General features: G+C 46.7%; 2 protein-coding genes and 1 long non-coding RNA gene across 7 annotated transcripts; 2 read left to right on the top strand and 1 right to left on the bottom strand.

Annotated features, from left to right (window-relative positions):
* The first annotated feature begins 12,378 nt into the window (after positions 1-12,378).
* On the top strand, positions 12,379-149,065 carry LOC140201918 (calsenilin-like). 5 transcript variants are annotated; one of them, XM_072266716.1, is made up of 9 exons: positions 12,379-13,234; positions 15,173-15,341; positions 109,332-109,456; positions 131,569-131,638; positions 133,813-133,883; positions 137,875-137,982; positions 144,898-145,002; positions 146,368-146,430; positions 146,994-149,065. In XM_072266716.1, exons 1-9 carry the CDS (start codon positions 12,479-12,481, stop codon positions 147,039-147,041), a joined length of 1,515 nt encoding a protein of 504 aa, XP_072122817.1. In that variant the 5' UTR covers positions 12,379-12,478; the 3' UTR covers positions 147,042-149,065. The 5 variants fall into 5 exon arrangements, with proteins under 5 accessions (XP_072122817.1, XP_072122818.1, XP_072122820.1 ...); XM_072266717.1 differs by having other exon boundaries at positions 12,379-13,362; positions 133,813-134,075; XM_072266719.1 differs by lacking the exons at positions 12,379-13,234; positions 15,173-15,341 and adding an exon at positions 78,135-78,398.
* A 3,592-nt stretch (positions 149,066-152,657) lies between these two features.
* On the bottom strand, positions 152,658-161,098 carry LOC140201917 (uncharacterized). The gene is made up of 3 exons (XR_011886985.1): positions 160,922-161,098; positions 160,333-160,429; positions 152,658-153,156 (listed from the first exon to the last, which is right to left on the bottom strand). It is a non-coding gene; the product is annotated as an uncharacterized lncRNA (long non-coding RNA).
* Positions 159,063-228,674, top strand: LOC140201916 (inositol polyphosphate-5-phosphatase A-like). The gene is made up of 16 exons (XM_072266715.1): positions 159,063-159,298; positions 185,032-185,073; positions 186,121-186,221; positions 196,898-196,985; positions 202,579-202,642; positions 203,639-203,742; positions 204,303-204,355; positions 207,079-207,195; positions 210,559-210,643; positions 212,637-212,732; positions 216,575-216,649; positions 216,736-216,809; positions 218,154-218,265; positions 219,662-219,715; positions 223,715-223,756; positions 226,067-228,674. Exons 1-15 carry the CDS (start codon positions 159,251-159,253, stop codon positions 223,745-223,747), a joined length of 1,146 nt encoding a protein of 381 aa, XP_072122816.1. The 5' UTR covers positions 159,063-159,250; the 3' UTR covers positions 223,748-223,756; positions 226,067-228,674.
* The last annotated feature ends 7,072 nt before the right edge of the window (positions 228,675-235,746 follow it).

The following is a 235,746-nucleotide window of genomic DNA, read 5'->3' as shown; positions in this document are numbered from 1 at the left end:
ACACTCTGAGTGGGAAAAACTCCCCCTCAGATCACCAATTACCTCCCACCTTATACCCACAAACACAAGAGATTCTGCAGATGTTGGAAATCCAGAATAACACACAAAATGCTGAAGGAACTCAGGACGTCAGGCAACGTCTACGGAGAGGAATAAACAGCCTACGGTTGGGCCTCACCTTATACCTCAGTCCTGTATCTATACCAGAATCAGGTTTAATACAAGTGGCATATGTTGTGAAAAATGTTGTTTTGTGGTAGCATTTCATTGCAATATTTAATCAAATATTACAAATTGCAATGAGAAAGAAATATATATTAGAATTAAATTAACAAGTAGTGCAAAAAGAGAATGAAAAAGTAGTGAGGTAGTGTCTATGAGTTGTCCATTCGGAAATCTGATGGTGGTGAGGAAGAAGCTTTTCCTAAAATGTTGAATATGTCTTGAAGAAAGGTTTTGGCTTAAAACGTCGACCGCTTATTCCCTTACAGGAGAGGTTCTGCAGATGCTGGAAATCCAAAGTAACACACACAAGATGATGGAGGAACTCAGCAGCACCTATGGAAAACAAGTAAACAGTCGACGCTTTGGGCCAAGACCCCTCATGGCCTGATGAAGGGCCTCGGCCCGAAACATTGATTGTTCCCTCTTTTCCATGGATGCTTTCTGACCTGCTGGGTTCCTGCAGCATCTTGTGTGTGTGGTTGTTCTGGATTTCCAGCATCTGCAGAATCTCATGCTTTTACCTATGTCTTCTTGTTTTGGAGGACTCACCTGGGAAAATGATTCTTACTATCTGCCCTGTCAATGTCCCTCGTAATCTTGTCAGGTCACCCCCGTCCCCACCTCTGCCACTCAGCCTCCTCCACGGCCGGAAAAGCAAACCCAAATTTGATTCAGTTCCATGATTTAGATGCAGTGTGTCTTTCATAGGGCTGGTTTCCCATTGACATTTGGGAATTACTTATGAGAGTCCTGGGAATCCTATTGATACTTGGGAAATGTTCTCCTGGGCTTCCCATTCAAGATTATTACTTTCTTTCACTCACCCCTGGTTCCCATTTTGAATTAGGAATGCCGCCAAGTTCCTGGGATTCCATTGATGCCTGGCAATTTCTGTCACGTTCCCCGATCAATTCCTGGGAACAACCGTCACATTTGTTGAAATTTGGGAATTTCCATCGCTGGGGTCGTATCGGTACTTGCACTTCACCATCAATGGAGATCCTATTTGGAATTGCTGTCAATATCCAGAAACCCCACTGGTGCCTCAGAATTGCCATTATAGTTCTTCTTGATCCTTGGGAATTACTGCCACATTCCCACTTGAACAGTCAGTACCTCATGTACCTAATAAAGTGGCCACTGAGTGTATGTTTGTGGCCCTCTGCTGCTTCAGGGTTCAATGTGTTGTGCATTCAGAGATGCTCTTCTGCACACCACTGTTGTGTCGTGTGGTTATCTGAGTTACTGTCACCTTCCTGTCAGCTTGAACCGTCTGGCCATTCTCCTCTGACTTCTCTCATTAACAAGGTGTTTTCACCCACAGAACTGCCACTCACTGGATGTTTCTTGTTTTTTGCAAACTCCAGAGCAGAGGTTCCCAACCTTTTTTATGCCACGGACCCCTATGATTAACTGAAGGGTCCGTGGACTCTAGTTTGGGAACCCCTGCTCTAGCGACTATTGTGTGAGAGAACCCAGGAGATCAACAGTTTCTGAGATACTCAACCCACCCCATCTGGCACCAACAATCATTACACAAACTTGAGAAAGTCTTGCAGATGCTGGAAATCCAAAGCAACACACACAAAACACTGGAGGAACTCAGCCGGTCAGGCAGAATCTATGGAAAGAGTGAACAGTCAACATTTCAGACCTAGACCCTTTTTTAGGACTGAAGAGTCCTGGTCCATAATGTTGACTGTTCACTCTTTTCCAGAGAGGCTGCCTGACCTGCTGAGTTCCTCCAGCATTTTGTGTGTGTTGCAATCATTCCATAAAGCCACTTAGATCACAGTTACTCTTCATTCTGATATCTGGTCTGAACAACAACTGAACCTCTTGACTGTGTATGTATGCTTTTATGGATTGAATTGCTGTCACAAGGTTGGCTGATTAGATATTTGCACTAACGAGAAAGTGTACCTAATAAAGTGGCCACTGAATGTAAATTCCTGTCGTATCACCAGGTTCCTGTATCACAATCCAAGTTTGCAATTGATACTTGGAGTTGACTGCCCTGCTCCCAAGTTTAGTGGATTCTGCTGCCCCAGTCAGTATTCTATTTATTTTCCTGTAAATGTTCTTTCCATTTATTGCACCAAAGGAAATCTTAAAGAAATGTACATGCCGTGTGATTTGGCTGGTGATGTATCTGTCTCTTGTTAGCCAGATGTCGATTGCCATGAATAAAGGGTACTTGGCCAGAATCTGTGTCCTGTCTACCTTGTGTCTACAGACGTAACAAGATACATGGGTCTTTGAACCAGCATTCCTAGTGGGAAAAGATGTTTAAAGTTCAAAGTAAATTTTATTATCAAAGTATGTATATGTCCCCAGATACAACCCTGAGATTCATTTTGTTGCAGGCATACTTAATAAATCCATAATAAAATAATAACCATGATGGAATTGATGAAAGACTGCGCCAACTTGGGCATTCAACCAGCGTGCAAAAGACAGCAAAGACAAAGAGAAAGAAATAAGAATAAGTAAATAAATGTAAATATTAAGAACATGAGATGAAGAGTCCTTAAATTGAGTCCATTGGTTGAAGGGCATTTCAATGATGAGACAAATGAAGTTGGAAAGTCACTCAAATTGCTGAGCAGTATTTCCCTGGAGCACTGGATTGGAAACCTTGCCTTGGAAGTTCTTCTGTTTTACTGGGATTTATTCCATTGATTTTCTGCTCAGTTTCTTCACATTCCTGTGGGAACATCCCATTCTAGCCTGCTGACACTGGTCTCTCGTACAGGGCACCAATCTCCCATTGTTTGACTATTATCCTCCATCTCCACTGCCTTCCACCCCAGCCACCCTGGGATCCCTTTCGCTGTCCTTGCGCAGTGAATGGTGGCGACACTCCAGGACCACATCGCAAACATTGAGGGAAGAATTCAACAGCTGAGGAAGAAAACACAAGTGCATGTCTTTAGTTCAAGATCAAATTCAAATTTATTGTCATCCAAACATACATATGTATACAGCTAAATGAACCTTCATGCCTCTGGAGCCAAGTTGCAAAACACAGTACATACTCAGTACGTATCCAATAAAGTGGCCATTGAGTGTATGTTTGTGGTCTTCTGCTGCTGTAGCCTATCCTCTTCAAGATTCGACATGTTGTGCACTCAGAGAAGCTCTCCAGCACACTGCTGTTGTAACTTGAGGTTATCTGGGTAACTGTCGCCTTCCTGTAGGCTTGAACCAGTCTGGCTGTCCTCCCTGACCCCTTTCATCAACAAGGCACTTTCACCCGCAGAACTGCTGCTCATTGGATGTTCTTTTGTTTTTCAAATCATTCTCTATAACTCTAGAGACTGCTGTGTGTGAAAACTGCAGGATATTAGCAGTTTCTGAGATACTCAAACCACTCCGTCTGGCACCAACAATCATTCCACGGTCAAAGTCACTTCGGTCACATTTGTTCCCCATTCTGATGTTTGGTCTGAACAACAACTGAACCTCTTGACCATGTGTGCATGCTTTTCTGTATTGAGTTGCTCCCACATGATTGGCTGATTAGATATTTGCGTTACCTAATAAAGTGGCCACTGAGGGTATATTACAATCCAGCACAAAATAGTATTTGCAGAAGTTCCTTAGTGGTATAGCCTGAAGATTGACAGTTTGCCGTGAGGTAGGAGGTGGATGTTTATGTGAGACCGTATAATGTTACTGACACTATCATTATAAACCAAGCAGCCTGACAGAGATTTAGAGATGAATTATGGTTTCTTTTTGTTCATCACTTGGTCTGCCAAGGGAAAATTAAATGCCTGAGCTGAGTTCACACCTTGTGTTTTGCTTTTTGGGGTAATCCGCTCTAAGGATGATTAAGTTCAAAGTAAATTTATGATCGAAGCACGTACATGTCATATTATAAACACAAAATACTCTGCAGATGCTGGGGTCAAAGCAACTCTCACAACGCACTGGAGGAACTCAGCAGGTCTGGCAGCATCCGTGGAAACGAACAGTCAACGTTTCGGGCTGGAACCCTTCGTCAGGACTGAAGAGGGAAGGGGCAGAGGCCCTGTAAAGAAGGTGGGGGGAGGGTGGGATCAAGGGAAAACAGGGTTGAGAAGGAAAATAAATCAGCCATGATGGAATGGTGGAAAAGACTCGATGGGCGTAATGACTTGATTCTGCTCCTATGTCTTATGGTCTTATGCCTTGAACTAACCTCATTTCTTGCTCACACCTGCGGACTCTTTGAGACGGTCTCTCGCTCTCCTTCCTGCCCCTAGTATCTCACCTCCTGCTCCTGGTACACATCTTTCTTTTGGAGAAAAAAAAATTCAGCTGGAACTCCATTCTTCATCAGTCTGCTTTCAGAAGTCCCCAAATGTAGCAGCAATCAGTGAGAGACGGGCCAATTCACTCTTGATCTGTATGCCTTTATTCACTAATTTGACCGTAAGCCCACAGGACATACAAGTTCTGTTTGTGCAAAAATCTTAGGCACACGTATATAGCTAAGATGTTTAAGACTTTTGCACAACTCTATAGTAATTTTATGTATTACACTGTACTGCTGCCACCAACAGAAGACAAATTTCATGACAGATGTGAGTGATGATAAACCTGATTCTGATGTGGGTCTCTGTTGTGGACTGAGAGTGGGAAGGAGTCAGGGAGAGGGGAATCATGGTTAGGAAAAGGGGAAGGGAGAGGGGAGGCAGCAGGAAGCACCAGTCATTAGTAATGATCAATAAACTAATTGTTTGGAATCAAGTGACCTTACCTGGTGCCTCAGGGTTAGGTGTGTCTACACCTGTGCCAGCCCCCACCCAGGGCACTTATTCTCTGTCACCCCTCCCACAGCTCACTACCCTCGCCATTCCAACATCCTTTGCTCCTGCCAGATTTACAAGCTTGCTCTCCACTCCACATTGGCAGAATTGGACTGCTCCATCATTCAATCCGGGCTGATTTCTTCATCTTCGCATCCCCATTCTTCTGAATTCTCCTTCCTCCTAGCAATGATCAGATGGATGTACGGCTTATGAAACTACTAAGTGTCCTAGAGTCAAGTTAAGGATTGTACACTTGAGCCTGAAACGAAGATAAGGACGGCTGGCATAAAGACGAAGCTTTATTAAAGATAAGGTTTATCTGTCACATGTACATAACATTGAAACATACAGCAAAATGCATCGTTTGCGTCAACGACCAACACAGTCCAAGGATGCGCTGGGGGCAGCCCGCGTCGCCACACACCCAGCACCAGCATAGCGTGCCCGTAACTTACTAACACTAACCCGAAGGTAGGAGGAAACCCACACGGTCACAGGGAGAACATACAAACCTTACGGACGGCGACGGGGAACTGAACCCCAATCTCTGCTGCTGCTGTGAAGAGTTATGCTATCCCCCAGTGCTACTGAGCCAGCCCTTAAATTCCTAAATGTCACAACACACAGAGGTCAGTGGCGTTCAATGCCCTTCGGAACTGAAGATTTGACCACACAGAGTCTGGGGTCTCATATGGACCAGATAGCAGATCTCCTTTCCTGGAGGGTTCCAGAGAACAAGACGTAACCTTAAAGTACTTCTATTCTCAGATATATTTAATTAATTATTTACTTGCTTATTTAATGTAACTACTTCAGCTACCACTGTGACAGGATTGGAACTCACTTCTGATAGATTGCTGGTCATAACCGTTGCCCCACCACCCTGTTACTGTGGACAAGCACTGCTTGTGGAGCCATAATTAATACTGCAGTTGCGATGCTAATAGTGCTCTGTAAGGCATTGGCCAGACTGCGTTTGGAATACCGTGAGCAGCTTTGGGCCCGCAATGTCAACTGTTCATTCCTCTCCATGGATGCTGGTTTCTGAAAGCAGGGCTCGTGTCTGATGACAAGGAACAGCCCGCGGTTTGGAAGTTTAGGTGCCAAGCGAGATTGAAAAGGTCAGGGTGTCACGGACTGGTTGGTTCAGCTCACCACCCTGTGAGTTTTACTCGTCTCTGTGCTACTCTGGGGCTGTGGCCGGCTACAGTGGTGACCGGCTTCGTGGCTCTGGACTCACTTTTGTGAACTTCAGTTCTGGATGTTATCTGCCTACTCCTGTTTTTCTCTGCACATTGAGTGTTTGACGGTCTTCTTCTTCTTAATGGGTTCTTTCGGGTTTCCTTGTTCCATGGCTGCCTGTAAGGAGACAAATCTCAAGACTGTATATAGTGTACATACCTTAATCATGAATGTACTTTGAACTTTGAACTTTGCCTGACCTGCTGAGCTCCCCTGCATTTTGTGTGTGTTCCTCTGTATTTCTGCAGGATCTCTGGTGGTTAAGAAAGGATGTGCTGGCATTGGCGAGGGACCAGAGGAGGTTCTCGGGAACGATCCCACGAATGAACTGGTTAACGTATGAGGAGTGTTTGATGGCTCTGGGCCTGCACTCGCTTGAGACTAGAAGAATGAGGGATCTCATTGAAGCCTTCAAAATATTGAAAGGCCTGGACAGAGTGGACATGGAAAGGATGATTCCTATAGTTGGAGAGTCTAGGACCAGAGGGTACAGCCTCAGAATAGAAGGGCATTCCTTTGGATGAGATGAGGAAGAATTTCTTTAGCCAGATGGTGGTGAATCTGTGGAATTCATTAGACTGCTGTGGAGGCCAACTATTGGGTATATTTAAAGAGGAGGTTGATAGACTAGTCAGGGCGTCAAAGAATATGGAGAGAAGGCAGGGAAATAGGATGGAGAGGGATAATAACTCGGCTATGATGGAATGCAAGAGCAAACTCAATGGGCTGAATGGCCCAATTCTGCACCAATGGGTGCTTGAGAACCTGCAGGTCTCAGGGATGTGGAAAGAAACCAGGGCACCCGGGGGAAGCCCATGTGGTTGTAGGAAGAACGTGCAAACTCTCCACCCAGGACCATTAGGCTCAAAGAAGAACCGGGAACTGATTTTTCTCCTTCAGGTCATGTACCTCTGTCTGTTCAACTATGACTCAGGGCGTGAAAGCCAACATTATCTTTAATAACCTTCCCGGTGAGAAGCAGCCCAGCCTCCTGGCTATACTGCTTACAGCTGCGGACATAATCCTTGTCAGGGCATAGCAGACGGTGATTTAAACGTGACCCCACCCTCAAAATAAATCTCAAGAAATTAACTCATCTTAACTGCACCTGTTGAAAGCAAGTAAAAGTTCCAGAAATATCCGCAGCATTCCACATCACTAAAACAAACAATAGTTCAAGTTCAACTTTAATTGTCATTCAACCGTACATGAACACCCATGAATGCAGCCGAGTAAAACAGCATTCCTCCCGGGCCAAGATGCAATCCTTTATAAGCACTATTTATAAGCACCCTGAAAAAAATATTTAGAATTTAAAACAATTTTGAACACTTAAAAGGTAAGTGAACAAGATCATTGGAAATTATTTTTATAACTTCTTGAAAAGAATTAAAAGAATATAGATTTAATTACGTTCACCCTGTGCCCGTGTGGGTTTCTGCCGGGTGTTCCGCTTTCCTCCCACATTTCAAAAATCTATGGGTTATTTAAGTTCTGGGCACCGGAACCATGCTGATACTTGCAACCTGCCCCCAGCGAACGTTCCCTCTAATTTGTAATGACCTGTGTGCATAAAAATCTTGTGTTGTGCAATTTTTTGCCCAGTGACAACTGGATTTTATATATAGAGGTATTCGTTTTAACAACTAGCAAAACCCTATCAATAGGAACTTTGATGTTCTCTAGGTTTTGTTTATTTTCGCTCTCATTCATCTGCACTTCTCACAAAGGATACCTGTACCGGGCAATGAAGAATTTTCTCGCAGGAGCTTTTGCATACTACCCATATGTGATTTTCTTGCTAAATGATGCTTTAAAAAGTCAAGTTTCCAAGTATCACTCCACTTTTCCCCACTAGCAGATTCTCCAGCAGCTTTTGCATCGCAACAATACACACAGGTAACACCATTTTCTGTATTGTACATAATTCTCGTAGCTGCATGTCCCTGACCTCATGGGCTTTCAGTGCAGCAGTTTCTCTGAATCTTCTGCTCGGCTTGAGAACTTGACTTTGAGAGAAGAGGAAGAACTTTGGGAGCTGCTCTCCGATCATGCACTCAAGATATGATTTACTGACCTGCCCCTGGGCAAGTTCTGGATTTCTGTGAAAGAAGAGCATCCTGCCATTCATGGGAAAGCAATGAACATTTTGCTGTAGTTTTCAACTTCTTACATGTGTGAGCAAGCTTTTTCTTGTTTAACAAGCATCAAGAGCAAGGATAGAAATTGTCTCATTTCAGTTGAAGGTGAAATATGTGTGTGCTTATCTCAAGTTTGACCCAGAATTGAGAAATTTACTATGTTTGTCTTATGAGTTTTTAAAGTTTATGAAAGGGAAAGAAAGAGATTAATTTCAAGAAAGGTGAGCTAAAACTTCAATCTCTACTCAAAAGAGCATTGACAATTATTTTTTGGACTATTATATCTACAACATACTGATCACACTGAGGTACTGTGAGCTGTAGATATAATAATTTTTATGCAGAGGTTCCCTGAGACCTGAAAATTATTTCAAGGGTTCCTCCAGGGCAAAAAAGTTGAGAAAGGCTGCCTTAGAGGGAACAGTGTGTTGGTTGTTGATGCAAACGAGGAATTTCACTGAATCGTTCGATGGTTCAATGTACACGTGATAAATAAAGCTGATCTCTAAGCTCAATAAAGGTTTTTTTTTAATAGGAAGTCTCTTCCCCAGGCAGTGATTTTTGTTTTAGATGCCCTCAATCCAGCCTCCCGTTCTGAATTCCCCCAGGACTCCAGTGCCTGGCTGTAGGATCCTGAAACCTGCTTGGAATCTCTGCCTTTGCACACAGATGTGCAGAAATCCTGCCACTACATGCAGCTCTGGGCGAGACTCTTCATTTTGACTGTAAATCATTTTGACTTAGGCGGAGGAGAAGATGGCAGTGCGACGTGCGCGCGCAGCTCTCTGGTGAAAATGATATCATTTCTGTTAAATAGGGGCCGTGGACAATTCTGATTTGATGGAGACAGATGTGAGAGCACAGAGGAACATCTGGAGAAATTTCTGAAATGCCGGTTCGCTGCTGCTGTTACTGGGCGATCGAGAATCTTCCGGAGGGTAGGCCCCAAAATCCCTAGCTTTGGCGACCGAGGCTGAGGTCGAATCGTTCGGACAGAGATAGTGCTCGGTACTCGGTGTCAGAGAGCTGATCAGAGGCTCGAAGTTTTCGGACAACTCAGAGTCGGACTGTGGTCGGGCATGGCAGGGAGCGTTTCCTTCCTTCTCCCGTCTGTGTGAGATGTGGGACATTCAAGAGACTTTGAACTTTTTTACTGTGCCCATGGCCTGTTCTACATCAAGTTATGGTATTGTTGCACTGTTGTAACTATATGTTATAATTATGTGGTTTTGTTAGTTTTTCCAGTCTTGGTCTGTCCTGTGTTTTTGTGATATCACACCGGAGGAATATTGTATCATTTCTTGATGCATGCATTACTAAATGACAATAAAAGAGGACTGCGTGTCCTCATAATCTAAATCTAAATCTAAACCCAGGTGTCCTTCATGCAGATTTTCTAACTGTATGGTGCGCAGTTTAGGTGGAAACGCAACACGAGATCCTTGCACATCAGCATTCTGTGACATACTGACAATTGGTCTCGTCGCACTGCGAACTCTGGAAACATAGGTTACTGTGAGCTGGCCATCTTTGCACGGTGATTTCATAGACTTTTGACAATGTTGGGTCATTCCTTATTTCCCTTTGTACTTCGGAATTTGTTACCAGCAACCGGTCCACCAATGCGGTGTGGAACACTTCTGCTGGGTCACAGAATGAAGACTTTTCTTCTTCAGTTGCCAATAGTGGAAGACATGACAAGCCATCAGCTTGCTGTGTTGTTTGGTAACCTTGAACTCTAAGTCATAAGAGTGGGCTCCTAGGAATAGTGCCCAATGTTGTAACTGGGTAGCAGTCATCACTGAAGTTCCCTTCCTGGAATTCAAAGTGGTGATCTGTCACTAGCATAAACCGTTGAGGTAGTGGTGGAACTTTTTATTCTCCATACTAGACTAAGGATCCTACGGTCGATCTGTGCATAGTTGCGTTCTGCACTCGTCAGTGACCTTGAAGCAAGTATTACTGGGCATTCAGATCCATCTTTCATAATGTGTTACAAAACAGCCCCAATGGCATCAGGAGACGCATCGCACGCCAGTCTGATGGGCAGCGATGGGTCATAACGGGTGAGCAGTCCATTGGATGTTATTAGTCTCTTTGTTTCCTTGAATGTTCTTCCACATCTTTCTGACCATTCCCACTTTGCTCCTGTCTGTGACAGTCGTTCAATGGATGCAGCACTGCAGCAATGTTTGGGAGGAACTGGTGTGGCAGTAGTTTACAGGGCCCAAGTATGACCTGAGTTGTGACACAGTTTCTGGTTTGGGTGCCTGTAGCACTGCTTCAGTCTTCTCTCGTGGCTTATGTAAGCCCTGCTTGTCAATGACATGTCCACGATATGAGATTTCATTGTTGAAAAACTCACATTTCTTTCTCTTTGTGCACAGACCACAGTCACTCAGCCTGGTAAGCACTTTACCAAGGTTCTGGAGGTGCTCTTCAACATTCTCACCAGTCACAATGATGCCATCAAGGTGACATTGTGTTCCTGGGATATCTGGGAGCACTTGGCCCATTGCTCTGTGCCAAGTTGCTGGAGATGATGTGACACCAAAGGTGAGGCAATTATACTGGTACAGTCCCTTGTGAGTGCTGATTGTGAGGGACTTCCCACTTGACTCTTCAATCTCCATTTGCAGATAGGTTTGTGATGAGTCAAACTTTGAAAACCCCTCTCAGCCTGCCAAAGATTCAAAAATATCTTCTATTCATGGCAGGGGATACTGCACAGCATGCGGTACCCGGCTGATAATCACCTTGAAGAGACTGTCTCAACACCGCACACAAAATTAAAAGAGTCCAGGCATATTCTATGACTGTCTTGGAGTCCAAAATACGCCCCACCAGTTGATCTTCCCCACCCATTTTGTGAGTTACAAACACAATACAAAGCATAATTCCCTAAATGTCCCATTACCACTTGGTCATCTGTATTATTTTATTTAGAGATTGCCCACCTAATCAAAGGACGATTTACAATGACCAATTAACATACTAACAGTACGTCTTTGGACTGTGGGAGGAAACCCGAGCACCTGGAGGAAACCTACCTGGTCATGGGGAGAACGTACAAACTCCTCAAAGCTGACGTTGGGATTGAACTCTGAACTCCGACACCCCGAGCGATGCTGCCTATAGAGTTGCACAGCATAGAATTAGGCCCTTCAGCCCGTCCTGCACATACTGTAACTCCAGTTAACTGCGATAGGCCTACGGCCTTCTACAGCTCGGTGATTCAAGTACGTACCTTCTGCAGTAGCTTCTTAAATGTAGTGAAAGTCTTTGCCAGCACCATCCTTAAAAAACCTTTCCTCTCTCTCTTCCCCTCTTCCTCCCTTTCTCTCTCTTACACTGTCACTCTCTCCCTCCCTCTGTCCCTCTCTCTCGCCCTCTCCCTCTCCGTCTATCTTTCCCTCTCTCTGACATGCACACTCTCTCTCTCTCTCTCTCTGCCCAGCTGGATCCACCTATCTCTCACCTCAACCCGACCCCCTCACTTCTCAACACCGCCACCCCATTTTCACTCTCGACCCTCAGGCCTGATGCTGGGTCTCCACCTGAAACAGCAACCGTCCCTCTGCCTCCACGGATGCCACCAAGTTCCTCCGTCGGTTTGTTTGAGGTAATTTTCAGGGTCTTTTGTTTTGCATTGAGAATACGCGGGCAACACTTCCTCAGGGCTATCACTGGCACGTTGGACTGAATGGCCTCCTGTTTTTTTTTGGGCTTCTGACTGCCCCTTGTTACAGCTGACTGACACCGTGATGCAGACCGGTGACCCAGAGAGTCACAGGCGGTGGCTGGCATCAGGTATGCTGAGGCTGCTCTCTGGGGACTGGTGTGAAGCAGAACTCAGGACTCATCGCCGGGTAAGAATTACCACTCAATCGTGACCGGCTGGGACAGGCCTCGTGCTGTACAACATCACCGTTCGTTCAACATTACCCCCTTCCTGCGGAGAAATATCTGTCCGATTATGTCAGTGTCGCCGGCTTCCTGCTTCACAGGCCGTCCACGTTTCCAGCCTGACAGAGCAGCAAGACCTCTGTTCTAAATATAGGTTTATTCCCAATGGGAGAAACTCCTGCCTGTGGTGTTCATGAAGAATCCTCCAGTCTCTTCTATCCCGTCCTCCGGAACTTAAATGGCTGTGACGCAGAATTAGTCCTCCCTCCCAACAGCATTTTAGCTGTCTCTGTATCTTTGTCTTTGCCTCTCTCTCTCTCTCTCTGTCTCTCTCTCTCTCTCTCTCTCTGCCCGTCTCTCTATCTTTGCCTCTCTCTCTGCCTCTGTCCGTCTTTGCCTCTCTCTGTCTCTCTCTCCCGCTGCCTCTCTCTATCTTTGCCTCTCTCTCTGCCTCTGTCCGTCTTTGCCTCTCTCTGTCTCTCTCTCCCGCTGCCTCTCTCTATCTTTGCCTCTCTCACTGCCTCTGTCCGTCTTTGCCTCTCTCTATCTTTCTCTGCCTCTATCTCTCTATCTTTGCCTCTCTCTCTGTCACTTTCTCCCTCTCCCCCTTCCCCCACACTCTCTCCCTCCCTCTCTCTCTCCCTTCCTTGTGCCCTGCTCTCCCCCTCTCTCAACCCCTCTCTTTCTCCCATCTCCCTCTCCCTCTCATCCCTTCCCCCTCAATTCTCTTCTTACTCTGCCTCCCTTCCCCCCTTCACTCTCTTCACCCTCTCTGCCTCAGAACTCTCTGTGCCCTCTCAAGCCTGCCTCTCACCCCCTCTAGTGTTACTCTTCCTGTCTGCCTGGCGTCTCATCCAGAGTAACACACTGGTCCCCCACCTCCCCAGCAGTGACCGGCCGACATCAGACACCCAGCCACAGGTGAGCGTTGAAAGAGGAAGGGGAGGTGGGGCGGAGAACTCTCAGGCCCCGGGCACTAGGGCCTCACTCCCCAGCGCTGGAGCAGTCTTATAGTGAACTTCAGAAGCAGATTCATGATCACTTCTAAGGTGTGGAATTTTATTCTTTGTGGCAGCAAGTAAGGGGAGCAATTGGACGGGGTGGGGGTTTGTGGGGTTGAAGGGGATGGGGAAAGGTAGGGTGATTTGAAATGGAGCAACATCCAGAGCAACACACACAAAGTGCTGGAGAATCTCAGCAGGTCAGGCTGCCTCTGTGTAAATGAATGTTTCAGGTTGAGACCCTTCATCAGGACTTGGAGAGGAAGGGGGGGAGATGCCAGAGTAAAAATGTTGGGGGTGGTGGCGGGAGGGGAGGGGAAGGAGGATAGCGGGAAGGTGACGGGTGAAGTCAGGTGGGTGTGAAAGGTCAAGGGCTGGGGAGGAGGGAATTTGATTGGAGAGGAGAGTGGTCCAGAGGAGAAAGGGAAGGAGGAGGGGACCCAGGGGCAGGTGAGGAGAAGAAGTAAGAGGCAAGAGTGGGGAATAGCGGAAGAGGGGAGAGAGAGTGTTTTTTTTTTACCTGAGAGGAGAAATCGATATTCATGCCATCAGGTTGGAGGACGGAATACAAGGTGTTGCTCCTCAGTCCTGAGGGTGGCCTCCGCAATGTGGCCATGGACCGACATGTTGGAGTGGGAATGGGGATAGGAGTGAAAATGGTTGGCCACCAGGAAATTCTGCTTTCGGTGATGAAGCGGAGGTGCCTGACGAAGCACTAATGATCAAAGGGCTTCTCAAATGGCACTACTGTACTGTACCTGTCTCAAACACTTCCACTGGCAGCTCGTTCCAACCACTCGGCATCCACTGCATGAAAGAGTTGCCCCCGGGGTCCCTCTAGTTCTCTGCCCTCTGGTTTTGATCTGACTGATTGATTGATTGAGATACAGTGTGGAACAGGCTTTCCAATCCTTTGAACCGTGCCACCCAGAAATCCCCCTAGACCAATCACAGGACAGTTTACAATGACCAATTAACCTACCAACTGGTACGTCTTTGGACTGTGGGAGGAAACCGGAGCACCCGGAGGAAACCTACGTGATCACAGGGAGAACGTACAAATTCATTACAGGCACCATTGGGGTAAAGATCGTGTTCCACCCCCCTCATGTATGCCCCTTATTACTATAAGATCAGTCATGATCATATGAATGCTAGGATGGGCTAGAAGGGCCGACTGGCCTACTCCTGCTCCTATCTTTTTGGATGCGAGAGAAAGTGATCTCCGTCAGACGTCCCCTGGTAACAGGCTCACGGTTCCCAAACATGCACTGGAGCAGGTTCTGCTTTTAGGTCTCAGGAACTCAATCTGAACCCCCGTGGCTCAAGAGACTGCAGATGCTGAAATCCGGAGTGAAAAAGAAAACAACAAACTGGAGGAGGTACCCAGTGGGTCAGGCAGCCTCTGTGGAGAGAGGTCCATTCCAGTCTGCCCTAAGCATCAAACGCCCATTTCCCTCCAGTCAAAGCTTCGGGCCAGGATCCTGAATCAGGACTGAGAGAGCACGGGAGCACTCTCCCTCCTGGGGCTAATCTCTGCAATTGGAGCAAGGGCAAAACCTGCCCCTTCACCTCCTCCCTCGCCACCGCTCAGTGCCCAAACAGTCCATCCAGGTGAGGCGACACTTCACCCTGAGTCTGCCGGGGTCATCCGGTGCTCCTGGGGCTGCTTCCTCTACATCAGTGAGACGTGCGTGACGTAGATTAGAACACCACTTCACCGAGCACCTTCGCTCTGTCCGCCACAGCTGGCAGGATTTACCTGTGGCCACCTATTTTAATTCAGGTGTTTAATTAAAAGCAGATAAGGGTGGCATTAGGTTGCATTAACACGGACTGTTTGTGCTGCCAATCGCAGGTCAAAGGGCACCCTGAAGGCAGCCATCTTGGACACTCTGCCACAATGGAAGAACCCGTACTGAAGAAAAACCCCGTGGCCTGGCAAAGGCCTGAAGTCGCCAGGAAAGCTGTGATGGAGTGTTGCCTGGTGAAGTGGATCCTCAGTCGGGCAATTCCACACAGAACAGGTAGGAGATTTGATTGAGATACAGCACAGGACATGTCCTTCCGGCCCTTCGAGACGCCCAGCAATCCCCCAATTTAACCCTAGCCTAGTCACAGGGCGACTTACAATGACCAATTAACCCATCAACTGGCATGCCTTTGGACTGTGGGAGGAAACTGGAGCTCCTGGAAGAATCACACAGTCACGGGGAGAACGTACAAACTCTTTACATGCCGCGCCACCAAATGCAGATGTGTGATGCCACAGTGCTTATATGGTCTGCCACCGGGGACGGTCGAGAGGTGGTGTGGAAGTCACAGGGCAGGCTGCCGTCATCAGCATTATGTGGCGTGTTGTATGATGTAGGCGACCGTGATCATGGGAGAGTAGGGGGAGGATTTAATGAGAATCAAGATCAGGTTGATTATCGCCAATGTGTGTCGTGAAATTTTAAAGAGGGATTAGCTGTACTTGTTGCAAGTACATCAAACTATACAGTGAAATCCATCATTTGTTTCAAATCAAATCAGCAAGAATTGCGCTGGGTGCACCCACAGTTCCAACATCAACATAGCACGTCCACAACGTACTAACTCTAACCCGTACGACTTTGGAACGTGGCAGGAAACCGCAGCACCCAGACAAAACCCACGCAGTCACGAGGATTTCACGTACATTTTCCTCACGGTCAGCGGCAGGAATCGAACCTCTATCTTACAGCTGGCACTGTCAGAAGCGGGTGCGTTAACCACTACACTACAGTGCCAACCCACTTGCTCTGTTGCGTTATATGACATTCCCAATTCTCGCTAAGCTCAGGCGGGAGGTACAGGAGCTTTAGGTCCCACACCATCAGTTTCAGGAGCAGTTATTACCCCTCAGCCATCAGGCTCCTGAACCGGAGGGGATAACTTCTTCACTCGCTCCATCACCGAACTCTTCCCACAACCCATGCACTCACTCTCAAGGACTCTTCGTCTCATGTTCTTGATATTTATTGCTTATTTATTTATTCATTATTCTTTTTATATTTGCACAGTTTGTGGTCTTTTATACATTGGTTGTTTGTCCGTCCTGTGCGGAGTGGTCTTTCATTGATTCTATCGTGTTTCTTGATCTACTGTGTATGCCCGCGAGAAAACAAAACTCAGGATTGTATTTGGTGACATACATGTACCATGATCCTCTAAGCGGACACAACCTTGCCGTAGGGTTTGGAGGCTTGCGTGCCTCAATGACCCGGAGAGCTGTGTTGGCTGGAGTCAGGGCTTTGTGCTTTGGCTCTTGGTAGGGTCACCCATGCCAAACAGGTCAAAGGGTAGAGGTCAGACTAAGAATGATCCACCGGTTTTCCAGGTTCAGAGGTTCAGCTCAGGGCTAACAACCCTGACTGGTAAAACAAATATTTAACTTTAAAAAAATATCTGAGGTCTCTTGCGTATTCTTTGTTGTTAATGTTGTAGTGTCTGTGTAGGCTGGGTGTATGTTATTGAAGATTGCCATGTCATTCATGTGAGCTTGCACAGCTTCTGAGTCTCCCTCAGGATCTGACAATAACGACTGGGGAAATCTTGTTGCTCGGAGTCACAGTAAAAGTCTAAGCATCAGATTCTTCTTCAGCCCTTCCCTTTTCCACCTATCACCACCCATCTTCTCAGTCCGTCACCCCACTAACCTGGTCTCACCTCTCACCCGCCAGCTGGTATGCCTCCCCTCTCCCGCCAGTCTTCTAATTCCGCCTTCTTCCCTCTTCCTTCCCAGTCCTGATGACGGGTCTCGGCCCGAAATGTCAAATGTTTATTCCCCTCCTTGGAAACTGCCTGGCCTGCTGAGCTCCCCCAGCATTTTGTGTGTGTCATTCTAACTTTTCTTTTGCTGCCTCTCCGCTGTCACCGCTGGCCTTGATGACTGGTGTAAAACCGTGTGTGTCCTCAGTTTAACCACCAAAACCTCTAATTACTCTCACAAAACCCTTCACAATTTTCAAACCTCGTGCAAACTTCCCCGTCCCTCAGGAGGGTAGTTCCAGCTTCTCTGATCAATACTCCCAGCTGCAATTCCTCAGCCCTGGATGAAACACGGCAGCGTAGCGGCCAGTGCAGTTCTATTCCAGCTCGGGGCATGCTGGAGTTCCGACTTCAACTCCGAGTTTGAACGTGGAAGGTGTGGGTTTCCTCCGCATGCTCCAGTTTCCTCCTGCAGTAAACGCACACACCTGTTAAAAGGTTAGTTGTTCACTGTAAGTGGTCCTGTGATTAGGCCCGGTGGGTTGCTGAGTGGCACAGGACGCCGGGCTGGAAGGGCCAGCCCTGGGCTGTATCTCTCAATAAATAAAACCAAGAATAATTCTCTGAAAAACCTTTACCTCTCCTTCAGTGTAAGACAAGGTATTGGACACAACCTGCGGTCATCGTGCCCGACACCGGCCCCCTAGGCCTGAGTCGACGTAGTAGTAGTAGTGCAGTCTTATCAATCTCTCTGTCAGGTCTCAGTGGGCTGACTAGACTCCAAAGATTCAAAGTACATTTATTAGCAAAGTATGTATACAGTAAACAACCCTGAGATTCATATTCCTCACAGACGGGCACAAAACAAAGAAACCACACAGGTCCCATTCAAAGAATAAACACTATCCATTATTCCAAAGAAAAGTTGCACAGTTTCTACCCTGATGTTTCGCCAGTTTGTAATAGATGTAAATCTGTGAACAGTAACTTGTCACATTCATTCTGGTCATGTTGTAAGCTTTATGCATACTGGAAACGCTGTTTCTTTGAGGCTTTTGGGAAGCGGTGGGAACCAGACCCGCTCATACCCATTCTTGGAGCAACTAGCCCCTATCTTCAGCCAATATGTATGAAAAAATGACTGTATTGTTTAGCATGGTGATTGCTGAGAAGTTAATCCTGCAAATGTGGAAAATGGACTCTGTGCCTATGTATGATCTGTGGCTGAGAGAACTGGCAAATACTTTGCATTTGGAGAGACTGAGACTATGTAATGAGGACAGAGGGGACAATTTTGAAAGGATATGGGGCCCTGTATTGGACTTTCTTACGGGGTGAGGACTGAGGTTTTTTGGTGCAGTGCACCTCTGCTGTGTATGTTTACTTTTGCCTTTACATTTTTCTCCCTTTTGCTGCTCAATATTTAATTTGATTTTGTTATGGTTGTGGTTTTTGTGGATGTGCTTCTTTTTTTTGTGTTTTTTTTGTAATAAATAAAAATAAAAATAAATAATTAAAAAAGGAATCAACGCTAAAAATACCTCCACGTGCAAAAAATGCATGCAAACAACAACAACAAAAAAAGAGCAAAAAACACAGGATATAAAACACAGGATATAAAACGCCTGCTGCATTCACCAGCACTTTGATGTGTGTTGCATCATAAAGTTTGCTAACTTTACGGCTGCAGTACAATGCAATAACATAAAAGGAAATAATACTAACAGAAAAGGAGAAAATGGAATTTAACACAATGTCTATGAATGGAATGAAAAGGCACTGAGTAGTTTATTTTTGTAAATAAAGTTTATTTTGGCTAAAGAAATCATAGAACCGAGCAGCACAGGAATGGCCCCACACACAACATGCTGAATGAACGCAATGGTACGTTTTGTGACTTCAGAACATTAAACTAATTCAAAGGAAGACATGGGGTTTCGTATCATGTGGGTCAAGGTGTATGCAATTCACGTATTTTTACATATAACCTGTAGTGAATTATTTAAACAAACAAGAATGCTTCAACAACAGCATATTTAGAATAGTACTGAAATATTAAACACACGGCACTCAGCAGGTCAGGCAGCATCATTGGAGTCGACGTTTTGGGCCGGGGCTGAGGAGGAAGGGGGAGGAAGCCAGGATAAGAAGTGAGGGAGGAGGGGAAGGAATGTGAGCTGCAGGTGATAGGTGAAACCAGGTGGGTGGGGTGAAGCAAGAAGCGGGAGGTGATAGGTGGAAGAGGTAAAGTGCTGAAGAACAAGGAATCAGATAAGAGAGGAGAGTGGGCGTGGAGAAAGGGAAGGAGGAGGGGTACAGAGGAAACATTCTAGTCCAGTGGAGACGTTGCCCGATTTGCTGAGTTTCTCCGGCATCTTGCGTGAGTTGCTCAAGATTTCCAGCATCCGCAGAGACTCCTGTGTTGCAGAAATGGACAATTCTCACCCACCTGAGATTAGATCGGCTCTATTTGTCGCATGTACATTCCTCATTTCCCACTTGTAGCAAAGCGCTACATCGAAGCCCTGAAACCAACACAGTCCAAGGACGTGCCACAATCGTCGCCATGCTTCAGGTGCTGACATCGCATGCGCACCACACACGCGCCCAAGCCCGTACATCTTTGGACTGTGGAGGAAACCCACACAATCACAGGGAGGGTGTACAAACTCCTTACCGACAGCAGCCGGAACTGACCCCTGATCTGTGACACTGTAAAGTGTCATGCTAGCTGCTACACACCCGTACCGACACTGATGCCTATCAACGGCTCTGAGATTTTCCTGAATTAAACCTGTATCTCTACACACCGTTCCTAAGTACCTGTCCAAATGCCTTTGGAATTAACAACTGAATCTGCTTCTACCACCTCCTCTGGCAGCTTGTTCCAGATAAGCACCACCCTCCATGCAAAAATCTTACACCTCAGACCTCCTTTGACTTTCTTTCCTCCTCACAATAAAGCTGTGCTTTTTAATTCTAGATTTCCCCGCCCTGAGAAAATGACTATGTGTCCGCTACACTCAGTGGCCACTTTATTAGGTACACCCGCACACGAGCTCGTTAATACAACTATCTCATCAGCCAGTCATGTGGCAGCAACTCGATGCATAACAGCATGCAGACACGGTAAAGAGGAAACCCTCCAGTCCTGCCAAAGGGTTTCAGCCCGAAACGTCGACTGTGCTCTTTTCCTAGACGCTGCCTGGCCTGCTGGGTTCCTCCAGCATTTTGTGTGTGTTTCACAAGAGGTTCAGTCACTGTTAAGATGAAACATCAGAATGGGGGATTGAAATGTGATCTAAGTGACTTTGACTGTGGAATGATTGTTGGTGCCAGACGGGGAGGTTTGAGTATCTCAGAAACTGCTAATCTCCTGGGATCTTCATGCACAACAGTCTCGAGATCAGGGGTTCCCAAACTTATTTATGACATGGACAATACCATTAGGCAGGCCCGTGGCATCCAGGTTGGGAACCCCTGTGAGTGTTGAGAGTTTGCAGTGAATGGCACGAAAACCAAAAAACATCCAGTGAGTGGCAGTTCCAGGGGGAGGGGGAATGTCTCGTTAATGAGAGAGGTCAGAGGAGAATGGCCAGACTGGTTCAAGCTGACAGGAAGGTGATAGTAACTCAAAAATAACCACGCATTGCAGCAGTGGTGATGCAGAAGAGCATCTCTGAACGCACAGCACGTCAAACCTTGAAGTGGATGGGCGACAGCAGCAGACGACCGTAAGCAGACACTCAGTGACCACGCTATTAGGTACAGGAGGTCCCACTGAGAGTACAGTACAGTATATGACCCTCATAGTTTTATAGGTCTCTGTAATACGGGTTCCCAGTCTGGGGTCCATGGATCCCTTGTTCAGTGGCATTGGTCCACGGCATGAAAAAGTTTGGGAGCCCCTTGTCTGTAAAGTCACCCCACAGCCTCCAATGTTCCATATGGACGTGCCACGTAAACAAAAGAGATTCTGCAGGCGCTGGAGGAAGTCAGCAGGTCAGGGAGAATAAACGGAGAGGAATAAACAGTGGACGTTCTGGGCCAAGGCCCCTTCATCAGGACTGGAAAGGAAAGGGGAGGATATGACTGTGTCCTTTAAAGAGTCATGGCACAGAGACAATAAACCATTTCCACTGGTATCCTTGGCCTTTTGCATTTGGTTGTGAGGCTGGCTCTAGGCATGTTTGTATTTCCACTGGTATCCTTGGTCTTTTGCATTTGGTTGTGAGGCTGGCTCTAGGCATGTTTGTATTTGCATTATTGATGCTTACCGGGTGATGTCAGGCCACAAGCTGTGTATTAAACATGAGCTGGTGTTTGTTTTCACACCAACCATGTTATGCTTTGAGTTTGTAGGTAAAAGGAGAAACTCACATGAAGGACATCAGTGGTGCCATGGCAACCTTCACTCAGGAGAAGTTGGGGACTGAGCAAAGGTTAGAGGTCAGAGGTTAGGGGTTAAAGGTGAGCATTTGACCATGGAACCAGCAAACTCGCAATGCCATGGTAACGTAGTGATTAGCGCGACACTATTACAGCTCGAAACAGACGTTTGTATGCTCTCCCCATGCCTGCGTGGGTTTCCTCTGGGTGCTCTGGTTTCCTCCCACAGTCCAAAGACATACCAGTTAGTGAGTTAAATTGTCCTGTGATTCATCATCATCATCATAATCATTGAGTGCTGCGTTGTATGACATCATCATTATGTGCCGTTGCGTATGACATGGGTGATCATGGTCTTTGATCATGATTGTTCTTGGCAAATCTTCTACAGAATTGGTTTGCCATTGCCTTCTTCTGGGCAGTGTCTTTACAAGATGGGTGACCCCAGACATTATCAATGCTCTTCAGAGATTTTCTGCCTGGTGTCAGTGGTCACATAACCAGGACTTGTGATATGCACCGGTTGCTCCTACGACCATCCACCACCTGCTCCCATGGCTTCACTTTGTTCTGGCTTCTGCTCTCTTCATTTCCAGTCCTGATGGTGGGTCTCGGCCCGAAATGTCAACTGCTTATTCCCCACCATAGACACTACCTGACCTGCTGAGTTCCTCCAGCATTTTGTGTGTGTTGCTGAGGACGGGGGAGCTGGTGATGTGGCTGAAGTCAGGAATGTTGCTCTAGGCAAGGTTGACAAGGCAGCCAGGGATTGTAATTGGTAATTGTTTATTATTGTCACGTGCACAGAGGAAAAGTGAAACACCTTGTTTTGTACACAGATCATTACAGCACAACTGTGCAGGGAGGTAGTAGAAAGGAAGGCTTAACAGAATGCAGAATAAAGTGGGACAACTACAGAGCATGTACAGTGCAGACAGACACGAAGGTGCAAGGACTGCGGCAAAGCAGATTGTGAGGTCAAGCGGAGGGGGAGAAGATGGCGGCGCGACAGCAGCGTGCGCGCGGCCTCTCCGGTGAATGATATCTGTAATCTGTCAAGTAGGAGACCTTGCACAATTCTGATTTGATGGAGATGGACGTGAAAGTATGGAGGAACATCTGGAAAACTTCTGAAATGCCCACTTCGCTGCCGCTGCTACTGTGTGGAAGCCAGAATCTCCGGAGCAGAAGGCCCCGAAATCCTCGGCTTTGCGTGTTTCAGCGGCCGGGGAGAGGTCAAAGGCACTTGGCAGAGGATGGCGCTCGGGAGGCTGTATCGGAGAGTCTGGTCGGAGGCTCAAAGTTTTCGGACGGATGGACTCAGTGTCGGCTGTGGTCGGCTGCTTCCAAGGCATTGGCAAGTTGACAGTGCCTGGAGGTTTACGGCAGGGAGTTTCTCCCTTTTGCCGCCTGCTATCGGGGACTCGGGAGTCAATCGACTCGGGGACTTTTGAGACTTTATTTACCGTGCCCATGGTTTGTTCTTCATTAAATTATGGTATTGCTTTGCACTGCTGTAACTATATGTTATAATTATGTGGTTCTGTCAGTGTTAGTCTTTGGTCTGTCCTGTTTTCTGTGATATCACTCTGGAAGAACATTGTATCATTTCTTAATGCATGTATGCATTTCTAAATGACAATAAAAGAGGACTGAGTGTTCTCATAATCTAATCTTATTGCATAAGAGGGTTATGCAATAGAGTGTTACACTAATTCAATCATCTTATAACACTGGGTTTCCGGCATCTGCAGAATCTGATGTTTGGGGTAAAGTTTTGAGAGTACAAAGCCTGTATGTGCCTGTCAGGATAAAAGGGAAAGATAACAGGTGTAGGAGCCACATATCTGCTTTCTATCTGCATTGGACTGCGCGTTACCTGTTTGTTATGGTAACGAGTCACGCGAGTGGAGGCTTGGAAAAAGCAAAGGGAATAAGTCACACCTTCATGCTTAGTTCTGTGCAGTAGCTGGGGACAGGAGGATGTCATATCTTTCGTTGACTGCTCTAAAACTCTCAGTTACACTTGGGTAGGCTTAAATTTCATCGCTTCAAGATTGTACATTTGCTAATTGCCAATAAAGGATCAAATACATATCTTTGATGTTTGCAGCCATTATTGGACTGAGAGTGCGTCCTGCAAGTATAACAACCCTGTAGGATCACCAGCAGCGGCAATTGTTTTGGTTTTGGTCTTGGTTTGGTCTGGCTGCCACAACAGGTTTTCGAGAGATGTTGAGGCCCTGGTTAAGAAAAAAAAAGGAGATGCATAACAGGTACAGGCAAGTAGGAATAAATGAGGTACCTATACAAAATGGAAGAGAATACTTAGGAAAGAAATCAGGAGGGCTAAAAGAAGGCACAAGGTTTCCCTAGCTAGCAGACAAGGTGAAGGAGACTCCTAAGGGATTCTACAGATATGTTAAGCGCTAGAGGATTGCAAAGGACAAAATTGGTCCCCTGGGAGATCGGAATGGTAATCCATGTGTGGAGCCAAAAGAGCTGTGGGAGGTCTTAAATGGATTTTTTTGCATCAGTGTTTGGTGGTGGAAAGGCACTGGGAGGAAATTCAAATATTAGAGAGCAAAGCTTTAAGGTGAAAGGGGTAAATTTAAATAGATTAAAGATTAGACTGCAGGGGTATAGAGTAATCAAATCACAGAGAAGTACAGCACAGAAACTGGCCCTTCAGGCCCATCTAGTCCGTGCTGAACCATTTAAACTGCCGACTCCCATGGACCTGGAGGGCTATGGTCCGGGTGCAGGTCGAAGTGACTAGGCAGTTTAAATGGTTCAGCATGGACTAGATGGGCTGAAGGGCCTGTTTCCATGCTGTACTCCTCTGTGACTCTAAGCTGCCCTTGGGCTAGGTGGCAATTGCTTTCAGACATCTGTATCTACTGCCTGATGGGAGGAGGGTGGGGAGAATGTCCAGGGCAGGAGGGGTCTTTAATTATGCTGGCTGTTTTTTCAAGTTCAGCGTGATAACAGGCCCCCCAGCCCAATGAACCCAATTACACCACATCCCCAAGTACACCCGTGTCCCCAATTACACCATCCCCAACAACACCCATGTCCCCAATTACACCCATGTCTCCAACAACACCCACGTCCCCAACAACACCCACGTCCCCAATTACACCCACATCCCCAACAACACCCACGTCCCCAATTACACCCACGTCCCCAATTACACCCACATCCCCAACTACACCGTCCCCAATTACACCCACGTCCCCAAATACACCCACGTCACCAATTACACCCACGTCCCCAATTAAACCCACGTCCCCAAGTACACCATGTCCCCAATTACACCATGTCCCCAATTACACCCACATCCCCAATTACACCCACGTCCCCAATTACACCCATGTCCCCAATTACACCGTCCCCAACTGTGGCTATGCTTCCAGTGCTAACATAGCACACCCACTGCTCACTCACCCCGACCCGTACATCCGGGATGTTGGAAGAATTCCAGGACGCCCAAAGGAAACCCATCAGATCACCAGGAGAAAGAACATACAAACTCCTTACAGACAATCCACGATCGGCTTAAAGTGACTGCACTAACTGCCTTGAGCAGGACGCTAAAGCCTTTAATGTGCTCTACAGGAGAAGGCATGGACGTGGCAGGCAGTCCGAATCCTCCTCCCCAGAGTGGCGATGTCAAATACTCGAGAGCAAAGCTCTAGTGAGAGGGTTACGTTTAAAGGAGATGTATTTCACACAGAGAGTGGTGGGTGCCTGGGGCACGCTGCCAGGGGTTATGGTGGAAACAGAGATCCCATTTCACACCGAACTTCCAGAACAAGCAGGGATTAAAGGAATACAGAGCATTCGCAAACAGATATTATAATTATGTTTATAATTATGATTGTCTTGTTATTCTCACCTATAGCAGGATACAATGAAAAGCTTTGTATTGCATGCCATCCAAACAGGGTAATGACATGTTCAAGTACATTGAAGTTGTACGAAGGGAAATGCAATAACAAATGCAGAATGGAGTGATACAGTTACAGAGAATTTGGTTTATTATTGTCACATGTACCGAGATACAGTGAAAAGCTTGCTTTGCACACTGTTCCTGCAGATCAGATCATTACACACTGCATTGAGGTCATTGTCATCGTTATATGCCGTGTCATATGACGTGGGCGATCATGATCTTGACCTTGATTATTCCTGACAAATTTTTCTACAGAACTGGTTTGTCATTGCCTTCATTTTTTCCTTCTGGGCAGTGTCTTTATAAGATGGGTGACCCCAGCCATTATCAATACTCTTCAGAGATTGTCTGCCTGGTGTCAGTGGTCACATAACCAGGACTTGTGATGTGTACCAGCTGCTAATGCCTAACCCTAACCCTAACCCTAATGCGAGGACCATCCACCACCTGCTCCCATGGCTTCACGTGACCCTGATCGGGGGGCTAAGGAGGTGCTACACCTTGCCCGAGGGTGACCTGCAGGCTAGTGGAGGGAAGGAGTGCCTCACACCTCCTTTAGTAGAGATGTATCTCCACCCCGCCAAGTTATTCAGGTAGACCAAGGTAAACTGATAACAATGCAGAATGAAGTGTCAAGGCCACAGAGGAAGTACAGTGCGGGTAAACAATAAAGTGCAAGATCACAACGAGGTAAATTATGAGGTCAACAGTCCATCTTATTGTACTGGGGTCCATCCAAGACTCCGATAACTGTGGCCATGATGAGGCCACCTCAGGGTGGAGAAGCAGCATCCTATATTCCCTATGGGAAGCCTCCAACTTGATGGCATGAATATCAATTTCTCCTTCTGGTTAAAAAAAAATTCCCCCCCCCATCTCCTCTTACTCTGTTCCCTACTCTGGTCTCTTACCTCTTCTTACCTGCCTATCACCTCCCCCTTTCCCCTCCTCCTTCCCTTTCACCTACTGTCCATTCTCCTCTCCGATCAGATTCTTTCCTCTCCTGCCCTTTACTTTTCCCACCCACCTGGCTTCACCTCTCACCTTCTTCCCCTCCCCATACCTTTTCATTCTGGCATCTCACCCCCTCCCTCTTCTGTCCAGAAGAAGGGCCTCGGCCCGAAACGTCGACTGTTTATTCACTCCCATAGATGTTGCCCGACCTGCTGAGATCCCCTCAGCATTTTGGATCTCCGGCATCTGCAGACGTTCTTGTGTTTAACACAAGCCACTTTCCTCCCACCCTCCCTCACACATACATACAGTCCTCTAACCCCAAGACAGACTGTCTTCTTCAGCTTCAAGCAGACTCGGACTCGGACTCGGGCTTGGACTCAGGCTGGATCCGCAGACACTGGACCTTTGACAGTCCCCGCAGATGCACAGAGAGTCACAGACCTGGGGCAAATGGACCTCGACTTCCAATTCAACTCCCAGGCCTCAACCTTCGGCATCAATAACAGGACCCGCCGACCACTGAACACCAAGCCTTGAGCTCCAGACTCACAGATGACGGGACCCCGAATGCTAGGCGAGAGGGGGAGTTAATGGTTCAAAAGCGTGGCTTCATCAATGGGAAAGGCATGTGAAAAGTGAGGGGGAGGAGTGAATATGATCTCACTATTTAAGAAAGGCAGTGTGTGAAATTCCAAGGCTGGTCGGCAGATAACCAGCTGTTCTTCCTGGAGGGGGTTCGCTTCAGATCGGAGGTGTCGATGTCACTGCGTACACATCCAGCAACACTCTCGTGCCCTTCAGAGATTGCAGAGCACCCAGTGACCTCCAGAGGTTGTGAAGGGAACTGCACAGTAATTTATCTCTAACATTGGAGCAGAAGCCATAAATAAGACCATAAGACATAGAAACAAATTAGACCATTCAGCCCATCAAATACCCTCTGCTATTCGATTATGGCTGATCTACTTTCCCCCTCAACCCCATTCTCCTGTCCTTGCCTCATAATCTTTGGCGCACTTACTAATCGAGGACCTATCAACCTCTGCTTTAAATATGCCCAATAATTTGGCTTCCACTGCCATCTGTGGCAATGAATTCCACGGATTCACCACTCTCTGGGTAAAGAAATTCCTTCTCCTCTCTGTTCTAAAGGGACATCTCTCTATTCTGAGGCTGTACCACCCAGTCCTAGATTCCCCACTATTGGAAACAAACTCTCCACATCCACTCTATCTAGGCCTTTCAACATTCGATAGCTTTCAAAGAGATTCCCTCTCATTCTTCTAAACTCCAGTGAGTACAGGCCCAGAGCCATTAAACATTTTTTATATATTAGCCCTTTTATTCCCGGGATATTTCTTGTCAACTTCCTCTGGACCCTCTCCGATGCCAACACATCCTTTCTCAGACAAGGGGCCCAAAACTGATCACAATACAAGATCACAAGACAAAGGAGCAGACATAGGCCATTCGGCCCATCGAGGCTGCTCGGCAGCTCCCCCATGAGCTAAACTATTCACCCAATACTGAATGCATCCTATGCAGCCCGACCAAAGCCTTATAAAGCCTCAGCATTACATTCTCGCTTTTATATCCTCTGCCTGTTACACCAATAGAGGTCACAGAGCCCCAATTCCGTACCCTTCAGTGTTGCCGGGGATGACCTCTGTCTCCTGGCAACATGGTGCCATTTAAAGGCGTGTTTCGCAACTCAAGCGTCAGGTGGGATCTCCAGCTCTCACTCGGTGAACGTGGCAATCAATGACAGGTTCGCCAAATGGTTCGATGGTTCCCATTTACCATCAGGGAATGCGTACAGTATACAGCCTGAAATTCTTACTCTTCACAAACATCCAGGAAACAGAAGAAAAACCCAAAGAATGAATGACAGAAAACACTAGAACCTCAAAGCCCCTCCCTCCGCGCACAAGCAGCAGCAAAAAGCATCAACCCCCCCCCCCCCCCCAACCACCTATTTTGTGAGCAAAACCAAGGCCCCCAAATGATCCGGAGTCCATCAAAAATGACAGTCCATCAAAATTGTGGGAAAGACTGCTGGCGAGTCATTGCCTTATGTACCGTTTTGGTTGCCCCTGCAATTGCAAAGACATCAATAAACAGTAATGATGTCCTTCTGAGGCGGCACGGTGGCATAATGCCATTACAGTGTCGGTTCTGCTGCTGTCTACAAGGAATCTGTACATCCTCCCCGTGGGTGCTCCAGATTCTTCCCGAATTCCGAAGACATACGGGGTAACTGGGTCAGCACAGGCTCACGGGGCCAGAAAGGCCTGTTACGTGCTGTATCTCTAAATAAGTAAATAGTCCTGGTAAATAAAGAGTCCTGATGAAGGGTCTTGGCCCGAAACATCAACTGTTTACTCTTCTTCCATAGACGCCGTCTGGCCTGCTGAGTTCCTCCAGCGTTCTGTGCGTGTTGCTTTGAATCTCCGGTATCTGCAGACTCCCTTGTGTTTATGATTTGCTGGTCCTGGGATGTCGATATTCCGATCCCTGGTAATGGGTGCAGTGCGACCCGTTGGGGTGTCCCATTACATCATCACTGCCATCCGGTGGAACTGGGCGGCAGCTGACTCCCCTGAGGCTGCACTGCACGGATACACCAGCAGATGGGGCGAGCGAGCCAGGCGGCTCATTGGCAGAGCCCAGCCAGGCCAAGCAGAGCGTACATTCCGATTCAAATCTTTTTTTGTCGCGTGTGCGTCGAAACGTACAGTGAAATGTGGCATCTGCGTTAACAACCAGCGCACGCAAGGGTGTGCTGGGGGGAGCAGCCCGCAAGTAAACAACAACAAATCAAGAGAACAGGAAAACAAGCCCCTGTCTCATCACACCCATTTACGCACTGTTAGCACAACACTTCAGACTACCAGTGACCAGGGTTCAATTCCCACCACTGCCTGTAAGGAGTTTGTATGATCTCTCCGTGACCGTGCGGGTTTCCTCCGGGTGCTCTCATGGCCCAAAGACATAACAGTTAGTAGGTTAATTGGTCGTTGTGAATTTTCAGCTAGGATTAGTCTAGGATTAAATTGGGGGTTGCTGGGCAGAAAGGCTCGAAGGGCCAGGAGGGTCTACTCTGCACTCTATCTCAATACATAAAGTAAGACACTCAGGTAGGCAACCAGCCCCAGGGACAGACCACCTCCAGGCCTCCAGCCCTTAGCCTCGAACTCGCAGATATCAAGCCTCCAACTTCAGACTTCGTCATCTTCAAGATATCAACCTCCATACTTGCTGATCACAGGTTTAACCCTCAGGCCTCGCCCCCAGGCTTGATGATCACAGATTTAACCCTTGGGCCTCACTGATCATGGTTTAAACCTCAGGCCTCAACCCCCGGACTCACTGATCGCAGGGCCTCACCATCGTTGACGAGTAGCACACTCTGCACCTTGCTGACTGCTCAGCCTGAGCTTTCAGAAACAACGGGAACCTGGGCCCAAAGGAGGCACTACAACACAGAAAAACTCCCATTATTCAGCACCCTCAGGATTTCGGTGCTGCTGGCCTGACAGATGTTCCAGATGTTTGGATGTTACTCCATAATAGAGTCGAGTCATAGAGAAGTACAGCACAGAAACAGGCCCTTCGGCCCATCTAGTTCATGCCAAACCATTTAAACTGCCTACTCCCATTGACCTGCTCCAGACCATATCCCTCCATACCCCTACCATCCACGTACCAAACCAAAATTCTCTTAAATGGTGAAATTGAACTCACATCCATCATTTCAGTTGGCAGCTCTTTCCACACTCTCCTGACCCTCTGAGTGAAGAAGTTCCCCCTCACGTTCCCCTTAAGCTTTTCACCTTTCATCCTTAACCCATGACCTCTGGTTGTAGTCCCACCTAACCCGAGTGAAAAATCCTGCTTACAGTTACCCTGTCTATACCCCTCTTATTTCCGTATACCTCTATCAAACCTCCCCTAAATCTTCTAAGTTCCAAGGAATAAAGTCTTAACTTATTGAATCTTTCTTTAAAACACAGGTCCTCCAGACCCAGCAACTTCTTTGTAAATTTTCTCTGCACTCTTTCAACCTATTTACATCTTTCCTGTAGGTAGGTGACCAAAACTGCACGCAATATTCCAAATTAGGCATCACCAATGTCTTATACAACCTCTACATAGCATCCCATCTAAGTCACTCTTTTATGTTTCAGAACAGCAAAATAAATTTTCAGTGAACCTGTGCAATTAAAGGCAGCAAATATCATGACCCTCCAACAGGACTGCAAGCTTGTGGTAGGGTTTGGAGGCTCGCGTGCCGCAATGACCCAGAGAGCTGTGCTGGCTGGAGACAGGACTTTGGCTCTTGGTAGGGTCACAAATGCCAAACAGGTCAAAGGGCAGAGCCCAGACTAAGCATCTCCAGGCTCGGGGGTTCAGCTCAGGGTTAATAAACTGGACAAAATTGTTACGGAAACAGCAGTGAAGAACCCTTCTACGTCTGAGTGTGACGGTATTCCTGAGTCTCCTCCCGAGATTTGTATGACTGACAGTAGTGAAAACCAAGAGGAAGCTGCTGGCGCGATGAAGAAAGCTGTGAACGCCGCCACAGATGGCGGACCATCTCAGCTGCCCTAAACGCCAGCGGCGTAAACGGGCAAAAGAGGAAGAAATATCACGAAGCTGGAAGAATATTTTTGTTGCTGCGTGTGTTGTTCCGCTGAGCATTGTGGGCATGCTATGTTGGCGTCGGAATATGTGGTGACACTTGCCCACAGCACCTCGTCAGGGGTATTGGTTGTCAACGGAAACGATGCACTTCACTGGATGTTTCAGTGTATATGTGATAAATAAATCTGAATCTGAACTCAGCAAGTCAATTATTTATCTTATTGAGGTACAGACCCTTTGGGCACTCCAAGCCACACCACCCAGCAACCGGTCTATTGAACCCTCGTCTAATCACTGGACAATTTACAATGACCAATTAACCTATCAACCAGTACACCTTTGGACTGTGGGAAGAAACCAGAGCACCCAGTGGAAACACACGTAATATTTCAGTTATATTTGAGTAATCCTGTATTCCTGTTCATTTAAATACCTCATTATGGGTTATATATATAAATATATGAATTGCATACATCATCACAGTACCACATGATATGTGCACGCATGAACACATACCAATATTCCCGAACTCTCGCATCTTCCTTTAAATTAGTTTCAAGTTTTGAAGTTGCAAAACACAACACGTGCAGTCACAGTGAGAACGTCCTTACAGGCAAAGGCAGGAATTGAACCTGGGTCGCCCGTACTAATTGCAAGATAAAGACGGAGCTGGGAATTCAAGTCGAACAGCTCTTTACCCTATGCCGAGCGGTAATGAGTGATGTAAACAATGAAGAATGCCTAATCAAACAATACACTGTATTTACAATTGTACTTTAATATTACCGAAACATTAAATACACAACGGAGAGAAATGGACAGTCATTATTTCAAGACACTTCATCTGGATGGAGAATTAGATGGGGGAGAGGTGAGGTGAGGGGACGGGGAGGTACAAAAGCTGGCAGGTGATAGGTGGACCCGGTGTTTGGAAAATTCTTTGCAGCTTTTGGCCACATATCTATGAAAACTGGGTGGCAGGGTGGAGATACGTCTCTACCAAAGGAGGTGTAAGGTGCTCCTTCCCTCTGCTAGCCTGCAGGTCACCCTTGGGCAAGGTGTATCCATCAGGGTCACGTGAAGCCGTGGGATCAGGTGGTGGATGGTCGCATGATCAGCTGGTGCATATCACAAGTCCTGGTTATGTGACCACTGACACGAGGCAAACAATCTCTGAAGAGTATTGATAATGGCTGGGGTCACCCGTCTTGCAAAGACACTGCCCAGAAGAAGGCAATGGCAAATGACTTCTGTAGAAATATTTGCCAAGAACAATCATGGTCATGGAGAGAGAAAAGAATAAGCTGATTATGGACAGATAGAAATCATGTTCACCCACGTCATACAGCACGGCACATAATGGCAATGATGATCTAAGGAAAGATGGAAAACGTCCAGGGGAAGTTCACACAAGTCAACCCCAGGAATGAAAAGCTTCACATATCAGGAGTGTTTGATGTCATTGGGTCTGCACTCGATGGAGTTCTGAAGAAAGAGAAGGAATCTCATATCACGTACCAGATATTGGAAAGCCTGTGTAGGGTGAACATGGAGATGATGTTTCCATTAGCAGGACAGTCTAGGATCTGAGGGCACAGCCTCACAATAAAAGGACATCTCTTTAGAACTGGGATGAAGGGGAATTTCTTCAGTGAGTGGGGATGAATCTGTGGAATTCATTGCCACAGAAGGCGTGGAGGCCAGGTCATTGGGTATATTTAAGTTAGGGATTGATAGACTTGTGATTGGTACAGAGGTTTAGAATTACAGGGAGAAGGTAGGAATGGGTTAGAAAAAAAATCAAGCATTATTGAATGGCGGAGCAAACTTGATGGGCTGAATGGCCTGTTTCTCTTCCTTTACCTTATGGAAGGGGAGTAGACAAATGGCCTGTTGAGCCCCTTTACAGACATCCCATAACAGAGAGTTGCCATGACATCTGAATACTCCCCATAGAGTCATACAGCACAAAGAAAGGCCCTTCAGGCCGTCTGCCCTACTAACCACTCGCCTTTGGGGTGTAGGAGGGAACCCACAAGGTCAGAGAGAGAGAGTGTCAATTTAACACGGACAGCACTGGGGGCATCAGGACCAAGCCTGGGCCGCCGGACCACTGTTCACCACTCTGAACAGGGTGCAACCTTAAAAGCACTTCCCTCACTGCAGAAGCATTCACCGTGGCTGCCGCAGGACAGAGAGAGACGTAACTCCTGAGGTAGTGGGGAGGACAGTCCGGTAAGATACAGGTCAGGAGGGTGGTCCTACATACAGGGATCTCTCTCCCGATCCCTCGCTCTCCTCATTCCCCTCTCCCCTCCCCTCTACCTCCTCTCCCCCTTCTGCCTCTTACCCCTCTACCCCTTTCCTCTCCTCTCTCCCTTTCCCTCTCCCTGCCCTTATGCCTTTGTCTCCTTTTCTCTTCCCCCTCCTACTCCCCCCTCTCCTCTCCCTCTCTCTCTCCCTCACTCCCTATCTCTCTCTCTTCCTCTTCCTCTCTCCCTCCCTCGCTCACCCTCCTTATCTCCCTCTCTCGCTCACCCCTTTCTCCCTCTCTTCCCCTCACAGTTCCTAGCATGTTATTCCCAGCGTCCTCAAACCCCAGACTTCTGAGTTCCAAACTAAGATGCTTCCAAGTAGAAATGTGTGTCCTGGTTATTCACTCAGTGGCCACTTTATTAGGTACACCTGCTTCTTAATGCAAATATCTAATCAGCCAATCAGGTGGCAGCAACTCAGAGCATAAAAGCATGCAGACATGGTCATGAGGCTCAGTTGTTGTCAAGACTGAACATGAGAATGGGGAAGGAATGTGATCCAAGTGACTTTGACCGTGTAATAATTGCTGGTGCCAGACAGGGTGGTTTGAGTATCTCAGAAACTGCTGACCTCCTGGGATTTTCGTGCACAACAGTCTCTGGAGTTTACAGAGAATGGTGTGAAAAACAAAACAAAACATCCAGTGATTGGCAGTTCTGCGTGCAAAAATGCTCTTTTAATGAGAGAGGTCAGAGGAGAATGGTCAGACTGGTTCAAGCTGACAGGAAGGTGACAGTAACTCAGATATCCAGGTGTTACAACAGTGGTTTGCAGAAGAGCATCTCTGAATGCACAACAGATCGAACCTTGAAGTGGATGGGCTACAGCAGCTGAAGACTACACTGGGTTCCACTCCTGTACCCAATAAAGTGGCCACTGAGTGTTCATGTTGAATGGGCTGATTTATAGACAAGTCTGAGCACAGAAAAAACTACAGCCCAGTCTCCCACTGTGCTTAGCAGACATTCTTGCCATGGCCACAACTGAGGGCCGGACCGCATAACAGCACAAGAACAGGCCCTTGGCCTCCTGCTTCTATGCTGGCACGCGGGATAGATCCAGACTAATCCTGTCTGCCGGCACGCGGGATAGATCCAGACTGACCGTACCTGCCGGCACGTGGGATAGATCCAGACTCACCTTGCCTGCCAGCACGCGGGATAAATCCAGACTAACCGTGTCTGCCGGCACGCGGGATAGATCCAGACTCACCGTGCCTGCCAACACGCGGGATAGATCCCTGCCTCCCCCCGTCGTGCCTGTGCCTGACTAATTGTCTCCGGTTCTAGTTGCTGCGGCAGAGGAATGCTGAAGCCTACTGCTGCAGTTCCAGAGGAATTATTGGAGTGTGTACTGCCTCAGGAATCAATAGCTGAGCATTGCCACTGTGGAATCTGGGATAAAAATAGCGTGGAGTGAAATTTCAGCAGCGGGAGGGAAGGGAGGAGGGTGCTGAGTCAGCAAGCGGGGAAGGAGCAGGACCCACTGACACTGCACTTTGGGAGTTTCGGGGAAGCTGGACAATGGAAGCAGCTGGCCCCTGCAGGGTAAATGCAGCCGGAGCATCACCCCTGGGGAGGGGGGGTTGTGGTTGGCACTTTGCCCTCATGAATGTGCAAGGTGGTTTATGGCATGGTGAGTTCGGGCCGAATCGAGTTGCAGGGGCCCGGGACCGAGAGGTGGGGAATGAGCCAATGCTGGAGCAGACTTGGAGGTGATTCAATGTGGCAGACCGACTGAAACGCTGGGCCAGATTGAGAAGGTCAGGGTGTCGGAGCTGGAGGCGAGGGACGAGTCGGTTCAGCTGACTACTCTGCCAGGTTTACTCAACTCTGCGCTGAACTGAGGCTGCGGTCTGCAACTACAGGGCTTCTGACTTGGCTGCAGTGATGACCAGCTTCGTGGCTGTGGACTCACTTTCGAGAACTTCAGTTCCAAATGTTATTTACTTACTTTTATTGTTTGCATGGTTTAGTTTTGGTTCTGCACATTGGGAGTTTAACAGCCTTCTTTTCAATGGGTTCAATTGGGTTTCTTTGTTTTGTGGCTGTCTGTAAGGAGATGAATCTCAAGAATGTATAATATATTCATACACAGTGCCAAAAAGAAGTATTTTTCCAATCCCCCCCTCCCCCCGGAAGTTTTCATGTTTTATTGTTTTGCAACATTGAATCACAGGGGATTTAATTTGGCTTTTTTGACACTGATCTACAGAAAAAGACTCTTTCATGTCAGAGGGGAAACAGATCTCTACAAAGCCATCTAAATTAATAACAAATATAAAACACAAAATAATACATTGAATAAGTGTTCACCCTCTTTAATATGACACACCAAATCATCACTGGTGCAGCCAATTGGTTTTTGAAGTCACATCATTAGTTAAATGGAGATCACCTGTGTGCAGTCAAGGTGTTTCAATTCATTGTATTAAAAACACACCTGTATCTGGAAGGTCCAACTGCTGGTGAGTCAGTATCCAGGCAAAAACTACACCATGAAGACAAAAGAACACTCCAAGCAACTCTGTGAAAAGGTTATTGAAAAGCACAAGTCAGGAGATGGATACAAGAACATTTTCATGTCACTGAATATCCCTTGGAGTACAGTTAAGTCAATCATCAAGAAATGGAAAGAATATGTCACAGCTGTAAATCTGTCTAGAGCAGACCATCCTCACAAACTGAGTGACCGTGCAAGAAGGGGTCTAGTGAGGGAGACCACCAAGAGACCTATGACAACTCTGGAGGAGTTACAAGCTTCAGTGGCTGAGATGGGGAGACTACGCATACAACAACTGTTGCCCGGGAGCTTCACCAGTCGTAGCTTTATGGGAGAGTGGCAAAGAGAAAGCCACTGTTGAAAAAACTCACATGAAATCTCAGCTATGTGGGAGACTCTGAAGTCAGCTGCAAGAAGGTTCTATGGTCTGATGAAACCAAAACTGAGATTTTTGGCCATCAGACGAAACGCTATGTTTGGTGTCAGCCAAACACTACACACCGTCAATAACGTACCATCCCTACCATGAAGAATGGTGGTGGAGATATCAAGCTACATTAAATCCACTGTGATTCAGTGTTGTAAAACAATAAAACATGAAAACCTCCGAGGGAGAGGGTGAGTAATTTTATAGGCACTGTGCTTTGATAGTAAATGTACTTTGAACTTTGATGGGACGGGAAGACCCTGGAATTCCATGCGCGAGGACCGGAGTGGTGCAGATCACAGAGAGACCGGCTCGTAGAGCCACAGTCACACAGGCAAAGCACTGGAGGAACTCAGCCAGTCAGGCAGCATCTGTGGAGAGAGAAACAGTTTACGCCTTGGGTCTGAGACACTTCATCTGCTGAAATCTGAATACTGCTGACTTTGCCCAGGATGAACAACGCATACTAAAAGCTGGAGGAACTCAACGGGTCAGGCAGCATCTCTGGAGAGAAATGGACACTCAACGTTTCAGCCCGCAACTCTTCATCAGGGCTGGAGAGGAAGGGGGTATGTCCCAGTTTCTTACTTCACTCCCCTCTCCCAATCTTCCCCCACCCCCTCCCCCAACCTTCCCCTCACGAGGTCTCACCTATCACCTTCTAGTGTGTACTCCTTCCCCTCATCCTAACTCCTTATTCTGGCTTCTGCCCGCTTCATTTCCAGTCCTGGGGAAGGGTCTCAGCCCGAATTGTTGACTCTTTATTCCTCTCCACAGATGCTGCCTGACCCGCAGAGTTCCACCATTTTGTGTGCATTACTCTGGATCAGCAGAATCTCTTGTCTTCATAATGGTGTAAACCTGGGCTTGTAGAACGTCGGACACCACAGCATAGGAACAGCACGCCAGCGCTGGAGGAACTCAGTAGGTCAGACAGCCTCCGTGGAGGGAAATGCACGGTCGGTAAACATGAGGAACTCTGCAGACGCTGGAAATCCAGAGCAACACACACAAAATGCTAGAGGAACTCGGCAGGTCAGGCAGCGTCTGTGGAAATGAATAAACAGTCGATGTTTCAGGCCAAGAACCTTCATCAGGAATGGAAAGGAAGGAGGGAAACACCAGAATATAAAGGTGAGGGGAGGGAGGGGAGGGTAGCTGGAAGGTGATAGGTGAGGCCAGGTGGGTGGGAAAGGTCAAGGGCTGGAGAGGAAGGAATCTGATAGGAGAGGAGAGTGGACCATGAGAGAAAGAGAAGGAGGAGGGGACCCAGGGGCAGGTCATGGGCAGGTGAGAAAAGGTAAGAGGCCAGAGAGAGGATTAGGAGAAGAGGGGAGGTGGAGAGTAAATTTTTTTTTACAGGAAGGAGAAGTCGATATTCGTGCCATCAGGTTGGAGGCTACCCAGACGGGATATAAAGTGTTGCTCCTCCACCCAGAGGAGGCCATGGACAATCAGCTTCTTGGGTTGAGACGTTTCATCTTGGCTGGAAGACAAGAGTGGCGTTAGCATGGATAAAGAGGCGGGCGTAGGCACAGGAACAAACCCTTTGATCCATGATGTTCAGCTCACCTAATGAACCTATGAGACCCAATCTCTTCTGCCTGCAATGGTCCATATCTCCTCCCTTCCCCGAATATCCTGGTGCCTAAGAGCCTCTTAAACGTCACTATCGAACCTACCTTCACCTCCACTCCCTACACTGTGTTCTACTCTGTATAAGAAACTACTCTGTAGGGTCACCCACATCTCTGCATCACAAAATGCTTGTTCCATATATCTCCTTTGATCTCTCTCTGTCTCACCACAAAATCGTGCACTCTGCTATTAGACATCTCTATCCTGGTAAAAAGATACCGATGTCTATCTGTAAACACAAGAGACTCTGCAGTTGTAGAAATACAGAGCCACACACACAAATTTCTGGAGGAACTCAGCAGGTCAGGCAGAATCTACGGAAAGGAATAAAGAGTTGGCGTTTCAGGCCGAGACCCTTCATCAGCACCTGCCGAGTTCCTTCAGAGTCTTGTTGGGTGGTTGTCTATCTGTGTTTTTCATAACTTTATAACTTCTTTCGGCTCTCCCCTCATTCTCTGCCACTCCAGAGAAAACAACGTGGGTTTGATCAGCCTCTCCTCATAGCACGTGCTCTCTAAACCAGGCAGCATCCCGGTGACCCTCTTCTGCAGCCTCTCCACAGTCTCTGCATTTATCCTGTAATAGAGCAACCAGAATTGGACGTAGTACTCCTGGAGCAGCTTCACCAGAGTTTTATAAAGTTGCAGTGTAACTTCCTGACTTTTGAACTCAATGCCCTGACTACTAACGACAAGCATGCCATCGTCCTGATGAAGGGTCTCAGCCCAAAACATCAACCGCGGAGTCAGGAGGGCCGGTCCCACACTGTATCGCAAAATAAATAAATGAACAACGCTATTAATAAATCCAAGGTACCCATTCATTTTTAAAGTTGATAGGATGACTAAGAAGGCATAGGGCTTGATGTATTGATGGATGTGTTTCTGCAATGAAGTGAATTTGACAGAAGTTGAAGGAGAGCTAATGGAACTGAAGACGACTTCAAGGGGATTGGAGAAGTCCAGCCAACTGGGGTGACTGTACATAGTCCTTGAGCTTCGAGGGATCGATTGAGAAGGCTTTAAAAATGAATGGGTACCTTGGATTTGTTAATAGTGTTGTTTATTTATTTATTTATTTGGCGATACGGTGTGGGACAGGCCCTCCTGGCTCAGCGGGCCGCACTGCCCAGCCAACTAACCCCAGCCTGATCACGGGAGAGTTTACAATGACCCGTTAACCTACCAACCGGTATGCCTTTAGAATGGGGGAGGATACCGGAGCACCCGGCAGTCATGGGGTGAACGTGCAAACTCCGTACAGACAGCACCGGGACTGACTTCTGAACTCCGACACCCTGAGCTGTGATAGCACTACGCTACTGTACCGCCCTGTTCGCTGACCCTATGCTGGCTCCCAGAGGAGTAACCCGCTGGGCCCCATTCCCGCTTCTCCTGGAACTTACACTCCCCCTCCAATGTCTATCCTTCTGAATGCCCCTACTGAGTCTGTTTCTGACCCCCATTCCTCCTCAAAGTCCACGACCATAACCAGCCTCTGAGCAAAGAACGAGTTCCACTCATCTCCACCTCCCTACAAATTCCCACTCCAAAATTTCAAACCCTATGACCCTTTAACAACCTACCAATGGGTGCAGCCTTTCTCGAAAAACACAGTGAGCTTGTCCATCTAAAACAGCCCCGATCTTCGTTGTGCTGGTCGTAGGGAGCATGTTGCCCATGGGATAATATTTAAAGGAATAGAGTTCAGATTCAGATTCTGAATCTGAATGCAAATCCGAACCTGAATCAGAGGAAATATTACCCATTCCGTAAATACCTACCGGACAAACGCTGCAGGTCTGGGATAGGAGTGGCAGGGTTAGGATTAATTAGATTAGATTAGATTAGCTTTATTTGTCCCCGTGTACATTGAAACATAAGTATGAAACCCTCGGTTTCCTCGGCTGCATTTGCGTCAATGACCAACACAGTCCGAGGGGGGCAGCCTGCAAGCATTGCCATGCTTCCAGCACCAACATAGCGTGTTCACAACCTACCGACCTGTACGCTTTTGCAATGTGGGAACACATGTGGGCACCCGAAAGAAACCCATGTGGTCACAGGGAGAACATACAAGGTCCTTACGGGTAGTTATTACCCCTCAACCATCAGGTCCCACACCACCAGGTTCAGGAACAGTTATTACCCCTCAACCATCAGGTCCCACACCACCAGGTTCAGGAACAGTTATTACCCCTCAACCATCAGGTCCCACACCACCAGGTTCAGGAACAGTTATTACCCCTCAACCATCAGGTCCCACACCACCAGGTTCAGGAACAGTTATTACCCCTCGACCATCAGGTCCTACAACCATCAGGTTCAGGAACAGTTATTACCCCTCGACCATCAGGTCCCACGCCACCAGGTTCAGGAACAGTTATTACCCCTCAACCATCAGGTCCCACACCACCAGGTTCAGGAACAGTTATTACCCCTCAACCATCAGGTCCCACACCACCAGGTTCAAGAACAGTTATTACCCTACAACCATCAGGTCCCCCACCACCAGGTTCAGGAACAGTTATTACCCCTCAACCATCAGGTCCCACACCACCAGGTTCAGGAACAGTTATTACCCCTCAACCATCAGGTCCCACACCACCAGGTTCAGGAACAGTTATTACTCCTCGACCATCAGGTCCCACACCACCAGGTTCAGGAACAGTTATTACCCCTCAACCATCAGGTCCCCCACCACCAGGTTCAGGAACAGTTATTACCCCTCAACCATCAGGTCCCACACCACCAGGTTCAGGAACAGTTATTACCCCTCAACCATCAGGTTCATGACTGGCGTAGATAACTTCATTTACCTTAAGTCACTTTCAAGGATTCTACAACTCATTGTCTCAGTATTTTTGTAACTATTTATCTACCGTTTCTCTTCAATTATTTATCTTTGTTTGTTTATCTATCAATGTTTACTTGTTTATTATTTATGTATTTGCTTTTGCTCAATTTTACTTCTTTTGCACATTGGTTGTGTGTCGACCCTGTTCCCTCCCCTCTGTGTCAGTCTTTGTTAATGTGTTGTTTTTCATAAATTCTATCGTTTTTCTTTACTTTCCTGTAGATGCCCACAAGAAAATGAACCTCAGGGTAGTATATGGTGACATTACTATACTTAGATAATTAATTTACTTTGACTTCAACTTTTTTAGATGTACAACGCAGTAGCAAACTCTTCCTACCCAACCAGCCCACGCTGCCCAATTACACCATGTGACCAATTAACCCACCAACCGGTACATCTTTGGAATGTGGGGGGAAACCAGAGCACCCTGAGGAAACCCGCATGGTCACAATGAGAAGAGAGGGACTTCTCACCGACATCAGTGGGATTTGAACCTGGGTTTCTGGCACTGTAACGGTGTTACACTAACCGTATTGTCCACCGTTCAACAGGTGGGAGGGTGGAGAGGCATTTTCTGTCAGGGCACAGGGAGGCAGGTTCAGGTGGAGTAGGGCAGGGGTGGTTTGCATGGTACAGGGAAGGCAGCAACTCGGGCTATGGATGTGCCCATCGGTATCAAGCCTGGAGTAACATACTGCTGATTTGGACACAATGCAGGAAGGAGATTATTGACCTGGCCTCCTAAGTGAATGTAAGAGAGACATTAATTCTGCACACTAAGCCCTGTGATACAATTAGCTGATGCCTTCCACTCTCTGACTTGCGGTGATGGCCATGGTTGATAATTAAGCAAGGATTACAGACTGTTGCACCAGCTTTCTCTGGAAACCATCCTTCATGCTTCTTCCATGGTCCCAGCCGCCAGTGCTGCAGTGTCAACAGCACAGGACCACCGCCGAAACAAGGGGACACTTTCAAATTTCTGTGTCTTCTGCAGTTTGAGAGTTTGTGCGTGTGGAGGGGATACATAACGCCATAAGTCACAGGAGCAGAGTTTGGCCATTCAGCCCATTCAGTCTGTTCCTCCATTCCTTCATGGCTGATTTGTTCTTCCTCTTAATCCGGTGCTCCTGCCTTCTCCCCATAACCTTTGACGCTCTTACTAATCAAGAACCTACAGTGCCTGTAAAAAGTACTCACCCACACCCCCCCCCGGAAGTTTTCATGTTTTATTGTTTTACAACATTGAATCACTGTGGATTTAATTTGGCTTTTTTGACACTGATCTACAGAAAAAGGCTCATTCGTGTCACAGTGAAAGCAGATCTCTACAAAATGATCCAAATTAATTACAAAATAATTGATTGCATAATTATTTACTCTCTTTAGCTCAGTATTTAGTAGGTGCACTTTTGACAGCAATTACAGCCTTGAGTCTGTGTGGATAGGTCTCTATCAGCTTTGCACATCTGGACACTGCAATTTTTCCCCATTCTTCTTTACAAAACTGCTCAAGCTCTGTCAGATTGCATGGGGATCATGAGTGAATAGCCCTTTTCAAGTCCAGCTGCAAATTCTCAATTGGATTGGGATGTGGACTCTGATTTGGCCACTCCAGGACATTAACTTTGTTGCTTTTAAGCCTTTCCTGTGTAGCTTTGGCTTTCTGCTTGGGGTCATTGTCTTGCTGGAAAACAAATCTTCTCCCCGGTCACAGTTCTCTTGCAGACTGCATCAGGTTTTCCTCCAGGATCTCCCTGTATTTTGCTGCATTCACTTTACACTACCTTCACAAGCCTTCCAGGGCCTGCTGCAGTGAAGCATCCCCACAGCATGATGTACGCTTCACGGTAGGGATGGTGTGCTTTTGATGATGTGCTTATGCCAAACATAGCATTTAGTCTGTTGGCCAAAAAGCTCAACATTTTGGTTTCATCAGACCATAGAACCTTATTTCAGTTGATTACAGAGTCTCCCACATGTCATCTAGCAAACTCTAGCCGAGATTTCATGTGAGTTTTCTTCAACAGTGGCTTTCTCTTTGCCACCCTCCCATAAAGCTGTGACTGGTGAAGCACCTAGGCAACAGTTGTATGCGCAGTCTCTCCCATCTCAGTCACTGAAGCCTGTAACCTCTAGAGCTGTCATAGGTCTCTCGGTGGCCTCTCTCACTGGTCCCCTTCTTGCATAGTCACTCAGTTTTGAGGAAAACCTGCTCCAGGCAGACTTAAGGTTATGCCATAATCTTTCCATTCTTGATGACTGACTTAACTGTGCTTCAAAGGATGCTCAGTGACTTGGAGATTTTCTTCTAGCCACGTCTGGCTTGTGCTTTCAATAACCTTTTCATGGAGTTGCTTGGAGTGTTCATGGTGTAGTTTTTACCAGGATACTGACTCACCAGCAGTTGGACCTTCCAGATACAGGTGTATTTTTACTACAATGAATTGAAACACCTTGACTGTACACAGGTGATCTCCATTTAACTAATGATGTGATCTCTAAAACCAATTAGCTGCACCAGTGATGATTTAGTGTGTTATATTGAAGTGGGGGGGGGGGAATGAATACTTAAGCAACCAATTATTTTGTGTTTTATATTTGTAATTAAAAGTCTTTTTTCTGTTGATCAGTGTCAAAAAAGCCAAATTAAATCCATTGTGATTCAATGTTGCAAAACAATAAAACATGAAAACTTCTAAGAAGGCTGAATACTTTTTATAGGCACTGTATCAAGCTCTGCTTTAAATATACCCAATAACTTGGTCCCCACAGCCAGCGAAGGCAAAGTAGACAAAGAGTGGTGAATTTGTGGAATTTACTGCCATCTGCAGCAATGAATTCCACGGATTCATCATCCTCTGTCTGGAGAAATTCCTCTTCATTTCAGTTCTAAAGGGACATCCTTCTATTCTGAGGCTGTGCCACCTTGTCCTAGATTTCCCCTGATAGGAAAGATCATCTCCACATCCACTCTCTAAGCCTTTCAACATTCGATAGGTTTCAATGAGATCTCCCCTCATTCTTCTACGCTCCAGCAAGTACAGGCCCAAAGCCATCAAAAGCTCCTCATATGATAACCCTTTAATTCCTGGAATCATTCTTGTGAACCTCCTCTGGGCCCTCCCCAATGCCAGCACAGCTGTTCTTAGATAAGAGGCCGTTGACCAGGTTCCATAGTGTTAAACGTTGTCTCGTTTTTACTGTGTACTGTATCAGCAGTTATGGTCGAAATGACAATAAAAACTGACTTGACTTTGTTAATGGCCGTCTACGGTGGGATGAATTCTATACACACACTTTGATAATAAATGCACTTTGAAACTTTGAAAAGTGCTCACAATAGTCCAAGTGCAATCTGAGCAATACGTAGAATATCAGAGCACAGGAACAAAGCTTGGCCAAACTAATTATGTCAAACTACACTAATCCCTCTACCTGCATGTGTTGGTTGTTAATGCAAACGATGCATCTCCCGCCTCTGTTTGATTTCCTAAAATGCATCACCTTGCTCTTGTTGGAACTTAAGATTCACATTCAGATTCAGATTTGTTTATCACATGAGCATCAAAATGTACAATGACATGTGTTGTTTCTGTTAACAACAAACACATCTGAGTACAAGCCGGGACAGCACACAATCTTCTCTGGAAATGTGCCATCCAACTTTTCATGGACATTAACTCGATTGGAGAACTTCAGAGAAACACACACAAAATTCAGGATGGGCTCAGCAGATCAGGCAGCATCTATAAAACTGTATATTGCTCTCCGTAGACGCTGCCTGGCCTGCTGAGTTCCTCCAGCATTTTGTGTGTGTTGTTCTGGATTTCCGGCATCTGCAGAATCTCGTGTGCTGGAGAACGTTAGTGAGTGTGAGAGCATGTATCTGGTCCACTTGTGGCTGTAGCCTTCATCACTACCACAATATCATCGTTTGAGCTGACCACAGACTTACAAATCATAGCTCCTATATTCACATCTGTCATCGTGTACATCACAAACAGGAAAGGTCCCATCACCAACCACTCAGCGATTCAGAACAGCTTCTTCCCCTCTGCCATCTGATTTCTGAATGGACATTGAACCCTTGATCACTACCTCACTACTTATTTCTCTTTTAGCACTACTTACTTAACCTAACTTTTTAAATATATATATTTACTGTAATTTGCAGTTTTTGTTATAATGTATTGTAATGTACTGTGGCTTCATAACAACAAATTTCACCACGTACGCCAGTGATATTAAACCAGGCTCTGATTCTGATCCCCGTGGTACATCACTAGTCATAGATTTCGAATCAGAAAGTGCTCCTTTATCCCTACCCTCTGCCTCCTATCACCAAGACAATTTCAAATCTGATTCACAAAACAATCTGCAGATGCTGGGGTCACAGCAACACTCACAACACGCTGGAGGAACTCAGCAGGCTGGGCAGCATCCGTGGAAAAAATCGGTCGACGTTTCGGGCCGGAACCCTTCGTTAGGTTCCGGCCTGAAACATCGACCGATCTTTTCCACGGATGCTGCCTGACCTGCCGAGTTCCTCCAGCGTGTTGTGAGTGTTGCTTCAAATCTGATTTGCTTCCCTTGAATTCCATGTGTCTTCTGGATTTCTTTATTTTATTTATTGGATGCTTATGTAGAGATACTGTACAGTAACAGGCCCTTCTGGGCCAACAAGCCCACGATGCTTCATTACACCCACGTGAACAATTAACCCATATATATTTGGACTGTGGGAGGAAACCTGGTGCCTGGCGGAAGCCCACGCGGTCACGGGGAGAGCGTACCCACTCCTTACAGACAGGGGCGGGAATCGCTGGCACTATAAAGTGATTGCACTCAGCGTTATGCTGCAGTGTCACCCTGCTCAAGTGCAAAGCGACAAGGTTTACCACTCTTTCTTCATCAGTGTTCATAATTACATCCTCGATAAACTGAATTAACGAACAGGACTTTTCCTGTACAAAGCCATGCCAAATCTTCCCGATCAGCCCCTGCTTTAACAAGTATTCTCCCTTCGAATTCTCTCCAGTAATTTCCTTAACTCCGATATAAGGCTCACTGGCCTGTAGTCACCTGGATAACTAACCCAATATCCATCTGACCATTGGAACCCAGAATCTGGTGAGGATTTTCTAGTAATTGTAAGTGGGCCACAGGCAGATTTCTGTCTCAGGGACGTTTAATATAACTGAACCCAAAAACTGAAGATGCTAGAATCAAAACAGAAAATGCAGGAAACACTCAACAGGTCAGGTAGCATCTGTGGAGAAAGGAATTATGTTCAACTTTCAGGTTGAAGGAATCTGAAAAATTAGAGAACAGGTTAGTTGTAAGTTATGGAGAGATTGCGGGGGGGGGCGGCGGGAATGGAAATGGCAAAGGGAATAACTCTGATAAATTAAGACTAATATTGTCCAGGGGTTACTGATGTTATTTTAAATATAATAATGTTTTTTAAATGTTCTGGAAACATTCAACAACACACACAATGTTCTGGAGGAACTCAGTAAGTCCGGCAGCATCTATGGAGGAGAATAAACAGTTGATGTTTTGGGCCGAGACCCTTCGTTAAGACTGGAAACACTGGGATTTCTGTAAAGAGGAACTGATTAATATTTTAGGTGAAAGGCGCTTCATCAGAATCTCATTTTACTCCTTGAATCCAGTGTTTTAATAACTTGAACCCAATGTTACTCTCTCTCTCTCACTGCTCCCTAAGGAAGATGCCAGCGTTCGATCGGTCTCTCTCTCCCTCTCACTCAATGTTGTGGGGGATGGTGCCAGAGTCCTGGGTGTTGGGAAAGGTTTAATCGCCGTGGTTTGCGGACTGGACTCTAAATTTCACGTTATGATGTGTTTCTGGTTTCTGGTTGCTCCTTTCTCCGTGTGATTTTGTTCGGGGCCGGACTGGCTCTGCCGCCTGTGGTCAACGAGCAACACAGCGTTAGACTGAACTGAACTGAACTGAACGTTCCTGGCCTGTCCCAATGACTTTGTGGTTTGATGCTATTTTTTTGGCATTTGTGCAATTTTTTTTTTTGCGCATTGGGGGATTTATTTCTTTGGCAGGTTCCATGGTTTTCTTTGTTTTGTGGCTGTCTATGGTGAAGACGAATCTCGGTTGTATACTACATGTATCCTTTGATAATAACTGTACTTTGAATCTCTGAAACCGCAATATGAATCCACACTGTTAACTCTCCCCTTACAGTGCATCTCACAAGGTGAATTGCAATTTTATCACTACTCTTCTGTTCCTAAGGGGTTAAGTTGGATTAATGTTTGGCTCCACAATTTCCCTATTTCTTGTGATTTTCGGAGTCTTGGCCATGCCTTGGCGTGTTGCTGTGGGTAACTCAGCCCAATATAACGTTTTCTAACAAGTTGTTTCCAAAGGTTAGTACTGAGTGGATTTGCCGTGTATTGTTCCCACAGAGATCCAGCCCCCCCACCACCCCATCCCAAAAGTCCTTATACATTTCCCTTCTCGTCCATCCACTTGGAAAGTTGGCTTGGGACAAGCTCACTCATCCTCCCAGGTCAACAGCCGATCATAGAAGTCACTCTAAAAGTCAAGAGACTTGAAATAAAGCATTAACCAACAACAAAAATAGCAATCATGTAACCAATACAACTGTTGAAGTTGTATAATGTCTAATTTGGAGTATTGTGTGCAGTTGTGGTCACCGACCTACTGGAAAGGTATTAATAAGCCTGAAAAAGCGCAGAGAAAATTTACAAGGATGTTGCTGAGTTATAGGGAAAGGTTGAATAGGTTAGGGCTTTGCCCCTGGAGCGTAGGCGAATGAGGGGAGATTTGATGAAATAAACAAAATTATGAGGGGTACTGATAGGGTAAATGCAAGCAGGCTTTTTCCATTGAGGTTGGGTGAGATGAGAAATGGAGGTCGTGGGTTAAGGGTGAAAGGTGAACTACTTGAAGAGAATCTCAGGGGTAATGTCTTCACACAGAGGGTGGTGCGATTGTGGAAGTAGAAGCAGTGGATGTGAGTTTGATCGTAACATTTAAGAGAAGTTTGGATAAGTACATGGATGGAAGGGGTATGGAGGGTGTGAGTAGATGGAACTGGGCAGAACGACAGTTTCACATAGACAAGACGGACCAAAGGGCTTGTTTCTGTGCTGTGATACACTATGACTATGATACTCAGGACCGACTGGTTCACATCATTCTAAAGAAAACTTCACCAACTCATTGGTATAATGTCAATCTTGTAGAAGGCAAGTGAGTGTCTGGAATTCTTTGCCCCAGAGGATGAATCACTGGGGATGCTTCAGAAGAAGTTCAGGAATTGAGGACTATGGAGAAGTGACCCAGAAGATAAGATAACACACACCAAATCTGGAGGAGTTCAGCAGGTCAGGCAGCACCTCTGCGGAGGAATAAACAGTCAATGCTTCAGGTCAAAATCTCTATTGATCCCGGGGGAAATTGGTTTTCGTTACAGTTGCTCCATAAATAATAAATAGTAATAAAACCATAAATAGTTAAATAGTAATATGTAAATTATGCCAGGAAATAAGTTCAGGACCAGCCTATTGGCTCAGGGTGTCTGACCCTCCAAGGGAGGAGTTGTAAAGTTTGATGGCCACAGGCAGGAATGACTTCCTATGACGCTCTGTGTTGCATCTCAGTGGAATGAGTCTCTGGCTGAATGTACTCCTGTGCCCAACCAGTACATTATGTAGTGGATGGGAGACATTGACCAAGATGGCATGCAACTTAGACAGCATCCTCTTTTCAGACACCTCCGTCAGAGAGTCCAGTTCCATCCCCACAACATCACTGGCCTTACGAATGAGTTTGTTGATTCTGTTGGTATCTGCTACCCTCAGCCTGCTGCCCCAGCACACAACAGCAAACATGATAGCACTGGCCACCACAGACTCGTAGAACATCCTCAGCATCGTCCGGCAGATGTTAAAGGACCTCAGTCTCCTCAGGAAATAGAGATGGCTCTGACCCTTCTTGTAGACAGCCTCAGTGTTCTTTGACTGGTCCAGTTTATTGTCAATCACTCAGGGCAATAAAATACTAACCAATAAAATTTAACCTTTCCTCCAAGAGGACACTTTGTCATTGGGTTGGAGGCTTGCGTGCCTCAATGACCCGGAGAGCCACGTTGGCTGGAGTCAGGGCTTTCTGTTTTGGTTCTTGGTAGGGTCACCCATACCAAACAGGTCAAAGGGTAGAGACCAGACTAAGAGTGGTCCACCGGTCCTCCAGGTTCAGAGGTTCAGCGCAGGGCTAACGACCCTGAATGGTCAAACAAAACTGCTATGGAAACAGCAATGAAGAATCGTTCTGTATCTGAGTGTGATGGTATTCATGAGACTCCATTTTGGAAGCATGACTGACAGTAGTGAAAACTGAGAGGAGGCTACTGACACGACGAAGGAAGCCCTGAACATCACCAGAGATGGAGGACCTTCGTTGTTGTCCTAAAAGCCAGCAGCATAACAGCAAAACTCAAGATTACCCTATAACTATAACTGCCTATAACTCAGTTCCTCAAGTCCTGGCAACATCCATGTGAATCTCCTCTGCACTCTTTCAAGCTGACTGATACCTTTCCTGTAGGTAGGTCTTCAGAACTGCACACAACACTCCAAATTAGGCCTCACTAATATCTTACACAACTTCAACATAACATCCCAGCTCCTATACTCAATTCATTGATTTATGAAGGCCAATGTGCCAAAAGCTCTTTAGCACAAGATACTCTGCAGATGCTGGCTATCAATTGATGATTTAGGCTGAGCTCCCTGAAGAAGGATCTCGGCCCAAAATATTGACTGTTTTATTCCTCTCCCTGGATGCTGCCTGACCAGCAGAGTTCCTTCAGCATTGTGTGTGTGTGGATTCCAGCATCTGCAGAATCTCTTGCTTATTTATTAAGAGGAGATAACGGAAGTGGCAGGTCAGCCATGATCACAATGAATGGTAGGGCAGGTTTGAGGGGCAGAGTGGCCTTCTTTTTCTTCTATTTTCCAATTCCAACTCCATTCACGTTCAACCAAGATGCTGCACCTTGTCAAACATGCCCTGTTCTTGGCTGAATCAGCCCATACAATGGACACCACCGTAATCCAGATGCTCCCGCGGTGCAGTATGTTTCTGCAAACTGCCAAGTCAGACAATATAGGATGCTGTTTCTCTTCAATAATTAACTCAGGTGTAGTCTATCAAAGAAAGCAATTATGCAGTCAATTACAGCTGGAAATAATATTCCTAGCCATCGTAAGCTGCAATTAAATCACAAGGTCAATATTATTTCAATTAAATAACCTTCTCTCAGACCATATCGTCAAGGCAGTACAGCCAAACAATGCTCGGGTTACACGGTAATTTCCTCATTAACAGGCTGAAAATGCATCTTTGCAGATAAAATACAAGAGAAAATGTGGTCAGGATTGGTCTAATTGCACTTGACTGCCAGGCTAATATTACTGAGCTACTCGTGGTTTGCAAAATCGGGTTGTAAACATTCTGTTATTGGATGAGTGTGAATATAATGTCCATAAGACCATAAAACACAGGAACAGAATTAGGCCATTCAGCCCATTGAGTCTGCTCCACCATTCCTTCATGGCTGACTTTCTTTCCCTCTCATTCCCCTTCTGCCCGTAACCTTTGATACCCTTATTAATCAAGGACCTATCAATCTCTATTTCAAATATACCCAATGACTTGGCCTCCACAGCCGTTGGTGGCCATGAATTCCACAGATTCACCACCTTCTGCTTGAAGAAATTTCTCCTCATCCCTGTTCTAAAGGGACATTTTTCCTAATCTTAAACTGTACCCTCTGGCCCTAGGCTCTCCCACTAATGGAAACATCCACTCTATCTAGGCCTTTCAGTGGGGGGGCTTTACAATGAATGCTGCCACAAGAAAGCAGCAGCCATTATGAGAAGACACCCCACCATTGTTGGGCTAAAGAAATTTTTCCTCGTCTCTGTACTAACGAGACAGAGGTTCCAATATTCGGTAGGATTGAATAAGATCCCCCCCCCATTCTTCTAAACTCCAGCAAGTCCAGCCCCAGAGCCATCAAATGCTCCTTGTACATTAACCTTTTCACTCCTGGGATCGGTTTGGTAATCATCCTCTGGACCGTGAGGAATGCCATGCTGTCCATGGGAATATTGAAGTAAGGAGCCATGCAACCAGCCCACCTTGTTATTCTTTTCAAACAGACCACGATTCCTCAGTCTCTAGGGTTCCCTTACCACACCGTTCCATTAAAGTAAGAATCTGAAGCCCGTCTTCTGACATCTCAAACCCCCTTACAGCATCATCAGTCCTGTCATCTGCACAGCAAGATCCCACAAACAGCTGCAGAGGTAAGGACCCCAGTGTGTGTTCTCTAATCCTGCCGACACCTTTAACTCACTCCAAGATCAACCTGCCCATAGCCTTCCACTTTTTCTGTCATCCATGTGCCTTTCACAGAGTTTCTTAAACGTCCCTAGTGTATCTGCCTCCACCACCACACCTTCTAGTGCATCTCAGATTCTCATCACACTCATGTGTAAAGAAAAATCTACCTCTGACTTCCCCTTATACTTGCCTCCAATCACCTTGCAGGGGTTCCCAGCTTGGGGTCCACAGACCTCTTGGTTAATGGTCGGGATCCATGGCGTAAAAAGATTCAAAGTCAAAGTCATCCCGAGCCATTGTGGCCCATCAGGCCGGTGTTTATGCCAGTTTCTGCATTAGGAGATTGGGAGCCCCCGTAAGGGATGTCTCCTGTTATTAGCTATTGTCTCCCTGGGGAAAAGGAACTGTCTATCACTCAGTCTATGCCTCCTACCATCTCATACAGCTCTACAAGTTGCTTCTCGTACCCCTTTGCTCCAAAGAGAAAAGTATGTAAAAGGATGTAATGTTGAAATTGTACAAGGCATTGGTAAGGCCAAATTTGGAGTATTGTGTACAGTTCTGGTCACTGAATTATAGGAAAGATGTCAACAAAATTGAGAGAGTACAGAGAAGATTTACTAGAATGTTACCTGGGTTTCATCTCTGAAGTTACAGAGAAAGGTTGAACGAGTTGGGTCTTTATTCTTTGGAGCGTAGAAGGTTGAGGGGGGACTTGATAGAGGTATTTAAAATTATGAGGGGGATAGACAGAGTTGACGTGGATAGGTTTTTTCCATTGAGAGTGGGGGAGATTCAAACAAGAGGACATGAGTTGAGAGTTAAAGGGCAAAGGTTTAGGGGTAACATGAGGGGGAACTTCTTTACTCAGAGAGTGGTAGCTGTGTGGAACGAGCTTCCAGCAGAAGTGGTTGAGGCAGGTTTGATGTTGTCGTTTAAAGTTAAATTGGATAGATATATGGACAGGAAAGGAATGGAGGGTTATGGGCTGAGTGCAGGTCGGTGGGACTAGGATAGGGTAAGAGTTCGGCACGGACTAGAAGGGCCGAGATGGCCTGTTTCCGTGCTGTAATTGTTATATGGTTAAAAGACCCAGCTTGCTCAACCTATCCTCATAAGACAGGTAAACAAAATAAAACACATCAATGTGCATGTAAGGCATCTGTCTGCAAAGACAAATGCTTGCTTTCTTGGCTAGCCCTCTGTGTGAGGCAAGATATGGGAGAGAACAAGAAATACCATAAGAATCTTCTTTTTTCTGGTATGAGTTTCTAAGGAAAAAGGTGAGAGGTAGAATCCGATTCAGGTTAAATATCACTGGCATACGTTGTGAAATACGTTGTTATACGACAGCAGCACCTTGCAGTAGAATAATAAAAACCATAAATCACAATAAGAGTGTATATATCAAGTTAAATTAAATAGTTTGAGCAAAAAGTGAAAAAAGTAGTGAGGTAGTGTTCATGGGTTGAATGTCCATTCTGAAATCTGATGGCAGAGGGGAAGAAGCTGTTCCTGAATCGTTGAGTGTGTGCCTTCAGGCTCCTGTACCTCCTCCCTGATGGTAGCAGTGAGCAGGTTTAGATTTTAATCTTTTATATTTAGAGATACAGCACGGTAACAGGTTCTCCTGGCCTGACGAGCCCAATTATACCCATGTGATATGTTGATCCACTAACTCGTAGGTCTTTGGGATATTAGAGGAAACCCATGTAGTCATGGGGAGAACGTACAAGCTCCTTACAGACTGCAGCAGAACGGAACCTAGGTTTCTGGAGCAGTAGTACATCACGCTAGCTGTTATACCACAATGCTATCCTGAAGCTGGACGTGAGAGGGATTGTTTTTTCATCCGGCTGGTAGTTGGCATTGGAACCCACGTGATCCGGGCTGAGGGGTCAGCTGTGGACACTCGAAGAACCAACGCTCACAACCACTGATAACCAGGAATACGGGCTAGAGGACGTCACTCAGCGGTCCGTTCGGTCGTGACCCAGCGGAGGCTAGCGACCAGCACGACAGCTCATACACTGCCCTGTACGCTCAGAAGCTTGGTTCTCGACGGAAGACTCTATTAACAAGCATATTGAACTGGATGCGATTTACGATCCTATGCATCTGCGGGATTTGGATCAAAGAGTGAGCCTTGGACTACCCGATGAGCCAATACTCACAACGACCAATAACCAGCAGACACCACCAACTTTCAGTTGGCCAGGGCACTGAGGAGACTAGCAAACAGCATGACAGCCAACCCATCGGAACAATGAGTCTGACCAATATCAATGCAAACGCTCGGCAGAAACAACACTCAATTACGCACTGATGATGCCACCTTGACTGGCGATGAACCGTTTGCGGCCTAACCTCCAGGCTTGACAAAGTACCCTACAAAACAAGCGGCCAACCTGATCTCCCAATCTTCTCTTTCACTGGAACGCACTGCCTGACAGGGAGAGATGTCAGGATCTCCCAGGACGTTTGAGACAAGGCAGAGAAAGCTGCCCACCCAATGCAAGGAAATGAGATAGTATAGTTGGCACAAATGTGATGTACTGAATGGCCAGCTCCCTGTTGTATGAGCCAATGACAGTACTTGCAATAGACTCTCTGAGAGGAGCAGTAAGTTGAGCTCAAATCTATTATTAAATAGCCAAGGATTCCATTTGTGAACACTGTCCTTTGGCACGATGTCCAGATATAATTCATGAGAAGAGATCATATCGATGCAGCTACAAAGAAAGCACGACAGCAGCTATATCTCATTAAGGGTTTGAGAAGATTTGGTATGTCACCAAAAACACTCAAAAATTTCTACAGATGTACCTTAGAGAGCATTCTAACTGGCTGCATCACCGTCTGGTGGAGGGGTGTGACTGCACAGGATCAAAGTAAGCTGCAGAGAGTTGTAAAATTAGTCAGCTCCATCAGGGGCTCCAGCCTCTGTAGCATCCAGGACATCCTCAAGGAGCAATGCCTCAGAAAGATGGTGTCCACAGTTAAGGACCCCCATCACCCAAGACATGCCCTCTTCTCATTGCTACCATCAGGTAGGAGGTACAGGAGCCTTAAGGCACACACTTAGTGACTCAGGGACAGCTTCTTCCCCTCTGCCATCTGATTTCTGAATGGACATTGAAGCCTTAATCATGACGTCACTACTTTTTATTTCCATTTTTACCCTACTTATTTAATTTAAGTATTTAATATATATAGTTACTTTTTCCATTATTATGCATTGCATTGTACTGCCACTGTAAAGTTAACAATTTTCACGCCATGTGCCGGTGATATTAAACCTGATTCTGACTCTGAAAATATTTTTTCTAAGTTTATTGACACCCTTGTATAAACAATGCACAGAAATCAGCACACCCAAGGGGGTGGAAGGGACACAACATAGCATTCCCACAATGCTTGGCAGAACGACACAGAACACAACAAGCAACAAAACAACAGCAGCAAAAGCAAGCCCCCGTTCCTGCCTCCCACCCACGCACACACGCTGTCCTCTAACTGCAAGACAGTCCGTATTCTTCCAGCAGATGCAGATTCAGACCCAGACATTCAGACATTGGACCTTCGACTACCTCAGCGGGCCCTCAAAGACCTGCAGGCCCCGGCCTCCGGCCTAAAGGCCTCAACTCCTGGGCCTCTGATTTGACCCTTGTGTCGAGTAATGAAACATATTTTACTGCACAAACTGGGGTCCACTGACCCCTCAGGCAATGGTAGGGGTCCATGGCATTAAAAGGGTTGGGAACCACTGTTTTACTGAGAAGGTCTAGTTTGTCAGCTGAGTGGTGTAGTTTGCTGAGTAAGCCCACAGAAAAAAGATATTGTTTTAATTATTTTTTTAGATGGGAGTAGGTTCAAGGAGCAGTGAGGGGTAAGTTTTTTACTCAGAGAGTGGTGGATGCCTGGTATGGTGGTAGAGGAAAATACATTAGAGGCTTTTAAGAGACGTTTGGCCAGGCACGTGGATGTGAGGAAGATGGAGGGATATGGACATGAGGTAGGTAACAGGGATTAGTGTTTGGGTGTTTTCCATTTGCTTTTTAGCTAGGTCAGCACAATATTATGGGCCAAATGGCCTGTTCCTGTGCTGTACTGTTCTATGTTCTAGTATGCTATAGCAAACAGTCCGCAGAATCTACTTACAGGAAATCTCAATTGCTAACTCAGGACCAGTTTCCTGATTAAAAATTGAATACACCTATGAATATCACAGATTAATGCGTGGAACATAATTGATCAACACATGTACTGTTCTTGATATGAATCCCTGTCCCTCGTAGCAAATGATGGAACAACAACCCATTCATCTCCATTCTGGCCATGAGCAAGTGTCATTGATTCATGAAACTGAGTTGGTGCAGATGCAGACTATAAAGTTATCATGCTCTGCTGCATGGCTGCCCACCAGGTAGTCTCGGCTCTCTAAATAAACAGTTCATATATCACAGGAGCTTTTACACAGGCCTTTAAAATCAAGGGATTCTCCAGAGTAACACCCCTGAAATGCTGGAGGAACTCAGCAGGACAGGCAGCATCTAGGGAGAGGAATAAAGAGTCTTGTTCTGTGTGTGTTGCTTTAGGTAAGGTGAGGTATTTTTAAGGCACAAGAGATTCTGCAGATGCTGGAGGTCTTGAGCAACACACACAAAACAAGACACAAAGTTCTGGAGGAGCTCTGTAAATCAGGCAGCATCTGTGGAGGGGACTAACGAGGAGGTGTTGTGGGTCCAGCTTAGATGGTCCATTATGTGCACACCAAGGAACTTTGTGCTCTTCACTCTCCGTGGTAGAGCCAATGATGTGCAATGGACAGCGGCCAACCTGTGCTTGTCCGAAGCCCACAATAATCTCTTTTGTCTTGTCCCCGTTGAGACTCAGATTGTTGTTCTCACACCATTTGACAAGCTGCTCTACCTCCCCTCTGTATGCCAACTCATCAGTATTGCTGATGAGGCCCATAATGGTTGTATCACCAGCGAACTTGATACGGTTTGAGCTGGGTCTGGCAGCGCAGTCGGGAGTCAACAGCATGAACAGCAGTGACTCAGCACACAGCCCTGGGGGTTCAGAATGACGGAGTTTGAGATTTTGTTGCCAACTTGGACTGACTGGGGTCTTTCTATCAAGAAGCCCAAGATCCTGTGCATCACAACCTGGTATGGAAGTTGTCCTGTCCAAGACCGGAAGAAGCTGCAGAAGATCGTGAACATGGCGCAGCACATCACACAAACCAATCTTCCGTTCGTGGACTCACTTTACACCGCACGCTGTCAGAGCAGTGCTGCCAGGATAATCAAGGACATGACCCACCCAGCCAGCACACCTTTCGTCCCTCTTCCCTCCGGGAGAAGGCTCAGGAGCTTGAAGACTCGTACGGCCAGATTTGGGAACAGCTTCTTTCCAACTGTGATAAGACTGCTGAACGGATCCTGACCCGAATCTAGGCCGTACCCTTCAAATCCAGACCTGCCTCTCGGTTTTTTTGCACTACCTTACTTTCCATTTTTCTATTTTCTATTTATGATTTATAATTTAAATTTTTAATATTTACTAATTTTTACTATTTTTAACATCTTTAATATTTAATATTTGTAATCCAGGGAGTGTGAAGCGCAGAATCAAATATCACTGTGATGATTGTACATTCTAGTACCAATTGTTTGGCGACAATAAAGTAAAAAGTATAAAGTATCTAGTTAGAGAGGGTTGGGTGTTGACTCCCAGCGAGGACAGTTTACCCTCCAGCCTCTGGGCGATGAGCTGAAATTGATGAATGATGTCCTGGCTCATGAGACATTATTTTCTAGGTGGGACAGGACAGAGTGGAGGGCCAAGGTTATGGCATCATCAGTTAGAGTGGTAGGCCAACTGGAAAGGGTCCAATGTGTTGAGGCTGGAAGATGGAATTTTATACGAGCCATTACCAGATGCTCAAGGCACTTCATGATTTTTGAGGTCAGTGCCACTGGCCAGCAATCATTTAGGCCGGTTACCGTTGCTCTCTCTCGGGCTTCCTGCACGTACATAGCATGCCTGCAACTTACTAACCCCTACGTCTTCGGGAGAAAACTGGAGCACGTGGAGGAAACCCACACAGTCATGGGGGGAACAGGTGCTGGTGGGCGTTGATCCCCAGTTACTGGCGTGACGCTAACCGCTACCCTGCACCGCTGCCACATTCAAAGTGAACGATCTCCTATTTTCCACGCTGCATTCCATCTGCCAGGTCTTTGCCCTGTCACTTAGCCTGTCCGTATCTCCCCCTGAAGTCTCCCTGGGTCTTCCTCGTAGCCCAGCCAGCTACGTACTATCAGCACACCTCAATGGATTGGTATTGATCTCTTGTCTATCGATGAAGTATGCCGTGGGACTGATCGCTGTGGTATCCCGCGGCTTCTAACCTCCCAAGGCACCAGTATTGTCGCAGGTTGTGCATCGCTTTACAGTTCAGCTGTAAGATCAGGGGCCAGTTCCCGCCTCTGCCTGTCAGGAGTCACTATGGTTTTTTATAAGGGTTAAGGTTCAAGGGTCAAGAACCAATTTTATTCACTGTACAAGAACTGTCCTTTGTTATTCAAATAACAAGCCATGGGTGACAAAGGACATTAAGGACATCCTGATCGCTAAAAAGAGGGCGTTTAGAGATGGAAATAGGGAGGACCTGAGGGCAATACAGAGGGACCTGAAAGCTAGGATCAGGGAGGCTAAAGACAGGTACTGGAGGAAGCTTGAGTGGAAACTCCAGCAGAACAACATGAGAGAGGTCTGGAGTGGGATGAGGACCATCACTGGGTTTCGGCAACTAGCAACAGAGGAGCTGAAGGCAGTGTGGACAGGGCCAACGAACTTAACCTGTTCTTTAACAGATTTGACATTGTGGCCCCTGCCCATCCCACACATGAGCTATCTGTTGTCGGCCCCCAACCAACACATATTCCACTCTCCCCTCCTACCCCTCCTCACAGTCCCCCACCCTGCTCTCATGACTATACCCCTCCCCCACACAAAACCACCACGGTGGGCTTCACAGCTGAACAGGTGAGAAGACAGCTGAAACGTCTCAACCCAAGCAAGGCTTCAGGACCGGATGGTGTCAGTACTAGGGTGCTCGAAGCCTGTGCCCCTCAGCTATGTGGAGTACTTTGCCATGTCTTCAACCTGAGCCTGAGGCTCCGGAGGGTTCCTGTACTGTGGAAGCCATTCTGCCTCGTCCCTGTGCCGAAGACACCGCGCCCCAGCGGCCTCAATGACTACAGACCGGTGGCATTGACATCCCACATCATGAAGACCCTGGAAAGACTTGTTCTGGAGCTGCTCCGGCCTATGGTCAGGCCACACTTAGATCCCCTCCAGTTTGCCTACTAGCCCCAACTAGGAGTTGAGGATGCCATCGTCTACCTGCTGAACCGTGTCTACGCCCACCTGGACAAGCCAGCGAGCACTGCGAGGGTCATGTTTTTTGACTTCTCCAGTGCGTTCAACACCATCTGCCCTGCTCTGCTGGGGGAGAAGCTGACAGCAATGCAGGTGGATGCTTTCCTGGTGTCATGGGTTCTTGATTACCTGACTGGCAGACCACCGTACGTGTGCTTGCAACACTGTGTGTCCAACAGAGTGATCAGCAGCACTGGAGCTCCACAGGGGACTGTCTTGTCTCCCTTTCTCTTCACCACTTACACCTCGGACTTCAACTACTGCACAGAGTCTTGTCATCTTCAGAAGTTTTCGGATGACTCTGCCATAGTTGGATGCATCAGCAAGGGAGATGAGGCTGAGTACAGGTCTACGGTAGGAAACTTTGTCACATGGTGTGAGCAGAATTATCTGCAGCTTAATGTGAAAAAGACTAAGGAGCTGGTGGTAGACCTGAGGAGAGCTAAGGTACCGGTGACCCCTGTTTCCATCCAGGGGGTCAGTGTGGACATGGTGGAGGATTACAAATACCTGGGGATACGAATTGACAGTAAACTGGACTGGTCAAAGAACACTGAGGCTGTCTACAAGAAGGGTCAGAGCCGTCTCTATTTCCCGAGGAGACTGAGGTCCTTTAACACCTGCCAGACGATGCTGAGGATGTTCTGTGGTAGGCAGTGCTATCATGTTTGCTGTTGTGTGCGGGGCAGCAGGCTGAGGGTAGCAGACACCAACAGAATCAACAAACTCATTCGTAAGCCCAGTGATGTTGTGGGGATGGAACTGGACTCTCTGACGGTGGTGTCTGTAAAGAGGATGCTGTCTAAGTTGCATCCGTCTTGGACAATGTCTCCCATCCACTACATAATGTACTGGATGGGCACAGGAGTACATTCAGCCAGAGACTCATTCCACCGAGATGCAGCACAGAGCGTCATAGGAAGTCATTCCTGCCTGTGGCCATCAAACTTTACAACTCCTCCCTTGGAGGGTCAGGCACCCTGAGCCGATAGGCTGGTCCTGGACTTACTTCATAATTTACATATTACTATTTAACTATTTATGGTTCTATTACTATTTATTATTTATGGTGCAACTGTAATGAAAACCAATTTCCCCCAGGATCGATAAAGTATGACTATGACTATGATTACATACATTTACATGTAATCGGGATTTGCTGAGATGTGCTGCTCAAGATCATACTCCAGTCTCGTGTGCTCCAAGGAATAAACTCCTAATCTATCCAACCTCTCCCTATAACTCAATCCCTCAAGTCCCAGCAGCATCCTTGTAAATCTTTTCTGCGCCCTCAATAACATCACCGACACACCTGTTCCCTTCTCTGTCCACTTAACAGTCCTCGCCTGCACACTCTGTAGCCACTCATTAATGCAAGTATCTAATCAGTCAATCATGCAGAATCAACTCAAATGCACAAAAACATGCCAACATGGTCAAGAGATTCAGTTGTTGTTCAGACCAAACATCGGAATGGGGAACAAATGAGATCTAAGTGACGTTGACTGTGGAATGGTGCCAGACAGGGTGGTTTGAGTATCTCAGAAACTGTTGGTCTCCTGGGATTTTCACTCATAACAGTCTCTAGAGTTTACAGAGACGGTGCAAAAAACAAAAAAATCCAGTGAGCGGCAGTTCTGTGGACAACAATGAGAAAGCTCAAAGGAGAATTGCCAGACTGGTTCAAGCTGACAGGAAGGCAACAGTAACTTAACTAGCCACGCATTACAACAGTGGTGTGCAGAAGAACATCTCTGAACACGCACGTTGAACCTTGAAGTGGATGGGCTACAGCAGCAGAAGACCATGAACATACACTCAGTACAGGGGGTACATAACAAAGTGGCCATTGTGTATGTTAATTTTGTTTAATAATATCTTCTGTGGCACCTTATTGAAGGCCTTCTGAAAGATGGAAAGCACCACATTAGCCATTTTATCCTTATCCATTTTGCCAGATACAATATATTAGTCAATGATGATTTCCCCTTTCGTAACTCAATGCTGACTCTGCCCAATCCTGTAATTGTATTCAAACACCCTCCCCTCTGCTCACTTCCACAAAATGATCCCGGGACTCTCCCTTTCCTATTAATGATAATCCATGGAGATTCACAAATTCAAATCTAGCAATTTATAGGAATGTTAAAACGCTATAAATCTGAACCTTATTAAATCACAGCCTTGGCCATCCAAGGTCAATTCCTCTGTAATATCGCTGCACTCAGCATTGTCCTAATAATGGCCTTTTAAAGTTTTACAAACTCATTATGACCATTGCATTGACTCATGCCTTTACTCTGAAATATTAAACATCGCTGGATCAATAGGAGGTTTTAGCGTTCTCTGATCCTGCATTAGTCAAGGTAGGTAAATATTGACCATGCCTAATGGGAACTGGGGCCCACACATCTGGTGTTACTGAGCTCATCCTGGAGCAGCCTGCGGAGAGAAGTTCCCACTACCAGCACCAGCTCTCCATTCAGGCCCAGAAGCGGCGTTGGCGGAGAGACTATGCAACCACAAGAAACAGGAGCAGAATTGGGCCATTTGGCCCATCGAGCCTGCGCTGCCATTCCGTCACGATTTATCAATCCCATTCTCTTGCCATCTTCCTCACGCCTTTGACACTCTGACTAGTCAAGAAACTATCAACCCCCACTTTAAATATACCCAGTGATGTGGCCACTAAAGCCGTCTGTGGCAATGAATTCTGCAGATTCATTATCCTCTGGCTAAGGAAATCCCTCCTCACCTCTGGTCTGAAGGGACAGCCTTGTGTACTGAGGCTATGCCCTCTTCCCCTTGACTTCCCCCACCCCACTATAACATCCTCTCCGCATCCACTCACTCTGGGCCTTTCCATATTTGATAGGTGTCGGTGAGCTTCCTTCTCGTTCTTCTAAACTCCAGTGAGTACAGGCCCGGAGCCTTCAAGCGCTCCTCATACGTTAACCCTTTCCTTCCTGGGTTCATCCTCATGAACCTTCTCTGGACCCTCTCCAATACCAGCACATCCTTTCGTAGATCTGCTCACAACCCTCCAAGAGCGCAGCTCCTTAACCACTTCAACCTGTCAATGAATGCAGGGTTGTGGTGACTGCCAGGGCGGACAGCTCTCTAGCCTGAGGAAGTTGGATACCAGTGCAGACTGTATTTGGCACCCACTTACAGAACAGGCCAAGCTCCAGATTCTGATCCGGATTCAGATTCAGATTGAGATTTATTTATCACATGTACAACGAGAGGTAGAGTGAAATGTGTTAACAACCGGTACACCCAAGGACGCGTGGGGCGCAGCCCGGAGTTGTCGCCACACATTCCGGCACCAACATTGCACGCCCACAACCCTCAGCAGAAGAACACAAGCAGCAACAACAAAACAAGACAGCAAAACAGCAAAACAAGCCCCTTCCCCATCCCTCCCACACACCCCGACAGGTCTCCAGCTTCAGAACAGGCCACCTCCAAGACTCCCATCCTTCACCCTGTATTCACAGACTCACTTTCAACTTCAGACTTCACCCCGGGACACCGAACACTCGTTTGACTTTCAAGCTTTGACTTCCAAGCTCACACGGGCTTCCGACCCGGGTGAACTTTTGCCCCTCGTGGCACCTTTGGACCCTTGTGACTACCTTGATTAGATTAGATTAGATTAGATTCAACTTTATTGTCATTGTGCCGAGTACAGATACAAAGCCAATGAAATGCAGTTAGCATCTGACCAGAAATGCAAAGCATAGTGTTATTTACAAAATAACTGCGAATAAAAAGTAAGTGCTACAGCACACAAATATAAATACTCCCTTCGTGGATTTTATCTGCTATTAATGGAGGTTGGGTTCGAGGACGTGATTGTTTAATCTGGTTATGTTTACTATTTACCTAGCTAGCCCATTGCTTTGCTTTGTAGTTTAGTGGCATGGTAGTTTTTTTGGGGGGGGGTTTCTTCTGGGTTTTTTCTCTCCACCGTTATATGGAAATCTAGTATACAATTATATTACCTTGCTTTTTTTTAACTAACCTATGTTGTTTTCATTGTTTTTTTTGTATTAATATTTCTTGTATATCTATATCGTAACAATGTATTGGTTGCTATATGTTTTATCCTGTGTGTACTAATTTAATAAAAAGATTTAAAAAGAAAGAAAGCACACAAATATAAAAGTACTGAGACAGTACAATATGGATGCAATACTGCTTAGTGCTGTGATGTGAGGTTCAGCAGGGTCACAGCCTCAGGGAAGAAGCTCTTCCTGTGCCTGCTGGTGCGGGAGCGGAGGCTCCTGTAGTGCCTACCGGATGGGAGGAGAGTAAAAAGTCCATGGTTAGGGTGAGATGCATCCTTGATAATGCTTTTCGCCCTGCCCAGACAGTGTTTATGGTAGATGTTCTCAATGGTGGGCAATTGGGTGCCGATAATCCGCTGGGCAGTTTTCACCACACGCTGGAGTGCTTTGTGGTCCGATACGGGACAATTGCCATACCACACTGAGATGCGGTTGGTGAGTATGCTCTCAATGGTACAGCGGTAAAAGTCCGTCAGTATCCTGGGGCAGAGGTGAGCTTTCTTGATGCCCTGCAGGAAATAAAGGCACTGTTGCGCCTTTTTGATCAGGATGGAGGAGTTCAGGGACCAGGTGAGATCCTCGGAAATGTGGACACCAAGGAATTTGAAGCTTGATACGCGCTCCACTACAGCTCCGTTGACGTAGATGGGGACGTGAGTGTGACTCCGGGCATGCCTGAATTTGGACCTCTATTCTGGAATTGTGCTGACCTCTGACCTTGGCGACTGGGGTGAGGAGGGGGGCCACCTGCCCTTGTGACTTCCATCAATAGCCAGTTCTCACCACCTGCACGGACTTCCAACCCAGGACCAGTCTTCAACATCAGCACCCACGTCACGGTTCCAAGATTCAAAGTCAAAAGTACATTCATTATCAATGTATCTGTGCAGTACACAACCTGAGATTTGTCTTCCCCACAAGCAGCTTTTCCCTTTGGAGCAAAGGAGGATGAAAGGTGACTTGATAGAGATGTACAAGATGATAAGATGCAGAGATCGAGTGGACAGACAGAGACTTCTCCCTAGGGTGGAAATTGCTAATGGGAGGGGGCATAACTTTAAGGTGATTGGAGGGTGATGTCAGAGGTAGATTTTTTCACAGAGGGAATGATGAGTGTGTGGTACGCACTGCCGGGGGTGGTGATAGAGGCAGATACATTAGAGACATTTAAGAGACTCTTTGCTGGGTACGAAGACACACACTAAACGTTTCCGGAACAGCTTCTTCCCCTCCGCCATCAGATGACTGGACAATGAACCCATGAACACGACCTCACTAATTTTGCTCTCTTTTCTTACAGTATATTTTATGTGTTGCACTGTACTGCTGGCGGAAAGCAAATTTCACGACAAATGATTCCGTTTCTGACTTTACCCATTAAGCACACACGGGGGGTGTGGGACATGTAGAAGGGTTCCATCTGTACTGCCCCGTCACATATTCCCATTGAATATAGAACGGAAGCAAAATGCAGAATCAATCTCCCCTGCGTCACCCCATTTGACTTTACCAGGAAGGGAAGCACTGATACTGCTGCGGAGTAAAACTTCACCTATACTCTGGGCGGCATGGTAGCATAGTGGACAGCTTTACAGCCCCAGGGGTTTGTACATTCTCCCAGTGACATGTGGGATTCCTCCATGTTCTCCAGTTTCCTCCCATATTCCAAAGACATCCAGTTAGGGTCAATAAGTCGGGGGCGTGGAACGTTGGCTCCGGAAACGCGGCAGCACAATCCTCACTGATTTGGTGCAAACGACGCATGTCTCTGTATGCTTCGATGTACTTGTGACAAATAAAGCAAATCTAATCTAATCAGATAGAATCAGGCAAGTGGCACAGGAGCCTGAGAAACCACACCACCAGGTTCAGGAACAATTATTACCCCTCAACCATCAGGTCCCACAACACCAGGTTCAGGAACAGTTATTACCCCTCAACCATCAGGTCCCACACCACCAGGTTCAGGAACAGTTATTACCCCTCAACCATCAGGTCCCACAACACCAGGTTCAGGAACAGTTATTACCCCTCAACCATCAGGTCCCACACCACCAGGTTCAGGAACAGTTATTACCCCTCAACCATCAGGTCCCATACCACCAGGTTCAGGGACAGTTATCACCCTACAACCATCAGGTCCCACACCACCAGGTTCAGGAACAGTTATTACCCTACAACCATCAGGTCCCACACCACCAGATTCAGGAACAGTTATTACCCCACAACCATCAAGCCAGTGTGGTTAACTTGACTCTCCTCAACTGTGAACTAACTTCACAAACCACTGACTCACTTTCAAGGACTCTACATATACACACATACAGTATATAAATATATACAGTGGATTTCAATTAATTTGGATACATTGGGACTGGTACATTTTGGCCCAATTAAGCAGCTGTTCCAATTAGTTGAAGTTTCATGGAAATGGTTAAAAAAGGTACAAAAAAAAACAAACTCTTGTTTAACTGAGTAAAAAATTATATATTTAAATGAAATACAGAAGAAATTGGAGCACTATCAATACTACTACAATACTATAAAACTGTGTATTAATTCCTAATAGTTATCGATGTAGGAATTAATCCAGTGTACACATTCTTTTGATTGACTATAAATGAACAAAATCAGTACAGACATCTAGTGTGGATAATGAACTGCCTTCATACAATTCTATTGATGATTGCATGCTCCAAATCTTTGTTTTCATTGTAACATTCAAGATGATTGTTGATGCCTTTAAATTCTTTGTGGTTTCTGACTTGTTGAAGTCGTGAAAATCATTCAGTGCTCACTCCTGGCCATTTCTGGCATCTCCAAGCCAGAGTGCTTGAAACCACAATGAGCAAACCAGCTGCAAATTGTCCTACTGCTTACTTCTCATCAACTATCAGTGACAAGAATCAGTGCTCTTTGAACTCAAATGCACTCAGCTGATGCTATTTAAAATCTGTCTGGCAGCATCCACTGCCCCAATTAAGCAGCACAGTGTCTCAAATAAAGGAAGGGAATCCAGGCTTTTTTCTTGAATCATTTCTGTTCTTTAAGAATTGTCCCAAATCAGTGGCTGACCTGATTAACTGATGGCCCAATTAACCGGAATCCACTGTATATATAAAATACTAATATTGATATACTAATATTATATTTTGTAATATGTAATAGTTGCACATCTTTTAAATTTTATAATATAAAATATATAATATAAATATATGTAATATGCAGTATGAATATATACATATTTTTCACAGTTTGTCTTCTTTTGCACATCAGTTGTTTGTCAGTCTTTATGTATAGTTTTTCATAAATACTACAGTATTTCTTTATTTTCCTGTGCAGGAAAATGAATCTCGGGGTTGTTTATGGTGCCATATGTGTACTTCAATCATAAACTTTGCATTGTCTTTGACTTCGAACGGACAGTTCTAGGATAACTAAAGCACTCTGTGCTTTCCCATGAACTTTCTCAAAGCTGGCCGAATGCAGGATCAATCTCCTTTACTCTCTGTCTCTCATTAAGCAAAGCCAAGGCACCATTTCCAAGTCAAAGTCGAGTTCATTGTCATGTTCACAAGTCCGTGTGTGGACAGGTGCAATGAAAAACTTGCAGCAACGTCACAGCATCAGATAAACAGCACTCACAAGAAAACATAAATCAAACAAATTATACACAAGAGAAAAATTCAGAGTTAGAACAAAAGGTAGTCTGCTGTAGCATGTGATCAAAGTGGCCATAGTGTTGCTAAACTTCGATTCAAAGTCAAAATAATTTTATTATTAAAGCACATATATGTTACCACTTGCAAACCTGAGATTCATTTTCCTGGGGGCATACTCAGCAACTCTATGAAAAAGTAACTATAACAGGATCAATGAAAGATCACCCAACCAGAGCGTTAAACCAGGATGCAGAAGACAATAAACTATACAAATGCAAATATAAATAAATAAACAATAAATATCGAGAGCATGAGATGAAGAGTGCTTGAAAGTGAGTGAAAGTGGGAAGATTTCAATGATGGGTCAAGCGAAGATGATTGAAGTTATCCTTGTTTGTTCAAGAGCCTGATGGCTGAGGGGTAGTAACTGCTCTTGAACCTGGTGGTGTGAGTCCTGAAACTCCTGTACCTTCTACCTGATGGCAGCGGTGATAAAAAAGCACGGCCTGGGTGATGGGGATCCCTGATGATGGATCTGCTTTTCTACGACAGTGCTTCATGTAGATGTGCTCAATGGTTGGGTGGGATTTACCTATGATGTACTGGGCCGAATCTTCTACCATTTGTAGGATTTCCGCAACCAGTCAATATACTCTCCACTACAACCTATGGAAGTTTGTCAAAGTTTTAGATGCCGTGCTGAATCTCCACAAAATCCGAAGGAAGTAGAGGCACTGCCGCGCTTTCCTCACTAGCGCATTTACCAGGACAGATCCCCTGAAATAGTAACACCCAGGAATTTAAAGTTGCTACCTGTCCCCACCTCTGATCCTCTGATGAGTACTGGCTCATGGACCTTTGGTTTCCCTCTCCTGAGGTCTACGGTCAGTTCCTTGGTCGTGCTGTCGTTGAGGGTTGGTTCAAGAACTGAATGGTTGAAGGCCTGAAGTTGGTTTTGAACCTAGTGGTGTTAAACTTCAGATTTCTGTACCTCCTGCCTAATGGTAGCTGCAAGAAGACAGCATGGCCTGGATGTTGGAGATCTTTGATGATAGACATGGCCTTTTTGAGGCATCATCTCCTTTAGCGGACTATCAGGGACTAGATAGTAAATAGACTCTCTCTATGTGGTTCTACCAGTCACTATCAGCACTATTATCTATAAAAATGTAAATGCCACCCCCCCCCACCTTTAACTCCACCATGGACTGTCCCAAGCCCAGCTGCAAAAGGAGGACGGTTGGGTATGGGACTAGCAACCCCATCCCGTAAAAACCCAGAGATAGAGAAACGCCAACAGAACCTCCAAAGTTCTCATCCCTGGGAGAGGAAGGAGATACCAAGAAGATGGGCTACCCCTGGAGACATTGTGAAAGACTGCCCTGGGACAGAGGACTCTGGTGAGCGACTGTCGGTGGCCTACACCCCAGCAGGGGCGGTGGGGCTTAATTAAGCAAGAAGCGTCCCCCTCTCCCATGATCGCTCCGCACAAAGGCACCCAAGGCAAGTACATGACCACGAAGTAGTATTCTATCCCATGCTGGGGAGGTGTACCAGAGATAGGATAACATCCTGGGATTTGTGGCTGTACAGATTGCAAAGTTGCTGACTGTTACTGACATTCTACTGTGAAACTGACACCAGGCATGTGTGGTTTCACTTGGAAACCCAAATGTTGATGACTCAGCATCTGTCACTGTAAGCAGGTTTCTCCATTGGAATCAAACTGATATCCCCTTAAAATATTTACAAACCAGCGCCACTGCAGAGGTCTCTCTCCACTGTCCCATTAAACACAGCAGCCTCAGCCTGACGTGGATCCAGTAGAAAGTAAAGTTTTCTCATTAAACAAGTTAGAAACAGCATTAAGTATCCTCTACGTTTTCCTACCAAATATTCCGCCAACAGATTATAGAGTGATAGAACACTACAGCACAGAAACAGGCCCTTCAGCCCATCTAGTCCATGCTGAACTATTATTTTGCCTAGTCCCATTCCCTCCCTACCCCTCCCATCCACGTACCTGTCCAAACTTCTTTGAAATGCTGCAAATGAAGCTGAATTCACCACTTCTGCTGGGAGCTCCTTTCACACTCTCAACGGACTCTGAGCGAAGAAGTTCCCCCTCATGTTCCCCTTAAATATTTCACCTTTCACCTTTAACCCATCTATAGTTGGCAAAAGAAATTCACCAGAGGGTTGCCTGGATTGGTGGACTTTAGTTATGGAGAGAGGTCAACCTCTCGATATAACAGTTACTTGTACATCACATCTCTGAGGATCTACCCTGGATCCAACACATTGATGTACCTACAAAGAAGGCACAACAGCAGCTACATCTCATTAGGAGTTTGAGAAGATTTGGTATGTCACCTAAAACCCTCGCAAATTCCTACAGATGTCCGGTGGAGAGTATTCTGACTGGATGCATCATGGTCTGGTATGGGGAGAGGGGGGGCAGTTACTGCACAGGATCGAAATGAGCTGCAGGAAGTTGTGAACTCAGTCACTCAGTCAGATCCATCATGGGTACTAGCCTCCCCAACATCGAGGAGTGATGCGTCAAGAAGTTGGCATCCAACAGTAAGAACCCCCATCACCCAGGAAGTGTCTTGTTCTCATTGTTACCATCAGGAAGGAGGCACAGGAGCCTGAAGACACACCCTCAATGATTCAGGAATAGCTTCTTCCCCTCTGTCACCCAATCCCTGAATGGACATTAAACCCATGAACATTACCTCACTACTTGTTTATTTCTATTTTTGCACTGCTTATTTAATTTAACTATGTATATATATACTTTAAGTCATTATATATATATTCTTACTTTAAGTCACGTTTTTTTCTCTATTATTAAGTATTGCATTGTACTGCTGCTGCATAAAAGCAGGTTTCATAACATATGCCAGTGATATTAAACCTGATCCTGAAATTGTGTTTTATAGGATTGTTTTTATATTTATAGTCATTGCGCTCTTTACGCTTATTGTGTGTTTTAAACTATACTGGACCCAGAGGAACAATCATTTTGTTCTCCTTTATCTTCGTGTTCTGAAGAACGGCAATAAACAACCTTGAATCTCGAATCTTGAGATGGGATAGACTGGACCTATTTTCCCCGGAGCGGAGGAGAGAGGCGTGACCTGTGTGTAATATTATGGTGGCACAGATAGGGTAGCTGGTCAAACATTTTAATCCATGGTAGTCTGGAAACCTAAAGCGAAAGGGCCTAGGTTTAAGGTGAGTGGACAATGTAAGGGGACAGTGTTTCCATGCAGAGAGAGTGGTTGATATCCAGAACTCACTGACAGATAAGGCAGTGGAGTCAGATGCAGTCACTACATTTAACAGATACCCAGCCAGCTGTTAAATAGGTACGGCATGGTCTAATGGGGTTAGTGTGTATAGGAGAAGCAGTCAGCATGGATGTGATAAGCCAAAGGGCTTGTGTGCCTATGATTTGATATTGCAATTGGTTTACTGTTGTCACATGTACCACGATACCGTGACAATCACGCCTTGCAAACTGCTCATCCGGCGTGTAATGCTATACAGCCCCAGTGACCCAGGTTCAGTTTCCGCCACTGTCTGTAAGGAACGTGTACGCTCTCCCTGTGACCCTGAGGGTTTCCTCCAGGTGCTGCAGTTTCCTCCCACATCTCGAAGACGGACAGGTTAGTCGGTGTATTGGTCACCTGAGTGTGACTGGGCGGTGCCGGCTCGTTGGGCCGGAAGGGCCTGTCACTGTGCTGTATCTCCCTTGGGCCGGAAAGGCCTGTCACCGTGCTGTATCTCCCTTGGGCTGGAAAGGCCTGTCACCGTGCTGTATCTCTGAATAAATAATTGAAGCAGAACAGTGAAAACCAGTAACGAAGGACAACAGCAAGTATAGCCCTGCTGTCCAGTAACGTGCAACAGCTACAGAGGACGCGCAATGCAGACGAACAATGGGGTGTAATGAGGTGGATTGTGAAGTCAAGGGTCCATCTTATCATGCTAGGGAACAGTGCTCCTGACGCGAATCTGCCGGGGTCGTCTATTGTGTCAATGCGGCCTCCTCTACATTGGCAAGACCAGTTGTAAATTGGGGGGCTGATTTGTCCAGCACTTCCACACCATCTGCCAAAAGTGGAACATCCCGGTGGCCAAACATTTTAATGCCCATTCCCATTCCCATTCCAACATGTTGAGCCATGGCCTCTTGTGCCAAGATGAGGCCACCCTCAGGGTTGAGGAACAACATCTTATATTCCATTTGGGTAGCCTCCAACCTGAAGACATGAATATCAATTTCTCATTCCGGTAAAAAATACTTTCCCTCCCCCTCCCCTCTTCTTCTATTCCCCACACTGGCCTCTTACCTCTTCTCATCTGCCTATCATCTCCTCTCGGGCCCCTCCTCCTTCCCTCTCTCCTATGGTCCGTTCTCCTCTCCTATCAGATTCCTTCCTCTCCAGCCCTTTACCTTTCCCACTCACCTGGCTTCACCTGTCACCTTTTGCTATCCTCCTTCCCCTCCCTCCACCTTTTTTTCCAGGCGTCTTTCCCCTTCCTTTTCCAGTCATGAAGAAAGGTCATCCGCCACAAAAGGCAGGCTTTCCCGGTGACCACCCATTTCAATTCTACTTCTCATTCCCATTCTCACATGTCGGTCTATGGTCTCCTCTCCTCCCACAATGAGGCCTCCCTCTGACTGGAGGGGCAAAACCTCATATTCCGTCTCAATAGCCTCCAAGCTGATGGCATGAACATTAACTTCTCTAACTTCCGATAATTTTTCCCCCCTTCCCCCTTCTCTCTCTTTTCCCATTCCCCATTCTGGCTCCTCTCCCACCCTTTTCCTTCTCCTCACCTGTCCAGCATCTGCCTCTGGTGGTCCTCATTTTTCCCTTTCTCGCATGGTCCATCAGATTTCTTCTTCTTCAGCCCTTTACCTCTTCCACGTATCACCTCTCAGCTTCTCTCTTCACGCTCCTCTCCCACCGGCCCGTCTTCCCCCTTACCTGCTTTTACCTGTCACCTTCTCACTTGTACTCCTCCCCCACTGCCCACCTTCTTATTCTGGCTTCCTTCCCCTTCCTTTCCAGTTGTGACGAGGGGTCTCGTCCCAAAACGCCAACTGTTTATTTCCCTCCACAGATGCTGCCTGACCTGCTGAGCTCCTCCTGCATTTTGTGTGTGTTTCTCTGGATTTCCAGTGTCTGCAGAATCTCCTGACTGCCAGAGTTAAAACGCCCTCTACACTCCTCTCTAACACTTGAATGGTATCACAAAAGGATCCACTGCTGAGCAAAGCCTCTTTTCAGCAACTTCTTGTGCAGGAGGAAATATTTCTTTGTGCTGTCTCCTTCTTCCCATCTGCTCCGTCTTGCAGTGAACACAGGGATTGTGGGGGACAGTGTCCAATTTCTGAGTGTCTATGAGGCTGGTTTGAAACTTTGCTGAAAGCCTCCATACTCACTGTGAGCTTTCTGCACGTAATGCAGGTGGGAAATCTCCTGGTCTTGTGTACTTGCTGGGCCTTGGGCTGATGGGAGAATTTTAACCTTCTGTGTGAACGGGTTTGAGACTAAGCGAGGGGTTAACTGAGCTGAACGTGGGAATTTGTCAGAATCCATGTACGTACCAGCGTGGTGGTCGTTTGTGAGGCTGGCATCAGGAATCCCCTCAGGAGACAGACGTTGGCACCTCTGTTGGGATATTAGCTGGTTCAGATTCAGGTACATTTATTTATCATAAGTAAATCAAATCATAAAGTGAAATGTGTTGTTTGTGTTCAGGTTGTGCTGGGGGCTGCCCACAGGTGTTGCCACACACTCTGATGCCAACATACCATGCCCACCAGGTCCAGCAGAACGCACAAGCAGCAACAACAATATTGGCACCAGTCTATGCGCCGTCAAAGACATACAGTACCTATAAAAAGTATTCACCACCCCCCCCAAAAATTTTCATGTTTTATTGTTTTACAACATTGAATCACAGTGGATGTAATTTGGCTTTTTCACACTGATCAACAAAAAAATCTTTTTCGTGTCAAAGTGAAAACAGATCTCTAAAAGGTGATCTAAATTAAATACAAATATAAAAACAAAATAATTGATTGCTCAAGTCTTCACCCCCTTTAATATGACACACCAAATCATCACTGGTGCAGCCAATTGGTTTTAGAAGTCACATAATTAGTTAAATAGAGATCACTGTGTGCAGTCAAGGTGTTTCAATTGATTGTAGTAAAAATACACCTGTATCTGGAAGGTCCAACTGCTGTTGAGTCAGTATCCAGGCAAAAACTACACCATGAACACCACAAGCAACTCCATGAAAAGATTATAGTCATAGTCATAGTCATACTTTATTGATCCCGGGGGAAATTGGTTTTCGTTACAGTTGCACCATAAATAATTAAATAGTAATAAAACCATAAGTAGTTAAATAGTAATATGTAAATTATGCCATGAAATAAGTCCAGGACCAGCCTATTGGCTCAGGGTGTCTGACCCTCCAAGGGAGGAGTTGTAAAGTTTGATGGCCACAGGCAGGAATGACTTCCTATGATGCTCTGTGTTGCATCTCGGAGGAATGAGTCTCCGGCTGAATGTACTCCTGTGCCCAACCAGTACATTATGTAGTGGATGGGAGACAATGTCCAAGATGGCATGCAACTTGGACAGCATCCTCTTTTCAGACACCACCCTCAGAGAGTCCAGTTCCATCCTCACAACATCACTGGCCTTATGAATGAGTTTGTTGATTCTGTTGGTGTCTGCTACCCTCAGCCTGCTGCCCCAGCACACAACAGCAAACATGATAGCACTGCCCACCACAGGCTCGTAGAACATCCTCAGCATCGTCCGGCAGATGGTAAAGGACCTCAGTCGCCTTAGGAAATAGAGACGGCTCTGACCCTTCTTGTAGACAGCCTCAGTGTTCTTTGACCAGTCCAGTTTATTGTCAATTCGTATCCCCAGGTATTTGTAATCCTCCACCATGACCACACTGACCCCCTGGATGGAAACAGGGGTCACCGGTACCTTAGCTCTCCTCAGGTCTACCACCAGCTCCTTAGTCTTTTTCACATTAAGCTGCAGATAATGCTGCTCACACTATGTGACAAAGTTTCCTACCGTAGCCCTGTACTCAGCCTCATCTCCCTTGCTGATGCATCCAACTATGGCAGAGTCATCTGAAAACTTCTGAAGATGACAAGACTCTGTGCAGTAGTTGAAGTCCGAGGTGTAAATGGTGAAGAGAAAGGGAGACAAGACAGTCCCCTGTGGAGCCCCAGTGCTGCTGATCACTCTGTCGGACACACAGTGTTGCAAGCACACGTACTGTGGTCTGCCAGTCAGGTAATCAAGAATCCATGACACCAGGAAAGCATCCACCTGCATCGCTGTCAGCTTCTCCCCCAGCAGAGCAGGGCGGATGGTGTTGAACACACCGGAGAAGTCAAAAAGACATTACCCTCACAATGCTCGCTGACTTGTTGTTATTGAAAAGCACAAGTCAGGAGATGGATTCAAGAAATTTTCCAAGTCACTGAATACCCCTTGGAGTACAGTTAAGTCAATCATCAAGAAATGGAAAGAATATGGCACAGCTGTAAATCTGCCCAGAGCAGACCGTCCTCAAAAACTGAGTGACCGTGCAAGAAGGGGATTAGTGAGGGAGGCCACCAAGAGACCCATGACAACTCTGGAGGAGCTACAAGCTTCAGTGACTGAGATGGAAAAGACTGCGCATCCAATAACCGATATTTGGGTGCTTCACCAGTCATATCTTAATGAGAGGGTAGCAAAGAGAGAACCACCATAGAAAAAAACTCACATGAGATCTCAGCTCGAATTTGCCAGAAGACATGTTGGAGATTCTGGACTCATATGGAAGAGGTTTCTATGATCTGAATGAACCAAAATGGAGATTTTTGGTCATCAGACTAAACGTTATGTTTGGTGTAAGCCAAACACTGCACATCATCAAAAACACACCACCTCTACTGTGGGCACGGCGGTGGCTGCATCATTCTATGGGGATAGTTCACTGCAGCAGGCCCAGGAAGGCTTGTGAAGGTAGAGCGGAAAATGGATGCAGAAAAATACAGGGAAATCCTGGAGGAAAACCTGATGCCATCTGCAAGAGAACTGCGACTTGGGAGATCTGTTTTCCAGCAAGACAATGACCCCAAGCATAAAGCCAAGGCCACACAGGATTGGCTTAAAAACAACAAAGTTAATGTCCTGGAGTGGCCAAGTCAGAGTCCTGACCTCAATCCAATTGAGAATCTGTGGCTGGACTTGAAAAGGGCTGTTCACTCATGATCTCCATGCAATCTGACAGAGCTTGAGCAGTTTTGTAAAGAAGAATGGGGAAAAGTTGCAGTGTCTGGATGTGCAAAGCTGATAGAGACCTACCCACACAGACTCAAGCTGTAATTGCTGCCAAAGGTGCATCTACTAAGAATCAGAATCAGGTTTATTATCACTGGCATGTGACATGAAATTTGTTAATAGCAGCAGCAGTTTAATGCAATACATAATATAGGAGAGAATAAAAAACAATAAATAAAATAATAATAATAATAAATACGTAAAGCAGTTACAGTATACATATATTGAAAAGATTGTTTTAAATGTGCAACAAACAGAAATACTGTATATTAAAAAAGTGAGGTAGTGTCCAAGGGTTCAATGTCCATTTAGGAATTGGATGGCAGAGGGGAAGAAGCTGTTCCTGAATCGCTGAGTGTGTGCCTTCAGGCTTCTGTATCTCCTTCCTGATGTTAACAGTGAGAAAGGGGCATGCCCTGGGTGCTGGAGGTCCTTAATAATGGACGTTGCCTTTCTGAGACACCTCTCCCTGAAGATGTACTTTGTAGGCTAGTACCCAAGATGGAGCTGACTAGATTTGCAACCTTCTGCAGCTTCTTTTGGTCCTGTGCAGTAGCCCCCCATACCAGACAGTGATGCAGCCTGTCAGAATGCTCTCCACGGTACATCTATAGAAGTGACTTGAAGATGTTGAGTCCTTTTCTGTTGATCAGTGTCAAAAAAGCCAAATTAAATCCACTGTGATTCAATGCTGTAAAACAATAAAACATGAAAACTTCCGGGGGGGGGGGGGGTAATACTATTATAGGCACTGTATATACAAAAAGGGGCTGGAAAAGTGCCAGTAACATCATGAAGGGCCAGTAACACCCTGCTCATGGATTGTTCGTCCCACTCCCATCAGGGAGGGGGCTACGTAGCATCATATCAGGACCACCAGACTCAAAAAACAGTTACTTTTCCCAAGCAGCAAGGCTGTTCAACACCGCAAAATTCAAAGTTCAAGGTAACAAGATAATAATGAGATAAAGAGTCCTTAGAGTGAGATAATTGATTGTGGAAAACATCTCAATGCATGGACAAATGAGTGTAGTTATTTCCTTTTATTCAAGACCCAGGTGGTTGAGGGGTAGTAACTGTTATTGAACCTGGTGGTGTGAGTCCTGAGGCTCTTGTACCTTCTCTCTGATGGCAGCAGAGAGACGAGAGCTTGACCTGGGTGGTGAGGATCTCTGATGATGGATGCTGCTTTCCTACGACAGTGTTTCATGTAGATGTGCTCAGTGGTTGGGAGGGCTTTACCTGTGATGTACAGGGCCAAATCCACTATATTTTGTAGGATTTTCCGTTCAAAGACATTAGTGTTTTCATACCATTCCAAGATGCAGCCAGTCAATACACTCTCCACTACACCTCTACAGAAGTTTTTCCAAGTTTTAGATGTCATGACGAATCTCGACGGACTCATAAGGAAGTCAAGGTTCTGCTGTGCTTTCTTCACAATTACACTTACATACCTGGTCCAGGACAGATCCTCTGAAATAGTAACACCCAAGAATTTAAAGTTCCACCCACTAACCCACCCCTCTGCATTGCAATCACCACTACTTTATCATTTCCTCTCTGAGTCACCTTCTTTACCGACACTCCAGTATCTAGCATCACTTTATAGATATACAATCGGTCTACCTCATGAATTTATATTTATTGTGATTTTTATTATTGTGTTCTTTGTTTTATCCAGGCTTTTTTGTGCTGCATCGGACCCAGAGTAACAATTATTTCATTCTCCTTTCCATCTGTGTGTTGGAAATGATATTAAGCAATCTTTAACAAAAGACGAAAGTTAGTAAGGATGAAATAGTTCCACTGGTCAGAGACCCAATGAGCAGAGGGCAGGAGCAAACATCTGGATTTTCTTGTATTTACTGTGAACACCTGCAACGAAAGGAAACTCAGGGTTGTATATGGAGACATATATGTACTTTGATATTAAATTTACTTTGCACTTTAAACTTTGCAGATCTGGATTTCACAAGATGCTGACATCTGATTCACATTCAGATTCAGATTTATTTGTCACAAGTAAATTGAAGCATAGAGTGAAACCATTGTTTGCATTAACAAGCAACACAAGCTGAGGATGTGTGGGGGACACTACACATTCCTGCACGAACATGGTATACCCTGCATGAGTGTACATGGTCTCCATGTTCCTGCCACTGGGGACCCTTGGCATGTACGTAGACTGAAGTCTCTCTGTTCCTCATATTGCCCGGGGTCCTACCATTCACTGTGTCTGTGCCAGCCTTCTTTGCTTGTCTCACTTGTCTTGCTTGCAAGGCGCATCACCTCACATTTCTCGGGATTTTGTTTTTGGAGATTGTTGAGAAAATCTCATTAAAAGTGGAGTTGAGCAATTAGTTAGTAAACTTAGTGAAAGGGGAGTCACATTGGGCCAGCTGTGGCCTTGCATCATGGGACAGCACTGAGGGGCTGAATGGCCAACACCAGATCCACGTCCCTATATCCTTAAAGTAGCAACTCCTTCAGAGTCAGAAATAGTTTGTAAATGTGGGGAATCATTAAAGTGTCTCTGACAGGTGTGTGTGTGTGTGTGTGCATATGTCTGAGTGCATATGTGTGAGTGTGTATGTGTGTGTGTCTATATGTGTGAGTGTATGTGTGTGAGTTTATATGTGTGTGAATGTGTATGTGTGAGTGTGTACGTGCACATGTATACATGTATGTGTGAGAGTGTTTTGTATATGTGTGTGGAGGGAGGTGTCTGCGCATGTGTGTGTGTGCCTGTATGTATGTATACAGGTGTGTAGGTGCACGTGTGTGTACCAAGCTGCGTCCTCTGTCTTTGTGAGTGTGTGTTAGTGTGTGTGTGTTTCTGTGTGTTTGTGTGTCTACCTGTGTCTGTATGCATGTGTGTGTTTCTGTTTAGTTCTGTGTCGGTGTGTGTGTTTGTGTGCAAGTGTGAGTGTGGGTTTCTGTTTAGTTCTCTGTTAATCTGTGTGTTTATGTGCGAGTGTGAGTGTGTTTCTATTTAGTTCTGTGTTGATCTGTGTGTGTGTGAGTGTGAGTGTGTGTTTCTATTTAGTTCAGTGTTGATCTGTGTGTGTTTGTGTGTTTATTTATATTGAACCATCCCGCCAGTGTGTCTGTGCCGCGGTGTCGCTGTAGCGATTCTCCAGTAAAGCCCCACCGGCGTTTTTCATCGCTGCTTCTCGGCGGTTAAAGTGAAACTCCGAGAGGAAGATTGAGAGAGGAGCGACCTCGGTCCTGGCAGAGGAGCTGAGGTAACCCTCTGGACACCCTTCAGGTCGCCATGGCAATTCCATTACCAAAATCAATGCGGAGGCTCGCCATGGCAGCGCAGGGGCTGGGACCTACACCCACTTTCCAGTGCTCCCTCCCCTGCGGACTGATGCCAGAGGCTCTCCCTCCAGCCGACAGCAGAGAGAGCACGATGTGGCAACCTCTCGGCCCCTCTCTCGCTGCTCTCCGCTGAGCGCATCCCGCAGGAGCCTGGTCCCTGGGACCTCCCGCAGACACACACACCCCCAGCCACACACCCCACATCAGCCGGGCCGCAGCGAGTGGCGAGTTCGAGACTCCCTCCGCTCGCCACACCATGGAGTTAATCGCGGTGGCGGTGGTGATCGTCCTCTTCATCGGAGTTCTCAAGCAGTTTGGGATTCTGGAGCCTATGTCTATGGAAGGTACTTTGATAAGAATTGGAGCTGGGGGCGTGTGAGACGCAGGGGGGAAACCCCCGCTTGGGATTTATTATTGACAGCACCCCAACAGTAAAACTCGAAGCTCTGGGGCTCTCCATCCAGGCCGCCAGGAACAGGCCAGCTGAGGCTGGTCCATATCGTAGGAGGTGAGGTAGGACGAGGGGCGGTGGTGGTGGTGGGAGGGGGTGGCTTGGAGGGTCTCATCTATTGGGGCAGAAACCCTTCTCACGTTCAGCCGTCATCACCTCAACTCCCCCAATTCGGATCTACCGAATATGCGCCCCGAAAACAATAGGATTACGCGAAATCTGCGATGGGCTAGTATAGGCGTGAGGGGCCGATAGGTCATAGTAACTTACCAGCCAGCTGTCCGCCTACTTTCACTTTCACTTTGGGCCCTTCTGTAGATTGTGGATCTGGAGAGCAGCCGGTGGGTATCCACAGCTCCCGGGACGGGTGTAGGGGGCGAGGGAGGGAGCAAGTTTTGGGAAGCCGGCGGGACGGGAGACGATGGGACCGGCGGAGATCGCCTTGAATTGGGTTCCCGGCGCACCGGGAGACGGGACATTGAAGGGTTCTGCCGCAGCCTCACCCATTCCCCGACGCTGCCGCCGGAGTTTGCTCCGGGGAACTTCCCCCTGCCTGAGGGGGTGAACTGGAAACCCAGGGCATCCAGATGTGTGTGTGTGTGTGTGTGTGCACCAAGCCAAGGCGCGGCCGTCCTGCGCCAAAGCTGAATGGATCTCTACGGCTGCCCACTGCTTCTCTCCAGAGACCCGCGGGGAGGAATCTCTTCCCGGCACAGGGATGAGACGTAACCGTGTGCAAGAGGTCGGAAGGAAAGGGATGTGGTGCGGGCGGTCGGTCGGCGACCCACAGCGGGACATCCCCTTTCCCGTACGGCCAGGGGGGACGTCTGGGTCTGGAGCTGGCGAGAGGCGGGGGCAGCCACTCAGAGGGTGGCGAGAGTGTGGAACAAGTTGCCAGTGGAAGTGGCGGATGCGGGTTGGATTACAACAGAAGTTTGGATAAATTCATGGATCGGAGGGCTATGAAGGGCTATGGTCCGGGTACCCATCAATGGGACTAGGCAGAATAAACTGTTATGCACAGTCTAGATGGGCTGAAGGGCCCGTTTCTGAGCTGCCGTTTTCTATAATTCCATCATTCTATTATTCTGGTACCTTACCCTCCATACCCATAACCCGTCCTAATCCTTAACCCAATTCAAAAGTTCTCTACCCCTTCATTACAGTCCCTAATCCTGTCTTGTTCTTGGCTGTAGTGTCCTTAACCTACAGAGCGTGTAACTTAACCCTGCCTTAAAACTGTTCTACCCTCACACTACCCCATCCTCTTACCCCCATCGAATCCATAACCAGTCAGACATGAATCTGATTGGGATTTTACATTTCGTTATTACACGTATCACACTGTGTAAAAGTCTTAGGCACGTATATATAGCTAAACTATTGTATCCGCTGCTGTCTGTAAGGAGTTTGTACGTTCTCTCCGTGACCAAGTGGGTTTTCCTCTGGGTGCTCTGGTTTCCTCCCACAGTAAAAAGATGTACCACTGGGTGGGTTAATTGGTCATTGTAAATTGTCCAGTGATTAGCCTGGGATTAAATCGGAAGTTTTGCTGGGCGGTGAGGCTCAAGGGGCTGGAGGGACTATTCCGCGCTGTAGCTCAATAAATAAATAAATATTGGTTAAGATAGGAAGGTGGGTGGGAAACAGAAATAAGAGAATTTTGCTTTGTATTATCTCAGACGTATTATGTGTTACAGTATTTGGTAACTGGAAAGACATAAGAACATTAGAAATAGGAGCAGGATTCGGCCATCTGGCCCGTCGAGCCTCCTCCGCCATTCAATAAGATCATGGCTGATCTGGCCATGGACTCATCTCCACCGACCTGCCTTTCCCCCATAACCCTTAATTCCCCTACTCTGCAAAAATCTAACCAACCTTGTCTTAAATATATTTACTGCTTCATTGGGCAGAGAATTCCACAGATTCACCACTCTCTGGGAAAAGCAGTTCCTCCTCATCTCCATCCTAAATCTACTCCCCCTGAATCTTGAGGCTATGTCCGCTCGTTCTAGTCTCACCAGTGGAAACAACTTTCCTGCCTCTATCGTATCTATAATATACAGTTCTGTGCAAAAGTCTTAGACGTCCTAGCTAAATAGTCGTGCCGAGGACTTTTCCACTGTACTGTACATCAAAACATACGGTGAAATGTGTGGTTTGCGTTAATGTAAGGATGTGCTGGGGGCAGCCCACGAGTGTCAGTACGCATTCCGGCCACAACCTAGCATGCCCACAGCGCTGGGCAGAACAACACAGAGCGGGACGAGCAACAAGACAACAATAGCAAAACAGGCACCGTTCCTTCTTCCAACCCCCCCCTCCCCACCCACCCACCCACACACGAGATGGAGGCAGGAGGTAAGTGGGAAGGTGGAGGGGTAGAGGTTGGTGGTAGGTGGGAAGGTGGAGGGATAGAGATAGGTGGTAGATAGAAGGGTTGAGGGGTTGGGGTGAAGATAAAGGTAGAAGATGGAGAGATGGAGGTAGGAGGTAAATAGGAAGGTGGAGGGATAGAGGTAGGAGAGGTGGGAAGGTGGAGGAAAGGAGCTGGAGATGGAGGTAGGTGGGAAGATGGAGGAATGGAGGTAGGAGGTAGGTGGGATGGTTGAGTGGATGGAGGTTAAGATGGAGATAGGAGGTAAGTGGGTTGAGGGGATGGGCATGAAGATGGTGATAGGAGATAGAAGGTGGAGGAGATAGAGATGGAAGAAGGTGATGGGAGGGTTGAGGGGATGGAGGTGAAGATGGAGGAGTGAGGTAGGTGAGAGGATTGAGGGGATGGAGGTGAAGATGGAGGAAGGAAGTAAGTAGGAGGGTTAAGGGGATGTATGTGAAGATGGAGGTAGGAGATAAGTGGGAAGGTGGAAGGATGGAGGAAGGAGGTAAGATGTAGGGTTGAGGGGATGGAGGTGAAGGTGGAGGTGTGAGGTAGGTGAGAAGATTGAGGGGATGGAGGTGGAGATGGAGGTAGGTGGGAGAGCATAAGGAATGGAGGTGAAGACGGTGTGAGGTAGGTGGGAGGGGTGTAGATGGAGGTAGGAGATAGGTCAGAGGGAGGAGGAGATGGAAGTAGGAAATAGGTGGAGTGGGCCTTCTAGACTACTGCCAGGAATGGTTCTCCTGTTAGAAATAGTGCAGATTCAAAGGGGAATCCCAAAGTAACCTGACCCTCTCCATACTTGACCAGGCTCCCCACTGGCCAGATATCTGAAGTCCCTCAACCCCACTCGAGGAAGAGCAGGGCAGGTTTCCCTGATACCCAGATTGTGTCTAACCCTCGCCACCATCACTAAATCCCATTGCCGGTTTGGTTGCAACTTTGTGATTTTGTTGTGTATATATTAGGTTACTGTACTTCCTATAGTGGTGAGGGAACTTCAGAAGGTGTTTAATGGAGGTACCATCCTTGTAATGGACGGATCACCCCTGAGGCTCAGGTGATCTATCAGAGCTCATGGTGGAAGTTAGTTCCCGCACCCTGCAAACTTCAGGCAAGACCAGGAGACAAGTTGTTTTCAAGCTACATCTTTCAGGAGATAGGTTCTGAGAGGGAATTCCACAGTTTGAGCCCAGACAGAAAACTGTGGGCTCCTTAAATTTCAGAAATCAAAGGGGGCAGAATATTGGGAAGATGAAAGGACTAAAGGGTTACAGTCACATCCTTAGCACCACTGTTCCTCCATTGAAACTGGGTACCAGTTGATGCTCTGTGTCTGTATTCCTTTATTTTCATTTGTGGTTTTTTCTGTATTTAATTGTCCTCACTAGTCCATTGACTAAAGACAGGCAGCATCCTGGACAATCTCCTCTGCACCCTCTCCAAAGCTTCCTAGACTGTGGGGACCAGCTTCTTGCAGCACGGGTATTTGTTAACACACAGGAGACTCTGCAGGTGCTGGAAGCACCACATGTATGTGTGTTACTCTAGAGCAGGGGTTCCTAACCTTTGAAACGGCATGGACCCCTACTGTTGACCGAGGGGTCTGTGGACCCCAGCTGGGATCCCCTCCTTTAGAGTATTGGTGAGACAGGTCTGGTTGTTTGAACGCTCCTCGTGGCCCAAGAGCCGTTCACCAGTATTGAAAGCAGGAGCAGTCCCTCTGCATCAGGTCAGCAAGGTTGTGCCTTCTCCCAGCTGAACGTTGCAACGTTGAGGACTGCTCATTAATTATACAACTCGCTTCATACAGGTTCAGCTTCCTGGCTCTGCTGTCTGTGCAGATAAGAATAGATCAGCATCGTGCTGAAGGACACATATACCAAGCCTACAGTCCACAAGGCCATGAGCCATGGGAGCAGTATTAGGCCATTAGGCCTATGGAGTCTGCTCCACCATTCTATCATGGCTGATTTATTTTCCCTCTCAACCCCATTCTCCTGCCTTCTCTCCTTAACCTTTGCCAATCTTACTAATCAAGAACCTATCAACCTCTGCATTAAATATACCCAATGACTTGGCCTCCACAACCCTCCTGGGTTGTCAGAATTTAGGCAGCTCCATGTACTAATTCAAGATTACAGATTTGTGAAAGGCGTTGAAGGCAAGGTTTTGTAAAATTCCTGAACGTACCTCTTGTATGTTGGAAAGGGACAAGAATTTTACCACTTTTATGGATTTTGCACTCCTGACATCTTGGTACATCACAGGTAAAGCTCCCCAACCATTGAGCACATCTACATGTTGGGCACGCGGCCAAGTGGTTAAAGCGTTTGTCTAGTGATCTCAAGGTCGCTGGTTCGAGCCTCAGCTGTGGCAGCGTGTTTGTGTCCTTGAGCAAGGCACTTAATCACACATTGCTCTAGTCTGTGCGAGGAGTGGCGCCCCACACAGACTTCCAATCTGCGCCTTGTAAGGCATGAAAATGCCTGACGCAGGCCTCTCATGGCCTGAGTCGACGTTCCTCTTCCCTACATGCAATGCTGTCGTAGGAAAGCGTCATCTGTCACCAGAGATCCTCACCACCCAGGCCATGCTCGTTTCTCGCTACTGCCATCGGGTAGACAGTACAAGAGCTTCAGGACTCGCACCACCAGGTTCAAGAACAGTTACTACCCCTCAACCATCAGGCTCCTGAACAAAAGGGGATAACATCACTCACTTGCCATCCATTGAGATGTTCCCACAACCAATGATCTCACTTTAAGGACTCTCTATCTCATTATCTCATGTTCTCGTTATTTATTGCTATTTATTTATACCTGTATTTGCATAGTTTGTTGTCTCCTGCACTCTGGTTGATCTTTCATTGATCCTGTTATAGTTACAATTCTATAGATTTGCTGAGTATGCCCACAGGAAAATGAATCTCAGGGTTGTATGTGGTGACAAATATGTACTTTGATAATAAAATTTACTTTGAACCTTTGAACTGCTGTTTTGGAGCAGGAAAAAGTAGTTGGAATTTTAACGCAAGAGTCAGGAAACTGTCCAGCAAGACAGACTCAAAAAATATCTTATAAGGATTTTATTTTCTTTTCCTGAAAACAATTTGAAGTATTGCTAACAAGACCCCGTCACAACTTGTCTAGTACTACACCCTATGACTCAACCAACACAATATTGTTTAGAGTTTTGCTCAGCTGTTACAGGAAAGACATTGTCTAGCTAGAGTGGGTGCAGAAGAGATTTACGAGGATGGTGCCCGGAATGGAGAGCCTGGGTTATAGGGAGGGGTTGGCTACTCAGATCTTTACTCCTTGGAGTGCGGGAGAATAAGAGGTGACCTCATGGAAGTCTATAAAATCTTGAGGGGTATGGACAAAGTGGATAGTCAGAGTCTTTTCCCCCAGGGTTGTGGAGTCAGAAACTAGAGTGACTGGGGGGGGGGGGGGGGGAGAGAGATTTGAAAGACACCTGCGTGGTAACTTCTTTACCCAGGGGGTAGTCAGTGCCTAGAATGGGCTGCCAGAGAGAGTGGTCAATATGGGTACAATAGCAACATTTCGGAGGCATTTGGATTGGTACATGGAGGGGAAGGGCTTGCAGGGTTATGGGCCGAATGTGCATAGCTGGGACTAGCATCGAAGATGCTGTGGCCAGCATAGACCAGTTGGGCCAGAAGGCCTGTTTCCGTTCTGTATTATGTCATGGCTCTATATTGATCATCTTTCGCAATCTATCTCGTCATTGACCCTTGCACCACATTTGTCTATAAGATCATAAGACGTAGGAGCAGAATTATGTCTCTTGTGGAACTCACTGCCGTGAAGACCAAGTAATTGTGTAAATTTGAGGTGCAGGGTGATAGGTTCTTGGTTAGAAAGGGCGACAAAGGTTATAGGGAGAAGGCAGGTGAATGAGCTTGAGATGGATAATGGAACAGCCATGATGGAATACCAGAGCAGACTTAGTAGCAGTTATAGTCATAGTCATACTTTATTGATCTCAGGGGAAATTGGTTAAATTGGTTAGACTTGATGGGCCAAATGGCCCAATTCTGCTCCTATCAATTCTGATCGTCTGGTCTAATAAACCCATTACCAGTTGGAGACAAGAGTCTGCAGATTCTGGAATCTGGTGTAACACACTTAAAACAGGAGGAACTCAGTGGGCCAGGCAGCATCTGTGGAGGGAAATGGACAGACGACATTTCAGGTCGAGACTCTTCCTCGGGAATTATCCAGATGAAGGAGACGTCCCTCCGCGGATGCTGCCTGACCCAGGAAGTTCCAGCAGCTTTCTGTCCGTTACAGGAATCCAAAAACGAAACCTGCAGGTGCTGGAAGTACTCAGCAGGTCAGGCAGTGTCTGTGGGGAGAGGCCCGGCTGACTCGGATTCTCTTCCCACAGCTGCTTCCTGACCTACCGAGTATTTCCAGAGTTTTACGTATCCGCTTTACACACCGCAGGGTCAATTGGGCTGAGAGTTACAGGGAGGGAGAAGACTCTGTGGCTTGCAAACTGGCCAGTAGGCTCTTCTGAAGTGTCCCTGACACCCTCTCCTCCTGCGATCTGTCCAACACACACACACACACACACACACACACACACACACACACACGCACACACAAAACGCACTCATGCACATACACACTCACACAGGCGCACACACTTTCACTTCACCTTCCTGTTCCGAGGCACCCCCCCTCGTCCCTAGCACAGGAGCTCCCAGACACGTTCCCGCAGAGGCTTCCTCCCCCCACACGGGTTCCCGATCCCCGCTCCACCGCCATCGGCATTCTCACTGGGTGCAAGGTTACTGTTCTCTTGCGGAACATCTGAACCCACGTAAAGCAGGGATCGTGTTCCTCCGTTACTTACAGCACAACTATTGGTGAGCTCACAGAAGAGCGTATTTGATGCAGGTTTGTTCTATTTGCAGTAAAGGCTGGATTAAAAATAGCATGTCTGAATTGTAAGTGAAATTCGAGAGGATGAGTATGCATCGAGATGGAAATCATATCAAAAATCAATTAAACTGTGTGTTTTCTGAGCGTTTTAGCCATCGGAGCGCGGAACTGATCTCATTGGCTGCCTCAGCTCTGTAGTAGCTCAGGTAGTGACTGATTTCGTGCCTTTGCCCTGAGCCCAAGGTGGGCTGAAGCTCCATTGCTTGAGCAGAGCGAAGGGGAAACAACAGAGCATTTTGTTCCCAATAGTGAAACATCCATCGCTGATGGGAGGTAGGGAAGTAAGTTATGGAGAAGAGCTGAGCTGCCAAAGGGATATACATTCAATGGCCACGAGATTAGGGACCTACTGGACCTAATAAAGTAGTCACTGAGTGTATGCTTGTGGTCTCCTGCTGCTGTAGTCCATCCACTTCAAGGTTTCATGTGTTGTCCATTCAGAGATGCTCTTCTGCACGCCACTGTTGTATCGCATGGTTATTTGAATTCCTGTCGCCTTCCTGTCAGCTTGAATCAGTCTGGCCTTTCTCCTCTGACCTCTCTCATTAACCAAACAATTTTGCCCACAGAACTGCCGCTCACTGGATTTTGTTAAACACAAAATACTCTGCAGATGCTGGGATCAAAGCAACATGCACAACACGCTGGAGGAATTCAGCAGGTCGGGCAGCATCCGTGGAAATGAACAGTCAACGGAAGGGTCTCAGCCCGAAATGTTGACTGTTCATTTCCATGGATGCTGCCCGACCTGCTTAGTTCCTCCAGCATGTTGTGCGCGTTGCACTGGATTTTCTTTCTGTCTCGCACTATTCTCTGTAAACTCTAGAGCAAGTTTTCCCACCCTGGGATCCACGGACCCCTTGCTTAATGGTATTGGCCCATAGCATCAGAAAAGGTTGGGAACCCCTGCTCAAGAGACTGTTGTGTGTGAAAACCCCAGGAGATCAGCAGTTTCTGAAATACTCAAACCACCCCATCTGGCACCAACAATCATTCCACAGTCAAACTCACTCAGATCATCTTTCTTCCCCCATTCTAATGTTTGGTCTGAACAACAACTCTTGATCATGTCTGCATGCTTTTATGCATTGAGTTACTGCCACATGATTGGCTGATTAGATATCTGCATTAATGAGCAAGTCTATAGGTCTACCTAATAAAGTAGCCACTCAGTGTAGATAGAGTAAGTAAGTGGGTAAAGATCTGTAGATGGCAAGATGTGAAATTGTCCTTTTTTTATCAGGAAAAACAAACTTACAATATCATACAGACATTGAGAAATTGCAGAAATGTTGAATGTCAAGTTGAAAATTACAGCTCTATAAGCCTCAGGTTAGACTACACTTGTAGTATTGTGTTCTATTCTAGGGTCAATTCATTATAGGATGGATGTGGAAGCTGTAGGGATGGTGCAAAGGGGATTCACCAGGATGCTGCCTGGATTCAAGAGCATGCCTCATGATGATAGGTTGAGCAAGCTCAGGCTTTTCTCTCTGGAGAGGAGGAGGATGAGGAGGGACTTGTTAGAGGTGTATAAGGTTATAAAACTTCAAAGTAAAATTATTATCAAAGTACATATATGTCACCAGATACAACCATGAGATTCATTTTCTTGTGGGCATTCTCAATAAATCTATAGAATAATAACCATAACAGAATCAATGAAAGACCACCCAACTTGGGTGTTCAACCGGAGTGCAAAAGACAACTAATAGTGCAAATACAAAAAGAAAGTACAAAAATACAAAAATAATAATAATAATTAATAAATAAATAAATAAATAAGCTTAAATATCGAGAACATGAGATGAAGAGTCCTTGAAAGTGAATCCATGGGTGTGGGTACAGTTCAGTGATGGGGCCAGTGAAGTTGAGTGAAGTTATCTCCACTGGTTCAAGAGCCTGATGGTGAGGGGTGATAACTTCCTGACCTGGTGGCATGAGACTTGAGGCTCCCGTACCTTCTTCCTGTTGGCAGCAGTGAGAAAAGAGCATGTGCAGGGTGGCGGGCATCCCTGATGATGGATGCTGCTTTCCTGTGACAGTGTTTTTGTCACAATGGGGGCGTTGGGAATGGACCCAAATGCAAGACGCAGACACTAAGTGTGAAGAGATGGATCCCAACACAAGGTGGCGGCAAACAGCCAGACCCACCTAGCAGAGGCATGGACACAGAGAGACAATTCCACACAAGAAAAGACAGTTCCTTATCTAGACCTAACCAGGCTCCTGTCTTGCTCCAGCGGTAATACAGGCGGGGTATCCAGGCTAGGTGAGCAGGCAGAGAGTCAGGCAAGCGGGGGAAAAGACAGGGAGGGGAACAGGACAGTCCAGCAGCGAAACCCTGGTTTGCAGAGATACTTATGTCTCAGACCCAAAACAAGAAACGTGCCCATAACAGAAACTGGGGAAAACCAGAAACCCCGGAACAAGGAACCATGGACCGGACTGTGAACCGGAACACGGACCTCACGGACCAGACTATGACAGTTTTATGATGTCGTCATTGGAGAGGAAGACTTTGCCTGTGATGGACTGGGCTGAACAGAGCACCAAGAGACACAACTTTCACAAGAAAAACATCAGGATCAGAATCAATCATGTTTAATATCATTGGTATATGCCATGAAATTTGTTAACTTTGCAGTACATAATAACAGAAAAAACTGTGGAAGTATATAGATATTAAATAGTTAAATAAGTAGTGCAAAAATTGAAATTAAAAAGTAATGAGGGAGTGTTCATGGATTCGATGTCCAGTCAGAAATCTGATGGCAGAGGGGAAGAAGCTGTTCCTGAATCGTTGAGTGTGTGTCTTCAGGCTCCTGTACCTCCTCCCTGATGGTAGCGATGAGAAGAGGGCACGTCCTGAGTGATGTGGGTCTTTAATGATGGACGTCACCCTTTTGAGACATTGCTCCTTGATGTCCAGGGTACTAGTGCCCTTGATGGAGCTGACTGTACTTACAACTCTCAACTTACAACTGACTGAACCTGCAACTCTCCGTGGCTTACTCAGACTCTGTGCAGTATCCCCGACCCCCCCGCCTCCCATACCACACGGTGATGTATTAAGCATGTTGAACATGAATTAAGGATAAATTTTACAAAATTGTGCAAGAAAGAACACAATTAGAAAATATTAAAAAATGAAGGTTATTGTCAGAACGGACATGAAGAAGGAACTGTGTGTACGAGTGTATAATTCATAAAAATTCATATGCAAGTAATTGAAAAGTTCAAAGTGAATTTATTATTAAAGATCATGTACTGGTTGTCACCATATACAATCCTGAGAAGTGCTGACAATATTACTCATCGCTAGGGGAAGCAAATAAAGACAGAGGGAGCAAAAGACTCAAACTACTGGAGGAGCTCGATGGGTCAGGCAGCATCTGTGGAGGGAAATGGATAGTTGACGTCTCCAATCGAGGCCCTTGATTTGCACTTGGAGGAGAGAGAGCAGGAACAAGGGGGGGGGAAGGGGAGAGGTAAGAGCCCGCAGATGATAGGTGGATCCAGGTGAGGGAGGAGTGATAGGTAGTTGGAGGAGGGGAGAGAGGGTATAGTAACAGAGGCTGGAAGGTGATAGGTGGATCCAGTTGAAGAGGGGTGATAGGCAGATGGAGGAAGGGAGAATAGGGATGGTGACGGAGGCTGGGAGGTGACAGGTGAATGGGACAAAAGGCCAGAGATGCTGTTGTTCTGTTGTTGTTGAAGAAGAGAGTCTGTCCTAGGTTTAGAGGACTGTACATGTGCACAGGATGGAGTGAGGCTTGTTTTGCTGTTGTTGTTTCATTGCTTGTTGTGTTCTGTGTTGTTCTGAGAAGCTTTGTGGGTGCCGGAATGCGTGGCCTCGTGTGTGCTGGCTGTACACGCAAACAACACATTTTGCTGTAGGTTTGGATGGATAAACTTGAATGTTGAATCTTGGCCCATTACCTTCTCCCTTATTTCCACCAACACACACCAGATTCCACCACCGCACCTCTGCTGGAGATCACTTGCAGTGCCCAGTTTACCTAGCACCCCATATTTGGAACGTGGGTGGAAACTGGAGCATGCGGGGCTTTGAAATCTCAGACTCCTGTGGCACTGAACATTGCGGACAACAAGACCCCATCACACAGTGCACATAGTCTTTCCTCCCACTGCATCTAGCACTAGATCGGTCAAGGGACATGGGGAAGAAGGTAGAACAGGGCATTGAATTTGGACAATCAACCACAATGATATAGAAGGACTGAATGGCCTGCTGCTACTGATATTCTTGGGTTGGTATTTGATAGTAACAACAGCTCTGTGGTCAGGATTTTTTGGAGAAGCTTTCATAGGGATGAAGATTCTTGAGAAGGTGATTAAGAAGGTTGACGAGGGCAGGGTGGTAGACCTCACCCTTATGTACATTGGTAAGGTATTTGACAAAGGTCCACATGGCACGATGGTCCAGAAGGTGAAGTTGTCCAGAATCCAAGGGAGCCAGCTAATTGGATCCGAAGTTGGCTCATGATGGAAGGATGCTTGTCTGATTGGAAGTCTATGACCAGCGGTGTCCCACAGGGATCAGTTCTGGGATCCTTGTTATTTGTGACTAAGCATTAATGTAGATTAGTTTTATCTGTCACATAAACATTGAGACATGGAAGCACACAGTGAAAAGTGCCGTTTACATCAACAACCAACACGGTCTAAGGATGTGCTGAGGGGAGCCATAAGTGTAACTGTGCCTCAACATAGCACATCTACAACTCACTAACCCTAACCCGTACGTTTTTGGAATGTAGGAGCAAACACACGTGGTCATGGGGAAGACATACAAACTCCTTATAGACGGTGGCGGGATTCCAACCTCCATTTTACAGCTGGGTGCTGTACAGCGATGGGCTAATCGCTTATGATGTACATTAGTGAGCTGGAGGGACGATTAACAAGTCTGCAGATGATATAAAAATTGGTGATGGTGTGGGCAGAGTGCAGGATTCTCTGAGGATACAGAAGGTTATAGATCAGGAGGAAGGCTGAGCAGAGTATTGGAAGATGGGACTTCACTCTGACAAATGTGAGATTTTGGGAAGTCAGAAAGGGGTTGGAATATGCTCAGTGGCCACTGTTATGCTCCTCTTGTACTTAATAAAATGGCCACTGAGTGTATGTTCATGGTCTTCTACTGCTGAAGCCCATTCACTTCAGAGTTTGATGTGTTGTGCTTTCAGAGATGCTCTTCTGCACACCACTGTTGTAACGTGTGGTTATTTGAGTTACTGTCACCTTCCTGTCAGCTTGAACCAGTCTGGCCCTTCTCCTCTCACCTCTCTCATTAACAAGGTGTTTTCACCCACAGAACTGACACCCACCGGATGCTTTTTGTTTCTTGCACCATTCTCTATGAACTCTAGAACAGGAGTTTCCAACCTGTGGTACGTGGACCTCCTCGGTTAATGGTAGGGGTCCATGACATTAAAAAGGTTGGGAACCCCTGCTTCAGAGACTGTTGTGTGTGAAAATCCCAGGAGATCAACAGTTTCTGAGATACTCAAACCACTCCATCTAGCACCAACAATCATTCCCTGGTCAAAGTCACTTCCCCATTCTGATGTTTGCCCTGAACAAAAACTGAACCTCTTGCCATGTCTGCATGCTTTTCTGCATTGAGCTGCTGCCATGTGATTGGCTGTGTTTTGATCTCTGATTAATTTCTGATCCTTAGGGTTCTTCGGGGAGTCAGGAATGACAAGTAATCTTAGCTCCAAGATTTCGGTTTATTTTTGGAGTACAAGCAAACATACAAATACTAAGCAAACTAAATAAACAGCTGCGAAGTGATGCTAGGATTTGTAAGACAAAAGAATAAAAGAATGCCAAAATGGCACTTCTAAAAAACTAACACTTTTATAGATAAGATAAAATTCCTTAGAATGGAGTGAATGAATTAGTAGGCTACATAATTAAAACAATTACACCATGTGAGTAATGCGCCAATGAAAAATTAGAAAGATAATAAACCGTTAGTTTAGCTGCTATACCACTTTCTGCCGGTGACTGTGAAAAATACATGAGTTTGTTAAAAAGTACAAATCTTATATAAAGTATTATTTTAAAAAGTGGTTTCCAGCAGTTGATTAGATTTATGCATCATTGAGCAGAAGTACTGGTGTACATAATAAAGGAGCCACTGAGATCACGTAGGAACGTTAATGAACAGACCGACCTCGGGGTTTAAGTAGATAATATCATGAAAGTCAGACCACAGGGACAGAGGGTGGTGATGAAGCCACATGGCATGTTTGTCTTCAAAGGCCAGGGCACAGAATGTAGAGATTGTCAAGATTGGGATGTAATGTAATGTTACAGCATTACAAAGCACTTGTTGGGTTATGATGTTTTTAATCCAAGGTTTGCTCAGAAGTCAGGATCGTAAATCTTGCTGCTTCCCAATCATTTTATTAAGCGCAAATAGAACTTTAGTGGAGAGGAGAAAAAAAAAGCACAAAGCAGGGAGAAGAAAATCTCTCAAGCCAACATCTTCTGCTCTCCTTATACCATAGAATGGCAGACATTCCAATCAAATTTGTAGATAAGTTAGCTCATCAAATTGCCCCTGTTCAAATAATGTGCTACCCAAGAAGCTTCCAGAATAATACAAAGAACTGTAGCCACTGGGGGGCACACTGAACAATTGTCTATACATGGGTAATTGTAGAAAATCTGGGCGGGCATAAGAAAGTTAAACTGCAAATAAAATAACAATTTTACAGTGAAATCCAACACACTGCTTACACTACACCCGGAGTATTGTGCACAATTCTGGTCAGCACACTGTAGGGAGGATGTGACTGCACTGGACAGAGTTAAGAGGAGTTTCACTGGATTGTTGCCTGGATTGAAGGACTTTAATCGTAAGAAAAACTTGGGTAGACTGGGCTTGTTTTCTGAGGGACGAATAAAATGCTGAAGGGATGTACTTGTTATGAGGTAAATTAAATCCTAATAGGAAAAATGCAAGGAGATTTTTTCCACTGTGGTTGGGGTAGACTACAATGAGAGGTCAAAGGTGAAAGGTGAAACATTTAACCTGAGGGAGATCTTCTTCACCCAGAGAGTAGCGCGAGTGTAGAACAGGCTGCCAGTGGAAGTGGTAGAAGTGGGTTTGAATTAAACATTTATGAGAAGTTTGGATAAGCACATGGATGGGAGGGGTATGGTCCAGGTGTGGGTTAATGGCGCTAGGCAGAATAATGGTTAGGCACAGACTAGACGGGCCGAAGGGCCTGTTTCTGTGCAGCACTGCTCAATGTCTGTATGGCTCGGAGTAGATAGGTGATAATTTTCCTGTGGTAAGGGCTTAAAAAACAAAAAGGTATAGCATAGGTTTTACGTTGTGAGGAAGGGGGTACAAGGGATGAGGTTTTTTTCACAGAGAATGGTTAATATCTGGGGCTTGCTGCCAGAGAATGTGGTGGAACCAGAAGCAGACGCTGCTTGTAAGAGACGTTTAGTCAGACACTTCAATAGGCAAGGCATGGAAGGTCATGGATCTAATAATGTCCCTAACTCCCGTACTCAACACTCTGATTTATGAAGGTTATGGCCTTCAGAAATCAATGTATTGAGTACAGCAGTTGGAATGTTATGATGAAGTTGTATAAGAAGTTGGTGATGCCAAATTTGGAGTATTGTGTGCGATTTTGGTCACCTGCCTACAGGAAAGATATCAATAAATTTGAAAGCGTGTAGAGAAAATTTACAAGGATGTTGCCAGGACTTGGAGGACCTGAGTTATAAGGAAAGGTTGAACAGGTTAGGATTTCATTCCCTGGAGCGTGGGAGAATGAGGGGAGATTTGATAGGGGTATACAGAATTATGAGGGGTATAGATAGGGTAAATGCAGGCAGGCTTTTTCCACTAAGGTTGGGTAAGGTCATGGGTTAAGGGTGAAAGGTGAAATAATTAAAAGAAACATGAGGAGGAACTTCTTCACTCAGAGGGTGGTGAGAGTGTGGAATGATCTGCCAGTGGAAGTGGTGGATGGGGGTTTGGTTGCAACATTTGAAAGAAATTTGGACAGGTACATGGATGGAAGGGGTATTGTGGGCTATGGGTCAATGAAGTGGGGCAGAATAACAGATTAGATGAGCTAAAAGGGCCCGCATCTTTGACGTGCTTCTCTATGACTCTAATGTGAGCAAATGGGCATGGGAATGTGGGGCTGAATGGCCTAGATTGGTGCTGTGTGGCTCTGTGATGGGATTGTGGGGCTGAATGGCCTAGCTTGGTGCTGTGTGGCTCTGTGATGGGATTGTGGGGCTGAATGGCCTAGCTTGGTGCTGTGTGGCTCTGTGATGGGAATGTGGGGCTGAATGGCCTAGCTTGGTGCTGTGTGGCTCTGTGATGGGATTGTGGGGCTGAATGGCTAGCTTGGTGCTGTGTGGCTCTGTGACTCCAAAGAAGAAATCAATTTGATGCAGTCCTCTGCTCCTCACATCTATCTCATTTGGCCCTTCAAACAGAAGGCAGAGGCCGAAATTACACAGGCTCTGTCTCTTGCTCCTTCCTCAAGGGGTGTTTTCCAGTCACCTTTCGCCAGCCCCACCCCTGCACCAGGCAGCTCAGGTCCAGAGGCAGGTTGGCACCTGCCAACGGTCCAGTTCCACCCACCAAAGCCCTGCTGGGACTTGGACGGTCACCCCACTCCCGTCCCAGAGCCCACCACTGACTCCTGTCACAAGGGAGTTTCTGCCCGAACGCAGAGCTGTCCTGCAGGGAGCCAAGCAATAAAGAGGATTCTCACACAAAACTCAGCAGGCCAGGCAGCATCTATGGAAAAGAGTAAACAGTCAACGTTTCAGGCCAAGACCCTTCTTCAGGACTCAAGAAGATTAGTCACATGTACATCGAAACACACAGTGAAAATGCATTGTTTGCGTTAATGGCAGACACAGTCCGAGGATGTGCTGGGGGCTGCCCACAAGTGTCCCCAACATAACATGCCCACAACTTATTAACCCTAACCTGTACATCTTTCAAGTGTGGGAGGAAACCAGAGCACCCGGAAGAAGGCAAAATGCTGGAGGAACTCAAAATCTGTGGGGATGAATAAATAGTTGACGTTTCAGGCTGAGACCCTATATCAACCCACCTGGGGCATGGGGAGAACATACAAACACAAATTCAAGTTCAGATTCACTTATTGATCACATGTATATCGAAACATGCAGTGAAATGTGTCATTTGCATTAACAACCAACACGCCCAAGGATGTACTGGGGGCAGCCCGCAAGTGTCTCCTCATGTCTGGGTGTTAAGAATAGAATATAAAAGCAAGGATGTAATGTTGAGGATTTATAAAGCAACAGTGAGGCCTCGCTTGGAGTATTGTGAGCGGTTTTGGGCCCCTTATCTAAGAAAGGTTGTGCTGATGTTGGAGATGGTTCAAAGGGGGTTCACAAAAATTATTCCAGGATTGAAAGGCTTGTCATATGAGGAGTGTTTGACGGCCCTCGGCCTGTATTCACCGGAATTCAGAAGAATGAAGGGTGACCTCATTGAAACCTATCGAATGTGGAAAGGCCTCTATACAGTGGATGTGGAGAGGATGTTTCCAATGGTGGGGAGTCTATGACCAGAGGACACTGTCTCAGAATACAGGGGTGTCCTTTTAGAACAGAGATGAGAGGAATTTCTTTAGCCAGAGAGTGGTGAATCTGTGGAATTCGTTGCCAAGGGCAGCTGTGGAGGCCAAGTCACTGGGTATATTTAAAGCAGAGGTCGATAGATTCTTGATTGGTCAGGGCATGAAGGGATACGGGAAGAAGACAAGAGATTGGTGCTGAGAGAAAAATTGGAACAGCCATGATGAAATGGTGGAGCAGATTGATGGGGCAAGTGGCCTAATTCTGCTCCTATATCTTATGGTCTAATGGTTTAACACCGTGTTTGGCAAAATGACACAAGTAATAAGAACAGCAACAAAATAAAAGCACAATAAATCCTTTCCCTCCCTCCTACCCACCCACAAAAAGTGTTATTCATTATGCCATCTTTTCAGGAATTAAATTAATATAAATAATGCAATTTAGTGCAGGGGCCTGCGCTCAACCAAATGTATATGTCCTTTTTTTTTAGTTATCTCCATTAGTTGCTTAAGACAGATTTGAGGCGTTTCACTGCACATTAGAAAGCTACTGTATGTTAGAAGATGCCTTTTCAATTCAAGTTTAATTGTCATTTTAAGACTACATGAATACTCATGAATACAGCCAAACGAGACACTGTTACTACAGGGTCAAGTTACAAACCACAGCACAGTCACGTACAGCAAAAGCACGCGTTAGATACACACAAAAGAATAGTATCACAATCACACAATAAAAGAGTGGCAAAAAAGCTCGCGCCATCGATCCACAGTTGACTACAATAGAGCCCGACTCCTCCAGCCTGAACACCGCTCCCCACTGCACTTCACCACTCCCCCAGGCACTGCGGCTTGAGGCCCAGTCCACACACACATGTCTGAGAGCCCATGCAGAATATCAGAGAGAAAGATACAACCACTCTAAGTACCTATTGAAATATTCTGTCAACCACAATACCGCCCCCCCAGTGGAGTGCAACAGCCCCGATGTCCCCCCCACCACAGCGATACCACAGCTTGAGGCCCAGTCCTCACATATATAAGATAACAAGCCCATATAGAATATCAGTCAAAAATACAACCACACAAAATATACATGTATATAGCCCAGACCCTTTGTCCATTGAAAGTTATCAGATGGTATAAGTGTATGTGCTGTCACAAGAGGCTGGATAAACTTGGGTTGTTTTCTCTGGAGTGGAGGGGAAATCTGATACAGGTTTACAAAATTGTGAGAGGCACAGATAGAGTGGACAGAGACCTTTGGATAGGCACATGGGTGTGAGGAAGATGGAGGGATACGGACATGGTGCAGGTAGGAGGCATTAGTGTTGGGGTGTTTTTGGTCTGGTTTTTCACTGTTTCAGCACAACATTATGGGCTGAATGGCCTGTTCCTGTGTTCTATGTTCTAAGTGTTGGTGGATTCTTGTGCAGAGTTCAACTGAAATCATTTTTGTGTCAGTGGTGCAGTGGATATTTAAACAATGCTTTCAAGTCTGAGGACCCATTTCTAGATGAGGAAAAGCTTCGTTTGGCCAGAAGGTGCTGAATCTGCAGAGGATGCATCATTGGGAATATTAAACATGGAGGTTGATGGGTTCTTGCTTAGTCGGATGACAGAAGTTTACAGGGAGATGGCGGGAGAATGGGGTTGAGAGGAATAATAAATCAGCCATGACAGAATGGCAGAGCAGACTTGATGGGCTGAATGGCCTAATTCTGATCCTGTGTCTTATGGTTTTATGCACACTTGAAGACACCGGTAGGAATCGAACCCTGCTTACTATGAAAATGGCACACCAGCAGTTACACTACCGTGCTGTCTGTGCACTGTCCACTGATTCCCATCTTCCTCCTCCTGCCTGGCCCAACAGCACACCAAAATGCAACCTGTTTTCACCCACCCCTTTAACCCGCTGTATCACTCTGTGACCCGATCAGTACTGGGCCGGTTCCATGGTGTTGTGGTTCAGAGGCTGACACGGTGACTTTGATGTGTGAATGATCTGCCCCAGCAGATGCTCAGCCCTTCTTCACTTCATCCGCAAGAGAAGCCACGTAGTGAGTCTTGTTGTGTATTTAATGTTACAGTAATATTTGAGTTGGCACGTGGCCAAGTGGTTAAGGTGTTTGTCGAGTGATCTGAAGATCGCTAGTTCGAGCCTCAGCTGAGGCAGCGTGTTGTGTCCTGGAGCAAGGCACTTAACCACACATTGCCCTGCGATGACACTGGTGCCAAGCTGTATCGGCCCTAGTGCCCTTCCCTTCGACAACATTGGTGTCGTGGAGAGGGGAGACTTGCAGCATGGGCAACTGCTGGTCTTCCATACAACCTTGCCCAGGCCTGCGCCCTGGAAACCTTCCAAGGTGCAAATCCATGGTCTCACGAGACTAACGGATGCCTATATAATATCTGAGTGGTATTGTTCAGTACTGTGTAAAAGTCATAGGCACATATATATAGCTAGGATACATAAGAATTTTGCACGGCACCACAGTAATTTTATGTCTTGCAGTGTACTGCTGCCGCAAAGAAAAACAAATTTCATGACATATGTGAGTGATGATAAACCTGACTCTGATACAAGTCTCCATTGTGGACTGAGAGTGGGAAGGGGAACAGGGAGAGGGGAATCTTGGTTGGGAAAGGGGAAGGGAGAGGGGAGAGAGCAGGGAGCACCAGAGAGACATTCTGTAATGATCAATAAACCGATTGTTTGGAATCAAATGACCTTGTCTGGTGACTCAGGGCTGGGTATGTCAGGCACCCACACCACTCTGTACCCCAGCACACCTTCTCTGCCACCTGTCCCATGCCCCTCCCACAGCACTCCAACCTCACCATTCCCAACATCCTTTGTTCCTGCCAGATTGACAAACGCGTTCTCTGCTCCATGCTGACAAATTCAGTTCTGTGCAAAAGTCTTGGGCACCCTAGCTACTGTATATATATATGCCTAAGACTTTTGCATAGTACTGTAAATATATTGTTTAATTAAGCATTCTTTGCTGTGTACATAATTCATTATGGGTTGTGTGTAAAAGTATGTAAATAGCATACGTCAGCATGCCACCACGTCATATGAGCATGTCTCACTAAGATTAAAAACAAAACGTACACGTTCTCCCAGGCTCCCTTCTTTTTCTTTCAATTAGTTTTATGTTTTGGAGTTAGGAAGCATTACAAGTCCATATCTCACAAGGTCAAAACAAGGCAGGGATTAGATTACTAGCACTAACACAGCAGGAGCAGGGAGGAGGAAAAAAATATAAACATGAGACTCTGCAGATGCTGGAAATCCAGAGCAACACACACACAGACTGTTGGAGGAACTCAGCAGTTCAGGCAGCATCTATAGAGATGAATAAACAATCAACATTTCATGCTGAGACCTTTCGTCAGGACAGGGAAGAAAGGGGGAAGAAACCAGAATAAGAGGGTGTTGGGAGATGAAGGAGTACAAGCTGGAAGGTGTCAGGTGAAACCAAGTGAGGGGGGGAGGTGGGTGGGTGGGTGGGGTAGGGAGTGATGAAGTAAGAAGCTGGGGGTTGATAGGTGGAAGAGATTAAGGGCTGAAGAAGAAGAAATCTGATTGGAGTGGAGAGTGGACCATGGGAGAAAGGGAAGGAGGAGGGGTGCCAGAAGGAGGTGGTGGGTAGATGAGGAAAGGAAGGGGAAAGGGGTGGGGGAACCAGAATGGGTAATGGAAAAAGAGAGAAGGAGGAGGGGGGAGAAATTGACGTTCATGCCTTCAGGTTGAAGGCTACATGGACGGAATATGAGGTGTTGCTCCTCAAACCTCAGAGTGGCCTCATCATGGCAGAAGAAGAAAAATATGTTTGAGAAAAACCATCATTATCACTTTTCTGGATAACATGCAGGCTAATATAATGGAGGGAAGAGCCTTGACTTCAGGGAGACTCCACTCCTGAAGCCATAATTGTTCTTTGACCTTCTGTTGTCAAGCTAAGTTATTTTGTATTTCAAGCTAGTTAAACACAGGTCCAGAAGAGGTTTATGAGACTGATCCCAGGAGCAAAAGAGTTAACATACAAGATGTGTTTGACTGCTCTGGGCCTGCTCTCACTGGAGGTTAGAAGAATGGGAGGATTGAAAAGCCTAGACAGAGTGGATGTGGAGCAGATGTTTCTTACAGTGGGGAAGTCTAGGACTAGAGGGCACAGCCCCAGAATACAAGGATGTCTCTTTGGAACAGAGATGTGGGGGACTTTCTTTAGCCAGAGGGTGTTGAATCTGTGAAATTCATTATCACAGGGGGCTGTGGAAGCCAAGTCATTGGATATATTTAAAGTGGAGTTTGACAGATTATTGATTACTCAGGGCATCAAAGGTCATGGGGAGAAGGCAGCAAAATGGGATTGGGAGGGATGGTAAATCAGCCATGATGGAATGGTGGGGCAGACTCGATGGGCCGTATGGCCTAATTCTGCTCCTATGTCTTATGGTCTTACAGGATCAACAGAAATTTGAGAGTCAACTTTGTAAGTTCAGGAGTAGATTCTGTCGTTTTATTTTTTGGAAATGACATGCTAACATTTCATTTGCCTTCCTCACTATTGTGTCAACTGACAAGTTAACCTTTAGGGAATCATGCACTGGGACTTCCATGTCCCTTTGCAGTTCTGATTTCCCGATTTGCTCCCCGTTTAGAAAATAGACTACGCCTTTATTCCTTCAACCAAAATGTATGACCATCCACTTCCTGGCATTGTATTCGATCTGCCACTTCTTTGCCCATTTCCTAATCTGTCTAAGTCCTTATGCAGACTCACTACCTCCCCAACGTCATTGTCCAGCAGCCCAATAGCCACCCTTGCTTCTCTTTATATAACTGAAGAAACTTTTGGTGTCCTCGTTTACATTTTTGGCTAGATAACTTTCACATTTAATCTTTTTCTCTCCTTATTGTGTTTTTAGTTACATTATTAGTTTTCAAAACCCTCCCAATTCTCCAGCTTCCCACTAATTTTTGCTATAATGCATCCCTTTTTTTTTTTGCTTTTATGCTGTCTTTGACTTCCCTTGTCAGCTACGGTTGCCTCATCCTTCTTCTTTGGGATGAACTAATCTGCATCTTCTGAATTATTCCCAGAAATGACAGCAACTGCTGTTCTGTCATCATCCTTGCTAGTGTCCCCTTCCAATAAATGTTGGCAGCGTCATTTCCTGTCATGCCTCTGTAGTTCCTTTTATTCCACTGTAATACTGATATATCCAATTTTAGCTTCTCCCTATAAAACTGAAATGCGAATTATATCATCGTATGATCATTTTCTCCTAAGGGTTCCTTTACCTTAAGCTTCCTAATCAAATCTGTTTCAGATACTCGACACCCAATTCTGAATTGCCTTTTCCCTAGTGGGCTCAATGGCAAGCTGCTTTAAAAAGCCATTTTGTGGGCATTTTACAAATTCTATCTCTTGGGATCCAGCACCAACCTAACTTTCCCAACCTTCCTGCATATTGGTTGTATATGTGTACAATGCAACTTCAAATCATCGATGAAAATAAACAAAGATGAAATACCAAGATGACAATGAACTTGATAATGAAATCCCACACAACCATCATAATGTTCCCTTTTTACATTCTTTCTTCTATCTCTCAGATCCTGGCTTCTGTTCAGAGGTCTGTATATAAATCCTGTTGGGGTCTTTTTACCCTTGCATTTTCTTAACTCTAGCCCAGGGGTTTTACACCTTCTAATTCTATGTCACCACTTTCTAATGATCTGATTTTTATTTTTTACCAACAAAGCCAACAAGAGGCTTATTATATGAGGAGCACTTGATGGCTGTAAGACAGGTTTTTAGATTTACCATTACCTGTATCAGGATTCCTTTTAGTGCTTCTCAGGGTAGCCATAACTATAACTATCACTTTGAAAGATCCGACTGAATAAAGTTAAAATTTCAAAGTTTAAGTCGGGAAAGGGAGAAATTAAAGGCAGACAGAAAGACAGCTGTGATGAAATGATGGAGCAGACTTGATGGGCCAAATGGCCTAATTCTGTCCCTATATCTTGTGGTCTTATGATGTTATAAAACCAGTCCCTCTGCCTACCTGACTGCCCTTTCGATACAAGGTGTATCCTTGGAGATTTAGCTCCCAGTTGTGATCTTCTTTCAACCATGACTCAGTGATGCCCACAATGTCATACCTGTAATCTCTAACTGTGCTACAAGATCATCTACTTTATGGTATGCTGTGTGTATTCAAATATAACACCTTCAGTTCTGAATTCACCACCTTCTTTTCAATTTTGTCTCCATGTTGCCTGAAGTTAAATTCTTATCTCTTTCTAATCTCAAATTTCTGTAACCACTCCTGCCCTTTTACTTTATCCATTCAGACCCTCTCATATTGCTCCCCTTCTGTGAAATATTTCCCCCTCTTTTCCCTTATCTTCCATTCCCCACTCTGGCCTCTGACCTCTTCTCAGCTGCCTATCACCTCCCCCTGGGTCTCCTCCCCCTTCCCTTTCTCCCATGGTCCACTATCCTCTCCTATCAGATTCCATTCTCTCCAGCCCTTTACCTTTCCCACCCATTTGGCTTCACCTATCATCCTCCAGCTATCCTCGTTCTCCTCCCCCACCTCTTTTATTTCGGCCTCTTCCCCATTCCTTTCCAGTCCTGAAGAAGCATCTCGGCCCAAAACATCGGCTGTTTATTAATTTCCATTGATGCTGCCTGACTTGCTGAGTTTCTCCAGTATTTTGTTTATGTTGCTTATCATGCTTTTCCAATCTGCTGACCCTCCCTCCCCAACATTTGGTTTAAAGCCCTATGCACTGCCCTAGTTATGTGATTCACCAGGACCCTAGTCCCCCCATAGCTCAAGTGGGGCCCATCCCATTGGAACAGCTCCCACTCTCCTCAATACTGCTACCAATGTCCCATGAATAGAAAACCATTTTCTCCCACACTAATCCTTGATCCATGCATTTAACTCTCTGGTTGTATTAACCCTGAACCAATTTACACGTGGCTCAGGTAACAATCCGGAGATTATTATCTTTACTGATTGGAAATGGTTTACCTTTAATGTTACAAGGGACGAGCCCCTGAACCAGCTGCTCATACAATCATCCACCACCCGCTCCCAGCACTTCACGTGGTGTTTCATCTTCACTGTAACTTTGAGAAGTCTCTGCATGCCCTGAAAAGCCTCAATGCTGACAGTATCTTTTGTTGGTTCGTTCATTATGTGCCGTATTGTATGACGTGAGCGATCATGGCCATGATTGCTCTTGGCATATTTTTCTACAGAAGCTGTTTACCACTGCCACCTTCTGGGCAGTGTCTTTACAATACGGGTGACCCCAGCCATTATCAATACTCTTCAGAGATTATCTGCCTGGTGTCAGTGGTCACGTAACCAGGACTTGTGATCTGCACCAGCTGCTCGTACGACCATCCACCACCTGCTCCCATGGCTTCACATGACCCTGATCGGAGGCTAAGCAGGTGCTACACCTTGCCCAAGGGTGACCTGCAGGCTAGCAGAGGGAAGGAGCACCTTACACCTCCTTTGGTAGAGATGAATCCCCACCCCACCACCCAGTGGATAGTATCACAGAACCATTTAGCATAGAAACATGCCCTCCAGCCCAGTGAGTCCATTCCAGCCTTCAGCCACCGACACTAATCCGACTTCTTTTGTCCCCTACATTCCCATATACATTAGCGACAGCTTATAGAGTCACAGAGCACAGAAACAGGACCTTCGGCCTTTGATTAGCCAGGATGTCAAAGGCTAAGGGAAGAAGGCAAGAGGATGGGATTGGGACAGATAATATACTTACTTTACTTTGTTGTCACCAAACAATTGATACTAGAGCGTACAATCATCACAGCGATATTTGATTCTGCGCTTTGCACACCCTGGAGTACAAATTGATAGTAAATATTAAAAATTTAAATTAGAAATCATAAATAGAAAATAGAAAAATGGAAAGTAAGGTAGTGCAAAAAAACCGAGAGGCAGGTCCGGATATTTGGAGGGTATGGCCCAGATCCGGGTCAGGATCTGTTCAGCAGTCTTATCACAGTTGGAAAGAAGCTGTTCCCAAATCTGGCTGTACGGGTCTTCAAGCTCCTGAGCCTTCTCCCGGAGGGAAGAGGGATGAAAAGTGTGTTGGCTGGGTGGGTCGTGTCCTTGATTATCCTGGCAGCACTGCTCTGACAGCGTGCGGTGTAAAGTGAGTCCAAGGACGGAAGATTGGTTTGTGTGATGTGCTGGGCTGTGTTCACAATCTTCTGCAGCTTCTTCTGGTCTTGGACAAGACAACTTCCATACCAGGTTGTGATGCACCCGAGAAGAATGCTTTCTACGGTGCATCTATAAAAATTAGTGAGGGTTTTAGGGGACAGGCCAAATTTCTTTAGTTTTCTCAGGAAGCAAAGGCGCTGGTGGGCCTTCTTGGCAGTGGACTCTGCTTGGTTGGACCAAGTCAGGTCATTTGTGATATTGACCCCGAGGAACTTAAAACCTTTGACCTGTTCCACTTGCGCACCACCAATGTAAATTGGGTCGTGCGGTCTGCTACTCCTTCTGAAGTCAACAACCAATTCCTTCGTCTTGCTGACGTTGAGGGATAGGTTATTGTCTTCGCACCATGCCACCAGGTTCTTAATTTCCTCTCTGTACTCAAACTCATCATTACCCGAGATACGGCCTACAATTGTGTCATCAGCAAACTTATATATTGAGTTTGATGGAAACTTGGCTACACAATCATGGGTGTACAGTGAGTACAGCAGGGGGCTGAATACACAGCCTTGTGGAGCACCGGTGCTCAGAGTGATTGTAGAGGAGAGCTTGTCCCCTATTTTTACAACCTGGGTCCTGTCTGTGAGGAAGTTGAAGATCCAGCTGCAGATCTGAGTGCTAAGGCCCAGGTTCTGGAGCTTAAGAATCAGTTTATTTGGAATGATGGAATTAAAGGCAGAGCTGTAGTCAATGAAAAGGAGCCTTACCTATGCGCCTTTATTCTCCAGGTGTTCTAAGGAGGAATGTAGGGCCAGAGAGATGGCATCTGCCGTTGACCTGTTGCTCCGGTAGGCGAATTGCAAAGTGTCGAGGTTGACCAGTAGGCTGTGGTTGATGTGTGCCATAACCAATTGCTCAAAGCACTTCATAGCAATTGATGTCAGAGCCACAGGTCGATAGTCATTCAGGCATGCCACCTTGCTCTTCTTCGGCACCGGGATTATCGTTGCCTTCTTAAAACACGAGGGGATCTTAGACTGAAGCAAGGAGCAGTTGAAGATGTCAGCAAACATATCAACCTTGTTGGAGTGACAGAGAGGACTCGATGGACTGAATGGCCTAGTTCTACTCCTATGTCTTATGGTCTTATGCTCCTTACTGTTTGGTGCAAAGGAGTAACAGTGGTGACCTGACAGAGGTGTATAAGATGATGAAAGACATGGATGGAGTGGAGAGCCAGAGATTTTATTTCCCCAGGGCAGAAGTGGCTAATACACAGAGGCATAATTATAAATGTGAGGTGACTGGAGGAATGTACTGGGGGAGTGTTAGAGATATGTTCTTTACCCAGCGAGTGGTGAGTGTGTGGAATGTCCTGCCAGGAGTAGTTGAGGTGGATACATTGGGGGCATTTAAAAAACTCTTAGATAGGCTCATGGATGATAGAAAAATGGAGGGCTATATAGGAAGGACAGGTTGGATTGATCTTAGAGTAGGTTAAAAGGTTGGCACAACATCTCAGACTGAATGGCCTGCACTGTGCTTTATAGTTCGATGATTTAAGAAAATCGTCCTCATTCTGCTGACAGCTCATTCCTGGTTGGATGCCAGTGTGGTAACTAAACTGAAGCTCCTTGGCTGGAGTGCAGGTCCTCAGGAGTCAGCAGGACACTGTCTGGTCCCTCAGCCAGGACGCTGTCTGGCCCCACAGAATCAGCCAGGACACTGTCTGGCCCCACAGTACTCAGCCAGGACACTGTCTGGCCCCACAGAATCAGCCAGGACACTGTCTGGCCCCACAGTACTCAGCCAGGACACTGTCTCGTCCCACACCCTGTCTTGTAACTAGTGCTGTCAGATATTTCTTGATGTCATGTGGGTTGAATCAAACTGACTGTCTTGTTGGGACCTTAGAAGGAATCAAAGTTGAACTCTCACCAGAATTAAAGGTCTTCAGCCTTCTGTTTGTGATTCTTACACCGGACACCAAAGCACTGGCCACACCCACCCACAGTCCAGACCAGTGAGTGAGCCAGAGGTCAGATTACAGGCAAAAGCACACATTTCACAACATTTGTCGGTGGCCGGCACGGAAGTGTAGGGGTTATCGTGACGCTTTACAACACGCCATCTGTAAGATCAGGGTAGGGTATGGTCACTGCCACTGTTTGTAAGGAGTTTGTACGTTCGCCCCGTGACCACGTGGGTTTCCTCCGGGTGCTCCAGTTTCCTCCCACAGTCTGAAAACGTAAAGGTTGGTAGGTTAATTGCTCATTGTAAATTGTTCCGTGATTAGGCGAGCAGGAAATCGAGGGGTTGCTGGGAGGCGTGACTCGTAGGGCCAAAGAGGCCTATTCCGTGCTGTATCTGAACAATAAATAAAAATATACAGAGAAAAGTGTCATTCACAACAAATCAGTGAGGATCACCCCACAAATGTCACCCCACCACCCAAACAAGCAAGCATAGTGGTGTTAAACCACAAGGAAATAACAATCCTACATCTTTATCCAGCAGCACCTTTCCATTTTGTGCTCAGTGATATAGTTACTATCATATTAACAGTTAACATGTACACCTGTTGTGACGTTCATTGAGAGCCACAGGAAAGACACACAGCTGGTAAAAGTCTTTATTCAACGCACACATGAGCTGACAGTATTTTGAGTCACTCTGGAGAGAGACTTCCTGACCCAACATTACATCACATTTTTATATGCTAAAGATCAAAGGTAACAGCAGGGCAATTTCTATAGTTACAATGCATTCGTAATGCTTCCTTTGAGTTACATATAATTTTCAAACACCTAGATCTTCACATCAACACTCCAGACTTCCAAAATGACTGTTAACCACCTCTGCCTCGGAGCTGCAGTCATGCATATGCAGACATCTCAGGTCAATGGGGCGTTTCCTGTTTTGCAGTCGACCCCAGTCTGCAGCTCCAGGAAGACCATTGTACTGAGCTGCATTTTAAATTCAATCTACAATCCACATTCAGATCAGAAGACTGGTTGCTGTTGAAATTAATATTTGTTATATACTATAACTCCAGAATATGCCCTAACAAACCAACTACTCTGGGAACTTCACACGAGCATGGAATTTTGTTGCACCTTGGTGTATCCATGACAATAAATTAACCTGACTCTGAATCTAAATATGTAACTAAATGATATTCAACGATTCAGGAACAGCCTCCATCCTACCACCATCAGATTTCTGAATCATCTGTGAACCTGTGAACACCACCTCATTGTTTCCTTTATTTATTTTTGTAGTTTATAATAATTTTATGTCTTTGCACTGTACGGTTGCCGTCGAGCAACAGGTTTCACATCAGGGTAATAATAAATCGGATTCCGATCGTGCAGGTGATCTGATAGCTTATGAGATAGATTGAAAAGACAAGGTGCCGGGACCGGAGGCAAGATTTCTGCTCTCCGCTCTGCGTCTGTGGCTGTGGCCTGCTTCATCTGCTCCGGGCTTCGTGTTTATGGACTCACTTTCATTCTAAGTGTTATTTACTTACTTTTATTGTTTGCATGATTTGTTTTTTTTTCTCTCTCTTTCTCTGCACATTGGATGATCGATGGGCTTTCTTTTTATCGCAAACACGAGGAAATCTGCAGATGCTGGAATTTCAAGCAACACACATCAAAGTTGCTGGTGAACGCAGCAGGCCGGGCAGGATCTCTAGGAAGAGGTGCAATCGACGTTTCGGGCTGAGACCCTTCGTCAGGACGTTCTTTCAGTTAGTTCCGACGAAGGGTCTCAGCCTGAAACGTCGACTGTACCTCTTCCTAGAGATGCTGCCTGGCCTGCTGCGTTCACCAGCAACTTTGATGTGTGGCCTGCCTGTTCTATTGGGTTTCTTTGTTTTGTGTCCGCCTATAAGGAGACAAATCTCAAGTTTGCATATATTATACAAACTTTAATAATTGAATTGAATTGACTTTATTTCTTACATCCTTCACATACATGAGGAGTAAAAATCTTTACGTTACGTCTCCATCTAAATGTGCAATGTGCAATCATAGTAATTTATACTAAATAGAACAGTCAATGTAACAGAAATACACTCAAATCAGATAATAAATGTACTTTGAACTTTGAATTTCAATTAGACTATTCAATAGACCCCTACTACAATAAGGTTAGATTAGATTAGATTAGATTATGAGGACACGCAGCCCTCTTTTATTGTCATTTAGTAATGCATGCATTAAGAAATGATACAATATTCCTCCGGTGTGATATCACAGAAACACAGGACAGACCAAGACTGAAAAGCTAACAAAAACCACATAATTATAACATATAGTTACAAGAGTGCAATAATACCATAACTTGATGAAGAACAGGCCATGGGCACAGTAACAAAAGTTCAAAGTCTCTCGAAAGTCCCACATCTCACACAGAAGGGAGAAGGAAGGAAACTCTCCCTGCCATGTCCAACCACAGTCCGACTCTGAGTCGGATCCTAGATCTCACATTTTACCTCACTATGGCCTTGCACTTTATTGTCTACCTGCAGTGCACTTTCTCTGTAACTGTAACACTACCTTCTGTATTCTGTTACTGTTTACATCTGCACAACCTCAGTGTACTGATGCAGTGAAGTGATTTCTATGGATGGGATGCAAAGCCACTGTACCTGGGTACATGTGACAGTAATCCGGGCGGCAGTGTGGTGTAGTGGTTAGTGTAACACTTCCCAGCTCCGGCAATCAGAGTTCCGCGAGGTTTACCTGTATCGCCATTGAACTGAAGCTATGGCCTGCAACCTAACAGGCTACTGGATCGGTTGCAGCGAAGACTGGCCCCTGAATGTTATTTGCTTACTCTTAATGGTTGCACGGTTTGTTTTATTTTCTGTGCATTAAGTGTTCGATGGTCTTTTTTTTTAAATGGGTTCTATTGTGTTTCTTTGTTTTCTGGCCGCCGGTAAGGAGGTGAATTTCAAGGTTGTAAATAGTATCCGAACTTTGATAATAAATGTACTTTGAACGTTGAACCCTGTGACTGAGTGGGTTTCCCCTGGGTGCTCCAGATTTGAAAGAGGAACGGGTAGTAAGATGTGAGCACAAGGAATTCTGCAGAAGCTGGAAATTCAAGCCACACACAACAAAGTTGCTGGTGGACGCAGCAGGCCAGGCAGCATCTCAGTCCTGACGAAGGGTCTCGGCCCGAAACGTCGACTGTACTTCTTCCTAGAGATGCTGCCTGGCCTGCTGCGTTCACCAGCAACTTTGAAGATGTGAGCATGCGATGTTGGCATCAGAAGCGGTGGCAACCTTTGCAGCCTGTCCTTGGTTGGTCGTTAATGCAAACGACGCATCTCGCTGTACATTGCGACGTACACGTGACGAATAAAGCTTATCTTTCTTTAAAATAATCCAATTTACCAATGTACCGATTGACTGGACGCTTGGCCTCTCTGTCCAATCAATTGGCATCTCTTTAACGCATGTAGCGATATTTACTGGAGCGGCTTCTCGGCTGAGAGGAAAGTGCTGCTCTGTCGGGCTACAAGGCTGTTTGTGAGACTTGGAGTAGTGAGGGGTCACACCAGACTCAATTCTAGTCTTTCTTTGCAGACGACAGTGACATCGAGGACGAACTGTCAACGGTGCGTCATCAGCCGGAGGGTCTTGACGAACTACAAGCACGAACCAAGTTCTCCAGGAAAGAACTCCAGTCTCTGTACAGGGGCTTCAAGAACGTGCGTAAGCTCTGAATGGATTATCTGTGTGAAGGATCTAATTGTGTTGTCCCTTTTTGAAAGACCTTCCTCCATTCCAAATCAGTTTTGGACTGAGACCCTTCATCAGGGCTGGAGAGGAGGGGGGAGGAAGCCAGAATAGGAAGGTGGGGGGAGCGAGGAGGAGTGCAAGCTGGCAGGTGAAAGGTGAGACCAGGTGAGGGGCAAGGTGGGTGGATGGGAGAGCTGACTTGATAGAGGTGTGCAAGATGATGAGGCAGAGATAAGACTGCACAGCCAGAGACTTTTTCTCACAGGGAAAGATGGCTACTCTGAGAGGGAATTATTTTGAGGAAAGTATGGGGGAGGTGTAATGAGAGGTAGGTTTATTTTACATGGAGAGTGGTGGGTACATGGAACGCGCTGCCAGGGGTGGTGGTAGAGGCAGATATATTAGGGACATTTAAGAGACTCTTAGATAGGCACCTGGATGATAAAGAAACGGGGGGCTATGTGGGAGGGAAGGGTTAGATTGATCCGCAGTGGGCACATCTTGGGCTGAAGGACTTGTACTGTGCTGCAGATTTGATGTTCAATGTGACCAGTTTACACTGAACTTAATAAGAACTGTTTCCCTATATTTTTGTCTGGAACATCTGCCATATAACCATATAACAATTACAGCACGGAAACAGGCCATCTCGGCCCCTCTAGTCCATGCCGAACTTTTACTCTCACCTAGTCCCACCCACCTGCACTCAGCCCATAACCCTCCATTCCTTTCCTGTCCATATATCTATCCAATTTAACTTCAAACGACAACATCGAACCTGCCTCAACCACTTCTGCTGGAAGCTCGTTCCACACAGCTACCACTCTCTGAGTAAAGAAGTTCCCCCTCGTGTTACCCCTAAACTTTTGCCCTTTAACTCTCAAATCATGTCCTCTTGTTTGAATCTTCCCCACTCTCAATGGAAAAAGCCTAACCACGTCAACTCTATTGCCATCTCAATACTTATGTGTTATTGTGTTTTATTCTTTTTTTGGATTTGCATAATTTGGTGCCCTTTGCACATTGATTGTTTGTCTTTGCTTGCCCGCAGTTTTTCGTTTGATCTATTGTGTTTCTTGTCTTTGCTGTAAATGCCCGCAAGAAAATGAGCCTCGGGATAGTATGCGGTGACATGTGTGTACTCTGGCAACAAACTTACATTGAACTTTGAATATTGCTCAGCACTGATCTGCTCCCACAACCTGTGGACTCACTTTCAAGGACTCTTCATCTCAAGTTCTCGATATTTATTACTTTACATTTGTACTTGTTCATTTTGTCAACCTTTGCAAATTGATAGTTTGTCGTTCTTGTTGTGTACGGTTTTTCACTGATACTATTGTGTTTCTTTGTACTTACTGTGAATTCCTGCAAGAAAATGAACCTCAGGGTAGTATATTGTAACATAGAGTTTTGTGTAAAAATCTTAGGCACATACTGTATACATAGCTAGGGTGCCTAAGACTTTTGCACAGTACTATAATAATTTTATATATTGCCCTGTACTGCTGCTGCAAAAAAAAAACAAATTTCATGAGATATGTGAGTGATGATAAATCTGATTCTGATCTGGGTCTCTATTGTGGACTGAGAGTGGGAAGGGGGCAGGGAGAGGGGAATCATGGTTGGGAAAAGGGGAAGGGAGGGGGGAGGGAGCGGGAAGCACCAGAGAGACATTCTGTAATGATCAATAAAGCAATTGTTTGGAATCAGATGACCCCCACCCCCACCCCCAGCTCCTGGCATTCCTTCTCTGCCACCCGTCCCACACCCCTCGCGTAGCACTCCATTCTCGCCATTCCCAACATCCTTTTCTCTCGCCGGATGTACAAACTCGTTCTCTGCTCCACATTGACAAATACAGTGCTGTGCAAGACTCCAAGGTGTACGAGCTATATTTACATTACTTATGGAGATACAGTGTGGAATAGGCCGTTCTGGCCCTTCGAGCCGTGCTGCCCAGCAAACCCTGATTTAACCCTAGCCTAATCACAGGACAATTTACAATGACCAATTAACCTACCCACTGGTAGGTCTTGGGACTGCGGGAGGAAACTGGAGCACCCAGAGGAAACTCACGTGGTCACGGGGAGAACGAACAAATTTCTTACAGACGGCGGCTGGAATTGATCCGGGGTTACTGGGTAAAGGGTTGCGCTAACCACTACACTACATGCTGCCGCATATGTGCCTAAGACTTTTGCACATTATTTTGATAAGAAGTTGACTTGGAGCATTGTTTCCTGTAAGATCTCTGGTCTACTGTTCACTTACAGAACCTGCCAGGCTTATTAACATGCCAAGTATCTGTTGTGCTTCAGTACACTGCATTGTCCCATTGTATTTAAAACTCCCTCTGCAGTTCTCGCTGTCTCCCCCTCTATCAGCAGCCTTTCAGAGGGAATTCCCAAAGTCAACCACCATGGTTAGATTGGACCCTCCCATGGCAACGCGGCTGCAGTAACACACCGGTCCGAGTTTGTAATTACAGTGTGGCTCACACACAGGCAGTTTCCATTACATGTATAGATGGAGGAAGCTAAAATGGAAATATTAAACTGCCAGAATCAATCCATTTAAAAAGGAATAGTGAGCAATTGTGCAGTTTTGTTTCAGTCAGGTTCTGTTAACTAATCCATTTCCATTGAAGACTTCACTTCGTCTTGTTTGAGAAACTTATCTCTGTCTCTTTTCACCCTCTTCCTCTTTCTACCCTGAGATTCACTTTCTTGCGGGCATTCACAGTAGAACAGAGAAATCCAAAGGAATCATTAAAAAACTGCACGCAAAAAAAGCAACGAATGTGCAAAACGAAGACAAAGTGTGCAAACAAATAAATAATACTGAGCACATGAGCTGTAGAGCCCTTGAAAGTGAGCCTGTAGGTTGTGGAATCAGTTCAGTGCTGAGGAGAGTGAAGTTATCCACTCTGGTTCAGGAGCCTGATGGTTGAGGGGTAATAACTGTTCCTGAACCTGGTGGTGTGGGACCTGATGGTTGAGGGGTAATAACTGTTCCTGAATCTGGTGGTGTGGGACCTGATGGTTGAGGGGTAATAACTGTTCCTGAACCTGGTGGTGTGGGACCTGATGGTTGAGGGGTAAAAACTGTTCCTGAACCTGGTAGTGTGGGACCTGATGGTTGTAGGGTAATAACTGTTCCTGAACCTGGTGGTGTGGGACATGATGGTTTAGGGTAATAACTGTCCCTGAACCTGGTGGTGTGGGACCTGATGGTTGTAGGGTAATAACTGTTCCTGAACCTGGTGGTGTGGGACCTGATGGTTGAGGGGTAATAACTGTTCCTGAATCTGGTGGTGTGGGACCTGATGGTTGTAGGGTAATAACTGTTCCTGAACCTGGTGGTGTGGGACCTGATGGTTCATGGGTAATAACTGTTCCTGAACCTGGTGGTGTGGGACCTGATGGTTGAGGGGTAATAACTGTTCCTGAACCTGGTGGTGTGGGACCTGATGGTTGAGGGGTAATAACTGTTCCTGAATCTGGTGGTGTGGGACCTGATGGTTGAGGGGTAATAACTGTTCCTGAATCTGGTGGTGTGGGACCTGATGGTTGAGGGGTAATAACTGTTCCTGAACCTGGTGGTGTGGGACCTGATGGTTGTAGGGTAATAACTGTCCCTGAACCTGGTGGTGTGGGACCTGATGGTTGTAGGGTAATAACTGTTCCTGAACCTGGTGGTGTGGGACCTGATGGTTGAGGGGTAATAACTGTTCCTGAATCTGGTGGTGTGGGACCTGATGGTTGTAGGGTAATAACTGTTCCTGAACCTGGTGGTGTGGGACCTGATGGTTCATGGGTAATAACTGTTCCTGAACCTGGTGGTGTGGGACCTGATGGTTGTAGGGTAATAACTGTCCCTGAACCTGGTGGTGTGGGACCTGATGGTTGTAGGGTAATAACTGTTCCTGAACCTGGTGGTGTGGGACCTGATGGTTGTAGGGTAATAACTGTTCCTGAACCTGGTGGTGTGGGACCTGATGGTTGTAGGGTAATAACTGTCCCTGAACCTGGTGGTGTGGGACCTGATGTTTGTAGGGTAATAACTGTTCCTGAACCTGGTGGTGTGGGACCTGATGGTTGAGGGGTAATAACTGTTCCTGAACCTGGTGGTGTGGGACCTGATGGTTGAGGGGTAACAACTGTTCCTGAACCTGGTGGTGTGGGACCTGATGGCTGAGGGGTAGTAACTGTTCCTGAACCTGGTGGTGTGGGACCTGATGGTTGAGGGGTAATAACTGTTCCTGAACCTGGTGGTGTGGGACCTGATGGTTGTAGGGTAATAATTGCTCCTGAACCTGGTGGTGTGGGTCCTGATGGCTGAGGGGTAGTAACTGTTCCTGAACCTGGTGGTGTGGGACCTGATGGTTGAGGGGTAAGAACTGTTCCTGAACCTGGTGGTGTGGGTCCTGATGGCTGAGGGGTAGTAACTGTTCCTGAACCTGGTGGTGTGGGACATGATGGTTGAGGGGTAATAACTGTTCCTGAACCTGGTGGTGTGGGACCTATGGCTCCTGTACTTTCTTCCTGATGGCAGCAACGAGAAGAGAGCATGAGCAGGATGGTGAGGTCCTTGATGATGGATGCTGCTTTCTTGCGATAGTGCTCCATGTAGATGTGCTCAATGTGGGAGGGCTTTACCTGTGATGGACTGGACCGCATCCACTACTTTTTGTAGACTTTTCTGTTCAAGGGCATTGGTGTTTTTACACTAGGCTGTGACGATACCATACACCTACACTGACAGTACATACAGACACACACACTCTCTCTCTCTACACACATCTACACACCCAGACACATACTTCTACATACACACACACAGAGTAGATAAAGACACACACACACACTATATGTAAATCGACATAATCAATGTTTGAACACAATGAGATGGTCTGAAATGCCTGCTGCAACATGATAGCAGCATTTTAAATCTGAGTTGTGTGGCTCATGACTGAAGGTGACTGGTATATTGAGTAAATTTCCTGACCTTGCTGTCTGGGGAGGTTGGGAGAATTCCTGTGGTGCGTAATTGTTCCCAGCCCATTGAATCTGTGCCAGTCCCAACAACCCCATTCTCTCTTTCTGTAACTCTGCACATTATTCTCTCTCAAACACCTTTCCAGGTTCCTTTAGACAGCACACACGAGGAAATCTGCAGATGCTGGAATTTCAAGCAACATACATCAAAGTTGCTGGTGAACGCAGCAGGCCAGGCAGCATCTCTAGGAAGAGGTACAGTCGACGTATCGGGCTGAGACCCTTCGTCAAGACTAACTGAAAGAAGAGCTAGTAAGAGATTTGAAAGTTGGAGGGGGAGGGGGAGATCCAAAATGATAGGAGAAGACAGGAGGGGGAGGGATGGAGCCAAGAGCTGGACAGGTGATTGGCAAAAGGAATACGAGAGGATCATGGGACAGGAGGCCCAGGGAGAAACAAAAGGGGGGGGGGGGAAACCCAGAGGATGGGCAGGGGGTATCTTACTAGCTCTTCTTTCAGTTAGTCCTGACGAAGGGTCTCGGTCTGAAACGTCGACTGTACCTCTTCCTAGAGATGCTGCCTGGCCTGCTGCGTTCACCAGCAACTTTGATGTGTGTTGCGTTAGACAGTCCTGATTAATTCTGGTGCCATTACTTCAGCATATCCAAACTTCTCTCTACAGGCACAGTTGTGCAGTGGCAGCTCAGCGTTTTACACTACCAGTGACCCGGGTTCAATTCCCACACTGTGTGCAAGGGGTTTGTATGTTCTCTGCATGAATGTGTGGGTTTGTTTCTGGGGCTTCCCACAGTCCAAAGACCTGCCAGTTGGTGGGTTAATTGGTCATTGTAAATTACCCTGTGATTAGGCTAGGGTTAAACTGGGGCTCAGAAGGGCCTAATCCACACTGTATCCCAGTAAAAATAAGGAAACTTTTCCAGAACAACACAGAATATACTGGAGGAACTCAGCAACTCAGGGAGCTTCTAAGTCAAAGTCAAAGTAAATTTATTATCGAAGTGCATTCAGAAATACAACAGAATTTATGAAAAACTATATACAACAAGGACTGACAAACTATGGAGAGGAATAAATAATTTATGAAATCTATGGAGGAGAATAAACAGTCAATACTTCAGGCCTCCCCTCATCTCTTAATTCAGTCCTTTTGAAACATAACTCTTCACGCCTTGTCACTCGCAAAAAAATCCCTTTCCCCCACAGCCCGCTCTCCTCTCCTAACAGATTCCACCTTCTTCAGCTCTTCACCTCTTTCTCTCCCTCTCTCTCCCCATCTCTCCCCGCTCCCTCTCCCTCTCTCGCTCCCTCCCTCCCCCTCTCTCCCCTCTCCTTCTCCCTCTCCCTCCTTTTTTTTAATTGCTGTTTTGGGTGATTTCAAACTCCGAGCAGAACTGAATATGCCTGGACACTTTCGATTTTTGTGTTTAATATTCTGTGTCTTTCACTTATTTTTTGGTTGCCATCTGCACATTTGTTTTTTTTTCTCACGCTTGAGGGGCGGGGGTTGACGTTTTTCTTTGCACATGGTCTGAACATGGTTTTCTTTTCGTTGTTTTGTGGCTGTCAGTGGGGAAGACAAATCTCAGGCTGCATACTACAAACCTGCTTTGATAATAAATGTACCTTGAATCTTCGAGTCTGGTGGTCCTGGCATAGACACTGCGTGGCCTCTTCCCTGATGGGAGTGGGCCAAACCGCCCAGGAGCAGGATGGATGGGATCCCTCAAGATATTGCTACGTTTCTACCCAGAAGCTGAGCTGTGCCTGTTGCAAAGGCGGTTAAGCTATGTAGTAGTCACAGGTAATCGTTATCAGTATGCCTCAACTCCATGCCTTCAGTTCTTCCCCACCTCTCAGCCTGGGAAAATATCTGATGAATTGTGGTCAGATTATTTGTCAGGTCACTGCTTGTTCTGAGGTGGATCTGAATATCAAACTTGGTAAATCAAGAGTTATGTTCCAATGGACCCCTCAGATCTTAGTGAGTCCCAAAGCCAATGAAAAGTGTTTGAAGACAGGCTGCCAATCTGTACACAGCAAGATCCCACACATAGCGATGTGATAATGGAGGGACACACAGGAAGTGCTGGAGGAACCCAGCAGGTCAGGGAAAACGTCAATGAGCAGAATAAACAGTCGATATTTCAGACTGTGAACCTTTCACCAGGACTTGGAGAGGAAGGGGGAAGAAGCCAGAATAAGAAGGTAGAGAGGGGTGTGGGGGGAAAGGAAGGAGTACAAGGTGGCAGGATTATTCCTCTCCATAGATGCTGCCTGGCCTGCTAAGTTCCTCCAGCGTTTTGTGTGTGTTGCTCTGGATTTCCAGCATTTGCAGAATCTGTACCGTTTAAGAAGTTTTTCCTGTTTGTTTTTGCCGAAACTTTGCCTCTTTGGACCTTGAACTATAAGCTGGGGGTTTCTGGCTTCAGGGCAGGAAAGGAAGAGGGCAGAAGCCAGAATGAGGAGGGGGAGAAGGGGAAGAAGTATAAGGTGGCAGGTGATAGGTGAGACCAGGAGAGGGGAAAAGTGGATGAGGTGAGAAGCTGGGAGGTGATAGGTGGAAGAGGTAAAGGGCTGAAGAAGAAGGAATCTTATCGGAGAGGAGAGTGGACCATGGGAGAAAGGGAAGGAGGAGTGGACCCAGGGGGAGGTGATGGGCAAGGGAGGAGAAGAAAAGGGCTGAGAGGGAAATGGAACAAGGGAGACAAGAAGCTGTGAAGAGTGGTGAACATTACCGGGTCCATCAAGGGCATAGTCCTCCCGCTACTGACTGTCTACAGGAGGCACTGCCTTGAGAAGGCAGATAATAGTAACGTTTTTAGCAATGAGGAAGAACAGTGGGATCTTGGGATCCATGTCCATAGACACCTCAAAGTTCACTTAGGTTCATAGAACAAAATATCGCCCTTGAAGATTATGGAATTGAAAACCTTACTGATTTAATCAATGACATTTATGAGACTGGAATAATACCAGAAGAGATGGAAAAAAATCAGTATTTATCACTCTTCCTAAGAAACCTGGAGCAATAGAATGTGAATTACATAGGACCATAAGTTTAATAAGTCATATCACCAGATACTTCTAAGAATTTTGATGACAAAAGCTAAAAGTAAGATCCCTCCATCTCCCAAATGTCACGCCAGCTAAGTTTCCTCTTTTTCAGGCTCTCACAATTCGTCCATTGGCCCTGCTTGGCCATTGAGACGGTCCTGGCGTGTCGCTCTGCCTCCTCCTGTCTTCTCACCTCCTCCACCACGAGCCGTCTCCTCTGCACTGATGTTGCCTTGTGCCTTTGGGACGAGCCCGAGACCGGCTCTCCCATGTTGGACTTGAAGCTGTCCTGAGCAAGAGAGAAGGGGGAGGGGGTAGAAATTATTGGAAGTTCGAGAAATCAATGTTCGTGCCATCAGGTTGGAGGCTCCCCAGTCGGAATATGGGGTGTTGATAGTGGTCAGCTTATCGGTCTTTGTGAGGCTGGGGTGAGTTCTCTGTTGCTTTGAGGATCTTGTGGGTTCAAGTCCAGCTCCTGAGCACAGAAGTCCAGAGGACGCTCTGTAGCTAACTCATTTGTGGTGCTGCTCTTTGGACTGGGTTGTTGCCGCTCTGTTGCAAGTTAAACATGCCAGGGCTGCACCTGAATTGCAGGAGGCGATATCAGCAGAAGCAGCATCAAATTTCTGGGTGTTAACGTCTTGGATGTCCTGGGGCCAGCACGTCGAAGCAATCCTCGTGAGGGTGTGTCAGCTTTCTTACTTTCTTAGAAGCGTGAAGAAGATTTGGTACATCGCCAAGTATTCTAGCAAACTTCAACAGTTGAAACTATCCTGACTGGTTGCACCGTGGCCTGGTAATTCTAACACCAAACACAAGGAACACAAGAAGCTGTGAAGAGTGGTGGACATTACCGGGGCATAGTCCTCCAGCTACTGACTGTCTACAGGGGGCACTGCCTTGAGAAGGCAGATAATGGTAACGTTTTTAGCAACGAGGAGCAACAGTGGGATCTTTGGATCCATGTCCATAGACCCCTCAAAGTTCACTTAAGTTCATCGGTTTGTTAAGAAATGATGTAGTGTGCTATTGGGTGGCGGGGTGGAGATAGGTCTCTGCCAAAGGAGGTGTAAGGTGCTCCTTCCCTCTGCTAGTCTGCAGGTCACCCTTGGGCGAGGTGTAGCACCTGGTTAGCCCCCCAGTCAGGGTCATGTGAAGCCATGGGAGCAGGTGGTGGATGGTCGTACGAGCAGCTGGTGCAGATTACAAGTCCTGGTTATGTGACCACTGACAGGCAGACAATCTCTGAAGAGTATTGATAATGGCTGGGCTCTCTCTCTCTCTCTCTCTCTCTTTCTGGCTATCCATCCCATAGGATGATGATGGCTCCTTTCAGCAGAAAGGAACAGCATGTACGTCAGTGGATTTTAGGTGAGCAGGGGGTTGCACAGGTCCAGACCCACCCTCTTGACATCCCCTCCCGGATCCAGCGGCATGATGGGGTCCAAGACGGCTGGGGGAAGTTCTGTTGCAGTGAATGGCCAGACCAAGCTTCAATGCAAGCAATGCCCTTTCCGCGCTTCACGGCACATGTTTGCTAGATGGCCGTTGACCCTACCAGAGGGATCACCCGCCCTTTGACAGGTCTTGTTTATCGTACTGCAGGGTGTCTAGCCACCCTCCTCACCAGGCAAGCCTGGTGGGGGAGCCGGTTTAGTCGCTGACCACCCGACCATACGACAGGTAGTACTGGGTTACATGGTACCAGTAGCACTCACACGAGTGACCTGACAAACAAGATGGCTGGGGCCACCCATCTTGTAAAAGCACTGCCCAGAAGAAGTCAATGGCAAACCACTTCTGTAGAAAAAACTGCCAAGGATAATCATGATCATAGAAATAGAAAAGAATAAGAACAACAGCATGTAAGGGGTCTTCCCCACAGGCAATAAAAACAGACGGAAGACCATGATCACCCACGTCATATGACACAGCAAATAATAACAATAGTGGGGTTGTGTTGGCCGCCTTTGGTCAGAAGATCGAGTTCAAAAGCCAGGAATAATGTTGCAGCTCTATAAATCTGTGATTAGACCACATTTGGAATACTCTGTTCAGTTCTGGTCACCTCATTATAGGAAGGATGTGGAAATTTTCAAGAGGGTGCAGAGGAGATTTACCAGAACCCTGCATTTACCAGAGAGCGTGTCTTATGAGATTGGGTTGAATGAGCTAGGGCTTTTTTCTGAGGAGTAGAGGAAGATGAGAGGTGGCTTGACAGAGGTGTTCGAGATGAAAAGAGACAGAGATCAAGTGGACAACCAGAGACTTTCCCAGGACAGAAATGCGAGGGGGACATAATTTTAAGGTGATTGGGGGGCATGTCAGAGATACGTTTTTTACACAGAGTGTGGTGGGTATGTAGAACGTGCTGTCAGGGGTTGTAGTAGAGGCAGATGCATTAGGAACACTGAAGAATCTCTTAGATAGACACCTGGGCTGATAGAAAAATGGAGGGCTATGCAGGAGGGAAGGGTTAGATTGATCTTAGAGTAGGTCAAAAGGTTGGCACATCACTGTGGGCCAAAGGGTCTGTACTGTTCTGTAATGTTCTATGTTCAAAGGTCTTGTTTCACACTTTTTATTATTTTTTCTCTTTTTTTATTATTTAAGTATAATTTATATTATGTTCCTCCATACTTTTGTATTTCTTGCCTGTTATATTGTGTATTGTCTGTATCTAGCTACCTGTGATTCCTCTCCAAGCAAGTTCATCATTGTACATGTACCTCACCGGAACGTGTACAGTGCACTAAATATTTAACCTGCAATTATTTCAAAGTGACCTAGAAGGGCTATTGCTCCATCCCAAACACCACTACTTTATCATTTCCTGTCAGTCACCATATGTACAGACACTGCTGTGAATCACGACATTTTATGGACATATAATCAGTCTACAGTATTTAAAATCTGAAGTTCACAATGCAATAAATAAGATGAAGAAAGGAAAGGCAGCAGGTCCTGATGAATTAGTAATAGAACAAATTATCACCCTTGAAGATTATGGAATTGAAAAACTTACTGATTTAATCAATGACATTTATGAGACTGGATTAATACCAGAAGAGATGAAAAAATCAGTATTTATCACTCTTCCTAAGAAACCTGGAGCAATAGAATGTGAATTACATAGTACCATAAGTTTAATGAGTCATATTACCAAGATACTTCTAAGAATTTTGATGACAAGAGCTAAAAGTAAGATAAAAGCTGAAATAGGTAAAGAACAAAACATGAGGAATTCTGCAGATGCTGGAAATTCAAGCAACATACATCAAAGTTGCTGGTGAACGCAGCAGGTCAGGCAGCATCTCTAGGAAGAGGTATAGTCGACGTTTCAGGCCGAGACCCTTCAAAGGGTCTCAGCCCGAAACGTCAACTGTACCTCCTCCTAGAGACGCTGCCTGGCCTGCTGCGTTCACCAGCAACTTTGATGTGTGTTGCTCTAGGTAAAGAACAATATGGCTTTGTGAAAGACAAAGGTACAAGAAATGTAATATTGATGTTAAGGATACTATCAGAACGAGCTATTCAAGTGCAAAAAGATTTGTTTGTTTTATCGACTACACAAAAGCATTCGATAAAGTGAAGCACAATAAGTTATTTGAAATATTACAGAAAACTTGATCTAGATTCAAAAGAACTCTGCCTAATCGGAAATCTGTACCGAGAACAAACAGTCGCTGTAAGAATAGATGGAGAAGTGAGTCAGTTTACGAAAATCAAGAGAGGCGTTAGACAAGGGCATGTTTTCTCCACTGATTTATTTAATGTGTACAGTGAAACAATATTACAAAAAATAAGAGACATCTTGAGAATCAAAGTTGGCGGTGAAAACATCAATAATTTCAGATATGCAGATGACACTGTGTTAATTGCAAGTACGGAGGAAGAAATACAAACCTTAATTGATAATTGTTGAAGAAAGTGCAAAAATGGGTCTATCAATTGCAAAAAGACAGAATATATGGTGATATCCAAAAAGAAGGAGAATCCTATCTGCAGGATGAGAATAAATGGGGAAGACATAAAATAAGTACAGAACCTTTGCTACTTAAGAAGCTGGGTGACACCAGATGGCAGGTGTGACTTGGACATCAAAAGAAGAACAAGGATGGCAAAAGGCACCTTTATGAGAATGAAGAGTATAATGACCGATACTAAACTAGGCATGACAACCTGCCTCAGAGTACTGAAATGTTGCGTTTATCCAGTTATGTTATATGGCTCAGAATGTTGGACTATATCTAGTAACATGAGGAAACGAATTGAAGCAGCAGAGATATGGTTTTGAGGAGGATGCAAAGAATATCATGGACGAAACGAATATCTAACGAGGAAGTCATGAACAGAGCAAACACAAAAAGAGAAATAATGTATGAGATCATGAAAAGGCAACGTAACTTCATTGGACGTGATTAGGAAAGGGGAGTTAGAATGCACGGTAATTATGGGAAAGATTGAAGGGAAGAAAGCAAGAGGAAGGCAAACACAAATGATGATGGCGACAGCAGCCAGAGAACTGGAAATGAATACCAATGAATTGATCCACTTGACCCAAAACTTGAGTGTGTGGGCCATGGCAGTCAAAGCTCAAACTGGGCACGGTGCCTGATGATGATGATGACAGTATGTGTATACACTATAGTGTGGCAGGCTGGAGATACGTCTCTACCAAAGGAGGTGTAAGGTGCTCCTTCCCTCCACTAGCCTGCAGATCACCCTTGGGTAAGGTGTAGCACCTGCTTAGCCTCCCCGATCAGGATGAAGCCATGGGCGCAGGTGGTGGATGGTCATATGAGTCGATGGTGCATATCACAAGTCCTGGTTATGTGATCTCTGACACCAGGCAGACAATCTCTGAAGAATATTGATAATGGCTGGGGTCACCCGTCTTGTAAAGACACTGCCCAGAAGTAGGCAATGGCAAACCACTTCTGTAGAAAATTTGCCAAGGACAATCATGTTCAGAAGACTATATGATCGCCTATGTCATACAACACAGCACATAATGATGATGAAGATATAAGCTACTTTAAGTATTTATATTTATTGTGTTTTTATTGCTGTGTTTTTAATCTTATTGTGTTTCTTTTTTGTGGTGCATCAGATCCAAAGTAACAATTATTTTGTCCTCCATTACTGGAAGTAACATTAAATATTCTTGAATCTTAAAGTTTAAATCTTGAACGCATCATTAAGAGCTGCGCTGGATGCATTTCTCAAAACACACCAGTGTAAGATAATAAGCAGAACACTTGGCCCATCAAGACGGCGCCACGATTCGATAAGCTCATAGCTGAACTGCCCCTGGTTTCGACTTCTCCTCTGTGTCTGTTCCTCATTGTATTCAGTTCCCTGATTTTCTATTTTAAAAAATTGCCAGGAAAAGGTCACGATTAGGATATGTTAAAACCCTTCTCCATTTCCCCAGTTCTGGCTGTAAGTAGCTGCTGCCAAGAAGTGAGAGTTGGAAGGATCTGCTGTGGATATGGCACACTGCACAAGCCTCCAGTCTGTGTTACTTACCCAGCTCGTTACTTTAACGTTTCCAGAATCAGAGCCTGAGTCGGGTTTGTTATCACCGAATATGCTGTAACCGCTGACATCCTTACCCTCAACCTCTACTTTAAATGTACTCAATGACTTGGCCTCGACAGCCATCTATGGCAATGAATTCCACAAATCCATCACCATCTAGGTAAAGGAATATCCCCATCTCTGTTTTAAATGGATGTCTTTTTATTCTGACGCTGTGCACATCTACAAGAAACGCTGTTGCGGAAAGCAGCATCCATCATCAGGGACCTCCACCACCCAGGACATGCTCTCTTCTCACTGCTGCCATCAGGTAGAAGGTACAGGTACCTCAGGACACACATCACCAGGTTCAGGAACAGTTGCTACCCCTCAAACATCAGGCTCTTGAACCAAACGGGATAACTACTCAACTTCACTTGCCCCATCACTGAACTGTTCCCATAACCAATGGACTCTTCAGCACATGTTCTCAATATTTATTATTATTTATTTATTATTATTATTTCTTTCTTTTTGTATTTGCACAGTTTTTTGTCTTCTGCAGTCTGGTTGAACGCCCAAGTTGGGTGGTCTTTCATTGATTCTGTCATGGTTGCTATCTAATCAGCCAATCATTTGACAGCAACTGAATGCATAAAAGCACGCAGACATGGTCAAGAGGTTCAGTTGTTCAAACCGAACATCAGAATGGGGAAGAAATGTGGCCTAAGTGACATTGACTGTAGAACGATCGTTGGTGCCAGATGGGGTGGTTTGAGTAACTCAGAAACTGCTGATTTCCTGGAATCTTCACGCTCAACAGTGTTTACACTTTACAGAGAATGTTGCAAAGAACAGAAAAATTATCCAGTGAGCAGCAGTTCTGTGGGTGAAAATGACTTATTAATGAGAGAGGTTGGAGGAGAATGGCCAGACTTGTTCAAGCTGACAGAAAGGTGACAGTAACTCAAAGAAACATCATCATCATTATGTGCGTGTCGTATGACATAGGCGATCGTGGTCTTGTAACTATCATTGCTCTTGGCAAATTTTTCTATAGAAGTGGTTTGCCATTGCCTTCTTCTGGGCAGTGTCTTTACAAGATGGGTGACCCCAGCCATTATCAATACTTTTCAGAGATTGTCTGCCGGGCGTCAGTGGTCACGTGACCAGGACTTGTGATCTGCACCGGCTGCTCATACGACCATCCACCACCTGCTCCCATGGCTTCACATGACCCTGATCGGGGGCTAAGCAGGTGCTACACCTTGCCCAAGGGTGACCTGCAGGCTAGCGGAGGGAAGGAGCATCTTACACCTCGTTTGGTAGAGACGCATCTCTACCCCACCGCCCGAGTAACTCTAATAACCACACATTACAACAGTGATGTACAGAAGAGCATCTCTTAATGCACAACATGTTGAGCCTTGAAGCGGATGGGCTACAGCAGCAGAAGACAGAAACGTGCACTTAGTGACCACTTTATTAGGTACAGGAGTCAGCTCATAAAGTGGCCTCTGAGTGTTTAAAAAGGGGTAAAGTGAGGGAATAGATTGGAGTTGAATTATGGGGAACGGTTCACCTCTTCCATTCCCCAATTCTGCATTGCCAAGCAAGGCAGCATTAAAAGAAGAATTCTGCTCTTAAAACCACTCTAAAATTCACCTGCATGCAATGTTGATGTTTCTGCATTATTTAAAACAATTAAACACATCTGTAAAGACTTTATGGGCAATGGTAAAGTGGCTAAAGATATAATTCATTAAGCTGGCTTTGAGAAGGGATCTTTGAATGATGTTTCTGGCACGTCTGTTAACTGTGGTTTCAATAACCCATCCCGATGATGCAGGTATCATTTCTCCTTCTATAAATATCCCCCACATCTGATTTAGTTAACTCAGGTAACGCAGATGGGAGAGCACTCTGGGATTCTGGGCTCGTGACAGAGTCACCCAGCACAACAGCGTATAAACAATCTGTCCAGCTCTAGTCTGGGCTGAAATTTTATTCTGCCTTCTCCCATCAACCTGCACCCTCCTTCCCCCACCCCCCCCCCAATCCATGTACTTATCCAGGCTTCTCCTAAACACTGAAATCCAAACCGCATCTCCCAGTTCCACTGGCAGCTCGTTCCACATTCGCACCACCCTCTCTGAGTGAAGAAGTTCCCCCTCAGGTTCCCCTTAAGTATTTCACCTTTCACCCTTAACCTGTGATCTCTAGTTCTAGACTCATCCAAACTCAGTGGAAAAAGTCTGCTTGCATTTACCCTATCTGTACTCCTCATAATTTTGTATCATTCGCTCGTTATGTGCCCTGTTGTGTGATGCAGGCGATCGTGGTCTTTCCGTGGCCATGATTGTTCTTGGCAAATATTTCCACAGAAGTGGTTTGACATTGCCTCCTTCTGGGCAGTGTCTTTAAAAGATGGATGATCCCAGCCATTATCAATACTCTTCAGAGATTTTCTACCTGGCGTCAGTGGTCGCATAACCAAGTCCCTGCAACATCCTTGTAAATTTCCCCTGTATTATTTTAATCTTATTGCGATCTTTTCTGTAGGCAGGTGTGTCTGGAATAACACTTGGACCTTGTTCACAAAGCAACAGAATACTTATCCCACAATCTGTGTCACAAAAATACAGATGATCTCATTGAGCTGGAAAAGGGCAGAGAAGATTGACCAGGGAGTGAGGACCTGAGTTGTAGGGAGAGGTGGGCAGGTTGGGACTTTATTCCTTTGAATGCAGGATGTAGAGGAGTAATGTTACAAAGGGGTGAAGTCTGTTCTGTCCTGTAGTATAGCAGTTAGTGCAAATGCTTTACAGTGATCACTGACCGGGGTTCGATTCTGTAAGCAGTTTGTACCTTCTCCCTGTGGCCACATGGATTACCTCCTGTTCTCCAGTTTCCTCCCACAGTCCAAAGACATACAGTTTAGGGTTAATAAATTGTGGGCACGCTATGTTGGCGCTGGTACTATGGAGATACAATCCACGGACCATGTTGGTCGTTGATGCAAGACTATGCATTTCACTGTACTTCTCGTCCTTTCAGTGCTCTGCACTTCTCCCACCTGCCTGAACGTTACCACGAGACAAGCACAACACACCATCAGACACAGAAATAGAATAAGGCCCCTCAGCCCCTCGATGTTTTGACATTTCGAAGCACTTTTGACAACTAAAGCTAATCCCTTTAAGTTTATAAAATCATGGGGGCGTAGCAAAGGTGAACACACACAGGAAGGGGGAACAAAAGCATAGGTTTCAGGTGAAAGGTGAAAGATTTAAAAGGGGCAACTTCTTCATGCAGAGGCTGGTGTATACAGAGAATGTGCTGCCGAAGGAAGTGGATAATTCCGGGACAGTGGCCGCATTTATCACTTCCGAGGACCTGTCCTCCTCCCAGCACGGAAGTGCAATTACAAAGAAAGCATGGCAGCACCTCTACTTCCTTAGGAGTTTACATAGAAAACACAGAAACATAGAAAACCTACAGCACAATACAGGCCCTTCGGCCCACAATGTTGTGCCGAACATGTACTTTCTCTAGAAATTACCCAGGGTTACCCATAGCCCTCTATTTTTCTAACCTCTATGTACCTATCCAGGAGTCTCTTAAAAGTTCCTATCATATCTGCCTCCACCACCGTCACTGGCAGCCCATTCCACACACTCACCACTCTCTGCGTAAAAACCTTACCCCTGACATCTCCTCTGTACATACCTCCAAGCACCTTAAAACTGTGCCCTCTCGTGTTAGCCATTTCAGCCCTGGGAAAAAGCCTCTGACTATCCACATGGTCAATGCCTCTCATCATCTTACACACCTCTATCAGGTCACCTCTCATCCTCCGCTGCTCCAAGGAGAAAAGGCCGAGTTCACTCAACCTTTTCGCATAAGGCATGCTCCCCAATCCAGGCAACATCCTTGTAAGTCTCCTCTGCACCCTTTCTATGGTTTCCACATCCTTCCTGTAGTGAGACGACCAGAAATGAGCACAATACTCATCAACAAACTTACTAACCCCTCCCTCCACTTATTCAAACACGAGGAAATCTGCAGATGCTGGAATTTCAAGCAACACACATAGAAGTTGCTGATGAACGCAGCAGGCCAGGCAGCATCTATTGGAAGAGGTACAGTCGACGAAGGGTCTCGGCCTGAAACGTCGACTGTACCTCTTCCAATAGATGCTGCCTGGCCTGCTGCATTCACCAGCAACTTTTTATGTGTGTTCCTCCACTTCCTCATCCAGGTTATTTATAAAAATCACAAAGAGTAGAGGTCCCTGAACAGATCGCTGAGGCAGACCACTGGTTACCGGCATCCATGCAGAATATGACCTGTCTACACCCATTCTTTGCCTTCTGTGGGCAAGCGAATTCTGGATCCACAAAGCAATGTCCCCTTGGATCCCATGCCTCCTTACTTTCTCAATAAGCCTTACATGGGGTACCTTATCAAAAGCCTTGCTAAAATCCATATACACTACATCTACTTCTCTACCTTCATCAATGTGTTTAGTCACATCCTCAAAAAATTCAGCCAGGATCATAAGGCACGACCTGCCTTTGACAAAGTCATGCTGACTATTCCTAATCATATTACGCCTCTCCAAATGTTCATAAATCTTGTCTCTCAGGATGTTTTCCATCAACTTACCAACCACTGAAGTAAGATTCGCTGGTCTATAATTTCCTGGGCTATTTCTACTCCCTTTCTTGAATAAGGAAACAACATTGGCCACCCTCCAATCCTCCGGAACCTCTCCCGTCCCCAGTGATGATGCAAAGATCATCACCAGAGGCTCAGCAATCTCTTTCCTCACCTCCCACAGTAGCCTGGGGTACATCTCATCCAATCCCAGAGAATTATCCAACTTGATGCTTTCCAAAAGCTCCAGCACATCCTCTTTCTTAATGTCTATATGCTTAAGCTTTTCAGTCTGCTGTAAGTCATCCCTACAATCGCCAAGATCCTTTTCTGTAGTGAATACTGAAGCAAAGTATTCATTAGGTATCTCTGCTATCTCCTCCGGTTCCATACATGCTTTTCCACTGTCACACTTGATTGGTCCTATTCTCTCACGTCTTATTCTCTTACTCTTCACATACATCATTTGCAGAGATACAGCATGACATCTAAAACTTTGACAAACTGTGTACTGGAGAATATATTGATTGACTGCATCATAGCCTGGTATGGAAAAACCAATGACCTTGAATGGAAAATCCTACAAAAAGTAGTGATTTTGGCCCAGTCCCTTGTGGGTAAAGCCATTGACCACATCTACAGAAAAAGCTATTATAGGAAAGCAGCATCCATCTTCAGGGACACTCACTACTGCCATCAGGAAGAAGATACAGGAGCCTCAGGACCCACACCGCCAGGTTCAGGAACAATTACCGCCCCTCAGCTATCAGGTTCTTGAATTTTACTTGCCCCATCATTGAACTGTTCCCACCACCAATAGACCCACTTTCAAGGTTCATTTCATGTTCTCGATACTTCTTACTTATTCATACTTTATTGTCACCAAACAATTGATACTAGAACGTACAATCATCACAGCGATATTTGATTCTGCACTTCCCGCTCCCTGGATTACAAATCGATAGTAAATATTAAAAATTTAAATTAGAAATCATAAATAGAAAATAGAAAAATGGAAAGTAAGGTAGTGCAAAAAAAACCAAGAGGCAGGTCCGGATATTTGGGAAGTACGGCCCAGATCTGGGTCAGGATCCGTTCAGCAGTCTTATCACAGTTGGAAAGAAGCTGTTCCCAAATCTGGCCGTATGAGTCTTCAAGCTCCTGAGTCTTCTCCCGGAGGGAAGAGGGACGAAAAGTGTGTTGGCTGGGTGGGTCGTGTCCTTGATTATCTCGGCAGCACTGCTCCGACAGCGTGTGGTGTAAAGTGAGTCCACGGACGGAAGATTGGTTTGTGTAATGTGCTGCACCGTGTTCACAATCTTCTGCAGCTTCTTCCGGTCTTGGACAGGACAACTTCCATACCAGGTTGTGATGCACCATAGAAGAATGCTTTCTATGGTGCATCTATAAAAATTAGTGAGGGTTTTAGGGGACAGGCCAAATTTCTTTAGCTTTCTCAGGAAGTAAAGGTGCTGGTGGGCCTTCTTGGCAGTGGACTCTGCTTGGTTGGACCAAGTCAGGTCATTTGTGATATTGACTCTGAGGAACTTAAAGCTTTTGACCTGTTCCACTTGTGCACCACCAATGTAAATTGGGTCATGTGGTCCGCTACTCCTTCTGAAGTCAACAACCAATTCCTTTGTCTTGCTGACGTTGAGGGATAGGTTATTGTCTTCACACCATGCCACCAGGTTCTTAATTTCCTCTCTGTACTCAAACTCATCATTACCCGAGATACGGCCTACAATTGTTGTGTCATCAGCAAACTTATATATTGAGTTTGATGGAAACTTGGCTACACAATCATGGGTGTACAGTGAGTACAGCAGGGGGATGAGTGCACAGCCTTGTGGGGCACCGGTGCTCAGGGTGATGGTAGAGGAGAGCTTGTCCACTATTTTTACAGCCTGGGTCCTGTCTGTGAGGAAGTTGAAGATCCAGCTGCAGATCTAAGTGCTAAGGCCCAGGTTCCGGAGCGTAGGAATCAGTTTATTTGGATTGATGGTATTAAAGGCAGAGCTGTAGTCAATGAAAAGGAGCCTTATGTATGCGTCTTTATTCTCCAGGTGTTCTAAGGAGGAATGTAGAGCCAAAGAGATGGCATCTGCCGTTGAGCTTAATATTTATTTATTATTACTGTATATTTCTTTCTGTATTTGTACAGTTTGATGTCTTCCACACTCTGGTTAAACACCCTGGTAGGTATAGTCTTCCACTGATCATTATCTATAGATTTACTGTTTACGCCCACAGGAAAACGAATCTCAGAGTTGTATATGGTGACATATATGTACTTTGATAAGAAACTTACTTTGAACTTTGAACATTTAGAAGACATCGGATGAGTAGATATACAGGAAGTAACAGGCCAAATGTGGGCAAGAGGAACTAGCTTCGTTCGGCATCTTGGTCAGCACAGAACAAGTTGGGCCAAAGGACCTGCTTGCATGTTGTGTTATTTTGTGACTCTAAGCTGGCCAGGATCATAGTTGTCTTTGTGGGATCTTGCCATGCACAGTTTGACTGCTTGTTTCTTTTGGGTGAGACATTTAATTGGGTTTGAATCACGCTGGGGTTGTGAGAGGTCTTCGTATTCCTTTCCCTCCCTGGTCCACTCTCCTTTCCTATCAGAATCCGCCTCATTCAGCCCCTTAACTCTCCTGGTCCCACCCATCACCTGCCGGCCTCTTACCTCACCCCACCCACTTTCCCCCTCTCCTGGCCTCACCTACCACCTCCCAGCCTCTTACCTCACCCACCCACCTTCCCCCTCTCCTGGTCCCACCCATCACCTGCCGGCCTCTTACCTCACCCACCCACCTTCCCCCTCTCCTGGCCTCACCTACCACCTCCCAGCCTCTTACCTCACCCACCCACCTTCCCCCTCTCCTGGTCCCACCCATCACCTGCCAGCCTCTTACCTCACCCACCCACCTTCCCCCTCTCCTGGTCCCATCCATCACCTGCCACCTTGTACTACTCTCCTTCCCCCACCACCTTCTCATTCTGGCTGCTTCCTCTTTCCTTTCCAGTCATGATGAAGGGGTCCGGCCCGAAACGTTGACTGTTTATTCCCCTCCGCAGATGCTGCCTGTTATCCTGAGTTCCTCCAGAATTCTGTGTGTGTTCTTCAAAATTTCCAGCATCTGTAGAATCTCTTGCGATTATGCTGTCAGCCACATTCTCTTTACGTTGTTCTTCCCTGAGTTAGAACCTCAGACAGGATTGTATCAATTGCATTCTACAATCACCACACCCTCACTTTTACCTTAATTATTAATTTAGGGATACAGGCAGAACCAGCCCTTCCAGCCCAACCAGCCACACATCGCCCAGCAATCCCCCAGTTTAACCCTGGCCTAATCACACGACAATTCACAATGACCAATTAACCTACCCACCGGTACGTCTTTGGACTGTGGGAGGAAACCAGAGCACCCGGAGGAAACCCACGCGGTCACGGGGAGAACGTACACAGTCCTTACAGGCGATGCCGGTTTTGAACGCCGACCTCCGCTGTGCCAGCTGGGCAGTGGTGCGGTGGCATCCACAGCGGAATTCGGGGCGAGTGGGTCCGGGTTCCAATCCGACCAGCTCCTTGCTCGCTTTCCATCCGTGCTGGTTTGAGAGTCGAGCTGGCAGCTCGGCCTCGTAAAAAACAGGCAAATGCTAGAGAACAGAATGGGTGCTGGCTGGTCTGCCACAAGGCACAGAAAGGATAAGAAACCTGCTGTGACACCATTGCAGTCCTACGTTAGCAACTCCTATTGAACATGATATTGCATTGAACGATAAGCTGTGACCATTGGCTTTTCTGTTTGCAGGAGTGTCCCAGTGGCATGGTTGATGAACAAACTTTTAAAGCAATTTATTGCCAGTTCTTCCCACAGGGAGGTAAGTGACTTTACTAATTCCTTAATATATAATAAGAAAGATTGTGATTTCTTAAACTAACAATGCTTCTCAGATGTTTGGCAGGGTGTTTGGTCACTGTGATAATGCCGGCAGTGGATGGATGGTGAATGGAATTGATTAATCAAAGTTATTCATGAGGGACAGAGACACACAGACCCCACTGAGGCCACTTGCAAAGATCAAAGATTTTAACATTAGCTTTCTAATGAAGGGTCTCAGCCTGAAACGTTGACTCTTCACTCTTTTCCGTAGATGCTGCCTGACCTGCTGAGTTCCTCCGGCATTTTGTGTGTGTGTTGCTTCAGATTAGCTCTATTTGTCACACGTGCATCGAAACACTGAAACGATGAAATGTGTTCTTTGCGCCAATAACCAACATAGTGCGGGGATGTGCCGGGGAGCAGCCCGCAGGAACCACCAAGCTCCTGCCCACAACTTACAAATCTTAACCGGCATGCTTTTGGAAACTGGAGCACCTGGGGGCAACTCACACGTTCACAGGGAGAACGTACAAACTTCTTACAGACTGGCGGGAATGGAACACGGATCTCTGTACTTTAATAGCATCATGCTAACCCCTACATCATCGTTCTGCCCTAACTGGCAAAGACGAAGGCTGTAATGATATGCTGGGGTTAATACTTCCACAGATATAACAGCAGCAATGATAGTTTCAGTTTTTTCTAATGTCCAAATCCTCCTCCAAACCTGTCTATGTTCCTGATTTTATATTCATATACAAAAGTCTTAGGTACACACATATAGCTAGGGTGTCTAAGACTATTGCACAGTGCTGTATTTGTCAATGCGGAACGGAGAGCAAGTTTGTATATTTGGCGGGAGCAAAGGACGTTGGGAATGGCAAGGCTGGAGCGCCATGGGAGGGGTGTGGCACAAGTGGCAGAGGAGGAGTGCCAGGGGCTTGGGGTGGCATGGATGAAGACACACCCCAGCCCTGAGACACCAGGCAGGGTCATTTGATTGCAAACAGTTTGTTTATTGATCATTACAGAATGTTCCTCTGTAAGGAGATTTTATGTTCGCCCCATGGGTTTCTCCCCAGTTCTCCGGTTTCCTCCCATATTCCAAAGACACATGAGTTAGTGAGTTATGACACATGAGTTAGTGAGTTATTACATATGAGTAGTGAGTTAGTGAGTTATGACACATGAGTTAGTGAGTTATGCTATGTTGGTGCTGGAAGCATGATAGCATTTGCGGGCTGCCCCCAGCACATCCGCACACAAACGACGCATCTCCCTGTAAGTTTCGATGTACATGTGACAAAATAAACTTAATCTTTAATGTTTAAAGTGGCAACTCGTCAAAGAGGATCTTACATACCGTACGTCTGCACTGCCTTTTTGTGCAGGTGTAAACTAGGAATATCTTTCTGCACCTGGGTTCAATTTTGAAAAAATAGAATCCCTTGAAATTCTTAGAAGTTTTTTGCTGATTGGTGAGAATTTTATTTGCATAAATACCAGATAAAGCAGTGTTGGCTGAGTTTACAACACACGTCCCCTGGGCTGGAGACGGCCTGTCCTGGGGTTAGGGAGCTTTCCTGTGTGTGTGAGTGGGTGGGTAGGGGGGTGGTGGGGGGAGGGGGAAGCTCGTTTTCTTGTTGTTTTGTTAATGTAGTTCTGCTGTTGCTGTTCCGTTGGCGCCGGAATGAGCGGGCAACGATTGCGACCCGTACCCAGCGCGTCCTTAGGTTGTGCGGCTTGTGTATGCAAACGATGCCGTTCACTGTATCCTTTGATGTCCGTGTGATAAATAAGTGAATCTGAATCATGGTGTCTGTGATCTAATCAGGAAATGTATATCAATCTATGAATACCAGCCAAAAGCATGGACTGCTCCCATGAATTCTGAGTCATGGGTGATATTGAAAACATCGTTCACACCCTCTCCAACCTGAGATACTTGCCAACGATTTCCAAAATCCTGATCCCTCTCAGCAACCCCACCGCTCACCCTTTCTCCTTCCGCCGGGTCCTCTCATTCCTTACCACCCGCTCTCTTCCAAACTTTGAATTATAGAACTGCCCAGTACAGTTTCCATGCATCACTCACAAATCCCACAAGTGCCGAGTTAATTTAATGTCCCTGGAGCAGAAACTTCATTGAAATGTTTCCCATTCTTGTTCCAGATGTTACAACGTATGCGCATTTTCTGTTTAATGCGTTCGACACAGACAAGAGCGGAGCGATTCGATTTGAGGTGAAGAACGGTGTGGGAACGACTGATGCAATGGAGGGCTGGGAACAAGTCAAGTTAAAACACGTTTGTAAAGAAGTTCACTGCACCACTGGAGATGTTTGCAACCAAATCTTGTGGACGTTGGATTTAGGGTTTTGTGTGCGTAGGAAGCACCCGACAGTCATCAGAGGGTTAATAGTTCCTGCCCTCTCGGTGAGATTGGATCGTTTATATCAGACAGGATCTGCAGGGGGAATACAGGCAATATTACATGTTGAATCATCATGAGTCATACTCAGTGGCCACTTTATTAGGTACACCTACTTGTTAATATAAATATCTAATCAGCCAATCGTGTGGCAGCAACTCAACGCATAAAAGCATGCAGACATGGTCAAGAGGTTCAGTTGTTGTACAGACCAAATATCAGAATGGGGAAGAAATGTGACCTAAGTGAATTTGACGCTGGAATGATTGTTGGTGTCAGAAGGGGTGGGTGGAGTGACTTAGAAACTGCTGATCTCCTGGGATTTTCACACACAACAGTCTCGAGAGTTTACAGAGAATGGTGTAAAAAAGAAAATAAAACATCCAGTGAGTGGCAGTTTTGTGAGTTAATAATGAGAGAGGTCAGAGGAGAACGGCCAGACTGGTTCGAGCTGACAGGAAGGCGGCTGTAACTCAAATCACCACATGTTGTTTCTATGTTACAACAGCTTTTGGCATCTTCCCCCTTCCTTCATTTTGAAGAAACATCGACTAACTATTCAATTCCACAGATGCTCCCTGACCTGCTGAGTTCCACCATTTTGTGTGTCATGTTGTGTTGTGTTGTGTTACAACAGTGGTGTGCAGAAGAGCATCTCTGAATGCACTACAAGTCAGACCTTGAAGTGGTTGGGCTACAGCAGCAGCAGACCATGAACACACACCCAATGGCCACTTTATTAGGTGCAGGAGGTATCTAATAAAGTGTCCACCGTGTGTATAACCTCCCAACAACCAGTAATTTACACTAATCTGGCATTCATCCCATTTTATTCCCCCCATTTTTCCATTAGCTTCCCATCCCCAGAATCTATCCTTCACCAAAACACCAGGGGCAATTTCCAGCGGCCAATAACCTAAACCTGCTCATCCTTGGGATGTGGGAGAAGCTGTAATACCTGAGGGAAACCTGCATATCCCAAGGAGAACGTGCAAACTCCACATGGCCAGCATTGAATTGGTCCATGCCGGCCGAGATTCCTACCTAAGATAGCCCCATTAATTTTATTTAAAGATACAGTGCTGAATAGACCCCTCCTGCCCTCCGAAGTGCACCACCTAGCAATTCTCCAATTTAATCCTAGCCTAATCACAGGACTATTTACAATGACCAATTAACCGGTGCATCTTTGGACTGTGAGAGGAAACCGGGGCACCTGGAGGAAACCCACACGGTCATAGCGAGAACATACAAACTCTTCACAGGCAGCGGTGGGTATTGAACCCAGATCTCCTGTCCTGTAAAGCTCTGTGCTAACCACTACGCTACCGTGCTGCCCCACGGTATATGTTATCCCCCCAGGTTCTTATTAAAGCTTTACCTTCATTTCCCCCAACACTGGGTAAAAGACCGGGCACATTCGCCTTGTCTATGCACCTTATAATTTTATGCACCTCCATAAGATGTTTATGTTTTGTAACTTCAAAACATTAAACTAATTCAAAGGAAGACACGGAAGTCCAGGAATGCAGGTCTAACTATGTGTTTACCTTAAGCAAGGTGCGCAACGTATCATCTTGTAGTGTAATGACAAATGCAATTCATGTATTTTTACATATATCATGTAATTAATTATTGAAACAAACAAGAATGATTAATCAAGCAATATATTTACAAAATTACTCAAATAGTACTGAAATATTATATACACAGAGATCACCTGTCATTTTCCTACATGCCAGTAAATAAAGTTCCAACTTGCTTAGCGTCTCTCTATAATTTATATTGACACCCTCAAGTCCCAGCAACATCCTCATAAATCTCCTCTGCACTCCCTTCAGCTTACAAACAAGAGAAAATCCGCAGATGCTGGAAATGCAAGCAACACACACAAAATGCTGGAGGAAATCAGCAGGCCAGGCAGCATCTATGGAAAAAAGTACAGTCGACATTTCGGACCAAGATCCTGCCAAAGGGTCTCGGCCCGAAACGTCAACTGCACTCTTTTTCATAGATGCTGCCTGGTCTGCTGAGTTCCTCCAGCATTTGTGTGTGTTACTCTTTTCAGCTTAATAGCATCTTTCCTGTGACAGGATAACCAAAACTGAACACAATATTCTCAATGTAGCCTCACCAACATCTTACGCAACTGCATCTCTTTGAGGTGCTGATGTTCTAGGGGATGTTGATATTAAGAAGGAGGTGCTGGATCTTTTGAAGAACATTATAATGGATAAATCCTCAGGATCGGATGGGATCCATGCCAGGATACTGAGGGAGGCAAGACAGGAGCAATGCTCCCTCTAATTTTTTTACAGCTGCACAGACTAACCATTGCTCTGAGCAGGAAACTTTTACCCGGCCTGAAAACTGTGCAGCGCTTTAATTGTTTTTTGGTAATATGCATACTTTGAATATTCAGAATGAAAATTGGAAAATTACATACTTTTAATTTTATTTACTAATTGAAGGCTATAATGAAATACACTACAACAAAGAAAATCTTTCACATTTTATAAACTTTTAAAATTAGATGGCACCAGTGTTTAGTGGGCCAGCGGTTTATTACCAATGAGTTACTGACTTCCATTCTGTGTTTAGTGTTACGATTGGTAACAGTGTTGTAATTTTGAACCCTGATAATGTAAATATGTTGAAACTCCAAAATGTTTCAAAGTAAAGGTTGTGTTATATTTATTATTTAGAAAATTTGTTATGCACATTCATTGACACACAATTAATTACAGGGTACTTCACAATTGTATTAACACAGATTTCAAAATTGAATTAACATTATATAAAAGAAAATTCTAGCTGTACAGCAACAAAGACTATGTGCACAGGATCATTTTGGTTTCTGTCTGGCTGTGCACCTGCAAAGCATAGCGAGAACGGTGGACTGTTCAGGTTTTTGTAACTATCTCTCATGTCCATGAAGATTAATTCGTGTGGGAGACCCATACCTGGAGTATACATCCACAATTCAATGTACGTTACTCTTACAATTTTCTTTTCTTTTAAATCTTAAGGCCATAAGACATAAGAGCAGAAGTAGACCATTCAGCCCATCAAGTCTTCTCTGCCATTCAATCGTGGCTGATTTATTAGCTCTCTCAATTCCATTTTCCTGCCTTCTCCCCATAACCATCAATGCTCTTACTAATCAAGAACCTATCAACCTCCACTTTAAATATACCCAGTGATTTGGCCTCCACAGACATCTGTAGCAATGGATTCCTTAGATGCACCGATCTTTGGTTAAAGAGATTCCTACTCATTTCTGTTCTAAATGGACGTCCTTCTATTATTAGGCTGCGCCCATACTATTCTCTGTAAACTCTAGAGACTGTTGTGCATGGAAACCCCAGGAAATCAGCAGTTTCTGAGATACTCAAACCACCCCATCTGGCACCAACAATCATTCCACGGTCAAACTCACTTAGATCACATTTCTTCCCCATTCTGCTGCTTGGTCTGAACAACGACCGTCTGCATGGTTTTATGCATTGAGTAGCTGCCACATAATTGGCTGGTTAGATATCAGCATTGACGAACAGATGTAGAGGTGCACCTAATAAAGTGACCTCTGAGTGTAAGTTGCAGAAGACAGAGAAATAACTAGAGAGGGAATGGTAGTGGGGGGCAGTGGGAATGGATAGGACTATTCTTTTGAGGGCTAGTATGGACCCAATGGTGAAAATGGTTTCCATTTGTGTTTTAGTAAGTAAGACAGTTAAATATACCTTTTTTTCACAGATTCTTGATTTCTCTCTCTAACCTCATCATCTTTCTTCCACTTCTCAGGATTTTGTCATTGGTCTGTCGGTGTTACTGCGGGGAACCGTGAACGAGAAGCTGATCTGGGCCTTTAAACTGTACGACATCAACAACGACGGCTACATCACAAAGGAGGTAGGGGGGCCATGTCCGGAACAAACTGTGTAGGGAATATTTATCACCATATCCGTAACATCACTGAAGAACCAGGGAAGGAAGCGTGTCCTTTGGGAACGTCAGTGAAGAGTGACGGTTACGGTTCTGGTGGCCGTCAGTCACAGTTGCCCTGTCCTGTGCTCCTACCTAACAAAGTTCAGAATAAATTCATTATCAAAGTACATATACAACCCTGTGATTCACTTTCTTATTGGCATACTCAACAAATCTATAGAATAATAACCATAACAGAATCAATGAAAGACCACAAACTGCGCAAAGAGAAAAACGAAACAAAATAAATAAATAAATGAGCAATAAATATTGAGAACCTGAGACGAAGAGCCCCTGAAAGTGAGCCCATAGGTTGTGGGAACATTTCAGTGATGGGGCAGGTGAAGTTGAGTGAAATCTCCCAGTGGCCACACGTTTTAATTCCACATCCCATTCCCATTCTGATATGTCTATCCACGGCCTCCTCTACTATCAAGATGAAGCCACACTCAGGTTGGAGGAACAACACCTTATATTCCGTCTGGGTAGCCTCCAACCTGATGGCATGAACATTGACTTCTCTAACTTCCGCTAATGCCTCACCTCCCCCTTGTACCCCATCCGTTATTTATTTATATACACACATTCTTTCTCTCTCTCTCCTTTTTCTCCCTCTGTCCCTCTGACTATACCCCTTGCCCATCCTCTGGGTTCCCCCGCCCCCTTGTCTTTCTCCCTGGGCCTCCTGTCCCATGATCCTCTCGTATCCCTTCTGCCAATCACCTGTCCAGCTCTTGGCTCCATCCCTCCTCCTCCTGTCTTCTCCTATCATTTTGGATCTCCCCCTCCCCCTCCCACTTTCAGATCTCTTACTAACTCTTCCTTCAGTTGGTCCTGACGAAGGGTCTCGGCCTGAAACGTCGACTGTACCTCTTCCTAGAGATGCTGCCTGGCCTGTTGCGTTCACCAGCAACTTTGATGTGTGTTGCTTGAATTTCCAGCATCTACAGAATTCCTCGTGTTTGAGTGAAATTATCCCCTTTGGTTCAAGAACCTGATAACCTGATGGTTGAGTTGAAGTACTAGTGGTGCAGGTCCTGAGGCTCTTGTATCTTCTTCCTGATGGCAGCAGTGAGAAAAGAGCTTGCCCTTTTTGGTTGGGTTAGGGGGGTGGTCTCTGATGATGGAGGTTGCTTTCCTGGACTCAAGCAGATTGCTGGAATGACCAACTGCATGTCTGCGTATGGTGTGTTAAGACCATAAGACATGGCCCCCTCTATTGCTTTTATGCTGTTTTTGACTTCCCTTGACAGCCACAGTTGCCCTATCCTCTCTTTAGAATACTTCTTCTTCTTTTAGGCTGCATCTCTCCTGCAACTTCCAAATTGCTTCCTGCAACTTCAGCCATTACTGTTCTGCTGTCATCCTTGTTAGTGATCCCTTCCAATTAACTTTGGCCAATTCTTCTCTCATCCCTTTGTAATTCTCTTTGCTCCACCGTAATACTGATATGTCTGATTTTAGCCTCTCCATCTCAAGTTGCAGGGTGAATTCTATCAAGGATTCCTTTAGCTTAAGTTCCAAAATCAAATCTGGTTCATTACACAACACCCAATCCAGAATTGTCTTTCCCCAAGTAGGCTCAACCACAAGCTGCTCTAAAAAGCTATCTTGTAGGCATTCTACAAATTCCCTCTCTTTGGATTCAGTACCATCCTGATTTTCCCAATCTACCTGCATATTGAAATCTCCCATGACTATCGTAATGTGTTGGTCTTCATTAGTCAGCGGATTGAGCTCAAGAGCCTTGAGGTAATGTGCAGATCTATAAAGCTCGGGAGTATTGTGAGCTACGTGTGCGGGAAGAATCGTGTTGATCTGAGAGTAAGTTAGAAGGTTGGCACACTTATCTTCCGGTCCTGATGAAGGGTCTTGGCCTGAAACGTCGACTGTTTACTCTTTTCCATGGATGCTGCCTGGCCTGCTGAGTTCCTCCAGCATTTTGTGTGTGTTGCTCAGATTTCCAGCATCTGCAGATTTCCTCTCTTGGGTATCGTGCTCAGTTCCGGTCACCTCAAGGGAAGGATGTGGAAGCTTTAGAGAGGGTGCAGAGGAGATTTACCAGGATGCTGCCTGGATGAAAGAGCATATTTTATGAGGATTGGTTGAGCAAGCTATAGGTTTTCTCTTTGGAGTGATGGAGGGTAAGAGGTGATTTGACAGAGGTGTACAAATTGATAAGAGGCATAGATAGAGTGGACGGGCTAAGACAATTTCCCAGGACAGAAATGGGTAATACTAGGGGGATAATTTTAAGGTGATTGGAGGAAAGTGTGGCGGGGGGACTTCAGAGGTAGTTTTTTTTTTACAAGGAGAGTGGGGGTGCATGGAACGCCCTGTCAGGGGTGGTGGCAGAGGCAGATATGTGAGGGGCAGTTAAGAACCTCTTAAATAGGCACACGGATGATAGAGAAATGGAGGGTTATGTTGGCGGGAAGGGTCATGTTGATCTTAGAGTAGATTAAAAGGTCAGCACAATATCGTTGGGCTGTAAGCCCTGTACTGTGCTATAGACTTCTATGTTCTATTTCAAGGCTTAAGGACAGTGTATATCCCACTGCTATCAAGACTCTTGAACAGACCTCGTTGTGAAATTGCACTTTATCGTTTACCCACATTGCACAGTTTCGGTAGCTTTTACACGTCATTCTGCGTTGTTATTGCTTTACGTTATTCTAGTTCAATGCACGTTTGATCTGTATGAAAGACAAGCGTTTCACTGTATCTTGTGTAGAACGAAGAACATAGCAAAGTACAGCTGCTTTGACCCACAATGTTGTGCCAACCTTCTAACCTCTCCAGGATCTATCTAGACCTTCCCTTACATATAGCCTCAACTTCTCTATCATCCATGTGCCTATCTAAGAGTCTCTTCAATATCCCTCATGTTTCTTTACCACAACCAACACTCCCTCTATTTATTTTTTACAGCATCACGAATCAACTATTGCTCTGAGCAGGAAATTTTTATATGGCCTAAAAATGGCATGGCAGTTTAATATTAACATTATATAAAAGATTCCAGCTGCGCGGCAACAAAGGCTATGTGCGTGGGAGCGTTTCGGTTACTGCGTGGCTGTGCACCTGCACATCTTAGAGGGAACAGTGACTACAACCCCCGGCAGTTGCGTTCCACGCGTTCACCACCCTGTGTGAAAAAAAAACTAGCTCTGACATCCACCCTGTACTTTCTCCTCCAATCCCTTAAAATTTTTCCCTCTTGTATTAGCCATTGCTGCCCTGGGAGACTGGGTGGCAGTGTGAAGTTATGTCTCTACCAAAGGAGGTCTAAGATGCTGATTCCCTCCGCTAGCCTGCAGGTCACCCTTGGGCAAGGTGTAGCACCTGCTCAGCCCCCGATCAGGGTCATGTGAAGCCATGGGAGCAGGTGGTGGATGGTTGTACGAGCAGCTGGTGCATATCACAAGTCCTGGTTATGTGACCACTGACACCAGGCAGACAATCTCTGAAGAGTATTGATAATGGCTGGGGTCACCCGTTTTGTAAAGGCACTGCCCAAAAGAAGCAATGGCAAACCACTTCTGTAGAAGAATCAACCAAGAACAACCATGGTCATGGAAAGACCATGATCGCCCATGTCATACGACATGGGATATGATGAGGGAATGAGCCCTGGGAGAATGGTGCCTGTTGCAATGTGATAATAATATGCCAATACCAGTATCTGCCTCCTACCCAGGCCCCTGCATAGTACCCAACAAACAATCAGCACACAAAGATTGTGTCCGTACTTCCGTTCAATAGGAAATCACTACCTGGAGCAAAACGTATACCCAAAATTGACCGTACATTTTAAATGTTGTATGTGAAGATGTAAAGCAGGAGTTCCCAACCTTGTTTATGCAATGGACCATTAAGTAAGGGGTCCGTGTTTACAATATATTGTTTACAATATATATTAATGATTTAGATGAGGGAATTAAAAGTAACATTAGCAAATTTGCTGATGACACAAAGCTGGGTGGCAGTGTGAAATGTGAGGAGGATGTTATGAGAATGCAGGGTGACTTGGACAGGTTGGGTGAGTGGGCAGATGCAGTTTAATGTGGATAAATGTGAGGTTATCCACTTTGGTGGTAAGAACGGGAAGGCAGATTATTATCTAAATGGAGTGAAGGCACAACGAGATCTAGGTGTTCTTGTACATCAGTCACTGAAAGCAAGCATGCAAGTACAGCGGGCAGTGAAGAAGGCTAATGGCATGCTGGCCTTCATAACAAGGGGAATTGAGTATAAGAGCAAAGAGGTCCTTCTGCAGCTGTACAGGGTCCAGGTAAGACCACACCTGGAGTACTGTGTGCAGTTTGGTCTCCAAATTTGAGGAAGGACATTCTTGCTAATGAGGGAGTGCAGCGTAGGTTCACAAGGTTAATTCCCGGGATGGCAGGACTGTCATATGTCGAAAGATTGGAGTGACTGGGCTTGTATACATTGGAATTTAGAAGGCTGAGAGGAGATCTTACTGAAACATATAAGATTATTAAGAGATTGGACACGCTGGAGACAGGAAGCATGTTCCCGCTGATGGGTGAGTCCAGAACCAGAGGCCACAGTTTAAGAATAAGGAGTAGGCCATTTAGAACGGAGTTGAGGAAAAACTTTTTCACCCAGAGAGTGGTGGATATATGGAATGCTCTGCCCCAGAAGGCTGTGGAGGCCAAGTCTCTGGATGCTTTCAAGAGAGAGATGGATAGAGCTCTTAAAGATAGTGGAATCAAAGGTTATGGGGATAAGGCAGGAACTGGATACTGATGGATGATCAGCCATGATCACAGTGAATGGCGGTGCTGGCTCAAAGGGCCAAATGGCCTACTCCTGCACCTATTGTCTATTGTCTATTGACCCCAAGTTGGGAACCCCTGTTGTAAAGGTGATATTGGAATTACTAATAATAACACCTATAATTGTATTGGTCCTGGAATCGGCTTATTATTGTCACATGTACCAAGAGGATCACAACCTTGCCGTAGGGTCTGGAGGCTTGCGTGCCTCAATGTCCCAGAGATCTATGTTGGCTGGAGTCAGGGCTTTATACTTTGGTTCTTGGTAGGGTCACCCATGCCAAAACAGGTCAAAGGGCAGAGGCCAGACTAAGAGTGGTTCACCAGTCCTCCGGGTTTAGGGGGTTCGGATCAGGGCTAACAACCCTGACCGGTAAAATAATGTTACGGAAACAGCAATGAGGAATCCTTCTACATCTGAGTGTGATGGTATGGACAGACAGAGATGGAGGACCTTCATTGCTGCCCTATACACCAGAGGTATTGAGGTAGAACAAGGTAAAACAATAAGAATGCAGAATAAAGCTACAGAAAAAAATGCAAGTGATGAAGTGTAAGATCACATTGAGGTAGATTGTGAGATCAGGAGTCCACATTGTCGTACAAGAGGTCTGTCCACTCAGGAGTCTGGTAAAATGGTGTTGCGGCAAATCTAATCCAAAATGAAAGCCAGACAATCGCCACTCGCCTGCGGCTGCCACGGGGCTGTCAAACTTGCATGATACACCCTCAGCTCCAATGAAATGTTTGCTCCAAAGAGTCGAATCCTTTACTTCGATCCTTTATTAGCAACCAACAAACTTACAACTAAACATTATTCAGCAATACGAAGCGGTCAGCAAAGACACAACCTCGGCCGGTCCCAAGATACAAGCTGCCGTGAAGGAAGCTAGAAAACGTAACTTATTCCTCTTGCTTTTAGCATGCGCCTCCCCCACTCACATGACCAGTTACCGTAATAAACGCACAACACGCAGTGCAATTCAGATAGGGAACAGGTACGTGGCTCCTGCAAGTGGGGTAGAAGCTGACCTTGAGCCTGCTGGTATGTGCTTCCAGGATTTTGTTTATTTCTTTGTTTATTTGTCGACATACAGCACAGAATAGGTATTTCCAGCCCTTTGAGCCAGCAATCTCCCGACTTAACCCTAGCTTAATCACGGGACAATTTACAATGAGCAATTAATCTACCAATTGGTACGTCTTTGGACTGTGGGAGGAAACCAGAGCACCCGGAGGAAACCCATGCGGTCTACGGGCAGCAGTGGGAATTGAGCCTGGGTCGCCTGTACTGTGCTAACCACACCACCCAATGGGAGAGGGGAGAAGAGCGAATGTCCGGGGTGGGTGGGCTCTTTGACTGCGCTGGCCTGCTTTACTGGGGCCGTGAGAAGTGGAGACGGAGTCCACGGAGGGGAGGCTGGTTTCCATGATGTGCTGAGCTGTGTCCACAACTCTCTGCGGTTTCTTGTCATCGGCAGAGCTGTTACCGTCCAAACTGTCTGCAACTGGAAAGGATACTTCCTGTGGGACATTGATAAAAATTGACACCATATTTTTGCTGTCATTTCAGTTATTTTGCAATAGTTTACAGCCGGGTCTGATGCCTGGAAAGTGATTGTAATGCATGCCTTAAAGATAAGTACCCAATAGTCACTCTTTGTAAAGTATCTCAGACTGAGGGTATGCATTGTAGGTGAGAGGGGGTAAGTTCAAAGAGGATGTGAGGGCTAAGTATTTCACTCGGAGAGTAGCGGATGCCTGGAATGCGTTGCCTGGTGTGGTGGTAGGCGTAAATATATTAGAGGCTTTTAAGGGTTGTTTGGATAGGCACATGGATGTGAGGAAGATGGAGGATGTGGACAATGGTGCAGGTAAGAAGGATTAGTGTTTGGATGTTTTTGGTTTGCTTTTTAGCTGGGTCAGCACAGCATTGTGGGCTGAATGGCTTGTTCCTGTGCTGTACTGTTCTATGAATCATCAAGATGTTTTATGCCAGTGAAGTTACCATGTCATTCTCCCCTTGTTGTTCTCCCAGGAGATGCTGGTTATTGTCCAGTCGATCTACAGCATGATGGGCAGATACACATACCCCGTCATACACCAAGACACCCCATATGAGCACGTGGAAAAGTTCTTTCAGGTACTGTGGAGATCTGAAACGCAAGCAGGTCACGGGGTGGTGGGAGTCATAGAGGGGGTGTAATGTCTGTGTGTGAGAAACGCGGTGTTAACCATTTCGACTGGCTCTTCACTGGGAGTGAGAGACACACACTGAAGCAACGATTGGCGGAGGAGGAGGGGGAACACACACTCTGGAATGCAATTCACACAGATTAATTTCTCACATCGACATTGAAACATACAGTGCAATGTGCTGCCCGTGTTAACAACCAACCACCCAAGGACACAAGTGCCACCACGCATTCCAGCACCAGCACAGAGAACATTCAGGAGAATTTGTTTTATTTGTTCATTCAGATACAGCACAGAGTAGGCCTTTCGGCCCTTCCAGCCGTGCTGCCCAGCAATCTCCTAATTTAACCCTAGCCTAATCACAGGATTCTTCCTAGCGTGTCACACCAGACAGTCAGCCATTCTTGTCTGGTGCGTGGTGTCAGGATTGGTCTCCTTTCCGATTAACCGGGTCACGATACGAACGTTCCTGACTCGACCCTTGTTTTTTATGAGGCCGAGCGGCTAGCTCGACGCTCAACCCGGCACGGATGGAAAGCGTGCTCGGGGGGTGGGGGGGTGGCCCAACTTGAATTCAAACTCGGGAGCCTTCACTCCGGAGTCCAGCGCTAATGCCATTGCGCCACCAGCCGGCCAAAATCACAGGATAATCTACAAAGACCAATTAACCTACTAACTGGTGCACCTTTGAACTGTGGGAGGAAACCGGAGCACCCGGAGGAAACCCACGTGGTCACGCGGAGAACGTACAAACTCCTTACAGACAGCGGTGGGAGTTGAACCCTGGTCACCTGTACTGTAAAGTGTTGTGCTAACCACTATGCTACCGTGCCGCCCCACAACACAAGCAACAAAACAAGTCACTCTCCTCGTCCATGCTCTACCCACCTGTTCACTCACACACTGACAACCCCAGGACAGGCCACTTCCGGGCCTTCAGTCTGGCCTCAGACACTGGGCCTTCAGTCTGGTCTCAGACACTGGGCCTTCAGTCTGGCCTCAGACACTGGGCCTTCAGTCTGGTCTCAGACACTGGGCCTTCAGTCTGGCCTCGGACACTGGGCCTTCAGTCTGTCCCCAGACACTGGGCCTCCGACGTCCGGATTAACAATGAAAGGGCTGATGATGCACAGGGGAAAGTAGATGGGAATCGGTTGCCGGGGGGGGGGGGGGGGGTGTTGTGGAATGGAGATGGGAAACAGGAGTATATGAGGAGCCTATCTGTCACGGAGGGCTCGTGAGTCTCAGGAGCGTGGTGTGGGATATTAGGATTCTAACTCCGTGCACTCAGGATGTTTCACTCCTCCCTCAGAAGATGGACAGAAACCAAGATGGAGTGGTAACGATTGAAGAATTCCTGGAAACCTGCCAGAAGGTCAGTGGCACATCAGTCTTGTGAGTTGTGCAGAGTTATTCAGCATGGGAAGGGGGGAGATGCCAGAATAAAAAAGTTGGGGGTGGGGGTGGGGGTGGGAGGGAAGAAGCTGGCTGAAAGGTGACAGGTGAAGCCAGGTGGGTGAGAAAGATCAAGGGCCGGAGAGGGAGGAATCTGATAGGAGAGGAGAGTGGACCATAGGACAAAGGGAAGGAGGAGGGGACCCGGGGGGAGATGATAGGCAGGTGAGAAGAGGTAAATGGTCAGTGGAGATAGAGATAGGTGGGGGAGGGGGGGAAAGAAATATATTTATCTAAGGAGAAATCACTACCCTGGGGTGTTCTCTGCGACTTCCATGTCTGAAAAACTCTTTGGGCCCAAATTCAGGTCAATAACATACTCCGAAAGTGGAAGTACCGAGCCCCAGGGACACCCCACACGTTTCCCCTCCTGGTTCAAAAATAGCCCTCCATGACCAGCTTCTTGACTCTTGCCGGTTCTGTACTCACTGGTCTCGTGAGTTTCACTCATTGTTGACATTTTTATTCTTGTTTCTCTTTCAGGATGAAAACATTATGCACTCAATGCAACTCTTTGAAAACATTATTTAAAAGCATCTGAACCCTGTGTTGAACTGAGGCACCACGCACACACACAGGAACCTTATATATAGTTTCACATCTTTGTAATCCAGGTCACTGAGGACGCTAGTTCCTCTACAAAACTTTTTTTTAAAAAGAAGTTCGATTAACAATAAGGAATAATTATTTCTTTGCACCTCGATTCTTTTCTCAACAAGTCTGACTGAGCAAGGTTCTACTCCTCTATGGTAAGAAGATATTTTTCCAATGGAAATAATGCTATTCCCTCTGAGATCCTGAATCTGACAGATTCAAAACTTTTCAAAGGAATGAGATGGAATTAAGAGGATTTATGCTCGACGGGAAATGTATCTCACTGTCCCATCGCTGCCTTATGGGAAAGGCGTAGTGAGAGACGGAGCCGTCATGATAAACTATAACTCACCGGAAGCTCGTCCAAATGGAAACTACTGGAAATTCTTAAGCATTGAAATAACTTCCAGCCCTACATAAGGTTCATTTCCGTCAGATTTAATGGCTGATTAATTATCTGCTGTTTTGTGCCACACTGAGAAGCTTCCAGCTGGAAAAAGAAAGGATTTAAAGATAACTTTCAGATCATAGTTTCCAGTTCTGTAATTTTATTTGCATTTTATTTTAATCTTGTTTAAAGGGGGTTAAACAGACTCTGTTTACACTGCTATGTTGTCACTGGTTGGACTTGTGCAGACAGCATTGTTAAAGAGTCCCATGTTTCTGAACTCGCAAATCTCGCCACGCTGGCAACCCAGTCTCGGAGGCACAGCAGACTGCAGGAGCAACACACCAGGCGCTGGAAGAACCCTGTGGGTCAGTGCACTCATCTGGGTCCGGATGAATGGTCTCGGCCCAAGACGTCAGCTGTCCATTTCCCTCCACAGATGCTTCCTGACCCGCTGAGTTCCTCCAGCAGTTTGTGTGTTGATGAAATACCCGACTTAACCTGGGGGAGAGATTGGTTTTAGCTGAAGGTCTAGGTTACTCCGCTGTCCAAGATGTAGTTTTAGACTTGTGCACACACACACGCACTCTCAGTCATATACACATGCACTCACAGTCATACACACACACACACGTCCAGTTGTGAAAGAGGGGTTTATTTCAGTATCAAGAATTTAAAGATTCAAAGTATGTTTATTATCAGAGTATGTATGCAGTATGGCGGCGTATGGTGGCGTAATGGCATTAGCACTGGACTTCGGAGCGAAGACTCCCGAGTTCAAATCCAGCCGGCTCCCTTGCACGCTTCCCACCCGTGCCGGGTTGAGCGTCGAGCTAGCAACTCGGCCTCGTAAAAATAAGAAAGCCTGCTAAAAAAAACGCCGTCATGACGGCGTCCCGATGACTCCACTCGGAGTTAAGGGCTAAAAAAAAAGTACGCAGTATTCAGCCCTGAGATTCACCTTCCTCATAGACAGCCACGAAACAAAGAAATGGCATGGAACCCGTTCAAAGAAAAACATCTAACACTTAACATGGAAAAAAAGGAACAAACCACACAAACTGCAAAAAACACACAGAAAACATAAAACCCAGAAAGTCATTGAAACAGTTATAAGTTAAGCAGAAGGCTAAAGGCTTACTTGATTGCAGTTTTAAGATATTAACAGAGAACTATCATGGTGGTGAGGGGGGAATCATTTCAGCTGGTTGGGGAACCTAGGATTGGGACGTTGTCTGAAGATTAGACAGGATTTAAGTTCAGAAAGGAGACACGAAAAACTACAGATAATGGAATCTAGAACAACACAGAATCTTCTGGAGGAATTCAGTGGGCTCTGCCCCATCTGAGTAAGATGGTGATGGAATGTTGTAACTTGTTGCAAGCTGCCTTCTGCTAATTCTAATTCTATTATAATCATTCTGCTCTTTTAAAGCTAAATTCTACTGTATGTCTCTACTCTTGATTCTGCCTTCTGTTATTTTGTACTACCTCAATGTATTTATGCGTGGATGGCATGCAAAACAAAGTTTTTCACTCTACCTCGGTACATGTGACAATAATAAAAACCAACTGTCTGGGAAGAGGAAGTGTCAAATGGATGAACTCAGATTCAGAGTCAGGTTAATTTATTTGAACCAGAATTGTTTGTTTCCTTGTATATTTATTTAGACATACGGTGTGGAACAGCCCCTTCCATTCCCAACGAGCCATGCGCCATTTCTGCTCACCAGCAACCCACCGACTAACCCTCGCCTAGTGACAGGTCCATTCACAATGACCAATTAACCTACTAACCAGTACGTCTTTCGACTAGGGAAAAAGACCCACACAGTCACAGTGAGAACTTTCAAACTCCTTACAGACAGCACTGGAATTGAACTCTGAACTGTGATACCCTGAACTGTAATAGCTCTGCTGCTCTGGTACCCCACTGCTTAATCACTGACATATCCCCGGAAATTTGTTTCTGCAGCAGCAGTTCAAAGTTCAAAGATGTTATTATCAATGCACATATATGTCACAAAATACAACCCCGAGGTTCATCTTCCTGCGGGCACACTCAGCGGATCTATAGAATAGTAACAATAACAGGATCAACCAGAGTGCAGAAGACAACAAACTGTGCAAATGCAAATATAAATAAATAGCAATAAATAATGTGGTCATGAAATAACAAGATAAAGAGTCCTTAAAGTGAGATTATTGGCTTTGGGAACATCTCAATGGATAGGGTAAGTGGGTGTAGTTATCCCGTTTTGTTCAAAAGCCTGATGGTTGTGGGGCAATAACTGTTCTTGAACCTGGTGGTGCAAGTCCTGAGGCTCCTATGCCCTCTACCTGATGGCAGCAGTGAGAAGAGAGCACGTCCTGTGTGGTGGAGGTCCCTGATGATGGATGCTGCTTTCCTGTGACAGCGTTTTTTCTAGATGTGCATAGTGTCAGAGTAAAAAGACGTCCACTTAGAACAGAGATGAGAAGGAATTTCTTCAGCTAGGTGGTGAGGAATTTGTGGAATTCATTGCCATAGATGGCTGTTGAGGCCAAGTCCTATGACAGTGTTTCACGTAGATGCGCTCAATGGTCGGGAGGGCTTTTGCATGATAGTATACATAAAATATACTGTAAATTATAATAATCATAGTCATAGTCATAATTTATTGATCCTGGGGGAAATTGCTTTTCGTTGCGGTTGCACCATAAATAATTAAATAGTAATAAAACCACAAATAATTAAATAGTAATATGTAAATTATGCCAGGAAATAAGTCCAGGACCAGCCTATTGGCTCAGGGTGTCTGACCCTCCAAGGGAGGATTTGTAAAGTTTGATGGCCACGGGCAGGAATGACTTCCTACGACGCTCTGTGTTACATCTCGGTGGAATGAGTCTCTGGCTGAATGTACTCCTGTGCTCACCCAGTACATTATGTAGTGGATGGGAGACATTGACCAAGAAGGCATGCAACTTAGACAGCATTCTCTTTTCAGACACCACCGTGAGAGAGTCCAGTTCCATCCCCACAACATCACTGGCCTTACGAATGAGTTTGTTGATTCTGTTGGTGTCTGCTACCCTCAGCCTGCTGCCCCAGCACACAACAGCAAACATGATCGCACTGGCCACCACAGACTCGTAGAACATCCTCAGCATCGTCCGGCAGATGTTAAAGGACCTCAGTCTCCTCAGGGAATAGAGACGGCTCTACAAATACATATATTAAAAATAATGTTACAAAAAGAGCAAAGCACTGAGGTAGTGTTCATGGGCTCATGGACTGTTCAGAAATCTGATGGTGGAAGGGAAGAAGCTGTTCTTAAAGCACTGAATGGGTGTCTTCAGGCTCCTGTAGCTCCCCGCTGAAGGCATGTCCTGAATTGTGAGGGTCCTTAATGATGGATGCCATCTTGTTGAGGCATTACCATTTGAAGATGGTGGAGAGATGTGTTGCCCATGATGGAGCTGACTGAGTTTGCAATCCTCTCCAGTTTTTCTAACCCTGGGCATTAACCCCTCAATACCAGACAGTAATGCAACCAGTTAGAATGCTCTGCACAATAATCTGTAGAAATTTGCTAGTCTTTGGTGACATACCAAATCTCCCAAAACTCCGAATGAAATATAGCTGCTGGAGTGCCTTCATCGTAACTGCATCGATATATTTGGCCCAGGATAGACCTTCAGAGAGCTTGACGCCCAAGAACTTGTAACTGCTGACTCTTTCCACTGTTGATCCCTCAATGAGGATTGGTGTGTGCTCCCTCGACCTCCCCTTCCTGAAGTCCACAATCAATTCTTTGGTCTTCCTGACGTTGTGTGCCACCACTCATCCAGCTGATCTGTCTCACTCCTGTGTGCCTCCTCATCACCATCAGAGATTCTGCTGACAGCGATTGTGTCACGGCAAATTTATAGATGGCGTTTGAGCACTTGCTACATGTACATCGAATTATTGAAACATACAGTGAAATCGTTTGTGTTAGCAGCCAACACACCCGAGGACGAAGCTGGGGACAGACTACAAGTGGTGCCACCATTCAGACGCCAACATAGCATGCCCACAATGTCACGGGAACACAAGCTGATTCAGAGTATCAACTCAAAACGTTGACAGTTTCTTTCCCCCCACAGATACAGGTCAACCTGTTCGGTTCCTCCTGCAGATTGGTTGTTGCTTTAAATTCAGAATTACTCTCTCAGACTGAGTAATGGAAAAAAACAACTCCAGAAGGTTGCAGATACATCAGGAGGCTGGCTGGATTAGAGAGCATGTCTTATGAGGGTAGGTTGAGCGAGCTCGGGCTTATCCCTTTGGAGAGGGAGAGGAAGAGGAGGAGAGCTGACTTGACAGAGGTGTACAAGATGATAAGAGGCATAGATCAAGTGGACAGTCAAAGACTTTCCTTTCCCAGGGTGGAAGTGGCTAATACGGGGGAGTTTAATGTCAAGTTTAAGGGGGATGTCAGAGGCACATTTTTTACACAGAGAATGGTGGCAATGTGGAATGCCCTGCCAGGGGCTGGTGGTACAGGAAGATACATTAAGGATGTTTAAGAAACTCTTAGATAGGTATATGGGATGATAGAAAAACGAAGGGCAAGTGAGAGCAGGAGAGGAGGAAGGTGGGTGGGTGGGGGAGGGAGGATGAAGTGAGACGCTGGGAGGGGATAGGTGTAAAAGGTAAAGGGCTGAAGAAGGAATCTGACAGGGAAGCAGAGTGGACCATGGGAGAATGGGAAGTCGTAGCGGAACCAGAGGGAGGTGAAGGGCAGATGAGGAGAAGGGAAGGAATGAGTGGGGAATGGACAAAGAGAGAAGGGCGAGGGGAAAGGAATAATTGGAAGTTAGAGAAATTAATGTTCATGCCATCAGGTTGGAGGCTCCTCAGACGTAACATGGGGTGTTGATAGTGGTCAGCTTATCGGTCCTTGTGAGGCTTTGAGGAATGACATTCTTGGAAAAGGAGAAAAAGAGGGAGGGGAGGTGAGAAGGTAATGGAATTTAGAAAAATGGCCTCACTGTTGTGGCTAACACAGGTCAAAGGGAATCCGGGATACCACTGATGCGGATTCAAGTTTATTGTCAGATACCCAGGGTATCGAAAACATGAATGAGAATCAGAATCAGGTTTAATATCACTGGCATATGTAGTGAAATGTGTTGTCATGTGGCAGCAGTAAATTGCAATACATAATAATAAAATCTGTGAATTACAGTATATATACAGATTATATATATTCACTATATATATATATATACACTAAATAGTTAAATAGTAATGCAAAAATGGAAATAAAAAGTAGTGAGGTAGTGTTCACGGGTTCAATGTCCATTCAGAGATCTCATGGCAGAGGGAAGAAGCTGTTCCTGAATCGCTGAGTGTGTGCCTTCAGGCTTCTGTACCTCCTTCCTGGTGTAGCAATGAGATGAGGGCATGTCCTGGGTGATGGGGTCCTTAATGATGGACGCCACGTTTTTGAGGCATTGCTCCCTGAAGATGTACTGGATAGTACGGAGGCCAGCTAATGAAGTTTACAACTCTCTGCAGCTTACTTTGATCCTGTGCAGTAGCCCCACCCCCACACCAGACGGTGATGCAGCCAGTTAGAATGCTCTCCGCAGTACATCTGTAGAAATTTTCCAGTGTTTTTGGTGATAAAATGTCTATAAATTACAAGAATATATCAACAATGAATAAACAATGCATAAATAGTGAGGAAATGTTTGTAGCTTTCTGAAGCAACAGCATAAGTTAACATAAATAGAAACCAACATACATTACACAACAAAATAAATCAAATGCAAGAAATACAGTCAAAGTTCAAAATAAATTTATTATCAAAGTGCATATGTCACTATATATCACCCTGAGATTCATCTTCTTGCGGGCATTCACGGTAGAACAAAGAAATACAATAGAATCAGTGAAATCCTATGCAGACTTTTATCTAGGAAGACACACACAAAGTGCTGGAGGCGCTCAGCAGGTCAGGCAGCCTCTGTGGAAATGGATAAACAGTCGATGTTTCGGGCAGGAGACCCTTCTTCAGGACTGGAAAGGAACGGGGAGGACGCCAGAATAAAGGGGTGGGGGGGGAGGGGAAGGAGGGTGGCTGGAAGGTGATGGGTGAAGCCGGGTGGGTGGGAAAGGTAAGGGGCTGGAGAAGAAAGAGTCTGATGGGAGAGGAGAGCGGATCGTAGGAGAATGGGAAGCAAGAGGGTCACCAGGGGGAGGTGACAGGCAGGTGAGAAAAGGTAAGAGGCCAGAGTGGGGAATAGAAGAGGGGAGGGGGAGAGAAAAACATCTTTTTAGCGGAAGGAGAAATCCACATTCATGTCGACATGTTGGAGGTGACCCAGACGGAATATCAGGTGTTGCTCCTTCACCCTGCAGGCGGCCTCATCTTGGCACAAGAGGAGGCCATGGACCGACACGTTGGAACGGGACTGGGAATGCAGAATTAAAATGTTTGGCCGGAGCTGGGAAGTTCCACTCTTGGTGGATGGAGCGGAGGTGCTTGACGAGGCGGTCCCCCAACTTATGAGAGGTCTCAGCGATGAAGCTTCGGGAGCCTCAGCAAAACGTCGACCTGTATCGGCAGCGCCACCTTGAAACCCATTCCGATGTAGTGTTGGTCTTTGTAGAGCACAGCACAGAAACAGGCCCTTCAGCCCATCGAGTCCATGGCGGGCTGTTAGTCTGTATAGTCGGTCCCATTGACCTCCACGCTGATCGTAGCTCTCCATATCCCTTCCATCCACGTACTTCTCCAAACTTCTCTGAAGTGTTGACAGTAAATCCGCATCCAACGCGTGCTCACTCCTTCAGTTCGATTCGAGGCAGCGGGGAGAGGCTGTTGCTGGACATTGAGTTGAGGGGGGGGGGGGGTCAGGCTCCTAATGGCCGCATTGAGAAGAGGGCATGGCCGTACTGTGGGTATCCCTGATGGTAGATGTCTTCCCTCTGTGACATCGCCTGGCGTAGATGCCCTGGCAGGTAGGAGAGCTGTACCCATGGTGAAAATGGCTAACTTTATTTTTAAAGTCAGTGCTGGAGAGCAGAACTTTTAAAAACTAATCATTCTTTTCACCTGGTCTAATTGTGCATTTGTATGATATGTTGAAAATCAGCTGTACTAATGGGAATCGATTGTTTGCTAGTTTATGTCTTTTCGGTATAATGCATTGCCGATAATTACAAAATGGAGCACTATCCGTCCCCAAATATTATCCCCAGGACACTGCTAAATATTCTATAATTTCCCATTTAAATTAACTTTTCCCCGTGCTAACTCCAGACCAGAAGGCACCAAAACGGTTTGGCTTCGGGAGGTTCCGTCCCGGCACGGGATGGCGCGCAGACTGCGATAGTGATCCCAATCCCCAATCGTCTGGGATCCAACAGGCCACGACTGATAAAGGCTCTCGGCCCGAAACACCGACTCTTTATTCCCCTCCACAGATGCTGCCTGACCTGCCGAGTTCCTCCTGCATTCTATGTGTTTTGCACAAGACTACCAGCATCTGCAGAATCTCTTTTTGAGGGAACCCTGGAGCACATCCTCAGCGGCTGCGCAAAGGGCACTTGGTGAGGGACGGTACAGGTGGAGGCATGGTCAGGCCCTGAAGACCATCGCTGAAGCCGTCAGCGCAGGAGTTGAGTGGGCGAAGCGGTCCCGACCCTCCAAGCAGACCATCGCCTTTGTCAGAGCTGGGGAGCAGCCAATACCTGCCAAAAGAACATCTGCAGGCATCCTGACCCCTGCAAGGGACTGGCAGCTGTTCATGGACCTGGAACGGCAGCTGAAGTTCCCCAGCCATATCGCAGCCACCACCCTGCGACCAGACATTGTCCTAGTGTCTGAGTCGACTAAGCAAGTGGTGCTGCTGGAGCTGACAGTCCCATGGGAAGATAGCTTGGAGGAGGCCTTTGAAAGGAAGCTCTCCAAGTACGCAGGACTGGTCAGCAACTGTCAGCAAGCTGGATGGAGAGCGAGGTGCCTCCCAGTGGAGGTTGGTTGTAGGGGATTCGTAGCCCATTCTTTAGCTAGAGCCTTCAGTAATTTGGGCATCGAGGGAGAGAGGAAGAGGAGAGCCATCCGCAGTACCACCAATGCCGCAGAGAGGGCCTCAAGATGGCTGTGGCTCAAAAGAGGGGAGCCATGGAGTCATAAGTAGCTAGCCATCTGGACACAAGCTGGGGTCTGATCAGCCCCGGCTGGGTCACCTGGAGGAGGTTGTATGATGTTGAAAGCCCCGAAACACCCGATGATTCCAGGAACATCACTGAAGACGTGTCCAGAAGCATCAATAGATGTATGTACACGGGGGAGGGAGACAGACTTCTTGGAGAACCCTATTTGTTAATGGTTGTTTGTAAATGCATGATAACAAATTTGGCTTGTCCATCTACACCAGGGCTTCCCAAACTGGCGTCCACGGCCCCCTTGCTTAATGGTATTGTTTAATGGCTTAAAAAAAAGGTTGGATCTAGACTAACCCGCATGTCACAGACTGACCACCACCGCTGGCCCATTCCCGTGCAGGGGGTAACCTGTTCATTTGTCATCCACTGGCTCCTGTCTCATTCCTTCCGCTCTCCTCCTCACATCGACCTCCTCCCCTCCCCCTTCCCTCTCAGTCCTGATGAAGCTTCTTGGGCCAGCACGTCGATAGTTTCTCCCCCTCCTCTCGCACAGACACTGCTCGATCCACTAATTGCTTGTTGCCACATACTTGCCCTCTGTCACGGGAGGGCAACGTGAAGGAGGCTGCCCATCAGAGGGATGGGCACCAACTCAGGAAGACCAGCTGGGTGACAGAACTGGGGAGCCGGGCGCTTCCTGGCTGGCAGCATCACGGTCCGGTAGGCGATCTGACTGTGCACCACAGGCACATCCCTTCCCGCCACCGGGAAGCTCCGCCCAAAGAAGGCAACATCTGCAGGGCTACGGTAGGAAACTTTGTCACATGGTGTGAGCAGAATTATCTGCAGCTTAATGTGAAAAAGACTAAGGAGCTGGTAGTAGACCTGAGGAGAGCTAAGGTACCGGTGACCCCTGTTTCCATCCAGGGCGTCAGTGTGGACATGGTGGAGGATTACAGATACCTGGGGATACGAATTGACAATAAACTGGACTGGTCAAAGAACACTGAGGCTGTCTACAAGGGTCAGAGCCATCTCTATTTCCTGAGGAGACTAAGGTCCTTTAACATCTGTCGGACGATGCTGAGGATATTCCACGAGTCTGTGGTGGCCAGTGCGATCATGTTTGCTGTTGTGTGCTGGGGCAGCAGGCTGAGGGTAGCAGACACCAACAGAATCAACAAACTCATTCGTAAGGCCAGTGATGTTGTGGGGATGGAACTGGACTCTCTCACGGTGGTGTCTGAAAAGAGGACGCTGTCCAAGTTGCATGCCATCTTGGACAATGTCTCCCATCCACTACATAATGTACTGGTTGGGCACAGGAGTACATTCAGTCAGAGACTCATTCCACCGAGATGCAACACAGAGCATCATAGGAAGTCATTCCTGCCTGTGGCCATCAAACTTTACAACTCCTCCCTTGGAGGGTCAGGCACCCTGAGCCAATAGGCTGGACCTGGACTTATTTCCTGGCATAATTTACATACTAATATTTTACTATTTGTGGTTTTATCACTATTTAATTATTTAAGGTGCAACTGTAACGAAAACCAGTTTCCCTCGGGATCAATAATGTATGACTATGACTATGACTATCAAAGATCTCCATCGTCTGGCCCATGCCACCTTGCAACTACCATCGGGCAGGAGGTACAGAAGCCTGAAGTCCCACATCACCAGGTTCAAGAACAGCTACTTCCCTGCCTCTGTTTGGTTCTTGAACCGACCAGCACAGCCCTAATTTTTTTATATTCATTTATGGGATGCCGACGTCGCCAGCTAATTTATTGTCCATCCCCAGTTGCCCTTGAGAAGGTGGCGATGAGCTGTCTTCTTGAACCGCTGCAGTCCCTGAGGTGTAGGTGCTGTTAGGGAGGGAATTCCATGATTTTGACCCAGCGACAATGAAAGAACGGTGAAATGTTTCCAAGTCAGGATGGTGAGTGACTTGGAGGAGGATTTCCAAGTGGTGGTGTTCCCAGTATAGCCATACCATGATCACTATCATCCCTCTGCGCTGAAATGAGCTGTCTTTATTCTAATTATGTGTTTTCTTATATAAAAAAAAACTGTGTATAACTTCTGTCCAACTTGTTTTTCTTGTGAATGGTGCTTATGTGATGCTAAATGCCCAAGATGCTGCTGAAAATAAGTCATTGCATCTGTGAATAAAGAGGAAGGTTAAAAAGATAAAGATTAATTTTATTTGTCACGCGTACATTGAAACATGGAGTGAGAGAAATGCATCATTTTGCATTCTGAGAACGTGGGGTGGTGGCAGCCTGCAAGCGTTGTGGCGCCCACGGTACGCGTTTGGAAGGTGGGTGGAAATGGGAGCACCGTGCGGTCGTGGGGAGAAGGCCCTGCAGACCACGGCGGGGTTGAACCCTGATTGCTGGGGCTGCGAAGTGTTACGCTGACCGCTAAGACACCATGTTCTGTAACGTCTAAGAAGTTTGTGTTGGGATATTCCTGGGAATAACGTTCAATAGTATGGAAAATCGATGCATGATGCCGGATTATTGGAGAGATGTCACATTTGCAACAATCCATAGCTCTTTAAGTGGTGTAGAAAGTAATCTAACTCTGGATTGCAAAAACGTTGAGTGGTGGGGTTGGCAGCAAGGCTGGTTGGAAAACACAATCTAAATCCAAAGTAAATATATTATCGAAATACATATACGTCACCATAAACTACCTTGAGGTTCGTTTCTTGCAGGCATTCACAGTAGACAAATACAATCGAATCAATGAAAAACTAGACACAAAGACTGACAAACAACCCATATGCAAAAGAAAAAAAACCTGTGACGTTCCCTGAAATTGAGTCAAGAGAGAGAGACAAGAGAGATAGAGACAGAGAGAGGGGGAAGACGGATAGAGAGCGGGGGAGAGAGGGAGAGGGGGAAGGAGAAAGGGAAGAGGGGAGGAGAGAGAGGAGAGGGAGAGAGACAGAGAGAGGGAAGAGGGAAAGGGAGAGAGAAGGAGAGAGAAAGGAGAGGGGGTGGAGGGAGGGACAGAAAGGAGAGGGAGGAGAGGGGAGAGGGGGAAGATGGGGAAAGAGGGTTGAGAAGGAGAAGGGGACAGTGAGAAGGAGGGGAGGGGAGGGGAAGAGTGAGGGGAGGAGAAGGGGAGGGGAGGGGTGGAGAGGAGGTGTTGGGGAGGGGTGGGGAGGAGGTGTTGGGGAGGGGTGGGGAGGAGGGAGGAGGCGGAGGGGGTGAGGAGGAGGGGAGGGGTATGAGGGAGGAGAGGGGAGTGAGCTGTTGGGAGGATTTTACTGGGGTCGGTGAGCTGTATCGGCGAGGTGCAGGCTAGGGAAGGGAGAGTGTTTGTTTTCGGAGGTATGTTTAGGGAGTGTGCGTGGGGTGGGGGGAGTGAGCGGTTTGTAGCAGGAAGTGTGTGAGAGTTTGAACAGGTCCCCGGGGTGGAGCCAGCAGAAGGCGGAAAACAACGCGCCGACAGTTCGTGTCGGAGGGGGAGCGGCCGAGGCCGCGGAGAGCTGCCGGGTTTCCGATGGGTAGGGGGCGAGGCTGAGCTCGAACTGAGTCGGTGGCGGCCGAGGGGCCACGGCGTTTCGGAGCGGAACCGGCGTCGGCGTCCAGCGGGTCGATGGACGCGCTGTTGCTCACCGCCAACGTGGGCTCCCTCTTCGACGATGTGAGTAGGTGGGCACCCCAGGGTGCGGGAGCCCTGGAGCTACCCTGAGGTGGGAGGGGGCAGTATGTCGCAACCACGTCCGGAGGAAGGGGGTGGTGTTTGTCCCAGGGGTACACCAGAGTCGAGTGTGGTGGGACAGAGCACCCCAGGGTGTCGGGGGAGGTCGGGCTGGGAGCCGCAGAGCTCCTTAGCTGCAGGGATGCTGCCTCAGACACCCACACGACACCCCCAAGAGCAGATCCCTCGCCTGGCCCCCTCCCCCGGGTTAGATCCCTCGCTCGGCCCCTTCCATAGGAGCAGATGCCCCCGTCTGGCCCCCACCACAGGGGCAGATGCCTCCTCCTCCTCTCCCAAGGGCAGATCCATCCTTCCAGTTCTGTCCCCAGGGGCAGATGCCTCCTCCCAGCCCCCAACTCACCCCCCTCCCCGGAGCAGATCTCTCCCAGCCCCCCCCCCGGAGCAGATCTCTCCCAGCCCCCTCCCCCAGGGGCAGATCTCTCCCAGCACCCCCCCCCCCAGGGGCAGATCTCTCCCAGCCCCCTCTCCCAGGGGCAGATCCATCCTTCCAGTTCTGTCCCCAGGGGCAGATGCCTCCTCCCAGCCCCCAACTCACCCCCCTCCCCGGAGCAGATCTCTCCCAGCCCCCCCCCCCGGAGCAGATCTCTCCCAGCCCCCTCCCCCAGGGGCAGATCTCTCCCAGCACCCCCCCCCGGGGCAGATCTCTCCCAGCCCCCTCTCCCAGGGGCAGATCCATCCTTCCAGTTCCGTCCCCAGGGGCAGATGCCGCCTCCCAGCCCCCAACTCACCCCCCTCCCCGGAGCAGATCTCTCCCAGCCCCCCCCCCAGGGGCAGATCTCTCCCAGCCCCCTCCCCCAGGGGCAGATCCATCCTCCAGCCTAGCTTCTCTTCTGAGCAGACAGGCAATTTTCCCAGTGAAGGCACTGGAGTGCAACATCCCGTCCCAACACACACAGGTCGCAGAGATGGTTGGTGAGGGGTTAGACTCTGCTCGTTTCTTTTGAATTTGTGCTTACCAAGGGTGGGGTTCCTGACGATGGTCGGGTCTGTTGTCACGTGCAAAAGGACAGTGAGGTCAGGCACAGTACAAGGCTTGGAGGACATCCCAGGCACCTAGATACAGACAACACACAGAAGGTACAGGGCTTCAGAAAAAGGAGACTTTTTTTTGCCTTAATGTCTTGTTTTAAGTGATGGGAGAGAAGTTCATGGTAGTACCAGAGGTGGTCACTTGTGTTCTGAACTTGTTACCGATGGTGGTGGGAATTGCACGCCTATCGCTGATCGCTGAGGGGCAAGGGGGCGGGGTGACTCGGATGGTGGGGGTCCTTGGTGGTAGACACCAGCTTTTTGAGACATCAGTTGTAGATACGCCAGTTGTGGGAAGGGCCGTGCCCGCTACTGTACACGGCCCACGATGTTGTGGCAACTTTTTAAACCTACTCCATGATCAATCGAACCCTTCCCTCCCACATAGCCCTCCAATTTTCTTTCATCCACACACCTATCTGAGAGTCTGTTCAATGCCCCTAATGTATCGGCACATACCACCACCATTGACAGTGCATTCCATGCACCCACTGCTCTCTGTGTGAAAAAGCTTACCTTCCATAGTCTCCCCTGTACTTTCTCCCAATCAAGTTCAAATTATGCCTTCTTCTACCAGACATTTCTGCTCTGGGAGCAAGGCACCATCTGTCCATGATCCATACCTCTTGGCATCTCGTACTCCTCTATCTAGTCACGTCTCGACTTCCTGTGCTCCAGAGGAACACCTCGAGGTCCACCTGCTGGAAGAGTGATGGAACACTCCAGGCTTGCCAGGGTGAACGTGACTCCAACAGCCAATCTGAGCACATTTATAAGGAGCACTGCCACAGGAAAGCACCACCCATCATTTCTTTCCAGTCCTAAAGAAGGGTCTCGGCCCAAAACGTCAACCGTTTATTCATCTTCATTGACGGTTCCTGGCCTGCTGTTTTCCTCCTGCATTTTGTATGTGTTGCTCCATTATCCAGAGCCCCCGCTGTCCATGCCGTGCTCGCTTCTTGCTACTACCATCAGGAAGGAGCCTTAAGTTCCACCTCACCAGGTTCAGGAACAATTATTACCCTACAATCCTGAACTAGTGTGGATAACTTCACTCACCTCAACTCTGAACTGATTCCACAACCTACAGGCTTCCTTTCAAGGACTCTTTACAATTCATGTTCTCAGTATTTTTTAATATATATATTTGTACCATTTCTCTTCTTTTGCATGTTGGTTGTTTGGCAATCTTAGTTTATGTCTTGTTTTCATAAATTCTATTGTATTTCTTTATTTTCTTGTAAACACCTGTTAGAAAATGAATCTCAAAGTAGTCTGTGGTAAAATCTACGTACTTTGATAGTAAATTTGCTTTGACAAAGGAGCCAGCACGATCCAGGACAAAGCGGCCTATTTGACAACTCTGGATCCAGCACCCAATACACTAATTCCCTACCCCCACCACCAGTCCTGTGGCTGCAGTGTGGACCGTTTACAACACCCCAAATCAGAGGCAGGTTTACTATCACTGACATATATCATGAATTTTGTTTCTTTTGTGGCAGCAGTACAGTGCAATACATAAAATTACTATAGTACTGTGTGAAAGTCTTAGACAACCTAGCTACGTATATACACCTCAGAATTAGAATCATTTAATATCACTGGCATATGTTGGGAAATTTGTCGTCTTTGTGGCAGCAGTGCAAGGCAATCTAGAGGGACAAACAGTTAAATAGTTGAATTAAATAAGAAGTACACAAATAGAAATAAAAATAATGGTGAGGTTCAGTGTCCATTCAGAAATCTGATGGCAGAGGGGAAGAAGCTGTTCCTGAATTGTTGATTGTGTGCCTTCAGGTTTCTGTACCTCCTTCCTGATGGTAGCAATGAGAACAAGGCATGACCTGGGTGTTGAGGGTCCTTAATGATAGCCTTATGCACAATACTGTATATGTAATGTATTTAATATTTTAGTAATATTTGAGAAATGTTGTAAGTATATTGTTTGAATAAGCATTCTTTATTTATGTAATTCATTGCGAGACGATGGATCTGCACCTGGAAAGTCTTCACTCTCCAGGGCGCAGGCCTGGGCAAGGTTGTATGGAAGACCAGCAGTTGCCCATGCTGCAAGTCTCCCCTCTCCATGACACCAATGATGTCCAAGGGAAGGGCATTAGGACCCATACAGCCTGGCACCAGTGTCGTCGCAGAGCAATGTGTGATTAAGTGCCTTGCTCAAGGACACAACACGCTGCCTCGGCTGGGGCTCGAACTCACGACCTTCAGATCGCTAGTCCAATGCCTTAACCACTTGGCCACGTGCCCACATTGCAGGTTATATGTAAAAGTACGTAAATGGCATGTGTCATGATGCCACTGCATCATGTGTGAGCACTTCACTAAAAACAAACTAAGTACAGGAGTATTCTGGGCTTCCATGTTTTCCTTTTGATTAATTTCTGCAGTTACAAAACATAATATATTGCAACAGTACTGAGGAAGTGCTCACGGGTTCTTTGTTCAGTAATCTGACGGCAGAGGGGAGGAAGCTGTTCCTGAATCATTGAATGTGTGCTTTCAGACTCCTGTATCTCCTCCCTGATGGTAGTAATGTGAAGAAGGCAGGTTCCTCAGGTGGTGGGGGTCCTTAATGATGGATGCATTCTTTTTGAATCATTGCCATTGGAGAAGTTGGCTGAGTTTACAACCCATTTCAGCTCTTTCTGATCCTGGGCTGTGTGCCCCCCCCCCCCATGTTAGACAGTGATGCAACCAGTTAGAATGCTCTCCATGGTACATCTGTAAAAATTGGCTTGGCTAGTCTTTGCTGACATACCAAAGGTTCAAAGTACATTTGTTATCAACGTATGATTACAGTACTTTATGCAACCTTGAGTTTCATCTCCTTACAGGCAGCCACTAAACAAAGAAACACAATGGAACCCATTTTTTTTTAAAAAAGAAAACTCTCGAACACCCAATGTCAGGAGAGAAAAAAAAACAGGTCATGCAAATAATAAAAGTAAGCAAGTATCATTCAGAACAGAAGTTCACGAGAGTGCACAGCCAGGCATCACCGCAGCCGATTCAGGAGCAGGCCACAGCAACAGGTTACCATGGTTACTTGCCCAGGATTCTCCGTCACGACCTCCCAAACCTACCGTCTCTCCCAAGAACAGGGGTGGTTTCAAGGGAAGACCGTGACCAATAGGTTCCCCATCTCCTTGACCTGGAAATACATCACAAATCCATCATCATTGAGTCTGACCTGCAGCTTTGCTGAGGATCTTTACCCAGAAGGACATCCCTCAACACTCAAGGACAGTTGGAGGTGGTTGCAAGAAATGTCCACATCTCACGTAGCAATGGAATGATAAAGATGGCTCAGTGATTGTCTCTCTCTTGCTTGGTACGTTAATTGAGGATGAGGGTACAAACTGCACGTTGGGGGCACTTTCCTGTTGTAATGTGACCAAAGTCACAAGAGAGACACAGCTGGTAGATACAGAAATAGCCTTTTATTCAACAGAATGAGACACTCTCTGGAGGTAGAGGCCTGCTCGACCCAATATACATGACATTTTATATGCTAAAGATCAAAGGACAATTCTGTATTTACATACGATGTATCTACAATGCTTCCTTTGAACTATGTATAATTTCCTTCTTTTCACCCACACTCCAGATCTCCAAAATTATTGTTAATTCGCATTGTCTGGTTTTTCCATTAACTACTGACTACAACTCTGGGAGCCTATTGTCTAGGGCTGCATTTTAAATTTAATCTACAGGCCACATCCAGGTCTAAGGATTGGTTGCTGAAGTTAATATTTTGCTATATAACCTAACTACAAAATGTGCCCTAACAGGCCCTTAGTATCGGCCACTGATGACCTCCTGTCTCCATTGTCTGAAGACGATGATCTGGTTGGAATTCGTCAACGTTTCTGTACTCTGTTGTATCCACTGTAAAGGGAACAGGTTTTACAGTTTCACCAGAGCCCTGTTGGCAGACCGTAACCATTTCCACCTCTCTCGATGGGGACGTAGGGTTGGACTTTGAGAGGCGCACGTTGGGAGCGTTCTGGATAATTCAACTTCAACAGCTTCACTGTCAAGCCGGTCTCAGCCCTGCCTGTGGCAGGGGTCAGTGAGTGACCCTGCCAAAGTTGATCACGGAGAGACACAGCATGGAACAGGCCCTTCGGCCCACTGGCTTTGTGCTAACCATTACCCATCCATTTACACTGATCCAATTTTATTCTCCCTGCATTCCCATCAAATCACGCCCCCACCGCCCCGGGTCTAGCCCTCACTACGTGCTTCGTGCAGTTTACAGTTGCACAGTCTCTGGAATGTGGGCAGAAACCAGGGAACCTGGGCAAAGTCATGTGGATACAGGGAGAATGTGCAGACTTTGCTGGGGTAGGAACTGAACCCGGGTCTCCAGCTCTGTGGGGAGGGGAGAGCGACTCTAGCCGCTGCGCCACTGACCCACCCCTGTGACACACACTGTTTCAGTCTGGTTGAATGGAGAGGATGCACCTGGCCAGGGATGTGTCCTAATTGTAGCTGACCTCTGTTTCTCCGGCATTTTCACCCCGAACTTTCATCAGACTGCAAGGCCATTTGATCCCTCTGTACCAAGCTAAGAATTTGGTTTTTTGCATTCACTTTTTTGGATCTAGGCATCCTTAAGGCCAGTGTTTATTCTCCACCCGTTCTCCTCTTTCAGCTGAACTTTACGGGCCAACCATCTGCGAGTGCAGATCAGGGACTTTTTACGCCATGGACCCCTACCATTAACCGAGGGGTCTGTGTACCCCAGGCTGGGTCACCCACAGAACTGCCACTCACTTCTTGTTTCTTGCACCGTTCTCTGTAACTTCTAGAGACTGTTATGCGTGAAAATCCCAGGAAACCTGCAGTTTCTGAGATAATCAAACTACCCTGTCTGGCACCGATGATCACTCCGCCGTCAAAGTCACTTAGATCCCATTTCTCCCCCATTCTGATGTTTGGGCTGAACAACAACTGAACCTCTTGACCATGTCTGCATGCTTTTGTGCATTGAGTTGCTGCCATGTGATTGGCTGATTAGAAGGTTGCAATAATGAGCCGGTGCACGGTGTACCTAATAAAGTGGCCACTGAATGTAGACATGATTACAACACGGAGGTCAAAGTCTGTCCCCACCAGCCCTCTATCAGAGCACCTCAGTATCCCTCTCTCACTCTTCTATGTAGCCTTGCAAATCTTTCTTCTCCACATACTTAACCATTCCCCTCAAAGACCACAGTGAAATCTGCCTCCAAGCACATCTCCAAATAGTGTAATCCAGATTCCAACCACAGTGTTAAAATGACCCAGAATGTCGATTTTATGTTCCTCTCCATAGATGCTGCCTTTCCTGCTGAGTTCCTCCAACATTTTGTGTGTGTGTTCCAGCATCTGTGGAATCTCCTGTGATTTGTGTTAAATTAAGTTCTTTTTCCTTGTGTTACTCTCAATTCTCCTTCCTTTGTTTTTACAACTGTGACCTCTCAAACTCGAACCCTCCACTAATGCAGACAGCCTCCACTCTGCATTGTGTCCAGTGCCCTCCTCGTTTCATGCCCACTAACAGATCTCCCTACACCCCAAGACAACAGTGTCGTCCTCTCGAAACTGTCCTTGTACAAAGTTGTAAACACGAGGAATTTTGCACATGCTGGAAATTCAAGCAACACACATCAAAGTTGCTGGTGAACGCAGCAGGCCAGGCAGCATCTCTAGGAAGAGGTACAGTCGACGTTTCAGGCCAAGACCCTTCGTCAGGTCTCAACCCGAAACGTCGACTGTACCTCTTCCTAGAGATGCTGCCTGGCCTGCTGCGTTCACCAGCAACTTTGATGTGTGTTGCTTGTACAAAGTTCCTTGTTCCAGGAATAACTATAATTATTTTCCGGTTCTTCTCAAATATGCTTGAATTGTATCTGTAAAGTCTGAAAAGTTTACAAAAAGTGGTAGATACAACCAACACCCTCTTCATCATTAAGCATATTTACAAGAAGCGCTGCTTCAAGAAAGCAGCATCAATCATCAAAGACCCCCACCATCCAGGCCATACTCTCTTCTTTCTACTACCATCAGACGAGGTACGGGAGCCTTAGGTCCCACACCATGAGGTTCAGGAACAGTTATTACCTCTCAACCATCAGGTCCCACACCACCAGGTTCAGGAACAGTTATTACCCCTCAACCATCAGGTCCCACACCACCAGGTGCAGGAGCAGTTATTACCCCTCGACCATCAGGTCCCACAGCACCAGGTTCAGGAGCAGTTATTACCCCTCAACCATCAGGTCCCACACCACCAGGTTCAGGAACAGTTATTATCCCTCGACCATCAGGTCCCACACCACCAGATTCAGGAACAGTTATTACCCTACAACCATCAGGTCCCACACCACCAGATTCAGGAACAGTTATTACCCCTCGACCATCAGGTCCCACACCACCAGGTTCAGGAACAGTTATTACCCTACAACCATCAGGTCCCACACCACCAGGTTCAGGAACAGTTATTACCCCTCAACCATCAGGTCCCACACCACCGGGTTCAGGAACAGTTATTACCCTACAACCATCAGGTCCCACACCACCAGGTTCAGGAACAGTTACTACCCCTCAGCCATCAGGTCCCACACCACCAGGTTCAGGAATAGTTATTATCCTTGAACCGTCTGTACTGCCACTTCATTGTGGCTGATCCATTTTCCCTCTCAGCCCCAATCTCCTGCCTTCATGCCCTGACGAACAAAGAACCTATCAACCTCTGCCTTAAGTATACCCAATGACTTGGGCTCCACGGCCGCCTGTGGCGATGAGTTCCACAGATTCACCACTCTCTGGTTAAAGATATTCCTCCTCACCTCCATTCTATAAGGACACTCCTCTCTTCTGAGGCTGTGTCATTTGGTCTTAGACTTCCCCACCTTAGGAAACATCCTCTCCACATCTGCTGTATAGAGGCCTTTCAACATTGCATAGGTTTCAATAAGGTCACCCTTTATTCTTCTGAATTCCATTGAGTAGAGGCCCAGAGCTATCAAGCCCTCCTGATACGTCAAGCCCCTCAATCCCGGAATCATTTTCATGAACCTCCTTTGAACCCTCTTGCTTTTTAGATAAAGGGGCTTGAAACAAAACAAGACCCTTTCCTCTCCCTCCCCCCACCCGCTGACAGTCCTCCAACTCCAGGGCAGGTGTCCAGGCTTCGGCCATCTGTCTTCTACTCCTTGATCCTCTGTGTCGACCCCAGCCTAGCCGATAATGGGGCCCTGAACTCCAGCCGAGCTCCGGGTGTGCCAACCGACTGGCCCTCGTGCGTCCTGCTGGCGTGGCTTTCCAGCGTGGATCGCAGGCCCCCTTCGCCGCCTGTCCACTTTGCTGGGATTTGAGCGTGGAGTGGAATCCAGACCCTCTAACTCCTCCGTGCCCTGTCCCGGAACCAGAATCTGATCTCTAACTCGCCTCTCTGTCATCAGAACCATCCTTATGAACATAAGACAACTAAGTCTGGGCCACAATCCCGACGGAGACTGCAGTTCAGCGCCATCTTAGTTATTTACTTACCAATACGGCGTGGAGTCGGACCTTTGTGCCACGCCGTGCAGCGACCCTTGACAACGCCGGTTAACCCGAACGCTAATCACGGGACAATCTATAGTAACCGATTAACCTACCCAGTAAATCGTTGGCCTGTGGGAGGAAACTGGAGCACCTGGGGAACACCGCTACGTTACCATGGCGATCTCGGAATGGAAAAGAAATTGCACCTCCCTCCTCTGTGTATCGGCCTGTTCGTATTGACACGTCTGTAGGACGCTTGGCGTTCCATTTACGTTGTTGGCTGATTTTTATTTGCACACATTGATTTTGACTCTTGTATTCAAATGTTCACTTCCTTCTGATTGCTCTTGCTGGTGTTTACAACCCAACACTTGTCACAGCAGCAGATTTTTGTACGTAGATATAACCTGGAACGTGGTACCTGGATTGCTTCCTTTTTCGGAGCTTTAGATCTGGGAATGTGCCTCTACCAGACTGGCGCCATCTCTTCCCCAGACTCAGCCCCTCGTCGCTAGGGCTTCACCTGTCAACATTGGCTTGCGCGTTACCTGGGTCAGATCCACTCTCAGCCTGTTGAAGGCCCCCCCCCCCGCCCTTGCATGGTGACACCAAGAATTTGTGCGTTCTCCCCGCGACCGCGCCAGTGCTTTGGTTTCATTCCACATTCCGGAGGTGAACGGGTAAGGGTTAGTAAGTTGTGGGCATGCTGTGTTGGTGCTGGGGGTGGTGGGGGGGGGGTGCATGGCAACACTCGCAGGCTGCCCCCCCCCAGCACATCCTTAGTTGTTGATGCAAATGACATGGTTCACTGCACATTTCAAAGTTCAAAGTAAATTTATTATCAAAGTACATATACGTCACCATATACAGGACTGCGATTGATTTTCCTGTGGGCACACTCAATAAATCCATGATAGAATAATTACCAGAATACAATCAGTGACGGACCGCACCGACTGGGCATTTAGTCCGTGTGCAAAAGACAAACTGTGCAAATATAAAAAGAAAGAAATAATAGTAATAAATAAATAAGCCATAAAGATCGAGAATATGACAGGAAGCGCGATTGAAAGCGAGTCCATAGGTTGTGGGAACATTTCAATGATGGGGCAACTGAAGTTGAGTGAAGTTATCCCCTTTGGTTCAAGAGCCTGGTGGTTGAGGGGTAATAACTGTTTCTGTGTGAGTTTTCAGGCTCCCGTCCCGTCTTCCTGACGGCAGCAGTGAGAAGGGAGCACGTCCTGGGAGGTGGGGGTCCCTGATGATGGATGCTGCCGTTCTGCGACAGTGCTTCACGTAGATGTGCTCAGTGGTGGAAAGGGATTTACCTGTGATAGACTGGACTGTATCCACCACCTTTTGTTTTTTTTTGTGTGTGTGGTTTGATGTACTTGTGACAAAAAACTAATCTTTATAAGTGGTTTTGATCTAATTGTTGATGTTTATTTTTGATTTGTTTTCCTCCTCCAATAGTTAATCTGAACCTTATCATATCTCTAAAATGTTGCCCGACCAGAACTAGGTGCACCAGCACCTCCCCATTCCCCAGATCAGATCTTTCCTCATTCCCCTCCTCACCAGCCCCTCCTCATTCCCCAGAATCAGATCTTTCCTCATTCTCCTCCTCACCAGCCCCTCCTCATTCCCCAGAATCAGATCTTTCCTCATTCTCCTCCTCACCAGCCCCTCCTCATTCCCCAGAACCAGACCATTCATTCCTCATTGGACCATAAATGAACTGCTTTAAAAATATATCCTGGCCACATTTCAAAACTCTTTTCCCCTTCTCTGCCCACAACACTATCTCTCGTCCTATCCAGCATATGAACGCCAAATGTTTCTCTGGCTACACGAATGAGCATTTGGGGGAGGGAGGAGTGGATTTGTCAGCTGCTGACTTTTTCCACCACGGAAATCACTATGTGGCTGTATTTGTGACTTGAGAACTGTCCGGGGTCTGGACTGTTCACAGGAACGGAATCTGGCTTAACAGCTTTGCACGGAGCAGATGGGCCGAAGAGCGTGGTTCTGTGTTATAGCACTCTGTGACCCTAACCTGGGGAGTATCAATGCCATCGGAGTTTCTCAGCTTCATTTAGCTCCCCAATAAACTAAAGTTTCTTGTCAGATGGACGAGTCCACGTGCACAGGTGCAATGAAAAACTTACTTGCAGCATCATCACAGGCTGAGAGCATCCGATACACAACACTGACAAGAAAAATAAATTAAATTACACAAGAGAAAGCACACGTGGAACAAAGAAAACAATGTTGATTGTAGAGCCGAGTGGTCACAGTGATGCTAAACTGTAGTGACTCGAGTAATAATGATTTGGGGTTGTGCCGTTGGTTCGAAAACCCAACAGTTGACTGTATTGCACTGTTGTTTTTGATGGTCTCTTGACCAAGGGCTCTTTGATGCTTTTGCTCTGGGTTGCATGGTGGTGGTCAGTGTGACCACCTTATCCTTATCTACTATCTTTCGTTCTTTGGGGTTTCTTGTTTCGTGGATGTCTGTGAAGAGTAAGGATTTCAGGTTGTGTACTGTCTACACTCTCCGATATTAAATTGAACCATTTGAAGGGAAGTGGCTGTACCTGAAAAGCAGAGCAGACTTGATGGGCTGAATGGCCTGCTTCTGCTCCTATGGCTTACAGTCTTGTATTTGCTCCCATCGTTTCTCTCTCCACAGATGTTGCCTGACTTGAGGAATGTTTCTGGAATTTCCTGTTGCTTTTTAAAGTTTCAGATCTTTATTACCTCAGATACTCTGTCTATAGCTCCTGCAGAAACGCTCATTAAGCTTTCACACCTCGTCATCTGGCACAGCCGCCTTTGTGTCCACCAAGCACTCCCTCCCCTCTCACTACCTACATAACAAACCGTAAACTGAGTTCAAATCCCATCACAGCTGGTGTGGAATTTAAATTTTTTCAGCAATCTGCCATTTGAAAAGAATGTTGAAAATGTCTCGTAATCCTGCTTTATCTTTGTCTGGGAAAGGTTAATAAACCGGAGTAATCTTGGCAAATGTGACTGGATTGTTTTGAAAAATATCCGGTTTGCTGAAGTTCTTTTGTGGAGCAGTGGTGTGGACGTCAGTTCAGAATGCTATTTTCTTGTGTTTATTGTTTGCATGATTTTTTTTTGATGTCGGTCAGTCTTTTTTTATGGGCTCTTTTGGTTCAGGAGACAAATCTGAAGGTGTATAATATATTCGTACTTTAATAATAAATGTACTTTGAACTTTGATGAACCGAGCCAGGGATTCCGTTCCAGATCTTCGGCTGCACTGTTTCCCGGTCCACCATTTTTTACCTCAGAATTGTCTTGTACTTTCCTTGTGACTGTTGCTTCTCTGACACGATGTGTCTGTGATGCTACCGCAAGGTTTTCGTGGCACTCTGCAACAGAGGCTTTTCTTGCCTTTTAAGACAGGCTAGAATAGGTTGGGTGTCGGTGTGTGTGTGTGTGTGTGTGTGTGTGTGTGTGTGTGTGTGTGTGTGTGTGTGTGTGTGTGTGTGTGTGTGTGTGTGTGTCGGGGGGGATGGGGAGGGACAACAGAATCTTGCTTCAATAAAATGATGTTTCCAGTGAGTTTAGGTTGGACCTGTCCTCACAAGACAACCCCCTCGTCCCTGGTACATTAGCTCCAACGTAAATATATTTCCTCTCTTGCAGAAAGAGGCCAGAACTGTACTCAGTGCTGCGCTGTGCTTTCGCCAACACCCTGCATGATTTCAGCAAGACTTCCTGTCTTTTCTACTCCCATCTCCGTTCCAGTAAACACTGACTTTCCGTTTTCCTCCCTGGTATTTCCTAGACCTGCAGCTTGACATTCCTGTCCTGACGCCGGGTCAAAACCAAAAACGTGGCCAATTCCTTTCCCCTCACAAATGCTGCTCTACCTGCTGAGTTCCTCCATGTCGCTCCAGGTCCCAGATCCCAGCGTCTGCCGCATCCCCTGTTGACCCTGTTTCATTTGAGGGTTCCGAGATCCTCCGCTCACAGTTAGAGATCAGAATGTTACAGCATAGCTGAGGCTCTTCGGCCCACAATATTGTGCTGACCCTTAAACCTACTCAACCCAACCCTTCCCTCCACATAGCCCGCCATTTTTCTTCCATCCATGTGTCTCTCCACGAGTCTCTTAAATGTATCATAATCAGGTTCAATATACCAGCATATGTTGTGAAATTTGTTGTTTTGCGGCAGCAGTACGTTGTAATACATGGCAATAAGAACTGTGAATTACATTTAGATGTATATGGTGGTGGTTGGCAACCGTCTGCCTGAAAGGACAATGAGTGATGATGATTATCTTCACAAACCTGGGCGGAAGGTGTGGAGATCCTGAGATGCCCAGTCGTCAAAATCCCCCTCTCGGCCTCACCAGTGTAGTCCAAAGGCAAGCTTATGAAGCGATACGTTTGGCACCAGCTCGGCTGCAGGAGCTGCTGGAAGGATGTTCAGTGATGTCCAGCCACCATAGGGGCTCCACTCTGGATCTGCTGTCTGAGTTTACTCCCGTAGCCTTCGTCGGTCCCGAGGTTGCCCACAAAGCGCGCGCGCGCACACACACACACACACACACACACACAATTAAATTAAATAAGCAGTGCAAAACAGAAATAAAAACTAGTGAGGTAATGTTCATGGGTTCAATGTCTATTCAGAAACCTCATGGCAGAGGGGAAGAAGCTGTTCCTGAATCATTGAGTGTGTGCCTTCAGTCTCCTGAACCTCCTCCTGTTCTGTAACAGTGAGAAGAGGACATGTCCTGGGTGATGGGGGTCCTTAATGATGGACGCTGCCTTTTTGAGGCATCGCTCCTTGAAGATGTCCTGGGTGCTGGGGAGGCTGGAGCCCATAATGGAGCTGACTGAGTTTATAACTCTCTGCAGTTTACTTTGATCCTGTGCAGTGCCCCCCCATACCAGACTGTGATCCAGTGAACCCTCCCCTCCATACCAGACGGTGGTTTAGTGACCCCCCCCATACCAGACGGTAGTTCAGTGACCCCCCCATACCAGACGGTAGTTCAGTGACCCCCCCCATACCAGACGGTGGTTCAGTGACCCCCCCCCATACCAGACGGTAGTTCAGTGACCCCCCCCATACCAGACAGTGGTTCAGTGACCCCCCCCATACCAGACGGTAGTTCAGTGACCCTCTCCCATACCAGACGGTGGTGCAGCCCCCCCCCATACCAGACGGTGATCCAGTGAACCCCCCAATACCAGATGGTGGTGCAGCCAATCAGAACGCTGTAGAAATTTGCAAGTGCCTTTGGCGATAACCAAATTTCCTCAAACTCCTAATGAAATTTAGCCAGTCTTGAACCTTCTACGTAACTGGATATGTAGTGGAGAGAGTATTGACTAGCTGCATCTCGGCCTTGTATGGGATCACCAATGCCCTTGAGCAGAAATTTCTACAAAAGGCTGTGGATTTGCCCCAGTACATCATGGCTAAAGCCCTCTCGACCATCGAGCACGCCTACGTGAAACGCTGTCGTAAGACAGAAGCGTCAATTGTCAGAGATCCCCACTACCCAGGACATGCTGTCTTCTCACTGCTGCCATCAGGTAGAAGGTACAAGAGCCTCAGGACTTGCACCACCAGGTTCAAGAACAGTTACTACCCCTCCACCATCAGGCTACGGAACAAAACAGGATAATTACACTCACTTGCCCCCCCCCCCTCCATGGAGATGTTCCTACGACCAATGATCTCACGTTAAGGACTTAACTCATGTACTCGTTATTCATACTATTTATTTATATTTGCATTTGCACACTTTGTCGTCTTCTGCACTGGTTGATCTTTCATTGATCCTGTTATAGTTACTATTCTATAGATTTGCTGAGCATGCCTGCAGGAAAATGAATCTCAGAGTTGTATATGGTGACATCTATGTACTTTGATAATTAAATGCACTTTGAACTTTGAACTCTACCCCACTCCTGGCAGCATGTTCCGTATGCTCAGCACTCTGACATCCCTCCCCCGCCATACTTTCTTCCAAACACCCGAAAATTAGGCCCTCATTTATAGCCACTTCTGCCCTTGGAAAAGATCTCTGACTATCCACTTGATCACATAAAGCACAACATGGAACATCGAACAAGGAAACATAGAACACTGAGTATGACAGCCCTACAGCATGGTACAGGCCCTTCAGCCCACAATGTTGTGCTGACCTTGTGAGATCAATCTAACCCTTCCCTCCCACACGGCCCTCCATTTCTCTGTCATCCAAATGCCCACATCTCTGCTCTTCGTTGTGTCACGGCGGTGCGGTTAGCTGGGCCGATCCCTCACGGCTCCAGCCCCCGACCTCCGGCACTGTGTGTGGAGACTGCACGTTCTCAGTGCAACCACGTTTGTTTCCCCCCGCACCACAAAGACCAGCGGGTTGGCGGGTTAGTTGGTCCCTGCAAGTTGCCAGTGGACGAGTGTTAGAATTTGGGAGGGAGTCGATGGAAATGTGAGAGGAATAAAACTGGGCTGGGGTTGACATGGATTTGATGGGCTGAAGGACTTGTTTCCACACTGTATGACTCTAATCCCCCAGGGTATACAGAGGCTCACATTCCTGAGAAATGGGGAGAGTTTTCTGCTTTGGGGGCACTTTAGTGTGTGGTTATATACGTTGATATTTATTTATTTACAGCAGGAGTTCCCAACCTTTTGGGGACACTTTAATGTGTGGTTATATACGTTGATACAGTATTTATTTATTTACAGCAGGAGTTCCCAACCTTTTTTATGCCATGGACCCGTACCATTAACTGAGGGGTCCACAGACCCCAGGGTGGGAACCCCTTGTTTGGAAATACCATGTCAAACAGATCCATCTGGCCCAACAAGTCACACCGTACAGCGGCCCAACGATTTAACACTAGCCTAATCACAGGATAATTTACAAAGACCAGTTAATCTACTAATCTGTACATTTTTGGACTGTGGGAGGAAACTGGAGCTCACGCAGAAAACCCAGGTGGTCACGGAGAGAACATACAAACTCCTTACCAGCAGTGGCGGGAATTGAACTCCAAACTCCGATGGCCCGAGCTGTAATAGCATCGCGCTAACCGTGACGCTATTGATGCAGCCCTTTCTGCAGATGGATTAATGCAGGCCCAGTCCGTGACTCCGCGCCTTCGTGCCCGAATCCCTGGGCTCCTGTCACCCCACTCTTCCTGTTCCCGGGTCCTGAGGCACCAGTGCCTCCTTCCTGATGGCAACAGCGTGGCCCGGATGGTGGGGGTCTTTGACGATGGGATGTTGCTTTCTTGTTCAGCACTCCTTGTAGATGTTCTCAGTGTTGGGGAGGGCTTTGCCTGTGATGGGCCGGGCCATATCCACTACTTTTTCCATTCAAGGGCATCGGTGTTTCCATACCAGGCCATGATGCAACCAGTCAGGATGCTTACACTGTGTATCTGTAGAAATTTGTTCAGAGTACTGAAACTTTGATGAAAGTAAAGGCATGCAGAAAACCTGCATCAGGACTGAGAGGGGAGAAGGAAGATCACCTCTGGCCCTGACGCAAGTCTTTGGTCCAATCCGTCGACAATTCCTTCCCTCCCAGAGATGCTGCTCAACCCGCTGGGTTCCTCCAGCAGATGGTACTTATCTCCAGATTTGAATGCCTGCAGTCCCTCGTGTCTCCGTCCATGCTGACCAAGATGCCTGCCCAAGCTAGGCCCACTTGACCGCATTTGGCCGATAGCCCGCCGAATCTCTGCTATCTGTGTTTGTTCGTTAAATGCTGTGTCATGTGAAGTGGTCGATTGTGGTCTCTGCGATGAACCAAAGGCACTTTTCTACAGAAGTGGTTTGTCACTGCCTTCTTCTGGGCAGGGTCTTTACAAGACGGGTGACCCCAGCCGTTATCAATACTCTTCAGCGATTGTCTGCCTGGCGTCAGTGGTCACATAACCAGGACTTGTGATCTACACCGGCTGCTTGTACGACCATCCACCACCTACTCCCATGGTTTCACATGACCCCGATCGGGGGGGCTAAGCAGGTGCTACACCTTGCCCAAGGGTAACCTGTAGGCTAGCGGAGGAAGGAGCACCTTACACCTCCTTTGGTAGAGACGTATCCCCACCCTGCTACCTCTGTACCTGGCCAAATGTCCCTTAAATGCAGCTTACCCACCTCTACCACTTCCTCTGGCAGCTCGCTCATTCTATATACACCCCCCACCATTCCCTCATTCCCTCCCATTCCCCTTGGATTCTCTCTCCCTCTCTCCCTCTCTCCCTCTCTCCTCTCTCCTCTCCTCTCTCTCTCTCTCCTCTCTCCTCTCTCCTCTCCTCTCTCTCTCTCTCTCATTAAATCTGTTCCCTTGTTATAGACTCCTCTCCCAGCTGGGGGGAGGATCTGTGCCCTTGCTTACACCCCTCATGATTTTATACAGTTCCAATAGTTCATTCCTCACTCTCCTGCACTCCAGTGTGTGGAAAACACTGCTAGAAGAGCACGGTAGTGTAGTGGTTAGCACAACGGTTTACACCGGTGACCCCGGTTCAATTCCCGCCACTGCCTGTAGTTTGTACATTCTCCCCGCGACCACATGCGTTTCTTCCCACAGTCCAAGAGTTAATTGGCCATTGTAGATTGTTCCGTGATTAGGCTAGGGTTAAATTGCTGGGCAGCACAGCGCAGCTCGAATACTCCACGCTGTGTATAGTGATAATGAAGGCAGATACATCAGGGACATTAAAAAAAATTAAGTTAAGCACATGGATGATAGAAAAATGGAGGGCTACGTAAAAATGGAGATCTCTCTCAGAGCCAAAACAATGGCTGAAGGGCCTGTACTGTGAACAGCTGATGAAGGATCTCAGAGGGGACTGTTCATTCCCCTCCGTAGATGCTGACTGTCCTGCCAGGTCTCTGGCTGCTGTGGTCTTGAGGAAGTTCGAAGAGAGCTGTAAGCGTGGCATCTCACACATGGCCTGCAGTGTGGGGGGGCTGTGACATGCCAGTGTGACCTTTGTGTCAGTCCTTACTCCAGGCCATCCCATTGCCAGAAAGACAGGCACAATCCTGGATTGTTCGTATTACGATTTGTGTCAGCGATAAAAGTAATTGGTTTATTACACTGAACAATTACCGTGTAAGTTTTTTTAAACTGTTGTTTATGATAGACTGCTTGAAGCTGAACACAAATATAATTTCAGTCTACTTATTTCATGTAGGAATTTGGAGAAACATGAAATCAACTTTTATTGAATATAATGCATTTAATTGCATGATGGCGCTGATGCTTTGCAATACATCAACTAAGCTAAAAATATCTTGTTGATGATTTTTGTTCATACTGAGTGTCTGAGGCTTGATGCTTAAGTGTCCAGTAATAATCAGCCAGCATTGATGGCTTCCAGTTGGTATCTGAGCTAATTTCTTTTTTTTTGTGGTATTTATTTATTTCGTAATTTTTAATAATTTCACACTTTTGCACTGCAACAAATTTCATGTCATTGAAGTCCGGAGAACATAGAAATAGGAGCAGGAGTTGGCCGTCTGTCCCATTGAGCCTTGTCCGCCATTCAATAAGATCATGCCTGATCCGGATTACACGCGTTCCTCAATCTCTCATTATTTCCCTGTGTAGGAGGAGATCAGCCCGGCCCCTGTCACCATACTGTTCTGAAGCCTGAACAGAGAAATGCCAATTTCATATCGAATTCACTAGCAGTTACATGATAATAACCATTTTTTGAATTATGTATGTCCAAATTCTTTATTTTCAAGATCAATTACCACCCACAATAGAGGTGTTAAAAGTGAATAGAAACTACAAACTAACAACCGGTGATACTTTGAAGTTAGTAATGTAATTGTCCCTTCGTTGGTGTGTGCCTGAATCCTTCAATTACATGCATATCTTGTCTCCGTTTTCCCCGAAAGCTCCAGTCCCCTGTGGTGCAGAAGGGAACCTCTGCCCTTCATGACATTTCTAACTTGGGCTGACTGCACCACATCCATAAACTGTCCTTGCCAGGTTCAGGAACAGTTATTACCCCTCAACCGTAAGGTCCAACACCACCAGGTTCAGGAACAGTTATTACCCCTCAACCATCAGGTCCCACACCACCAGGTTCAGGAACAGTTATTACCCCTCAACCATCAGGTCCCACACCACCAGGTTCAGGAACAGTTATTACCCTACAACCATCAGGTCCCACACCACCAGGTTCAGGAACAGTTATTACCCCTCAACCATCAGGTCCCACACCACCAGGTTCAGGAACAGTTATTACCCTACAACCATCAGGTCCCACACCACCAGGTTCAGGAACAGTTATTACCCCTCAACCATCAGGTCCCACACCACCAGGTTCAGGAACAGTTATTACCCCTCAACCATCAGGTCCCACACCACCAGGTTCAGGAACAGTTATTACCCCTCAAACATCAGGTCCCACACCACCAGGTTCAGGAACAGTTATTACCCCTCAACCATCAGGTCCCACACCACCAGGTTCAGGAACAGTTATTACCCCCCAACCATCAGGTCCCACACCACCAGGTTCAGGAACAGTTATTACTCCTCAACCATCAGGTCCCACACCACCAGGTTCAGGAACAGTTATTACCCTACAACCATCAGGTCCCACACCACCAGGTTCAGGAACAGTTATTACCCTTCAAACATGGATAAATTCACTCACCTCATTAATGAACCGATTCCAAAACCTATGGACTCACTTTCAAGGACTGTAAGATTATTTCTTTCCTTTTTAATTATTCTAATTTGCAACGTTTACCTCCTTTTGTCAGTCTCAATGTATAGTTTTTCATTGATTCTATTTTTTTGTTCTACTGGGAATGCCTGCAAGAAGATGAATCTCTGCTGCCATGTACATACTTTATCTTTCCCCTTACTGGTCTCTCACCTAGCACCTACCAGCCTTCCTCTTCCAACCCTCCCCTACCTTCTTTATAGGGCCTCTGCCCCTTCCCTCTTCAGTCCTGACAAAGGGTTCTGGCCCAAAACGTCGACTCATTGCTTCCACGGATGCTGCCCGACCTGCTGTGTTCCTCCAGCGTGTTGTGAGTGTTACATACTTTGACCTTTGTTCACCTTAACTCTTGCCACAACTGCCACACTTGCTTTTGGATGGCTGCTCTGCTCCGTGTCCTGCCGCTTGTTTCTTGGACTGGCCGCAGCCATGCAGAATTTGCATAATTTATGTGGTGTCCATGGTAAATTTGCATTTCATTCAAATCATTAGAATTTACTTTACAAACAGGTGGTGGTGGGTTGGAAGAAATCCCTGCCATCTGCTTCGGAACAGCTGGGGTCACCCGTCTTGTAAAGACACTGCCCAGAAGAAGGCGATGGCAAACCACTTCTGTAGAAAAATTAGCCAAAAACAATCATTGACATGGAAAGACCGTGATCACCCACGTCAGACAACGCGGCGCATAATGATGATGGTAATCCATTCAGTTGTGCCGGAGAAACCAAAGCTCTCCTCCAATTGGATTGCTGATTTGTTGGGTAACAGACTGACGGTGGATGCAGTGATGTGTCGGCCTCTGTCATTGGTTCGTTGGTCTTCATCTGTAGCCTACCCAGCGTTACGATTCACTGGTGTCATTGCCGTCACTCGCAGACAACCCGCTGGTGGCTTGGATGCACGTGAAAGGAATTTGTGTCCCTTTGCAGTTTTCTACACTAATGAAAATCTGGAAAAAAAAGTGAGAATTCTAGAACGAATGAAGATAGAAACATGCAGTGAAATGCATTGTTTGCGTTAACAAGCTACACAACCTAGGGATGTGCTGGGGAGGGCGGGGGGGGAGGCGCCTGCAAGCGTCAATATACAATAGCTCAATGGTTCCATTTCATATCAGAGAATGTACACAGTATACGACCTGAAATTCTTACTCTTCACAGACGTCCCCGAAACAGAGAAAAAACCCAAAGAATAAATGACAGAAAAATGTTAGAACCTCAAATCCTCCCCTTCCCTTCCCCACACACAAACAGCGGCAAAGCATCAGCCGTCCTCCCCCCGAACTGCCACTTGTTCCAGCTGTAAGCATCAGCGACCCACGCCCCCACCAAGCAAGCAAACAGCAAAGCCCCCAAACAGGAACCATGGCCTAGCAGTCCAACAGAAACCACTGTTCACCCAGCAGCTCGATTTGCCACAGGCTGTCTCGGAGGTGTCACCCCTTCCACAGCGAGAGGGGAGATAAGCGGATCGCTGTTCCGAGTGTCACAGTCCACGTGACAAGGTTAATCTTTTAAAAACCTTTAACTTTATTCTGCCTGGCCTGCTGCATTCACCAGCAACTTTGATGTGTGTAACTTTACTCTGCGTTGTGTTGTTGTTTTACCTGATTGTACCTCAAAGCACTGGGTAATGATCTGAGCTGTAGGAATAAGTTTTTCCCCTTCATTAATCCCTTGGTTCTGTAGGGTTTTCGAGGCTTCATTAAAACTTGGTAAACTTCCCGAATCTTTCAATAGAGCGTCAATCTCTCTAATATTAAAGAAGGATAAAGATCCTGCTCAATGTGCATCTTATAGACCAATATCTTTATTAAATGTTGATTCTAAAGTTTTTTTCTAAGTTATTAGCAAACAGATTAGAAAAAGTACTTCCTTTTATTATTTCGGAAGACCAAACGGGTTTTATTAAAGGTCGTTACTCTTTTTATAACATTCGCACACTGTTAAATATTGTTTATACCCCCTCACAAAATGTTCCTGAGTGTGTTATCTCTTTAGATGCTGAGAAAGCTTTTGATAGAGTAGAATGGCCTTACTTATTTAAGGTGCTTGAAATGTTTAATTTTAGCTCGAAATTTATATCCTGGATCAAACTGTTACATCATTCTCCTGTGGCCTCGGTCCGTACCAACTCTCTAAGCTCACCTTTTTTCCCTCTTTTTCGAGGTACTGGACAAGGTTGTCCTCTTAGTCCTTTATTATTTGATATTGCATTAGAACCTCTTGCAATTGCCATTCGAGAATCTCCAAATATTACTGGGATAACTTGGGGCTTAAAGTCCCGTAAAATATCACTCTGTGCTGATGACTTACTTTTATATATTTCTAATCCTCAAAAATCCATCCCTGCTGTTTTAGAGTTATTAGCACAATTTAGTCTCTTTTCAGGTTATAAATTAAATCTTAGTAAGAGTGAACTTTTCCCGATTAATAAACAACTTCCCTTATATCATAACTTTCCATTTAAATTGATTAATAATTATTTTTCATATCTTGGGATTAAAATTACTTGTAAATACAAAGATTTATTTAAGATTGACTTTTTACCCTTAATTGACCATATTATTCAACTTTCATCTAAATGGTTTCCTTTATATTTAACTTTGATTGGTCGTATTAATGCAGTTAAGATGTTTTTTTTGCCAAAATTTCTATATATATTTCAGGCATTACCAATCTTTGTTCCAAAATCTTTTTAGCATTACCCAACTTTAGATTTTATTATTGGGCAATTAATATTCGACATATGAAATTTTGGTTACTTGACCAGGATATACTATCCATTCCTAAATGGGTAGCATTGGAATTACAATCTGTTCAGGGCTATACACTTGGTTCTATTTTAGGTTCCTCTCTTCCTTTTGATTTGAAACGCCTCAGACAGGTATCTAACCCGATAGTTAAATATACCTTACGTATTTGGTTTCAATTCAGAAAATTTTTTGATCTTAACCAATTTGGGCTAGCGATTCCTATTTTAGGTAACATATTTTTTCCTCCCTCTTTTACGGATGGTGCTTTTCAAATTTGGAAGATTAAGGGTATTTCACGGTTTTTGGATTTATTTTTAGATGGTTCCCTTATGTCTTTTGAACAATTATCTAATAAATATAATTTATCAAGAATACATTTTTTTAGATATCTACGTTAGAAATTTCCTAAGTACTATACTTCCTTCTTTTCCAATGCTTCCTCCTACATACATTATAGATACTATAATTAACCGTAATCCATGTCAGAAAGGTGCATCGGCTATGATTTATAATATTATTATGAAACTTAGGAAAGCTCCATTTGATAAGATTAGGGTAGATTGGGAACAGGAATTGGGGTCTATCATTTCCGTGGATGACTGGGGGGCAGATTTTACAATTAGTCAATACTTCCTCTATCTGTGCTAAACATTCCCTAATTCAATTTAAGGTTGTTCATAGAGCACATATGTCCAAAGAAAAATTAGCTGGTTTTTATTCTCATATTAATCCTTTTTGTGATAGATGTCCGGGGCAGATAGCCTCTTTAAGTCATATGTTCTGGTCTTGTCCTAATCTGGAAACTTTTTGGAGAGACACTTTTAATATTATCTCCAAGGTATTGAATATAGATATCTCTCCTCACCCTATTACTGCTATCTTTGGACTACCTAAAATTTCCAGTAATCTTTCTCCTTCAGCCCGTAGAATGATTGCATTTCTTACTTTAATGGCGAAAAGATGTATCTTACAACATTGGAAAGAGCTTAATGCTCCAACTACCTTTTTTTGGTTTTCTCAGACGATATTATGCTTGAATTTGGAGAAAATTAGAAGCAATCTTTATGATTCCTCACTTAAATTTGAACAGACCTGGAGATCTTTTATTCAATATTTTCATTTAATGTAATTTTTTTTCCCTCTTTTTTTGCTCCATATTTATATACCCTTCTTGTTTTTTTTTACTGTTTTTAATGGAGGTCGGGATTGAGGACGTGATTTTAAGTTTTTTAACTCTGCTTGGTTCCAAGTTAGCCCATTGCTTTGCTTTGCTTTTAGTTAGTTGCACGGTGGGTTTTTTGGGGGTTTTTTTTTCCTTTTCTCCATTGATATATATATATAAATTAGTATACTATTATGTTACCTTAGTATGTTATGTTTAAATTACATTGTGTGTATCATTTTTTTCGTATTAATATCTCCTGTAATTTTATTATATTCTAACAATGTATTAGTACCTATATGGCTTACCTTTTTGTATACTTATTCAATAAAAAGATCTAAAAAGGAATAAGTTTTTCCACTGTACCTCGGTACATAGGGTCATAGAAAAGGTCAGCTCAGAAACAGGCCCCTCGGCCCATCTAGTCTGTGCCAGGCCATTTAAAATGCCTGGACCCAGGTGTCACACCTCAGAGGGGCAATGCTGGTCGCAAATCACTAAGAAGCCACACCAGTGACTGTATTTTGTTGTGAGTCGGGGGAGATTTGGTATGTCACCCTGGGACTTTATAGTAAAGTGATTCTGTTAACGATTCTCCTGATTCCAGTTGGTGTTGTGGTGAGATTGTGATTTTCATACTCCCACTCCCTTAGCCTGTTTTGCACTGCACCTTTTTCTTCTATGTCACCTTAAAGCGCACAATTTGCATTGTGTATGATTAACAACCTCGACAGGAGCGCCACAGGTAGGTAGGGGTCATAAAGAAAGCTTTCGGCACACTGGCTTTCGTGGATCAGCGTGTCGAGGGGAGGAGGTGGGCCGCTACGTTGAACCACTGGGGAGGCCGTATTTGGAGCACTGTGTGCCGTTTTGGTCACCTACCCCCAGGGAGGATATGGATAATATTGGTGAGTGCGGAGAAAATTTACGAGGATGTTGCCCAGACTTGAGGTCCTGAGTTCGAGGGAGAGGTCGAATAGATTCGGACTTTATTCCCCGGAACGTAGGAGAATGAGGGGATGGAGGTACACAGAATTATGAGGGGCATAGATAGGGTAAATGCAAGCAGGTTTTTCCACTGAGATTGTGTGAGGCTAGAACTGGAGGTTAAGGATGAAAGGTGAGATGTTTAAGGGGATGATGGTGGGGGAGAGCTTTTTCACTCGGAGGGTGGTGAGAGTGTGGAAGTGCTGGATGCAGGTTTGGTTTCAGCATTTAAGAGAAGTTTGGATGGGGGGTGCAGGTTGATAGGATAAGGCGGAATATTTCAGTATGGACTAGATGGGTGGAAGGGCCTGTTTCTGTGCTGTGGTGCCTGTTTTCTCAGTCATTAGCCAACATATGCAGTGACCCGAGCTCAATGGGTTACTGAGGGATCTGACTTGCCTTCCATAGTCGCCAGTCTCCTGCCCAGACCGGGATCTGGGTAGTTGATCGGGCCACCTTGTGTATCCAGTTACTAGCTGGGTCAGAGCGTCAGAAACACCCTGTCTGTTCGTCATTCAAGAGTAGTGGGTTGTTGTAGGGAATCCGGGGATACAGAGGTAATGTGGGAAAATGGTCCTGAGGTAAAACGCACAGTTACTGAACAGCATTGATGGGCTGAATGGCCTACTCTTACACAGAAAGCTGGGCTGGGGCAGTGGAGAGTATGGGGAGCTCAGGTCGAGGCGTTTGATGTCGCGGTGTTCGCTGAGCCTAGCTTGTCGAGGTCAGCTGAAGGGGTGGGCAATCAGGACCGAGGCGAGCGACTGGGGGCCTCTGTAAACACGAGTTTCTCCCAGAGAGAAACACCAACAACTGTGCACCGAGGACGTCACGTCGACTGCTGATGAAACGTCTGCAAGCTAATTGCCAAGCTTGGCGAACACCGCAATGTGTGTGAGAGGGGATAGGTGGCTGGGCCACAGGGAAGTAGGAAGATTTCCAGTCGACTGTTTAATCCCCTCCATAGACGCAACCTGACTGCTGGGGTGCCTTGGTATTTTGTGTGTGCGTTACTACAGATGCATAGGTCTGATAACACTGAACCTATAGGCCACACGTGTAAAGGATAGTGTTCCGCATTTTAGTACTAATATATGCAGAATAGTTTATTCTGAAAGCAAAAAGATTAAAAAGATAACGCAGTAGAAATGACAAAGAGGGGTGGTCTTAGGAAGACCAGTGGAGTGTGGAAGCAAGCGAGAGATCCAACCTTAGGGCTGGGACGGCTAAAGGAACCAGGGAAATGGGCTGGGGGGTGAGGACAGAGGTGCTGGGATCTGGGTGTGTTTGAGACACAGAGTTTACAAAGAAAGGAAGCTCAGGAGGCTCACGACAAACAGAAGGGAATATTAAATTAATGCATTGTTCATAATTTTGTGTCTCTCTTTTGTCGCAGCTGGAAGGTTTGCAATCGATCTGGTTACAGGAATTTTATCAGGTGAGTACTCCCAGGTGTACTTCTGGCAACTTTGTGGTACTTGTGTTCCCATTGGTTACACTCAGACATTGTGTTACATGTTCTCCCATAGGTCACTCTTGGCCAACACGTTACCTGGGCTCCCACTGGTAACTCTCAGCCCCTGTGTTACAGGTGCTCACTGTTGGCCAACATGTTACCTGTGTTCCCATTGGTAATTCTCAGACTCTGTGTTACAGGTGCTCCCATTGGTCACTCTTGGCCAACATGTTACCCGGGCTCCCATTGGTAACTCTCAGACCCTGTGTTACGGGTGCTCCCATTGGTCACTCTTGGCCAACGTATTACCTGTGTTCCCATTGGTAACTCTCAGACCCTGTGTTACAGGTGCTCACTGTTGGCCAACATGTTACCTGTGTTCCCATTGGTAATTCTCAGACCCTGTATTACGGGTGCTGCTATTGGTCACTCTTGGCCAACTCATTACCTGTGTTCCCATTGGTAACTCTCAGCCCCTGTGTTACAGGTGCTCACTGTTGGCCAACATGTTACCTGTGTTCCCATTGGTAATTCTCAGACCCTGTGTTACAGGTGCTCCCATTGGTCACTCTTGGCCAACGTGTTACTTGAGGGAGGGTTGTGGAGAGGTGACGATACCTGGCGGTGGAGTTATAATTCTGGCTGAGGTTGAGCCTTTGGTCCCTGCTCAGATGGTGAAGATGTCCGCCTTTTACTGCCCAGTTAGCAAACACCTCTTCTCCTCGCTGAATTCCAATTCTTTTCGTGGATGAAAGAAAAATGGACGGCAATGTAGGAGAGAAAGGTTAGATGATCTTGGACGAGGTTAAAGGGTCAGCACAACATCGTGGGCCAAAAGGCCTGTATTGTGCTGTACTGTTCTAGGTTCTCCAAAACTGACATCAGCCTGGCCAATCTGATGGAAGAGACAGTGTCAGTTCTGCCAGCTTCACACTTGTGGCCATCGGGGTAGATCAGCACCGATCTTCCCTGGGTGCAGGGACAATGGCCACACTGACAACATGTCGTGCTCTCTCTCCCTCTGCCCAGACTGTGGCCAAGTTCAGGCCTCACTTCATCGCCATCCACCTTCAGGAGATCGGAGGGAAGGACTATGAAACTGGCATGGTGCACGTGGACACGTTTGTGCAGTGAGTGAGGCTCGCACGACCACTGTTTGTGGCGGCTGCGTTTATCGTTGATTAAGTGTAGAGCCGTAAATTGTGAAGTAATAGTAAATGATGGCACAGACCACAGAATAAGGCCTGTGGCTGTGGGATTAACTCCCAAACAATGTGGTAAAGCTGGGACCATTCACTCCTCGTTCCACTCGTGTGTGTGTGTGTGTGTCTGTGTGTGTGTGTGTGTGTGTCTGTGTGTGTGTGTGTGTGTGTGTGTGTGTCTGTGTGTGTGTGTGTGTGTGTGTGTGTGTGTGTGTGTGTGTGTGTGTGTGTGTGTGTGTCTGTGTGTGTGTGTGTGTGTGTGTGTGGATGCACACATTTGCACAAGCACGTCAACTCAGAACATGGAGACTGTCACGCCGACAACTTTGTGGTCACCCCAAAACCCCCGCTGTCACCCCAAGTTCCTCCATAACCACCCCGAGGGCCCCCACAGTTACCTTGGAGACACCCGCAGTCACCCCGAGACCCTGTCCTATACCACCACTCTACCAGCATGTTCCATGCTGCTGCCACTTTCTGTATTCAAATAATCCTACCCCTGACATCACCCCCCCCCCCCATGTTATTATTGTGAAACACTCTGTCAGGGCTGGCTGCAAGATGCAGACACGTTAGGGACATTAAAGAAACTCTTAGATCGGCACAAAGATGACAGAGAACTGGAGGGCTCTGTAGGAGGGAAGGGTTAGATTGCTCTTACAGTAGGGTAAAAAGTCAGCACAACATTGTGGGCTGAAGGGCCTGTACTGTGCAGTGGTGTTCAGTGTTCTATAAACCCTGCCGATTGGCCGATTGTTGAAAGACCTGGGAGCAGACCTGGAGAGGGTGTTTCCTGGTGGGGGGGGGGGTCTAGGACAAGAAGGCACAGCCTCACAATAGAAGGTTCCCCTTTAGAACAGAGATGAGAAGAAATTTCTTTAGCCAGAAGGCAGTGATTCTGGATTTCATTGCCATAGTCAGCTGCGGAGGGCAACCCATTAGGTGTATTTACAGAAGAGGTTGATAGGTCCTTAATTAGTCAGGGTGTTAAAGGTTACAGGGAGAAGGTAGGAGAATGGGATTGAGAGGGATAATAAATCGATCATGATGGAATGGTGGAGCAGACTCGATGGGCTGAATGGCCTAATTCCGCTCCTGTGTCTCATGGTCTTATAATATTTTAGTTAAAAGCAAAGATAAGTAAGTAGGTTTTGAGCTGGTGTTTAAAAGTGTCAACTGAGTCTGCATCCCTTACAGATAGATTTAGGTATTGAATTTCACAGTTTAGGAGTGTGGTTCCAAAATGCTGATCTGCCATTTATCTTTTGAGGGAGATAGTTTAAAATTTAAGAGAGCGGAGGAAGAAGACCAGAGAGCTCGAGCAGGATTTAACCACCAGCATACGTTGTGAAATTTGTTGTTATGTGGCAATACTACATGATAAAGTCTGATACTTACTGTAAGAGGTATATTTCAGAGGGAAAAAAGCTGTTCCTGAATCGCTGAGTGTGTGCCTTCTGGCTCCTGTACCTCCTCCCTGATGGTAACAGTGAGGACCAGGCATGCCCTGGGTGGTGGGGGTCCTTAATGATGGCTGCCGCCTTTCTGAGGGATCGCTCCTCGCAGGTGTCCTGGACCCCTCGGAGGCTGGTGCCCATGATGGAGATGACTGAGTTCACTCCTCTCTGCAGTTTAGTTCGATCCTGTGCAGTGACTCCCCAACCCCATACCGGGATTATAAAACAAAAACAACCCTGTGATGGACTTTGGTCCCAGACTGTCAAGAGCTTTAAAAACAATGCAGAACTTTAAAATCAATTCCAAAAGATATAGGAAGCCAATGCTGATTTGCTAGGAGGGAAGTGTCATGTTCTCTCATCCTGGTTTTGGTTAAGAGTCTAGCAGTGGTGTTCTGAATGAGTTGAAGTTTATCAATAGATTGCTTTGTAAGGCCAGTGAAGAATGCATTGCCCTAATCTAGTCTATCCGTTAGGAAGGTGTGAATTAGTTTTTCAGCATCAGTAAGTGACAGAAACAAATGTCCCTTTGCAATATTTCTAAAGTGCTGCAGTGTTGCTCTGATCACTTCAAAGTTCAAATTTATTATCTAATACATTTATGTCACCAGATACAACCCTGAGATTCATTTTCCCGTGGGCATTCTCAGTAAATCTACAGATTAATAACCATAACAGAATCATTGGAAGTCCTCACCAACAGGGCGGACAACCAGTGTGCAAAAGGAAACAAACTGAAAGTACAAAAAGAAAGAGAAAAAATAGTAATATATAAATAAGCAATAAATATCGAGAACGTGAAATGAAGATTCCTTGAAAGTGAACTCATAGCTTGTGGAAACAGTTCAGTGATGGAGCAAGTGAAGTTGAATGGAGTTCAGGAGCCTGATGGTTGAGGGGTAATAACTGTTCCTGAACCTGGTGGTATGGGACCTGATGGTTGAGGGGTAATAACTGTTCCTGAACCTGGTGGCGTTGGACCTGATGGTTAAGGGGTAATAACCGTTCCTGAACCTGGTGGTGTGGGACCTGATGGTTGAGGGGTAATAACTGTTCCTGAACCTGGTGGTGTGGGACCTGATGGTTGAGGGGTAATAACTGTTCCTGAACCTGGTGGTGTGGGACCTGATGGTTGAGGGGTAATAATTGTTCCTGAACCTGGTGGTGTGGGACCTGATGGTTGTAGGGTAATAACTGTTCCTGAACCTGGTGGTGTGGGACCTGATGGTTGAGGGGTAATAACTGTTCCTGAACCTGGTGGCGTTGGACCTGATGGTTGAGGGGTAATAACCGTTCCTGAATCTGGTGGTGTGGGACCTGATGGTCGAGGGGTAATAACCGTTCCTGAACCTGGTGGTGTGGGACCTGATGGTTGAGGGGTAATAACTGTTCCTGAACCTGGTGGTGTGGGACCTGATGGTTGAGGGGTAATAACTGTTCCTGAACCTGGTGGTGTGGGACCTGATGTTTGAGGGGTAATAACTGTTCCTGAACCTGGTGGTGTGGGACCTGATGTCTGAGGGGTAATAACTGTTCCTGAACCTGGTGGTGTGAGTCCTGAGGCTCCTGTACCTTCTCCCTGATGGCAGCAGCGAGAAGAGAGCATGACCTGGGTGGTGGGGGTCCCTGATGATGGATGCTGCTTTCCTACAACAGCACTCCATTTGGATGTGCTCAATGGTGGGGAGAGCTTTACCCCGTGATGGTCTGGGCCATATCCACTTGAGACCAACCAAAAGTTTTTCAGTTTTATCGTCATTTAGTTTTAGGAAATTATTATTTGTTGCAGCCATATCCGAAGTCAGAGAAGATAAGGTGTTATCACAAGACCATAAGATATAGGAGCAGAATTTAGCCATTTGGCCCATCGAGTCTGCTCTGCCATTTCGTCATGGCTGATCCAATTTTCCTTCGGCCCCAATCCCCTGCCTACTCCCCATATCCTTTCATGCCCTGACCAATCAAAAATCTATCAACCTCTGCCTTAAATATACACAAGGACTTGGCCTCTGCAGCTGCCTGTGGCAACGAATTCCACAGATTCACCACTCTGGCTAAAGAAATTCCTCCTCATCTCCATTCTAAAAGGATGCCCCTCTACTCTGAGGCTGTGTCCTCTGGTCTTAGACTTTCCCATCATAGGAAACATCCTCTCTACATTCACTCTATCAAGGCCTTTCACCATTCAATAGGTTTCAATGAGGTCACCCCACATTCTTTCGAATTCTGGTGAATACAGGCCCAGACACATCAAACGCTCTTCATATGATAAGCTGTTCAATGATGGAATCATTTTCGTGAACCTCCTTTGAACCCTCTCCAGCTTCTGAAAGAAGGGGCCCAAAACTGCTCACAATACTCCAAGTGAGGCCTGAGCAGTGCTTTATAAAGTCTCAACATTACATCCTTGCTTTTATATTCTAGTCCTCTTGAAATGAATGCTACATTTCATTTGCCTTCCTCACCACAGACTCATCCTACGAATTAACTTTTCGGGAATCCTACACAAAGACTCCCAAGTCCCTTTGTGCTTCCAATTTTTGTATTTTCTCCCCACTTTGAAAATAGTCAACTCTTTCATTCCTTCTACCAAAGTGCATGACCATACACTTCCCAACACTGTATTCCATCTGCCATTTCTTTGCCCATTCTCTGAATCTGTTTATCCTTCTGCAGCCTCTGTAGCACCTCAACAACAAGCTGCCCCTCCACCTAACTTCATATCATCTGCAAACTTTGCAACAAAGCCATTAATTCCATTATCCAAATCATTGCCATATAACAAAAAAAAATCAGTCCCAACGCAGATCCCTGTGGAACACTGCTGGTCAACGCCAACCAGTCAGAAAAGGCTCCCTTTATCTCCACTCTTTGCCATCTGCTAATCAGCCACTGCTCTATCCATGCAAGAATCTTTCCTGTAATACCACGGGCTCGTAGCTTGTTAAGCAGCCTCATGACACGTTGTCAAAAGCCTTCTGAAAATCCAAGTACACAACATTCACTGATTCTCCTTTGTCTGTCCTGCTTGTTATTTCTTCAAAGCATTCCAACAGATTTTCCAGGCAAGATTTTCCCTTCAGGAAACCATGTTGACTATGGCCTATTTTATCAAGTGCCTTCAAGCACCCTGAGACCTCATCCTTCATAATCGACTCCAACATCTTCCCAGCCACTGAGGTCAGACGAACTGGCCTGTAATTCGCAATTTTCCAGTCTTCCAGAACCATTCCAGAACCTAGTGATTCTTGAAAGGTCATTACTAATGCCTCCACAATCTTTTCAGAACCCTGAGTGTGCACCATCTGTTCCGGGTGACCTATCTACCTTCAGATCTTTCAGTTTCCCAAGAACCTTCTCTCTAGTAATGGTAACTTCACACACTTCATGACCCCTGATCCCTGGAACTTCCACCATCAGGCTAGCATCTTCCACGGTGAAGACTGATGTAAAATACTTATTCAGTTCATCCGCCATTTCCTTGTCACCCATCGTTTTCCAGTGGTCCAATATCCACTCTCACCTCTCACTTACACTTTATGTATCTGAAGAAACATTTGGTATCCTCTTTAATATTATTGGCTAGCTTACTTTTGCATTCCATCTTGACCTTTTTAATGATTTTTCAGTTGCCTTCTGTTTTTTTAAAAGCTTCCCAATCCCCCAAGTTCCCACGAATCTTTGTTCTGTTATATGCCCTCTCTTTGGCTTTTATGTTGGCTTTGACTTCTCTTGTTGGCCATGGTTGTGTCATCTTCCCTTTAGAATACTTCTTCCACTTTGGGAGGTATATATCCCATGCCTTCCAAATTGCTTCCAAAAAATTCCAGCCGTTGCTGCTCTGCCTTCGTCCCTGCCAGTCAGTCAATTCTGGCCAATTCTTCCCTCATGCCTCTGTAATTCCCTTTATTCCACTGTACTACTGATACCTATAGAAAGCACTCAACCCCTTGGAAGTTTTCATGTTTTATTGTTTTACAACATTGAATCACAGTGGATTTAATTTGGCTTTTTCACACTGACCACCAGAAAAAGATTCTTTTGTGTCAAAGTGAAAACAGATCTCCACAAAGTGATCTAAATTAACTACAAATATAGAACACAAAATAATTGATTACATAAGTATGTAATCAATTAATATGACACACCAAGTTACCACTGGTAAAGCCAATTGGTTTTAGAAGTCACAGAATTAGTTAAATGGAGATCACTTGTGTGCAGTCAAGATGTTTCAATTGACTGTAGTAAAAATACACCTGTATTGGGAAGCTCCAACTGCTGGTGAGCCAGTATCTTGGCAAAAACGACACCATGAAGACAAAAGAACACTCCAAGCAACTCTGTGAAAAGGTTATTGAAAAGCACAAGTCAGGAGATGGATACAAGGAAATTTCCAAGTCACTGAATATCCCTTGGAGTACAGTTCAGTCAGTCATCAAGAAATGGAAAGAATATGTCACAGCTGTAAAACTGTCTAGAACAGGCTGTTCTCATAAACTGAGTGACTGTACAAGATGGGAACTAGTGATGGAGGCCACCAAGAGACCCATGACAGCTCTGGAGGAGTTACAAGCTTCAGTGGCTGAGATGGGAGAGACTACACATACAACAACTGTTGCCCGGGTGCTTCACCAGTCACAGCTTTATGGGAGAGTGGCAAAGAGAAAGCCACTGATGAAAAAACTAACATGAAATCTTGGCTAGAGTTTGCCAGAAGGCATGTGGGAGACTCTGAAGTCAGCTGGAAGAAGGCAGCAAAATACAGGGAAATCCTGGAGGAAAACCTGATGCAGTCTGCAAGAGAACTGTGACTTAGGAGAAGATTTGTTTGCCAGCAAGACAATGAGCCCAAGCATAAAACCAAAGCTACACAGGAATGGCTTAAAACTAACAAAGTTATTGTCCTGGAGTGGTCAAATGACAGTCCAGACCCAATTGAGAACTTGTAGCTGGACTTGGAAAGGGCTGTTCACTCATGATCCTCATGCAATCTGACAGAGCTTGAGCAGTTTTGTAAAGAAGAATGGGGAAAATTGCAGTGTCCAGATGTGCAAAGCTGATAGAGACCTACCCACACAGACTCAAGGCTGTAATTGCTGTCAAAAGTGCACCTACTAAATACTGATTAGAAGGTGGTGAGTAATTATGCAATCAATTATTTCTCGTGTTTAATAACTCTAATACATTTAGACCACTTTGTAGAAATTTGTGTTCGCTTTGACACGAAAGCGTCTTTTCTGTTGATCAGTGTTAAGAAAGCCAAATTAAATCCTTTGTGACTCAATGTTGTAAAACAATAAAACATGAAAACTTCCGAGGAGGTGGGGAAGGTGAATACGTTTTATAGGCACTGCACAATTGTGTGCCATCAGCAGACTCTTCCAATCACTGCTGACTCGGCGGCACCCCCATCAGTCACTGCTGGGTACTGCAGCCAAAGAATCCTGGAACAGGCCCTTCGTCCTAACCCGTCTACGATGGTGGAGAGGAACAAGCTAAATCGTTGAGCTTGTCAGTTCACCTCTACCTCCTCCCTGATGGTAGTAATGGGGAGGGGGCATGTCCCAGATGGTGAAGGTCGTTGGCGATGGATTTCAGCCTTCTATAGGCACCAGCTCCCAAAGATGTGTTTGATGGTGGGGAGCGAAGACAAAAAGACGTGTTGGCTTTGGAGAGGGGTGCAGAGGAGGTTTGTGTGTGATTCTGGGAATGAAAGGGTTAACATTTGAAGAGCAGTTGATGGCTCTGGGTCTGTCCTCACTGGAGTTTAGAAGAACGACGGGTGTCTCTTTGAATCCTGTCGAATATTAAAAGACCGACACAGAGTGGAATTGGTGTCTAGGATCAGAAAACTCAGCTTCAGAATAGAGGGACGTGCCTATAGAACAGAGATCAGAAGGAATTTCTTTAGCCAGAGGTTGGCGAATCTGTGGAATTCATTGCCACAGGCAGCTGTGGAGGCCAAATGATTGTATTTTTAAAGCGGAGATTGATTAGTAAGAGCATCAAAGATTATAGGGAGAAAGCAGGTGAATGGAGTTGAGAGGGAAAATAAATTGACCGTGATAGAATGGCAGAGCAAACTCGATGGGCCGAATGGCCTAATTCGGCTCCATATTTTATGATTGTGCCCAGGGTGGGACGGCTGAGGCCAGAGCCCTGCAGCCTCCGCGCCAGATAGTGATGCAGCCAGTCAGAACGCTCTCCACTGTACATCTGTAGGAATTTGTAATAGTCTGCAATTTGTAATTATATACATAATCTCCTCTAACTCAGAACAGACAAGGCACGCCAGGGAAGCTTGAGTGAGACAGGAAGAGGTTAGAGCAAACAGAATGTCAGCCTGTAGTGGAAGTGTAGGTCCGAAATTAAAAGGTAAATTTGAAAAGTAAATGGGTAGGGGGTGGTTAGGAAGGAATATTGTTTTGGATATGGAGGCCTTCCTATTACTGCTGGGGCAGCAGCACCCCCATCAGTCAGTACTAGGTACTGCAGCCACAGAATCATGGATCATGTTGTTCGGCCCACCTGGTCCATGCTGAGCAAGCTAGTCCCATTTGCCAGTGTTTGACCCATAAACTTCTAACCCTTTCCCATCCAACTGGCTTTTAAATGTTGTTACTGGACTGCAAGACAAGGAGCAGAATTAGGCCATTTGGCCCATCGGGGCTCCTGCCCAGCTGGAACGGTACCTTCTCATAGCGCGTGTCCATGATTCTGCAGAACAGGACACGAGCCTCAATCCTTAAGACCAGTGGTCCCCAACCACCGGGCCGCAAAGCATGTGCTACCGGGCCGCGAGGAAACGATACGAGTCAGCTGCACCTTTCCTCATTCCCTGTCACGCACTGTTGAACTTGAACATAGAGTTGCCAACTGTCCCGTATTTGTCGGAACATCCCGTATATTGGGCTAAATTGGTTTGTCCCGTATTTCTCCTGCTAAGGTAGAGCATTCCTATGAAACCTTTCGTGCTGAAATGGCATAAAGCGAAGAAGCAATTACCATTAATTTATAAGGAGAAAAATTTTTGTGTTCCCAGACCCAAAAAATAACCTAACAAATCATACCAAATAACACATAAAACTGAAAATAACACTAACATACAGTAAAAACAGGAATGATATGATAAATACACAGCCTATATAAAATAGAAATAATGTATGTACAGTGCAGTCGGGAAGATGAAGGCAAAACCGATTTGTGGGAAAAAAATTGGCACGTCACACATATGCACACAGGTGCCCGCGCAAGGCTTCATGGTCACAGTAGTCTTTCCTGAGGCAAAGTGTCCCGGGATTTGACTGCTATTTTTGTCCCTTATTTGGGAGTGAGAAAGTTGGCAACCCTAATTGTAAAATACATGTTGAGGTGAGTTTAACCCTACTTGAATACCCCCCACCACCCCCGGTTGGCCAGACCGCAAGAATATCATCAATATTAAACCGGTCCGCAGTGCGAAAAAGGTCGGGACCCCTGATGTAGACCATAGGACAGAATAGACTCTTCTGGCCCTTCACGTCACGCCTTGCAGCAACCTCCAACCTCCAATTTAACCCTAGCCTAATTATGGGACAATTAACCTATCAACTAGTGGCCCCAGCCATTATCAATACTCTTCAGAGATTGTCTGCCTGAAGTCAGTGGTCACATAACCAGGACTTGTGATGTGCACCAGCTGCTCGTACGACCATCCACCACCTGCTCCCAGGGCTTCACGTGACCCTGATCGGGGGCTAAGCAGGTGCCACACTTTGAGTTGTGGGAGGAAAACAGAGCACCCGGAGGAAACCCACAGGGTGACGGGGAGAACGTACAGACTCCTCACAGACAGCAGCGGGAATTGAACCCGGGTCATCCATACTGAAGAGCGTTGTGTGCTAACCACGACCCAAGTATGGGGTAACTGTCCCATGCTTGGTTGCCCTGCTACGGGAAAGATATTAATCGTCGTCGTTATGTCCCGTGTCGTATGACGTGGGCGATCGTGGTCTTCCTTCTGCCCTTAGTCCGAACTGCCTGTGGAGTTTGATGTGCAGGAGTTCAGGAATGGATGTTACTACAAGTGCAGAATAAAACCGGGAAATGCCGAGAGCACTCAGCAGGTCAAGAAGAGAAATGGTTACTGGTTCAAAGCTGGGACCGTTCATCAGCTCTCAGATCCACTGTGTCGATTGTTTTTCTCTCTTTGCGAACGCGGCCTGACCTGCCAAGCGTTTTAAAGGCATTTTCTGTTTTTATTTCGGATTTCCATCATCTGCCTGTCTCTTGATTTTCTCTTGTGTCGAGGGTGTTGGAGACGGTATCCAGTGCCCAGTGTGGCTGTGGCGCAGCAGGTACAGTACCATGCAAAAGTCTTCGGCGCATATGTATCACTAAGGTGCCTGAGAGTTTTGCACAGTGTTTGTCAACGTGGGGCGGAGACGAGTTTGTAAATCCGGCGGGAGCAAAGGACGTTGGGAATGTTAAGAGTGGGCAGCTGCAGGAGGGGTGTGGGCCAGGTGGCAGAGAAGGAGTGCCAGAGGGTGGCATGGATACAGACACACCCAGCCCCGAGACACCAGGCAAGGTCATTTGATTCCGAACAATTGGTTTATTGATCAGTACAGAATGTCTCTCTGGTGCTTCCTACTCCTTCCCCTCTCCCTTCTCCTTTTCCCAACCATGATTCCCCTCTCCCTGTCCCCTTCCCACTCTCAGTCCACAATAGAGACCCAGATCAGTTTATCATCACTCACATATGTCATGAAATTTGTTTTTTTGTTTGTGGCATCAGAATAGCGCAATACATAAAATTGCTACAGTACTGTGCAGGTCTTAAATAGCCTAGCTATATATGTAAGCCTGAGATTTTTGCACTGTACTGTAGAGTCACTGCCTCAAGTCCCGGGTTTGAACCCGATCTCTGGCACTGTCTATGTGGAGTTCGCATGCTTTCCCCGGATGATCCGGTTTCCTCCCTCATCACAGTGATGTGCGGGTTGGGAGCGAATTGCCTATTGGAATCTGGAGAGAGATGATGGGAAGCAACATGGGGAGAATACGTTACAGGAGGGAATACGGGTGCGGGGGGGGTGCAGGGTTTGCCCCGTGTCGATGGGCCTTTTGCACGTCATGATAATGCAGACTTGCCTTGTCTCCACACAGTGGTGTTCTCTCCAGTAGGGAGATGCGACAGTACGACAGAGCACGAGCGTACCTCGATGAGGACTTCACTGCGCACAGCCATTTCACGGTGAGTCCGGGCGAGGCGAACCTCGCGTCCGCGGGCTGGCTCGTCACGTCAGTCGAGTCAGATCTCCTGGTGTCGACTAGGATTGCTATGTTAATTACTCAGCTGTCTGTTCACGACACTGGACAACAAATGTTGTTCACAGTTTTGCTTCCTCAGAAATTATATTTGTTTATGACAGACCGTTCGAAGCTGAACGCAGCTAGAATTTCATACTATTTGTAACATGTTGGGAATTGGAGAGACAAGAAAGTAACTTATTAAATATAATGTGTTTAATTACTGATGCTTTGCAATAGTTCAACTAAGCTAAAAATGCTTTGTTGGTGATTTTCGTTTGTACTCAGTGTCTGAAGCTTCTCACTTAAGTGTCCAACAATAGTCAGCCGGCATTGATGGATTCCATTTGCCCTGATAGCATTTCTCCATGATCGCAATGTCCTAGTAAAACCTTTCACCATGCTCGTCACTGACAGTGTCGAGATTTGCAGGGAAGAAGTCTAAATGGGAATGCAGAAAATGAATCTTTACTGACATGTTGCACTTAATAATTTTGTGTGCTTTAAGCATGTTGTTAATGAGCTGCACGTAGCTTGGTGTTCTGTAGTTGCCAAGAAACTTTTCGACATCCTTGAATGCCTTCCATGTGATTTTCTCCAGTCCCACCAGAAGTTCTTCAAATTGCCTGTCATTGATGACCTGTTTGATTTGTGGACCAACAAAAATGCCTTCCTTAATCTTGGCATCGGTTACCCTGACCTGAGTTATGAATTGAAATAACAAATACAGCTGATTTCAAAAAATTGGTGCATGATAGGGAAATTTCATGGTGATTTTCATGGTCAGCAGCCCAAAATCTGTAGGATACCCTCAAAAGTACTCAGGAAGCAGAATTGTTGTTGCCCTGTGTCATTGGTCGATTATTGAGCTGATAAAAACCTTTGTTTGTGTCATTGACAACTCATTCATACGTCAGGAGGTAGAGGTGCAGAGTCCAGCGTTACGTTACAAAGAAAGTGTGGGCAAATAAATAAGGTGCAAGGGTCAAAGTGAAACAGATTGAGAAATCCGTTCAAGAATATTTCCATGGTAACATAGCGATTAGTACAACGTCATTCCCCTGAGCGCGTGAGTTTTCTCTGGGTGCTCCAGATTCCACCCACAGTTGAGAGACCTATCAGTTGGTAGGTTAATTGGTCATTATAAATTGTGCTTTGATTAGGTTAGTGTTAAACAGCTGGTGGGCAGTACAGCTCGCAGGGCTGGAAGAGCCTGTTCTGCGCTCTATCTCAATTAATGGATAACTCAGGATTGACGATGAAGGTCGGCCTGATCCAATCCTGATGAGGGGTCTCGGCCTGAAACATTGGCTGTTTATTCGCCTCCACAAATGCCGCCTGACCTGCTGAGTTCTTCCAGCATTTGTGTTTGTGCGCGTGCGCGTGCATGGAGCAGGTACATGGTTTCTGGTGCCAGGCTGCCACCTGGTGGCTGACCTGCAAATGGCAGTTTACCTGAAACAGGACAAGGGTTGGGAGTTAATTCATTCGGGTGTCAGGATGGACGTCACGCAGGCGGGAGTGGGGATCCAGCCAACACCTCCCCCATGTCTTGTGTCATACAGAAACGAGTGCAGGCGCCGGAGATCTCTGATATGGGATTTATTCATTTATTTGTCATGTGTACATCAAAACATACGGAGAAGTATGTCGCTTACGTTAACAACCAAGACAGACGTGAGGAGGTGCTGGGGTCAGCCCACAGGTGTCGCCACACACACTGGCACCAACACAGCATGCCCACCATGCTCGGCAGAACAACACAACAAAAGGACAGCAGCAAAACGAGCCCCGTTTCCCCCTCCCACCCACCTACCTACCCACCCACACATACACAATCCCCTAACCACAGGGCGGGCCCTCCCCGGCCGCCAGCCGATTCGGATCCATAGACATTGGCCTTTGGTTTCCCCAGTGGGAGAGTCAACATTTCAGGCCGAGACCCGCGGCCGGGACAGTCAGATGCTTGGGAGAGACCTGGCCAGGTGTTCTCCCAGACATGAGTGCAGGGATTGCCCAAGGGTCCAGGCCTCGGAGGGAGGGGCTGAGGGTGCAGAACATGCCTCGGATGTTGCTCAGCGTAGCTCCCCCCGGCAGAATCCGCTCCGAGACGAGGTTTAAGTAATCGCAGCTTCCTCATTCCAAAACTATTCGCTTCGCAGCCGTGAGAGGAAGTTAATAAATTGATTAAAATTATTGATCCGCCCATTTTTAAATGATGAATTCAATCTTCGGACAGCTCTAGGTGTGTCAGACAGATACCAGCAATTAAAAATGGCACAAAATGCCAGAATCTTCCTTGAACCCCCAGGCCCAGTGTGAGTTCGGACTGATTCCCCATTAGTCTGTGAAATTTGGCCAGTTCATCTTTGTTCCCTTCACTTTACTGACTCTTCCCCCTCCCGCCACCCTGGAAAAATAGGATTTTGATGTATAACCATTTGTGAGTCAATAGGTTCTTACTAAACTGTGCACGATTTAAGTGTTTGGTTAATATTGGGGCCAATTTCCAAAAACAGGAGAGAGCTTTGCATCGGAACACACGAGGTGTGGGTGAAAATTCTGGGAACTGAGGATCTGTTGGTGATGGGTGGGGGGTGTGGCTGTGAATCTGCTCCCCCTGACTCTGGGTCACTGGTCATAGCACGGGCAGGGGGGTGGGGGAGAGAGCCCGGTGCTGAGTGGCTACTGCTTTGGCTGGATTGGACTGACCCACCCACGATGGGGTGTCTGCAGTGAGACTGCCCTGTTCAGGTCAGTGTGTCCAGAGTGACCTGCCAGGACTTTGTTCTGGTACCAAACGGGCACAGCCAGCCACTGTATCGAAACTTAGACTCTTGTTGTCTGTTAAACCAACACAGTGCAATCCAATTCGAACATAGATACAGATACATATTAAACCAATAACATCCCTTGCAAACCCACTCCTTTTTAGCAGATTTAGTCCCTTCGGTCTAAGACGGATGTGGAAGCTTTAGAGAGAGTGCAGAGGAGACTTACCAGGACATTGCCTGGATTAGAGAGCGTTATGAGGATAGGTTGAGCGAAGGAGGATGAGATAGAGGTGTACATGATGATGAGAGACATAGATTGAGTAGAGAGCCAAGGACTTTTCCCAGGGTGGAAATGGCTAATATGAACGGGCATAATTTTAAGGTGATTGGAGGAAAGTATAGGGAGCCTGTTCCTAAGAGCAGAATAGATCATTTGGCCCATCGAGCCAGCTCCTCCACTTCATCATGACTGATCAATTTTCCTCTCAGCCCTCTCCCTGTATCCCTTCATGCCCTGACCAATCAAGAATCTGTCAGCTCCTGCCTTAAATAGACAACAGACAATAGGTGCATTCGGCCCTTCGAGCCAGCACCACCATTCACTGTGATCATGGCTGATCATCCACAATCAGTATCCAGTTCCTGCCTTATCCCCATAACCTTTGATTCCGCTATCTTTAAGAGCTCTATCCATCTCTTTCTTGAAAGCATCCAGAGACTTGGCCTCCACAGCCTTCTGGGGCAGAGCATTCCATATGTCCACCACTCTCTGGGTGAAAAAGTTTTTCCTCAACTCCGTTCTAAATGGCCTACCCCTTATTCTTAAACTGTGGCCTCTGGTTCTGGACTCCCCATCAACGGGAACATGCTTCCTGCCTGCAGCGTGTCCAATCCCTTAATAATCTTATGTTTCAATAAGATCCCCTCTCAGCCTTCTAAATTCCAGAGTATACAAGCCCAGTCGTTCCAATCTTTCGACATATGACAGTCCTGCCATCCCGGGAATTAACCTTGTGAACCTACGCTGCACTCCCTCAATAGCAAGAATGCCCTTCCTCAAATTTGGAGACCAAAACTGCACACAGTACTCCAGGTGTGGTCTCACCAGGGCCCTGTACAGCTGCAGAAGGACCTCTTTGCTCTTATACTCAATTCCCCTTGTTATGAAGGCCAGCATGCCATTAGCTTTCTTCACTGCCTGCTGTACTTGCATGCTTGGTTTCAGTGACTAAAATATATCCAATGCCTTGGTCTCCACAGCCACCGGTGGCAACAAATTCCACAGATTTGCCACTCCCTGGCTAAAGAAATTCCTCCTCATCTCCGTTCTAAATGGACATTCCTCTGCTCTGAGGACATGCCCTCTGGTCTTAGACTCCACCACCATAGGAAAAAATCCTCTCCACATCCACTCTATCCAGTTCCAAAGAGATCCCTCCTCATTCTTCTGAATTCCATTGAATACAGGCACAGAACCATCAAACGCTCTTCATATGACAAGCCTTTCAATCCTGGAATCATGTTTGTGAACCTCCTTTGAACCCTCTCCAGTTTCAGCACATCCTTTCCAAGATAAGGGTCCCAAGGCCCAAAACAAGTGAGGTCTCACCAGTGCTTTATAAAGCCTCAACATGACATCCTTGTTTTTATATTCTAGTCAAAATATCAAGAGGTATGCTTTTTACCTGGAGAGTGGTGAGTGTGTAGAATGCACTGCCAGGGTTCTGGTGGAGGAAGTGGTTGAGGCAAGTATATTTAATAAGGTTTAAAATGCTTTGCAGCAAAGTTTCCCGATCTGGGGTCCACAGACCCTCCTTGGTTAACGGTAGGGGTCCATGCACAAAAAAGCTCAGGAATCCCTGCTTTAGAGAGACCCTGAGCCCAGTGAGAGCACATTGAGCGATGGAGCCCTTTGGCCCATCTAAGTCATACCGACTGATCTTCTGCCTAGCCCTCCTTACACCAGACCAGAGCCCTCCATGCCCCTCCCATTCGTGTACTTATCCAAACTTCTCTCAAATGCTATGATCAGGCGTGTATCCTGCAACTCCACTGGCGGCCCGTTCCACCCTCGCTACACCCTCTGAGTGACAACACTCCCCTCAATGGGAATAGATGAGATGGGAGATTTTATCATCATGGACAGGATGGGCCGACCGGCCTGCCTCCGTGCTGTAGGAATGTAGTTCTTATATTCACATTGAGCCAGGGTTCCCCACCCAGCCTCCCTGTCAAACCTGTGTCAATCTGTGTCTCTGACTGGTTAATGGTGCGGTGTCTGGAACGTCTCCCAGACCAGCCTCTGGTCAGCCTCTCCTCCAGCTGCAGGAGGCAACTGTTCAAGACCAGAGGCTTGAGAGGAGACCCGATAAAGGTTTATGAGATTATCAGAAGCATTGATAGAATAGGCAGCCAGTATTTTTTCTAGGTTTCTAATGCCAGAGGGCATGCATTTAAGGTGAGGAGGGGTAAGTAAAGGAGATGTGTGGGGAAGTTCTTTTACCTTTACAGGGTCCCTGTCAGTACGTGTTCTGTGTTCTGTGTCAGTACCTGGAGCACAATGTCTGTCAGAAGACCCAAAGGACCTAACTCTCAAAGGCTCCTGGGGCAGTTGTCCCCCAGGGTGTGAAGAGTTCCTGCGGAAACCTGTGGGATACACACGTCACACTGAGGGGTGTTCGTCCAGCTCGCCCTCCCTCACACAACTGCAGACAAACTACCTGTTCCCTGTTTCCTCACCTCTCTGCCCCTCTTCTTCCCCAGGCCCTGGGCAGCGTGTACTTCCTACACAAATCTGTTCAATCTGTTTCCCAGTTCGACTTCAAAGGTAATGTTTACAATTTTATACTTACAGACTCTGCCCTCTAATCACTCTGTGTGATTCTATCTCCTCTCCCCCTCCTCCCCTCTCTCTCCTCCCCCCTCCCCTCCCCTCTCTCCCCCTCCCCTCTCTCCCCTCACCCCCCTCTCTCCTCATCCTCTCTCCTCACCCCCCTCCCCCCTCTCCTCCCCCCCCTCTCCTCCCCCCCCTCTCCTCCCCCCCCTCTCCTCCCCCCCTCTCTCTCCTCCCCCTCTCTCTCCTCCCCCTCTCTCTCCTCCCCCCCTCTCCTCCCCCCTCTCTCCCCCCCTCTCTCCCCCCCCAGGGACAGTCTCCTGACTGACAGGCAATGCTGGAATTGAACTCTGAACTCCGAGGCTCCGACATGTAATAGTGTCGTGCTCACCGCGGCTATTCCTGAAAGTCATGTGCTTGTGACTGAAAGAGGGATTCGGAAACCTCATCCCCTCCTGTCCTGGATAGGAAGGGAGTGGACGGCACAGAGGAGAGAGCCACTCCCTCACAGCCCCAAGGACCTGGGTTCCTTCCCAACCCCTGTCGCGGTCTGTGTGGAGTTTGCACGTTCTCCCTGTGATGATGCTGATTTGTCCCGGGTCCCCCCACATCCCAGAGTAATGCAAGTTAGTTGAGAAGAATTGACCAGTGTGAATGACCCCCAGTGCATAGATGGGTGGGGGGAGTCTGGGGGAAGATGACAGGAATGTGGGGAGGGTAAAAATGGGATCAGTGTTAATAAATCGGAGGCTAACAGATGGTATAGATTAAATGGGCCGAAGGGTCTGTTTACTTCTCCGTGACTCCTGCAACTCTTACCCGTGATTGGGACTGCCAGTATTGGGGTCCCAACCACCCCCCCTCCCCGTTGCCAGCTGTTCTCCAGTGCCGGCCAGTCTTCCCGGGCTCCGGGAGTCCCTACGCGGGTTGCTTTCGAAGTCCCTCCACCCTTGTTCGAGCCTGACCACCTTTCTGCCTGCTTCTGTCCAGTCCAAGAGTTCAAGGAGGTGCTCGGCAAGGAGGTTCACACCGCACATCTGGAAGGCAACAGCATGATGGAGAAGGAAAGGTTCCCGCAGGACTTCTGGCCTGAGGTAGGAGCCAGATGTGCAGAGTGCACCCAACACACTGCCCCATGACCGATGTGTGTGCGTTGTAGCGCCCTACTCCAGATGTACATTATACCGTCCTGCTCCAGATGTGCAGGGTGTGTTGCTGCACCTGGCTGCGATGCACTCGGATTTACAGAGCGGCTGCAATGTGACACACTGAGCCGGTTGTGCTGTGTACTTGTAACACAGACAATATGACTGTCATAGTCTCCATGGCCGATGTGTGCGCGCACCGTGTCGCACTGAGCCAGGTGCGCACGCCGTGTACTTGTGTTGTACACAGATGTGAAGGGTGCAGCCACCGTGCTGACCTGTGCCCTGAGTGTAATGTACATATACCATTATCACAGAGCCAGATGTGCAGTGTACCTGCCTGGTAACACGCCGAGAGTCTTACCACAATTAGCTGGAGGCGTAGCTCGTGTGTGTCCGAACCCCTGAGATTACTGGTACATGCTTTCAGATTTCCTTAACAAAATGGATTTTTTCTGCTACAGTTCCACCCTTAATAAGTTGACCTATGGCTTCTCTTTCCCTTCCAGTTCAAGTGGTCTCGGAAAGGCTACATCCGGACGCGCTGGAGGTTCCAGGATCGGTAGGGCACGGTCCTACATTTCTCTTTGGGATACAGGGAGGGCGGGTGGGAGCTGACGTGAGAAATGGGAAGCAGGTTTCGGGGCTCGGCCTGGAAGTGACAGCAGCTGAGGGAGGGTTCCCTGCCCTTCTCAGGAGAAGTGTTGGAATGGCACAGGCTGGCATGGAAACTCCCTCAGCCTCCCACCAGCTTCCTGTCTTCCGATCGGCTGGCCTGGTAAAACGGTTAATGGAGAGAAGCAGAAATGTTCTCGTCCTTCAGATCATAGAACCATTGCAGCATGAAAACAGGCCCTTCGGCCCACATTCTTCATGCTAACCAATATATCTATCCAAGCCAGTCCCATTCGCCTCCACCTGGGCAGTGTCCCACTCAACCTCCCCTCTCTATAAATGTCTTTAAAATGTAATTGTGGCTTGTGCACCCATCCACTTCTCTCCGGAGAAAAATTCCCTTCAAATTCAGATTCATTTGTTTATCACGTGTACAACGAAATGTGCCGTTTGCGGTAACCACCAACACAGCCCAAGGAGATGCTGGCAGCTGGCAAGTGTCACCTCCCATTCCAGTGCCAACGTGGCATACCCACAGTGCTCACACAAACGAGTCCCTCTTCTCTCTCACCCCATACACAGACCGTCCTCCAACCCCAGGACTGGCCTCTCGGCCTCCACCGGGCACACGGACCTCAGATTCCCCCTGTTCCCGTGAACCTCTGCCCTCCCACTGTGGACTCCCCCACCGTGGGGAAAAGACTGTGGCTGTCCACCTTATCGACGCCCCTGTTGGTTTTACAAACCCCTCGGTTGCTAGAGAATGCATCAATGTCATCATCTAGCCAGCCAACCGGAAGACAGGAAGCTGGTGGAAGGCGGAGGGAGTTTCGGTGCCAGCCTGTGCCATTCCGATACTGGGTGACACTTCTCCCATCCCGGGTTGGAATTCACTCCCCACTCTCGCTGGCTGCTCCTTGTTGACCTTCCAGCTCTAGGACGTCCCGAGTAGGGCGAGGAACCGTCCCTCAGCTATGGCCACATCCAGGCCGAACCCTGAAACCTGGTTCACATTTCTCATGTGGGCCTTAAGCAGCAAGACCATACCAGCCCAATTAGGCCGTTCAGCACATCAAGTCTGCCGTTCAAATGTGACCTTTGACCACCTTACTGATCAAAAAACCTATCCCACATGTACCCGATGACCTGGGCCCCACAGCCATCTGTGGCAAATTAATTCCACAGATTCACCACCCTCTATTCTGAGGCTGTGCCCTCTGGTCCTAGACTCCCCCACTATAGGAAATACTATTACCATTACTATCCTCACCACATCCTTCCTGTCCAGGCCTTTCAATATTAGATGGGTTTCAATGAGACCCCCCTCGCCTCTTAAACAACAGTGAGTACAGGCCTCTGGAGCCTCTCCAGTATCAGCACATCTTAGATAAAGGGCCCAGGACTGCTCACAGTCCTCCGAAGGCAGTCTGACCAATGCTTTATAAAGCCTCAACTTTACATTCTTGTCTTTTTTTTTTCTTTTTGTTCTAGTCCTCTCGAAATGAGTGCTAACTTTGTATTTCTCTTCCAAGCGATTCCCGCAGACTGTTGGTGCAACAGCGCTCCGGCGACCTTCCCTGGCCTGTAGCCAGCCTGGCGTGGACTGACAGACCAAGCCCCTTCTGCTGTCTGAGTGCTTATTGTACAAGACAGAGCACTGACAAGCCATTCGGCCGATCGTCTCTGTGCTTGCCCCTACACCAAATTGGTCCAATCCCATCTGCCTGCCAGTGAGCTACGTCCTCTTGTCCCCTGCCTGCTCCTTGGTGTCCAAATGCCTCCTCCCCTGGCATCTCCCATTCAATGTGAGGGGGTGGCAAGCCTTGCCTCGTACATCTCCTTCAAACTGTGACCCCCCCCCCCCACCTTAAACGTGTGTGGGAATAGAGCTTCAGTACCAGAGCAGAAATAATCTCCCAGGAGCCTGACGTGGGTGGACGTGGGCGGGTTTGGTGGGGGCACTGGTGGGGGCAGGGTTGGATAGTGCTTTTATGGGAACGGACAAGCAAGGCTAAGCTTGGCTGGGAATCTAAGCTGGCATTGACCAGTTGGGCCGAATGGCCTGTTTCTTTGGATTCTGTGTGGGTGGGTGGTGGGTTTATATGTGTGGAAGGGAGGGGTGGGATTGAAGGGTGCGCATATTGGGGAAGAGTTTCAGGACCATGGGGGTATGTCATGAAGTTTTTTGTTTTGCGGTAGCAGTACAGGGCAAAAAAATTACTATAAATTTCAATAAATGTAAAACAAGAACAAAATATTGAGGCAGTGTTGACAGGTTCATTGTCCGTTCAGAAATCAGAGGGCAGAGGGGAAGAAGCCATTCCTGAATCACTGAGTGTGTGTCTTCAGGCTCCTGTACCTCCCACCTGATGGTAACAATGGGAAGAGGGCACGTCCCGGGTGATGGGGTCCTTCTTGGTGAATGCTTCCTCCCTGAGGCATCGCCTTTGGAAAACGTCGGCGATGGTGGGGCGGGTTGTGCCCGCAGTAGACCCTGGTTCGTGCACGGGTTGGGCGGGAGGGGTGATGGACAGTGTGCACGGACTGGATGGAGGGACGCAATGGCTGTGCTCCAGCGAGAACTCGACAATGCAGGGGTGGGTAGTCGCTACCTGGTGGGTCTCTTTCCGAACTTTACGATGCGCTGACTTTTTTTTATTCCCGCCACAGCACCTTTGACCTGGTGAACATTCACCTCTTCCACGACGCCTCTAATCTCGTTGCCTGGAAGAGCCCTTCTATCTTCTCGGCCAACAGGCAGAAGGCCCTGGGCCACGTGCTCAGCAGGTGAGAAACTCCCTCCCTGAGGTGACGCCACCGGTGGCGTCCGGGGGCCGCGTGCGATTCAGGCGGTGGCTCCAGCCCAGTGTGTGACGGGACAGGCTGAGGGAGCTGGGCCTCGTGTCTCTTCCCCACCCTCGGGGCCACAGGTGAGAGCTGAGTGTCCGGTGGGGGCCCCAGAAAGGACATGACAAGCCCCTTCCACCAGAGGTAGTACCCCTCCCTGGACACCCCATACACTCCTCTCACCTGTGGTTCCAGGTGGTTGTTTGTATGTGAGAGCGGTCACACCCCGGTACGCGGCTTTGACAGACGGGCTACACCGGGGAGAGAAGCTGGTGGCCTCTTCCCTGTGTGAGACGGGGGCATGCCTGTCCCAGCATGTGAAGTCAGCTCTGGCGGTCTGGGCAGATGGGATCCAAACAGCCAGGAAGGCAGCTCAGCGACGCTCCGTGGAGAGCCAAGGGCATGACCAGGGACAGAAGTAGTCAAAGTTATCTACTGCAAATGTAACCCTCAGGTTTGCCCGGCGGCGTTAGTCTCGGAAACACAGTCTCTGGCCCGCCAGACGTGTGAAATCTAAGCTGCAAAATCTCTTGCTTGTGTGGATGCTGCGTGATGTGTTCCCCTGTTACAAATCAGTACCACAAAATCACAAACATTACGCCATAGAAACGATTTAGCTTCATAATTCTTAACTTGACTAAAGTTAAACAAAAAGAAAAGGGCCTATTTTAATGAATCAGTCGAATATGCACGTTGGAGCTCACGGTTTCCTGTCCGTTCATTCTCCGTCGATTTGCTCCCCGGGCATCGTCGACTCCCAGTGCCATTCCACATCCACTCTGTCCTGCAGTCTATGACCTCTCCATTCTGGCATCTTCTCTGTCCATCTTCTGCTGAACAAAATCCCTTGAACAACCCACTCTCAGGCACACAACAAGAAAAAAAACTCCCTCCACTGGATGGCGTGCATTCCGAAGCCCCCGTTATCTCTAGTCATAATCCAAACACTGCTGCTACAGAACAACCATTACACTAGCAGTGAACCCTTTCCCAGGGTGTTATACAAATAAAAAGTCCCCAATTGTGACAACTCTTGTACCACTGGTCCCAGACTTCCGAAGCCGAGAGTAGAACTGCCCCAGTGCAAACTCTCCCGCAGTTTCCTGTCATCATCGGGCAGACAACCAGCAATTCCCCACTCTACCTGCCCTTTGAGTGTGTGATGGAACGGTGTGGAGGGATCTTTGCCCTGTGTCTAAACCACCCTTGCCCCCACTTCTTTGGTGCCCCAGTAGCCTAGCGGTTAGTGTGACGTGATTACTGCTTGGAACATTCCAGAATTCGGAGTTCATTTCTGGTGCCATTATGCAAGGGGTGTCTGTACGTCCTCCCTGTGGAATGCATAAGTTTCCCCCAGGTGCTCCAGTTTCCTCCCACAGGCCAAAGTCGTACTGGTTAGGTTAGTTGGTCATTGTAGGTTGTCCTGTGATTAGGTTCAAGGGTTCATTTATTATCAAAGTATACAACTCTGAAATTCTTCTTCTCCCGATAGCCGGGAATCCAAGAAAGAAAAAAACAGCAGCACGACCATCAACCCCCGAATCTTCCCCCCCCCACACAAAACAATGAACAAAAACAGAGCAGGCACATCGACCCCCAAATACCATTCCCCTGCGCAAAAAAAAACTTGAGAGATCGGGTGAAAAACACAATATAAAGAACTATAAGACTGGGTGGGGGGGGGGGGGGTCTACAGTCCAAGTCCACATCCAAAACACAGAAAACCTGGGTAACATTCTCTGGGCACAGCAGTGTCCTTCCCTTCCTTGCAGCAGAGCAATCCCACCAGCGATGAAAAAGACAGTCTCCCCTCTCCGGTGGCAGAGTGATCCCACCAGCGATGAGAATGCGTGTTGGGACAGAATGCAGGGAAACCCCCAGGGTACCTATCCTTTGATATCATCATCATCGTCATCACTATGTGCCGTACCATATGATGTGGGTGATCGCGTTCTTTCCATGACCATGATTGTACCTGACAAATTATCCTATAGAAGCAGTTTGCCATTGCCTTCTCCTGGGCAGTGTCTTTACAAGATGGGTGACCTCAGCCATTATCAATACTCCTCAGAGATTGTCTGCCTGGCGTCAGTGGTCGCATAACCAGGACCTGTGATATACACCGGCTGCTCATACGACCGTCCACATCCATTTTCCTGTGTCTGACCCCCTCCCCACTCTACCTGCCCTGTGAGTGTGTGTGAACGGAGTTTGCAGAGGGAGGTTTACTCTGTCTAGCCCTCACTCTACCTTGGGAGTGTGAGACAAGACGGTGTAGAGGAAGCTTTACCACCTCTCTATCTCCCACTCTGAGTCGGGACAGTGCAGAGTGTTCCCCTGTGTCTTTTACTTGCTCTGTGGGGGGGGGGGGGGGCGGGGTGGTGTGAGATGGGCTGGTGTAAATAGTTCACTCTGTAATGGTCAGTGCAGACTCGATGAGCCAAAGCACCTGTCTCTGCCGTATACCCTCTACAATTCCATCAGTTAGAAACACCACGTGTGCATCCCGCTGTGGGAGTTGAACGTGAGTTGCAGAGAACTTGAGCGTAGCCTTTGGACTGGACAGCCATTAGTGATGGGAGCCCTTGGTGCTCTAGTTTGCCTTCCGGACTGCCATCCTATCGTGGACACGCCTGAGTTGCTAAGAGGAGACGAGTTTCACCCCCTCCTGTTGCTCACAGGCTATTAAATCTCAGTGCCGTGCTTTTAGCATGGCTTGGAGCACTGTGAGCAGCTTTGAGCCCTTTATCTAAGAAAGAGTGTGCTGGCATTGGGGAGGGCCCAGAGAAGATTCCTGAGAATGATTCCCAGGAATGAAAGGGTTAACATATGGGGACCGTTTGAATGCTCTAGGCCTGTACTCACTGGAGTTCAGAAGAATGGTGGGGGGATCTCCTTGAAACTTACCAAATATTGAAAGGCCTAGATAGAGTTGATGTGGAGAGGATGTTTTCTGTAGTGGGGGAGTCTAGGACCAGAGGGCACAGCTTCAGAATAAAAGGAGATCCATTTAGAACAGGGATAAGGAATTTCTTTAGCCAGAGGGTGGTGAATCTGTGGAATTCGTTGCCACAGACGGCTGTGGAGGCCAAGTCATTGGGTATATTTGAAGCAGAGGTTGACAGGTTCTAGGTTAGTCAGGGTGTCAAAGATTATGGAGAGGAGTCAGGAGAGTGGGGTTGAGAAGGATAATAAATCAGCCATGATGATATGGCGGTGCAGACTCGATGGGCCGAATGGCCTAATTCTGTTCCTCTGTCCTATAGTCTTAAGGATTGAGGCTCGTGTTGTTCCGTCCTGCAGAATCACAGACACCCGCTATGAGAAGGCGCCGTTCCTGATTTTCGGAGACTTCAACGTGCGGCTGGACACGCAGAGAGTGGTGGAGGTAAAGCCGTGGGAGTAGCTGGTGGTGTTTGGGGGGTTGTGTGCTGAAGGTCTCTGGGGCGTGGAGCCTTCTGTGTCGGTCAGCGGACAACTGTCGAGCCGTTCAGTAACTCCACCGTCGACGCCTCCTCCAGCGACCTTTCATCTTGCGACGCCACAGTGATACAATCACCCCAGAGATCCGGGTTCGATCTCGACCTCGGGCGCTGTTTGTGTGTGGAGTTTACACATTCTCTCCGTGTCCACCTGGTTCTCCTCCCAAATCCCAAAGACGTGCAGGAAGTTGGGTTAATTGACTGGGGGGGGGGGTAAGGGATAGAATGTTGGGAGGTGGTGGGGTTAGTAGTTGATAGAAATTTTTAAAACCTAGGAAAATAAGACAATAAGACATAGGAGCAGAATGAGGCCATTCAGCCCATCGAGTCTGCTCTGCCGTTCCATCATGGCTGATTTATTATCCCTCTCAACCCCATCCTCCTGGCTTTTCCCCACAACCTTTGATGGTCTGACGAATCGAGAACCAAGTTCACCACCCGCTGGCTGATTAAACTCTTCCTGAGTTTTAAAGGGACTTTCCTTGTTTATGGAGCCTTTCGATCCGCTGGGGTAAAATGCCCCAGTCTGCCCAGTGAGTGTCTACAGCACTCAACTTTACTGTGTTCCTGCTATCACTGAGATTGTCTCCCACCGTGCACACTGGGGAGAGTTCTTAAACTTGTGATGGGTCCACCTGTTTCCCATTCCAATGTCACACACTGCTTTAAGTATTCCCAATGACTTGGTTCCCACAGCTGTCTGTGGCAATGAATCCACAGATTCACCACCATCTGGCTAAAGAAATTCCTCTTCATTGTGTTGGACGATCCTGAATGGGTAAACGTCAGCAGGGATTCAGTGGACTGAAAGGCCTGTTTCTCCTCTATATCTCTCTCTGAGACTCTTACTTGCTGTCTTGCCATTTTGACATGCTTGCACTTCACAAATGCCAGCTATCATGTAGCACTGGAGGCCATTCAGCCCATCGTGCCTATCCTTTCACAGATCTATCATGAAATCCCCTTCCTCTCCTCCTCTCTCACAGCCCATGGCTGCCTTTCTCACTCTGGCTCCCCTTGGCAAAGTTTCCATGCCTCACCGTCGCAACGTTCCAGAGCAGAGTGGGTTTGCTGTGTCAGCGCTGGAATGTCAGAATCCAAATCCGGTTTCATAGCACTGGCATATATCGTGAAATATATTGTTGTGCTGCAGCAGCACATTGCAATATTTAAAAAAATAAAACTATAGATTTCAATAAGAAATATGTAAAACTAGAACAAACAGTTACCTATAACCATCAGGTCCCACACCACCAAGTTCAGGAACAGTTATTACCCCTCAACCATCAGATCCCACGCCACCAGGTTCAGGAACAGTTATTACCCCTCAACCATCAGGTCCCACACCACCAGGTTCAGGAACAGTTATTACCCCACAACCATCAGGTCCCACACCACCAGGTTCAGGAACAGTTATTACCCCTCAACCATCAGGTCCCACACCACCAGGTTCAGGAACAGTTATTACCCCTCAACCATCAGGTCCCACACCAGGTTCAGGAACAGTTATTACCCTACAACCATCAGGTCCCACACCACCAGGTTCAGGAACAGTTATTACCCCTCAGACATCAGGTCCCACACCACCAGGTTCAGGAACAGCTATTACCCCTCAACCATCAGGCTCCTGAACCAGCGTGGCTAACTTCACTCACCTCAACACTGAACTGCTTCCACTACCTATGGACTCATTTTCAAAGGTTCTGCAACTCATGTTTCCAGGATTATTTTCTTGTGTATTTGCAGTTTGTCTTTGTGTGTAGTTTTTCATTGATTCTGTTGTATTTCTTTGGTCTACTGTGAATGCCTGCAAGGAAATGAATCTCAGGGTAGTGTACGGTGACATGCTCGTACTTTGATACTAAATTGACTTTCATCGTTGTGTCTTGTTTCCCCCAGACACTCTGTTGTCCATCCACTGTACAGACCATACTGACCAACGACGCTGAAGATGTGAAGAAGGTTCTCTTTCAGGAGAAGGCCAATGACCACAAGGTATCTAAAGATTAGATTTATTAAAGATTAGCTTTAGTAGAGATTATCTTTATTTGTCACATTGAAATGCATGGTTGGTGTCAATGACCAACACCGTCCGAGGATGTGCTGGGGCAGTTGTTAGATGTTGCTGCATTTTTGGTGACAATATAGCATGCCCACAATTTACTAACCCTAACCCGTACGATTCTGGGATGTGGGAAGAAACCAGAGCACCCAGAGGAAATCCACGCGGTCACAAGGGTTTTAACCCTTCCAAGACTTGACGCGTTTGAGGTGAAGCTAAGCTTCACACTTGCTTGGGCGGTTTATTCTTCAGCGCCTGAGCCACGCACTGTGCAGCTGACAGACTCACAGCTATGTTCCATACACTAAAGTATCATACCCTAACATCAGAACATAAGCCCAAGTCTGCATCAGCTAGTTAGCACAGACAGAGACGGAAACTGAACCCCACTCGCAGTCGCTGTAAAGCGTTACTATAATTGCTACACTACCGTGCTGCTCCTGTGGGCTTGGATATTTACCGTTGGCCAATCCAACTGGGAGTTGAGTCATTCAAATGCTCTTAACCCCTTCACTTCTTCCTTATGGGGGAGAGGGAGACAGTGAGAGAGACATGCAGACAAGACAATGAAAGAGGGAAGGGACAAAAGATCCCTTAACTCTCAACCAAATCCCTGGGTGGCAGATTGGTGCAGCCAGGTGGTGCTGCTATCTCACCACTCCAGAGACCAGGTGGTGTCTGCACCTCCTCCCCGTGATTGCATGGCTTCCCCTGAGTTACCCTGCTTTCCTCCCACAACCCAAAAGTGGGTTAATTGGGCGGCCGTGTGCGGGTGACGGGTGGAATCTCAGGAGGGGAGAGTGAAATGGGATTGATGTATGGTTCGAGTTCAATGAGCCGAGCGGCCTGTTTCCAGCCTGGTTGACTGTTTAGCAAATGTAAGTGGGGCAGTTTGTATCGGTGTGATTACTTAATGGGCTTTACTTCGTTAGTCACACGCGCTTGAAACTGGTCACTGCCACTTTTGAGGGTGCGTTGGCAGCTCCCGATGTCCATCACTGGGACAGGAGCGCTCGAGAGGTTGAGGACCCACTAATTGCAAATGGGGTCACTGTCTTCCTGTAGAGCGCGAGCACCTGGTCATCGCAGCTGCTACATGGGACAGGGAAAAGAGAAGCAGGAATTGTCCAACAGGACCTGAAACCTGTCTCACCACTAACAATGTGATCGTGGCTGACCTCCGCTGCTCTCTCGCCTCCTGTGTCATTTTTCTATTTACTTAGAGAGAGGGCACAGAACAGGCCCTTCCGGCCCAACAAACCGCGCTACCCAGCAATCCCACCCATTAGTTCCACATGTTAGTAGGGAAGTGGTGTTAGGTAAATTGAAGGGATTGAAGGCAGATAAATCCCCAGGGCCAGATGGTCTGCATCCTAGAGTGCTTAAGGAAGTAGCCCAAGAAATAGTGGATGCATTAGTGATAATTTTTCAAAACTCGTTAGATTCTGGACTAGTTCCTGAGGATTGGAGGGTGGCTAATGTAACTCCACTTTTTAAAAAAGGAGGGAGAGAGAAACCGGGGAATTATAGACCGGTTAGCCTAAAGTCGGTGGTGGGGAAACTGCTGGAGTCAGTTATCAAAGATGTGATAACAGCACATTTGGAAAGCGGTGAAATCATCGGACAAAGTCAGCATGGATTTGTGAAAGGAAAATCATGTCTGACGAACCTCATTGAATTTTTTGAGGATGTAACTAGTAGAGTGGATGGGGAGAACCAGTGGATGTGGTATATTTGGATTTTCAAAAGGCTTTTGACAAGGTCCCACACAGGAGATTAGTGTGCAAACTTAAAGCACACGGTATTGGGGATAAGGTATTGATGTGGATAGAGAATTGGTTAGCAGACAGGAAGCAAAGAGTGGGAATAAACGGGACCTTTTCAGAATGGCAGGCGGTGACTAGTGGGGTACCGCAAGGCTCAGTGCTGGGACCCCAGTTGTTTACAATATATATTAATGACTTGGATGAGGGAATTAAATGCAGCATCTCCAAGTTTGTGGATGACACGAAGCTGGGTGGCAGTGTTAGCTGTGAGGGGGATGCTAAGAGGATGCAGGGTGACTTGGATAGGTTGGGTGAGTGGGCAAATTCATGACAGATGCAATTTAATGTGGATAAATGTGAAGTTATCCACTTTGGTGGCAAAAATAGGAAAACAGATTATTATCTGAATGGTGGCCGATTAGGAAGAGGGGAGGTGCAACGAGACCTGGGTGTCATTATACACCAGTCATTGAAAGTGGGCATGCAGGTACAGCAGGCAGTGAAAAAGGCGAATGGTATGCTGGCATTTATAGTGAGAGGATTAGAGTACAGGAGCAGGGAGGTACTACTGCAGTTGTACAAGGCCTTGGTGAGACCACACCTGGAGTATTGTGTGCAGTTTTGGTCCCCTAATCTGAGGAAAGACATCCTTGCCATAGGGGGAGTACAAAGAAGGTTCACCAGATTGATTCCTGGGATGGCAGGACTTTCATATGAAGAAAGACTGGATGAACTGGGCTTGTACTCGTTGGAATTTAGAAGATTGAGGGGGGATCTGATTGAAACGTATAAAATCCTAAAGGGATTGGACAGGCTAGATGCAGGAAGATTGTTCCCGATGTTGGGGAAGCCCAGAACGAGGGGTCACAGTTTGAGGATAGAGGGGAAGCCTTTTAGGACCGAGATTAGGAAAAACTTCTTCACACAGAGAGTGGTGAATCTGTGGAATTCTCTGCCACAGGAAACAGTTGAGGCCAGTTCATTGGCTATATTTAAGAGGGAGTTAGATATGGCCCTTGTGGCTACGGGGATCAGGGGGTATGGAGGGAAGGCTGGGGCAGGGTTCTGAGTTGGATGATCAGCCATGATCATAATAAATGGTGGTGCAGGCTCGAAGGGCCGAATGGCCTACTCCTGCACCTATTTTCTATGTTTCTATGTTTCTATTTAACCCTAGCCTAACCACAGGACAACTTACAATTGACCTACTAACTGGTACCTCTTTGGACTGTGAGAGGAAACCCATTTGTATCACAGGAAGAACATACCGACGGGGCCGGAATTGGACTCTGAACTCCGGCATCCTGAGATGTAATAGCGTCGCGCTAACCGCTATACTACCGTGGCGCCCTCCTAACGCTATACTTTAACCAATCAGGTACCTATCCTCCACCTGCAGGTGGGATGGTAGCACAGTGGTCAGCACAACGCTTTACAGTACAGGCGACCCGGGTTCGATTCCCGCCACTGCCTGTAAGGAGTCTGTACATTCTCCCCGTGACCGCGTGAGTTTCCTGCGGATGCTCCAGGTTCTCCCCACAGTCGGAAGACCTGCTGGTTGGTAGGTTAATTGGTCGTTGTAAGTCATCCCGTGATTAGGCTAGGGTTACATTGGGGGTTGCTGTGCGGGGCAGCTCAAAGGGCCAGAAGGGCCTGTCCCGTGCTGTATCTCAATAGATAAATACTATCTTCATCTCATGATCCAACTGTGAGCAGTTTTGGACCCACCTGATATGTAAGGAAGGATGTGCTGGCACTAGATAGGGCCCAGAGAAGGCTCACGCGTGTGATCCCGGGAATGAAAGGGTTAAGGGTTCGGTCTTCAGTATCGACCCACACCCCACCGGGAAGTGACAGCCACTGCTTCAGCGTTGCGCGGTGAGTGACGCGCACCCACTGGGTGAGGGGTTTTGATGCAGTTCAGGATCTGGGTGTGCTGTGGGGCAGCTTAATGTGTTGGTAAAATATCTGATGTTACAGACACTGCTAAGAAATGTTTCTGCCTTTAGGTCCTATTAAGGATTGAATCAAAGACTTTTGACTACTTTGATCAAGATGTTTTTCGGCAGAACAACGGGAAAGCTGTTCGTAAACCTTTGTACCTTCACAAGATTTAGTTGCTGAGGTCTGTTATACTCGGTGCGGGGTACTGACTGTTGTCTCTCTTTAGCTTTTAAAGTTTGACAAGGAACTGGCCACTTTCATCAATGAAATCTGTGAACTTGACATTCAGTTTCCGCCAAGGTACGTGAAGACCGACTGAGGTGAGCTCAGTGTTCTTGGGGTTATTCACGTGTGAAATGATCAGTGCACCAGGGAACACCTGAGCTGTGTCCTGATATAGACCACCGGGACCCACGAGAAAATGAGTCTTGGTGGTGTATATAGTGACATATAGACTATGTAAACTTTATAATAAAATTTGCTTTGAACTTTGACATTTGGGAATGGCTGGGGCATAGGAGAATGAGAGGATGTTTGGTGGACGATGTGGATAGGGTAAGATGAGGTTGCAGAGGAGCTCACAAGAATGATCCCAGAAATAAAAGAATTAACATATGAGGGGCATTTGGTGGCTCTGGGCCTGTACTCAGTGGGGTTTAGATGGATGGGTGTAGGGGATCTCCTAGAAACCTAGTTAATATTGAAAGGCCTGGATGTGGAGAGGATGCTCCCTGTAGTGAGGGAGTCTCAGACCAGAGGACACAGCCTCAGAATAGAAGTTCTTCCCTGTAGAACAGAAATGAGTAGGAATTTCTTTAGCCAGCGGCAGGTAAATCTGTGGAATTAAATGGCACAGGTGGCTGTGGGAGCCAAGACAATCATTATCATCATCATTTATATACTGTGTTGTATGACGTGGATGATCATGGTCTTTCCATGGTTGTATTTGGCAAAGTTTTTTTCTACAGAAGTGGTTTACCATTGCCTTCTTCTGGGCAGTGTCTTTACCAGACAGGTGACCCCAGCCATTATCAATACTCGTCAGAGATTGTCTGCCTGGCGTCAGTGGTCACATAACCAGGACTTGTGATCTGCACCGGCTGCTCATACGACCATCCACCACCTGCTCCCATGGCTTCACGTGACCCTGATCGGGGGTGGAGGGACCTTGCCCAAGGGAAGGAGTGCCTTACACCTCCTTTGGTAGAGACGTATCTCCACCCTGCCACGTCATTGGGTATATTTAACGCCAAAGAGAGAATGTCTGGGGAGGGTGGGGTCTTTGCTGATGTTGGCATCTTCACTGAGGCAGCGGTAAGTGTAGGCAGTACCTTTAGAGGGGAGCTTTGTTCCTCTGATGTGCTGATGCCTGATGGTAGGTACGGACTCGATGGACCAAAGGGCCTGTTTCCGTGCTGAAGAAGAGCCTGCTCGTCCCTTGTGTTAATGGAGAACTGGGGGCACCAATCTTCCCACTGCTTGGAATTCCAGTGATTGCATTGAAGGAAATCGGATCAGATCCAGTCCTTGCCCTGTGCGCGCTGAACTTCCTTTAACCCAAGCCAAGTAAAATGGACAAGCAAAGGGGTACAGCTCATGCAGATGGAGAGGGTGCCTAATTCCACACTTGTGTTTGTCTTCCAGTTATCCGTACAGTGAAGTCAACACTGAGGGAACACTGTACGCCAATACCCGTTGCCCGGCCTGGTGTGATCGTATCCTCATGTCTCCGTCTGCCATTGAGGTTGTCAGCAAGGTAACGTCAATCACTAACATTCCTCCTGCTGTTCAAACAGATTACACTCAACAGCATCTAAAATGAAGACGCGGGAGATTCTGTAGATACCGGAAATCCAGAGCAACACACACAAAATGCTGGAGGAACTCGGCAGGTCAGGCAGCGTCTATGGAAATGAATAAACAGTCGACGTTTCGGGCTGGGACCCTTCATGGGGACTCGAAAGGAAGGGGGAAGATGCCAGAATACGAAGGAGGAGGAAGGGGAAGGAAGATAAGCTGGAAGGTGATAGGTGAACCCAGGTGGGTGGGAGAGGTGGAATAAGGTTAGAAGCTGGAAGGTGATAGATGGAAAAGGTAAAGGAAAGGAGAAGAAGAAATATGATGAGAGGGGAGAGTGGACCTTGGGAGAAATGGAAGGAGGAGGGGCACCAGTGGAGTTGATGAGGGCACATGAGGAGAAGAGGTTAAGACCAGACTGGGGAATTGAAGAGGGAAGGGGAAGGTGAATATTATTCTGGCATCTTCCCCTTCCTTTCCAGTCCTGATGAAGGGTTTTGTAGATGCTGCCTGACCTGCTGAGTTCCTCCAGCATTTAAGATTAGCTTCGCGTATCACACATACTTTGAAACATGGCATCAAATCAAGTCGGCAAGGTTCGTGCAGGTCAGTCTAAAAAGTGTGTCCAATACATTCTACCTTGAGGTCAGTAGATACACCACAACCACCAAGGTCTGGTTGAAGAAGCAGGTTTTCATGGGGTCGGACAAGAGCCAGATATGTGGAATTTTGGTGTATTCCTTCATTCATTACGTGCCATACCATATGAGGTGGACAATCACGGTCTCTCCTTGGCAAAACTTTCTTCAGAAGTGGTTTGCCATTGCCTTCTTCTGGTCAGTGTCCTTACAAGATGGGTGACCCCAGCCATTATCAATTCTCTCAGTCCTGGCGTCAGTGATCACATAACCGGGACTTGAGCAGCTGGTGCATATCACGTACGACCATCCACCATCTGCTCCCGTGGCTTCAGGTGACCCTGATTGGGGTGCTAAGCAGATGCTACACCTTGCCCAAGGGTCACCTGCAGGCTAGAGGAGATTTTCATCTCCTTTGGTAGAGATGCATCTCCACCCCACCACCCTAAGTTGGGTGCACAGTCTCAAAAAGGCTCACCACCCCGGCGGTCTCCATAATACTCCCTCACAGTTGGTTCTGAGAGATCTCTGCCAAGTGGTGCGGTGAACAGGGATGTTCACCGTGTTGGTGCACAAGTGTGACAATAGCCCATTTGTTGAAGTTAGCCTGTTTGTTCTGTTTGTCTGCCCTGGTGGCAAGGGGGAGGGTGGAGAATACGTCAAGAATGAAGGGTGATGAAATAGATTAATTTACTCAGCCCTCTCTTTGTCTCTTAGGGGGAGTACGTGTACGATATGATGGGACCTGAAGTCTGCATGGGTGACCACAAGGTACAAAACTTGGAGGATGAAGGTTTTGTGATGGGACACTGAAATGATTCCCTGGCAATGGGTATTACTGTGACATATGCACTCTTCTGTGTTTTTCGCAAAAATACCCCAGGGCAGGGAGATGATGGGTAAGGTACAGCTTAAAACCCCTCCCTGGTGACCCTTCACACACTCATGGGACAGTGACGGTGTAGTTGGACACAGAGTGAAGCTCTCTCTACACCATGCCATCACACAATTCTGAGGTCACACACAGAATGAAGCTCTATCCCATGACACCCTCATGGGGTCAGACACAGAGTAAAGCTCCCTCTACAACTTTCCTTCACACACTCCTGGAGTTAGACAGAGTGAAGCTCCCTCCACACCGTCCCATCTCACACAAATGGGTTCAGGCGCATAATTAATTCCCCTTTGCACTCTTGCATCACACATTCACAAGGTCAGACACAAAGTGACGTTCCCTCCACACTGTCCCATCACACACACGGTCAGATACAGAGGGAAGCTTCCTCCACGCTGCCCCATCACACACTCCCAGGGTCAAATACAGAATGAAGCTCCATCTACACTGTCCCATTACACACTCTCAGGATTGACTGAATGGGGGGAAAAAGATTTTTTTTAAAACAAGTATTGGGTGTGAGTGAGGCACCTCTAAAGCAGCCGACTGAGCAGTTGGAATAAAGCTCCCAGTTTGATGATACACACCACACCTCCTCTTACCTGTGGTCCATTCTGCCACCAGTGAGGTGGGGACGGTGTTGTGGCCATTGCTGTTGGCCAGGGTGGGTCATGGAGCTATACAGACCCTTCGGCCCATTGTCCGTACTGACCAAGTATCCATTTGTAGTAATCATCCACTGATTGCAGTTAATTCTCCCTGTGTTCCATCAGCTCCCTCACCCACACACTAGGCAATTCAGTGTCCAGTTAACCCACCGACTTGCATGTCTCTGGGATGTGGGAGGAAACGCACGTGGTCACAGGGAGAACGTGCAAACTCCACACGGAAAGTGCCCGAGGTCAGGATCAAATCTGAGTCTCTGGAGCTGCCCGCAGTGCCATGAAATACTTTGCATCTCCTGGGTCAGGGATGGGTATCCAGTCTCCCTGTGGTCCACGCAAGAGTCGGATAGTTGGTTACGTACTCAGCTATGGGGAAGCCAGTCGAACACAGCCATTTGTTTAGGAGTAAGAGAATCTGAGGAGAAGTCAGTCGAACGCAGCCGTTCCTTTAGGGGTAAAAGTGCTGCCCTCTATACCACAGAGAAACACAGAACAGCATTGGGAACAGGTCCTTCAGCCCATCGGGAACAGGCCCTTCAGCCCATCGTGTCTGTACCAAACATGATGCCACATTGAACTCCCTCCCTTCATACATGATCCATAACCCTTCATCCCCTGCGCATTCACGTGTCTAACAGCCCCATAACCGCCTCCATCGTATTCACCTCCACCGCCACGCCTGGCACTCACCATCCTCTGTGTAAAAAAAACACAAAACAAACTTATCCTGCACATCTCCTTTAAGCTTTACCCCTCTCACCTTATAGAATCAAGACATACAGTACGTCATGAAACTTGTTACTTTGTGGCAGCAGTACAGTGCAATACATAAAATATACTGTAAACTCCAATAAGAAATATACAGGATCCAGTGCTTTCCCGACGTATGTGACAAATAAACTCTTCGCAGTCTTCCAGCCGGGTATATTTTGGTGACAAACTCTGCTGCCCTCATCAGGGATGATGCCTGGGCACGTCTAGTACTTCTTCTTCTCCGTCTTGTTTTACGACGGTTGGCACCCAGCTTGATGGTGCATTACCGCCACCTTCTGCTCCGCAGTGTGGAATAGACTTACATTCTAAATCCCTTCACTCACTCACTCACACACACATACCCTAACCTACACTTTATCTTCCCATCTTTGGCCATCTTAGTACCCTATTTCTGCTTATCCATCATATCCTATAAAAAAACCCCTGTACACCTTAAGAAAGCTAAAACTACCCTGACCTGTGCTCTCTCACCCATGCCCAGCAACCCCTTTAATGTGAATTCCTGCACCCGCAATTCCCTTAGATTGATTATCATCATCTCTCTCTGTATCCCATACTTCCTGCAACTCAGAACTACATATTCTACTGACTCCTCTTCCTGACATTCCTCACACAATCCTGTCTGGTGTTTCCCTATCATTTTCAATGTTTTGTTTAACGTACAGTGCCCCAGCCTTAACCTAGTTCACACAGTTTCCTGTCTTCTGTTTCCATTACCTACCCTAGTATCTGCAACATGCTTTTGTATTTGATATAAAAACACGTCCAGTACAATGGTATTTATAACCCCGTCATCCATCCCTCCTGCTTGGTTAATCCTCATCCAATCAGGTTTCCACTGTACCACTTTGTTTACAACCAAATTCCAGTTCTTGCTTAGAGTGAGACCTTCATCTTTGTTAATAACTGTTCCTGAACCTGGTGGTGTGGACCTGATGGTTGAGGGGTAGTAACTGTTCCTGAATGTGGTGGTGTGGGACCTGATGGTTGAGGGGTAATAACTGTTCCTGAACCTGGTGCTGTGGGACCTGATGGTTGAGGGGTAATAACTGTTCCTGAACCTGGTGGTGTGGGACCTGATGGTTGAGGGATAATAACTGTTCCTGAACCTGGTGGTGTGGGACCTGATGGTTGAGGGGTAATAACTGTTCCTGATCCTGGTGGTGTGGGACCTGATGGCTGAGGGGTAGTAACTGTTCCTGAACCTGGTGGTGTGGGACCTGATGGTTGAGGGGTAATAACTGTTCCTGAACCTGGTGGTGTGGGACCTGATGGGTGAGGGGTAATAACTGTTCCTGAACCTGGTGGTGTGGGACCTGATGGTTGAGGGGTAATAACTGTTCCTGAACCTGGTGGTGTGGGACCTGATGGTTGAGGGGTAATAACTGTTCCTGAACCTGGTGGTGTGGGACCTGATGGTTGAGGGGTAATAACTGTTCCTGAACCTGGTGGTGTGGGACCTGATGGTTGAGGGGTAATAACTGTTCCTGAACCTGGTGGTGTGGGACCTGATGGTTGAGGGGTAATAACTGTTCCTGAACCTGGTGGTGTGGGACCTGATGGTTGTAGGGTAATAACTGTTCCTGAACCTGGTGGTGTGGGACCTGATGGTTGAGGGGTAATAACTGTTCCTGAACCTGGTGGTGTGGGACCTGATGGTTGAGGGGTAATAACTGTTCCTGAACCTGGTGGTGTGGGACCTGATGGTTGAGGGGTAATAACTGTTCCTGAACCTGGTGGTGTGGGACCTGATGGTCGAGGCGTAATAATTATTCCTGAACCTGGTGGTGTGGGACCTGATGGTTGAGGGGTAATAACTGTTCCTGAACCTGGTGGTGTGGGTCCTGATGGTTGAGGGGTAATAACTGTTCCTGAACCTGGTGGTGTGGGACCTGATGGTTGAGGGGTAATAACTATTCCTGAACCTGGTGGTGTGGGTCCTGATGGTTGAGGGGTAATAACTGTTCCTGAACCTGGTGGTGTGGGACCTGATGGTTGAGGGGTAATAACTGTTCCTGAACCTGGTGGTGTGGGACCTGATGGTTGTAGGGTAATAACTGTTCCTGAACCTGGTGGTGTGGGTCCTGATGGTTGAGGGGTAATAACTGTTCCTGAACCTGGTGGTGTGGGACCTGATGGTTGAGGGGTAATAACTGTTCCTGAACCTGGTGGTGTGGGACCTAAGGCTCCTGTACCTCCTGCCTATGGTGGTAGCAGCGAGGAGAGAGCCTGGTCTGGATAATTGAGTCCTTTGATGACGGGTGCTGTTTTTTTTTGTGAAAATTTTATTTACATAGAGATACAATGCAGAACAGGCCCTTCAGTCCCATCAAGACACACTGCCCTGCAACCCACTGATTTAACCCTAACTTAATCCCAGAACTTTTACAAATTATTCAAAATACTTTCTTCTCTGTTTCTCCTCACCAAACACAGCCGGTGTACTTGTACTTCCAGATCAGCATGTGAGAACACAAGGTAGGTGGACAAAACCAAGGACCAGAATCAGGCTTATTATCACTGGCACATGTTGTGAAATTTGTTATTTTGTGGCAGCAGTACAGTGCAAAACAAATAATTATTATAAATTATAATAGGAATAAGCACTCACTTGGGCACCTCCTGTGGTAATAAAATGGCCACTGGGTCTATGTTCACGGTCTTCCATAGTTGTAGGCCGTCCTCTTCAATGTCCCACAGGTTGTGTGTTTCGAGATGCTCTTACATAGAAACATAGAAACATAGAAAATAGGTGCAGGAGTAGGCCATTCGGCCCTTCGAGCCTGCACCACCATTTATTATGATCATGGCTGATCATCCAACTCAGAACCCCGCCCCAGCCTTCCCTCCATACCCCCTGACCCCCGTAGCCACAAGGGCCATATCTAACTCCCTCTTAAATATAGCCAATGAACTGGTCTCAACTGTTTCCTATGGCAGAGAATTCCACAGATTCACCACTCTCTGTGTGAAGAAGTTTTTCCTAATCTCGGTCCTAAAAGGCTTCCCCCTTATCCTCACACTGTGACCCCTTGTTCTGGACTTCCCCAACATCGGGAACAATCTTCCTGCATCTAGCCTGTCCAATCCCTTTAGGATCTTATACGTTTCAATCAGATCCCCCCTCAATCTTCTAAATTCCAACGAGTACAAGCCCAGTTCATCCAGTCTTTCTTCATATGAAAGTCCTGCCATCCCAGGAATCAATCTGGTGAACCTTCTCTGTACTCCCTCTATGGCAAGGATGTCTTTCCTCAGATTAGGGGACCAAGACTGCACACAATACTCCAGGTGTGGTCTCACCAAGGCCTTGTACAACTGCAGTAGTACCTCCCTGCTCCTGTACTCAAATCCTCTCGCTATAAATGCCAGCATACCATTCGCCTTTTTCACCGCCTGCTGTACCTGCATGCCCACTTTCAATGACTGGTGTATAATGACACCCAGGTCACGTTGCACCTCCCCTTTTCCTAATCGGCCACCATTCAGATAATAATCTGTTTTCCTATTTTTGCCACCAAAGTGGATAACTTCACATTTATCCACATTAAATTGCATCTGTCATGAATTTGCTCACTCACCCAACCTATCCAAGTCACCCTGCATCCTCTTAGCATCCCCCTCACAGCTAACACTGCCACCCAGCTTCGTGTCATCCGCAAACTTGGAGATGCTGCATTTAATTCCCTCATCCAAGTCATTAATATATATTGTAAACAACTGGGGTCCCAGCACTGAGCCTTGCAGTACCCCACTAGTCACCGCCTGCCATTCTGAAAAGGTCCCGTTTATTCCCACTCTTTGCTTCCTGTCTGCTAACCAACTCTCCACCCACACCAATACCTTACCCCCAATACCGTGTGCTTTAAGTTTGCACACTTCTGTTGTAACACCTGGTTATCTTGAGTTACTGTCACCTTCCTGTCAGCTTAAACCAGTCTGGCCATTCTCCTCTGACCTCTCACAGTAACAAGGCATTTTCACCTACAGGACTGCTGCTCACTGATGTTGCTTTTGTTTTTCTCACCATTCTCTGTAAACTCTAGAGATTGTTGTGTGTGTGAAAATCCCAGGTGATCAGCAGTTTCTGAGATACTCAAACCACCCAATCTGGCACCAGCAATCATTCCATGGTCAAAGTCACTTAGATCACATTTCATCCCCATTCGGATGTTTGGTCTGAACAACAACTGAACCTCTTGACCACGTCTGCATGCTTTTATGCATTGATTGGCTGATTAGATATTTGCATTAACGAGCAGGTGTATCTAGTAAAATAGTCACAGAGAATATAAAAACTGAATAAATAGTGTGAAAAGCAATCAGATTAGTGAGGTAGTGTCTATGGATTCAAGGACAGTTCAGAAATCTGATGACGGAGGGGAAGAACCTAAAAACATTCCTAAAATGTTGAGTTTGTGTCTTCAGACCCCTGATGGTAGCAATGAGAAGAGGGCGTGTCCCAGACTGTGGGGGTCCTTAATGATGGATGCTGCCTTCTTGAAGCATTGCCTTTTAAAGACGTGCTCAATGGTGGGGAGGCTGGTGCCCATGACTGAGCTGGCAAAGTCTACAACCCTCTGCAGCTTTTTACCGATCACAAGTGTAACTTTTATAAACTTGTACACTAGCGTGATCCGGGTGTCCACACCTGCTCACTGCCTGCGGGGCTGAGATGCAGAAGTGCTGCTTTAAACCCATGGTGCCAAACTGTAGCCCGAATCCAGGGGTCTGGGGTGTTTCTGTTCCGTCTGATTTCAAATGGCTGCTCCTTCATTTTTGTTCCAGGTGACCCGGGACCTCAGCCTGCAGTGTTCTGATCTCCCTTGGCCAATGAGAACCCTAGAGCACACCGGCCCGAAGATCAGGCCGTCTTCTGGTGTTCAGCCCAGAAGTCAGTCCTATCAAATTCCTTCAAATCTTACCCTACTGGATCCCTAAGCCTACTCTTTCAGAATATTCAGGAGAGATCTAAGATCCATGAACGTTTCCATCACACAGTTCCCAAAGAACTGGAGTTCCTTTAAGTTTTTATGTTTTGTACAGAAAATGGTTGAAGCGAGAGGTCATTGTAGACCCATACTGTATATAATCGTTATTTATCTAGCTTTAGATTCCTCTCTGAGATGGTGAGGGTCCCTTCCCCAGCGGTAGGGGGTGTAAATCATGGATTACGATCAACAGGAGTGGGCGGGACTGGGAATGGGAGTGAGAGTGGACTTCAATTCTGTACAGATTGTGGTTGAGGGATATGGAAGGGGGAGGGCTCATATTGTCATGGCAACACCACCCTCTCATAAGACAGCAGCCCTGAGAAGAGGGAAGGGGGGAAGGGGTGTGTTGGGAGGTGAACGCTGGCCAGCGTTCCGTGATATTCCTCTGAGGTCAAGCTTTGGACAAGTGGCCATAGGGAGCGTGCTTTGGAGTTTGATGTCTCCAGCAGCCAATCTCCACGGCAATCCTTGTGGTTCACTACATCATAGAATCATAGAGCACTACAGCACAGTAACACCTAAGCCATTCCGAACTGTTATTCTGCTTAGTCCCACTGACCTGCACCTGAGCCATAGCCCCCCTTCCTCTCCTAACCTTGTACTGACCCAAACTTCTCTTAACTACTGCCAAAGGACACATGAGCAGAATTAGCCCAGTCTGCGCCAGCATTCCATCAGGACTAATTATCCCTGGGACTCTTACACTGCGAGGCTGCACCACTGTAACCTCAACCTCAGGCTCCCACCACATCCCATCCCTCCCCTCCAGTCACCCCCTCTCCCCCATTCTCGTTGAAGATAAAGATTAGCTTTATTTACCACATGTACGTCAACACATACAGAGAAATGCATTGTTTGCATCAACACCCCATTCTCCTGCCTTCGCCCTGTAACCTTTGACACCCTTACTAATCAAGAACCCATCAACCTCCATTTTTTGACTTGGCCTCCACAGCTGCCTGTGGCAATGGATTTCACCAGACTGACTGGTGCAATTGAACCCGCGTCCACCACTTCTGCTAGCAGCTTGTTCCAAACTCGCCTCATCCTCGGCGTGAAGAAGATGCCCCTTGGGTTCCCCGTGAATACTCCTCCTTTCACCCCTAACCTATGACCATGACCTCTAGTTGCAGTCTCGGTGTGGTTCCACTGCCTCATGTCCACACCCCCTCCCCCACTGTTTCTGATTGATCTTCTTGTATCTCCAAACTCCATGCATCTCTGCTTCCTTCCACTCCTCTCCACTCAAGGACAGAGGCAGCTTACGGGCTCCACACCAACCAGTGCCCAAGGTCAGGCTTCAGCCAGCCGGGGGTGTAGTGGTATCTGCGCTGGACTTCGGGGCGAGCGGTCCTGGGTTCGAATCCAGCCGGCTCCTTGCGTGCTTTCCATCCGTGCTGGGTTGAGCATCGAGCTAGCAACCGGGCCTCGTATATATAAAAAATCAGACAAGTGGTAAAGCAACAGCAAGGTTGCGGTCCAACGTGCCACAAGGCATGGAGAGGAACAGCGCACTCTTACGCTGCGAGGCTGCACCACCGTAACCTCAACCTCAGGCTCCCACCACATCCCATCCCTCCCCTCCAGTCACCCCCTATCCCCCATTCTCTTGAAGATAAAGATTAGCTTTATTTACCACATGTACGTCAACACATACAGAGAAATGCGTTGTTTGCATCAACACAGTCCCTGGACGTGCTGGGGGCAGCCCACACGGGCCTTCGTCCTAACTTTGTGATGTGGCAGGAAACTGGGGGTCCCGGAGGAAGCCCACTTGTATAAACCTACCCATAGGGAAACCACTCACAAGCTCAGAGACTCAATCCCTCCCCTCCAGTCACCCCCTCCAGTGCCAGATGCTCAACCCAGATCGCTGTCAAGCATTAAGTCAGCCCCTACACTACCATGCCATATTGGCCCAAAGCTGGGACATTCTGCTCAGTCTCTCAGTCGAGTTCAGACAGGACCCTGGGGACCGTTAGTTAAAGGAATCCACCCCGACCCACTTTATAACCCCCCCCTTAACTCACTAGAGCTGCTGCCCACTTGGATCCTGGTTAGTCCAGGCTTCCTGTTGTGACCAGGGCTCTGGGGGATAGGAACAGTTGACAAGGTGCCTCTTCCAAGATTCTCCCCAGCGCTCCTGGGGACGTGTATCTCAGGTGGTGGGTTACAACGCGCAGTGGAACGGTGTGAGAAAAAATGGGTTATTGGGCAAATATCCCAGAAACGGTTGGCAGTTTTGGAGGGTTGATGGATCAGAAATCCGATCACTGAGTTTTATATGTTTTTATAATTTCTATAGCAATGTTAAGTGCCTATATTGTGTGGACTTTGTGTCAACTCTGTCTCAACCTTGTAAAACCAGAAATAAATTCTGGTGTGGGCTCTCTGTGGAATAATCTTGTGTCAAAGGGTTATTCTGCTGCTGGGAAGCCATCACATGCTCCTGGGAAGCCCCTGGAGATGCCCGTCACTCCTGGCTGAACTGCACCTTCAGGATCGCCGTCACAGAAATCAGCTACTCTCCACCGTAGATATTCTCTGACCCTCCTCTCTCCCTCTTTCTTCAAAGCCGGCACATCTCTGTGAGATTTGGGCAACTTTCTTCCAGGCAGAAGTTTGCAGCTGGAGCCGTAGTCACAGAGGACTAGTCTGTTGTCTTCCCCCAGCGCGGCGTAGGCCACCAACAGCAGCCCACCAGAATCCTCTGTCCTGCGCCAGCCCCCAGGTATAGAAACATAGAAACATAGAAAATAGGTGCAGGAGTAGGCCATTCGGCCCTTCGAGCCTGCACCGCCATTTATTATGATCATGGCTGATCATCCAACTCAGAACCCTGCCCCAGCCTTCCCTCCATACCCCCTGATCCCCGTAGCCACAAGGGCCATATCTAACTCCCTCTTAAATATAGCCAATGAACTGGTCTCAACTGTTTCTTGTGGCAGAGAATTCCACAGATTCACCACTCTCTGTGTGAAGAAGTTTTTCCTAATCTCGGTCCTAAAAGGCTTCCCCTCTATCCTCAAACTGTGGCCCCTCGTTCTGGACTTCCCCAACATCGGGAACAATCTTCCTGCATCTAGCCTGTCCAATCCCTTTAGGATCTTATACGTTTCAATCAGATCCCCCCTCAATCTTCTAAATTCCAACGAGTACAAGCCCAGTTCATCCAGTCTTTCTTCATATGAAAGTCCTGCCATCCCAGGAATCAATCTGGTGAACCTTCTTTGTACTCCCTCTATGGCAAGGATGTCTTTCCTCAGATTAGGGGACCAAAACTGCACACAATACTCCAGGTGTGGTCTCACCAAGGCCTTGTACAACTGCAGTAGTACCTCCCTGCTCCTGTACTCTAATCCTCTCACTATAAATGCCAGCATACCATTCGCCTTTTTCACTGCCTGCTGTACCTGCATGCCCACTTTCAATGACTGTTGTATAATGACACCCAGGTCTCGTTGCACCTCCCCTTTTCCTAATCGGCCACCATTCAGATAATAATCTGTTTTCCTATTTTTGCCACCAAAATGGATAACTTCACATTTATCCACATTAAATTGCATCTGCCATGAATTTGCCCACTCACCCAACCTATCCAAATCACCCTGCATCCTCTTAGCATCCTCCTCATCCGCAAACTTGGAGATGCTGCATTTAATTCCCTCATCCAAGTCATTAATATATATTGTAAACAACTGGGGTCCCAGCACTGAGCCTTGCAGTACCCCACTAGTCACCGCCTGCCATTCTGAAAAGGTCCCGTTTATTCCCACTCTTTGCTTCCTGTCTGCTAACCAATTCTCCACCCACACCAATCTCCTGTGTGGGACCTTGTCAAAAGCCTTTTGAAAATCCAAATATACCACATCCACTGGTTCTCCCCTATCCACTCTACTAGTTACATCCTCAAAAAATTCTATGAGATTCGTCAGAAATGATTTTCCTTTCACAAATCCATGCTGACTTTGTTCGATGATTTCACCGCTTTCCAAATGTGCTGTTATCACATCCTTGATAACTGACTCCAGCAGTTTCCCCACCACCGACGTTAGGCTAACCGGTCTATAATTCCCCGGTTTCTCTCTCCCTCCTTTTTTAAAAAGTGGAGTTACGTTAGCCACCCTCCAATCCTCAGGAACTAGTCCAGAATCTAACGAGTTTTGAAAAATTATCACTAATGCATCCACTATTTCTTGGGCTACTTCCTTACGCACTCTAGGATGCAGACCATCTGGCCCTGGGGATTTATCTGCCTTCAATCCCTTCAATTTACCTAACACCACTTCCCTACTAACATGTATTTCGCTCAGTTCCTCCATCTCACTGGACCCTCTGTCCCCTACTATTTCTGGAAGATTATTTATGTCCTCCTTAGTGAAGACAGAACCAAAGTAATTATTCAATTGGTCTGCCATGTCCTTGCTCCCCATAATCAATTCACCTGTATAGCCCATCCTCTTGGTGTATCCTTCCTCTCCCAGAGATGAGATCTGTGGGGCTTCTGCTGGCATTTCAGTGGCTTTTCTGGGTTTTTACGGACTGGGGTTACTCGCCCCTCACCCAACACACCAGCCAGGCTTGGGACCGTCCATCAAGTCTGTGCCAAACAGTTAATTCTACCCAACCCACTGACCCACACTGGGACCGTAGCCCCTCATAGACCTCCCACCCACATATGTATCCCCATTTCTCTTAAATGCTGAAATCGAACCCACGTCCACATCTACTAGCAGCTTATTTCACACTCTGAGTGAAGAAGATCCCCCCCCCCCAAGACATCCTTTAAACATTTCACCTTTCTGTCTTAACTGATGACCTCTAGTTCTAGTCTTGCCCAACCTCAAGGGTAAATGCAAGCAGGCTTTTTCCTCTACCCCTCATAATTTTGTGTACCTCTATTAATCTCCCCTCATTCTCCAACGCTCCAGGGAATAATGTCCTAACAAGGTTCATTATCACCGGCATATGTCGTGAAATTAGTTGACTTTGTGGCAGCGGTACATGACAATACAGGGGGAAAAAAATTGGATGGTAGAGGAGAATAATGACTGAGTGTGAGTGTGTGCCTTCAGGCTCCTGTACCTCCTCCCTGATGGTAGCAGTGAGTGAAAAAACCTGTTCTGGGTGGTGGGAGTCCTTGATGATGGACGCTGCCTTTCTGCCTTGAAGATGTCCTGGACGCCACAGAGACTGGTGCTCAAGATGGAGCTGACTAATTTTGCAACTTTCTGCAGCTGACTTTGATCCTGTGAAGTAACTCCACCCCATACCGGATGGTGAAGTCAAAAACAGCAAAAGAGAGGGCATATAATAAAGCAAAAATTAGTGGGAAGTTGGAGGATTGGCAAGCTTTTGTAAACAACTAAAGGCAACTAAAAAGCCAAAAGGAGGAAAATGATGAAATGTGAAGGGAAGCTAGCCAATAATGTAAAAGATCATGCCCAACATTTTGAAAGATATATAAAGAGTAAAAGGGAGGCGAGGGTGGATATTAGACCACTGGAAAATGACACTGGAGAGGTGGTAATGGGGAACAAAGAAATGATGGAGGAACTTATTAAGTATTTTGTGTCAGTCTTCACTATTAGACCATAAGGCATAGGAGCAGAATGAGGCCATCTGGCCTATCGAGTCTGCTCCACCATTCAATCATGACTGATCCTTTTTTTCTTCTCCTCAACCCCAGTTCTCAGCTTTCTCCCCTTAGCCTTTGGTGGCATGTCTAATCAAGAACCTATCAATCTCTGCCTTAGATGCACCCAACAACCTGCCGTCCACAGCTGCATGTGACAACAAATTCCACAAATTCACCACCCTTTGGCTAAAGAAATTCCTTCATGTCTCTGTTTTGAAAGGGTATCTCTCTATACTGAGGCTGTGCCCTCTTGTCCTAGACTCTCCCACCATGGGAAATATCCTTTCCACATCTACTCTGTCTAGGCCTTTCAACATACAAAAGGTTTCAATGAGATTCCCCCCTCATCCTTCTGAAACGTTGGGTATTGAAGACACTATCAGTGTGCCAGAGATTCAAGAGTGTCAGAGGACAGAAGTGAATGAAGTTGCCATTACGAGGGAGAAGGTGCTTGGGAAACTGAAAATCTGAAGGTAGATAAGTCACCTGGACCAGACAGACTACACCCCAAGATTCTGAAAGAGGTATCTGAGGGGGTTGTGAAGGCATTAGTAATGATCTTTCAAGAATTACTAGATTCTGGAATGGTTCTGGAGGAGAAAGAAATTACAAATGTCACTCCACTTTTTTAAGAAGGGAGGGAGACAGAAGAAAGGAAATGATAGGCCAGTTAGCCTGACTTCAGTGGTTGGGAAGATGTTGGAGTCCATTTTAAGGATGAGGTTTTGGGATATTTGGAGCCATGTAATAAAATAGGCTGTAGTCAGCATGGTTTCCTTAAGGGGAAATCTTGCCTGACAAATCTGTTGGAATTCTTTGAGGAAATAACAGGCAGGATAGACAAAGGAGTCAGTGGAGGTTGTTTATTTGGATTTTCAGAATGCCTTTGACAAGGGGTTACACATGAGGCTGCTTAACATGATAAAAGCCCATGGTATTACAGGAAAGATACTAACATGGATAGAAGATTGGCTGGGTGGCAGGAGGCAAAGAGTCAGAAAAAAGGGGACCTATAATGGTTAGTTGATGTTGACTAGTGCTGTTCCAAGGGGCCCAAAACTGCTCACAATCCTCCCAAGTGTGGCCTGACCAATGCCTTCTAAAGCCTCAGCATTACATCCTAGTCCTCTCCTCTTGAAATGAGTAGACTCCCAAGTCTCTTTGCACCTCTGAATTTCCTCCCCATTTAGAAAATAAACCACCTCTTGGACCCTGTGCACCTCCAGTCCTTTTAGCCCAAGCTGGAGCTCAGCACAAGCTTTTTTTTAGATGCTAAGTTAACACACACAAAGTGCTGGCGGAACAGTTTCTATGGAGGGGAACAAACAGTCAACACTTCAGGTCAAGACCTTCATGATGACTGGAAAGGAAGAAGACAGAATAAGGAGTTGGGGGAGGGGCCAGAGTATGAGCTGGCAGGTGATAGGTGAGACCAGGTGAGGTGGGTGGGGGAGGAAGGAGTACAAGGTGACAGGTGAGGTGGGTGGGGGAGGAGGGAGTACGAGCTGGCAGGTGATAGGTGAGGTGGGTGGGGGAGGAGGGAGTACAGGCTGGCAGGTGATAGGTGAGACCAGGTGAGGTGGGTGGGGGAGGAGGGATGGAATAAGAAGCTCCACCATTGTATGTGAGTTGACTCGACTGCTGGGCCAATTCCCAAACCTCAGCAAGCCCGCATTCTCCATGACAGTTACAAAATATGGGCTCAGGCACCATATTCCCACAACTGGCCCACCAGTGTATGCCCCGAGCGTAGACTGGACCCAGAAAAGCTGGCAACCGTAAAGGCTGAGTTTGCCAACATGGAAAGACTTGGAATTTTATGGCAGTCGAATAGCCCCTGGGCTTCACCCCTCCATGTGGTCCCTAAGTCTGCTGGTGGTTAACAAGGCCACCAACCCTGATCATTACCCAGTCCCACACGTCCAGCACGTTTAACCGGAAAGTTAGTTTTTTCCAAAGTCGATCTAGTTAGGGGCTACCATCGGGAGCCTGTGTGCTCCAAGGACTTTCCCACAATGGCTGTGGTAACCCCGTTTGAGCTCTCTGAATTCTTGCCCAGGCCACCTGGCCTGGGAAATGCAGCAGACAGAGACTCTTCACCGGCTGCTGGACTCTGTATTCAAGGACTTGGGGGTTTGACTTGTTGCGAGTGTGTCCAGATCCAAAGACGTATCTCACCTCCGCAGACCTTGCCAGCGCTTGAACCAACACAGCTTGATTATTAGCCCTGCTAAGTGCCATTTGGCGTTGTCAACCATTGACTATTTTGGCCATCGCATCTCCGCAGAAGTAGCAAAACCCCTCCCATGGCAAGTCGCCTTGCTATTATGGATTTACCACCATTCCGTATTCCTAAAAATCGACAGGAGTCTTTAGATATGTTGAGTTTCGATCACCGCCTCATTCCACGAGCTGCTGAATTTATACTCCCCCTGTATAGTGCGCTTAAAGGCGATACCCCAATCACATGCTTAACTGGTCAGCGGACATGACCAGGGCATTTGATGATACCAAGCAAGCTCTTTCCAATGCAACTCTATTGCCACGTGTACTCCCCATCGTACCCATAGACATTACCACCGACGCCTCAGGCTGCGCTGTGGGTGCTGTGCACGAACAGCTGGTCGGAGACGTGTGGCAGCCGCTCGCCTTCTTCAGCCGGCAGCCCCGTCCCCCCGGAAGGAAGTACAGCACATTTGACTGTGAGCTTCTCAGTCCCTATCTGGCCTTTTCTTCTAGAGGGCCGCCATTTCAGTGTTCATTGACCGCAATCCCCTCAAGCAACACACATCAAAGTTGCTGGTGAACGCAGCAGGCCAGGCAGCATCTCTAGGAAGAGGTACAGTTGACGTTTCGGGCCGAGACCCTTCGTCAGGACTAGAATTAGAAAAGCGAGTCTGAGTCAAAATGTGGTCGAAAAGTTGAAGAGCCGAAGAAATTACAGATGGGGGGCAGTGAGAGATGGTTTCACTGAACTCCCATCGAAGAGAAGATTTAAACTTCTTCAGTGTAGGCATCACTGGAAGGGGCTTCGCAGTAGTGAATTTAAAAACGCAAACACGAGGAAATCTGCAGATGCTGGAAATTCAATCCCCTTGTGTGCGCGATGGCCAAAATATCAGATCCTTGGTCTGTACAGCTGCAGTGCCAAAATGGCTTCCATATCGGAGTTCTCAACTGATGTACAATATATCAAGGGGACAATACTGCCGTGGCTGATGGCCTCTCACGGCCAACCGGTGAGGCCATAGACATTGGGGTTGACTCTGCCAGCGTGGCAGCCGACCAAGTTACTGACCCAGAGGCCCAGGCGTACCGGGCAGCAGTCTCAAATGGTCGCCTTCACCCCATGATGCCCACAAAATGGAGATGGACTGTTTCTGACTCCGTGCATGGCCCCTCTCATCCGGGCTGGAAGGCCTCACAGAAACTGGCTGCGCTAAAGTTTGAGGTCTCCAAGCGATAGTTTGACCATGTCAACGTGGACCTCGTTGGTCCTCTTTCCCCACTTCCCGCGGCTTCACGCACCTCCTTACCCTGGTGGACCATACCACCAGGTGGCCAGAGGTCGTCCCTCCAGCATCGACGACAGCCGCAGACTGTCGGGCATTCGTCAGCACCTGGGTTGCTTGGTTTGGCACCCCGTCTGATATTTCCTCTGACTGCGGTCCCCAATTCATATCAGACCTGTGGGCTGCGATCACCCAGACCTGGAGGTTAGGCTACATCACCCATGGTGTATCACCCACAGTCCAATGGCCCATGAAAGCAGTTTTCCTGCTCCTTTAAAGGCTGCTCTGAGGGCTTCCCTGACTGATGAGCGTTGGCATGATCAT

The sequence above is a fragment of the Mobula birostris genome, chromosome 8 (genome assembly GCF_030028105.1).
Source record: "Mobula birostris isolate sMobBir1 chromosome 8, sMobBir1.hap1, whole genome shotgun sequence".
In the NCBI taxonomy this organism is placed as follows: domain Eukaryota; kingdom Metazoa; phylum Chordata; class Chondrichthyes; order Myliobatiformes; family Myliobatidae; genus Mobula; species Mobula birostris.
Note: the sequence above shows the minus strand (reverse complement) of the source record. Positions and strands in the feature narration are given on the sequence as shown.

Excerpts from the sequence above, each read along its gene's own strand:
- LOC140201918 (XM_072266716.1), top strand. The coding sequence starts at position 12,479 with ATGGGAGAAACTCCTGCCTGTGGTGTTCATGAAGAATCCTCCAGTCTC. Across the intron at positions 13,235-15,172 it reads CATCAGACACCCAGCCACAG|GTCAAAGGGCACCCTGAAGG; the intron begins GTGAGCGTTGAA and ends TGCCAATCGCAG. Across the intron at positions 131,639-133,812 it reads CCAGTTCTTCCCACAGGGAG|ATGTTACAACGTATGCGCAT; the intron begins GTAAGTGACTTT and ends TTCTTGTTCCAG.
- LOC140201916 (XM_072266715.1), top strand. The coding sequence starts at position 159,251 with ATGGACGCGCTGTTGCTCACCGCCAACGTGGGCTCCCTCTTCGACGAT. Across the intron at positions 159,299-185,031 it reads TGGGCTCCCTCTTCGACGAT|CTGGAAGGTTTGCAATCGAT; the intron begins GTGAGTAGGTGG and ends CTTTTGTCGCAG. Across the intron at positions 185,074-186,120 it reads GGTTACAGGAATTTTATCAG|ACTGTGGCCAAGTTCAGGCC; the intron begins GTGAGTACTCCC and ends CCCTCTGCCCAG.